The 248,777-nt window shown below is 28.5% G+C and overlaps 13 protein-coding genes and 1 non-coding gene across 29 annotated transcripts; 6 read left to right on the top strand and 8 right to left on the bottom strand.

The window, feature by feature from the left end:
• Positions 1 to 13,955: 13,955 nt before the first annotated feature.
• On the bottom strand, positions 13,956 to 17,092 carry LOC111035695. The gene is made up of 5 exons (XM_022317420.1): positions 16,764 to 17,092; positions 15,734 to 16,051; positions 15,186 to 15,569; positions 14,246 to 14,314; positions 13,956 to 14,128 (listed from the first exon to the last, which is right to left on the bottom strand). The coding sequence occupies exons 1-5, from the start codon at positions 16,932 to 16,934 to the stop codon at positions 13,964 to 13,966; spliced, it is 1,107 nt and encodes a 368-aa protein (XP_022173112.1). The 5' UTR covers positions 16,935 to 17,092; the 3' UTR covers positions 13,956 to 13,963.
• A 610-nt stretch (positions 17,093 to 17,702) lies between these two features.
• On the bottom strand, positions 17,703 to 17,774 carry Trnae-cuc. The gene has a single exon. It is a non-coding gene; the product is annotated as a tRNA-Glu (tRNA).
• A 3,600-nt stretch (positions 17,775 to 21,374) lies between these two features.
• LOC111035690 (transcriptional regulator ATRX homolog) lies at positions 21,375 to 37,814 on the top strand. Of its 3 annotated transcripts, none has more exons than XM_022317414.1 (25): positions 21,375 to 22,180; positions 23,062 to 23,183; positions 25,069 to 25,173; positions 25,650 to 25,783; positions 25,973 to 26,744; positions 27,187 to 27,263; positions 27,342 to 27,526; positions 28,058 to 28,200; positions 28,671 to 28,813; positions 29,255 to 29,425; positions 29,490 to 29,553; positions 30,198 to 30,323; positions 30,391 to 30,528; positions 30,596 to 30,712; positions 31,780 to 31,943; positions 32,012 to 32,301; positions 32,670 to 32,845; positions 33,121 to 33,336; positions 33,396 to 33,459; positions 33,708 to 33,882; positions 34,287 to 34,487; positions 34,551 to 34,728; positions 35,060 to 35,230; positions 35,311 to 35,540; positions 36,385 to 37,814. In XM_022317414.1, exons 1-24 carry the CDS (start codon positions 22,123 to 22,125, stop codon positions 35,530 to 35,532), a joined length of 4,212 nt encoding a protein of 1,403 aa, XP_022173106.1. In that variant the 5' UTR covers positions 21,375 to 22,122; the 3' UTR covers positions 35,533 to 35,540; positions 36,385 to 37,814. The 3 variants fall into 3 exon arrangements, with proteins under 3 accessions (XP_022173106.1, XP_022173105.1, XP_022173107.1); XM_022317413.1 differs by having other exon boundaries at positions 21,376 to 22,180; positions 29,487 to 29,553; XM_022317415.1 differs by lacking the exon at positions 23,062 to 23,183 and having other exon boundaries at positions 21,376 to 22,180; positions 29,487 to 29,553.
• A 106-nt stretch (positions 37,815 to 37,920) lies between these two features.
• Positions 37,921 to 41,596, bottom strand: LOC111035691 (N-alpha-acetyltransferase 30-like). The gene is made up of 4 exons (XM_022317416.1): positions 41,011 to 41,596; positions 40,782 to 40,902; positions 40,641 to 40,696; positions 37,921 to 38,141 (listed from the first exon to the last, which is right to left on the bottom strand). The coding sequence occupies exons 1-4, from the start codon at positions 41,461 to 41,463 to the stop codon at positions 38,004 to 38,006; spliced, it is 768 nt and encodes a 255-aa protein (XP_022173108.1). The 5' UTR covers positions 41,464 to 41,596; the 3' UTR covers positions 37,921 to 38,003.
• A 4,547-nt stretch (positions 41,597 to 46,143) lies between these two features.
• Positions 46,144 to 62,616, top strand: LOC111035683 (2-oxoglutarate dehydrogenase, mitochondrial). 6 transcript variants are annotated; one of them, XM_022317392.1, is made up of 18 exons: positions 46,144 to 46,720; positions 49,962 to 50,218; positions 50,293 to 50,505; positions 52,592 to 52,697; positions 54,814 to 54,876; positions 55,142 to 55,397; positions 55,547 to 55,781; positions 55,877 to 56,056; positions 56,349 to 56,529; positions 57,284 to 57,411; positions 57,473 to 57,625; positions 57,733 to 57,961; positions 58,159 to 58,437; positions 58,590 to 58,768; positions 58,842 to 58,964; positions 59,025 to 59,491; positions 60,355 to 60,468; positions 61,830 to 61,929. In XM_022317392.1, exons 2-18 carry the CDS (start codon positions 49,967 to 49,969, stop codon positions 61,927 to 61,929), a joined length of 3,258 nt encoding a protein of 1,085 aa, XP_022173084.1. In that variant the 5' UTR covers positions 46,144 to 46,720; positions 49,962 to 49,966. The 6 variants fall into 6 exon arrangements, with proteins under 6 accessions (XP_022173084.1, XP_022173086.1, XP_022173087.1 ...); XM_022317394.1 differs by lacking the exons at positions 52,592 to 52,697; positions 54,814 to 54,876 and adding an exon at positions 51,302 to 51,416 and having other exon boundaries at positions 46,145 to 46,720; positions 61,830 to 62,616; XM_022317395.1 differs by lacking the exon at positions 54,814 to 54,876 and having other exon boundaries at positions 46,146 to 46,720; positions 61,830 to 62,616.
• A 10,619-nt stretch (positions 62,617 to 73,235) lies between these two features.
• LOC111035684 lies at positions 73,236 to 141,586 on the bottom strand. 3 transcript variants are annotated; one of them, XM_022317400.1, is made up of 13 exons: positions 141,041 to 141,586; positions 139,820 to 139,930; positions 135,616 to 135,873; positions 113,529 to 113,743; positions 85,176 to 85,438; positions 83,990 to 84,207; positions 82,914 to 83,069; positions 80,950 to 81,184; positions 80,541 to 80,756; positions 79,730 to 80,003; positions 77,061 to 77,555; positions 74,594 to 75,322; positions 73,236 to 73,389 (listed from the first exon to the last, which is right to left on the bottom strand). In XM_022317400.1, the coding sequence occupies exons 3-13, from the start codon at positions 135,707 to 135,709 to the stop codon at positions 73,381 to 73,383; spliced, it is 2,904 nt and encodes a 967-aa protein (XP_022173092.1). In that variant the 5' UTR covers positions 135,710 to 135,873; positions 139,820 to 139,930; positions 141,041 to 141,586; the 3' UTR covers positions 73,236 to 73,380. The 3 variants fall into 3 exon arrangements, with proteins under 3 accessions (XP_022173092.1, XP_022173091.1, XP_022173090.1); XM_022317399.1 differs by lacking the exon at positions 139,820 to 139,930 and having other exon boundaries at positions 141,037 to 141,586; XM_022317398.1 differs by lacking the exon at positions 139,820 to 139,930.
• Positions 89,847 to 92,054, top strand: LOC111035686 (small nuclear ribonucleoprotein-associated protein B). Its single transcript, XM_022317401.1, has 6 exons — positions 89,847 to 90,050; positions 90,619 to 90,712; positions 90,782 to 91,069; positions 91,384 to 91,509; positions 91,582 to 91,671; positions 91,735 to 92,054. The coding sequence occupies exons 1-6, from the start codon at positions 90,048 to 90,050 to the stop codon at positions 91,761 to 91,763; spliced, it is 630 nt and encodes a 209-aa protein (XP_022173093.1). The 5' UTR covers positions 89,847 to 90,047; the 3' UTR covers positions 91,764 to 92,054.
• Positions 141,587 to 143,709: 2,123 nt separating the features above from the next.
• On the top strand, positions 143,710 to 181,834 carry LOC111035692 (H(+)/Cl(-) exchange transporter 7-like). Its single transcript, XM_022317417.1, has 16 exons — positions 143,710 to 144,192; positions 145,198 to 145,290; positions 145,392 to 145,691; positions 146,318 to 146,461; positions 147,581 to 147,764; positions 148,766 to 148,900; positions 148,977 to 149,151; positions 149,232 to 149,370; positions 149,926 to 150,019; positions 150,852 to 151,021; positions 152,964 to 153,143; positions 154,024 to 154,236; positions 154,317 to 154,496; positions 154,839 to 154,922; positions 178,320 to 178,400; positions 180,743 to 181,834. Exons 1-16 carry the CDS (start codon positions 144,157 to 144,159, stop codon positions 180,833 to 180,835), a joined length of 2,301 nt encoding a protein of 766 aa, XP_022173109.1. The 5' UTR covers positions 143,710 to 144,156; the 3' UTR covers positions 180,836 to 181,834.
• Positions 157,060 to 158,351, bottom strand: LOC111035693 (cold and drought-regulated protein CORA-like). Its single transcript, XM_022317418.1, has 2 exons — positions 158,224 to 158,351; positions 157,060 to 157,521 (listed from the first exon to the last, which is right to left on the bottom strand). The coding sequence occupies exons 1-2, from the start codon at positions 158,239 to 158,241 to the stop codon at positions 157,189 to 157,191; spliced, it is 351 nt and encodes a 116-aa protein (XP_022173110.1). The 5' UTR covers positions 158,242 to 158,351; the 3' UTR covers positions 157,060 to 157,188.
• A 24,017-nt stretch (positions 181,835 to 205,851) lies between the features above and the next one.
• LOC111035694 (eukaryotic translation initiation factor 3 subunit B) lies at positions 205,852 to 210,079 on the top strand. The gene is made up of 13 exons (XM_022317419.1): positions 205,852 to 206,126; positions 206,189 to 206,384; positions 206,462 to 206,581; positions 206,646 to 206,829; positions 206,893 to 207,050; positions 207,144 to 207,333; positions 207,401 to 207,543; positions 207,650 to 207,788; positions 207,876 to 208,071; positions 208,320 to 208,534; positions 208,954 to 209,157; positions 209,222 to 209,330; positions 209,886 to 210,079. Exons 1-13 carry the CDS (start codon positions 206,009 to 206,011, stop codon positions 209,978 to 209,980), a joined length of 2,067 nt encoding a protein of 688 aa, XP_022173111.1. The 5' UTR covers positions 205,852 to 206,008; the 3' UTR covers positions 209,981 to 210,079.
• Positions 210,080 to 210,805: 726 nt separating this feature from the next.
• Positions 210,806 to 213,365, bottom strand: LOC111035689. The gene is made up of 2 exons (XM_022317411.1): positions 213,066 to 213,365; positions 210,806 to 212,997 (listed from the first exon to the last, which is right to left on the bottom strand). Exons 1-2 carry the CDS (start codon positions 213,363 to 213,365, stop codon positions 212,767 to 212,769), a joined length of 531 nt encoding a protein of 176 aa, XP_022173103.1. The 3' UTR covers positions 210,806 to 212,766.
• Positions 213,366 to 213,795: 430 nt separating this feature from the next.
• On the top strand, positions 213,796 to 218,230 carry LOC111035688 (alkyldihydroxyacetonephosphate synthase). 2 transcript variants are annotated; one of them, XM_022317410.1, is made up of 13 exons: positions 213,796 to 214,407; positions 214,527 to 214,616; positions 214,734 to 214,870; positions 214,946 to 215,098; positions 215,167 to 215,318; positions 215,397 to 215,533; positions 215,828 to 216,006; positions 216,070 to 216,197; positions 216,262 to 216,439; positions 216,816 to 216,946; positions 217,008 to 217,122; positions 217,200 to 217,565; positions 217,642 to 218,230. In XM_022317410.1, exons 1-12 carry the CDS (start codon positions 214,319 to 214,321, stop codon positions 217,532 to 217,534), a joined length of 1,824 nt encoding a protein of 607 aa, XP_022173102.1. In that variant the 5' UTR covers positions 213,796 to 214,318; the 3' UTR covers positions 217,535 to 217,565; positions 217,642 to 218,230. The 2 variants fall into 2 exon arrangements, with proteins under 2 accessions (XP_022173102.1, XP_022173101.1); XM_022317409.1 differs by having other exon boundaries at positions 217,200 to 218,230.
• A 1,656-nt stretch (positions 218,231 to 219,886) lies between these two features.
• LOC111035687 (transcriptional regulator ATRX homolog) lies at positions 219,887 to 243,422 on the bottom strand. Of its 6 annotated transcripts, none has more exons than XM_022317404.1 (28): positions 242,923 to 243,422; positions 242,701 to 242,807; positions 240,773 to 240,894; positions 239,377 to 239,481; positions 238,439 to 238,572; positions 236,964 to 237,762; positions 236,442 to 236,509; positions 236,156 to 236,361; positions 235,345 to 235,470; positions 234,157 to 234,305; positions 232,475 to 232,620; positions 228,134 to 228,325; positions 228,003 to 228,075; positions 226,870 to 226,995; positions 226,669 to 226,803; positions 226,472 to 226,588; positions 224,705 to 224,868; positions 224,351 to 224,640; positions 223,753 to 223,928; positions 223,367 to 223,582; positions 223,215 to 223,305; positions 222,441 to 222,603; positions 222,083 to 222,283; positions 221,822 to 221,999; positions 221,245 to 221,415; positions 220,982 to 221,183; positions 220,382 to 220,443; positions 219,887 to 220,122 (listed from the first exon to the last, which is right to left on the bottom strand). In XM_022317404.1, exons 2-28 carry the CDS (start codon positions 242,759 to 242,761, stop codon positions 220,048 to 220,050), a joined length of 4,548 nt encoding a protein of 1,515 aa, XP_022173096.1. In that variant the 5' UTR covers positions 242,762 to 242,807; positions 242,923 to 243,422; the 3' UTR covers positions 219,887 to 220,047. The 6 variants fall into 6 exon arrangements, with proteins under 6 accessions (XP_022173096.1, XP_022173097.1, XP_022173095.1 ...); XM_022317405.1 differs by having other exon boundaries at positions 242,929 to 243,422; XM_022317403.1 differs by having other exon boundaries at positions 243,123 to 243,422.
• A 2,045-nt stretch (positions 243,423 to 245,467) lies between these two features.
• LOC111035697 lies at positions 245,468 to 248,095 on the bottom strand. Its single transcript, XM_022317421.1, has 3 exons — positions 247,751 to 248,095; positions 246,543 to 246,806; positions 245,468 to 245,965 (listed from the first exon to the last, which is right to left on the bottom strand). The coding sequence occupies exons 1-3, from the start codon at positions 247,839 to 247,841 to the stop codon at positions 245,808 to 245,810; spliced, it is 513 nt and encodes a 170-aa protein (XP_022173113.1). The 5' UTR covers positions 247,842 to 248,095; the 3' UTR covers positions 245,468 to 245,807.
• Between the last annotated feature and the right edge of the window lie 682 nt (positions 248,096 to 248,777).

The following is a 248,777-nucleotide window of genomic DNA, read 5'->3' as shown; positions in this document are numbered from 1 at the left end:
CATTTTAGTAAAATAAATGAAAATTCGCAAAAAAAAAACCCCATCATTGAAGACGAAAGTTTTCATTTTATGGTAAGTTTGGTACCTTACTTGCAAGAACTTCCAGACAATAGAAAATTGTTAATTTGACATAAGTTGCAACAAGTATTTTTAGAAGAGCAAGAAAGATGTGACAGCAATAGATTAAATCAAAATGATTTAAATCTGAGATATTTACAGCCAACACGTTCCGAAGAATCGAGCCAAGCATGTTCTAATATACATAATGATTCTAACCAATTCATTGCAAGTTATACTCAAGAACCAAATCAAACTTTTGCCACAGCTAGTTCTACATATTATTAAGTGTTCATAGTTATTGTTATCTTTTAATGTTTTATATTATTTTATAATTTATCTCTTATTGAAGTAAGTAAATCGTTTTTTTTCTACAACATATTTTTTGAATAGTGTTAGAATATAATTTTACGTTTTCAAGTTTAGGAACGCTCATTTTATTAATTTTTCTTATACAATAAGTAATTATTATGTTATTTTTTCAGTATTATACATTTATTCATACATATTTTATTTACACATAATTTTTCGTTTGAAAGAGGTGTACTTATGATTTTTTTTTGTTACAAAAGTACTAAGTATATTTTTTAAGAACTTTACTTTTAAAGTACTATGTTTTTATAATAAAATATTATAACACATTACATAATATAAAATGTTATATTGTTACTCACTATATACACATTTACAATACAAAATATCCCACTTACCTTAATGTAACTACTAGTCTTTCTTCAGGTGTAATACAAATTCGGAAGTTTGAATATTTTTGGAGCTGGAAACGAATTTTCTCAAGAATATAGAAAAAAGTATTCGGTGTCATTCTTAAATATTCATAAAATTTTACTGGTTGTTCCAGGAGTTTAGGGAAAAGAGTATGGAATTCACCAAATCTTTCTCTATCTTCATATATTGTATTCACCCAAACTTTTTTTTCTTCTTGTAACAGTAAGTACTTTAAAATAGGGCTTGTTTCTAACAAGTAAATGTGGTCACAGACGTCCATCCTGACAAAAATGTAAACCACAACTGAAACATGCACGTCTATGATGCATAGGTATTTAATAATTATCGGATTAATTTATTTTTCGGACGAATACGGATCAAATGTGACCGCCGAATTTTGATCCGAAAATTTCGAAGATTTCGGCCGAATATAGTTCGGCCGAAATCGGATAAAGTCTGACCGTACCCTAATCTCCCGTTTATCTGCAGCCGGCGCCGGTTGTGAAGCATCAACATTCAACATTATACACACTGCCCGGGCGCCTCGGAAGAATGCAATATGATTTTACTGCTGCAATCACCCCACTGGCCATCTGCTCCGATTTCATTTCACGACCCGCAGTTTCGATCATATCATCCAAAAGGGTGGTCAGGGCTTTGCCTGAGCTCAACTTCTCAGCTACCGTATTAATATGAAGTAATTACAATGTATATAAAAATCGTACTCACGTACCGTCTCGGCTCCGAATCGTTTTTCATATATGTATAATGATATATTGATATTTTATCATTGAATTCAAATTTAATACCATCCATTAGAGCGACTTCTTAGACACCCAATGTACACCAGAGCGACATCCACTTACCCTTTTTTCATGTTTTTAAAACATAATTCATTTTAATATTATAATATGTTCGTATCGATAAAATAAATACGAATTTCTTGGGTGAAAATTTGATTTCTTAACAGTAGCATTCGTGGTTCTTTATCCCTGCTTAACCATTCTACGGTTAACATTAAACTTGTTATAAAAAATATGAAATTATTTATGCTGCAGCCAACGCAAGTATCCGAACAATCGTCATAATGAAATGATACACCTTCTACCCAATCTACCCTCATGGCTCATGGTACACCAAAGACCAAAGTGGACAACTGATAAATGATAATGTATAAGTGTAATAATAATAATAACGCAGTCGGCGGTCATCTTCATTATAAACATTTATCGATATTGTTATAAGACTATGAACATTTTATCTCATAAATTTGATCTATATTAGATCAAATTTTACTGCTCGATTTGCTTGTGGCTTGTCATATTATGTAGTCATAGCCGTCCCAAAGAAGGGGGGGGGGCAAATGGGGCAAGTGCCCTAGGGCGTCCAAAGTATTGTGAATTTAGGAGGCGTCATAAAATTAATAATAAAAAGAAAAATTCGGTGTTTTCATTTTAGATATTAACTTTTTATACTGTAATATCGAAAATTAATATCAAATTGTTTATTATATGCCTTCAATAATATAAACATATCAATATCAATCTAATAATCTGTGACTGACTGTGAATTATGATGACTATTATTAGTTTATTGCCCAAAGATATAATATTTATAGGTATCATTGATTATAAATACTAGTATTCAACATGAACTATACTCTATTCGCCGTAAGTTGACCCACTTGCGCGCATGCATACTGAGCCGCCGGAACGTTCAGAGTTCAGACCCCCCACGTTGTAGAACGGTGGTCTATGATTGGTCAGTTGTGTTCGGCAACCGACGGTGCTCGTCGTAGTAGGCAGCTGCCGCCGTGCATACAGAATGTTTTACAAAATAATTGTTATTTGTTACTAATTAATCTATTGCGCTCGTTCGCGGAGATAGTGTCGATAGTCGATACGTCGTTAAGATAATCAAATCACTATTCACTACGTATACGCCAGGTGCGGTGGCAATGACCAACACTAGCGCTCCGAAGACGCGGTGGCCTGCGCAGCCACGACCGGTTTTCGTCCAGCGAGTGGGTCAACTTACGGCGAATAGAGTATAAGATATGCAGGACTGGACACAGAGCCTTATCAGCCGGTCAGACAATGTTACGCATTACTCCTTTAAGTGGAATCTACGCTATCTGGTGACGAATTAATTTGTTAATGTTATTACTTAGTAATACTAAGTAACGAGTAACGACGCACATCATTAACATCTAGTGCATAGTATAAAGAATAATATTATTCCTTAATAAACTATGTATTTTTGATATAGTGTTATAGGTGTTCTAACTTTTAAATTTTAATCATTTGTTAAATGGTTATAAAATATATAAACTGCAAATAAAAAAAGGTGCGAAAATTATTTAAAATATTTATCATACTATATATTTAAACTAAAAATAGGTAAAACTATATGTTTGTAATTTTTCACAAAATCATCATAGGAATTAAACAAGCCAGATATTGGAGACCAATAAAAAAAGTAAAAACAGATAGTTTAATATTTATTTAGTATTTTTGGGTTCTTTTTTTTTAGTGGAGGGAAACTATTTTATATTTATTTAATATTACTTCGTCATTTTATGGATATGGCAATAGTTCTGGCAAAATTTCATTTTTCGGAGACCACTTAAGTTGTTTTCTACAAGATGGTTGAAGTGGTAAAGACTAAAAAGAAATCTTAGATTAGAAATACTTAATACATTCATACCTTAGTTTATTTTTTCTCATTTTAAGAAACTCTTAATATAATTAGGTTTGTAAGGTTAAGTAGTTAAATATTTTAATTATTATTTAATTTAGGTACCTCATACATAGACGATTGTAGTATATCAGAACAATAATAGTTACTATTTGATGTTGAAGGTATGTTATAAAAGCCAACACTTAGGGAATTACTAGTAGCAATAATATGTTGATCTAAAAATAAGATGAATTGAATAGATATATTTTTTTATATTATATACATATATCCATGTAATTAAATCATTACACTAACCATTTATTTCAAAAATTGAAGGAATAGCATTTTTTTAGCCTAGGCTTAGTAGCAGACAGTGGAATCACTATCAGATGAAGAAAATGAAACATTATTATCTGTTGAACTTGAACTAAAAGAAAAAAATTAATTTAATATTATTTTATTACCAAACAAATTAGAATAAACAGTGGTAGGGATTAACAATTATTATAATTATTCAAATAATGTAATACCAGACAGTTACACAGTTACCTCTGTTTAATACTAGCATACCTATTACAACTACCAAAATAACTCCTTATAAAATCATCATTAGTAAAGTGGAGTTCACACAAATATTTGACAGTAGTTTGTTTGTGATAAACTTTTAGACCATATTTCAGAAGTATGTTTATTTTTCGGAGCTTGAAATATCGAGTATTTTTAATGTGCTTTCGACTTTTACACAATAGCACAGAACAGTCGTTAACCATTTTTAAATTTTTTACGAAGGTAATAACGATATACAAAATTTAAAACAGTATGCTTAAAGCATGTACAGTATAGAATGCTATTATAATGTGTTAAAATAAACATATTTATGTTTTATTTTTGAAATAATATGTATTTGTAGCATGCAAATTTTGTTTTAATTAGATTGCCAAGTTATTCTCTTAGATTGCGCCAGATCCACTTAAAGGAGCGGCGTAACATTTACTGACCGTACCCCTCATACCCGCCCACACAACAGTGTCCAGTCCTGTATATCTTAGTTCATGGTATTCAATAATAATTCATTATCAATTTTACCCATTCTAAAAATAAATGAGATAGTTCGATTGAGTTCTGTAAATAAACATCACTTATTAACGTCTTGTACAAAATACAAATGTACAATTTTCAATGTTGACTGTTATATCTTTTCTCATGATAGAAATAACTAGTTTATAGTTATTTCTATCATGCATTTAAGCTTATATATACTTATCTATGGTCGAAGGTCTATGGGGCACCGTAAATGTCAGGGAAATAATAAGGCGGACCGTAAAAATCCGGAAAAAAAAACCCACGAAACGTAAATATACGGACCGTGAATTTACGGAATTCAAAAATATTGAACCATAATATCACGGACTGTAATGTACTAATGTCCCGGACCTTAAATTACCGGACCGTAAAATCCCGGAATGCAAAAATACATGCTTCGTAAATATATCACGGACCGTAAATATCCGGAATTTGCTAATGCGACATTAGCGCTATCTAGTAGCATACATAATTGTTTGTTATAGAAATACTATTTACCATTTGATTTTACAATGATGTATGTATTTTTTAGTTTTCAGTTTTCACCACCCACCCCCACCCACCTAGCCCACTCATAAACAGTTCTGAGGAACGTTCCCCAGTTGATACTCGTGTTTGGCCCCACTGGGGCTTAGGGCCGTAAAACTGCTTCGATTTTCTTCAACAGTAACTTGATCGATGAGAAAGTAAATCTATAGTTGGTGAATTGGAGGGGTTGAAATTTAAAATTTTCAACAGTTTTAAAAAGCGCAGGAAAAAAACAAAATACAATGTAAGGAAAAATGGAAATTTCTACCCAAAATTGATTTTGTTTTTTGGTGTAACTCTAAAACTAATTACTGTAGAATGTAGATACATGACATTTTCACTGAATATTTATACTATCATTTTCCATGACCATACACTTTCAAAATATTTTGAATTGTTTTTTTTAGCTGCTTACGGACATCTACAGTTTTCAATTTTTTTTCAATTTTTTTTCTATATAATATGTCCATACAATTTTATTCGTTGTGTTAAAAAGCTTGAAAATTTAAAGCAAGATCCCTGATATATTGTTAAAATAACAGTAGAAAAATATTTAAAATGCTAATGCATAAGAACAATTTTTTTTTATAAGTATTTAAACTTCAAATTTTTACAATATCCATTATTGTACCCAGTTATAAAAATATAAAATATTCAATTTTTATAGCTAAGTATTGAACATTTAAAACAAGGATTCTAATAAATAATTCATACTATATAACCAAAGATATATAAATGATATAAAAACATAGTTATTTTTACAGAAATTTTAAAATCAAATTTCGATGAAGGTACATATTAAAAGTTAAAACTAAGAATAACGATTTTAGTTATTTTGTTTTAGTTTAAAAATATTACTCGTGTATATATGACACTTTTATAGTGTATTATTATATTTAATACACAAAATTACATTTTCAAATACTAATGCCTAATAATACAATTATTAATTACTTTAATCACAATAATATCATAAAATATACCTACTTAGTACATGGTAATATTATAGGCTCAAGGCTGACAGTCCGTCTTCCCTCTGAACAGTTATTCCTGCACAATGGTTTTATATCATTGCGTTCAAATTTAACATCACCCGCTTGTAACCTACTGTACAGCAGAACGACATCCACTTACCCACATTTTTATATTGTTAATTGTTATTCGTAGAATTAAAATATTTTCGTTGCTTCAATACCTATCCTAGTATTCTAATACATAAAAATCTGGTAAGTATATGTCGCTCTGTTATACAGTAGGTACTAGGTGAGTCATTGTATAATGGATTGTATTAAACTTGAATTCAATGACATAATATCATTGTATAAGAAAAACGATTCTGAGCGGAGACGGTTTGTCAGTCTGGATATTTTATATTGTAATTATTTATTATATCATGTAAGTTGAATTAATATTATAATATTATAATTGAATAATGCTTTATTCGTTTATATGGTCATAAACAAAGCGTTAGAAATTAAAATCCCATTTTTATAGCGTTTTTTCGTAATTTTTTGGTGGTTTTTCACGTGGCATTAAATAACTATTGTTAAATTCGAAAAATGATCTCTTTAAAGTGCCATCTTGATCCAATTTTCTAAAAGATAAGGTAGGTGCTATATGTTGAAATCGAAGCACTACTTCTGATAGAAATTGTTTATACAAGATATAAGGAAAAAAAATAATAAATAAACACCATTGTAAAACCACTAGAATTAAATATAGTACCTTAACCAATAATAAGTAATAACCTATACTAATATACATATATACCCAGTGCCGGCCCAAGGTATTTTGACGCTTCGGGCAATTTTTTTAAAGGCTCCCTTAATCAAATGCTCTATAGTACATTTAATACTTTTTATACTCACCTACATATTTTGTTTTAAATTCTTATATTAATGGAGAGGTAAAGAATTGCAAAACTTATTTGGATACAATTTATTTTAATTGTTTATAATTAATATGTATTCAGATTATTTCTTTAATCGTATACAATATAATATAATAGATATTATTAATAATAATTTTTTTTAAATAAACATTTTTTTCTAGATTTTAAATCAGCAAAATGTTGTATTGCTTCGTTTAGATCTAATTTAGAAACTATATCATTTTCTATACTGGTTAATGCTAAATTGTTGAGACGTTCTTCTGTCATTGTTGCTCTCAAGTACGTTTTTACTAACTTCAATTTGCTGAAACTTCTCTCGCAGCTTGCAGTAGTTACAGGAATTGTCATCATAATTCTTAAAGCAACCCATAAGTTTGGTAAGGTATCTTGTAATTTGTTATCATTAATAAATGTTAAGATTTCCAATGGACAGCTATCTTTTTTAGAGTATAATGATCTTACAATCTCAATTTAGCCAGTACATTTAATCTAGTCCAATAGCGACTATCTTATATCTCAGACGTATCGGCTGTAACACATAGGTACTTTTTTGGTTTTCCCGACTTAATGATTATATATTATTGTACCTATATTATTTTTTAATTATTTGTAATATAATAATAAAAACTGGAAAGTGAAGTAAAATCTATAAAAAAAAATTATGTAACAGAATATTCTGTCGTGGATAATTTAGTCATTTAGCTATAATATTGTCAATATACTCAATTTGAATAAATATTACACTAAAATTTATAAAATATTCGTATATTAAAAGCTCCCTTAAAAAAGTAGCGCCCCAGGCAACTGCCCGGTTCGCCCGTATCTTGGGCCGCCACTGTAATATACCATATACATTAACAAAATAGTATTAAATTTTCGTGATCTAAAACGAAATTCGTGTTCCAGCCACGCTATAATAATTAGCAACATCTTTAGGTTAAAATCTTAAAATCTTTAGGCTGTTGACATTTCTATACAAGAATATTATACTTGATAGTGTGGCGCGTGCTATTCCGAGTAATAACTTCGTGCTGCATATTGCTCGTCTTCCATTATTATTCTTATTAATTTTACATTTTGTTTCTTATAATTTTTTTTTTTTTTTGTGGCTTGTGAAGTGAATTGTTAAGTGTTGACAGTATGGATTCTACACGCCCAAAAGAAAAAAAACGCTTTATTTTCTTATTTTTCTACAAATACAAATAAAAAAATTCGTCTAGAAAATGTTGAGGTAATAAGTACCTATAAAAATTAATAAGGTAGTACATTTTAAATAATCTTTATTTTTGTAATTCGTTTACTTGTGCTCTATTTAGGTATCGTCTAAAGAAGTAGATGCTCGATTAGTGTCATCTATCGCATCCACATCAAAACCTACGACAAGTAGCCCTTAGCTGACACAATTGGTAAATTAAAACCGTTTAGTAGAATTTAAGTTAATGAGTTAATACTTAATAGATATCACTTCACATTTCAATTATTTAAGTCAAAATATTACCTACTGTACTACCTACTGTAGTAATATATACAAATTATTAATTTTTTTTGTTAATTTAATTAATTAATATTAATTAACTTTACGAATACAAAAGACATTTTTTTTACTTGACTGTACATGGGCTGTTGGTACTTTACTTTACATGGCTGTACCTGTTTTATTTAATTTATTCAACAAACAGATTTTAATTTACTCAATTTACAAATTATAATTCAAAAATCATTTTTAGTTTGTTTTTACTCAATTTGCCAATAATTAAATTTTTTTTTTAATTTTCAATTTTAAAACTGAGGATAAAACTTATTCACAACCTAAACATGGTGAATTTTAGGAATTCAGACCAATGTACTCTCCCAATAAAACCACCACAGATTCTGAATATACCTATGCAGACTTATTAAAGAAAAATATGTGGACAATTTATTCAACATTGAGTTAACAGTAAAAAGTTTTTTTTGTATATTTGAGAATAGTTTTAGGGTCAGCTTATTTAACATATTTTGTAAATAGTGAGAAAAAAATACAATTTATTTAAATTTTAAATTATTATAATTTAATTATTATTACATTTTTTAAATGTTTTGAACCATTTACTTTACTGCAATTTAAATATATCAAAGGAATATATTTTTTTTATGTTGATATATATTGATATATTGTATAATATTGTTATTTTATAGGTATGTGTATTGGCTTATCTGTATGTTATAAAATCTATGCTATAGTGCAATTCAACTATGCAACTGTGTAAAATGTATACAAGGAATACTTATAAGTTATTGACTATTGTGCCATAATTTGTATTGTTATTTAGTATTCCTTGTCATAAATAAGTGCATAATAATAACAACATAATAAAACTTTTCAAGTTTTATCTCACCTTTATTAAAATACCTATTAGTATTCTAAAAGAATACCATTTGTTATACACATATATAGCAAAATCTATACGTATACCCTCTAGTTTTTTTACCAAAACACCACTGGTGATCGTTATCATTTCTTATCAACGAATAGTTGATTCTGTAATAAATTCAGCTGATTAATCTACACCAAATAGGTTTGTTTTGAAAACGGATTTCTGATCACACCCCTCACACTACACTAAAACTAGTGTACACTTTACTTGTAAACTTTCTTCAATATTTTTTTCAATGAAAAAATGGTTTGTTAACTGGTGATCTGACTCGTAAGGATGTCGAAAATCGAATAAGCGAATAATCGAAAAGGCTGGTATAGCAATCAAACAAATATTATGTATTTCTAATATTTCTTATTATATTATACTCTTCTCAAAAATCGTTTAGGTATATTATGCATTTATGCGGGTATTATAAACGAGTACCTTATCGAGTGATTACTCGCGGCATGCCGTGTGTCGTGTGTGTCGTCCAAGTCCAATTACCAATTTTGTAAATACACCATTTTAAAATCAATCATTTTAAACTTTATCGTATTTGTAATAACTGAAATTAGTGTTCTAGGTATTCCGTGAAGGAATTTTGTACAGTTTTATTACAATAGGCATATTATATTTATAAATTATAATATTCAAAGGTTACTAATTTAAATTTATAAACTAGCTAAATTTGAATGCTCGGATAAGCATATTTACAGTGGTAAATTGTAAATTACGTACCTACATATTATAAAAAAAACAATATCACCAAGTATTATTGAAATCCATAAAGGTACAAATGTACAATAATATAACTAATATAATATCTAAATTAAATATTCTTTATTTAAGTTTAGTAGTAATTATTAAGTATAGGTGTAAGTTATTTATATAAATAAATAACTTACATTATTTTTTTTATTGTGTAGCCTACGGCCTATCTACTGAAAATTCATAAATAAATAAAATTCAAGAGCGATGTAATCAATTATTAAGTTCTAGATAATATATTATAGTATAATATTTTCTTACTATAGACCTATTATAAATGTTAGTTCCTAGAGTATATGGAAAAAATGATATACCCAACATGCAAGTTCTTACACTGTAAAATAAATTTCGTATGTTAGTTCCTACTCCTACACAGTGAAAAAATGATTCCTAACCTAACCTGAAAAAAAAATTACCTAGTTATAAAAAAAAAAAGTTATAATAATGACAATAATAATATTTGATGATTTAATATAATATGTATATTTAATATTATATTAACAAAATGGACGATGGTATCGGTATGTATAAAACAATCATTTTTAACTTTATTCTTTAACCTATTCTATTTCTAAACCATATAATAATACGATTTTGAATATGACCAATTTTCACAAGATTTTTTTATTTTTATTATGTTTGTTTTAAGTGACGAAATTAAAAATCGAAGTCCAATGGGCACTGTAAAAAATTATCAAAAAAAATTAATCAAATCAGACCACTCTACGATGCCTAGAGTTTTTCCCGTAAAGTATGTTTTGAACCAAAAATTATGCATTTTATTTTTGGTCGGCGGTACTGTTGCCAATACGTGTGCACTGTGCACATGCAGTGCGTGTGGAGATAGCCCGGTACAGCATCATAGGCGCAAATAGGGAATTACATTGGCGGGGGCTCAAGCCCTTTAATATATTCAACAAAAATCCCCCCCCCCTTTCACATGTCACACCAAATAAAACTATTACTATTTTTTTTTTTTATTAGCTATGAGTATAAAATTATTACTTATTAATGCACATAATATTATATTTATTATTAACTAGATAATTGGTTACAATATTAAATTTATTCTTCTGCAGTTGGATTTGGCAAAGTCATTTAAAACTGTGATGCTATCAATATTGATGTCTTTTTCAATATTAATTATCCCTTAACTGCTAAATCTTTCTTGGAGCATCATTGATCGCATCCATGTTTTCAACCTCCTCATTGCGGAAAATGACCTTTCACAAGTAGCGGAATTGATTGGCAAAGTTATTGCTACATTAAATAATTTATAATAATTTATATCAAATATTGATGCCCTAGGGCGTTATTGGTGGTTAGGACGGCACTGTATGTAGTGTATACTAAATACATTATACAACAATACCTACCTATACAACTGTCAATATTTAACTCACATTAACTATGTAAACTTGAATACGTTATCAAATATTATACAAGAACGTAAGTTTTTTTGTGTATACGGGTACACGTTTTGTAATAGAAAAAATGCTTCGATCTTAGATTTTATTAGTGATTTCTGACAGCATTTGAATTTAGTCGGTACTCGTACTTTTGAGTGGTCAATATATATTCTGTGTTTTTGAACTTAACGACCATCTACAGTTAGAACTTGGAATAGCTCAATAATTTAGTGTGGAATACTGGTAATAATTGTTCTTCATATTTAAATATAAATTTTATAAATCTACGAAATAGATCCTATAGATTTGTCGATAGTTCTTTTTAGTTTTTTCATATTATGTTCTTTTATGTAGCGACTGCCGACTAATAATATGATTTTACGAACTCCCAAAACCGACCAAGACAATAAACCAATATTACCATAATAATTACTCGTATAAAAATAAAGCCATATTATTTATTTAACATAGCATATATATAATTTTATTTTTACATCGAGTATATTTTTGAAAAATCTAGTTTTTTAATATCGAATTACAAATATTGTTATATACTTGCAGTCACTCAATGGCTAATACTGACTGCAGTGCAGACCAGTCGGGAGCTTTAAAAGTTAAACGTGTTCAACGCAGGGGGTGGAGAGTCCTTTAATTCGGTATATGATGAGGTTGTGCTGCTTGTTTAATGTACCATTATCGGTTATTAATTAAATAAACTGCAGCAGGTAAAAAATAAAATAAAATAGTTAAAATCGCAATGGTTCTATAATAATGTACCTAATTAATTAAAATGTAGATTCGCAGTGTTGAAAATGCAGTCACCGTAGTATCTGATCAAATTTTGAAAAAGTTAAGAATAAAAACAAGTTATGGTCGTTATTTTCGACGTGAAACCCTTTAATTTTAAAATTGAATATTTTAACTACAAAATTTGTTATTTTGACAGATGTTTTAAAGGAGCACACAACACAAAAAATAATTTTTTTTATTTGAAAGAATGTTCAATTCTAAGGATAATGGTATAGGTTTTACGTTTCTACTCACATTATTCAATAAGTTATGAGCAATTGAAAAAAAGACGTGTGACGTCACTGGGCCGGAGTCATCGTAATAGCCTATCTTATACCTGTAAAAGTTCCTCGCTTCACACAACGATTTATCAACCTAAACATTTTATTTTTGCAATTTAATTTACATGTAAATATGTGGTTTTATGTGTTTAAGACGATGCAAGTATCAGAATTGTAATACGATGTTTAGTTTTTTAAATATTAAAAATCTTAAAAAAGACATTTTGGTTAAACCGTACGTTATGGCGAGCGGCGCATTGCGTTCGAAAAACGAGTCCGCCGTTTAACCAAAATGTCTGTTTTAAGATTTTTAATACTTAAAAAACTAAACATCATATTGAAATTATGATTCTTGCATCGTCTTAAACACAAAAAACCACACATTTATACGTCAATTAAATTTTAAAAAGGAAATGTTTAAGTTGATAAATCGTTGTGTGAAGCAAGGAACTTTTACACGTATAAGATAGGCAATTACGATGACTCCTGCCCAGTGACGTCACGCGGCTACTCTACATATCCTAATATTTCTTAGTCATATTTTTTTTTACATCGTATCTTCACAAAATCATTTCATATAACCATAACTACAATAATTTAACATTTAAAAAAAATTTAAAGAATTTTTTTATTTGTGTTGTGTGCTCCTTTAAAAGCTACCTATTATGAAAAGATATTATAATAATTGCATTATTTTAGCCATAAACATAATTTTAAAACACTTAATGATTTTTAATTATATTTTATATAAAATGTATATTTTGATAAAGAGTGTCTACAATCCTAAACATAATTACTTTAGCCTATACATTTTTATTTATAAAATGGGTGGACAAATCACTAGATTATACATAGGTATAAATCATGATTCTGTTTAGAAATTTATCCCAACTCAAGCTTACAAATGTTGTATCTAGCTATATATCAGTCATAACAATATACCTATATATAAGTATATTTTTTTATGCTACAAATGAAGTCTTAAGATGATGAAGGCAGCTCACTGTTTATTTTCTCTCTGAGTTCTGACCTACGCTCAATATGCAGGACAAAACTCATTTACGCTGGATCATTTTTTATTTATTTTTTAAGGTCCATAGTCCATTACAAAATTGATAGAGAATAATATCTGTTTAATATTTGATTTTATCAACTATAATAAATTATACAAAAGTCATCACATTTTTACAATACTTAGTATTACCCAGATACATTTATACATATTTATCCGTTGACTTTGGGATTACACAATTATAATGACAAGAAAAATATTGAAAATAATATTTATTAACTATACATATTATATAAGTTTTCTAGAAAGTAGAAACAATGACTGATAACTGAATATACCATTTAATCGATTATTTTATTTTTATTCAATTTGAACAGAATTTGAATAACTAAATAAGCAATTGCTTTGTTTGCTAAGACAAGTAATTGTTGTAGATTAATCTCACATATACCATATAACACAAAATGATAATCCTCGTGATGTCTTCGTAGAATAAAAAATTTGATCTAAAAAGTAATAAAAATAATTATTCCATATAAATAAATTATTTAGTAGTGTAAGTTTAGACGTTTAGTTAGGAACTTAATACTTTTGTCTATAATAATAAATACAATAAATTATACCTGACGTTTTATTCTAGGATTTCTTTCAATTATGGACCGTTGATGTAAAACTAGACTCATTCGATTTATCTAAAAATCAATAAATAAGGAATACATAGGTAAGTAGTATATATTATAACATTATTTTACTTTTAAATTTGAAACATTCGCTGTTATTTATTTTTTATCTTTTAGTTTGAGTATGAAGTATTTTATTTCGCTAGGTGATGTGTGTTTCATGGGAAGTGACATTGGTAGTGGGCTGTCTAAAAAATTTAGAACTTCGTTAAGATTGCTTTGTTCAGGAGATATATTCGAATGTGGTGTAAAAATATTTGAAAGGTGGGTACCGAAAATATTTGCTTTTTCATCGTCAGATGTAGCTAATGAACTATCTTCTCCTTTCAGGGGATAAGGATGATTTTTAATTTTCATTAAATTTTTAGTGGCTTTCCACAAGGATCCATCGTGTATAATATTTAGGGTTTGATATTTTGACTTGAAGGAGTCAGATTTGTAGATTTTGATTTGTTTTTTAATTGTATTGGACGAATCTACGGAAATAACGGAATCTACGTTTCTCGGCAATTAGTGTTTTTGTATAGGGAGACAGTTCGTAAGGATTTCTTTTAACTGGGTGATTTTGATTGAGTGTATAGGAAAAGTTCAAGACAGCGGCTTGTATTGAGGTAACAAAGTTCTGTGTTGCATTTTCTATTTCATCTGTGGTTTTCAGTGAGATTTTTAAATTTGTATTGTTTTCAAGGTTTGACATGAATTTGATCCAGTTTACTGGGCCTTTTTATAATGAAGGTTTGGGAGGGATGAAGGTGGGTGCATATTATGATGTAAGCATTATTAGTGTTAATATAGTCTTCAAGTATTATGTTAATATTGTGGACTTAATAAACAAGAGTTGTATAATATAGAGTGTTAATATAGAGTATTTTATCATAAAAACCTCTTTTGCTGTGGCGTGACCAATTCCATATAAGAGTATGATATTGATCATTTTTATAATTATTGTATCAGCTTCCATAATTACACGGGCAACATCTACAGTGTCGTCTTCAGTAAATAGAAATCTGTAGAATAATGATAAAATTATAGAACCCACATTTCCTGCAATACAGCTCATTATGACAGGCAAGCCATATATTGATCGATTTATATCTTTTAAACATTCTATTGCTTCCAAATACAAGTCTCTGAAAGTACTTATGGTTGAAATAATTTTCGGAATTTGTTCATTTATAATGTATACAATCCACTTTATGTATGATATAAGTAGCATGTATTCATAAAACGCAACGCATTCACAAATACGTGAAATCACCACAGAGATCTAAAAAAAAATATTTATGATACTATCGAATTTCAATTCAATGTGTTTAGAAATTATATTTAAGACTGCAGGGTCTCAATAATATCGAGAAATGAAGAACGAATAATTAACTTTTTGGTATGCACATAATTATTATTTAAATATTTTTAGATGTTGATGATTACCAGAGATATATAAAAGTCTACAGTTTTCTGCCGTATGCGTTCGGATTTATATATCATGTAGTATAATGGACTCATATTATAACATATAAAATGGACAAGAATACCAAAGTTGAAAAGCCAATGCGAGCCAATCCTGAGAGCTTTCAGACGTATCAATTTATCATGAATTCCTTCAAGTTTAATCAATATCACAGACAGTTTATTATCATAAAATAGTCGCCACCCATTGCATAAGAATCGCCCAATGATCATCATCTCATAGCAACTAATCATTACTAACGATGTAACGTCAAATAAGTTTGGATCAATATGTATGATCTGTAAAAATATTATATTATTTTATTATTATAATATATAGTAGAAAATATTATTTAATAAGATACATATTCAAATATATTATACAAACTAGAAGCAATCGCTAAACATTTAAAGAATTAATATATAGTGAGTGAGTTAATGGTACCATAAACATGATTTCCTAGGCCATATTTGTTCAGATACAAATATACAATCACGAAACTTTTAATGAATTAATATAATGAGTTAATGATATTATAAACATGATTTCGTAGCCGACATTGTCCCATTAAATTTTTTTTTTTTATTGATATAATATGAATATATATATGGGCGTTTTAACGATTTGAGGAAATGAAAACTTAATTAAATTCAATGGTTGGTATATTGTAAATTATATAAACTTGTTATTATTTGGCCTTCGTTATCATCTTCGACAACTTTGACAGGTCATATAAAGTAAATTAAGTATGAAGCTATTGAAGCTTATTGTAATAATATTTTTTTGTATTTCACCATGTAGTCCAAAAATATGAGAATTTATGGAATTTAGTGTACCTGAAAAATAATGGATACAACCATAGGTAATAAGATTTATTTATTATATTATAAGGATAATAATTGTAACTCGGTGAGAAATTAAAAATGTTAAATGTTTGTGTGAATGCTCCAATTACTAATTAGTCATATGGTTTGAAACAATTAAAATCAAATTAAATTAAATATTGTTTACCCAATGGCGGTTTGAGTCGTAAATTGTTTTTAATCCACAAAAAATTGTCGTACATCGCAAGATACTGAACATGATTGCCGTATTTAGTTTGCTTTGATTGTAGCTTATACTACCTAAACCCCAGATCAAAAAAAACTGGTTAAAAGTATTTAATATTGATCGTACACTCATAATAGTTGACTATGTATTTTTTATTCACAAATTTATTAGGTTATTAGAAATATTATACTATTAGTGTTTCAGATTTTTTCAGATTTGCACGATTGAGGTATGATTCTAACCTATTGAAAATTAATTTTTTTAATGTGATGTGTATATACGAACGGCCAATAAATTATTTGCTTAGTCATATTTTTAATAATGTATATTAAGACAAATCGTTGAAGTGGAGACCGACAATTGTGGTATTAATAATTTATTTAACACTTACATTATATAATTAAAAGTTATGATTCATTATGGCTATCATAATTTTATATATTTTAAGTATAGTTTAAGGAGGTGGGATAGGTAGATGTTTACTTTAAGTCGATCATAATACGTTATTGAAAATACTAACTATAGATGACAAGTGACAAATGACGCGCTTACTTGAAAATTCGTTTTAAAATCACGAAAATGTGCAAATTATTTTCTATTTAAATATTTATGAAAACATAAATTTTTATGTTTCTTAAACACCAATAGAGAATATTATACTATATACTTTAGTAGTATGTCAACACTCCATAAAATGTTATTGAAACAACATAATTTTATATTTACTAATTTATTACCTAGTGCATGGGATTTAAATAAATGTTATTATTATTATATATATTTATATAAAAAAAAAAAACATTATTTTTAATTAACAGATAATGGTATACTGTGGTTTATATTTTTATCTTGTGCTGTTCGAAAGACGCTTTGATGGAATTTAAAAATACCAAAAGTATATTCCGGTACCGGGAATCGAACCCGAGCCTCCTGGGTGAGAGCCAGGTATCCTAGCCACTAGACCATACTGGAGTCGACAAATATCGGTGAAACCCGAAAGCGCAAATCAACCTTTTTTTTCGATGGCTCAAAAGCGCAAAATGAATTTGCGCTTTTGTACCTTGGCAGTGGGATAAAAGCGCAAAAGAAAATTGAATTGTTTGATACAATATTTTACTGACCTAAAGCGTGATGCTCTACGCTTTCCATGTATAGGTACGCCTGTACGCGGCCCACGACAGATTGCAGCAACGCATCGCGACGGTTATTGCATTTGTCTGTATCTTATCGTTTATCCCTTTGTTTTTAACATTTTTCTGAATTTTTTTTAAATGATTAGAAAAATATTCCGTCAATATTTGTATTTAAAAATTATATTTCATCTGTTTCAACAGGATTTACTGGTTTTTTGATTTTTTTGAACTAATTAATATCACTGTTAAAGTGTTAAAGTGTTAATGTTTAATTTAATATTAATAATAACTAAACTTTTAATTAAATACCCTTTTTTTTTTATAAATTTGATTTGCGCTTATGGGTTATTAAAAAGGTAATTTTTTTTGCGCTTTTGGGTTATTTGTTTTTGCGCTTTTGGGTTGCGTTTGGGTCATATTTTGCGCTTATGGGCTACAGCCACAAATATTAATAGTAAACTTTAAAAATATTCATTATTCATCGTTATATGTTGTGAAAAATGTTTCCTATCTAATTCAATGTATATAAATATATATTGTTATAGTGCAGGTCGATTTTTATTGTAAGACACTCATAATTATTATTTCCAGACTTTTGGAAAATATTTTGAAGATATTACGTTATGTCATACGTCCTACATGTTTAGAAAGCTTCTGCGAGCAGCACTTCCCGGTTTCCTAACGTATTAGAAATTAGGTATAATGCAATAAACTATAATTTCAAATTTAATGTAAATATAATTTGGTAACCTTAGTAGTATATTATGGATAATATAAATCTATATTAAAGAGGTACCTGCTGGTTACCTACTGGGTACTTATACAATAAGTACCATCTTAACCATCTTAATATTATCAATAATCGTATAATAAAACATCTTACAAACAGTTGTAATTAGGTATATAGCCATATAGGTAATAGCCAATAGGTATGCACAATAAGTACAGCAACCATGAGACATACGCAATAAATAAATCTAATAAATAAATAATCTTTAATATCAATAATCGAAATTATGTTCCTACCTATTGGTAACTAATTGATGGACGGACAAACTCAATGGGGATAAAAATATTATACCTAAGATGTTCTAAACTTATGTTGAGAAATCTAAGACTTAAGTCTTAAGGAGTATCGACGTATCGTACAATTACAAAAAATGATCCACTCCTCCTGTGTTATCAGGTCCGGAGACCGGAGTTACGTTATGTTCGTATATTTGAGTTGTTCTTTAAAAATTCAGTTGCAAAGTCTCACTAAAAGGGTTATTTGCTATTCCAAGACTAATGTCTTTTACTTCTACACGATTTAATACTCGTCCGATTCGAGAGGTATATTAGGCATATCGTATATATTAATCCTAGATATGATTTTCAAGGAAATACCCACGAAAAAACGTCATTTTATATAATCCGGATAGAGTCCGATCCCATAAAGTCCGGATCAAAGGAACTCTTTTCTGTATATGCATGGTCATAAGCATAACTCATAAGTACTGACTTTTGAGGATACCTATTTGCGCCAATGTGTTTCCAATGGGCAATGTTTATTTACTCCTGAATCCTGATCAATAAAAACATTAATAACAATAATAATATTTGATATAAATATGAGCACAGCTCGGTCATTCGTACGAATAAGAATGTGTTGCGTTTTTAATTCGTACAATATAATATTATCTTATAATATGACATAATAACACATATTGTGCAAAATATCTACTGGTTTTATCGTGTGTTTGTTCGATTATATCTATTGCAGTTCTAAGTTTAATAAACTTTAATTAGGTACATGTGTGCCTCGAGTAACACACTATTCGGTAATATTATTTATCTACGTCTACTAAACATACATAAACATATGTAAACGTGCTGTTTTTCTTCAAAATATTCAATAAAACTTTTAAAGATGCCCCTTAAAACCAAAACTGGTACCCTCCGTTGGAAATAAGCCAACTTCATCTTCATCTACTACAAAAGGTTAGGTTAAAAAATGAGTTTACTTTACCCGACACAATGAGTAAATTTAAGGCAATATAGTCATCCCATGATGCCAAGTTTATATCTATTAATGATAAACTTTTGAAGTATGAAACAACATTTTCTACTTTAAATAAAAAAACTTAGTAAAAAACCTGTGACCCGAAGAGACTATCTTATAGGAGCACAACCATAGAATTCTAAAAAGTAGAAATGATATTATTTTGAATATAGTTGAATTGCCTAATGAAGTAGATAACGATGAATTGGTAATCTCAAATGAGCTGTTACCTGACTTAAATTTAAGCATTAACATCATTCATGCGAAACGTATTTTGGAGCTACTAGTACAGCTACACAACCATCACTACTATAATTCGAAAATGAAACAAATGTATTAGATATACAAAAATTTAAATCTAAATTGTATTCCCTTGATAAGTGGAAAAATGTTTTGACAAATCTCCTGATCTTACAAAAATGCAACAAAATAATATGAAATCACTCCTAGAGGAAGTGCGCCAAAAACATCTGGCTGGGAACTCTAATCTAATCATCAAATATTTCAATGGGGTACCTAAAATAAGTTCGAAAAACTAATACAATAAGTGTACATTTTATTTAAATAAATAAATTTGTACGATATGCAGGCTGCGTGCCATGCAAAATTATTACGATTTTTACATAGTAATTGGTACATGATTCCAGACATTGCACGATTTGCACGTTTATTTTAATAATCTATACATTATAACATACAATATTATATTATGATGGCATGCAGATTATTGACATTTGAACAACAGTCTATACACTCAAATACAATTTAAATGTACATCTCCACTACGACTCGCATAAGAGTCGGCCTCCTCGCGAATGGTGGTGTATTTAGGTGATAAATTCTGAAATGCCAAACTGTTGTGATTTTTTGTGTCAATATCATACCATTCAAAGATACGAAAGCGGTGAAAGAATAACATAATTCTGTGGTGTCGCCTTATCTTGTCTACATCGCCGTCAGCACTCTGAACATTACTTTTTACCACGGACTAAGATATACTTATATTATACTTATATCTTAGTTCGTGCTTTTTACTATACTAGGAGCCTAGGGCCCTGGTCCAGAGTTACCAAGCTTACTCGTTTATTTAAGCTGCCCCTAAAACTAAGTAAGTCTTAATAATAATTGTTTTGTAGTACGAAACCGAAAGATGGATTATTAAAAATTAAAATTCAATCCGCCTTGACATACTATTATACTCATATGACTATACCAATTAGTATTATACATTTATTATTTTCTAATATTGTACATGGATAAATATCATAAATAGATATTTCATTTTAGTCCATTTAAACATGGAATAATGAAACAATAAAATATTGAAATTAATAATATAATAGATTTTAAAATATTCCAGATAATATATTGTAAAACAAAAGTCTTCGTTCAAAATTTTGATTTTTTCATTCTGATTTATAAAACATGTAGTAATGTTAACATACCCAAATGGCTATTATTATATATTTATATTCTATATCCGTGGTAAATACTAAAATGATACTATAATTAGTATCGTCCGATTCGGTCTATTTATACAGTGTTACATCCCTGGTTATATGTTAATAATAACAATATTATCCGTTATGTAATCACGACTGATCTAATCTTAGATCGTATATTATAAATCAAGATCCAAGGGTCCAATAAACTAGTGTTTATAAGACGTGGGTACACGAATTAAATATTTAATTTCAGCTAGAATAGTAAGAATAGTACAATAATATTACAATATTAAATATTCCCTTGAAAGGGGAAAGTGGAAACCAATCGTTATGACGTCTTGTTCAACACTTTGTCGAACAGACACACCTGATTAACCGTGTGGTGACTGGTGAGAGCATGCGACTGTTCCTCCGTCTTGATATCATTGTAATGTAATGTTTTACTAATACTCTAAAGTACTCTTTGTGTTTGTGTATTTGTGTGTTTCATATTTGCCCAGTCGTGAAGACTGAAGACAGCGAAGACGCGTCAGACGTCAGTTGTCATTATTCGATTGTTCACGAGTTCATCCGACACCTGCGGGCACGTGCTTAGTTCGTTTGGATGTTATTACAGCTTTCATTTTCTCAATGAATTAGTTGTTGGGAAGCTTTGTCATTTGCGGTGTTGATTAGCGTCCAAGTTCTTCCAATCCATCGACATGGAAACCGTTTATCCCAATAACGATGAAATACAATTCCGCCAACAACATTTTGGAGGTAAATCGTAAATGCAACATTGTCTAAAAGAATATTATAATAATACTATGTTAATGTTATAACTTTAGCCTTAAAGGTACTTACAGCGGGCTACCTATAGGAAATAATTAATATTTTTATAGTTTTTTAATAGACAGTGGTATATTAAAATAATGTACATAATATATTATGTACCTATATTGTTTTAAATGAATACATTTTTAAAATTTTTTTATAAGTAATAAACAATCTGTATCAAATTATAATATTTTAATATAAAAAGTCTGTGGCAATATAATATAGTACCTATCCATTCGCATTTTAATAGTAAGGCTTGGTTATAGTAGTCGTTCATTTTTATAAATAAATTAAAATCTTAATTATATTTACAATTTGAATATTAAAATAATAACTTAAAGTCTTGCTAATAAATAATGTGTTGCATAATATTATTTATTGGAAAACTGAACAAGCCCAGTACAAATGATGGATAATAATCTTACCACTAATTTACATATCGGTTTAATCTTAAAAACAGTAACATGTAACAAAGATAACGTTGCAGTAAACAAAATCCCATAATAAATAATTGATGGATTCTCGTTTGCTATTCTGTAAACTTTACAATATTACCTATCCATGTCAATTATTTGAATTATATTGTTGTTACCTATAGGTATTTTAAATATATTAAATTTATGTTAAGAAAAATTCTGAAAAAGAATCAGCTTGAGAATCAGCAAGATGGGGATGTTTTTAGTATCAACCTTTGATATAAATATTCCATTGGTTAAAGAAAACATAATTATATACCACCATATACTTACTGATTTAACTTAACAATTAGTTATTTTTTATTTATGAATCATTACTTTTTACTACAGTTTATTTTATTTTATTAGTTGTTGAAGACATTTTGAACAGTAAAGTTGAATGTGCAATTTGTAACCATGATCTCTTAAATTATATTATTTTGAAAAAAATAATAATGGTTCATCAAAGTTATCTATTCCTGTGTTGCCATGTAAGTTTTATTTTTAAAAAAATGGTACAGTAGAACGCCAATCATCTAAATTTAAAAATCAACCAGACATCCAATTATCTGGATGAGTAAAATAAAAAGTAAGGCAAGGAATCAAATACTATTCAGTTTGTTGCAGTTAAAGTGACATGTTGCATGAACAATTACTATACTTTTAACTAATCAATTAATGGTGTGCTAATAGTTCCTTAAACCCACGATTGGTTCATTAAATTGTATTGAACATTGAATACATTTTTCATGTCACCTGGCATAAGTGAGTTGTACATAGTTGGTACTTTAAGGAATCAAAAAGAAAAATTACACAAAACCAATTTGGGCAAAATCAACTTAATGTTTTTGGACTAACTCAAAAACTAACTTAAAATGTTCACCAAATATTTATATAACCATTTTCTTAAATGATATGTTGACTTTTTTTAACCCGTCATTGCTCGCGTGTTTAATTTGGACACTGTTACTCGATTCGCTCACCTAGTATATTTTACCATAAATGTAATATTTTATGAACAAATGATCGATAAATCATAAAATAAACCAATTTTGAATATTCTTTATTAATATATTGAAAAAAAAATGAAAATAATTATACTGACTTTTGTGCTATGAAATGTGAACCGTATGAACCATATGAACGCAAAATTCAAACGCTGTTACTCGCGCGTAGAGGGATTCGCTCACAAAACGCGACTAGTTCAATTCGGATTTCAATAGGTGTCGCTATCGGAACGCAATTGTGCCAGTCAACTGATAAATCTATTTTTAAATAGTTAAAGGTACTATGAATTTGGGAAAAATACAACAACACACAAGCCAGTGGTTAAAAACCTAAAAACTATGTGAGGGAAATTCTCACGTGTGAGCAATGACGGGTTAAATTAATTAAATTTAGCCGTGACATTCGTCAAAACTGCAAAAATTTAAAAATCATTTTTCAGTTTGAAATTTAATTTTGCTTTTCACTGCTAATTTTTGAAAATGTAATAGTTAATCCTCTTAGTTTTTCAACGATAAACATAAGACATTTCCTGGAAAGTAACATAAAAAAGGCACAATTTTAATTATTTTTTTGTAATTTAAAAAAAATTATTTGCGTGTTCTTGTAACTTTAAAAGTTTAATATTATGTTTCATACACTGTGACATTATCAAATGCAGTTTTTTCAGAAAAAAAAATTAATTCAACCTACCTGATTACTAATGTCTAATAGTAAATAAAAATTACTTTAATAGCAATAGTATCATTAAATATACTTGGTAGTTAGTAATACCTATAGGCTGACCGTTTTTCCGTGTACCATAATTTTATGTTATTGATTCAAATTTAATATATTTACTCATTCATCACAGTGACTCACCCAACACCTAATGTACAGCTGCAGAATAGTGTACCCACTTGCCCACCTTTTTCTTTTAATGTGTTATTTTAACTATCCAAATTTTTGTGTATTTGGACTATCCCTGACAAAAATTACGTAGTCAGGATAATCGGCATTCTACTGTATCTACTAACTGTATGTATTAAAATAATTATTGTTTAGTACATAATACTTATATCTAGTAGCTTTTAGGTATTTCAGATTATTATATAATTGCATAATTATTAAAATTGTTTTTCCTGATAGGTAATTCAAAAACTGTCAAATTATTTGTCAATCCTTGTTTCGTTTTATTTTACTTTCTATATAGCTCATTTCACAGAGTTATTAATTATTTAAATAGTTATTAAATGTTTTTTATGCAATTTTTATTTTTTAGTTTTTATGCTTTAGAATAATAATGAACATGTAATTTTTGCAACAATAAATAATTATTTCTTACCGATTATGTAAATAATCAATGCTTGTGTTTATATTTTCTTTTTACAGAACTGTTTCTACAAGTTGTGTGAAGTCAATAACTATAGTTGTATCTTGTGTGCATCAAACATAGATCAATCTGTTTGTGTAAAATGCAATCTTAATATTTGTAAAGTAATTAAAACTGTATTGTTATATTTAATTCAATTTTATTTTAATTGATGTAGAAAAAATATTTGTGTACAGTCGAGTTTCATTAACTTGAATTTCAAGGGGAATAAAAATAAATTTAACTTAAGCTGGGGTCTCAGAATGGTAGTATTACATAGTGATTTTTCGCAACACCTTACTGTCACCGTACAAATTCCACGATATTTGCTTTCACACTATATTCTACTTATTCACTCTAACACCATCATCATTATCATGCACGCATGATTGTTCATTCACTTCAGCAACTATTTTGTTTTTCTATCATCGTGTGACCGTGGCTTTATGTATTTTCAGAGGTATGTACCTCAAGTGCAACTTAAACACATTTCAAAGGGCAAGAAAAAACATTATCTATTAAGGTTTCAACTATTGTAACTCGACTGATTTTCCAAAGTTAATTTAGTTAAAAATAATCTTATTAAATTTTACTTTACTAGCGGTGTATTGAAAACTACAAAATAGAAACACTGTGTGATGGTACTTTATATAACTGCTTTGCTTGTGTACCACAAATGTTATGGAAACAAAGAGCTCAAGCTGCTAATGTATTAAAAGTTTTTTGTTCTCAGTTGTAAGTTAATCTTTTAGTGTAAATATTCTAATTAATTATTTGTAAAAACATTTAATTTTAATTTTTTTAATAACTATAATATATCTGATACCAATTAGTTTTGATTTTTAAATTTGTATAAAGTATCCCATTTTTTAAATTTTTTATATAGTTTGTTATTTAAAAATGTGTTTTTTTTTTATTTTTCAGATGTATGCCAAGTGGCTTATTAGTAAATGAACCAGAACATGAACAAGCGGTTCGAAAATACTTAATAAAAGAAGCTAAAGTTGGGCAAAATTCCTTAATAGATAGTATTAGGAATAACTTGTGTGTTGATTTCGTTTTAAAATCATATAAGTCATTCATAATAAATGAATTATCAGAGTTTTCATTTGATAATGCTAGTCCTCTTGATGAAAATTTAAATGGATTTTCTAATATTTTTGAGAGTATTTTAGAGAAAACCTGTTCTACTTTAACCAATTTTAAGAGCATATTTAATATGAGCTCACATTTAAGTCGCAGTGTATCTGATATGATGAAATCCTTATGCATTGATAAAGATGAACATATTATGCCAATAAGTTATTCAAGAATAAATGAAAACTTAGATGAAGTAATGAAAAACAATTCGAGCAATCTATCATTAAATAAGTCAAACATATGTACTACAAGAATTTTAAGATCACAAAATAAATACAAAACAGATATTGAATTTTTAAACTCAAATGTTTCTTTTTCTTCAAGCTTGCCACCAAAGCCCAAAGTCATAGATAAGAAATTAATCGTTACAAAAAAACAGTTAAACAAATCAAATACATCAAGTGTGAATAATGACAAGTCCTCTAATGAAGTTAATATTGATTTAGTAAAAGATAAACTAGTTGATCCTGAACATTTATTTAAAGATAATGATAGTAATGATCGAATAGAGAATACAAAAAAATTGAGCATTCAAAATGTATTAAAGATAAATAAGGTAAAATATCCATCTAACCTTTTAAATAGTTATATTTTAGAGATTTTAAAGTGTATTTGAATGATTTGACAGTGGCCATATTGATAAACAAAAAAGTTTTGTTTTAATACTATATACTATACAGAGTGTGTTCTAAAATATTCCAAGTATTAGTATTAATAAAAACTTAAAGACTAAACATTATTCTAAACATGTATAGTTTTCTTCAAAATGCTTGATGTTAAAAATAACCTTGATCCTTATCCTCATTTAAATAACTAAAAATGCTGTTTACAGGTTCAATAATTTTAAATAAAGCCTATTTTCTCCATTTGTTTTTAAATAACTAAACTTTGTTTTATTTTGCCCCCCCCACCCTTTCATATTATGCTTTTAAATTAAAAATTAAATATGTTGTAAGACAGTGTTTATTAATTATACATTTGTTATTAATATTATTTAGACAAAAAACCAAGCTAAAAACTCAATAAAAAATAAAAAAGTACCCAATGAAGGATCTGATGAAAAAGAAAACGATAGGTAAACATTTAGTCTAAAAAAATAGCATTAATTCGTAAAAGTTTGTTGAATAATGTAATGTTGATTGGTTTATTTTAGTCTGATGTATTTAAATGATGTTGAAAACTGTTCCAAAAAAAAAATCAGAGCTGATGAAGTTAATACTAATAATACTGATATCATCCAAACTAACAATACAAGTTTTAAAGTATCTCCAAAAAAGGAAGTTCATAAGTTGAAACAAATATGTCAAATTGTAAAAAAAAATAATGAACTGGACTGCGGTATTTATACATTTTATTTGTTTAAAAAAATACTGTCATATTCAAAATAAAATGAATAATACACAATGGTGTGGTGAAAAGGATTGTTCAGAAGTAATTGTCTTAAAAAATTGCTTTACCTTGTTTATCTTAGCAAAATCCAATCTAGTTAGTTGATGGAATAATAAAGTGACACTCCCAAGTCCCAAGCTCAGCCATGCACAGTAGCCCACTAACCCAGTACCTGAGGCTTCTTATTTGAGACAACTTTACTAGTATATAGATTCAAAATCTCTAAAATTCAAAACATTTTTTATTTAATAACCTAAGCCTTAAAAATGTAGTACAAAAGAATTCTAGAATTGTACCAATAATTTTGGTTCAGAAAAGTTTACAAATTGTCCCACTTACAAAATTAAAAAGATTTTTAAAAAAGTTCACCATGCTATTGAATATAGACACATTTTTTTGGTATTGAAATAACCTAACCTAATCTACAGCCAATTAACTATTAAGTATGCAGTGTTTGTTAAAGAATGTTTTTTTATGTAGATGATGTGAACAATTCACAAATAACTAATCCTATAAAGTGTGATATTGATAGTTATCGTGAAACTTGTGAAGAAACACAATCAGATTTAAATAATGTGGATACTATTCATGGGTTTGGTGAATTAGAAAATGAAGAAATTGTTGTAAGTTATAAGTTGTATTAATAATTATTATTGACATTATATTAAATAAGAAAAGACTTTAAAGGTGACTGAAATAATCCTCTAATGTTGAAGTATAATAAATGAGTAACCCATCGAATGTGTCATGATTTATGATCTTTTAATGATATAAAATACATAAATATTAAAATACTTAATTATAAACAGTGAAAAATAATTGTTCTTTAATTTCACCATAGTATTATTGTTCATTTGAATAGTAATTTAAATACATGAGTATTATCAATAAAAAAAGAAAGTTTTATTCCTATCCCAGGAAACTTCTTAAATTATATTTCAGTAATTAAAAAAAACCAAAATTCCTATTTGAGGTAAAAATATTGAAATGTGCATGCTTGGTGGTAAATCACTCTTTTTTGAGTACGTGAAATGTAATTAATTATAGTATCTTTAAGCTGATAGTAATTATTTGAATTTCATTGTATTTTTAGGAAATGTGCGTATCATCTGTTGAACATAATAATAAAAACCTTGTAACTTGTTCAAAACAATTATCTCCACTTACTATGCCATTAGTTATTAATGATGATAATGATTCTGATTTTGAAGTTTTTAAAAATAGAGGAACAAAAAGGTAATTTTTTATATTTATTTTGAAATAAACAATATTAGTACCTATGTTATTGATTAATAATTATACTTTTTTAAAACTAACCTCTACTTGTTTTAGAAAAAAAATTATATTAAGTACTACCTATATTATAATGTTTACCTTTTATGTATCATGTTTTTGTATTTTCTATGCTGAAGCATAATATTTTATTGAAAATGATATTAGTAAATAAATAAATAAATATTTATAGTAATGAACTGACTGACTCTAGTTGTTCTTAATTTTTAACACATACATTTCATACTATTTTAAATTATAAATAATATTAATTTTTTTAATACTATTAACTTCTTTTATTGATTAATTAGAGCTAATTATATGTATATAACTAGTGTTTTACTATTTTTGACTACTTCATACAATTCACTAATTAAAGATTTTTAAAATTTTTTTTGCATATAGAATGTTGATAATGTCTGACTCGCCTAATGATTCGGATTCATCAATCATAAAAACTAAAAACCCAAAAATCAAAAACCAAATGATTAAACAAAGCATATTTGATTTATCGACAAGCAGCAGCAGTTCTGATGAAAGTTCAACTTCTAAAATAGTTAATAAACGTAGAAGAATGTATGTTTTCATATAATTCAAATTATTTTAATTTAATATTTAACATTGTCATGTATTATAGTAGGCGACTGTCTAATGAGAGATCTGATGAAAATTCTGATAATAATAAAACATCCCATGATCATGTTGTAAGTATACCAACAAATAAATTAAGTAACTTGTATCATTTATTAACTTACATTGCTCACTCCTTTTCTACTGCTCTTTATTTTTAAATTTCGAAATAAAATGAATATTTAAAATAAATATGAAAAAAATTAATTTCATGTACCGTGATTAGTTTCTACTAAACTGTTTGAAAAAAAAATTAAAATCTTACTCTTAAACTTTATATAAATAAGAACCTTGGAACAAACAAAATTTGTAGTTTAGAAGGGACTGACTTTCAATGCATTAATATATCCCAAAAAAACTTGAGTTACACTGCTTTTCAATCTAATTTTTATTTTTTATTTTTTTTCTATAAGCCATTATATATATATATATATTTTTTTTTTAAAAACCATTAAAAATTACATAGGATACAAAAAAACATTGAGTTAGATTTCATGATTAACTATCTCTTTTAAGCTTTCAGCTTGTGTTAGAGATAGAGAGTAATAATTATTGTAATAAACATTTACTATTAAGTGAGTAGGACAATAATTGAAACATGAACAAAACAACTTAGGAGAAAAAAAAATAATAATACTTTTTGATATTGATTTATATGTATTATTTTTAATGTATTGAAATGGGTATGATCCTTAAGTTTTCTAATTTGTATATTTAGACACCAATAAAAGGACGAAAAAATATTCGTAGATTGTTAACACAAAAAGAACTCAGTGAATCAACCCAAAATGCCATAAAAGAAGAAGAATTAAGGAAGAAACGCATTCAAGAACGTCAACAACTAGTATGTATATTTATATACTTAATGTTTTATTTTGAATTTGGTGTATTTATTCACTTTAAAATTTTAGTATAATAACATTTATGACGTACCAACATCCTTGGAAACAGAAACATGTAAAAAGTTAGTACTAGATTTTGATGTTAAAACAAATGAGGAACTTGTTGCAGTTCATCCAGATCTTGTGAAGTTTCTCAAACCACATCAGGTTAGAGTAACATATTCTAAGAAACATGTATTGGTTTAACTTGACAATTTTTTTTTTTTTTAAATAGGTGAAAGGAATTACATTTTTGTGGAATTCTGTATTTGAATCATTATCAAGAATAAAAGAACATAAAGGAAATGGATCAATCTTAGCCCATTGTATGGGTTTAGGTAAAACGTTACAAGTATGTAGGGCTATATATTTTATTTTTATCTTGTTCAATATACATAATCTCAGAAATCATAAGTCATTGATTCCCAATATAAATTATTTCTAATACCTAAGTAAATCCGTAACACTGTTGTCTTTTAAGAAAAATTAATTTTGGATACCATTTATTTATTTAATTCATGCAGACTTATCATCAGACAATATCATTTAATGACTAAATTAGCATTTCTATAAATTTCTTTTAAATATTTTCAAATTAATCAATTAGAGTTAAAAAGAAGTATAAATATGACTATGATTTAGATTTGTTAGTATGTTTACAGAAATTTGTTCCTTATAAATTGGTAATGGTATTTTTTTTCTATACCTACATACAATATCAGCTAGTTCAATAAATGATTTATACTGATTTCACGTATTTTATAAAACTAAATAAAACTATTGATGAATAAATTTTCTATGTTCTAATGCAGTGGTGGCCAAACTTTTTTTAACTCGGGCCATAAAAAAAAAAATTTTTTGACCGCGGGCCATAAAATTTTTTTTTACTTTAAAGTCATCAGAATTTTAGGTATAGGTATATAATTTTATAATTAACGACATTTTTATTGTACTTAATAATTTTAATGACTTTATTTAATACTTAACTTAATAATTACTACAAATAAAAGAAAATTAAATTATGAGCACAGTAATATTACTATATGTTGTATTACTATATATTGCTATACTACTAATATAATATTGTAGTATTGTAGTTTCTACAGCCATGGTGATCGTATGAAAATAAGATAAGATACGGTAATGCTATTTATATTATTAAATTACATAGTAACAACAAAAACGCTACGATATGGCGATACGGGATTAAATATGAAGAATGTATACTGTATATTTTTAATTTTTTTTTTTACGTAAATGTAAAATATTCTACTTCTTTCGCGGGCCAGATATTAAATGATGGCGGGCCGGAGTTGGCCCGCGGGCCGTAGTTTGGCCACCACTGTTCTAATGTATTCTATATGTTAAAGAAAATACTTTTTATAATATCTAACTCAAAATATTCAATTTTTTTTTCAGATAATAGCTTTGGTTCATACATTATTTAGGTATCCAGAAACTGGTATTAAAACTGTATTAATTATTACTCCTAACGCAACGATTGAAAATTGGTGTAAGGAATTTCATAAATGGTTGCATGGTATTGATGAAAAAAAAAATTTTTTTGTACTTAACTTAGCCGAGTGAGAATATTTTTAATATTATGACATAACTTTTAAATTTTTAGTTATCTTAACAATTTTAATTTTAGATCAAAAACATATGAAAGTCGAAAAAATATTATAGTTGAATGGCGTAGAGAACATGGCGTTTTAATTACAAGCTATGAGTTGTATAGATCCGTTGTTAATTACAAGTACATTGACAAGTTTCCTTCAATCTTAGAAGGACTTGTTGATCCAGGACCAGATTTGATCATATGTGATGAAGGGCATGTATTAAAAAATCATCTTACAACAGTATCAAAATCAGTTAATCGTATTAAAACACTTCGAAGAATTGTGTTGACTGGAACACCATTGCAAAATAATTTGAAAGAATGTATGTATACACTCCAACTTTGCTTTTTAGCTCTTATAAACTTCATAAAATGATTATTTCAAAAGTGATTTAAAAATTGAAAATAAAGCTGTAATGATACAATATTTATAATAATTGTTAGTCAATTAAAACATTTTTTATTTTATAAGCATTGGCTAATAATTGAGACAACCATCATTATTATAAAAAGTCTTTTGAAGGATTCTAGCTTCACCCTTACAAATTTTCAAAACAACAAAAAAAATATAATTTGTTTGTCTAATTTCTTTATTTATCTTGAGTTCACTAGAGTGTGTGTTCATGGTGAATGACCGTATTGTGTGTATTTATCATTCTTAAGTTAATTTATTTCCCCCATTTTTATATAGATCATTGTATGGTTGATTTTATACGACCAAATTTATTAGGATCAATAAAAGATTTTACTAACCGTTTTATAAATCCAATTACTAATGGGCAATACTCTGATTCAACTCCACTAGATGTAGAACTGATGAAGGGAAGATCACATGTATTGCATAAAATGCTTGAAGGATTTGTACAGGTAATCTTAATTTATTTAATTAATATTAATTTATTTTAAATATAAACGGACTTAAGTCCTCAACAATATTTTGAGCGTGTACGTGGTAATAATAATACAATTATATATGCTACTCTTTACCATAAGAAATTTAAAAAATCTACTCTTTCAATGTGGACAATTGTCATATATTACAAAAATTAGTAAGTTACTAGTTGACAATTTCGTTTGAAATAATATAAATTTAAATTCATTACGCTATTATTATTAATATTTATATATATATTTTTTTTTAGAGATTTGATTATAGTGTTCTTACACCATATTTACCCCCTAAACACGAATATGTAATTTATTTGAAGTTATCTCCTAAACAAATAGAATTATATCAGACATATTTAGATTCTTACAGACAACCAGATTTATTTACTAATTACAACATGCTACAAATAGTTTGGACCCATCCTAAACTTTTAGCTATATATGCTGACCGGACAGAATCAAAGAGAGAAGTATAATATAAAAAAATGTTTTATTATTTATAAACTAATTAAATATATTTTGTTTTTAGAAACAAAAACTTAAAGACATTAGTTATATTGATTCTTTTTCAAATTCTGTTGAGGGAGTTGAAAGTAAGCTATATTATATTATTATAATTGTGAAATAGCATATTCTTAAAAACTGCTATTTCGTACTATTCTTTATTAATAATATCTTAATTAAATGCTTGTAAGTATTTGTTGTATGACATATGCATAAAGCAATATTGCAAGACAATAAGTAAATATGGAAACATCAATTGATGCTGGATTGATGAAAAATATTTATTTTAATTACTTTAATATATAATATTTAAGTAGTGGTATTTTTAATTATGTAGATAGGCACATACCAGTCTCAATTCTTAACTCATCAATCACCAAGAAACCAAATACATATCTTAAGTGGTGGAAACCATATGTATCAAAATCTGATTTGGAATCGGTGTACCCGTATTCAAAGTTTATAATGATGTTTTCAATACTTCTGGAATGTGAAAAAATTGGTGATAAAGTGTATGTATAATCTTTATATTTAGCTTTCAATTTGAATTATTCTATTAAATCAATTTCAGGTAAATACTGGAATTTGGTTTGGTGATCTCTTTATTTTCTTAGGATACTACACAGACATTTGTTATCTCCATTTGACAAGTGTGTAACAGCGAGTTATGAGTATTTTAAAATTGTAAATTGTTTGTATATCTTAAAATATTCATAACTCACTTTAAAATAAAAATATTAACTAACAAATCAAAATTTGGAATGTTGTGCACTTGTAAGACAACAAATGTCTGTGTAGCGTCTTTAGTAAAAAAAAATATGATTGTTCATAATAAGATTCAATGAGTTAAACTCAATTAAAGAAAACTGGTTATTTTTTTGCTTAGGAACTTAAAATAACTTTTACTTTGGTATAGGCTATTATTCAGTCAGTCATTATTTACTCTTGATCTCATCCAAGATTTTTTGGAAAATGCTGAAGATAAGGCTAACGATAAAGGGGGTCCTTATGGTAAATCTTGGGATCACGGTGCAGATTTTTATAGAATTGATGGTTCAGTAAATTTGAAAGAGAGAGAAGATTATTGTGAACAATTTAATGATGTCAATAATCCTAGGTATTTATTTTTCAATTTATTTTTTTTTATTATAAATTTTACTATGAAATAATTTATTTTCAGAATGCGTCTTTTATTGTTATCGACAAAAGCTTTTAATTTAGGTATTAATCTAGTTGGTGCTAATCGAGTTATTATTTTTGACATGACATGGAATCCATCTTTAAATGTTCAAAGTATATTCCGTGTGTTTAGATTTGGACAGACTAAACCATGTTATATTTATAGATTCATTTCTGAGGTAAGTAAAACAAAAAATGCAATAAGACCTATTTACAATAGGTTTATTTTTAATTGTTTTTGAGTTGGATAGTTTTATATAGTAATAATATTTTTATTATTATGAATCTTAGTTTAATTATTTCAGTATTTATTTCTATCTGTTGCAGTAATAATTAAATATTTTAATACCTGAAATTGTTACATCCTCTCTCCACTAAGTTTTAAAATTCAAATTATGTTTAATTCATTTAGATTTTTTTTCTTTAATTAACTTTCAATGAATAATTTTTGTTAAGACTTGATAATTATGTACAAAAGATTTTTTTTTATTCTAAATTTTGTATTATAAGGGTACAATGGAGCAAAAAATATATGAACGTCAAATATCTAAGTTATCGATGGCTTTTCGTGTAGTCGATGAACATCAAATTGATCGTCATTTTAATGCAAAATGTCAGGAAGAACTTTATGAATTTGAACCAAATATTACCAAACCAAAATCAACATTAAATTTACCCAAGGTAGCATAACTATATTAAATTCATTTTTTGTAATAGTTACTCTTATTTTATTTTTCTATTTTTAATGTAAATTCTGAAAGGATCGTTTGATGGCTGAATTGATATTGAGGCATGAAGACCTTGTAATGAATATACTAGAACATGACTCATTACTACAAAATAATGAGGCAGAAGAATTAGATGAGAATGGCCGAAATGCTGCATGGGAAAATTATAAAAAAGAAAATGATTCCGCTAATGTTTCGATTAAACAATCAATATTACCAATATTACCAATATTTTGTGAATCTGAAAGTGACTAGGAAATAAGGTATATATGTCAACATTCAAAATTTAAATTTAATCTAGTCCTAATAATAAATATTAAATTAATAGTTTTTAAATATATTTTATAATTCTATTATAGGTAATCACTACTCAGTCACCTAATATGTATATAATAATAATGTTAAAGGAGCACAAAACAAATAATATTTATTTTAAAAGAATGTTTAATTCTAAGAAAAATGGTATTGATTTAACATTGTTACTCTCATCATTCTATAAATTGTGAGAAATTTATTATGAATAAGTGATGTCATTGAGTCGGTCACGCTGTAATTGTCCATTTTTATTCCCATTCAGACCAAGTTGCTTGCTTCACACAATTATTTACTCAATTTTGAAGGATATTTTTGCAAATGTATGCATGTGATGTGTTTTTATTAGCTGAAGATGTTAGTAGAACCAGAATTGGTTCCGAAGGAATAAATTTTTTTGTAATATTTAAAATGTTGTTAAAGAATTTTTTGCTACATGCGCCTATAACTTCAGCAGTCACTTATTATTACACAACATGTGTTTCATATAAAAAAACAACTAAATGTTAAATTACAATAATTCTGATCTTCTATTATCTTAATAGCCCAAAAAATCACATATTTATACTCAAATCATCATTGTGTAAATTGAGCAACTTTAATACATGGAATTATATCTAGCTCCGCTCAATGACATCACTAGGCTATTTTGTACACCCTAATATCTCCTTAAATATTTATTTTTTACATTGAATGTTCAACAAATTGCTTTTAATTGTTTGATTACAATAATTATTTTTTTTTAAACATTTTTTTGTGTTGGGCGCTTTTACACTATGTTTTTTTTTTTACCAGATTTTCTCAAACCTTTATACGCCAAAACTTGCTGATAAATTTACTAAGGTGAAGATTGCACACAATTTTGAACAATTAAGTATGGTATAAATATATATTATAGTATATTTATTTTTTTATACCATTAAATTAACTCATTATACATATTAATACAACAATATTAGAATATACATATTATTTGTGATTTTTATTATAGATATGTATATTTAACTATTTTCTTTACAAATCAGACTGTTATTGTAAGTACCAATATTTAATCTTTAATTCTTAAAAAAATAAAGCTAACATAAGATTTTGTATGTATAAGATCATTCCTTTTACTAATTATTTTTTAATTAGAAATATTTGTTTTTATATTGTGTTTTTAATGATTTATGGATCTACAGTAATTTTTATAAGGAAAGTACCTTGAAATAAAGTAAACTATTTATACCTATAAATAATGTTTAATGATTTTTTTTTTTAACAAAAGATCTTCAGAATATTATTAAGCATCAAGTTTTTTAAATTGTATGTGTTTTATTGAATTATTAAAAATATAAAATAAATTGTCTTTTAAGGGTACATTATACATGCAGTATTGTATCCATTTTACAAACTTACCACAAATCAAGTTTGCATTCAGTAATATCAATTTTGTATTGTTAGGTTTAATTATAATGTCAATGGAGTTAGTATAAAACTTGAAGGTTTGAATGTTGGTTTTACTTTTTTTTTTTTTTAAACCATAATTATTAGGTAAAATATGAAAATATTGCTATTTAAATTTGTTTGGAATACAATTAAAACAGCACAAAAAACAAACACACTAACACAGTAATATTCTTGTCTAAGTGTGATAAAAGGTGTCAATTGACACCTTGGAAAACTTATATTAGGTTCTATTTTATTTTTATATAATTAATTAACAGCGATTGACTTATTTTAGAATAACTCAAATTTGTCAAGGTTACTTAAATCCCTACTTAAAATATAAACTTAAAAATATTTTATAATGGTATAGTAGTTATAAAAATGATAAGTCTACTGATAGTTTGATAGTTATCATGGTTCATGCTTAAAAAATAGTTTGCATTAGAAAAAAAACCTTAATAATCCATACCTGATTGCAAAATTAGGAACAAACTATAAGGGTCCAAATAGTTGACCGAATTTTGTCGGCCTGCAAAATCCATTTTGTTTCCCTTAAACACTTGCTCCAAAGATATTTTGTTCCATAACAAATTGTAAACATTGGAAATTACCATGTTTATGATCATTATTAGGGAATAAAGATTAAAATACTAGAGCAAGCTATTGTTTTTTGTAACAAATAATTGTCAAATGAATATGATATTTCAGTTTCTTTTTTGAATAATTATGAGGGAATTTCTAATAGCAAAACTAAGAGACAAATCAAATTTAAAACGATGTTTTATTGTGTTTAAATTAAATTTTATATTGAAGAATTTTTATATAACAACAGGTAATAATAAATAAACACCAAAATTATTATACATATGAATATATATGCATTAAATAAACTAAATCTACACATAGTATGCACAGTATAAAAGAAGATTTGCTGTTTTATTAGTTTGCCACATGACGTTTTTATGATTTAAATGTACAATTGAAACTTATCTGAGCCATAATTTTAAACGTAAGGCATCCACACCGTTCAAATAGTAGCAAAATAGGCGTTTATCTCGTACAAAGCCTAAGTTTTCATATAATTTTAATGCCGGTTTATTGGTGATTTCTGTTTCAAGCACAACCTGTAATTAATACAATAATATAACTCATTATTTAATACTTTTATTTTATTACTATATTTTAAAATTAAATCAAATATTCAATAATATAATCAATATTATCTGTCTAATATACTCTTAAAATATAATAAATACTTGACTATATCAATGTTGAATAAAATGCATTAAGTAAATATATATAGGCACCACAGTTTCAGAGAAACCCATAGTTTTGGGTTCTAATCCGTTAGATTAGAAAATGAGAAATACTTAAATTATTTATCAGTACTCAATTTTAATTACTTAAGAATTAAACTACTTAGCTTAATCAAATTGACATTGATTTTATTATATTTTAAGAGGACTTTGTATCCTCGTGTGTTGTCTCTGTTTTAACACATCACAATAGCAAATTTAACATTCATAAAAATCTGATTTACTTTTATTTTAAATTTTAAAGTAATTTGACCTATTATAAATTGTAAAAGTAAGAATGCAGCATAATGTTTTTACCTTTTAGTGTTAACTTAATAGGTAAATTCACTTTAACTTCTAATATTAAGAAATATAACAGTTATAAAATGGATTCTTCCAAACATAAAATTTGTGTCAGTAAGACAGAGATAGTATTATTAAAACTCAATAAATATACTTATTTCTAATCAATGGTTATGGTATTATGTCAAAAATACTGAAATAATGATTATGTACAGGCAGGACACTTGTAATTGTATGAAATAACTACTATATAATATTATATATTCATTAGTGTATATAAACTTCAAGTGTTACAAAATTGCACAGTTAAAATATATTATAGCAATAATAATAACAATATATTAAACATACAAGACTAACACAATACACATATTTATAACATGTACAAAATAATAAATTATCATGTGAAAAATAAATATAATGCAAAATTGGATTTCAGATTTTATAAATATACTGGAATACTTATTATACAAACAAGTAAATCAACAAGTATTTGAGAGTATGTGAATAAGATAAATCCCATATACAAACAGCAGAAATTAAAAATTGAACTACTAGGAAAATGTAGGTATTTATAACTAATTAATTTACAAACTAAGGTAAGGGTAAAATAATAGGTAAATTGTTCCACAATTGTGAACAATTGAAAGCACTTTGATGTAAAATAGGGGATATCAAAATAAAAGACTGGAGTACGTGTTGTTACACCATGATAAAAATAACTAAGCCTTTAATTTAAAATACATAAGACATTAATATTTTCATCTTATAGTCACAGATTAAAATTTGTTTTTATTTTAATGTTGAATATTGTATAGAGCAATACTTATTTATTGAATCTAACTCGTAAATTTAAATTATCAATTAATTAATTCGATATAAATAAGGTAATTTTAAATTTATTATACCTGACTGGCCATAATTACGTTTAACAAATTACATTGTATTTTATGAACAATTTTTATAGTTACATTAAATGGATTAGAAATGGTGACTTTTTTCATTATTTACTAAATAAGTGTTTGAAAAATAAATTTAGATGTTTTTTTATTACAAAAAACCGATAAAAAAATCAAAAAAAATTGTAAGAACAGATTAAAATTTACTTGAGATTGACTACCTACCATTTTTTTTTATTTAAACCTAAATCCTGAAAAAATATATGAAAATCAAAAATTAAGAAAAGTTAATCTCAAGTAAACTTAAGAGGAGGTCAGTACTTTTTTTTTCACCCTCTGACACACAGCCAGCATAACAAATTTTACGTTTACAATAGTGGTTATTATCATAATAATTTCTAAAATTAGATTGAAATGACCATTTATAACATTTAAAGGTAAGCTTATTATCTATGATATCTCATAGGCTTTCTATTATAATTAAATTTTTAAGTGAAGTGTGAGTATTTTTAAATAAAAAACTGTTAGAACATCTTAAAAATTAAATTATAATAGAAAGCCTATGTGGTGATAATAATCTTACCTATAGATTTTATGAGAGGTCATTTAAATGTAATTTTAGAATTTATTATGATTATAATCAGTATTGAGGATATACAATTTGCTGTTGGAAGTTGGTCTAAGGGGAAAAAATGTGCAGACTTCTTTTTGGCAATATAAATCCTGTTTATAGAATTCTTAATACCTTACTATATTAATTGGTTGGAATGAAAGCACAATTAATGAGTTTGACAAAAACAGAGAATTTCTGGTTCCTATCCCTTAAATCATATTACTACAACAATTGAACATTGACAGAAGTTAATTAAATTATAAGGAAAAGTGAGCTAAGAATAAAAATATTTCAACAGTTCCTTATAATATTATATAAATAATAAATATTGAACTTAATGAACTTTTTAAGTTAAAATAATCTACATTTCAATATATAGAATTACAAATTGATAACTTGTATAATTTTGTATCATACAATAGATTGGAAATGTAAATTATTGGGTAGTTTAAGCTCAGTTTAACTCAGCATGATTAAATTATTCAATATTAAATTATAAAACAAAAATATTACCTCATCAGCTCCATCATTCACCATAGCTTCAATTGCATTCAATACTAAGTTAGAACCTAAAATATAGACAATTTGTTTATTGAAAAATCTTAAACGCTATTTTAGTTAGTTTTAATAAATCATGGATCATAAGATAAATACCAATATGCTGTTTTCGGTAATTTTCATCAACTGCCAACATTGCAATATAACCTCTTCTAACTTTTCTGTGCGCGTCTAACTTACACACAATTGCTCCGACACTTTTATCTACATCTACAGCCTAGAACATAATACAATAACAGACAAAACATTTTACACAACTATTTTAAGAGCTGTGTAAACAGATGTTACACAGTAAACATTGAATAACCACATAAGTAAAACTCACAAGGAAACACAGCTTAGGCCAATTGTGTATGAAATAGCGGTACGTGTAGATGGAATACGGTTCAGATAAGTCTTTTTGTATTAACCGCATAATATCTTTCATCTGTTGCTCGTTTTTATAACAAACATATTTTACACCGTCAATTTGTTGTAAGCCTTCAGCGGGGTCGCTATTATTTACATCACTGGACGAACACGACGGCTTACATTGACTAGAGGACGATGAGGAAGTCGACGACGACGATATAGAATTCAAACAGGGCAAATTATTTTGCGCTACATCGCCGCCATAGACGTTATTTTCGGATATCGATAGAAGATTCACATCCGCAATTAGGTCGGTGTTTGTGTAAACGATGGGTTCGTTTACACGGTTGACGACGTCAGGCAGAACCACAGCCTTGGCATCATCTCTTGTGTCTAGCTCGTGGGATTGAAGTTGTACGTCTGCCATTTAGATTACCGTTTAATTCCGGCATTAATAGTTATTATGACATTATTTCTCGATCCGAAACGTAAAGCGTGTCGGAATATCAAATTTAGATTTTACTGATTTTAAACACATAGGACATAGCTCACATTCATAGTTATACACCATTATTATTATTATTATTATTATTACTATTAATATTATCATCATTGGACTACGATTGATTATGACTGTTAACACATTTTCATGGAAGAAACGAGAGAAGAGGAGCAAAAATAGACTAAATACAATATTTTATTATATCGCAAATTATCTCTCTTTTCTGAGTATATTATTAGCACGATTGCGTTACATAAGTAATCTCAAGCCAGGGCAAGTTAATGATCATTTTTGATTAAGTTAAGTTAAGTTGATAGAACATTTAAAGTTAAAAGTTAATAGTTCTCCTAATTTTTATTTTAACTCGGTGAAGTTAAAGGTTAAATGGAAACATTGGGAACGTACAATTAATTTATGAACTTAAGTTAGGTAAGTTATTTTCTTTTTCATTTTTATACATACGTAGCAAGTGATATGGTTTAAAATAATAAAAAGTAAACGTTTATGCAATATGTGTCATCAATAATAATTTTATTATATTTATTATTAAATTATTTATAAATTAACGAAATTGGATTTAAATACAAACAATAATAAATTATTATGTATTAGCTATGATGGAAAATTATTAAAATCGTACAAAATTTCCCTTCGCCCTTTATGTAAGGTTATGTCGCTAAGGACTTAATTCACAAAGCACTAACAAGTTAAATGTACAGATGAATAAAATAACAGAATTATAGTCACTTTAAAATCAAAATTGATTAACCTTTATGCAACAATGTTTGTTTAATTTTTAAAAATTTGCATTAAAGACTCGTCAAAAATTTGATGGTAGTGTGTGAAAAATATACTTACTTCATACATAATATATTTATTACATTGAACGACAGATCAGTTCCAACTACTTCCAAGTCACCATGTCCCCATCAATATCAGTATTCTTATACTCTTGTCGACCCTATTATTATTTTGTTTGGACGTGTATGCAGATGATTTCCGCCATTTGTTTTCAACAAGCTCGTAGTACAATTTCTCTTCATACATCTATTGATCTGAGTAATGAGTGTCTATATATATTATACTACCTACCAACATCGCGGTTATGCTCCGAACTATTAAAATGGTTGACGATTTGGTCACCATAACTAAATAGTACCCAAATATAGGTTGGTGCTGTACTGCTGTAAGTTTAACTTTTTTTTACCAAAAACATCGCAAACATGGTTTATGCGGCCAATGTTTCAGACACTGAAGAATGTGCATATAGATATTTAAGATATATATGCATCGATTGAAATTAAATGATTCAGTAAATATTTTTTATACGGTTTGTTTGATCACAGAATATTTGTGACAGTACAGGTGGTGTGGACTTTTTTGCCAGTGAGACATATAAGAACCTATATAAATTAATTTCAGTTGCATCTCCCACATATTTTATTTATTACTCGCTCTGCTGCAGCATCGCGAGTACCTACCAACCGTGGGAGCTCACGTCCCACTCAATATAAAATTATCTATACTTCAATAACAATTTAAATAATATTCATGATAATAATATTCAATGACCCAATTATTATTACCTAAATAAATAAAATATTTAAATAATAATATTGGAACCTAAAAAACTAAAAATTCTCTAGATATAGATGAGATATATTATATACCTACTGCAGTCGTCAGTGACGCGTGTGTGACACGCTATAATACAGTACTACAGTAGTACACTATATTGACAGTAAATTAAGGGAGTTTGTACAATAAATAGACACAGCTACATTTTTCGACAAAATCGGGTTTTAATCGAATTTGATATAGCAAATAATGACGGGGTTTTCTGTACAAGAACGAGACAAATCCGACCACCCGCATAGGAAATATATCATAATGTATAACTGGGAACTGCCTGGTTTTTTTTCTGTTGAAAAACCAGATGGCTCCGGATAGCTCCGAACTCCGAAGGTTTTTTGTGTTCCCTGAAAGTTTTGAAAAATGGAGCTATCTGGTCATTGCAAAGACCCCTTCAAATGTACTGACTACTGGCATATACATGTCACATTGACAGAGGCATATTATAAAATTGGGGGAGGGGGTCACAAAAAAAATGTGTTACTATAATACATACTTATTATAGAGACATACAATTTTATTTATTTTATTCAATAAAACAAATTTTATAAAAGTCTATTATAGCTAAATACCGTATTGCCTATATTGAAAGCTCTTTATAGAAATGTTATACTTGGGCTATATATTTATTATTTTTAATGATTTTTTCATTTCCACGTCTTTAAATCGTTATCGATAGCAAAAACGAAGGAAACAATAAAATTTACCATTGCATTTACCATTTTTGTTTTTACCATCGAGAGTCTCGGTAGTAAAAAAGTATATAATTATGGTGCAGAATGAGATGGTGGGCCCATTGTGCTCTCTTTAAATACTTCCCTGAACATGGACCTTTAAAATAAGTTTATAGGGTTAACTGACTAAGGTATATCGAATATAGATAATAAAATATAATATTAGAACGGATAAATATTAACACGTTCGGATTTTACTGTAATAATTTTTCTTTCTGCCTATCGACTCGTTGATTATAACTTTCATGATATAGATCGTATTATAGGTACATACCGTGCACATACAAAGTACCTACAGACGCCTGACACGTGTCCCTGACTTACATTAGGTATAGGTACTCCTTTCATTAATATTAACCTATTACAACTATTGAAATTCCCTCCCTGCTTCTACATTCCAATATAACTATAATATATAGCCATCGCTCGACACTCACACTTTCCCGCACGTGTAGGTAGATACAATACATCATAGTATTGTATAGTATCATTATTTCCGACAGTCTAACCTCCACAGGTCTAGTAGATATAATAATTATGACATGACAGTATAATGTATTGACATTGGAATTTGGAAACTAGCGATTTTCAGAGCCTATGCTTTATGTAATCTACATAAGAAAAAAGACTTGGGAAACAAATCGAACTTAAATGTATCTATTAAAACTAATTTTATCGGCCTCGCAAAAATCCATTGAAAAAAGTTGCACCCTTCTCCAAAACTTATCAGTGTTAGAATATAAAAAATATATCAACACAGTTTTATGGTACAGACATTTTAAGTACAAGTTTGAACAAAATTAGAATAACGTTAATACGCTATGTTAGTTACTTAATACTTCGTTTTGATTAAAAAACATTATTCGTAGCGAATTTACGTAACATAACATTTTTACAATATGCAATGAGTGCAACCATAGGAGGCACTTGGTCCTAATTGGTGGGGAGGGAGGGGGGCAAAAAAGAATCACAAATTACTGACCCATTTGAAATATTATAAGTTTTCCCTCTCAATATTTTTTCTGTGGAGGAACCGCTCCTCGTGGCCCCCTCATATGACACCTATGCAGTGCCAATGACATTTTCAAGATATTTTGATTAATTTTAACCTATCTGTACCATGGACTGTACTCCGGTCTCCGGCAAGGTAGTATCATTGATTATAGAATTTATTTATTTATTCTATAATCAATGGTAGTATCAATAAATTATATAGTTAATAGTCTTAATATAGTCTAGAATATGATGTGATAGAAGTATTCAAATAAACAATAATATAATATTTAAATATTGATTATCGGATTCAAATTTAACACAACCATTACAGTCACCCACTATATCTCACTTTTTAAAAAAATTTTCAAAATTTCATATACTTAATGGGGTTATATTTTCCGGGGTTCTTCTTTCAGGGTTATTTTTTTCGCAGTGCTGTTCGGAGGAAGGCTCAATAAAAAATTGAACTCGCCTCAATTAAAAAATTATTTGGTGTGCCCGCAGAAATATAAATTGGGTGGGGGGGGACAAAGTCAAAAGTCTTATAATACAGCATATATATACTATAAAAAAAACCAAAAAGATTCAAATTATTTTATACCTCATAATATTGAAACGACTTAATTGCTTTATGTTTATACTATATATACATACAATTGGATTTTATTTTTTTATTTTTTTCCTGGAGGTAGTTTTTTTCTTTTGGTCCGATTACTGAGTAATATTTAAACATCTTAACATCTTAATAAAACTCTTGACGTGTTTGTTAAGTTTTTTTTATAATATTGTGATGATGCGAATTTATAAATATTTATAAAATTATAAAATATGATGTAATCCGTAATCGGCCGATTATTTATAGTGTTGTTGATAAATAATTCGACCGCGTCCGACAGACCACAGAATATTATAATATTATAATATATATGGAATTTCACCTATTTTGTGGCGGTACGGTAAATGATAACGGGTTATCATTACGGCGCAGTTATTCTTTTAAGGTTTTTTACATTGATTTTCGTTGCGACGTCGACGTCTCGTCGTCTCTCCAACCGGCGACCCTCACCGCGCAACCAGCGCTGAAGTGCACAACGTTTACCGTCTTGTCGGTCGTCGCGCCCGTGTCCCCACGATACCAGTGACTGTCGTTCGCGCGCGTGATAATAGCGTTACACTACACCGTTTTCGCTCCTGTCACTCGCCGCAACTCCATCTCGCCCCCTCCCTCACGCTCACTCACTCTCTCTCTCTCTCTCTCTCTCTCTCTCTCTCTCTATCAATACACCAGCCTGCTGCTACACATTTTCCGTTTTTTTTCCACGTCGTTTTCGGCTGGTCCAAGGACTTCCGCGGCCGTCACCTCGCCATACGTAGTACGTACGTATGCACATTAATAAGCGCCACTTCTTTGCGCGTAATTATTCACCATAGTTCATTATCCGTCACGTTGCCGGTCAGTAGCGCAGTTCGTGGTATCCGACACCTATTCCCTCCCGGCACACAGCGCATTATTCACAATAATATTCGTTCGGTGCTCAGTAGTCCACGACACAGCTGTTCGTCCGGTCGTGTGCAGTGGTCGTCCGAGGAGATTTCAGGCAGTAGCACACCTGAACCCCATGTAGGTAGCTCGCGCCGAGACGGTCCGCCCGAAAAGGATTTCGATTTTTTTTTTTGCAATCAGTTCCCTTCTTTTCGCGCGTCAACGGGCCCGCGACGACGACTACACGCTTGCCACAGCGGACTATAATATACATCATCGATCCGGCGACACCGTCGTCAGACACGGTACCATCGATCTCGTCGTCCGAACGCAGAAAGTAAGTCACACCGAATTCGTAAATCATAACCTAGTTTTTTTTTTTTTTATGTAATCCTCAACTACTGTTATCAGACAGTTTCTCTCGCTCGTCGTCCGTCGCACGACGCATCACTCACTCGACTCCCTCTTCCACCACTCCAATCGTCTGGGCGTTTTTTCGACGATCCTGACCCAACATTACGCGAGTTACTGCAGTTATTAGTGTTATCCTAGGTCAAGGTGACATTAACATAAATCATGTCGGATGATCCGTGTCCCTGTCCCCCTACGAGCAAAACCCATTTGACCCACTGCTGCAATAATTAACTCGTCGTTTTTTTCCTTTCCCAGTCAACTACCTCAAGTAGGTACTGTAAAAATGGGTTTAGAATTGCATACTTATATTATACCACTATAATTTATTACCACAATAAAACTATGTACCTAAGTTACCTACACATTTAATACATTCAGACATTTACACTTTGTATCATATTATTATACTTTGGACCTTAGGTAGAGCCTACCTATATTAGTGTGCCCTCTTTGTTTTTATTATTGTACGTTATAATCCGCAAACCTATAAACAATAACTAATATGTTTATATAGGTGCATACATTGCGTAATACATGTTGCACTTGGTTAATATAGGCCTCTTACCAATCACCATACCTACGGGGACCACGGAAGACTAATAAATTTAATTAATCTGTGGTCTGTGATGAGGACCTATATAGTAAATGATAGTGCAAAAGTGTTATTATTCTGAATTATCAAGAAACTTAAGAATGTATTTTACTAATTTATTCTGATTTCAAACGAGTAATTACTAATTAATAATTATCTGATTATTTCTACAGTTAATTATTTAATACTTTTAGATAATTGGATGATAACATTCTAAACTTGATAACATTTGTCAAATATAAAATATTGCTCAATATTAATTCCTGTAATCTAACATTTTGCTTACATTGATAAAAAAGAAAAACTGCTAACTAGTAGGTAGTTATTTAAATTACTCAATTATAAAGTAGGTAGTTAACTAGAAATTATGGTGACATGGTATGTGGAAAAATAAATACCAACTTATAAAATAATCAAAACATATTAAAACATAAATGTGTTTTTTAATTTAAATGCAATTTAATATCAATATAACTTATTAAATTATTTTACCCCTAAATGACATTTTGTCTTTAAATGAGAAAAACTAAATGTCCTTGTACCGCTTTCAATTGCCGTTTGGCTTTGTACCAGAAAGTGTGTTGTTAAATATTCTATTTATAATTTTACTATTTGTCTTACATAAAATTATAGAACAAGCATATAAATCTCATGTGTACAGGTAATTTAAACTTGAAATTCATGAAATTGAAGACAATACATACAATTAGTTGTTATTTGTTATTGCTTAATGTCTCAGTTTTTACACTAATTTTGCTCTCTGGTGGGTTATGTACAAACCAAGTGTGAAATATTGGAATATCTGGATTATAATCATGAATGTCGTATTTTGCATATTTGCATTTACATAATATATAATATATATATGTTAGATATATACCTAGGTATCATATTATAAATTCATAGGTTAGGTTAGATTAGGTTTTGAGTTCATATTTTATTTTCATTTTTTAATTCATTTTGAATTATGTTTTAGAATTTATTATTTATTACAAATTATACAGAACAGCCATTTTTAGCTTATAAATAATAAATAATTACAAAAATCTGCAAATTACCTCTATTAACAATACTTAGGTAGGTACTCTATAGTCCAATAATTTAGCTGCTTTAACAAATCAAAGAAAGATTTCTCATTGTTATTGCATTTATTTTTCAGTCCCTAATAATAGAACAGGATATCTTATTTGTATACTTTTTTACAACTTATCATAGCCTATCACACTTTTTTTCTGATTTAAAATACAACATTTGTTTATTGTAATAACATATACTTACCCTTTATGTACCTTTTATTCTATAAGTAAATGTATTAATCCCACATTCCACATATAGTAGTACTTATAAAAATTGTCATGGATAAAAGCCCCATAAATTAACACACCACTAAAAAAGGCCATTGGCAAGCGCCATACAATTTTACTATTTTATTTTTTTAAATTATTTCGTTGATTATAACTCCAAAAACACTGATGAAGTTCTACGTATTTTCTTGTACTGAAATACCAATTTGTCAATAATACTATGCTGTTGATAAGTATTTTAACATTATGACTGGTTTAAGCAAAGTACAGTTTACTTAATTTATATTGGTAAGTAAGTACTAAGTACCAAACAATATAAATTAAATAAAATATCAAAATGCTTATTTATAGTTGGGTAATAAAAATTGCAATTTATTGATAACCGATAGATGGTCCATTGATTGGTGTAGATATTCATCCCCCTTGTGTCTAAATCATTACATAAGATTACACTTGGGCTATGAAAAAGAAACAAAATTAATAAGAACACAAATAAAATGTAAAACTCATATAACTTCAATTTTGAAGTCAATTAAATGGAGAATTATAATTATAACATTATGTTATACTTTATTTGATTAGATAGATGAACAGGTTAATTGGTCAATTATCATAATATGTTTTTTATTTGTGATTTTATTTTTCAAACATATCTATTACTCTTGATTACTTATAGTTATTACATTTGTATCAAAAAAACTTCAACAATCAAAAATAAATTTAACAAATTTATTAATAGATACATTTATTTATATTTATATTTACCTACATTTTTTTTGATGGATTTTGTATTATTGGGCTTTTTTTCACAGTTCCATAAAAATATTTCAAATTTTACAAAATTTTAGTTATGGGTTGGTATTTACATTTTATGGATTAAAAAATGTATCAATACTTAGAGTATAAACCTAGAAACCTAATTTTACCTACTATCTCTTTGTGGAAGCTTTGTGGTATAATTATTATCAATTTAAAATCCATATTTTGTATGTTTTGTACCTAATGAAATCATTTTTGTAAAAGTAAATGATCTTGCTTATTTAATAATTTTTAATAATAATCAACAATTACTAACCTACTCAATTTTGTGTGGCAATTTTAAAATACCTAACATTTATTTTAATTTTAATATTCACATAAAACTCATATTACACAAATCATATAATTGGTATATACCTATATGTCTTGAAGTATTTAAAATATTTATGCATAAATTATGTTTTGTTTAATTTTTCTATCTACTAACATCAATTATTGAATTTGTTTAGGAAAAATGCATCGAGCACAGTCAGTTGTAAATCAATTAGTTCCTTGTGTGCCACAAATCGTTGGCAGACAAAAATTTGCGACATGGTTAATTGGACCTAAATCTAGATCTCTGATAAGAGCTACCCAATCATTACCCGTTACAGAGAATAAGTATTCAACTAATGTTAACCAAGAGCAATTTCTTAATGGTACTTCAGCTTCTTATATCGAGGATATGTACAATGCATGGTTAGCAGATCCTAAAAGTGTCAATGTTGTAAGTATATATGTTTCGATTTATTTAAAATTTAATATTTTTCATTACTTATTAATTGTTATGTATTTTTATAGTCTTGGGATACTTTTTTTAAAAACTGTGATGCTGGAGCTCAGCCAGGTGCAGCATATCAGGCACCACCATCATTGGCTCCACCAGGAAAAAATGAAGTATTATTGTCTAGTTTATTACCTGGAGGACAAAGTGCAGCAGCTATTGGTGGAGGATTTAGTGAAAAACTTATTGACGATCATTTGGCAGTACAAGCGATTATAAGATCATATCAGGTATAATATTTTATGTTATAATAAGTTAAAGATTTTTAATTTATAATATAAAATATTAGATTAAAGTTTGATAAAAATTGTATTATAACAAGTAAATGATAAAATGTATTTATTATTATTATATGATAGATATGCAATAATACTAGTATATTTCACCTGGTCCTCAAAAATATTTTCAGATAATTGACAAAAAGTATACCTAATATCTTAATATCCTCTTTAAAACGTCCTACAAAATGTCTCATATAGCAATCATAGTCTAGTTTACACATAGTTTATACATGCTCAATGTCTGTATGTATGTAGATCTTCACACTGATGTATATTGACACACAAACCTAATCCATGTGTTTTAGGGCCTTGGGATATTAGAATTAATCCAACATAAAAGTAATATCAGAAATACCAATAGTGATTAATAAAATTGTGATATTTCAGTTGTATATTTTATAAAAATAAATATTTATAAATTTGAATAATTCAAATTTAATTAGTATATTCTATATTAATTACTAAACATATTTAATTTTAACTTTGGGTATCTTATTTTACATTTGAATATGAGGTATATTTAATATATTTCGAGATTTAATGAATGCCAATTGATACTGTATTTGATATTGGAGATAGTTGTTATAAAATTACATTATTGAATTTTTTAACTTTGAAAATGTTGACTGATATTTTTCAAATGTATATCTTCTATCTTAATTGATTGTAATAATATTTGTTTGGATAAGCTAGACATTATAAATATCTAATAAGGAATATATTACCTAAGTTTTATACACTATAGGTTCGAGGTCATTTTGTATCTCAAATTGATCCCCTTGGATTTACAAATGCAGATTTGGTAAAGGCTCGCAAAAAAGGTAGACCTCATGATGTTGTTCTAAGACAACATTCAATTGGTAAGATTGGGCTAAGAATGTAAATAGACATTTAAGGTATTTTTAAAAAGTTTTGTTTTTATGTTATCAGTACTAGTTTCTGGTGTGTGCATGTCTAAATTGAATTTTTCTCTTAACCTTAAGTGACTGAATTATTGATTATTAATACTAAAAATATTATTAATTTTGACCAATTTCATAATATAATACCAATAGTTCATATACACACACATTATACTAATTTCTATACATGTATTAAATCTTGTATTGGTTTTTAAATATTTCTAAAAATACAGATTGATTTATTTATTGAGATGAGATAGGACCAAAAATTAATGAAATGAATACAATATTAAACCAAGGCCCATGTATTTGCAAGTGGTATATAATATTATATCTACTTTTTTTTATATATTGACAATATTAAATATCCAAAAAAAAAAAAATATAAATAAATATATGATAAATCATTAACACAAAATTAAAAACATGTGAAATAAGTTGTATTTACAAATATTACATTTTTTAATTTTAAAAAATCAGTCAGTTGTATTAAACCTTATGACTATCTCTAAACTCACAGTTAATTAATATTTGTATTGTTTTTGTATATTTTTGTTTTTATAACTGTAATATATTGATCAATTTAAAAGAGGGAGAAATTATTTTTGTATAGTTTCCTTTCTATGTTGGACTTATTGATTGATATAATATTAATTAAATTAGCGTGTTTAACAATAATATAGTTTAAAGTTATATGAAAAGTTTTTGTAATTAATTGATTTTAAATATTAAACTATGCATATTAATGTACATCAATATCAATATCAATTTTAATATGTGCATTGTGCTACAATTTTTATATTGCAAATTTAATTCAAATCATATTATAATCAGATTTAAAATCTTTAATTTACCAGTAATTTCAGTACAAATTATTGTATCTTATAATAGGCATAAGGTGTGTACAATTTAGTTAGGTACATTAAATTGGGTACTTATACTATTTATTTGTTTTGGATTTTTCTACTGCTCATATACTTTGATAATTTACTAATTATTTATTACTCTAAAAGGTTTGATAATTAGTTTAAAATGTAATCATTTAATATAATTTTCTAATTTTTACTAATATTAATTGTATGGTTGTTTTAAATAAAAATGTTTGTGCTTTTTTTTGTTTGTCGTCCTATTAGATACGAGGACATCATATTGCACGCCTTGATCCTTTAAATTTAAGTAAAGTCGACCAAGATGATAGATTTCCTCAAGAGATTTTATATGGTTGCTATCCTCCATTTGGTAAGTAGTACAGTCTGCATTGTACACTAAAATTTTAACTGCAATATTGTGTTTGTTTATTAAAATTGTTTTGTGACTACAGATTATAGCTAATTTTATTTTTATAATATATTAATAAATAATAATATTTAGTATATTTAAATGCGTAATTTGCATGAGATTTTAACTAATTTTTTAGTTTATGTAGGTAATATTCATATAAATGCTAATGTATTATGTAAAGATAAAGTATATTACATTCAAACTTTCATTTAATTAGCCCTGAATACATTATAACATTTATATTAGGTACTGTAATTATTATAATAACTAATAAGTATTACAATTTATAAAATGTATTAATAACTTAATTTAAATTTCATGCATATGATTGATTTTTAAATTTTTTTAGATAATATATAATATTATATATAGATTAGAAATGTAATATGAATACCTATTCATTCTTAAATATTTAAAGAAAATAAACATCAATAAATTTATTAGACTACTTATACAGTTATAGCTTATTAAATGGACAGATATACATTACTAACTTTAAATATTAAATTTTTGTTCTATTTTTAGGTTCATTTTATTAATTCTATGAAGTGTAAACTAAGAAAGTATATATGATTTACATAACATAAATGCAAACAATTTTATTTGTTTTTTCAATTTCTGCATTTTGTTATTAACACAAATTATTATCCATGTTATTTTCTATTTTATTAAAAACATGATCCTAAAATTTGCTTTTTGTTGTTCATTGCTGCTTGTATTGTCAATTTTGCTTTTTCATACACATTTATAGTTTAACTCCAATTGTATGATTACAAGTTAGTATCTGTCCATTAAATTTCATTGTTTACTACTACTCATGACCCTATTCTTGTAAATTAATTATTAATTAATAATGATACATTTTATGTATCTAGGGAGAGTAATTTATTTAGAAAGAACTTAATCAACATTTATTTGTTAAGATAACACAAGATCACACTCTTAAATTATAAATTACTCATGATTTAAATAGTTTTGAAAGTAGAAAAATCTGTTTGATTAAAAGTCACTAAAACAATTTCTATTATTTTGTTTAACATTGTAGATTGATAATACATTTTAACTTAGTGTAGATATTTTATCAATTAGAATTTGTTTTAGTTCTTATAATTTAATACTTAGTACACTAATCCTTTACTTATCACTTAAAAGCACTTAATAGAAATAATTATCTTCTTTTAATTATTTTTATTTTTCTCTAATTAAGTATTCCTAATTTTAACTTTAATTAAATAATTATTGATGTTTCCTTCCATTTTTCTCTGCCCTATATATTTCCTTTTAGTTCCTTATACATTCTTATTCCTATGTCTTCTATCACTTGTTTCATGAAGTGTTCTAGGCCTTTCCTTTCTAGGTTTCTTTTACATTTTTCCCTTTATAATTATAATTATCCGAGGACTTTTTCTTTTTAGATGTTCAGTCAATATTTTTCTCCTTAAATTCAGTCATAGGCGCCGCCAGAAATGTTGCCAGGGGGTGCATTGTGTATAGTATACACTGATTTATAAATCATGCTTAAATTACGTAGGAATATTTTTTCAAATTATACGACAATATAAAGTTATTTTAGTTTTTTTCGATAGTTTTAAAATAATGCAAGCTATTAGAAAATCCTAAAAAGACTAGATGAGGATACCAAATTTATTGAAAATGCAATTTCGGAATTTGGGAAAATCCTTGGATCCTACAGTTATTATTTAAAAAAATAGATATTTATTTTAAAATAAAATATTTTTAATACTACTGATTTTTTTTAAATCTCAATCTTTTTTTAATGCCAGGGGGGTACAAGTGCACCATTTTGCACCACATTTGCTTTGCCCATGACCTCAGTGTATTTCATATTAATTATTGAATATTCATCCTTTTAAAAACCAACATTTTTACTTTTTTTATTCATTGAATTTTTAAACACAACTTTTCCAACACCATACTTCAAAATCCTCTATTTTAAATTTCTTGGCCTTCATTATAGTCCAAGTCTCTACTCCATATTTTAAACCTAATTAACATTTTTAATTTTTGTTGATTTTTGGACTTGTTTTTTTTTAAACTGAGAGTTTATTTGTAGGCAAACCACCCGATAATACTACATATTCTCAACACCTACAGAATAAAGTAGCCGAATTAATGGGTATGTAGTAAGTTTGTGCTATTTATACATATATTTTTATTATTATTTATGCATGCTCAACATTATTGATGACTTTGTGTGTGTTCTGATTGATTTTTTACTAACATGACTATTGATTAAATTTTGTGTGAATGTAAAATCTCATCATTTAGGTGCACCCACACTTAAAAAGATAATGTATTTTCCATTTTTTTATTATTACTATTATTATTTTAAATGTTATTTATTTGAGTTAATACAACTTCTTTGTTTCATTAAATAACAGAGGAAGCTGATATGGAACGTGTTTTTAAACTACCGTCTACAACGTTTATTGGTGGCAAAGAAAATGCATTACCATTAAAAGAAATTTTGAACCGTTTAGAAAATACATATTGTCGTTCAATTGGTGTTGAATTCATGTTTATAAATTCATTGGAACAATGTAATTGGATTAGGCAACGAATGGAAACACCAGGCATAATGGAAATGGATAAAGATCAAAAAAGGCTTATATTAGCCCGACTTACTCGAGCCACAGGGTATAAAACCAATTTATTTACTAGATAAAATAATAGCTAATAAAAATTTCCAATACTTCTAATTGATTTAACATGAATCTATTTCATCCATTGTAACATAATATATATTTTTTTTTTATTGTTTGAAATGTTTGGGTTTTTTTTATTAGATTTGAATCTTTCTTGGCTCGTAAATGGTCGAGCGAAAAACGATTTGGTTTAGAAGGGTGTGAAATTTTAATACCGGCCATGAAACAAGTTATTGATAAGTCTACTGAGTATGGTGTAGAATCAGTTATTATGGGTATGCCTCATCGTGGGAGATTAAATGTTTTAGCAAATATTTGTCGTAAACCTTTAAGTCAAATATTTACGCAATTTGCTGCGTTGGAAGCTGAAGATGATGTAATTTAATATTTAATTTATAGTTTAATTTTGTATAAGAAATGATTACAAATAACATAAAAAGTGAAATTGTTTTTAATAAACATTATTTTTAGGGATCAGGAGATGTTAAGTATCATTTGGGTACATACATAGAACGTTTGAATCGTGCAACAAATAAGAATGTACGTCTAGCTGTTGTGGCTAATCCATCACATTTAGAAGCTGTAGATCCAGTGGTACAAGGGAAAACTAGAGCTGAACAGTTCTACAGAGGAGACGGTGAAGGAAAAAAAGTTAGTATTATAATTTAATTATAATGTAAAAATTAAAAACAGGTAAATGGAACACATTATTTTTATTTAAAAAAAACATTATTTACTATACTATTATTAAAGAAATATTGACTTCTTGTGAGTGGAGTGGATGTTGTTTTACTTATAAAATTCAGTATCATATTCTTAATATGGTATAATAAAAAATTTAAATTTGAATATAAATTTGTTAATCCTTATTAATTTTTTTAATGACAAATTATAGTTCTATTGTATTTATTATAACTTTATACTATTATTGTTTTTAATTTAGGTTATGTCTCTTTTACTTCATGGAGATGCAGCGTTTTGTGGTCAAGGTGTTGTGTATGAAACATTCCATTTATCTGATCTTCCCGATTATACTACTCATGGAACAATTCATATTGTTGTTAATAATCAAATTGGTTTCACTACTGATCCGCGACATTCACGATCGTCACCGTATTGTACAGGTAATGATTCCAAACAGTAAAAAATATATTATTGCTTACATTTAAAAAAACGAAGATATTAAATAATTGATTCAAATTCATTTATACCATAAATTATTACACCATAAAAAAAAATTAAATGCTGTGGGCGCTTCAAGTACATATTTATTTTATGAATTATGTTTTGTAATTATATGGAACCCTCACCGCAAGCAATATGAATCAACTTGAAAGAGTCCAACAAAAGTTTTTGAGTTTTGCAGCATATCTATTAAATATAGAACACAGACCTCATGTTTATGATACAGTAAAGATAGGTTAGGTTTACAGTCTTTGGTCAATAGATGTATCACCATTAACAAGGTCTTCCTAGTCAAACTCATCAATGAGTAGATAGACTGTCCTGAACTTCTATCCAAAGTCAACTTTAAAATTCCCTGTGTCCAGGTCCATTCTTCCTATCCTTTCAGTATTCCACTGTGTACGACAAATTATTCCCATAACAAACCACTAAATAAGATGATACGTATTGCCAATGAGGATCCGTCTATTAGTTTTTAAGTTAAGTTTGTAATTCTTTTCTTTTGTCTTATTTTCTTCTCTATTTGAATTATTATGTCTACTACACATTTTGTATTGTACTTATATTATGTTAAATTTATATTCTGTGCTTTGGGCTTAAAATAAATAAATAATATGGTTTTAAAATTGCATTTAAAAATGATATCTAAGTATATTATAATTTATAAATCAAGTATAATATTGTTTATTATAGATGTTGCTAGAGTTGTAAATGCTCCAATTTTCCATGTAAACTCTGATGATCCCGAAGCAGTTATGCATGTCTGCAATATTGCTGCTGAATGGAGAAATGTTTTCCATAAAGATGTTGTCATTGACCTTGTAATAATTTAATAATTAATAAATATTTGTGTTCTTACTTAATTTCTATTTTCAATTAAAGGTAAGTTACAGAAGATATGGTCATAATGAAATAGATGAACCCATGTTCACACAACCTATCATGTACAAAGTAATAAAAAAGACTCCACCAGTTTTGGACAAATATGCAGCAAAATTAATTGAAGAAAAAGAAGTTACTCAAGAAGAAGTTAAGGTAAAATTAAATTAAATTAAATTGAATTAAGCATTTTAAAGTAATAAATATGTTAATATCATATCGTTTAATGTACAATTTAAACATAATTTCACAATATTCTTTAGGACGTTTGGGATAAATACGATAAAATTTGTGAAGAAGCTTATACTGCTTCACGTAAGGAAACTACCATTAAATATAAAGATTGGTTAGATTCCCCATGGTCCGGATTCTTCGAGGGCAAAGATCCATTAAAAGCCTCAAAGTCTGGAGTAAAAGAAGAAACATTAATCCATATTGGCAAACGATTTTCGTCACCTCCTCCAAATGCTGCTGAATTTGTTATACATAGAGGTACTTAAAAATTAGTTATTACTTATTTTTGTTGTATAATTTTTTTGAATGGTGTTTTTAGAATTCATTAATTTTATTAAAAAATATATTTTATGTAGGTACCACAAATGGTTTGAATTATTAAATTAAGGTTTCACTAAAATGAGACAACATATTAGTATAAATTATACTATTAAATATACATAATTTCATTTTAGGTATTGAAAGAATTTTAAAGGCTCGCATGCAAATGGTTGAAAATCGTACTGTTGACTGGGCATTAGGAGAGGCAATGGCTTTTGGATCTCTATTAAAAGATGGAGTTCATGTTCGATTAAGTGGACAAGATGTTGAAAGAGGCACATTTTCCCATCGACATCATGTACTTCATCACCAACTTGTTGACAAAGCCACATACAGACCTCTGTGCAATTTATATCCTGACCAAGCATCATATACTGTATGCAATAGTTCTTTGTCTGAATTTGCTGTGTTAGGTAACTATTTCATTATTTTATTATAATAAATATATACAATGCATACTTTAATATTATTCTTATCTCTTATCATTATATTTTTATTCTATGTTGGGTATGATAAAAAAAATATTGATAGAATTTAATTAAAATATGTAATTTTTCCATTTAAGGTTTTGAATTGGGATTTTCAATGACTAATCCAAATGCTTTGGTGTGCTGGGAAGCTCAGTTTGGTGACTTCAATAACACTGCTCAATGTATAATTGATCAGTTTATTGGCTCTGGACAAGCTAAATGGGTTAGACAATCTGGTCTTGTTATGTTACTGCCTCATGGTCTTGAAGGAATGGTAATATTTTATAATCGTTATTGATGTTTATGTATAAAATTTAAATGAAATATAATTATTTTTGTGCTTTTAGGGACCGGAACATTCATCAGCCAGACTTGAAAGATTCTTGCAAATGAGTTCTGATGATCCAGATTATTTCCCTCCAGAAAGCGATGAATTTGCTGTACGCCAATTGCATGATATTAACTGGATTGTAAGTATTAGTTTTTATAACTAAAAATTTTTTTTTAACATATTTTTTTTTGTTATTAAGGTTGCAAATTGTTCTACACCAGCTAATTATTTCCACATACTTCGTCGTCAAATTGCCCTACCGTTCCGTAAACCACTTATTATGATGACTCCTAAATCTTTGTTACGTCATCCTGAAGCTAAGTCTAGTTTTGATGAAATGAATGAAAACACTGAATTTTTGAGAATAATCCCTGAAAAGGGTACTGCAGCTGATAATGCTTGCAATGTTAAACGATTAATATTCTGTTCTGGACGAGTATACTATGATTTAACCAAAGCAAGAGAAGAACATAATCTTGTGGATACTGTAGCTATTGCTCGAGTTGAACAAATATCACCATTCCCATTTGATTTAATCAAACAAGAATGCGCCAAGTACCCTAACGCAGATATTGTATGGTCACAGGAAGAACATAAAAATCAAGGACCATGGCCTTATGTGCAACCAAGGTTTCACACAGTATTGAACAACACCAAAACTATTAGGTGAGTTAACTTAGAAATTTATTTGGGAATATAAGAGTTATTTTAATGAAAATATAAACAACTATGAATAAGTACAATAGTAACTAGTAAGACACTCAATTATGTGCAAATATAAACATATGTTTGGTAATAGTGTAATGATCAGGATTAATAGCAGTGTTGAAAAGGATTCCTGGAACAAAGTTTTAAAAATAAAGACAAACAAAGAAGAAAGTGAACAAGTTCTTTTTTTTTGAGGAGCGTGGACAAAAATCATAGTTCTTTAAAATTTTAAAAACATAAACTATACCTAATAAAGTTTTCTTTGTTTTTATGCGTTAATATGTAAAAAGGTATTTTTAGTTGATTTACATTTAATTCATTGATTGTTGTTTGAACCTAATATTATAAATGACATATTATTCTAAAATGTCAATTTTTAAAATAACTCGGTGAAAAAAGGAACCAACATTGGAATGAGTTCTTTTTTTAGTGGAATTGGAATTGGAGTGAGTTACTTCTTTGAATAAATAATTGGATCTGGAATTAGTTCATATGTTAAGAAATAAACTGGAAACGGAACAAAATCTTTTTAAAAAGGAACTTTCCCAACACTGATCAAGAGTTCTATGTTTTGAATTTTGATTGGATTTATTATATTATAAAAATATTACCTTCGTAAGAATACAATTAATTTAATAAAAAAAACAGTATTAAAATTAATATTTTTACAAGAAAAAGACTTTTCAATTAGTTTATGACTAATTACATAAACTTTTTGTTCACTAATTGCTTGTCTGTCTATTTATATTTAAATAAAATAAATTTAAAGAGAGTATGCAATATGCATAGGAAAAAACAATAGTATTTTGTTATTTGTGCAGGCCATCTGTTAAAAATTCTGACGGATTTTTTTCACGAATATTTTCTTTGCGTTCAAATGACGGTGTTACAAAAACAAGTTTATCCGACCAGAAAAATCCAACTCAAAGTATTAGGTGAGATAATAATAAATAAATATATTTTAGATTCTGAGTGGGCGAGAAAGAAATGTATTGGTCTTAGAATGATGGAATGATGTGTTTTTTTTTTATCTGTCATTACTTTTTGCTGCAGTAACCAGGTTTCCGGTAACAAATTTTATCTAAATAGTCATTTAAAAAGTATGAAATTCTCAGTACTATTTATGATTATTCTATAAAACAAAGGAAAATAGGAATATTATTACACCAGTTTTTGATAAAAAAGATTCATTTGTTTTTTTGTAATAATTTCTAAAGCTGAAAGCTAGAGACTTGAAACTTTTGACAAATATTTATACTATAATTTTCCATAGGTGGTAAAATATTATGGCTCTTTTATAGCTGTTTGAAGATATTTGAAATATGTGACTTCTTTAGTTTTATTAAAAAAATTTATTGATACATTTTTGTTTCGAGGTCAAAATGATTGAAAATTAAATAAAGTTTACTCATAAGTAGTTCTAACAGTAGTGAAACGATATTAAAATACATCTTCAAAATTTTTTTATAAGCACTTAAAGTTTCAATTTTGATGTAATTTATCAAAGCCATAACAATTTTCATATTATTTGAAACACTTATTTTTCGTTTAAAGATCTAATTTTAACCAACTTTTTAGTTTTTTGATTTTAGTATGAACTACTGATGAGGAACTTTGTATTCAATTTTCATGATTTTGACCAAATGTTAGCTTATTAATGAAAAAAAATAATTGTGCCCACATATTTTAAATATTTTATAAAAACAACAACTTATGTGGGGTCTTGTACTAGAGACTTTTGACCCAGCCTAAAATAAACTAAAAAAAAAATAAGGGAAGAAGGTAAAATCCCCTCTCCTGTATTGTAGGTTGTTGAATGTACCCCACTACCCCGTCATTGAGTAAGTCACTATAATGTGTTACAATGAAATTTCTCTCCTCAGAATCTAAAATTAGAATTGGATATTATGAATATGATGGTTGTTTTTATTAACTTCAGTGAATACTCAAAAAAATGTTGCCATAATTAAAAATTATAAATATGAACATAACATAGTTATGTAGTATAGGGTGTTTACATGTAAAAAAAACTGCATAAATATAAAAATATATAAACATTTAAAAAGATAATGTGTATAATGAGTGCTTAGATGATATAATAATCTTATATGATGTGTGTGCAAATGAGTGTTTTAACTTGATGTATACAAATCAGTCAATCACCATGATTTTATTGATTGTCCAATCTGACAAGGTGCTTATTTTTTTTTTATTAAAAATTGGTCACATATAATACATATGAAAAATGTGTTTATTTATTATATACAATTGAAAATTATTGTATTTGTTTTTATAGTTATGCTGGACGACCAACAGCAGCATCATCTGCAACTGGAAGTAAAATGCAACATTTAAAAGAACTAAAAGCACTTCTGGACCGGTCATTTGCAGTTTAAAATTAGTAAAAAAACATAAATAAATTAAATGTCAACATAATATCCAAGTATGTGGTAGATGTTAATATGTTAAATCAAATTCTCTGTATTTTTAAAACATAATATGCTAACATTTTATGTATGATTCAACCTTATACATACATTGTATTAAAAATTGTTAATTTATTATTTAATAAAAATGTTATTAGTTTTTAATTGTATCATAGTATTTGATTTACAGCTTAAAATATAAGGTTTTGTTTAACTCACTTAAATATTATTGATTTTATAAACCATGATTTGTTTTTAATTTCTTGGACAGCTTTATCACCATACCTAAAATTTTTAATATCTACTATAAACTTTGTTTATTTAATTCACATAATGTTTGCATAGCAAACCAAACTAAATTATGTACTTATACCATTCAATGTGAAAGTATTTGTAAGATAGTAAATATTTAAATTGACTACCAAAAATGTATTTAGTTAACTGAGTCTTCAGTATTGTATGTTATGTTATATTATTATGGTAGTCGTTAATAATTTAAATAATTTAATGAATTTGTACCTACTGCAAAAGTATTCTTTTAAACAATCACTAATGTTATTGACTTAATGCACCAATTACCTACGATCAACTTGTATGATTAAAGCTCTATTGTGTTATTCGTTAAAATATATTTTGGTCCATACTACAGACTTTTCATTTATGTGTTATATATTTATATGCTCCACTAGAGTACTTGAACATTCTGGAAAGTCAAGTTTTGGTTCTTCACCTTTGAATTTTTAAGACGTTTTTGTTTCAAATTATTACCCGGTAAGTTATCTCTATTATTTTGATGTAAGTATACTTTTAGTATAGTTGTATAAACATATGTTATTTAGTAATGAACCTTGTACTTGTGCTAATTGCATACCTACTGGCTACTTCTATTTTTTGTACCTATTGTGTTAATGCAAATAATATTTTTGTGTACAGTTTATATTCATATATAGCTTAAGAACATAATTAGAAAAAAATATAACCTGTTAATTCAGTATGAAGGTCTTCTGTATGCAGTGAATAGTCGGTAATCCTGTCACATTATTGATATGGCCAATATTGGTAAGTATATAACTTGATATAGCAATCTTGTAAACATTAATCACTTGTTCGGTAATTTAGAGTGACATATAGGTGTCATTGTTGAATTATACATTCAGTTTGTACCTATTTATTCATCAATACTTAAAAGGAAAAACATGTGTATAACTTTAAATTATTGACACTTGCGACTGACAAACATCGGGCAGGTAGGTATACAGTATAATGATTTATTTTGTTCGGCAATAAAAAATAATATTTAAGGTTTACAAAAATAAAGTAGGTAGGCAGGTAGTAGATAACATTAGCTGGTATATAGTCAATATGAATTATCGTGTTTTATGATTAAGTACACTAAAATCGTATTGGACTGGTTTATTTAGTATTAACATAACGTGGGGATGGAGGTTCAATATTTAATATTTGAGTAAGCTTTTAATACTAGGGGGATTAAGGTTTGTTAATTCTCGGTCGCGTAGAGTTGCGTCAAATTATTCTATCGTTCAGATGTATTAATATTATTTTAGTACGAATGTGGTGTTATAATAACTCGCTGATAAAGTGAACTTCGTTATGAAGTGATATTCAAATATTAATTGTCAAACATATAATTGAAATGCTGAACGAGTTGACGGTGTAGAAAATAAATGAACGTAACAATAAAACCTTCTGAAACAATTTACCCGACTGTGAACTGTCTACTCAGGCCCGTCGTCAGATATTTTCCGCCCTAAAGTGAAATTAAATTAAATTATACAATAAAATATTTTTTTAATTTTGCCACTTCAATTTCTTCAAAAAAAAATTAAGCCGCCCTAAAGCAGCGCATAATTTGCTTGTACTTTAGTGACGGGCCTGTGTCCACCTCCCTCATCAGTCATCTCATTGTTCAGGACAACAAATGGCGTATACAAGACCATACTCAGGATGAATTTTTGTTGGGAAGATTTAACCCTTCACAACCCTCCCTCCTCTTCAATAGGTACTGCTTTGAGCGTATACACAACTTTAGTATCGGGGGTTCAAATTTGTGTGAAAAAAAGTCGTTTTTAAGTACCTATCTTAGGTATTTAGAATACCCTGAAAAAGGCCACAAAGAGATTACCTCCATATTATCATCCCCTGATCCCTTAAATCAGTGCTTTTCAACCTGTGGGCCTTGAAATATGTATTTAATTCAAAATATTTCCGATTATTTAGTTATTATATAAATGTAACATTATAAATCATACATTATACTATTATACTACCTGTGTTTGAAACCAAATCAATATTATTAGTGAATATTTTTGTATTGCTTTATAGTTATTACCAATTATTTTTTGGTTATATATGTTTTAAGTTTTATACAACTATAAAATTGCATGTTTGAAAAATATATTTAAAACCATTTATTTTCTTTACATTTTAATAATTTATTTGTGTGAAATAGTGCAAGTAAATTTAGTTTATTATTAAGACAAAATAATTAATGATTCTGATTGAGAGGGGCCTTGACAGTTTTACATTAAATTTAGGGGGCCCTATAACAAAAAAGGTTGAAAAGCACTGCCTTAAGTTCGCCCCTGAGGGTGAATTATCGAATTGAATAATACAATTAGATAGTAGATACTATAGCCATTATCACAAATATGCGGGTACCGTGGGGTACACTGTACACTGGTACCCACGATTTAAGATACTATCTTAAATCGTGATGGTACCGCACCCCGGTTTTGATAAACAAAATCTTATTAAACATTCGACTAGGTACTGATTATAATTAATTATAATATTATTACCCGTTTAAATCGATACTTAGTCATGTTCTTAAAAAGGGATGTTGGTATATGTACAGACATCGAAACAGAAATAGGCATAATATATTCACTATTCAGAACATTAAGCAAGACGGACGCAAATACTAATTAATGGTATCTCTGAGATTTTGAAACCTAATACAAAATAAAAATAAATAAATACCAGAGAAGGTAGTTATTAAGATTTAATGTCGACTTCAGTATTTTGTATCATATCTTTTTATTGCACTCATAAAATATTATAATATATAAGGTCATAGGTGCAGCAGACTGTTGATATAACGATACCACTTAAATGGAACTTAGACCAAGCACCAAGATGTACTGTAACTTGTAAGTACCTATCTATTGTTTATTTAACTATTTACATAATATGTTAGGTACCTACTTACTTAATAATAGAGAAATATTTTTTATTTGTTGGTTTATCAAATGTATACACTAGCTGTTGTAATAGGTAGGTATTAGATATTATACATTGCTGACATCAATATTTGCTAATTATAAATTATGAAGTCAAATTACGTTGCGGTTTGATGAGTAGGTACAAAAAGTGTGTTGTTGTCCTATTACTTTACCTAATGTCTTTGTAAATTTTTGTAAATATCTCTGCTCGTTTGCATTGTCAGGTGGCTGAGATTGATTAATCATAGGTTGGGGTGTTTATGACTTTTTTCATACTTTCTTCTTTAACACTTTCTTCTTTAACACATTCTTCTTTCTACACATAGCACATTGCAGGATAAGTGATACATTCGTTTTGTATGACATAGAATGAGGTACGTTAAATCTTATTTTGCTTATTTTTGCATACTTGGGATGCAATAGTATTTTCTTAATATCTCAGAAAAATAAATTTTCAATAGAAAATACTAATCAATTAAATTAATTTTCAATATATGCACCCTTATACTTCACTACAGCAATTTGTATTATCTGACAATCGACAAAAGTTCTTGTTCGAAAACGTAAAAAAATATTCGAATCATTCAAATCAGTTTAGAGAGTAGGTAGGTTGTTACATACCTGGGTATGTAATAATAATTAGCCAAAAAATAGCATTCAAATTATTTTTATCTATACACTGAAATGTTTTTTTTTCTGCAGAATTTAATCAAAAGTGAAACGACAAAATCAGAGGCGGTAGAAGAAAACAATATTTTTCGATGCATTTTATAATGTCATACTGATTTAATGTTTTAAGGGTGTGCTTTAATATTTGTTGTGCATATTTGTCTACATTTTTTTTTCTATAGAGTTCTTAAGCTCATTATTAACATCCTAACCCTATTAATCATTATACATTTATACAACTATACAAGATAATAAAGAATCATTCTAGCAGTTCAAATATGACGAAGACACCAAAATTATTGTTAATTCGTCATCGTTATGATGCGCGAAACTGACCTATATAATGTGTTACACAAAATATACGATTCACGCAATGACGGACACTTTGTCGAGAATTCGCAAAAGATAACTAACCAGTGTGTAGCATCTCATGGTGGGTGGGTGTGCGAAGGGGGAGTAGACCGAGATCATCGCGTGCTGCAGGGTCTCGCAATTCGAGGCTCTGAGGTCGCTCGGAATCCATCTCGCCCGCGACGACGGAAATCCCGGTCGAACGGCTTTTGTGGATGATCGACGACGATAAGCCGGAAAAACTACAAAGGGACCGACCAGGTTTGCTGCAGACTTACTACTGTGCCGGTGGCGTTATCGTACGACACATACACGCATATAAAGGACAAGAGTGGCCTTTGATGTGGTATTTCTCGGTGAGGCCAAAGGGATTTGGATGCGGATGTATATAATATATTGGAGAAAAGGCACAAAGCGCCCACGACGTGGTCTTTGTATAGATTTTCGTCATCGCTTCCGCTACTTCCCGCGAAATGTGTTGTGTAGGGACAAGTTTTCCTCAGAAAATTCATTTACACCGTGCAGGGTAGTACACGCTATACTATCGTATGTATCATATAAATATGTATTGGGTAGGTACCTACGTTATAATAATTTTGATTTTTACTATTCATCAGATGTATATTATAAGATTACACAATTGGCTGGGGGGAAAGTAAGTGATGATATTAATTTTTAATTCAGTTAAGTATATTTTTTTCTTCAAATAACCAAATGGACTTTTTTAAAACGTCAATAAAGTGTAAAATTATAAGCCAAAAAATACAATAGTTACCTATAGGTACCTAATTTAACTTCAATTAATAAATTAAGTATTAAAACCAGTAAGAATAATTTATTACAAACTTCAATGCATAAGGACAGTATATTATTATAGTTTAAACTTACTTCGAAAATTGTGTTGTATATGTTTATCGATACCTTATATAAAAATGTGACAAGTTGTATATGTATATCTCAAAAAATAAGTATAATGGTCGTACTAATTAAAAAAAAAGTATTTTCATCGATATTTTGCCAGTTTATATTTATATTAATTAGGTACCGCCTTGAGCTAAATTTGGATGTAATGTTGGTCTTACTATACTTCTCAAACTTGTCGAATAGTTTGTATTCTAGTATTCACATGCATATATTGTCATGCAACAAACAGTTAAAATATAGAAAACCAAATGACGTAAGTTGAAAGAGTTCTATAAAATACCTAACACATGGCTGTATGGATTTATCATATTATAATTTATAATAATTATCGTCTATGGCATGTGGAAATTATCAAAAGATGATAAAAAAAATAAAAAAATAAATAATAATAATAATAATAATAATAATTCTAAAATGTCATCCAACAAAAACATATAACTCGTAAAACCATACGTGAGTATGTGTAATATTTTTTTATATGTTTCATCCCATTGGGTAAAATAATAAGTTCATAAAATATCCGAATATATCCAGTCAGGGGTGGACTGAGACCCATTCGGCCAACTATTATTGAAAAAATTCGATCTTATACTAGTTATACTATTACTTATTAGTATACAAGAATAAGAAAATGTGATAATATTTACAGCGCGAGTCACGTATTAAAGTATCGTTCAAATGTCGTCTGAGTTTTGTGAGCGACCGACTTTGTTGCAAAACATGATAATAATAATGTGTTCCGGACAACTGGTCAATAAATTTAAAACATAGGAATACAATATTTCCTTCATTTTTAAAATGATTTAAAACAAGTACAAAAAAAGAACAGAATTTTCAAATTTAATATTTGAGATAATTGTAACATAATGTTGACATGAGTTTCAGTGGCACTATCTACTGGAGCCAAAAATAAATAATAATTAGCAAATGCTGTAACCCGTTTAGGATTTATCGGGTCACTGACCAACTCCTGCTCGTCGCCGTCACTCCATTATGTTTCCTGTTCCGGGCGGACCACCAGTCCAAAAGTTATATGTATATTTGGCGCTGAGGACCATCGACTTTGCGCTGAACAGTCTTCAGATTCGCTTGTCTCCCGGACTTTGGGCGATGTTGCTGGTAGTTCGGGCGCCGACTGCACGGAAGTACACGATAACGTGTTAACTGCTTTCGGCGTATCCATCGAACTCACAGCACCATTATCCTGCAGCGACGCGCTGGATCCTGCGTCCTTTGGAACGGACATCTCGAGGTCCGATGGACTGAATGGGGGTCCGTTTTGTGTCAGCACGTCAGAAAGCTCAAAATGCTTGCAGGGCAGCTCGGCCGGAGCGGACAAACACTGGTGGTAGACTTCGGAGTCTCCTACTGCGGCTGGTTGATGACAAGTCATGGTCACGTTCGGCGCAGACTCGTGTCTTTTCAACGTCGACCAAGTTCCAACCCGTGTTGAAAATTTAGTTGGAATGTTGAACTTTGCCGATCTCAGCTCTTCAAATATCCTCTTCATTTTTTCGCCTTCCGTTAACTCCAGCATTACGGTGTAGTTAGAATCTATGGTAGACATATTTTATTATATGACTTAACAGCGTACAACGATACAATAATTAATATGTATTGGGAACGTATAGAACACGATGCGCACGTGGTTTCTTAATCATTTAAATACTGAAAACTACAGGACCGTATTAGCACATGGGTCTAGTGCCTACGGTAGTGTTAATCCGGGCCTGACTATTACAGCCTAAACGTTTTGATCTTGGTACTTTATTTTTGAATTTTGTTTATTCACCAATCACCATAATAAACAGGTGATATATGTTTTTAAAACTAAAATGTATTTGAGGCATTATTAATTGTTTGTTTATGTAATGTACCTACTTAAAATAATATACCATAAATAATATTTAGAGTATAATGCCCCTATAAAAATGTATTTTAACCACAATAATATCCAAAAAATAACCAAAACATTGTTTTAACAATTCTTGAGTATGAACACAAATACGAACTTAACGATGTAACACCAAATAACTAATTCGTTGTTACTGATTAGGGTTTATAAAATCATAAATAGGTAGTACAATCGTCAAATGATGAATGGCCGCAGCAAAAATTTTTGAAATTACCAATTAAATTAAATTTAAAATATAAAAACCGACTCATATCATGTATAAATGTGCACTAATAATAAATAAAAATTACTTGAAAATTGTAATAATTATTGCTTAAAAAACACCAAAACCGATAAAAATGCAAAATAAAAGTTTAATAGTTTTAAATTCTTTGATGTGTGAGTATTGAGTATGAAAGAAATTTTGTACTTGGAAAGTATTGCCGAGGACTTTCCAAAAAATAATGCATTTTGCGTTTAAGTACGGATCCTATATAGATATAACTTATAACTTATAAGCATTTGTGGATTATGTTGGTCTACTACAAAGGTGTTCTAAGTAGAAGAGGTCCTAAAAAAATCCTCAACAATAATAATACTATACCTGCAGGACGGGCAGGATTATTTTGTATCAGCCCGGAGTACATTATATTATGCACCACCACAAAATTATTATATACCTAATATACCTATATTAACTATGTTTGCATCATTTAAAGTATTTCAATACATAAAAAGTTTTCGAAAAAAATGTATTTATTATTTACGACTTTGTACACATTTTGTATAAAAATTTACATACACTCTATTTCTTCTTATGTCTAGTATTTATTTTATGAGCACATCACTCTTCGGCGTTACTTCCGTAACTTTAATTTTTCTTTCGTCAAGTGGATCGAAGAATACGAACAGGATGTGAAATATGGCAATACATTTTTACTTATGCAGAAGTCGTCTTTGCCGACGAAGTCGCCATTATCCGTAAATCTTTGACGGTGGCGGAGGTGGCAGCTGGTAAACTCAGTGCCGAAGTTGGTGGACGGACATGTGAGTGTCGTCCGTGGGGGTGTCTCGTAAGCTATGAAGACATAACTTCGATTTCAGCAGGTGCCCGTTAATGACGGGCCACGAGCGTATAGTGTGTTGTCAATAATTATCATAACGGTTTTCCGCATACGTTCCGGTTGGCCAGAATCTATGTTTATAGTCACTTGGTATGGTACCTAAGTCTGGTATGAATGATCCATACCTGCAACGCAGAATTCTTCGTAACTTTTCCTACAACGTAGTCTAGAAATTTCTAAGTATTTAACAAAACACTCATCTTAAGTTGAACATTGCAACTAAGGGTGGATCTAGGAGGTAGGAAACAAGCCCCCCTCCCGTTACAAAAAAAAATATAATATAATTTGTCATTTGTTATTAAGAATCAGCATCATAAAAATGTTTTTAATTTAAGCACCGCCTCCGTACACAGATTCTGGATAATATTCAAAGATATTCACTGCAATGTTCCTGATATATTATGAGTAACCAAAATAATATATGATTTTTTTATTTCAATTTCAGGTGCTTGAATATGATAATTTCGTTTTGAAAAATATTTCTTGTTCATATTGTTTATATGATCCGGGTGGCACTCGGGACTTACAGGCAAATATATTTATGGTTAGATTTTTCACAAAATATATAATAGGTACCTAACAAAGGGGCCTAATAACCCGAACATAGGCGTTGACATATCATAAAAAAAAAATTAAGAACCAATAAAATTGCTTTTATTAAATAACAGAAAATAGACTTATACAAGTATGTATACAACATAGAGAAGCGATGCCCTTATGTAATATGTCATGGAGTATATCATCAGACATCAGTAAAAACAGTTTATTATCTACAATTCAAAACTATTTTCGATACTATAATTTCACATTTGTCTAAGGGTGTCTAAGCGTCTAAGGGGTGACATGTCATGTGCGTGTATTGAGCCCCCCTAATGAGCAATGAGCGCCCTTGATAGATAGCAATCATGTGTATTTGTTTTTATAAAAAATAACTAGTCTCTAAGTAACGCATGCTATTGTTGTGTTTATAAGATACTTGTGTTGTGATGATTGTTGATCTTATGTCGATATTATTAAAGAGTAAAGCTACTACATCATAATATATATGTACGGCTGTTGATAAATGTAATTCGACCGATATCAAGTAGACTTCACTCTGAATTCAAATTAATTTTCAGAATTGTTATCGCATCAATACAGTGATCGGAATGATTGAAGTAAAATGGGTAGTTTTTAACGGAATAATAGGACGGTAACCAATCGCCTTAACTCGATATTTTATAACCTGATCTATAGCTGGAAAGGTACGTAAAATATATAATATTATGAGAATTTGACTGCACGTTGAATTCGAAAACTCCAGTTAAATAAACATATTATGGCCAATATATCATGTCAAAAAGTGAAATAAATGCTGGTGGTTCATCGAGAAATTTGTTCTTACCATTATGTGAGTTGCACGCCTCCGGTCACATTATAGAAGGTTATCTACACTACGTGACACAATAATATGTTTTATTGTCAAATCATGAAATAAAATAAAACAATTAATAATCAAACAATTTACATCGTATAAAAATGCATGTGTTTTTGGGTTCCAGAACAAGTTTTCTATGGTTCAGTTCCTGCAGTTGCTGAAGTGCATTATGATGTGAATATTTGACGTTTGTTTAGGAAATAAATACAGTACTGCAGTCTATACACTAGATACCAACTTATATTTTTAACATAATAATATGTCACTATAACGATAGAAGAAGGATTGGCGAAACGATAGTACCCACCAACATCTAGCAAATCAAAAAGCCGAGTATGGAATAGGACATAGGTATATACACGCAGGACATCTTTAGGTTCGGCCAAATAAGGTAAGTTCTGTAGAGTAGCAACAGGGTTTATAATCTGCTTGAAGTGATGAAGTGCACAAAGGATATAGACTTACGAATTTGAAAAACTTCCGTTAAACCCTCTCAGTTACTCGTTATTTGAAAAAGACCGTAGTATCCTATTTCCGATACAATACCATTGATTTATAATTAATTGATTTTGCTCAATTTAATACCCTTGGGGTTAAAATATACCTTTAACCTTTACCAACTACAGTACAAATACATATACCCCCACTTTACTTTTGATAACATATTTTTTTTTAATTTATAAAAAGCTGTATATTTTCACCATTATAATTTGATTAGTATGCCCATGTCCATTAATTATATACAAAGACTAACTGTTTTGGACTAAATCTAAGTTCGTTTATAACATTCATAAGCTTATTCTATTTTGATGTCTCGATCTATTTACATCATTGCCAATAATTATTCGTCCACTTCTAATCAGTTTAAGACTTAAGTTCAGTTTATTTTAGAAGAACAAATAATGAAATTACTTTCTAAATATAATTCTTCCGGTAGGTTTTTGTTCTTTTCTAACTTGAAAAGCACTTTTCTGGCATGGCTGTTAAGATGGGCAATATTCTACATATTTCAAGCCGCAGAAGTGTACATTTTGGAAAGTATTTTTATTATTACTTTCCATTGCTACTATTTGATTTGACTTAGAACCTCGGCAATTATTAAAATCGATTTGGTCCTCCAATCGAGATTCATATTCATTTATAGCCTAATAAGTATCTACGTTACCTGCAGCTGGACCAAGTTTAAAAATGACCTTCAGATCCCCCATCGGTGGTAACATTACAACATATATATTACTACCATATTAAGGAAAACTTTAAATTTTGTGGAACTAGTGATTATATAAAATAAAATAGACATCTGTAAATAATATTGTGCGGTTTTGACTATTATTGAAGGAACATTAATACTAACAGGTGACAGGTGACAGGTGTTGGAGGCGTCTGGATGATTTACTTTTTAGATAGGACTTTACAGATAGTCGATAGATACTCTATCGAATATAGGGTGATAATATAAAATCGGCTTGTCCATGTCTTATACTTTTGAATATATTTTAATATAATTATACAACAACAATACTTTTAGTTAAAATCTACTTGGTAGGTATTGAGACAATTAAATGAGCGTATATTTAATTGATACAATATAATATAATAATAGTATTATATTTGAGTAGCTTACACACTATTATTATATAAATACGTTTTAATTCTTCATAGTTAATACTTAATTACAAAAAAAAAAAATTATAATGATCATGTGCGATTAATTCATTTGTCGTATAGATAGTTGGTATGTGTGGGAATTGTCGACGATGATCCGCAGACATCCATAGGATTATCCGATTATATTCGTTTTTAATAGTCCTGTGGAATACACAAGTGTAGATAAATTTTAGTATAGGTAGTAGGTACAATTACAATTTATAACACAATATTAAATTATTTCGATAACGGAGTACCTAGTTATAGGTACCTAATATTATTATAATTATCGTCCCTGTCTAAATACAAAACCACCGACGATATTTACGTGGGTTTTCAAAACAACTGTTGTTGTAGAAAATCGGTTTTAAAACGCCCTTCAGAATGCATATATTATCTACTAATCACTGATATCTAGTACGTATATATATAATGTACGTGGAGCGGAGTAGTTAAACAGAACCAATTTGAATTATGATTTTGATAAATGCATTAGTCCTGCAATATAGAAATGACAAGTAAAACAGTATGTTAAATTGTATTTTATTTATACAATTCTATTCGGAACACTATTATATGAACGTCCACCAGATATGGCTCCATATTAAAATGCTAAGGAAAATTTAAAATTGTCGTTGGACGTAGACAATGTAAAAAGTATTTTCTAATTTATAAATAATTCCTCGTAATTCTTAAAATATTGATTGGTCCACAGCGAAAGAATCGCCTGTTTATTGTATCATTTTCGTTGCTTCATGTAAAATGTATAGACACAAATAACGACTATAGCCTATAGGACAGGTATTAAAACGGTCGTAATTTTCCATTTCACTACCTTCTACTGATTAATAATTAACAAGGACTTGAGAGGTACACAACGTAGGTAGAGGTACTTATATACAAATAATTATATACTTAATAATAATAATACTTTAGAATATACTCTTTTTATGTTTGGTAGTTAGGTAAACGTTAGATCAAGTTAAGGCGAAGGTGTAACTCGTGGGAGTCATTTTTTTTTGGGGGGGGGGGGAAGGAGTATACATTTGCTATTTAAAATATCATTGGATGTAAGTCATAATGACGCATTTAGCAACATTTCACAACTTTAAAATATTTTTGCTGATCTATTTAACATCTATACCATTGTTACATGTAACTTTCTTATTTACTGCAGTTGAAAACGCAAGTCTCACATCCAAGAAGATTTGAACCGGGGTATCTCCAACCGGCGAGCCTTTTACCCCAAGAAAAATCCCAAACAAGCCACCACAGCCCCTCCCCCCTTCCTGAGATATTGGGACGGTGAGTTACCACATGGTTATGATGGTAATATTCCATATACTATACTGCGTTGTACCATTACCGTGGAATAAATGCGGTCGGTTGACCTGCCACCAGCGACCATAGCTCGACGACCGGACGCTGCGGGTCGGCCACTTCGGAGTAGTTGGCGCCGGCGGCGACAGTAAGTGCTGGCCACGAACAGCGCCGCTCCGAAGACAGCAATGGCCGCCGTGACGGCGGCGAACAGCGCGACAGCCGCCGGGGCTCCGCGGCCACCGACGTCGGTGGACGGAGCCAACCCGTGGTTCCAGCGTTCGCATGTGTCCGGCGATTCGTCGTTGGGAGCACCCGGGCAGTTAATCACGCCGTTGCACACAGCCCGGGCGGGCAGGCACAGTCGCTCGTCGCCCGGACACAGGAACGCGCATTCGTCGTCGGCGTCGGAAGTGCGCCGGGCGGCCCGCGGCGTCCCGTCTGGGTTCCGAGGTAAGTGGCTCAGCTCGGACCAAGCGATCTTGAACTGCGCCTTGTGCGGGTAAGCGTTGCCCACGAACCGGACGTGCACGTAGCGCCGCCGCTGTCGCCGCCTTCGCCGCGACCGGTTGTCGTGCCGCTGAGACTCTGCACCGCCGGTCGTCGGCGACGACTTGTCGGCGGCCTCTTCAACGTCCTTGGAAGTCAACAGCGGCAGGTCTTTGAGCGCCGTGGAGTTGTGTCCGCACGCCGACATGAACGGGTAGTCCACCGACCTGGATGGCAAGTACACCTCCAGCCGGCCGTCCTGACAGTCGTCCGTCACGAAGTTTACCTGCGCGTTACATAGTATTATAATAGTAATAATAACAAATATTTTATTATATGTTGTCCCTACTTATTTACATAATTATGAGGGAGGTCAGTAATGTGGTTCATTTCAAGGAGTGTGGTGTGAGGGAGCAATACCACAGGACCAAAATAAAATATGCAAAAAAAATTTGTTATTATTTCCATTGCTACTGCAGACTATCCATTCATGATGTGTTGTATATACACTTTCTCTTTTCCATTTTATTATTATTATTTTTTTTTTTTTTTTAATTGATCCTGAGCCCGGCAACTGAGGCCATTAGCTATTAGTAGGTACTGTAGGTTTTTTTTTTTGTATTGATGGTTTGTAGGTTTTTGGAACGGTAGGGGGAACACGTGTGTGTTTGTTTTGGCAGAATTTCGAATGGGGCACCCGTAGGTTTCTGCCATGCCCCGGGGGTGGGGGATGGCAGCACTTGCTCTCCGGTCACCGCGAATTGTCCGGAGAAAAATGCCGCCCGGTGGCCGAGGATCGAACCGCGACCGGCTGCGTCGCAGCGGAAGAGTCAGACCACTCGGTCACCTCGTCCCCCCATTTTATTATTGTTTTATTTGAAAACCATGTTTTGAATATAATCGTAAAAACATATTTTTTCTTGGAATCGTCAAAATGCCTATCGTCGCCCGTCAAATAGTAGATATTATTGTTATGGTTTTCAATGTTTTAAATTTCGTTTTTAGTTTTCGTTACAAAATATATAAATTATTTGGTAGGCACAGCCGAGGTCAAATCTGAGCGTAAAACGAGTGTGGGAGGTATAAGACGACTATTCCGGTGACTTATATTTTCTCCTTTGTATGAACCCTATTGAACGAAGTACCGTATTTACATATAAACATATAAGAGGCAGTTGAAACTCTCAGGAAACTTTCCAAGCGACTACAATTTAGGGAGGCAATTTCTTAAGCGCTTCCATTTCAGCAAAAAGTATAACTTATACAGTATACACACACAATCTTAAACTCTTAAGATAAAATCATCTACACGACGACTTTAGTCTAATCAAAATAAAGAAGTTAAAATAACATAATAATCACTGAACATTGAACATGAACCCACGAACTACGGGATTATATTCAGAATTCACCGAGAAAAGTCCTTATTTTTAATTGATCTGCTACTCCTTTTCGACATTGTAAAAAAGCTTGACGATTATAGGTATCAATATAATAAATCATATTATAGTAGGTTGTGTCACAATCAGTTAAATAAATGGATCAAACGTCAAAACAATCTTAAACCATATTGGACGGAGTCCAGGTTTTTTCAAAAAAAAAAATTAAAAATTTAGCTTGTATATATATATAATTTATGTAATCTACTGTCACACATAGACATAAGTACTTGTCACAATTGTTTGTGTCCCCACCGATTGTTATTACTCGCGAGATAAAATCCCACCAGGGGAAAGACAATTTTTTTTTTATTATTATTAATAAGTAATAAGCTTAAAAAAATCGTATTTTAGAAAATATATCCTATTGATCCCATCCATTCACCGCCAATCAATAATGTTAATATTCTTTATTTCCGTACAAAGTCAGAAAGCTAGAGGCCTCTAAAACAGCCTCATCCTCGAGGCACCCAGGTACACTGCAGCAGTGACTGCACTCCTTGCGCCACCGCTAAATCCGACACTGTTAAAGTTACCACCCACCTGAATTGTGGGTATTTCGATAGAAGATACCTATATAATTACCTGATTAAAATGTAACCACAAATCCCGGTCCTCGTGAACGCGTATCTCCCAAATACATTCGAGCGTTTTCGGCGGCTCTACAAATCCCATGGCGTCGAACCGCGGAAACACTAGTTCGCCTTCGTCGACCGGCTGTATGACGGACGGCCCGCACAGGGGACCGTGCACGAATTCGTATCTGGCCTCGAACAACGGCACATCGTACTTGAAATAGCTCAGGGCCGCGTGCAGGGGGTTCAGATTCAGCTCGACGTTCAATGAGTTGCCGGACGAGACGAATTTTATTTCGCCCGCGTGAGGGTCCGACGGCGTTGATCTCGTTTTGTTTACGTTGTTGAACAAACACAGACCGTTGTTGGTGTTCGATTGATTGATGACCGTCCGGTTCAGCCCGAAACCTGCGTCGATCTCTTCCGGCTCCCATACCAGTAGCTTGTCCCGTTCGCTGTACCAACAGTCGTTGTCCTTTTCAATGGGCGTCCTATAATTGTGGTCCTGTAAACACGCATTACAATATAATACGTAAAATCGAATATTTGATGAAATCGTTTTAGGCGCTCACCCGAAGCTGTTAAAATAGTATAATAGCGATTATAGTTAACTGTTATAATGTGTATGAAATGTAGCACTCGAGCATACAAACATAATTTAAATCGTTGTATAAACTTGTATATTCCGTATTTTAGTATTTGTTTGTTTTTGAGTTTTTAACGCACTTTTATAATATAATTTTATTATACAGGCTGATTTTTGAAGCATGCTCACTCCAATTTTTTTCCTCTATAGTACATTTATCAAAACATGTCTGATATTTTTGTATTACTTAAGGTGTATCCTGTGGAAATACAAACTTCTATTTTTCAAATGTGAAGCCTCCTTTTGTAGTGAACATTTTTAGCAGATTATTTTTAAAAAATATTTATGTATATAATTCAAAATTGTAATAAGTAGTTTCTGAGTTATTAAAATGTTTATACTAAGGTTAATAATCCTTAAAAATGGTTTCATAAAAATAAAAACTATATGTAATGTTAGACGTAGTATTTATTATACTTGGATCATTTTTACAAATTATTTATATTGATAAATCATTAGTCATTGCTAACTTTTTCAAATCGTATCTACTTAACCCGTTACCATAGACATATTATCCTTAAGACACAAAGTTACACAACTCAAAAACTACTATCTTGAATTTTGATTTAGATACATAAAAATTCCCAAAAAATATTAGCTTAATACTTAAAAATAAAAAAGGAAGGCTCCTATTTGAAAAACTGAAATTGGTTTTGTCACAGGATCATCCTAAAGTGGTAAAAAAATTTCAATGATTCAAAAAATGGTCTTCAAGTGTACTTAAAATTTCAAAAAATTCAAATTTTAATATATGCATAATTTTAAAATACAAATAGGATGAATAGGTATGCTTAAAAAATCAATCTGTACACGGAAATTGAATATTTTTTTATTGTGGAGATCGACAACCTGCTATTCGTTCGCACATACGATATTTTAAATATCATTATGTATTATACCATGTATAATGAACTTCTAGATAGAAATCAATTACCATAATATCAGCTGATATACGCTATACGTCTCGTCCAAGACAAGTAGGTACAATGAACGATTTGACATAATAATCTGATGCAGTGTGGTGCGTAAAAGTGTTACGCCAGTTTTGAAAGTTAAGAGTTATGATGTTCAGTATTCCAAACAAAAAACAAAATTCCATAGATAATAAAGACGTACGAAAGTTTGACCGAAGATGTTTTTACCGAAAAAAAAGAGATCGATATCTTTTTATATCAGAATGTAAAACCAACCCTGTCAGAATCTGACTTAACACCTTTAGATTGCCCAAAACCGAGAGTTTCTATATTTTACTGTATTTTTTGGATCGTTCGTGACATGGCCCATTATAGCCCTAGATGTGTGATTCGAGTAAATTACGTAAAAAACAGAAAATTATAAATTGCAACTGCTTGACTTCATAGTATCCGTCTCATCTCTTACGTAGCACTTCAAACTTACCCTACTTACCTACCCAAACTTAACCTACCCATCCAGATCCACTAGTTAGGGTGTTACCTATGAAATGATGAACCCTCTTCCTCCTCTATACCTGAAGAGATGTTGATGAGAAAATCTCAAAAATATCACATGTTGAGAAATTAATATTAATTACTAAAAAAATTAAATCCACATAACCCCTATATTTTCAAACGCATTATTGTTGTGGACTTATTATTTTAGAACACAAATAGTTAAATAACTCAAAAACTACTCGTTCGTTCAAATTTTCATTTTGATATATGTCAACATTTTCAAAAAATAAAATTGACTAAATAATGTACAGTAGATTGTGCAGGGATTGTCATTTGAAAAACAGAAAGTTGTATATCCACAGGACGCTTCTTAAGTAGTACAAAAATCTCGAGAACTAGAAAATATAGTCTAAGTTATAGGTAGGGACCTATTTTTTGATTAATAATTCCAAAAAGAAGATTTTTAATAACTTCATATTTATTTTAATGAAGAAAAGCGGTAGATCATGTTTGGTGAATCACCTATTGTAGAAAATCACATTTTTAATTTTGGTACTTAAATTATTATACAATATTTAGGTAAAATTCAAATTCTAAAATTTATTTAACGAAAATAAATACCTTGAATTTAATCGACTCAATTTTCAAAACAATTCGGGCAAATAACCGAACGTCTGTCGTAAATTTATAATGACAAACTATTGGTTGAGATTTAGCATCAGGATCTGTAACCGTTCCTTGTCGTTTGTAGACCAGTGTGTTCACTGGTGATCTGAAATATCCCGACGATGGTTTCCAACTAACGAATTCTTCGTCACACACTGTATCTGGTATTGCTGTACCGAATTTTGTGTCGTTGAAAAAGTCATAGTGAGCCCAATAATACAACGACGACCTAAACATTAATTACGCCTGTCATACATTGTTTTATTTACTAAAAAATTATTATCTTTATTGTTGGCATCTAATAAGTTCCTTTTTTTATATTCGATTCGATTTGAGTGCATATGTTGGTAGCAAATCAATGTTTGGTACAAATTTGAGTAATATGTACTTTCTTAGTTCTTTTATATGTATTTCTGTTTCAAGTTAGGCCATAGCTATAATATATTGGAGAGGGGCCCCTGGAGTCTAGAGTTCTTCTTCGTTTTTTTTTTTTTTAAATACATTTCAATCGTAAATTCGTACAATTATAATTATATTCACGTGCGATGTTGCAGATATACCTACTACTCGTGACGATTTACGTTTATGCCGAATTTAATGTATTTTACTACAGTCATTCACACTGAGCAATAAGCCCCACGAGAAATATTAATAATTTATCATGAATATATTATATTATCTACACATATTAATCATTATATTATTGTAATTGTATAGTAGCTATAAAAGAACACCCATACCTGTACCTAATATTCATTATTCTTACCCAGAATAACTGCCGGTCTTGCTTTCAAATCGGATAAACATGGAATTTCCCGTTGATATGAAATCGTGTTTTTCAGCCGGCTTGGAAAACGTGTCACAAAATGTTTTTATAATTCTCGTATCATCTGGTCCTGCGGCATCGTAGAGAGTTAAGCTTTCTCCGCAGTCGCCGGTCCAGTCACTCGTCACAGGACTCTCGATGCTATTTACTCGAAAGCTATAATGTGATCAAGTATTTTAAATTTTTAAGGTCACATTTGCAGTATTAAACTATTCAAATTACGAATACAATGACATTATGTATTCGGTCAGGCGAACGTCGTTTTCAATAATAATAAAATAACATAGATAGGGTAATGAGCTATTATCGTTTTAAGTAAACTTATTGGATTTGGAACGAGTCGACATACCTGGGAAAATAAACTCGAACTACTTGATTCGGCAGCCCTAGTAAATGATAAGTGCAGGAGGTGTGCGGAGGATACCAGTGAGCGATCGACATGAATATCCCTTCGGTATGGTGATCTCTGCTCAAATGTTCACTCGATAATATCCAATCGCAAGTACCATTTTTTTCACCGGCGGTCTGCATGTGACCGGGCATATTACCAACGTTAAAGTGAAAGCCAGTATTTAAAAGTGGGCCTATATTTAAGTAAACAACAAATAATCGGGAATAATTTTACTAACACGTATAATAATAATACAATTATGGATAATAAAATTATGGATACAATTATGCAAGTATTAACTAAAATAGTAAAATCAAAAATAAAAATAAATTCATTATAATAGTAATAACTATTAAGTATGTATTTCGTAGATACCTATAATGTTAGGTACAATTTTAAGGACATTTTTATATTTTTATATAAAATTGTAAATAATAATAATATTATTATCTGTAAACCTATTATTGTAGGTTCCACATAAAAATTAATTTTTTAAAAATTTTTTAAAAATTAATTATTTTTCTTTAAGTAATTATTTCATATTATGATCTATCCGGGTGTCTATGTATGATTTAAGTTTTAAGCTTTTAAAACTAATAGTTTTTGAGTTTTTAAGAAATTATATTCCTAATATTAATATAGCTAGTGTATATGATTGCTTTTAATAGCTAATAAGACTAATTTTACTAAAATATTATATTATGTATAATAATAATATAATTAAATAGGTATAAATTATCGATATTTATTCACATGTTTATAACGATTTCAAATAGAATAATTACAATTTTGTTGTTATCACAAGTAACCTCAGTTAAAATGAAATATTAAATGCTTTTATAGCATATCAAATTTTATTACATTTGAACATTCTTATCCTTTATTCGTATTATTTATATGTTAATATTTTAAAACTTTCTTGACTTGATTATTATGTTTAAGTGAACAACAAATTCAAATTAGGTCTCAAACTATTTCCATTTAATCTTAAGTTTTAAAGGAAAAGGATTCTATATTAATTTAATTTACTACATATTGAACAAGTACAACATACCTAGCTATATAGTATAATATACTATACTGTAAAAATATATGTATTTGTTTCTCCACCCACTTTATTAAATTTAAATGGTCGTAATTTATATACTATAAAGGTAGTTAAAATAAACGATTAGATAGAGAGTAATATTTTGCTTTATCGTTTTACAACTTATAAACTTTAAGAATATTAATTTATGAAATATTACTCATTAAGCCATATAGGTATAAACTATGTAATTATATTAGTATGAAATTGGTCTGTGTAATGCGTTGAAAGATTTAAGACTCAAACAGTGGAAATGAGAGTTTTATGTATATTTAAAAATACCTACTCCGTTTATCATTGCAATGATAAATATATTATAATATGCACAGTTAAGATTGTTTTATAGTTCTCTATATAGTAGTAATTGAGTTACGTTTTTTTATGTTTTCCTTACACTCATTTTAGTTAATCATTCATTTCTTTCGTTACCAATTATTAGTTTGCATATCGTTCGTTTTGGGATATAGCTTTAAAAAAAATTAGTTTGTGTATCAATACAAGCACTAGGTACGTTTAATTATTGATTTAAAAATGTTATTGTTGGGATAAAAATTATAAATTACCATATTTTATGATATTAAATATTATAAATATCTATAATCGGTTGAAATAATTCTTTCAGTAAAAGCTTATAAAATCGACGAATATTATTTAGAATTCGCTTATACTCGACTATAATTTAGCCATATAGGTACCTAATTTGCTGATATAGTAAATACACACCACATATTTAAATATTAAATAAGAATAACTTATAGTGATTTCACTGTTTTAATTTTTACTATCAAGACTTGATATTATAGATTATTATAAAAAATAAAAATATAAATCGTACCTGCTGATGATGTTACAAACTCCACAAATAAGTCTTCACTCGTACCAACAATTGAATGGGGAAATTTGCCCATTCCACAAAAAGTTCCAATCTCTGGGCTAGATGCATTTTTACCGTCATATATTTTTATATAATCATACGGGCAATACTCGGCTCCTTTAACATATTTTAATCGTTTGATATTAGCATACTGCAGTTAATAAATGTATTTTCATTGGAAACAAGAAATATTAATTCATTGTCACTAACGTATAATATATTATAACACTGTCAGAATTCAATAATACATTGTGAATACCACAAACGGCACAAACAATACTCGCATTCTATTATGATATTATTTATTTTATCTTTACTGAGGGTTGAATATTTAATTATAATATAAATATATAATATTATATGTATAGGTTATCAAACCGCAAGTAAATTCAATTTTTGCTTTTGAAATGAAACCATTATTTCATATGATGTATTTAATTAATATTATAATGAAATACCTATGATCATTCCATTTATATTTTTAATATAAATATTTTAATAGGTGCGGTTTAATTTTAAATTAGGAATTTTGTAGATGGACATGAATTAAATTATGGCATTTTAATTCCGATTTTTGTTTTTTGTTCCTTCGTAGAGAAAATATGCATTCAAACAAACTGAATTAATTCTTATCAAGATGTACAGCAAATACAACAATTTAAATACAAAAATGATTATTTTTTATTTACCTACCATAACAAGTTTTATAATTATGCTTTTTTTTATGATTATTTTTTCTGGAAAACGATTGTTAGGTAATTTCCATACAAGTTTGCTAATTTAGCAAAACAAGTAGATGCTAATAAAAAACACAATTTCTAAATTGTCTTAATAATTTTCCCAAAAATAGTGAAAAAAAGTGAATTTTATTACTGCTAAGAAATTCTAAGCCACTTTTGTATAGGCCAAACCCGTTCAGAATCGTTTTTCCGGAACTTTTAAACTTAATTTCTAACTTCTAATTTAATTACAGAAAATATTGTATAATTGTGCACATGTAGATATAGGTAATAAAAACTATATTATTGTAAGGTTACCTGACGTGATCGGTCTCATGGGGCATGTGATAATATTTTCACATCGCTGACCGTCCACGTTGAATTCTTCGTTTTGTATGTACAGACGAATAAACGGATTTTTAGTATTCAGCCAATAATTGCACTTGAGATTTCTAGGATACACTCCTGGATACGCTGGGCTTTGGACATAACACGTTTGCAGTCGACATTCTTTAAATGTCCTATCACAATAGCTCCTTTAATCAATTTAAATAAGGTACGGAAAATTAGTGTGATGCAATCTAAGCGGATATGTAATATACCTACTGATATGGATTAGAAATTTGAATTGTTGGAAAGGTATTAATTCTCTTTTCTACTAGATATACGTCTATACGTATAATATTATACAGACATGAACTATTTATTTAATTATTGGTTTACCTAAAACTAATAAGTTGATATTTCTAACAGTCGATCATTCGAAACTATAGGTACACAATTCGAAAAAAATTGTTGGTCCCTTGCAAATTTTGTGGTAGTTCAAAAAAGCATATAACCAGGTACCTATATCCACAGCATTATTCGAAGAAAAATATAGGCTGAACCAGGCATTAGGCAATCAGCCACAATTGGCCATTTGGAGTTCTTACCATATTCAATTCTCGCCGATTCCAAGTTGTTTCATCGTTATTGATCGTGCACAAAGTGTATACCTTTATCATTAATAATTTAACTATTTTAAACTTAGCTAAGTTTTTTTGAGAGCCATCAAGTTGGTATCATACATATTTCTTAATTATCTTCCTACCTATGATATCGTATTTCTAATTAATTAGCAATTTAAAAACTAAAGGTTTTTCAAAGAACTTCGAATTATCGATAGTCAACTGTATTTTATTACCTACCTTATGGTGTTTATTTTATATAACGTTAAAATGATGAATTCAAAAATAATAACACAATAATATTTTTTTTAACTATTTAAACACGAATAGAGGTGATAATATGGATACTTACTTGTATTATTTATTAAATATTAATATAATATAGTTATTTTTCGGTTAACATATTATATAACACACTCAATAAATACTTATATTTTTTATACGAATAATACAAATTTGAATATCTACGTAATTTTTTAGTACCCAATTTTTTTTATCGTAACACAAACACTTATAATAAAATAAATATAAAAATATTTAATTGTTATTGTTCTAACCCAGGGTTCAGCAATCCTCTTCTATTAGGATAGAGTTCCGGATGTTGTCCATATCGCAAGTAAACTTGAGTTTCTTGTTCAGCTCTTGAATCGAAACTGTAATAAGTTTGATCTGTAAAGTTATTTGTCTGAAAAATAACTCGAACTGAACTCGTTTCCGATAAGAATGTTTGCGGTTGTTCTATTTCACCACAATATGATCCTGGAACTTCTTTTTTAGATGTAATAGTTGCGGCGTTACCTTTTCCCGCATGATCAAGTATCTTAAATTAAAAAAATATAAATTTCATTAATATTAATGTCCATAATAAATATTATTTAACAGTGTGATTATTGACAGTTATTATAAATTGACGACTATCTATTATGTGTTATGTTTATTGCGTATTAATGTTTTACTTTCTTTTTTATACTAATATTATAATTACATTATTAGGATTTTGACTAAATTTTCTATTTAAGATCGTTTGATCTCTGTATATTATCTATCTTCTTTTGTTTATTATCACGATAATCACGGATTATATACAAATAAATAAAAATCAGCAAATAATTTTAAAATGATTTACCATCAAAATGTATCCCAGTCCCAATTAGTTCGGGTAAACGATGCTCAACTATATACATGTGTTATGGGTATGCGTTATGCCGTTATACTTGACTGGGCTGCATACATATATTATAATATTTAGTATAATTAATAATTATTTAAAGTTATCTTATTGAATATATTTTATATAAAGGTTGAATCAAGAATAAGAAAATACATCAATTGAGTAGATTACGTCTACATTATTCATTTTAGAGTGTAAGAGTTCCTTTCAGGGTTCCGATTTACGCCACGTGTTAACACTTCACCACTTCAGCAACTCGGCGAAATAAAATACCATTTGAGTGAATTATTGTAACCCTCGGGGGAGCCATAAAGTTCACAACTGTTGAAACTTGAAAGAAACTATCTGAAAACCTACTAGAGTTCACGAATTATTTATTTCCTTATCATGGGACATTCAATAATTTATTCGAATTATTTGTGGACCGAGATTTTATACGTACGTGTAAAATATATAGTAGGTACATAATACATTCACAAAATGTTACCACAGAAATAAAATGAAATAATATTTATAAATCATATATTGAAACCTAAATCATATAATACGACTATGTATAAAACAATAAATTAGCTATAAGTAATGTTATATATTATTTCAACTTTTATTATTGTTTTTATGTACATATAAATAATTTGTATTTTTTTCTCTTTTTACTCTGTTTCCTTTCCTTTAGATTTTATGATTGTTAAATAATAAATAATACAATTAATAATTGAAAAACTCCAATTTCACTAATACTGGGTTATACCTCAGTGGTGAATTGGGCCAAATATTACAGTCATATATGGTTAATTACTATTTTAGAAATTATGTATTATTGTTTGACACTATTAGGTACTATTTAAACAGGTTCATACTATTTTCCTGGCCTATAAATTTTTTATTATTAAATAATTACTCAATTCATTGTAACTTATTATGTGTCTACAATAGTTTTGGTTTAAAATACTTTGGTTGTTTAAATTATTTTTATTTTGTTAATTTTAAATAGTAATTGGGTACCCATTCATACTTTAAATTTGGTCTGTACCTATAGAATCTATTGACTTCAATAACTAATCACTGATCTATTAGTTTTAAAAAAAGATAGTATATTATTAAATAGGTATAATAAAATAAATCAAAGTCTTAACAGTGTTTTTAAAACTATTTTAGTCATTTTTTGAACAATATTTTAATAACTTAAGCAAATAACAATGTATGGTCAAGGCCTCAAAAATTAGCATTTTGTATTGGCGTTGATTCTCTTGTAGCGGAAATAGCACTCAATATAATTTATGAGAATATGAGTTGTAGTTATGTTTATTATTTGTATTAAATCATGTGATCGTTTAAATATCTGATTCTAATTCATTACATTTCATGTTACTTACTTTTAAATGCTATTTTTATACTATGAAACATAGATTAATTACTATTTAAAAGATTTAAGCTTATATAGAGCGAGAGCATGCACTAAAAAATAACTGCAGCTTTATATTTAAACATTATAAACTATTTCGAAATAGCCGATAAGTCATATAATTAAAACATGTTTAATGGCATAAATCAGCCGATTCATCCCATGATTGACTATGATGTTTTGTATTTATTTTTTATAGTTCACCATTGATCCAAATAATATATTGTAAATTGTAATATAGACAATCTCAGATGTTTGAAATATTTTACCTCGGACTTTTATATATCCTGTGAAAATATATATTATATTTTATAGCTATAAAAAGTTGAAGAATTCGGAAATGCATCTTGTAATAAGTAATTTTGCTTTAGTTTTTTATTTAGATTTTGAACGGAAGTGAGAAAGTTTAGTAATTTAGAAATACTATTTTTTTTTTGTTTCAAAGAATACTCTGTGTTCAATAAAAGTGCTTTAATAGCAGTTTTATATAGCAAGGTTGCCTATTCATTGAAAATTATTTATAAATTATTTTTTACCAATACGCACTATGTTGGTTCCAGTACAGAAAAAACCAAATACATACTACCTACCAATATAATTGATGATGAAAATTCATAATAAACATAGAAGATAAAAAAAGATCAGAATATTGATTGATGTTGTCACTATTTTTAATTTAAAAGTATATACTTGTTTATTTATCACGACAAACAAAATTTTAAAACAAACAATATAATATACCCCCAATCATAATATCTATAACATTTTTAATTCGTATTTTCATTGATTATAAATTTTTAGTTTGGGTAACTAGGTACTAAGGTACTGACCAATTTATTAGTTCGCTTGTAAAGTTAATGTATACAAATATTATTTTAGTCGACAAAATAAAAATTATTATTTATTTGGTATTTACAAATGCATAAATAGTGATCAAACGTTGCTTCACCATAATATTATAAATATTTCAATTATTTTATATAATATTGTTTCAAATTATAATTATTATTATCTACTTTAAAAAAACCGTAGGTACAGTTTGACCACCTCTTTTCGTAAATACTCGTCTACTTTTACATTCAATTTAATAATCTTATATTTATTTTATTTTATTCCATAAGTACGCGTTGTATCATTTTCGGGAAATAGACCATACATTTGGTATACATTCAGACTAGAATTCAAATCGATAGACAGGACCGCAGAACTACTCGAAACTTTTAAAACTACACTTCTGCTCTAAAATATGCCCAATAAATAAACAGGTACGGATAAAACATCGTATACCCATGAGATTTCTCAGTCCCTCGCCTTTCATTCAGTCAAAAATATTAAACCAAACATAATTTATGCTGCACGGCGTAATGTATAGGCAATAGTACATTGCCGGATAGAACGACGTTTTAAAATGTTCATTATCGACATATACACAAATTATAGATCTCTAAATACTGATGTTGACATGCTTTTGGCGAAAATTAAATACAACACATATGCTACAATAGACTTTCTTTTATAGAGAAAGACAATAATGTTTAAAGGGCGCGAGAACATTAATTGATGAATATAAAAAAGAGAACGACAACAAAGCGCTTGATTTTCATTTTTTCTAAAGAAAAGGTGCGCACACAATAATTAATTTAATACTACAAAACTGCATACAACGACAGCTCTCGTCTTCATAAAGTTTAATGACTATACAATTCGGTGAGTTTAAAATATTAGTGTTTTTCAACGTATGCTTAACAAAAACAAATAATAAAATAATCATTAATAATTGTGTTTTATTAATAAGATATCGGGTACCTACTTACCCAATAATAAACAGTATTCCAAATAGACATTTTAGTATGTAAAATTTAGTGTAAATAAGTCTGACAACCGTAACTTCCTATAATTTAGTTACATTAAAATGAGTGTCCAAAGTTGAATCACTTACAAACCAAGTTGCAACCGAGTATACCAAGAATTGACCACAGTTCAACTTTTAAACCATATTGGTTACCAGTTATAACCATGAAGTTACAAGACACGACTTTAATTTATGAAAATAAAAAAGAGAATAACAAAAACCTTTAATTTATTCTTAAAAAAAGCGCATAGCCAATAATTAATTTAAGACTACGAAACTGCATACAACATCAGCGTTTGTCTTCATTAAGTTTACTGACTACAATTTCGTTAGTTTAAAATGTTTAAATATTTGTGTTTTTCAACGTATGCTTGAACGAAAAGTAAATAGCGAAAAACCTAATCATTATTGATTCATAATATATTTTTTTAATTAGGTACCAGGTACTATACCTACTGCCTACCCTATAATAAACAGTATTTCAAAAAGACATTTTAGTAGGTACGTAAAATATAAATATAAATATAGTCAAACAACCGTAACTTACTATTATTTAGTAACAAAAATTGTGTGTACAATGTTGAATTACGTACAACTATAATCATTCTAACTTGTAAGTACCCAACATAGGGCCACCACCACGGTTGAATATCTACAACCTCCCCTACCGCATTTTAATATTATTTCAATGATGGTGGGTATTTATGATACGGACTGTCGCCGTCGGTCGCGGGCTCGCGTTGGCAACCCTGCCCAATGTCGATCCGTTTCCGTAACTCGGAGCGCGGCGAACACCGACGCGCCTCACTTCAAGCCTGTAGTGCGCGACAGACGGCGTTTCAGGTTCAGCGTTTGTTTACTGGTTAGGTAAATACTTTAAAGTGCCGGACCGTGTTCGCGACCGTCATCCGAAAGCCGTACGTTTTTGAACGTTTAAACTCAAAAGTCGAAAATTTGCTTAGAATTCGGTCCCGCAGTCCTGTGACGCACAAGCCGCAAAAATGGTGAGTATTTTAACCGTACGACGATTATTATTTTATAATTTTCAGTTATCGACGACTTGCCGTTGTTTATTATCCGTAATACGACTCGTGTATGCGAAACCCAAAAAGGCGCAATGGATTTTCATAGAATACATTAGTGATGCTTTAATATTTTCTCATTCGCATCTGTTACCTACGACTGTTTTTGACGTCTATTTGATGTTGTTCTTGACCATCAGACTGTTTTCGGAAACTTCCCTTATGCTGCTGTCCCGCTCATTGGTTCGAAATCGAAAACAGTCGAGTCTCGACTTTCGATAGTTAGAATCTCGAGGGGAATACAAATAAATTCAACTTTAAATTGTTATAAACATTTATAGAAGCAAGAACAAAATTAGAATTATGAAGGTTATATGTATTATTAAGACTTGATCGTTCTAGGTGTACCAAACCGTGTACGTTAACTCATATTGGCTAGACACAGTTACTCTGGTTCAGTTACTTATTTGTTTCTTTACACTACCCACCCACAAATGTATTCAATTGTCGTTTTTTCTATTTGTTAATATTTTAATTTTATTGCTTACAGCCGGTTACAAAGAATAACAAGATGATGCAGCACATCAACTATAGAGTGCGTGTCATCTTACAAGATTCCAGAATGTTCATTGGCACATTTAAAGGTATTTTATTCGACTTCTATAAATAATCATTGACATCCAATCATTTGTTAACATTTTTGTGTTTCATAGCTTTTGATAAACATATGAACTTGATTTTGGCGGACTGTGAAGAATTTCGTAGACTGAAAAGTAAAGCCAAAGTACCTGCAATGCCCACAGAACCAAGAGAAGAAAAGCGTGTACTTGGTTTTGTTTTATTACGTGGACAAAATATAGTATCTATAACTATTGAAGGACCACCTCCACCCGAGGAAGGTCTTCCAAGAGTGCCACTTCCAGGTGGTGGTGGTGGTCCAGGATCTAGTCGTGCTGCAGGACGAGGGATGCCTTCTGTCATACCATCAGCAGCTACACCTGGTAATATTTTAGAATTATATATTTGTTCTTCAAATTTAGTTCAAATAGATTGTTTATTTAAATAATTAATAAAAATATTTATTTTTATTGACCATAAAATAGTATTTTTGGTTAGTACTTATAGTTTTAAACATAATTATTATAACTAATACTTGATATAATTTCTTCAAAAATTACAATTTATTGCTTAGTAGATTATAAATAATATATTATATATATTTTGAACAAATATTTTTTTAAGTTTGACGTGTTGTCATAAATTGTTATTATTTATTTTAGAGTTCTGAATTATTTTATTTTATTTATATCATTAGGCTTACAAGGACCAGTAAGAGGTGTTGGAGGTCCTTCGCCAGCTGCAATGGCACCAACTAGAGGTGCTCCCGCTCAACCACCAATAAGAGGTCCACCAATGATGGCTCCTCCACCAGGCATGATGGGTATGCATTATATTTAAATATACATTATTTGGTTCACATTATTAAATTAATAACATTTGTATTATGTCTTAGCTGGTATGCCACCAATGCCTGGTATGGGCCGAGGTGGACCACCTCCAATGCCAACCAATAACATGCGTGGTCCTCCACCTATGATGAGAGGTAAGTAGTGTTACATTTTAAAATTAATCAATATTTTGTCTATATACAATAATTATTATTTAGGTCCTCCAGCTGGCCCAAGAGGATATTAGTGTGTAATACTAATGTTATCTACCGAAGATTTGATGTGACTAAATAAATAATCATTGCATTATATTCAATAATTGTATTACCAATTTCATAAGCTAGTGAAGTTCAACAACACATTTTATTCAATATTGTAAATTCTTTTAAATTAATAACTTCTAATGATAACATAATATGATTCCATAACTAGTTTATATATTATATATATATAAAATATAAGTGTGAAATTGAACAGGTAAATCTACAAAACAATCAATGACTATTGGTTATTTATTTTGGTTCATATTTGTTGGTTTTTTTTTTAGTTTATGGGCTTAATTTGGTCGTTATTTTCCTGTGTATTGCATGTATAAATTTAAAACTAAAACTTAAACTACTTTCCATACATCATATTAGCAAGCATTCATTTACTTGCTCATAATTATGTACATAAATTAGTATAAATGCTCACAAATTGTGTTGTAATATTATTTTTAAGACATAATTTTATCATCTATGAACTACATTTAAAAAGTAAATCAAAGACTAATTTTGCAGTAAATTGTAAAAAAAAAGGAGTTATATTATTAGTATAGAACTAAAATGTCTGTCATTGTTTTAATATATTTCATTTATATTCCAAAACTTTTTATAAATAAATGTTTTTTATTCATTTAGTGTTGTGTAGCAGATATAACTTATACTATAAATTCATAAATAAACTACTGATATTTTATCTAAATATTTTAAATGATTATTATGGTTGGAATATACCTATTGACATTTAATTTTAAACTAAAATTGTAGAACCAAACCCGATAAATTAATTTTATAACTAATACAAATTCAATCTTATATACATTGTAGTGATTGGTGAAAACAAATGATAAACCACCGTCCTAGAATAAAAGAAGTAGATTTACATCTAGATGTTGTATTGTATACAACGGTATATTTACCCAAAATACATTTTGCATTTTTTTAAAATTATGGTGCTGAGAATCTATGAACTTGCTGGGCATTGGTAGATTTATCATGTTACATATTATTGTTTTTTTAAAACAAGTTTTATAGGTAAGTATATAGTTGCACACTAATAATTAATTGTATTACTAAGTATTCAGATAAAACTTGGATTTTTTTAGGTGTTAGCATTTAATTTGATTCAGTTTATTACTGATATTTATATGAATAATTCAATAGTTATTCAAATATTTATTAGATATTTGACTACTTTGATATCTGTTTGCTGTGGCTTATGATTTATAGACCTTGAATCAGATGGAAGCATATTAAATTTATTTTTGGGCTTGCATAACCATAGTAGCAACAATAGGAAGAAGGAAGTAGGTTAGTATTTAGTTCCCATTTTCAAGATAAGCCTATGGAATACCAACTTGGAAAAATATCTTACAATGTTGGCAGTTTTTTTGCAGTGAGAATCATGTAATTATTTGGTACTTAGGTAATAACAGTAACACTAGTAATAATTAATACTTATAAATTAAGGGTCCACACATAAATGAAAAATGTATTCATTTTTAAAAACTAGATTTTCTATTTTTATTATGGTATGGGACTATGCTACTTTGTCGTACCCACTTCTAAATTCTAATGTAACTTTATTTTAGATAATTACCTATTGTGTTATAAATATATATAAAAACATTAAATATTATGCTCCTATACGGCTGTTTTATGCTATAAACTAAGATGGTAGACCACATATTAAGTACCACATACCAATTTAATTTAAATGTATAACCGACATATAACATTTCATATATTTTAAATAATCAAAAAACATTTATAGTAGTTGAGGAACAAGATTTTCTAATTTTATTGCTTAGTCGATCTCAAGTAGACATATTAACAAATTCAAATCAGCTTTCAGAAGTCTTATCGTGTTACCCGGTCTATCGGTATGATTGAAGAAAGAATGACATGTATATATATTTTTATACCTATATTTTGGTTCAAAAAGATTAGCTACTGGCTATACCTACAACACAATATATTGTTTCGAAATTAACACTGCAGAGAGCAGATACCTAGTTTTGATAACATTTCTATTTAGTGGCCGATACATTTTATTTATAAGAATTATATTTATTATATTATTTTAATTTAAATGTTCAATTCATTAAGAGTAATATTGCTACTGCAATACGTAGGTACAAAGCATAATAACAAATTTGCCAAAATAATGAAATGTCGTGTGCACAATACTTGAATTAAAGAAGTCTGGAGACCAGAATATCAGATTAAATAATCTGGTTATGATCAGTACGGAACTTGAATTAAGTGTAAAAGAAACTCATTGTGTTGAGAAATAATCACTGAGAGGGAGTAAGTATAATAGATTTGAACGTTATGAATCAAGAGAGGGCCGGAACTGGGAAAGTCGAATAATATATGATATAACTAGGTATAGCTTAAAATGCAAATGTTTTCCGTCACGACTCACGAGCCATGATCGAATCCCAGGGGTAAAATAAAGGAGAGCAGTGTAAACCGATTAGAAATGAATGAATTATAATATCGTAATCGTAATTTGATAACACGCACAAATGCACAAAAAGAAACAATAAAAACTACAGAATTCAATCTTAATGAAAAATAATTAAATTCTCTATATTTATCATCCGGAGATTCTCAGTTTTCACCACCCAAGAATTCTCGAAGCATCAAAGACCCATTTCCAATATTTTTCAAACACTATACATTATACAACTAATTCGACTCTTCTGGCACATACATAATTATAACTATTTATAAGAACCTTTCAGTTTTACGCCTCGATTTGTATGGGTTGTTTTTGTAGGAAACAGTTATTTAATTTGTGGTATTTCACTATTTCTACTAGGTACCTATTTTCTATTAGTTATTACCTACCCCTGTATTACTCTACTGTAGCACTGTCCACTACATCTTAACTTTAAATACTATTATTACTTAAATATTAATTATAACTATATACCTTATAAATAATTAAAAGTGCATTTTATGGTTATGGGAGTAAAAATTTAAAGTACCTAATATTATAAAGATCAAAAAATAGAAAAAAGTATATTTTGTTTTTGAAAAAAAAATTTATAACAAGTTTATATTATCGACTTCAAAACTCACGATACACACCTATAAAATTAACAAAGAGCGTCGGCCGGACGTACGGCGCAGTCCAGTGCAGTCTGTCGAGTGTCGACTCGGCAAACTCCGCAAAAACGCCAAAAACTAACTAAAACTAGAAAAGAGACTAGTCAACACTGTGCCCCTAGATTGGCGTCAGGACCACAGTGTTGCCATAGCTAACACTATTCATAATATATTTATACATTTTACGAAACGAATTTGTTTCTTAGTCTTATTATAATTATTTGTTACCTATACATGGCCGCGGAGCAGCAAGACAACGGGTTGCCGGGAATTTCGTGCGCTAGGTATTCATTTTACGACTCGCAAGATGATGCTCGGGTTAAGTCGTCACGATTAATTTAATAAAACGTAATTAAAATCTTAAAAAACTCGGTCGTCGGTCAGACACGCGCTCGTGATTGTCAAGTGGTTTGTTAGTTTATTTTTTAATTGTCTTCGGAGTGCTCATCATAGCTATATAATATATATTATTATTATTATCCACGCAGCCGCCACCGACTTGGACACTTGGCACCGCAGCCGCGAACCTCTACTCATCGTCATGCCCGTTTAGTCACAAAGGTAAGAAATTAATAATTATTATTAAATTCTAATGCTGCGCAACTTATTATAAGTTATAACTGCTGCGGTTTAAACGAGCCGACTACTATATATTTACGTAACTTTAAACTTGCTATACATATAGCTACCTATTTATAATAATAATACTAATAATAATAGTAATAATAAGCTTATGTATGAATATTTATAGCTCCTACGTAAAGTGCAATACATTAGAATCGTTCTATAGAAATATAGGTAGTTGTACTTCTCGTACCTATTCAAATTGCGGTGAAAATTATTTTTCAATTTGACATTTTCAGTCAAGGTTGTCTACATGTGGCTATACCTATTTAAATAGTTGAATAGGCAATTGTTGTAACAGAAATTCACGACTGTATATTTTATACTTCAATATATATTATTATAACATAACGTATTATCATTGTCTTGGCCTGCAGTTTTAGGTCATTTGACATTTCAGGTAGGTATGAGTGGTATGATCTTCAAAGTAGGTAATTCACCTTTTTACCTATTATAATTTTAAATACTTGATATTTTTTCGTGTCGACCAAAGCATATAGTATGATACACAAATATTAAAAAATGATTACCCTTTTAAATCAACATTTAAAAAAGTATGTGTTGTGAGAACGTGCGGATGAAGTGAAACTTCTTTCAGAGTCATTCAACCGATAGAATATTTGGTTTGTGTTGGAATAAAATAAAAAAATTTAATTTTCAATTTAAATTAATTTATAACCTATTATTATTCAAAGATAAGAGAAATGGAAATTTCAAATTGTCTATACGATTATGACCCTATTGAGTATCGATCTATAAGTTATAACTTAAAATAAATAAAAATGAGATCATAATTTCGTTCCAATAATTCACAACTGGTAAACCGATAATACGATGATTGAAAAAATATTTTTCCTCTATCGACTGTACACAAAATTAATTAATTTTTGACGATGTAATCAAGCCAACGTATTTCACTTATTACCAGACAAGTCAATATATTCTTTTATAATATATTGTTCAGGGCGAAAATTTAAAAATTTGTTACATTAATGATAATATTATAAGACATAGGTATACTTCAAGATCAAGGCAGTCGTTATCCCGAAAATAGTTACGAAATGTATGATAACTTTGTTAACTGATAATAACATAGACCTTATACTTAGGTAGTATAAGTTTAAAGTACAGTTTCAATATTCTGACGCTCCCATTGTTTCACAATTTTTTGGCTTAAGTATATCTACCCTTTTGTAAACTAAACTTCATAAATAATAAAATTGATAAGTTAGCTGTTAAGTGTTATTATAATATTCATATTTAGATACTTACCTACTATATTGTATTAATTTGTGATATGTAGATCAATGTGATCGAGTTGGTTAAGTAAAGCATAAATATAATATAGCTATTTACCTAATTTGTTATTACCTAGTTAAATAGTTTAAACTGCTAGGTCTACAAGAGGAAAACTATAAAAAATCGTTAAGTTTGTTATTGGTACATGGATTTGAATATGCTGCTTTAACATAGCATAAGTATCACTAGTATTAGTTTAATAGACAGTAGTATATAATAGTAACTATATCAAGTATCACATGGTAACCACAAAATATGCTGTCCAAGATAATTTTTGTTACGACTTCTGTAGACATCAGTATATTAGAAAAAGGAAAATAGTTGAAATATTTTAAAAGCAAACACAATTTAAATGTATAGCTTGTAACATATACTATACACATACATATATTATTATTATGCCTATGTGCAATATGACGTAAAATATTTTTGAGTTCCAAAACAAAAATATAACAATGTAAAATGTAAAAATCTCCATAATATGTAGAATGAATAATGTACCTACAAAAAATGTATAATACGAATTTATGAAACATATTTCAAATGATCCGTCTTATACTGTGTGTATAATAATACCATGTACAATTTCCTGATAGATAATACTTTATCCAATTCACACGAGTAATATGACTGAAAAAAGTAAAAGAATACATTTTAATTTTAACGTATTTATAGCTTAATAATACTAACCTAAATGTAGAAAAGGTTAATGTCGTTTAATATTTCTACAATAGAATATCGTGTATAATATTTGTGTTGTAATCTAATTTTGTATGAAATATTCTAGTTTCAACAATAGCATAAATTACATCCATGTTTATTATAACATCTAGTAGTTATGAATAATCGTTCTATGCATGCATGGTATTATACATATCTCTTATAAAATATTAATTTACCTTCCGAATTCTGAATACAACTGTTAAAGCGTCATGTATGAAATTATGAATCACTAATCACTCTTATCTTTAATTATTTTGTTATTCGTTTTGACATTTTGTTGAGCTTGTTGTATATATTTGGTAAATAATTTCAACGTTATTTATCGAAAAAAATTACAAAAATTATACATTTAAATTCTATGAATATATTCGTCTATAGCAGCGGTTCCCAAACTTTTTCCCATCGCGGCACATTATTATTAGTTATTATAAGTCACGGCACACTTTGAATAAATATTATCTACTTATCGAATAATACGTATATAGGTAATGATGTCGGATATTATTATCGTTAATAGGTAATAATATTATTGTCTCTTGATAGCTGTACTTGTATATATATATCATAGAATTGTTCCGTGTACTATACATTTTTGGCCTTTCAATATTAAGTAATAATTCGTTCGGTCATACGAAACAGTTACGTTCAAAAAACACAACGGCCAGCCCAAATTGTATTGAAGCTTTGCGACGTTCGTTTTTGTATTAATTATTAGTTTTATTTGTATTATATATTTTAATATTTAAAAAAAAAATCATTTTATGTTTTTTTTATAAAAAAAAGTTCAAGTTGTCGCGGCACACCTTTCAAATTTCACGGCACACTGTTGTGCCGCGGCACACCCTTTGGGAAACACTGGTCTATAGTTATTAAAGGTGGTATGTAGTGTGTACACTGCTGTAAAACGGTACAGCTTGACTCTTTAACAGCAGTGAACACTTTATTTTTTTGAAATATTTGAGATCAATTCTATTCAAACATAATATTGTACGCACTTATTTTTCATTTTTTAGCCTCATGTCTGTAGGCAAAATTTTAAATTAAAATCAACTTTTGATTTTAAACTACCAACCCATAAATAGTGTATAATACGAAGATGTAGAAGTGCTGAATACTTTTCCATGTACACGTAGGACTATCATTTTATGGAACCTTAGAATACTTATAGATTAGTGATGATTTGATAATGAATTGTGAATTATTCAAATTGTAATATTAAGCTGGTGTTCTAACGTTAAAGGACAATAGTCAATAAATTAAAATGGCTATAGAATTCTGGTTTTATTTATTAAAATTTAAACGGTTCTTATTCAGTCAGTTTTGGTTTTAGAGCAATGGTTAACAGGTCAAAATGACTTAAAAAATTCAGTCTATCCGAATTTGGTATCGAAAATACCTCGCAACCAGTTGCGGTTTTAAAAAATGCAAATTGTGCATGCGCGTATCGAGAGGGTTAACAATTTGAAATTTATCTGAAAATGTGTATTTATATACTACTAGATTGTAAAAAAATCGAATTATTCCAATATAATCTGGTTGAGAAATTCAGTGTTCCTTAAATTGGTGAACACACTGTATATTTAAAGTACAAATTTTGGGCCCGGGCAATGTCGGGCGGGACGGTTAGTATATTTATATAATATTATAGTCTTCAACTATTGATTATTAATAATGACTGGCATTTTATTATTTCAATAAATAATCATATTAATTAATAATTAACTATCAATATTATCATAGAAACATCGAGTTTGTATTACATGGTTTGTTATAAACTTATAAAATTCTGTTATATGAATTAAGTTCTACAATTTGAGAAAATATTATATTATTGAGTTTTGATAGTTATAGAACTTTTGCTTTGATAAATTATGTCTGTATAGTTAGTTATCGTTGCACTTGATTATAATATAACCGATTCATTCGATTCCTATGAAGATAATTCTCGAACAAATTAAAATAAATGTAGTTAGATACGACTTCATGAAAATACGATATTTTATTAAATGTGATTCCACTTTTTTTTAATAATTTGTATTGATTAATAACTGTAGTAAGGATAGAAATACATTACCTATTGATTAATTTTTTCGATCTTGTACAAATGATCATCTTCTTATTCTTATGCTGGCACTCAAAACTCTCTTAATAAGTGTTACTCACTACTATCACAACCACCCTCCATTTGTCTCGATCTTGAACCACTCCTTCAATAAGTTATTTTTTATTACAAATATTTGTTGTAAGTATATACCCATTAATTAATATAATTGGACTGTCATATTATTGACGACGTGAATATTTTTTGTACTGTTTATTTTGTAGGTTTCTATATGTTATGTATTTTTTGAAAAATATAATCAGAAGATTAATACATGTATTAATTTACAAACTGAAATGCTATATGTAAATGTTATACGCTTGTAACCATATCGATAAAAATATTTTATGTATCATGTAATTTCGTTTAGTATACTTCCATAGTCTCTACCAATGAATTTGTGTAGTCGAGGTTACAACATAAAGGTATTTGTTCAATATTCACTAAAATACATTATTAAACACAATTTTAAATTTCGAGTTGAGTGAAATTAGTTTTGCAACAATATATTTTTGGGGTTGTGAGGATGTCATAGGATGAGTTTTCATTGCATGTAGTTAGCCACTACATTCCTGACTTCTCTTGGAATGTAACATTTTTAACATAATGTGTCACACGGCGCAATGAGTAGACAATATTGGTACATTTCTGTGTAGAAGAATATCTTGAATGCATATTATTGATTCAAGTGTTTTATTTTAAGTTAGGTAAACGAATAACAACTATAAGTTATAATAGTCACAAAACTATAAAACAGTAATAATGTCCTAATATCATATAAAAAAAAGTTTTTGATGAATCAGTTATAGTCTATATAGGTTCCTAATAATAAATTATGCTATGATGATAACATGTTATTATTATGAACTGGCTATTTTTATTATGTTATGTACCTACTACTTAGTACAAAAATATTAGATTGTTATTGACTTATTTTAGAACTATATTTTATCAAAAGGCACCTTTCGAATATTTTGGTAATTATATAGCAACATATTATAAAATAAATATAATTTTTGCTTAATGGTTGAGCTCGAAATGTTTCGTTTTTAATTATATTTTGGAGAATACATATTGATAATAGTTATAACTTGTATCATTATGTTATAGGTCCAATCGTACATTTCAATACAATCTTATATTATTCTATAACCTATTTAGGAACAACATATATTGATTAATTAGTAAAGTAATTAATATATCAAAATTAAATTTAAGTATAAAAATATTAGTCAATAATAAAAGTTGTTAAATCAATTTAAGGTCTTAGATATGATTAAAAATAGACATTTTGCTGCATCTACATTATTTGACACAATAATAAATATGCAATAATTTAAAAATAATTACTTTATTGTTTTAATATCTTTTGCAGTTTCACAAGTTGTGAAATTATAAATAGGTAGACATTTATAATTTCTGCCTTCAATATTGCACGTATGCACAAATAAATAAATATAATAAAATATATATGTACTATAAATTCTTGGATAAAAGTAATTTCCAACAACCGACAAAAAACTTGGGTTTTATCTTCTTTGAATGTAAAAAACTTAATTTAAAGTTTTTTTTTCTTTTGATCGAGATGGAAGTGAATTATTACAAATGTATCTAAAAAGTAAGTTTTAGTTTTTACAAATATAAAATAAACTTACAAATTAAAGTTGAGTTTATAAGCAGGAGATTTTCAGATAATCATTAATATAGAGTGAACCTTGTTTTTTCTAAATGTGTTGGATAATATGGTTTAGTTCAGCATTGTCGTATATATTAGTAGACAATTTACTGTAGTCATGCTTTTATGATTTCAAATTAGACAGCTGAAGTATGTAACAAGACGATAATATCAACTTAATATTTTTGAAATAGTTTGATCGTGGGTGCGTTTATTTAGACACGTATGCGCCTAAGAATGGGTGACTGACGGGCGTCGGTTAGCATGAATGGTGGCGAGGGTATGTATGCCACAAGCATTCAATTTTATTACAAGGCACAACTGCAATAAGTTACATTTTTCGTAATTGAATTTTTCTTATTTTTTTTAAAATGTCATAAGTATAATTTTAAATAATATTTCTTTTATCGACCAAGAGCCATTTGCCATGACATTAATATACTCATGTATTAATATCAGTGTTCGGAACGTTCACCAAAAAATATTTATTCGTTCACGTTCATGTTCAGTCTTTAAAAAATGAACTCGTTCAATTCAAGTTCATTGAAAAAATAAATGCGTTCATAATTACATAATATAATTAATCAATATATTTTAAACATATTATATTTATGAGTGGCAAATAAATTGAGTGTCTTAAAAATTGTTCAAACTCTTTGAAATATAAACGTCTCTTACGTTTAATGTGAAAAAAGCGAGTGACGTTCGCTTATCGTTCACTAAATATGAACGTGAACGTACAAACGTGCGTTCATGAACGATGTTTTTTCCAAACACTGATTTATGTACATATAGATAGTATAAGTTAACTATATTTATTTCAGACCCTAACTTAATATTATACAGTTCAACCATTGACTGCTTCTAGTTTGTAATTTGATTATGTCAATTTTGATAATAAGTGAAATTCGAGTAAGTACCCCTAACTCTGCATTGGGGCGATGAATAAACAATGATCTCCGCCACTCTGATGACACTGAACTTCACTCGGCAGTTGGCCTCCTTCTCGGCTTGACATCGGATCGACCCACCTCGAGTTCTATCGTTATAATACCACTACCGATCGGTCTGGGATCTTGTTACTCATTATTATTTTTAAATTATCTGAATTCAGTATTGTCGTATTTTATTTTGTCATTCTCTAATTTGAAGAGAAGTCAAGGTTGTATAAATGCCGACAAAACAAACGTGAAATCATAAAGTGCGTGTCACATAAATTATCTTATTTTATTTTATTTTTTTATTGATCCTTAAGCCCAGTGACTATTCGAATGGCCATCAGCTAAATTATTTTATAAACGCAGTGTATAAAGTACAGGACCTACTAGTGCTATATGTGTTTTTCTCAAACCCTATAATAGTAAGTGTTCATACAAGTTTATAGGTATAACGAATTAATTAATGCGGAATAATTGGATTATTTAAAATAATATAACCTAAATATGTAATATATAACCTAACTTCGTACAAACGGATTACAATTTAAAACTAAAGGATCTGACTACCTAGTTTAGAGATGATTCAGTCGTTTAGTGTATTGTGGGGGAGGGGGAGTAAACATTTAAAAATCAAATAATAGATAGCCGAGTTTCTATGTGATCAATTTATGCATACGTATTTTAAATTATTGTTTGCCTTACTGATTCATACTTTTCATATACATACAAGACATTTTATGCCACTTTAAATTCTTACTACCCTGTAATCTATTTATACGAGAAGATCCATTTAACGTAACAAAATCATTATTTTTAGAAACTCAGTGTTCCTCAAAATATTAAAAATTTGAAGTCGTTATAATACAATATTTAAGGAAAAAAATAAAATGTTTTTGGGCATTTTTTTTAGTATTTTACTTTTTTGAAAGAAAACATACATTTTTCATTTCATATTACAAAACAAAATACTATATGGAGTATTTCGATTAACAAAAATCAAATTTCGGACAGTTAGTTTATTAGTTATAACTTACGTATTTAGAGTTTAGACGAGCGGAGCAGTGGAATAATATTTTGTGAGGTACCCCTGTTGTACTACTCCACTCCACACAACTAAATTTTAAATAGTTATAGCTCGTAAACTAAAAAACTAAATAATTTTATTTTTAAATATCAAAGTATTTCAACAAACATTTTGTTTTGTGGTACGGTATTGAAAATTCATGTTGTCCTAAATCACCTAACCTAAACTAAAAGAATTAAAAATCAAAAAATTGTAAACAATTTAGCAAAATATTGTTTTTAATGACTTACAATTATTTAACAAAATATTTTCAAAAATACAAATAGTTTTTGAAATGACGAGTGTCTTACGTTAAATGGATCACACGGTATTTATAATAAAACTCGTGTGCATTACTATACATTTGTGTATGTGCACAATTGAATTTTTTCGATGCATTGAACGCTGAGACCGCATAAATATTTAAGCTAGCGGTGCGCTACGTAGGTATATCATGATACCACAGTACACCTATACCTACACGTACCGAAAACAACATATATGTATTAAATCATGAAGTAATCTATAAAGTATGAAGTACAATAACATAAACCAAATAGATAATAATATTATATCGAAACAAATGTGATGATACGTGAGGCTCTGACTTTCTAACCCCATATAACTCATATATGTCTAAATAGATAATTGATGAGTGCCCCCTTTTTATCGAAGGTATGGACACTCTTCTTAATATGGTACATTTTGGGTTTTACTCGTATGTGGATGATAATATAATATTATCAGTCTTCTGAAGTTTTTGCAGCTCGTATATTTTAAATCTAAAATTTGAAAACTAAAAATAATGTAGGTGTTTTCTAACTAACAACGACCTATCTTACGGTAACAATAAGCAACAACATTAAGTACAATTGAAAAGTGTTTTGTTTTGTCAATTTGTGTTGAATATAATATAAGATAAATTAGATGGGCTTAGCTTCCTAGTCCCCTCTTAATTGTGCCACTGATTATTAAGTACCCTTTTACATTTTTAATTTATTAATTTATGTTTTCGAAAACTTTTACTGTGTTTTTTAATTATATTTTATTATGTATATATTTTACACTAATTACACCATTAAAACAGTGCGATATATGGTCAGATCGTTTGAAAAAGTATGTATACTGTTGACATTTCGAATAGTTTTTGTATTTTATAGTCGGTCAGCCAATAATAACTAAACAACATCAGTTTTGTCGGTATTCTTTTTATTTTGTTTATCATGTACCTACGCAATTACTTTGTACAATAGACTGATATTATGGAAAAGCATAACCTAACCTAATCTATTAATATGCGTGCAAATATTGTATTACTTATGGTACCTAAATATTATGACACACTATATCCCAGTATGACTGCACTCAGTCGAATTTCCATTCGAAAGTCTCACGATTTATTACTTTTGTATTGAGCGGATGTGAGAGCTTTATACATTTATTCATGTGTTGGACAACTGCAAAAGTCAAAACGACATATGTAGTCATTCTCATCATTTTTTCTCATTTAGTATCAAAGTCTTGTAATTTCGTTTTAAAATATGAATTTTCAACTTCCTTATTGTATCGAGTCATAGATAGTTATTCATTTTCACCAAAAGTATACTTTTCTGTTTTCACCGATTCACTTTTTTGGCAAATCACAAATTGGTTCATTCCCTTTTCTACTATATAAAAAAAACCGTTTTAGCTGTAAGATATATGAATAATATTGAATGATTGTACAGTTGTATTAGAATGGTGAAAAAATTATTAATCATCCAAATAAATAGATTAATAAATATCAAATCATATTAAATAAACAAATTTTTGATTTTTTTCGATTTATGTACCTATGATTACATTTTTGATTATTAGTAAAAAAGATTAAACATTGAATACAAGGTTCTTCATAATAGTTTCGACATGTATATAGGTAATCACATTGTTTTTATAAGAGTACATACCTATATAATTGTTAACCTTAAACTTGAAACGAAATTCGTCAGAATTAAATTTTTTATCTCAAATATGTTGTCTTATTATTTTCCGTGAGCTGTATAATGATAAAACGATGTAGGAAGTAACTGCAGTTACATAATATTATGTGCAATACTTATACCTAGGTATATACAGTACCTAAATACGTTACATGCCCTGAACATATAATTTTAAAAATTGTATTATGATATCTCGAAAAAGTGAAACCACCATCATAGTTTTCCCGGAAAAAGGAATCCACCAATATATTTTATTATTTGAAGGGAAAGGTTTGCTTTTGGCGAAATGCCTCTAGAATTTAGTGCACACACGTCCACCACTTGTATTATTGGCGAGACCAGCTGATTTCGTCCGACGTGTCCAACAGTATATAGCAACACGCAACTACGAAGACCCGTTGTACCGATTTCCGATTGTCCGTTATTTGGTGTCATTCTCCACAGACAACGCTTTTTCTCGTAAACGGTATAATATTATATTTTCGTGTGTCGGCTGAATTACGTAATTCACGAAGACGTTCTTCAATGAAGCACTATTAGCCATTAGGCAAGTCCCCTGGAACGGTTTATTGGATTGTCCGTTTACAGCAGCCATACTCAACCTGCGGCCCTCCAACGATTCATACGTGGCCCGAACAGAATAAATTTTAAAATGCCATACAATATACACAATATATAAATTTATTTTTATTCCTTAATTTCCGTTCCATTCATTTCGACTTGTGACCCGCGTAATATTTTAAAATATTTTATGTCGCCCAAATATAAAAAAGGTTGAGTATGGCTGGTTTACAGTGTTATCGGAGCGAAATTGTGATAAAAGTGGCTAGTTTTGCTCACTGCCCTTGTCGATAACTGCTCAAAGTGGTTTGGTACTTATTTTCATCTTATCGTTTCACTCGTGCCACTAATACGTATTTTTCAATGAGTTTTAAAAATTTACTCAATTAAAAATGATTTGTCAACTATCTATTAAATATTATTTTATGTAACGTTAATTTATTTATGTACGGTTGATTTGCATATAAAACGCGTTTAAAACAAAATACAGATACAGGTAGTATAAGTAATATAAATACATACAACTAAATAAAAGTAGTTCTCAGCCCCCGATCTCAAAACTTTTTTTTTTTGATTAGAATACTTGTATTTATTTCCAAAAAAAACTATAAAACTAGCTCTACACCGAAAAAAAATGATTAAAACATTAGAATTAGTATGTCGTGGGAAAATAAAACTGTTCAACTTGGTTCAGAAATAAATTATGTATACTCTTATAAAAAATGAAGAACAGTATTTAAGGAAAAAGTTTTCTGACTGTTCTGACACGTCTTTAAAAACCTGGGAAGTCACTCTGCTGAATAGTAAATAGCATATTTCGAGTGTACCTCGTCATTGAGTACCTAGGTCATTGTTACGGAATATCCAACATTTGAATTCAATGACGAATCATTATATTCGAAAAACAATTCTGAGTGTAGTCAGTCTGTTTATATTTTTAAGAATATTTTATTTTATATTTATAGTTTATAGCGCTATTAGTAATATGGTAGAACGGTCTAACTGTTGCTTTAAATAAATCACAAACGTATATTATTTAATAATTATTATATTAGGTACTATTAATTTTTGATATAAATCAATACCAACGTATCACGATTATTGTGCGAATAAGTTTGTGCCTTCGTATGGTATAAACTGTTTAAAAGTATTTTGAATATTTCAATGAGCATAGAAAATAATATTAAACGTAATGCTTAACACTTTAAGTAATTAGTCCTTTAGATTAATATTTTTTGATTGACAACAATTAACTAAAATTGTTGTTATTTAAACAAATAACACTAAAAGTATCTAACTTATAAGAATTCTTGTAAATAATTTTCAAGTCTTTAACTACAAAAATGTTGTTGAAAAAATTCGTTGTAAAAAAAAATTGTAACTTTGCATATTCAATATTTTTATTACTAATGAAGAAACAGGCTTTTTGACTAAGAGACGATATGTGTATCAATATAAATCAAAAAAAATTATCAAAAGTCGAAAATGTCAAAGGTCTATAAATAAATTAAGTGTCAGAATATTTTACGTCAAATTGTCTAGTCTTCTTCCTTTTTGAATTACCACAAAAATCAAAACAACGAAAGCTATGTGTTGTATACTCATACATTTCCATTATCGGGTTTTTTTGTTAGTTTTCCTCAGTTATTTCATAGTACTGAGAACTTTATAATTTTACCTCTAACTACAAATTAGATATAAGTTTCCACTATTCATCGCCTTCAATATTATAGATTTTCCAGCACAAAAAACTTCTTTAGAGTTTAAGACGAAACAAAAAATACTCATCACCGTATAACCAATATTGAAACATTCATAGCTCCACTCAGAATCTAAAATATTTATATTGAATCATAATGATCTAATTTCATTATTATTTAAAATATTCTTTTTTTGCATGAACCTCGTTATTTATATTTTATATATATTAATATATATTATTCTTTTCTTTGAGCATATAATAATTTATTTATTCGTCAATTTATTACTCATTATAGACTTGTTATAGATTCAACGAAATGTAATATAAAAATATTTTATTTTATTATTTTTATTTATTGATAAGCGGGTGTGCAGAATAATTTTATAGCAGGGATTACTCTTTTCCTCGACTCATTATTTTTTTTTATTGCCGAAGAGATAGTTATTTAATAGAGATACATTTTTCTTTTAGTTTAAAATATTAATAAAACCATTTGTTTAATATATTTTGTTATACATATTGTAGTATTGAAGTAATAAAGTATGTATAATTTTTCGTATATCAAAATAATATTGTTAGAATTTCATACGTATTTAAGAATTTGAAATATATTATAAATAATATTTAAGTCTTGGAAGATAATATTTTATAGACGTTTTTATTAGGACCTAATTTTTGCTCTAATACCCTTAAAATATAAAAAGGACATTTTGATAATATAATTTTATTTTTTAAATCGCAATGCCGTCTGGGATAATAATTGAATGGGTATATACTATTTGTAATTATAATAATTCATATTTTATTATGTTATAGGATAAAAATAAAAACATTTTTATACTTATTCAAACATTGGTTTTAATGAACTATGTAATATGTATTATATTATTATTACGTTCAGTCAATAATAAAGGTGGCTTTTATCTTTTTAAACTTAAGAACTCGTTTCAACTAGTAATGGATTTAGGTAAAAAGACGGCTGGTGCAAGCACACGAATCGGCCTGTTCATCACACAAAAACCAAACATACCTATAATACGACTATACAGTATAATAAGATAACATAGCCCTTTTATAGCTAGTTAAAGTAACATCTTAACAGTCCGGTGAACGTTATTCACCCACTCACCCATCATCGTTCAAGACCGTCTACGGTTTCAACTAGACGAACCCTTTATGGAAATCTCAACGCGTGTTTAATTCGGTGTAAATGATTTTGTAATGTTGCGTTATCTATACATTTTATGTATATTTATATATACCTATATACATTGTACATAATATCTGTGTGTACAGTGTATACATGTATATAGCGTTCAGGTAGGTATATACAAACATTGTGTACTTACCTATATTATAAATCTCGATACTTACATTACTTTTGGGGATTTTACCTTCCCCTCAAGGGTATATCTTCAATGCACAAACACACAAACGCACATTATTGTGCATATATATACATATATATAATATGTAGGTTTATCATATAATATTAGTGCCACGGCTGTATATATGTAGGTCCTATACCAACCAAAGTCGATATAATCTAAAGTATCGTGCTCGTGACTCGTCCAGTCGGCTTATCGCAACGATCGTTTTAATGCGCGTTCCCTCTGCCAATTAACTCTGCGGACGACAAAACTTTTTCCGACCCGAATCCTACAGATATTTTCCTATCTCGAATGGGGTAAATAAAACGAAAACACAAAAAAAAGACGTAATTAGAATTAGTAATTAAAATTTCCTCCGCCCGTTAAGGAACTGTATTCTCAATGCACGTGTTCAATCATAACGGAATTAAAAATAATGTGAATACAATTAAATGAAACATGAGGAAAAAAAGTGTATGAAAAGATATATTTTACCATATGTTAGTAATTCGTCGTCTCGCTAAAGGTTCGTTTCGGAACAAGCTGTTAGGTTAGGTGTAAAAAAAAAATATTTAAACAATATGTGGTTATAATAATAACTGGTTGAAAATAAATGTTATTTGTGTTATTACTTATAGTGCATAGAATTTTAAAAGTATACATTACAAATGTAATGCATTTATTTATTTTCAAATTAGGTAGGTAACTATATTATTAACTATTAACATTTATCTATTGGTTAGTAGTGCACATTTATAAATTATAAACGTTATTTTATACTTTATATTTTTTAAAGTATAAAACAACACATAACTTATATACTTTTCAATTGTTATTTAATAAATTATTTTTAACATTTTGGCTTGAAATTAATAGTGTTATACTGTTGACCGTTGCCGTTGTTGTATTAACAATAATATAGACAATTGTTGGCTATTCGTTTTGGAGTTCAACTAAAAAAGCTAAATCGATTTTATCGAAAACTAGTTTTGAGTAAAAATTCCCGTTTTTCCCTAATTTTATTTTTGTTTTTCTCAGTTCATCGTTCCACTCAGATTCTAAAATTGAATATTATAATAAATATTTTTATGCTTTAAACAAACAATACATTTTATTTTATAATGTCATCCATTAAAATAAATTGAGATGGTTTAACACATTGATAAATTCTTAGAATGCGTATGAAATAAAGTTATTATGAAATGTACCTATAGATAAACTTTTATATAGTGACTATGTGCATTGTACATTGTGCACACAACATACTACATGTTACTAAATAGGGTTCTTTCCCCCATTTTTTGTGCTGTGTAAAAACAACTAAATCAAAACAAATAGGTCATTTCCGCTTTCTGTTTGGCCCAATATGACATGTTGAACCTATGATACGCAATATATGCAATTATTTGAACTACATTTATTTTATTTTACTATGATGAATACTATTTTACAAATGTGTTAGTTTATTAAATTATTTTCAATTCATAATTTAAAATTAATAAAATATTGCAAGGTTTCAACTTTCAAGGAACTCCACCTATTTTTAGTTACACTTGGTGTAATAATAATTTTATATTATTTAGTAAAGTATAAATTATAAAATTAGTAAATACGTTTTGTATGTATACAATATATAGGTACGTAATTGTAAAAGACACGTGTAAAATTGTAAATAGACGCAGATATATGCAGCATTGAAATTTACTCAATAACAATTTTACCCGAGTGTAAATTAAAATTTAAAAATACATTCCTCGTAGTAGGTATTTCTCTGCGGAACACTGAGCTACATCGATCTAAACGGAATATAAAATAATATAATCATTGTAGGCGCACCTACTATAGGTACGTCTATCTAGCTAAAATGTTTTAGTCTTAATTTTGTTGAACTTATGTTATATAATTATTGTAGACTTGTGGCGTGTCACATACTCCATAGGTAATATAATATGTACCTATCTAACAAATTTAAAAACCCATTGTTTTTTATTATGATAAAATGTATTATATATATATACCGGGAGCACGGGAATTAATTAAGTGTTTTGGGGTCAGCATACACACGCACACACACAAATGTTATATATGTTGTACACAGTTAGATTCACCAATGGTGGGATATTCACCGCGTTTTTGGCCGTGTTCCCCGTACACCAGACATTATATGTGTATATGTTCAGTATTATGAGATCATTGCCGCATAGCCCCCAAAAGGGATCAGCTTTAATCTCGTTCCTGGACCCTCGACCGTCGTTTATATACCTGCGATCACAATATTTGCGCAAAACAGCTTCAGGTTTTTTTCCATTAGCTTTGAACATTTGTCCAGTGCTTAAGTGCGCGGAGCATTTTGAAATTCTGCCAACCAATAAATTCCCAAATTTAATGATTGAGATTAAAATAAGCACAATTAGGCGCACACGAAATCGCATGTACCCATATGCAATACATTTTGATTTAGCATAATTTTAACTTTTAAGCCAACGGCAGCCATATTATTGCCAGCAGACGTTTATTTGTTTGCCATGTCGTATATGGTGGTGTAGGTATATTTGAATCTTGGAAAAGTTTCCTATGAATCGTAGGGTTTATTCTGAATACTAAAACATCAATACTTCCACCAAAATAGGCATTATTGTTTGACCTGGAGACGGTGGAAATGTGATTTTGCATTCAATTCACATGCAAAATGAATATATATAAATATATAAGAAACAATAATAGTGAATAATGTTACCGGAGAGGGGGGTGGTGTTGCCAAAGGGGTGCTCAGTTTTTTTTTTACTTCACTGTGCAATTTCTTTTCATCTCCACCAAAAATTGTATCCAGTTAGAGTCCAACTCATAATAAAAGCATTTCATAATGGTAAGCCCCGGGCGAAAAATTAAAGAAGATAATGAAAAAATCTAAAGGGGGTAAGGTTTTTGTCAATTGTTTTTTTTATTTTCTCATTCATTATTTATTTATTTTGTTTTCAAAACTTTTCGCTTTTTACAAGAATATTTTTTTTTCTATACAAATACGTACTATCATGAAACATAATGCTATATAAAATGTTTAACGAACATCCGTATTTACTACATATCAAAATGCATGTAATTATAATGTTCGTATTTCAAACTACTAGAACTGCATTATTTTTAAATTATTTCTATTTGATAACTCAAACAAAAAAAGTTGATGACATATCATGGTGTATGATATGTATGTTTTTAAATGCATTGATTTATTTTGCAGACCTTAAGTACTATATAAATATGGGCCATGTTCATCGGACATAAAATAACTCTAAAATCATATACATTATTTATAAAATCATGAACAATTTCTTTAACTAATCTCTTATTGAACATAATTATGACAAATGATGGGCTTCTGGATTACTTAATATTTATGACAATCATAAATATATTATATATTGCATCCATCGGGTGTCGAATAATAATTAGAATAAATTAAACATTTTCTGAGGTGACTGAAATTGAAAAATGTAAGGATTTCTGTCATTTCAGAACAGTTAGAGTAACGAATAAATTATTGTGCTACTTGTATCGAGTTTCAATATATTTATTACTTTCAGCCGTCAGCTATAAGTACAAAAGTACAATAGTATTTTTTTTTTTTTGTAACGATCTCTGATTCTTTTAACTGAATATCAGATTTCAATAAGGACACATTGACTTTTATTCTACGCAATTACATTTTCGTCTTTGGAATATTTAAACCTATTAACTTATTTCGAACCAGAAAAATTCAATTGAATATAGTATATTATTGTTCATTACATAAAGTGTTCAGATTATGTTGGCTATTTTAAAATGTAAGCAAAAAATGTTTTTGTAACCTAACCACGATTGTCCACTATATTTAAATAAATGTGATCCCAAGTATTATTATTGAGCAGAAAGTCTATTTTTATTAGTTGGATGTCCCCGATTAAAATATTTTAAGACATAATAATGTTGCTTTAATAAATTTAATAGTCTTACTGTATAGTAATCTGTATATTGTGTAAACATTTATTTTGTTCTAAAATTAATGGCGTTTAGTATAAATTATTTTAGTTTTGATATTTTTGTGTTTATTTTGTCTGCTAAAACATTGTATTATATTATATGCTCCAATATTTATAAAATTAAAATAAGACTCAACTGATAAAACCACACTTTAAAGTGTAAAGTGTTTGAAACGTCTAAAGCTTGTTACAATTTGTTATGAACTGAAATAATTAAGTGTGGAACTTTACTCCCCGGACAGTCGTTAGGATAAAGAGAATCTCGTTTTATATACATATTTTTTCGTATAATAATAAGGAAGTTTTTATTGTTGAAGAAAAGATGTTTGTGAATACCATTCTAGAAATTATACTCTAAAAATGATAACAGTACCTAATTTTAATGAACAAGATTTAAGTTACCCAACTTGGATATAAGATTCTGGCAATCCTAAAGTGCTATTATTATAATATTATTTAAGTCTCAACACCTTTATTATAAAGTGTACGTACCTACCTAAACATACATAAAACAAGTTATTATAATTTGCGTTGTTTAATATGATGTTGAGTCTAATAAGTACCCATATATTAGTATTAACTACCTGCATGAATCCTCCTTGACAATATGTTCCATTGACTAATACTCCAAATTTAAATTTTTTAAATCTAATTCGAAGAATATAGTCTTTAGGCGTTCCTTTAAATGAACGAAATCTGTATGAACAGTAAAGTGGTTTGCCAAAATTCGATGACGTTACTTCCGGACTAGTGATATCTTCATAGATATCAACAGTTTTATTGCAATGATCTATTCTGCCTGAAAAATAAACACTGAATTAGTATAATTTAGTTTCATGTAAATACTTTATTGATTTATAATTAGTTTTTAAATAAAGTTGCTTAAAAAAAATAGTTCATAAGTAGGTACTGTATTTGTATGGAACATTATTATGCGTATAATCGCATTCTTTAAATTACTATTTATTTATTTTCATTAAACTGGTAGGATCCCTAATAGTACAATTTCACACTAATACTATTTGATAAACAATAGAAATAATAATTATATCACAAATAATAATTGTGCATATATATTAACAAGTATATACTCGTGTAAAAAATAAATCTTGTATAATCTGAATAACGGAGGGTACTCATTAGCCAAATGCATCATCCAATAAACTGGATTTTTTACTGTATTATTTTTACCATAATCTGTGTAATAAAAATTAATGCTAAGGGATAGTAAGATCTTGTGAAACGAGCAGGAAGTCTAAAATTAATTTGAAATGAGAGAAGAAGGCAAAGAGTTCTCAATATGTCCAGATATAAACTTAAGCAAGAAAAACATGTTAGCTGTCAAATGTCTATCTGTAAATGAATTAAGCCCAAGCAGATTTGTAACAGGCTAGATAATTGAGCGGAGTATGTTCAATTTTTAAAATATAAGCGACTGATGATAAAATAACGCCTCTGAACTCACTCTAAAAGTAAGAAGTATGTTGCCTTAAACGGATCCCAGAGAATAGATGCATATTCCAATATGGACTGAACAAAAGAGCAGTGTACTGTTTTGAGCGAGGAGGACAGTTTAAAGCTCTTCGAGGTATGAACTGTTAAACCTAGGGTCTTAAATGCTTTACTGCACACTGTTTCTGTGTGCTACCAAATTAAGATTTGAACAGAATATAATACCTAGGTATTTTTTAGTAGTGACCCAAGTCAATACCTGGGTTACGTAGGTACGTAGGTATTAGTGGGTATATTATACATTATAATACTTTGATTGAATAATACGTAAATTATTGTAAGCATAATATGAACTTACAGTAAGGTTGATTACATATACAATTAATGGAATATGAAACAAATACCTACGAGGTGGTTTTAAAGTACCTACTTAAGAGGACGCTACGCCCGCATGCGTCGTCTCCGGGCGTCTTACAGACGCATGATAAACCAAATTGTACGTTCTGAACTTCTGAATAATCTATTTAACTCTGTTATGTAAGCTTATGTTTAATATTATATAAGAGTGAACTCACTCATATAAAAGCTGTAACAGATGGACCTGATAAAAAAAAAAAAAAATGATGCTACCTTATCGTTGGACAAATTAAAAAATATACTCATGTCGGCAGATTTCCTAAAATTATATTTGAAAAAAATTATTACGTTCCAAATGAATTTAATCAAAAATATATTGATATTTTAAAAAATTCTAAAAAATAAACTACTCGACTTAGATAAATGTTTTTACGATCAAAATTGTTCTTATAATCGGAATCACAGATTGGCTTTTTTCTAAACTTATCCAAAAACATTTAGTTACATTTTTATATTCAGTATTAAAAAGTAATAATAATTTTTTTATACTAAACATATAGCGCAAGTGACTATAAATTATATTTAAAAAAAAATTACAAAATATTGATCATAACAGAAGTTATTGCATTAGTCAGTTCTTTCTGTTGCACTCTGTATGGTACTCAAATTTAAAAGTAAGACTGTTATCTAGTGAATCTTATTGGTTTTTGTTAATATTTTATTTTTAAATCGAGTTATGCGTGTCTTAAAAACGTAATTGGTTTGTAGAAAATGTTTCGTTTATAGCTGGTAGGTAATTCAAATGTATTATATTAAATAAGTACTAATAATAAAACCGTTCTTCGAAATGTATTGTCGTTTGTCAATTTATTGTGTTAAAATGAAGAAAATATTAACCACCCAGAAAATGTCTTATACAATTATATTTATACCTGTACAATATTATTGTAAAATGTACAGAGGGTACTTACAACATTTTCATTAATCTGTCGCAAAGGTGAAAGCCTTTCGAGAATGATTAATAGATGGTAAATCGACCCCTAATAAATTAATCATTTGGTGACTCGTGTTCAATCAACTAGGTTTTGCTTATTTGTTGAAACTTTGAAGTTAAACTTAAAACCCCATGAAAAGTAAAAATAAGTTATTTATGTCATTATATATATATATTTGTATTGTTAGCCACATTGTTTTGAGTTTCTATTTAGATACATTGACATATTCATCAGCAGTGAATAAGACATAAAAAAAAAATTATTTCTGTTTTTTAAACACATTAAGATAATATCATTGTTTTTAATTTCCCCATTTCGTAAAATTTAAAATTTAAAAATAATGGAAATAATTTCAAAAAATGCCATTGACGAAAATCAATTAACGAATAGAATAGGTACCTGACCTACAATAATTATTTTTCTTAAACTAGAAATCAAAAATATTTTAAGTTCATAATGAAGAATATACTAACTTAGATTATAGTTTAAGTATAAGTAAAGAGCATACAATATTGCAATGTAATGTATTTTTAAATACCATCCATAAAATACCTATTTCTTTTGATTACATTTAAAATACATAATAACAGTTAACAAACCAGTTACTCATTGTTTGATTTTTGTACATCAAAATGTTTAAGGAACAATAATATTATTAACATTGGTGACTAAATTTTTTATTTTGAGATGGAATCTGATTTTGAGTGACTCGGTAGTTGGTCATACTACTGTACTTTAGAAATAAAAGTTGACAAATGGTTTAAGGATTTTTCTAATATAAAGTTTAAGTACATTTTTTTGTCCACCTGTGCGTATATAATATTATAAATATGTAATTAATAAAATAAATAAACTGAAAACCGTTGATGAGTTTGTTATTTTAAATACAAATTAAAAACAAAGATAATAAATGAACGTTTGTTTTTCAAGAATACTAATTATGAAATAGAGCTTTCATTATAAAATGTTTGTAAATAATTAACGGTATACATTATCTCAAAGCATTTATCTTAATTACAAATAGGTAGGTATCTTAATTTAGTACACATTTTATTTTAATGAAAAACTTCAATCATGTGCAGTAAAATGGCGGTTCATTGTAGATTATATTTTTGGTAAAAAATGTTATACAATATGTCAATAAATTATAAGGTTTGATAAATATAAATGTAAAAACATTATTATTTTCTAATCTATGTTACTCATTAACCTACCTATTATAACCTATGATTTTCATAAATGTAAACACTGTAACCAAAAAATCTAAAAATAAATAAACATAGTTATTTTTTACAGACATTTTAAGTTCAAATTTAGACGAAATTACATATTAAAACCAAGGATAATGATTTAATTATTTTGTTGTAATTTAATAATATTGTTCATAGGTACTTGAGACGTTTAGATTACATTAATATTTTGTATACAGTTTACACACAATGATATTTTCAACTGAAACTTTTTTACCAAAAATTAATTTAACCTAGGTGCTATAGTACAAATGTCTAATAGTAATATAAATTACTTTAATCACCATAATAGCACACAATTTAGTTTTCGCTCAGAATCGTTTCTCGTATACAATGATCATCAAATTCAAATTTAACACAACCATTACTATGACTTTCTAGACACCTAACGCATACTATCCACTTACTCGATTTTTTTTTTTTGTCGATTTATAGTTTGTGTAGATAATAAATATTATGTTTGAAAATATTCATCATCACAAACTCTCATTATGAACGTCTTAAAAATATTAATGTTAAAAATATATTCGTTCGCTTATTTCCGACAGACTAGGTCGTTAAATCATTTTCGGAAATTAAAAATATAGTCTTTCCATTGAAGGATATACTTTAAAATGTAAATATACGAAATATTTAAAGTGTTTTGTATTTAGTGTACATTTAAAATGATTAAAATTGTACAAAACGTGTTTCGAAATACAACATAAAGTACTTAATGCATTTTGAATACGTATTCCACATAGAAATGTAATTGAAATATACTGTACAACGCGTATAAATGTATAATGTTACTCGTATTATAATGTACCTATTACATCCTACGACGACGGACAGAAATTGTTTTGATAAATTCATAATTTATATATGCACTCATAATATATGGATCTTACATGACATCAAATCAATTTCACGTATACACTACATAGTAGTGGTGTATTAATTTAAAATTGCTCGTATTTCGGATACTGCATTGTGTCATATACAGAGTGAACCGAAAACCATGCTTACCAATTTTTTTTATTCAATAATGCAGTTATGCGAAATCTGAATTTTGAAATAATTAAATGTGCTTAAGTCCTGCAGGCTTTAAAATTCTTGAGATTTTTTTTCCTCTTGAGAAGTGTCCTGTGGAGATAAATAATATTTTGCGTTTCAAATGAGAACAACCCCTCTTCTATTAATAATAAAAATAACTTAATTTCGAATAAATTCGGTGAAAATTTTAAACCAAATCTAAATAAAAATTTGAACGAGTAGTTTTTGTTATTTGACTTTGTGTACAAAGGGATAATTGGCTCATTATGATAGGTAAATAGGTTTTGACTATTTGAGAAAGCTGGGTTTGGGGATTTGAAAATTGCAGTAATTAATATTAATCCATCAAAATGTATAATTTGTAAAAATGGCCAAGATGTTAAATACTAAATCCAATATTATATCTATTTTATATTTATATAAAACCATTTTTAAGAACTATTATCCTTAGTATAAACATTATAGTAGCTGAGAAACTATTCGTTAGTATTTTGATTTAGGGAAACCAAAATTAAAAAAAAAATGATCCACTAAATAATTTACTGTATAAAAGTAGTGTTCTCATTTGCAAAGCCGTGTAAAGTATGTATTACTATTCACCACACAAAACTCCTTGAATAGGTAGAAAGAGAAGAATCTCAATAATTTGAAAATATGCAAGTCTTTAAGTATTCTATTTTACGAATGAAAAAAATCACAATTTGAATAAATTCAGTATTAAAAGAAAATACGGGCTGTGCATGCTCGGCGAATCACCCTGTATAAAAATACAGTACACTCTCATACATGTGTAATATTGTTATTCGTATATTATGTACTCGTAAGTTACATACTGTTGTGTACTTGTTTAATACTATTATCGGAAAATGTATATTATGTAGGAAATAGTAAACACGCGGTCGGTGATACGGTTGACGTGCGCTGCGGGATAACTGCAGCAGCAGCAGCAATGTGTGTGCACGTTATTATAATATTTTATAAACATTATTATTTTATTTATTTTATTATAATATTATTATATTTTATGGTGCACGCGAGTGGTGAATTATGATGTACACGGTGATTAAAACGAGCGCGATTATATTATATGTTTTGCGAATAACATAATCATATAGGCGTATCATATTGTACTACCCTCCATATAGAACAATGCTCGCGATACGATAGGTTTTTGCGCACACAGACGTGCATACAACATAATAAAACATTATATTATTATTATACGTATACATCTGTCGTGTTATATAAAATATTGTTATTAATTAGATATTTTAATGAAAATAACTCTCTACCTTCAACACTGCAAGCTTTGCTTGGTGGATAAAACAAAATGTTTTTCCAGAATACTTGTATTTATACTTTTTAATAAATGGTTGATTTAAAAAAAAAAAAATAGAACCCGCGTATATGCGATGGGCTGGTGAACGGCGGGAGTGGTAAGTGTGGGGCTCATGGCGTAATATTATAATGGTAATATTTTTATATTAGGAATATTAGGTATATAAAATTATGTTATTATTGTATATCGCTAGCTGACGAGAACTCTGTTAGAGTGCATTTCCCACAGGATGTTCTATTAAATTATTATATTATGCACCTCTATTTGAGTATAGGATGCTCCCCTCCCCCGCATTTGACCATTTGTGCTGCAAACCTTCCTCTTTCCCGCACACCCGTTAAATGTAGGTTATTATAATACATATTTTAAAACGTCTGTTTTATTTCTACGGTTTTCTTTTTGAACTTTGTCAAAACTAAGATATTACTATTGTCTTGGTTTTTGAATCCACTATTATAGGAACATGTATACATTTTTTAAATTTATTTTTTATTTTTAAATTTACTACCCAAAAAAATTGCTGGGGCTCACTGAGTTTAGAACTCGTGTGTAGGCCTAGGAGTCATATAAATGTAAAGTGAGTTTTACCTAATCTCAGAAGCTACTGGACTTTCGATAAAAGTTATATCAATAAATTCTTCGAGATTCGGAGGTTGTTTCAAGTTTCTCTTTCCAACCATTTAGGTTTTTATAGGGTGACTTACGCATGAATTTCGTTTCGGTTCACGAAAATTGAATACATTTTTGTTCATACTTGGTTACAGAAGAAACATTTTTACAGACCATCCAAACCACTATGCGTTGGTATGGGATTTGTTTTTTGAATAAAAAAAATAATATCTAATTTCTTGTTTGTCACTCAAATAATGTACAATTGTACAGAAAAAGGCAGTGTTTGTAACTTTTAGACTCAAAAACTATCCTTCCAATTTTAATCAAAGTTTCAGGGATTGTTCTTAGAAATAAAGGAAAGTCGAAAGAGTAATTAAGTTCGGACCACCTTCGAAAATATTTCTAGTACTATAGCCTATAGGCAAATGGCCCATCTCGGTTGAATTAGTTCACAACGCGATGTACATCACCGCTGCCGATTTCCCCGCGAACAGAGGTACAATTAAACCGCGATACACCTATATAGCTCTGGGTTTTATATGTTTGATCAATTTTTTCCTGGCCAAATTCTCGTCTGTGTACACAGCTAGTACATACGGGCCTCGTTTACCTGTGCCAAAATATCGTGCATTGTTTGAGCATCAATATTCTGAACAATAGAAGGATATAAAAAAATATTATGTAATATGTAATGTTTATGGATAATGAATTAAAAATTAACTGTATGCAAATCAATTAATTAAGCACTAAAAATAATATTACAAGTCAATACTTGGTATATTGTATTGTAATGTTCCATTTTTTTAAAAAATTAAATCCGTTTATTTCACCAGTGGTATACTTAAGCCAATGTTTTTGAATGCAGTCAAGTTTTTGATGTACATAATAGTATAAAGGTACAAATATATTTTAAAACAGAAATACCTATACAATATTTAAAAATTTTAAATTAGAGATGAGTACATTTCAAGATTAAAGTTAGAAGACAACTTGATTTTTTGTGTATACACCTTTTTTCAGTTCCAATTTTAAATAATATTGATGCACAAATTAAGTACAACTCTTTAAATGGTTGATGCGCAAACGACGTACAACCAAAAAAATCGAACGATGCTCAACTGTCTTATAAAAAAGGTAAAAATTAACAAAATAAGTGATGCGCAAACGACAATCGGTGATACCTACGAAACAAAATTGAACATAAAATTAATGTCTGATATTGGGTACCCAAAATTACATCCCACGAAAAATAATACACGGTAAAATAAGTGTTGTCGAGTGGGGAAATAGTTTTTTTATGTGACACCATTATTACAAAATAGTCATCTTAGGGACCAGGCCGGACAGGGTCAGACGATATCGCTGTAGGCCGCTCGCTGGGATGCTGTTTAAATTGACACATCCGTCAGTTATTTATTTTATAAAAACTCAAGTTACTAGTTAGGTAACGGGGAAAATGATAATATGTTTTTTTATCTGCGACGTTTATCTGAAACACCCTTCACCACTCGTTATGGAGGTGTTAGCGGCTCGCGCGGTATATTTTTGAGCATTTCATCAGCTGTTATAATATGATATAACATTATAACGTATACGCTCATGCAGTGTGTATACATGGAATAGGTACGCCAAATTATTATTTCGAACCGCAGTTAATTCGATCTCATGGATACCAGATTGGTTAGGGTTTATTTGATTATATTATTTTTTTTTTTATTTGGGGAGTGAAAATATTCGGCTTGTCATAAAATCTGGGCGGAAAATGTTCGCTTATACACACTGATACCATACTTAGTTGTTATACTATAAACTTTTCGATAAACGCCTATATTATATACATATACTCTCGAGAGTACAATGTACAATCACGTTATGTATATATATATATATATATATATACAAGTATGTTTTTCACGTATATACATACATATGTGGCGGACAGTGCGTGTAGAGGGTTCTGATTACATTCAATTAAATCGTACGAATCACGGGTATATGCGAGTTTTAAAATGCGTTGGCGGCGGCGTTTGTTGATGTACCTACCGTCCCCGAGACACCGTCGCGGGCAACGCGGGGAGGTTGGGGAGGGGGCTCAAAACAGCAGTGCGGATAAAATAGGGTTGTGAGAGTGCAGCGCAGTGCGAGGGAGAGAGTGCGAGTTTAGGGACCTGTGTAGATAGTGCCGAGAGAGTGGGTGAGCGCGATAGTTGTTTTTGACGCAGAGCGGTCGTCCGTGTAGGGGTGGTAGAGGGCAAAAACGTTTATTACGAATTTTAACGGTAGTCGTATCGCTGCCGACGCCACCGCCGGACCGAATACAGTTTTTGCGAATCACATTTCACACCTGCGGCAATCGCATTATCGCCAACCCACCCACACCTATGGCGGCGGCGGTTTATTGCGTTTACGCTACACACACACACCCACACACACATACGACATATACGCACCCACACACTCGTTTCTATATGTGTACAGGAGTATACAGAGTGATTCATCAAGCATATGCTCACCCCCTTTTTAGTGCTTAATGCTGCAGTGATTCAAAGTCTAATTTTTGGAATTTTCAAATATAATTAAAGTCTGTTTTTCGAATTATTGAGATTTTTTCTACTACTCAAGGAGTGTGCTATAGGTGCCCTTCTGTTTTTTCAACTTTGAATATGTTGATGTATATCAAAATCAAAATTCGAACGATTATAGTTTTTAAATCATTTAACTTTGGGTACTAAGGATAATGGGTCCACGAAAATGGGTTTGTAAGATTGAAAGCTATGGTAACTCAAAAACTTTTTTTAAAGTAATTTATATTAGTTTATCAATATTTATAATTTATAAAAATCATCCAAGTTGGTCTACATAATACTGTGATATAATATACTACATCTGATATTACAACTATTATGTAATTTTTGAGACCATTTATAAAGACTACCTATTATATTTAATATTAACAATTTTTATAACTGATGAACTAAAAAATTGATTTTGAACAGGTACATAATAATTTTCAATAAAATTATCCACTAAATAATTTGCTGTAAAAAAGGCAGGTTCTCATTTGAAAATGAAACTTTTTTTATTAAGTACTTAATAATAAGTATTTTAAGTGTTGATGTGCAGGGCACCTCGTTCCTCAATTCTATACTCCACTCATTTGAATATTCTAAAAACTTAAAAGCTTAAGTACCTACTTATTATAGTTAAAAAGTAGGTAAGTAAGTAGGTATATTTATTCAACATTTGATAGTATCTGTACATCGACGTTAAAAAATCAAACCATACTATGATAAAAAAAATAGTAAGAAGTTAGTTTTCTTCGTAGTAAACCAGTATAAATATTAAATATGTACAATTTATTCAAAAAAACACAAACATTTATTTTGAAATTTAAGGTAGCCACGTGAAATGAATCACTCCGTACACAAAGATATAGTATAGCTTTTACCACGGTTACGGTATATAATAATAGTAACACTATGGGAACGCATGTATACTTATATTATATAATATAAATCGCACCAGTAGCTCCTTCGCCACCATAATAATAACGTTGTATATAAATTTATATCGATACCTCGTCGATGTCTACCTATATAATATAATTTAATATCGTATTATTATATATTATACTTGCTCGAAGTATATATATATATATATATAAGTACAAAATACATTATTATACGCGTCACGAAACCGTTCGGGGGAGGTGCTGACCCGCCGGGTTTTATGATTTTCGCATGGCCGGAAAAAAATCCAAACGGCTTAATATTCGTTAACTGTATATTTTCCAACATCTCATGCTGATTGTTTTCTCGACCGTAATTGATAATATTTTATGTAAACTGTATTTTTTATGGTATTGTTTTTTATTTTTTAATAATAATTTAGATATTATACTAATGAAATCACGACATAATAATATAACGAATAAATGTTTTGGCCATGCTTTGCCCTGTAGCTGTGCAGATTACATGCCCACCACCCGTGTAGATGTGTAGTACGTCGTAGATCATGATACGTATATACCATATAAATGTACAATTACTACTGTGCACTTGGTCATACGATGTTTAGTTCCGATTTAATCCTAAATGTAATGTTTGAGTAGACACCTAATAAAAATTATTATAATATTCTCTATTTTTCGTATGCGTTTTTCTCGACTTTAAACTATGTACTCGCATACACAAGAAGTTATATATCGTATTACTTTTATTATTTTAATATTACAACCAGCAATCCGAAGGGCTCTTATCTCTCGTCCACCACTCCCTGCGTGTGATAAATTGATCGCATCCGTCACGCGGACGAGACAGTGTCCGTCAGTATACACTACGACTACGGATATAATTTATAATATAACGCGCGGTGGCGTTTATAATATCGCTGCAGAGAGATTGTCTTTTGTTATTTTTTATCGCATTGGGCCGGTTTGCTAGTGGTTTTTCTACACACACACACACACAACACGTTATTCAGAAAATATTTGCATCCCTCGGTCCCAGAATTCGTTATATTATATACTTTACGCCGTCGCTCCCGAACCTTTAACCCGAATGTATATAGATATAGATTATAAGTATGTCTATTCCCAAAGTTATATACCTACCTACCTACTATCTATTCATACAAATATTATATGTATATATATCGTATAACCTTTTTGATTTCAATATTTCAATATTCGTTGTTTATACACTACGTATAACGCATAATGTGTATTTTTATACCTATGTATGTAAATATTATAATGTACTGTATTTTTCTGGAATTCCATATAATTCCATGCTGGTACATTGAAATATGTACGTATTTATACATGTTTTTTTTTCTGTAAACTATCCTTAAGAGGACGCTGAACCCACACGTGTTGTATCCATCTTATAAAGTTTAAGTGCAACATACGCCCAATGGCCAATATGCGAACTAATTTTGTGGCGGTTTTGAATAACAAATTCAATTTAATTGAACCATTATCAAATTTTAAACCAAAAACTGTATTATCCATGGTACACGATAGATTTTTACTTTTTTTTATTGATATTTAAATTTTAAAGCGAGTCGTGATCATCTTAAAATTGTTATATTTTACATAGGTACCTAATTATAACTTAATCAAAATTAAAATATCAGTAAAACCTTACTAGGTGACTTAGATAATACCCTTACTTTTAAGTTTTATCGTAGATCAATCAGTGGTCAATTCAATTTAATATATTTTAGGTAAATATGATATTATAACATAAAATCGATATTTGTTAACTCGAATTTGGTTTGTTGTTCGTCCTTAAGTCAGAAACAAGTAACAACAAGTGCGAGTTTGGCGTCCTTTTAATGTGCATTACGTAAAGAAAGAACGAAATCAAATGACAAAATTAATAATATTATATTAAGCAATCGTATAACGTTTATAAATGAGTCGTAAATCTATAAATATCTGCAAAAGGTTTTGGTTCTCACCATAATCGTTTTTAGGGTGCGGGCATAATATATATTAGTATAATTTAAAAATGAATTAGGGTAGATTCAGTAGAATTGTCCTGCAACGTGTGTTGATGAGGAAGGGGAGAGTCGTAATACGTTTTTAAAAATTTCGGTGATTTTAGATAATGTGGATGGTGAAAACATTTTTTAGGACACATTGGTGTGCATTCATCGTTTAACATAATATTTTAACTAAGACGGAACCGTGACACGAGAAAATGTACTACGTATGCATCAGTTAACTTTTAACGAAAATGAATATCTTTTGAACTTTGAACTTTTTTATTGTGAACGTATAGGTACAGTTAAATCGTCTACGTTATATACACGTATCGAGAACTTTTATTTATAGAACATATTTTAGATTCTGAGCGAAGTAAGCAATGCGTGTGTTTTACAAAAATAGGTTTTGTATATTTATCTTAACAAAGTCAGAAATATAGTCAAGGTGGTGGTTTTTAAAAAAAATATTTTTCAAACAGTTTCTTTTAGGTCTAAATTCAAGAAAAATGATCGTCGACCGACGAACAGTTTTGAAAAAATAGTGCATTGTTCGATCGAGTTTCCCTCAGAATCGTTTCTAGAATCCAACGATTTATTATTACGCTATATGCTTTAATACCACAGCCCACAAAGCTATCCTTTGTCCAGTCTCAGCTGTATCCTGTCAGATTTTTTTCTTTAATTTGTACATCGTATAGGTACACCCTAGTTCGATCCTGTCCTTACTCTGCACGCTATACATACGATTTTTAATAACATTGTGAATATAAAATATAGCTGGTTGATGTACAGTAGATACCAGAACTAAACACAAGATACAGGTAAAACACTGTTATAACAGTTATTATCTCTCATTTTAAGAGGACACTACACTGACATTTGTTATCTCCGTCTTACAAGTGCGTGACATAATAAATTATATGCTCAGCGGATCACGTTTAGCTCTGTTAGTTTAAAAATTATAGTGATTGACCTCTTATGAAACTTAAAGATGAGACTATTATTTATAGCATCTCATACCTAGGCTTTTTATTATATTTTAATTTCAGAGCGGGTAATGAGTGTTGTAAAATCGTAAACTGTTTGTACATCTTAAAATACCCATAACTCCCTTAAAAATTAAAATTTAATAAAAAAAATCTATGAGATGCCCTAGATAAATATTAATAATAGTAATAATCTTACTTTTCAATTTTATAAGAGGTAAATTCACTCTAATTTTAAAGGAAACGAAGCTAAACGTGATCTGCTGAGCGTAGCATTTGTTATGTTACGCACTTGTGAGGCGGAGATAACAAATGTCAGTGTAGCGTTCTCTTAAGGTCTTGAAATTATGAAGGCAAAATATACAACCAGGTTCTTTTGAAATCGTTAATAAGTTCAATGTACCTTCGTACTCGTTCTTGATGAAGCGTGCTTTTGTTTTCTGACAAACTTTTCGCCGCACTACCGTTGTTCATTTTAATGAAATAAAATTAGTGAAAGAGGATGACATTGAGGACAAAAAGCGTTGGTCGAAAAACATTGGTGCAAAGGAGCAGGGGAGACATTTAAAGCGCTCTAATCCTGACAAACGATTGCTCGAATCTCTACTACAACACAATGTATAAAGCAACTTTTCATTCGATCGCTTGAAATGTAATTAATTTACGGCTCTTAAACGTTTGTGACAAATTAGCTGAGGTAAACGTATAATGACTTTCACCGAGAGGACATAAAAAATTACCCATTTCGAGCGATATAATATATATATACTTTACCTAGAATTTCCTTAAATTAATATTTATTATACACCATTTGTGAAAATCCAAGAGTATTTTATACTGGTGTTTTTTTGAGTGACGAGTCACATTTAAAAAATATAATTTTAACACAGAATATTGTAACTTTAGAGTCAACTATTTTAAATATACTATAATTAACTGATTTGTTTAAAAATGGCAGGCAGGCAGGCATTCATTTAAATATTTAATAATATTAATTTTATTAGTCTCTGTATAATGTGTACCTATAGGCATACGTGTTGTCACATGATTTCAACTTTCTCAATACTTGGACGTAGAAAATTAGTTTCTTCAGTTTACAGGTGATACAAAAATAATTGACAAATGTAACAATTTAAACAGATAATAATTTTCGTTGTTACTTATTAGTAATTTTTGTAAGTTTTAGATATTATAATATGATAATGTTAATTATATATTTGAAAATATGTATATTGATTAAAAAAATATTCATTACATATGATCATAGTTGGCTCTTAACATATTTTGTTAGCTACATTATCTATTACAATACTCTGTACATATAATAAGTTAATTATATATTTAATATTTATATTATATTATCTATTTATTTAAATATTGAACTATAGAAATTTATAATTATTAACTATTTTAAGTCAAATATTTGATCGCATTATTGTACCTTTATTTGAGTTGCTTGTAATTTAACACATGGGTACCGGTGTTTCTGGTCCATAGGTCTAATGTGGTAAAAATTTCGTTGTTTTTTTCACTGTATTTTTTTTATGAGTATATTGTCTTACGCGTACAACTATCGTAGCTACTTTTGAAAAATAATTTCACACATTAAAGTTTTTTCTTCCTAGGTTTGTTTAATTTTTCATCGTAATGCTCTAAAATTTCAATATCAAATATATATTTGCCATAAAGTAAAATACAATTAAAAACTATTTTTTCAAACAAAGGACAGCATAAATCGTTCCCTTTATTTTTAACCCTAAGGATTATTTAATTTCTCTAAATTCCAAAACGTTTGTTATTCACAATCAGTTTTTTATTTTTATTTTTTGTTTTACTTTAATCTCTTCTTTTTTAATTCACTCACTCTTATTGATTATTTAAAACTCTTTATTGTGCTAAATTTTGTTTAAGTCGTTACTATAATATTTATAATATAGAGTATCTTTTATATTACGAATTTTAATTATTATTTGTTCTATAGGATCTAAAAACACTAAAATACAACGAGTAGTGTGTACAAACGTTAAGTTTAATCCAAGCAGTTTAAAGTATGACTGTGTAAAGTATAGTTTTCAAATTTTAGTTAAGACAAATTTAATCTCATTATTTTTATTAATAACCAACCAAAAAAGTTTTTTCAATAGATGATTTTAATTGTACGTATTTAATTAATTATAATTTTATAAGATACAACAAAAATATAATCGGTACCTACAGAAGGTAATTGAAATAATTAGAAATTATTTTTCATACAATTTGGCTGTTATAAGTTTTCTTATTTAATACTATAGAATGGTCCTTAAATTAAATTTTTTATTTGATATCTATAGTATAACTTGAATCGAAAACAATGTTTAATTGTATGGAAGATGGAACTACTACAGAAAAAAATGTAGAATTATTATAATTTGAAATATAATTGACGTAGAATCATTTAAATAAATAAATATACTCGTAATAGTATAATATTGTTATATGGTACTGTACTGGTACTGTTTTCTTTTAAATAAATAAAAATTATAATTAAGCTTTATATCGTTTAAACAATACACGTATTTTTTATTGATGCATTTGGCATGAAATCTAATTTGTGCGAATGCGTATATTTATTGAAGCATTTATATTTTTGGAATAACAATTAGTTTAATGAAGTTTAAGATTTTATGGAGAAAGATTACTTTGATAGCACACAAATGAAAATACAAAATAACTGAGTACACCACAAAATAACAACTTTTTTACCTACTTAGTTTGCCATAAAAATAATTATTACAAAAATAATAATGTATTTTAATTTGAAATAATAACTTTTTAATCATCATTAAAAATAAAGTTCATTAAGTTCAATACAACGGTAATATGGGTTCTTTATTGAATAATACCAAGCAAAATTATTATAATTTCAAATTATAATTCAAAATTGTTTCCATGAGTTATGGAATTGAAGTTTGAATCGTTAATTTTATAATTTAATTACACTGAAATAAATAAAGTTAATATTTTTTTAGAGATTAACATATATAATATGCGAGTTATGGTATAGTAGTTACATTTATATTTTATTCATAAAATAATAGGCAAATAAAATTAAAAACTTATCGTATCTGTAACTTAAATATTTATACAATTTAATACAAACTATAATTAACTAAAATATTTATAGTTGAATTTAAAATCGATACTTTCGGATAATTTTTCTAACTGAAAGAAAGACACACGAGTACACGACTATGTTATTATTATGGCCATTAAAACGGCGCGTAGCTCACAAAAATGATATCGAAAAATCGTTACAATCATATCAAAACGTTTTACGAGGCATTTGTTTCGATTGAAAATTGATATAAATAGTAGTACTTATCTATCAGAATTTCTTAGTAGTTTTTGAGAAAACTGCAGACATCAACTTTCATTATTGGGGATAACTAAATTCCTAAGAACTGATCAGAAATTTAAGTTTAAAGATTCGGGTTAGTGGCCTATTCTATTCCAGGGAGTATATCAATGTTTATTATTTCATAGGGCTTGAATTTTATAAGTCAGATACAGTTTTATATTTTAAACATTAAGCGCAAAAAATGAAGCGGTTTATTTTTTTTCACGTTGTTCATATAATTTATTTTATATTATGTTTAAAATTTAAACAGTCAAAATTATTTCTCTATATTGCTCCCTACCTATATATCTATAATTATTTTAATTGGATAAAAGATATACATTTTGTAATAAAAAATTTGAATTCGGGGAAGTTGCACTTACTGTTAAGTAGGTTTCGAGTGTACCCAGTGCGTCATCAAGTAAGTCACACTGAAATTGATGTGTTAAAATCTAATTTGAATTCAATGATAAATACTAATATTAAATAAAATAAAGATAAATTAAAACCATTGTATACGAAAAATGATTTTGGGCTGAGACTGTGTGTCAGCTACTATTTCTATGGAAATTTTATAATTCATTTTTTATTAAGTACGCTATTTGTAATTTATTTTGCTTTTGTATGCTAAACTTATTTTTTACTAAAAATATCGTGCATATTATATTATTATAGTAATTATTATAATATTATATTAGCAAAAATTATCTTTATTAACTTGAAAGTCAATAAAACGCACCACTTATAATGAAGTGAAAATTTTCGTTACACTAATAGCTTAAATTAGTCTAAACACAGCGTGTGACATAAAAAACAAATGCGTTTAAAACAGGAGAAAATTGATCGAATTACGTATTTATTGTATTTAAAAGATACTGTAACAAAAGCAGATTATGTATGGAAATGGGACAAAATATCATTAATATTGGTAGCGATCATTACATATTATATACTCGAAAAGGAATTTTCTAAAGGTTTAGTACACCAGCAAGCATTTCATGTAGAATTTTACAATGTCTTATGGCTGTTTTAAAAAAAATGCCTATACCGTAAACCCAAAGTATGTCTTGGACCAAGGCCCCCAGTAGAAATATTTCTTGGGGGGGGGGGGCATTGCTCCCCCATCACTACGGACCTAGGACGGAGACTGAAGCTGAATAATTGGTCTACCAACTCATCCATCCATCCACTCACCCATTCCGTTCATCGAAGAGTAGCGAGATCCAAATCCATCGGTTTATTATGGAACACCACAAACTATTCTTTTTTAAATTACAACAAAAATACAAAAACGACTTTTTTGAAACATGGTATTGCGTAAATATTCATGGTTTTTGTTTTTCTCAATATTAAAAATTTAAAACTTATAAAATAATTGAGAATTTCTGATTTCTAAAGTACTAACTTTATTCAATTTCTTTAAAGAGATCACCTCTTCTCTAATATTGAAGATTGGTTTTCAGTAATAAGAAAATTGTAACTTTAAGCCATTATTTCATTATCTAGTAAATATTTAAAACTACAGAATCTGCAATGTTATGACCTGCAGGCTAATAAATGGTAGAAGTTGATATTGCGCTTTCTTGTTGTAACATTAAAAGGTATCTAAATAAAGTGTTTTATTGTCTACTGCTAAAACTATAAGACGCATTTTACAAATTATAATTAAAATGTTTATTATATTTAGTTGTTTTTTTATTATTAAATTAATAAACAAAGATATATTATATATATACATTTTTTTAATTTAAAAGTACGCCTCAACTACCACAGTTATTGTCGTTTCTGAAGAAACACATAATATTTTATAATTTCTAAAATACATTACTACTAAAATTGTATACACAATATATTAAAATGATACATTAAGGTTTAAGTTATTGAAAATAAGACATAGTTTAAGTAATAAAAGTCAGTGTAGATTGTTACTTCAAATAATAATTTAAAATTCATTATACTAAATTATGTTCTCCATTTCATGTACATCACTTCAAAGTGAAAACATTAATATCATTCACCAAAATATTGTATTAAATATTTTTCAATGGATTTTGATTTACCGTTCTTTCTTATACCGTTAATTTTATCAAAGGAAACATCATATATACGTTTTAATATAAACATGTTTAGTATTTTACCTACTACTTGTTGTTCTTATTAAATCCAAAGTTGAACGAGTCAAATTATTGTACAACAACTACCTCAATGCATATTAACTGTTAAAAGTTAAAAGTAATCCAAACCTTATTGAACATTTTATCGGTTGTCATATTACCTATGTCCTGATCATTACTAAATAAGTTTTTTCTTAAATATATTTAATAATAAATAAAACGTTGGTTGTTGTAATATCACGAATACAGTCATACAATTATTTTATTGAATGACACATCAATGTTTTATTACTGAATGAGTTTTGTAACATCATGGATAACACTCGTTGTTCAAGACAAAATAACAATGACTTAAATATTTATTGAATAACGTATACTATATTATTACTATTCTTCGTGAAAATTGGGATGTGAACTGGAAAAAAAACATATTCTACTATGTTGTCCAATTTCACAGTCGATTTGATCACTTGCGTTCTGCCCAATCAGCTTAGCAATTTGGATTTTTACCTCTTGCAATAAAGAATAAAATATACGAATAAGAGGTAAAATAGCTATATCACAAATACATTTCGATTTTGTTTATTTATTTTAACAATTATTTATGTACCGCTGATCATATCATGTTTTCCATTCGAGTTTTACATAATATGTATTTTAATTTTCTGGAACAAAATCTTTACTCTAATTTTTATTTATGTTTTTATCAAGAGACATACAATCTACCCGAAATAGTACCACGTGTAAAGTAAACACCTTATTACATTTATAATTGGTTTAGAAGTTAATTAATTTAATTTACAACATACAAATGATCTGATAAATTATAACATGTCTATTATGATGAATTTCACATTTTATATGTGTGATATTTATTGGAAAATAATTTTAAAGTACCTATATGTAAGTCTCCTTTTCATGTGCTACATGTCTTCTTTAATCATTGTCATAATTGTTACTTATTGTTTTTTTGTGTAAACAGATTGTAATATTTTATTAAATAAAAAAAAATATATATATTTTTTTTATAAATACAAATTATTATATTTGTTTATGAACAAAATCCTTTAGATACAACGAATTCTGATAATTGATTAATGTTTAGCTACTCCTTGAATTAATAAAGAATAGGACATTGAAGTACTTAATATTAATATTAGTTTCATTTGATTAATATAATATATAGGTAAAATATAAACGGGTAAATAAGTTATTTATAAATATGATGATATATAAATGTATATTATATATAGTATTGTTTGAAAAGATTAATTTTTTTTAAAAATGGATTCATAGTAATTAATAGTTTTATATGTTTTATTTTAAATCATAAGCTTTTTTACGGTATGTTTGACTAAGTCACTAAAGCATCACTAATTGTAATAATTAGTTCAAAGCTTTAACAAAGGATATGATATATAGTTCTCAACAGATTTAGAATTATAATACTCGTAATTGATTTTTAATGAGTCAATGGCTGATTTTTTACGTTGGTTTTTTTAATCATAATTTGAATGGAATTTTAGGAAAACCGATGGACGCATAATATACATAGCTCGTTGAAAATCTGGCCACAGAATAATAATACAACAGACTGAATTAACAATAACGGCACTTTAATATAGTTTACTTCAATTTAAGATCAAACCCACGACAACACGTTGAAAAATCTGCCATATATGATTCATTCATCTAGATGTATAAGTATAACAATACAAGATGGCGTTAATACATAAACTCTTAGTTCAAATAAGTAAAGTACAAATAAGCGTAATAAAAAAATGTTTAAAATAATAGTCAGAATCGACTGCAATATAAATATTAGATACAGTATAGATATATAGTATTTACGTTATTGACTTTATACACGTATACATGAAGCTATAATTATTACATTTAATATATAGCTAGGTAACAGAATTTTCTGTTTCCAAAATAGTTTATTTGATACAATTTATCTATAATATTAAAATAATTATTTTCCTATTTGCTTTCAGCAAAAATTACCCAACGGCAAACGATAAAATACCTTTTCCTATAACTGATTTATTTATGTACACATTTACAATTGAAAAAATGTTGACATACCCTCTAGTTTACTATACTTGTCTCTCTTTTTTATGAACATATTTATGTAGGTAGTAAATTTGCCTATGCAACGTGCCGTGATTTCAAAATGAATATTCCCTATATTATATTATATTCGATGAATTTCGGTAAAAAATATTTATACAATTTTCTAAAAAACTTATGTCGAACAATCTGTAACTTGTAAGGTTGGTAAAATATAATAATATAGACGTATATTTTTTCAAATACAAACATAGCAAGCATGACCATCGACGATAATATAATAATAATAATATTATAAGTTTACTATAACTTGAAATATAGATAAAAAGTTTTTATTTACTGTCTTAAATTATTAAACCGATGCTGGCCTCAGGTTATTTAACGGTATTTACTTTTAGTGCCTTTAAAAATAATACCGGCTTAGTTTTTTTTTAAAAAGATTTAACAATATAATTTGCACTGTCTGATAAAAAACATCTTTTTTGTATATGCTGTGTAATTTTATAGTACACAAAACGTTTGAGGAAATGTATATTCAGTTTTCAATTTTGTTTTATGTGGGTGTCGGGTGTCGAGATGTGTATGGGAATATAATTCATGTATTGTAATATGTATATTATATCAGCATAAATGTAATAAATTATTTAAAACAGTCCAACAAATATAAATGAACGCTTTGTATTTTTATCATTATTAGTAGTATTTTTTTTTTTTTTTACAAATCTGTATTTAGTAATCCGGAATACGTTCAGTTGTTATAGCTGGTGGGAATATATTTATATATATTTGAGACCATAAATTAAATGAAAGGGCCAGGAAGTTAATAAACTTCCAGTTGCAAAAGGTCGTTTCGCATAAACACGGTCTGAAAAGGGAACAATATTTTTATGAAACTAATTTATAAGTTTTTTTTTGTAAAAATTTCTGGTACTGAGTTTGGATGGAACAATGTATGAAATGATTTTAATATTTACGCTTTGTTTAACATTCAAACTGAAAAGTAACTTTATTATTTAGAGACATTTATAATATTTGTATAGAGAAATATATTTACGATATTGAAAGATGATGAGGGTAATAATCAAATGAATTAAAGTAAAAAAATAAATAATATGTTATATGATATCGGTAAACATTTATGAGGTATTTTAAATGCATGAATATATTTTTCTTTGGTATATTCTTAATTATAATGTATATAGCGATAAGGTTTAAGCGTGTAACAAAAATGGTGGAAATATTTGAATATATCATTCGATTCTTATGCAACCTCCGGCATTTTTTGTTACCCGAATAAGTAATCGACAACAGACAATAAAAGCGTGTAAATAATTTACGTAATAAGTATTATATTATATTGATGTGTAAAGAGAAAAAATAATTATTTTTGAAGTTTTTTTGTTCAGCTTAATTTTTCAGTCAATGTATGAAAATTGAATGCCATCATCAGTTATATTATGGATGCTTACTTAAAAGTGAAAATCCCTACAAACATTTCAACTCCATTCTAAGCATAACAAATATTACTAACGAACATTATAGTTTGACTATTCTACTTTTAAATAAGTGCTAATTGTGTTTGCTTTATTAACCTTTAGTAGAAGTTCCGGAATCAGATTTCACCATTTTCGACGTCAATATGTACCAACAGCTTAGTACGCCAAGCAGGATGGAGCACGTTTTCATTGTCAATGTGTTTTTTAACCGTGCTTTAAGAAGATGTTGTTTTATCGACGGACACTACAGAAGTTGATAGATGTATTGTATCCATTGAACAAAGATGTTTTAAGAACCAGTACAGTAAATGTGTATTGATATTAGAACATATCCAGCACACAAATAGGTACAACCTGAAAAAAAATACATGAATATTAGAAATGAATAATTATTAAAATATTAGTACAAGGTTTGTTTTTTTTAAGTATATACTCATCCTATTTTTATAATTAAATTATGCATATATTGAAATTCAGATTTTTGGAATTTTTAAATACACTTGAAGATCATTTTTCGAATCATCGAATTTTTTATAACATTTAAGGATTATATATATCATAAGTATCTTATAGTATTTAATTAATACTTTTTTATTTTTTTTATTTTTAAACCATATTTTCAAGATACATTTATTTTTATACGAAGATTTATCAAATTCAAATTATTATAATTATAGACAATACTATCCTCGGAACGAGACGAGTGCTTAATCTATAAATACCCGGCAATATCATATCATTTTAGTGTATCCGCTATTCGATATCCAATGTGTTTTGAGTGTCTGGACACTCTTCAAACCAAAATGAAAATGATTTTGAAATTGTTAAAGAAACAAAACAAAAAAACAAATTAAACCTAATCGATTTTTGTTTTACATTAAAGTTACAACTAGTATTTTAATGCAACTTTTTAAAATAATTGTAACTTTTGAACTAATACTTTCAAATATGTTCAATTTATTGAATTTTTTATGTTAATTGATACAAATTGAATTTTAGTTTATATTCAATTTCTTACTCTTATAATATGATACTTGTTTTGTATGCGTATTCAGGCGAAATTGCGTAAGTAATTTTATATCGTTAAATTCCATTTAGAGTTCAAATTATGCAAATCCATTAGTCACATATTAAGCAAATACATACTTCCTAATCTTGAGAGTCCTCTAATAATTACATCCGACCTACAGATTTGGGTTAAGTAAGCCATTATTACAATATACAAATTAAAAATTAAGAATAAAAAACAAACTGCGTAATTACCAAAAACTGTAAAGAAACTAAAATGTATAGACTTATATTGAATTATATTTGAATAATGGACATAATTAATAATGACTATTAAAAAAAATGGTTTTATATACATACAGAATGTACTATGTACATTATATAAAATGAGCTAATTTATTTTCTTAGCCCATAATCCTTGTTAAAAATCATATACAACCAGCGCATTTCAAAGTTTTGGAACCCTTGCTCTAATGTGTAAGTGCCTTATCAAATATTAATGACGACGAAAAATAAACATTACTTACTGTCGTCTGAATAAATTAAATATGATAAATGATTTTATATGGCTGTTACAAAATTTTATGAATCTCAATTTTATAGGATAAACTTAATAACTCCCATTTTAAAAAGAAAAAAATAACCATTTATTATAACTAGTAATTATATTGAATAATAATTAAGAAAATAATACACCTATATCTATTTTAACAAAATAAATTTTACAATTTAAATGATTTACAAGCAAGGGGTTTTTATCCAAACATAATTTGGCAGTTATTTTCTTATTTAATTTTCCATGATAATATTATGATGATAATAATCTATTGTCAACATTTATTATCCACCAAATAAATGATATGATATCTATGGTAATGGTTAATGATATCCTTTTTAGCTATCTATCATTGATATCCGTTATATAGTTTTCGAAAGTTTAGACTATAAACTATAATTATACGAACTATGCCTATAACTATACCTACTTTTATTGAAAACTAAAGACATGTATTATGTAAGTTTCTTAACTAATTATAATAATATCAAAAGTAATAACATTTAAAAAATAAAAGATCCACTATCTTTTGAACTTATAGATACGACATTTATAGACTCTTTGCATAAATAGGTAATCATTTTACCGCTATACTTTCTATATACCTACCTATACGGATATGCAGTGTATTGGCTACTATATTATAAAGATTATTTGTTTGGAAACATTTTACTTTTTAAACTTTTTTTTTTTTGTACCCAAACTTACTTCTTGGTTATTTTTTTAACTACCATAATTATTATTTGTCTACATAGTCGTTATAAACAGTAATTTTCAGTAGAAAGTTCTACTTTAATCCTTATCATATCCAGAAATAAAGACTACCAAGGGAAACTAATATAAAATGATAGTTAAATTCCTTTTGCACACCTGTCAACAAATACATTATTCAAGTATTCAACAACAACGATGTAAAGCTTTATTCTACACGTGAGGAAAATAAACAATTAAGGCGATTAATGATGCATTTTAACTTTGGATAACCGTCAGGATTTCGTTTACGTTGAAAAACACCTAACCAAAATTCACATAATTCTGAAGTAGACATTATACACGGATTCAAACAGTATAGGTAGGTTTTATACAAGCAGAATACAAAAGATACATAAACTCTAATTATAATTTTTTAACTAGTTATTACTAAATGAAAATTTTCGAAATATTGATAAATACTGTAAAATGTAGGTACCTATACCACGAAAAAGGCATCACTTTTAAATATATCGAAATGTTTTTTTTATGATACTTGAATAATATGTTCACCAATAAATTATTTTTCTATATAATATTTATTTAAAATTTTTAATTGTGTTATCATCACATAATATAATTAAAAAAATGTTTTTATGTGAGGATTTAAATACTGTGCAATGAATAGGTTAGGACTATTAATACTTATTAAGTTAAAAAACAAATTTAATTAAAATCAAAATATTATTATTATTATTAGAGATTACTATCCAGTATTAAATGTATGATTAGTTTTATCTTTTTTTATATTTTATTTATTAATCTTAGTTATTATTAAACACTTATTACAAATTATTTTAACTGCGATGTTTTTACAATAGTGTAATGTACAACCTCTTTAAAATCTTAAAAATAACAAGTACACTTCAATGGTTCAGTTTCTTTATTCATTTTTCTATTTTAGTTTTAATTAATTAAGTTTTTAGAGTTGTTTTATATTTATAATTATTCTTCGTATAATATTTAAGATGATAAACATAAAAAGGGTATCCATTTTAATATTTTATTGAAACGACATATTTATATACCTATTTGATGTATTTCAATTTTCTGTTCTAAAATAATTACTCATTATTAACTTTTATTTTGAAAATAACTTCAAGTTATACATGTTTTCTTCTTGTTATCAATTTTTAACATTAAAACATTGGAATGATGGAATGTCTATACAATTTAATGCTACTTTAAAAACTTTAAATAAATTACATTATCTTAACGAATACTGCAAGTTTAAACTTACCACTTGAATTTATAATTTTCCATTATTACATTGAACTGTGGATAATGTACCTACCATAATTAAAAACTAGATGGTTTAGGTAGGTACCTACTAAATATAATTTTATAAAATAATAATAATAATAATCAGTCAAATGTACGAAAAACTCTATTGATACATTCTGAATTGTTATTATATTAATTATGTACTGCAAGTACAATAATATTGTCACACAATAGTTTTAGTTCTACCTGTGTACATATAATATTTATTATACGCATACAATATAATATACGTATGTATATCGTATATATGCATCTAGTATGTATAATATTTAACTTTAATTTAGTCTCTCGTGGGGGTATATACATTGTAACAGTTGATAGTTAGGCAGGTAAACATAATATATACATCAGTGTGTGTGTGTGTGTGTTCATTTAAGTGATTTTGGTGGTTTTGCATAATCATTATTTGTAACTTTACTTTTAACATTATTTAAACGAAAATTTTAAACTACAATTCAATTTGAATGGCGTGTATATTTTATACGGCTTTTAAATTATTATTGTAATGATCTAAGTGGTTGATTATGGTTTGTTTTTCATTTTAAATCTACATAAATAGTAAATACGTATATATAAACATATATTTTAGGGGAAATGATTAACCCAACTTTAAATTCAATTCATATACATTTTCAGATTACAATAAGTACAATATAAAGTTTAAAATATTTATAATTTCTTGATTTAAACATACATAATTACCTCTAGTTTCGAGAGTAAAAACAGCATGGACCATTTTGTTAGGAAAAGCTATGTTTAGGATGTATAATGAATGTACCAAAATTCGTGTATGAAATATTCATCAGTACCCAACTGAAAACAGTACTAATTTTATAATAATTGGGACGACCGTATTTGTATATACTAAATAGCAAATGTATATAGTATGGTAATTCGATTTATATACATAAATAGACAATAAAATATGTACGTATTATCTATCAGTTTATCATTATAAGTTGGATATAAGTTTATAATGGTACCTATACAGGTTATTTACTATACTATGCTTATTAGTTATTATATATTAACCTGTGTCAATCACTATAAGTAAATAAACTATTTTTTTTTAGAGATATTGATATCGCTTGGATGCTTACGACATATATGTAAAAAAAAACACACGGGATCAAGACATTTTGTATTCTTCTCGATTTCTTTGATTTGGCGCCAAACAGTCGTAGTGTTTTCTATTAAAATAATTTGTTAGATAACAATAATAAATTACTGAAATCGTAAAACGATTGTTTGGGCGAGGGTATTAGTGTTTAAACATTGTAAATGGTCATAACAAAATAGCAATCAAACATTTTGAGGTAATTCAACTATACAGGGTGTATCAGAAAGATATGACAAATGAAATACTCGTGTTTTAATAAATTTATTTTTTATCATTATTTAATTAAAAGATGCTTGTATTACACGTATTAATTATTTATTATTGTCAATTAATTATACGAAAAAAAAAATTGATTAGAACATAAGTTATTTCATTTGTCATATATCTCTGTAACATTCTGTATACTTATAGAATAGCTTTCTAGTACACTTGAATTCTGACCGTTTAGAAATAAAAACAAAAAGTAATGTATAATTTTTTTTTTTTTTGTGCTTTATTTTAATTAAACAATCTATACACATCTTGTGTAATATGCTTAAGTTTTACAAGCAGGTTAACGACCAGACTGATTTGGCGAAGAAACCCACCCACTGGAAACACTTCTGGATTCTCTACTTAACAGTGGATTATACTCCGGTATTGAAAATAATACTCTGAAAACTAATAATCTATACATAGCTATTTACAGATATGATATATCATCACACATTAAAGTTTGTATGATCATCACTTGTTCTAACAGAAAATATTATTACGTATAAATAATACGAAACGTGATATTTGAAATGTTACTTTGTACCTACAGTTAGTGGCTCCGTGTTAGGATGACTCGATTAGATTCTGATCTCGACGATAATCGTAGCGTATTGCAACCGGTAGTGTTGCACGGGATAATGGTGTGAGAAAATCGAACGGGGGAGGTAAGTTAAAAAAAATATTCAAAAATTTAAAATATTGTAAAATAATAATCTATTACGTTTTAAATTTTAATAAATATTATTATCATTGTTATGATTATTATTGTTGTAGTACGCTGCGTGCACGGGGTGGACGAAATGACGGAAACACAATAACATTTCGGTTTATTTTATTATATTATAATAATAATGTATACATATTATTTATATTATGTGGCCAAAGTATGTGAGCGGAAAAGGTCGGAAATCATATATTATTATCGTGGCGTAAACGCGGCGGCGGCGGAGTCGGTGGTACGACGGCGGTGGCGGATCGCGGCGAACGAAATTATATCCTGTTCGCAGTGCACGCGACACGACACTGAATTCGCCAATGTGTGCCCGCGGCGGTGTCGGCGGTGAAACGGACGAGCCGCGAAGGAGCAGGACGACCGCGGCGGCGGCGGCGACGACGACGATTCCGACCCTGCCTCCGCCGGCGGGGTTGGCCCGAACGGGCGGGTGTGTGGGTCTGTGTGCGCGTGTGGGTATGTGTGGCGCTGCTTTTCGGTGGACATTATTTGCGCGATGATATCGCGCAAACTAGAAAACGATCGCAGCGATTCTAGCGAACCGTGAGACTTTACAGATTTCCGGCGGTATCGGCAGCGGATGCGGATGCAAGGGAACCGATGTATACGGCAGTGGGACAGAAAGAGGAGGAGTGATAGAGAGAGAAAAAAAATGGAGAACAAGTATGAGGGGAAAAAAATACTGGTAATACCAGCATTTATTTCTCGTGCCCCCCCTCCACCAATCACCGCATACCGTTCGATTGCCTCCACAAACCGAAATGCGAGTGTATATATATATGTGTATAAATGCTATGTGGGGAGTACCTATGTATATATATGTATACAGAACGATTATCTCAACAACGCAAAACTGTCGTACATTTTATCGTCGGTCGGATTTCTGTTTGAAATTCTATACTTATATATTTTTCTTTTTAAATTATAATTTTTTTTTATTGCTGTGAGATATTTCATGTATGTTTTTCCAAACGGAAATCGCCGCGTTTCTAACTTCTCGTATTGAATACCAGAAAACGTCAATTTACCCTCTATGGCTCTATATATATATAACATTATTATTATTATTATTATTATAATAAATATCCAGTGGGGTGTTTCAATTCATATTCGGTCGTAACAGGCTGTTCAATTCTAATTTCTAACTACCTAATATATATATATATATATAATAATTTTCCTCTTTAAATTGTTTTCATACACGACTTGAAAGATTTGAATTATCATTTTATCACCCATCTCGAACTTTATTATAAAAGCGTATACAATTATTTGTTCTCGGAAATTAATCGCTAAGTCTTAAGATATAGTCACCCTGTAGGTATATTATAATATTATACAGTAAGTATATTAGTGTTGTACGTGTACACGTAGTACTTTTATCATAAATTTATCATATTATAACGTTCCCGAATTCGCGCGTACTTACATACTACCCGCACCGTTTGAAATAATCTCGAAAGGATTATAACTTCTGGATTACTACAACATACCTATACTGCAGCAGGGTGAGCAGTGAGCTGGTATGTGGGCAACGAGCGAGTGTGAGTGGGGAGGGGGGAGGGGTCGGACTCGCGATATTACGATCGGTTCTCAACTTTACCAATATATATAATATATATATATTATATATCTGCAGCCCATACCTGCTATCGTGCCGCCGGAGGATTTGCTACGCGATAAATAACCGACGGCGACTATTGTACGTCGCACCGCACAGTCAACACGGCGGTGGTCCATTTCGTACTATGGCCGAAGTCGAATATTATTTCTTTCGTATGGTAGGTATAATCTTTTTTCTATCCCCCCATAAAGTTCGATATGGTTTAACTCGGAAGCGATTCAAACGTTCAGCGTTCTATGCGTATTACACTAACCATCATAGGATACCTAACTCGTTTATAATAATGGCGTTAGATGATTTGACTTGGTATAATATGTCCATGTGACCATGTCATTAAAGTCGATTAAAGTTTTCGGTCCTATATAGTATAGTTGTATTATTATACGATTATTATTTTACCGTCGTCACCGATAAAGTTAAAAGTTAGTGTTAAAAGTGCTGACACTGAAGTTGAGTGAGTAACCAGGGTTGCTTTTATATAATATTATAATAATTGAGTACGATCTAATTATCCTTGACCGGAACTCAGTTTGCCCGAAAATAGTATTTTTAACAAGTTTAACGTATATCACGTTTTCTGGGAAACTCTAAAAAATATTCATCTAAATAAGCATTTGCGATCAATCTAGACGGGTATCGAAGAGTGACGTGATTTGAGATTATTTATCAAGTTCACTCAACCTGAATTTAAATTACATAATTTATTGTTGTATACTATGTGTATATTGTATGAATTTATATAAAAATTTATTATTTATTATTTTTATATATCCTATGTACCTATGTATAAAAGAATATCAAAATAATGTAATGTATTGAAAATAATTAATTTAAACAAATATTTTAGCCATAGGCTGAATATGTATAGTTAAACAGTTTATACGATTTAGAATTGTGTCAAACTTAGAACTATAATAAAACCATACAGAAAGTACAATACCATTATGACGAAATGTTTTATAAGCCACAAAAAACATTTCATTGGTAGTCGTTGTGTGATAAATTTAATTTTTGTGCCAATAGAGCAACTGCAGTCAGTGTGTTACATCGCCGCCGATAATTACACAAATCGTTAAGAAATTATTTGTTAGTGTTTTGACAATAACTTCTGTTAGAATTGATGTAAACCTATATTAATTATTTAAAAAATAAAATGGCAAGTTTATATTACATTAATAATTCTACTGGTGTTACTGATTATAATTCCATTATCTATGTATATGTATTTTTTTTATTAGAATAATGAAATCGATAACTATGGATTTACTACGCACGTTTTAAATTATAATTGGCATAAGTCGAAATTCATGAGCGGAGTTGGATGTATCAATCACAATCGTGAGGTATTTATCAAAATGTTTTGTTCAAACTACATTTCTAGGATCAACCTACAAATTATAATCATAAATACCATAAAATCATTAAAGTTTTGTTGTTTCCACTGGTATATTTAAAATTGTTCCTAAAATATTTTAAATCAAATATTGTTATGTACAATTTAATAGAATATTTATTATATTTCTAAATATTAGCTTCTATTCATAATTTTATTTTATTTGTTGTTTTTTGGAATACTTCATAAATATTCTATAACGTTAATTATTGAGTTTTTTTACACATCTTTAATTAATACACTGTTTTAAAAAAATAATATTAACCATAAACTAACAAATATAGTAGCTGTACTTATAATAAATTTATTTAAATTGTTCCCAAAATGTTCGGTCATATTGAGTTTTAATGACACCAAATGCCAAACAGTAATAAAAAAAAACCATTATATATATATATACATATATATATTTTTTGCCAACTGGATGAATGCCCGACCGAGGCAGAGGTCGACATTTGGCATTGATGCGAAGCTTTTAATTTGTTTTATTACGACATTTCTAGTCCATTTAAACAAACATAATAAGTATATAGCCATATAGGATGCACCTTGTATATTTAACATTTTATTAGGCTGAATTCGAAACACCAAAAGACATTATTGGGTTTTCCTTTATTAATTATACGGGTAATAAAAGTTATCCCAGGAGACAATAATTTATTGAACTGTATGGGATAGTTATTAAAAAAAACTTAAAATTTGTATTTTAAATACAACAAGTAATTAGGATAACTATACACTTACAAGCCAAAGCTATACACTTGAATGACAAATAACATGAAATTAACACAGTATCCATAAAAACCATCGTTTGATAAAAGCTTTCCAAACAGATAACTGTACTGTTCGGTTTAAAGAAAAATATACCTATAGGTACTGCCTACTTTTTTTGGTTATTTTTATTTCAATTGTATTATCATACAAATATGGATTTTAGATTTATTTATTTTTGCAGGGATCCAGCCTGTCAACAATTAGTAACACTTTATCTGCAGTGAACTCGAAACCTAGATCGCACTCAATAAATTACGTATCGTCGGATTATGAAGTGAGATTTTAACTATTGCTTATAAGTTATAATGTATTGGGATGTTCTTTTATGATCCTAATCGAATTATTTAATAATACGATAAATTATTATGTTTTTAGAGTTTGGATTACGATCATTACGAAAGTGAACTTACTGTTAGAGAAGAAAAGTTAAACGGTTATAAGACAGTAGTGGCGAGTAATGTGATTAGATGGCTTATTTATTTTTCGATTGCCATATGTACTGCAGCAGTTGGAATTTTTATTGATACTGTAATTGAATATTTCTGTAATTGGAAGTTTCAATCGATTCGAAATTGTATTGATGTTAAGCACTCAACGGTAGAGTGCCTGATTATTTGGATACTTTTCACCGTCATCCCTACGATTGTTGGATGTTGTGTAGTGCTATTTATGGAGGTTAATACTATAAAATTATGTATAATAGTTTGTATAATGTTATGACGTCTTTGGTGGTAGCTAATATAAATATTAAAAACCAAGTAGGTATTACAGTAATTTCAACTATATCAACCTTGCTAAAATACTAAAATACCCATTAAATAGTTACTCAACATTGTCTAGAAACTATGTTTCAAACTATTTTGCTTTAAAACAAATTGATTAGTAATAAACTATTTATAAAAAAAATGTTTTGAGTAATTCAAGTTGTATAAATTCAGTACATTCTACATAAATTTTTTTAACTGGTAGGTTTACAACAAACTAATTCAATTATAGTCATTGCTGTATATGATTAACACCATACATATACATATAACATATATATATATTTTATAAACATCAGATATATAGGAGTTATTTTTCTCTACAGGCCATAGATACTCATATTTTGAATAACACAAAATCGGTGAAAAAAAAATGCTGTACATTATTATTTTCCATAATCATACCATTTAAAATTAATAACGTTCTTTAAATTGTTCAATTCATATAAAAAACCATATTTTCCTTTTACCGATAATATTTTGTATATTTTACTCCGCATTATAACAGTTAATACTCTATTGTTATATTTAATTTAGCCCTCTGCTGCTGGAAGTGGTATTCCATTTGTAATATCTTATTTAAACGGAATTCGTATACCAAGAATGACGGCTGTTCGATGTTTATTGGTAAAAGTAATAAGCGTGGTGTGCGTCTGCATAGCAGGTCTTGGTGGAGGAAAGGTATTTGGTATATTTTGTTACGATTCTATCGCTAACAATAATAATAAATTGTGCTATTTTGTTTATCTTAATTTTTAATCAATAATAAAAAGATCTTGAACCACATCATTTAACTGGTAGTGAAATATTTGATCATTATCTACATCACTTATTGATATACAGGGTGATTCACCAAGCATGCTCACCCTCTTTTTTCTTCGATAGTACAGTTAGTTATTCAAAATCTGGTTTTTTAAATTTTTAAATTTACTTTATGACCATATTTTCAAATTCTTGAGATTTTTTTTTTATACTACTTAAAAAGTGTCCTGTGGAGATACAAACTTCAGTTTTTCAAATGAAAACAAGACTATTCAACTATAAATTATACAGCAGATCATTTTTCTGAAATTTTTGAAGTATCAAAGTAGTTTTTGAGTTATTTAACTTTGAGTTCTAACGGTAAAAGGTCCTTAGTAATGAATTTTTAAGAAATGGGGACTATGGTGAATTGTAGTCATTCATATTAATCTATCGATATAAATAATTTGTAAAAATGGCCCAAGTATAATACTGGATCCAATTTCACTTCTACTTTGTATTTATGTACAACCAGTTTTAAGGACTATTATCCTTAATACAAACATTTTAATAACTGAGAAACCACTCATTTGAATTTTGAATGTGGTACATCAAGATTTTCGAAAAAATTACCCATTAACTAATTTACCGTATGAGAGGGGTTCTCATTTGAAAAACAGAAGTTTGTATCACCACGAGACAATCTTTGAGTAGTAAAACAATTCAAGAATGTGATTTGTTCAACAAAGTTTACTGAAAATAAAATATTTTGCATTATAAAATTTTATATGAGGAACCTTGATTTGGTACTATTGTAAAATCAAATTTTAATTACGGTTTTCAGTAACCTGGAGTAATAATTTAAAAAATAAAAATATAATAATAATAATGATAATAAAGCGTATGTTCATACACGTATCGAAAAACAAAGAATGTTATTAAGTAAATAAAATTGTGTTTGTACAACTTTTATGTATTTTAAATTAATATTTATATATTGAAACAGTTATTGAGCACATTTATTGGATACTCATTAATAAAAAAGTATCAATATTTTAGGAAGGACCATTGATCCACATTGGAGCAATGGTTGGTGGTTCAGTCGTTGAAGCTTGGTGGAAAAGTTTTAGAAACGGTCCTGGCCGGAAAGTCATCGGACCTTTACAAAATGATCGAGAAAGGAGAGACATGATGGCGGCAGGTGCTGCAGCGGGATTATCTGCTGCTTTTGGATCACCTGTAGGTAAATATATCATTTTAGTTTTCATAAAATATTACCTATAGTGTTGACAATCGAAAATATGTATTATAATATAAGTACACTTTTGCACTAAATTGTACTATATTTACAACGGGATCGTATTATTTCTATATCGACTAATATTGATGACACACTTTTATAACTAATGGAAACCTTTATTAATTATATTAATACCTATTCGATGTCATTCAGTTGTATGAGACAATTACTATTTTATTAATTGGATGCCACAAATGAAAGTTGCAGCTAAGTTGAAAATGTTTAACGGAAGTCGGAAATGCTCTTAAAATGTTTGGTATAGCTCATATTCGAGGGATACCTATCCTTTAAAGGTCTGACGCTTTACCACTTGTCTGAACTCAAAATGCGTATAAATAAAAAATTGTCTTTTGAAATAATAGAAGAAAAATCTGCTTCAGGATATGAAATTAAAAATATTCGTTCTCATCGTAAGCAGAAAAAAAACTTTAAAAAAATCGTTCTACTTCAATATAATATATTTTATTATTTTGAACTGGATCTTAAATGCAATGTTGAGAATAACAAACTTTATTTTAATACCTGGTGTCTTATCTAATTATCTTTGAACTTTACACTCATCGTGCAGACGATTTTTAGGTGACAGGTAGTGATGGTCAACTAGCTTGTTAGATATTACGAAGATCTAAAATAGATGAAACACAGCAGTATTAATATTTGAAAATGTTTAATAAATTATTGGAAATTATTTACTACGTATGAATATCTATTAATTCCTCGTGATATATTTTTTAATTAGTAAATCTGTTATCCATTGTTAATAGCATTTAAATAAATAAGTCAATAAATTATGAATACAAAAAATATAAAAATATAATGAAAAAATAGCGGCAAAAAAATGTAATGGTTAAAAGAAAAACTATAACATTTACGTGACTTATTATATATTTCTAAATTTTCTAAAATAGAAACTTTTATATTTATTTGTTTTTGTTTTTTTTTAGGAGGGACATTAATGAGTCTTGAAGAAGGAACAAGTTTTTGGAGCTCAAGTCTTATGTGGAAAGTGTTTTTTTGTGCAGCAATAGCTTTTCCAACATATAACGCTGGTAAAAACGTACTGTTTACTAATAATACAAGTGAGTTTTCTTGTACTACACAAATGTACGATGTGCCTCATAATAAAAGATTTAATATACTTATACTTTTCTATAGATCCATCAGAATCTGTTCACAGCAAAAGTATTTACTTTTTTGGGAAGTTTAATGAAAACACAATTTATTTTTCCTATTCAGAATTCCCCATTTTTATTATATTTGGGATATTCGGCGGTTTACTTGGAGCTTTATTTGTCAATATTAATTATCGTTTATCAATTTTCAGAATGAAGTTCGTTTTTATAAATTTATTTATTTTCAACAAGTTATGAAATAATATATTTTAATAAACATTACGTTTTATTTGTTTAGACACATCATATCCAATAGAAAAAAACTTCTAGAATCTGTATTCGTCGCAGTGTTTGTTGCAATAATTAATTTAACATCCATGATTTTGTTCAACAACTGCCAAACAAAACTAGAGATAAGCTCGTCTAATGCAGTACAAGTAAGAAATACGCTAAAAATAATCTAATAGAATAATAAGTTAAACGTGTCTTTATCTTTTTAATTAATTTCCCCTCACTGCCTAACATTATTTTCATTGTTAGTTGATTCTATACTTTTCTCTATGAATATAAAATTAGTTTAAACAGTCATATAGGCACAAACTTACAATTAATACTTAACAATTTTACATTACAAACAACTAGATATATCGCATAAGAACTTAAAATTATAATCTCCAAAGTGTTTATTCCGAAAAGTTTGAGTTTAAATGGCTTTATATACATTTGCATATTATAATAAATGTACACTAAACTGCAATATTTATTTTTGATTTGAAATCTATAGATCAATTTTTTGTATTAAAAGTTTTTACGCATTATTATTTATCAATTGTCTGTTATAATGTTAATTATAAAAAACGTACCTGATGATGAATTTAAATGGTGTTTAGTGATAAGTATTAATTTAAATTAAAACTAAACGAAAATTTTTATAGCTTAAGATTATAGTTATTATGAAAACGGCTTTTACCTTTATGATAGGTTTGTTGCAGATGTATTGTCCAGCAGGGAGTTATAATGAAATAAGCTCATTTTGGCTTCGTAGTCAAGAAGAAAATATCAGATCATTATTCCATTATCCAATTGGTAATTATAGATTTTTTGTGTTATTGTGTTTAGTTAATTTAACACTTGTATTTGAATCTTATAAATACAATATTCGTATTCGATTTATAAAAGTCAATAATACAAGCATTTTTTTTTCATAATAATATACCAAACTAAAAAATATAATGCAGTCACTCAAATTTAATTTTTACATTGTATAAATATTAAGGACTTTATATTTACATAAATATTTTCAAATGTAAAATCGTCCATTGTGTAAATTATATAAAAGAAATTGATTTTATTTGGGAATGAACATCTTTAAAATTAGATAAAAAATAAAAAGAATCTTAAATGATAAATCTAAAATATAAAAACATAAGCAATACACATAATATATTTTACCCAAAATATAATTTTATTTTTGAAAGATACTGAACTGTACAATCTAATTTAAGTTATCATTATATGTAAAAACAAGCCAATGGTCACGTTATCGAGGCTTTTCTTCTTAATTAAAAAAAAAACATATATATTTTTTACATTATTACAAGGTATGTGCTATATTCATTTATAATATTAAAATAATAAATATATAAAATTATTATTCAATTTATGCATGGTAAGGACATTAAGGAAATATTGTTTACAACAATTTCAATTTTTAAGAAAGTTTCTCATCATTTTATTTATTCAAGTTATTGTATTAATTTTCTTACTTTTCAATACAAATAATAATTTTAATTGTTTTAATTATTTTCAATAATAATTAATGTATTATACTAATAAAATAAAACATACCTATTAATTGATAATATTTTTTTAGAATTTGGTAATAGTTATTTATTTAATCTTTTCCTATTATTTACAGAAGCATATTCAGTCGTTCCATTATTAGTTTATTGTGTAATTTTTTTCATATTAACCGAGTTAATTGTCGGCCTTAACATGTCAGCTGGATTGTTTTTACCTTCGTTATTGATTGGAGCTGCTTGGGGACGCATTGCAAGCATAGCTATTCATTATTATTCTCCTGGTACTGTAAGTGGCTATGTGATAGCATTAATATTAAATAATATAATACAACTAAGCAATTAATAACAAATGTATGAGTTAAATTTTGAAAGCATTAAATATGTTTACTTTTTATATATTTTTCCAGCTTAGTTAAAATAAACTATTGTTACATAACAATATAATATATACGTTATATTTGAATACTATAATATATGAACTAATTAAACTTCTATAATTAAACTATAAACTCGAGTAGAAAACAATTGTTTTTTTCATATTTTAAAAACTTTTAAGAGTAGAACATTTTAAGATAACAACTATATTATTATATTTTTATCCCCTCTTTTTTTACAAAAAGTTTTTATTTGAAAATTAATTGTATGTTAATTATAGACTATAGTTGTTATTTGAATAAGTCATAACTAAGGCATGGATTTAAATGAAAATTTTATTTGTTTCTGAATGTTTCAAAACATTGCGTTCTAATTACATAATTTGTTTCATATGTCAGATGCATTCAGAACTTTAAAATAAAACTTTTTTTCCTATTTTTCATGTTGAGAGTATTTTTTGGAAATTTATTTAATTTTGAATATTTTTTTCAAAGATTTTATAAAAATGCATAAAATTTGATCAACATTTATAATAAACCACCCCCCCCCCCTCAAAAAAAAAAAAAAAAATAATAAATAGGAGTTATTTATTTGTCTTATTATATTATTTTGATTACGTATGTTTTTATCAATGTGTCAGAGAAAAACGGCGGTGGCTGCACAACGATCTGACTTACGACATTAGCGTCACTTGCAGATAGATTCGCATACGACTATATTCTATAGATAGGTATTTTTTTTCATGACTTACAATACCGATACTCCCAATTACGGAAATTTAAATAATACTGATTGGTGAGTAGGATACGGGTAGTTTTTATTTGATAATTTTTTATGTCTTGTAATATTATTAGAGCAGTAAGTCGTATTTTTTTATGTCATTTTTCGTGTTGTTTTAGGATATTATTTGAATCCACTCCCTAGTTCATATCTTATAAATAATTGAAATTAAATTCTGAACATTTTAAGTCTCAGGTACTTTCTATACTCATCATACTGGTTTGAAGTTTAATTTCTACAAATATTTGCTCATACAGTCTAAATCCACGTTGTTGAATATTAGGTATTTACTTTCGTTATAATATGTCAAAAAGTGGTTTAATTGTATTCATAAAAGTTTTGTTTATCCAGAAACAAATTAAAGTTATAAGTAATGGTTCAAAACATACGTGTCAAACAAAGTTGAATATAACAATAACATACAACTTGTATTGTCAGTATAACGTGTTGCCAACATTCTGTTACCAACGAATTGTATCATATAAATTATATATTATATAATAAGTAACACAACACGACACAGCGAATTCTGAACCCATCTATTGGGGGAGGGAATTATCTCCAGAAAAAGATTATTTCTGAAAATGTGCAATGCTATAATAATGCTATATCTGTGGAGATGAGCACATTTTATGTAAGAGATATCTTGAAAGTGTTTCATTAAATATATAATAACATTAATAACTAACAATCGCTATTTGTACCTATGTTTTTTTTAAAAATAATATTGCTATTTTAAATAAACGAGTTTGGAAAGCTCTCTGTGAGCTAGATAAATTCCAGGTTTCTAAACGTATTTTAATACAAAGCCATAAACTATATTTCCAAATGCCTTAATACTTTGGATAGTTTGAATGCTTGTACTATAATAATAGTTACTTAAAATCAACAATCTTAATTAAATATCTTAATACGAACTATCGTAACAATGTACTGGTAACTAACGGGTGAACACAGCGAGGATGTAAGGTGTTCTAAACTTATGTTTAGAAACTTAACACGTACCACTTCAATTTCGATCTTGTGAAGTATTTATTTTATTTTATTGATAAACAGTTTCATATTAATTGCAGATTGGAAACGACCCAGGAAAATACGCATTACTTGGAGCTGCTGCGCAATTGGGAGGAATCGTCAGAGCCACTATAAGTCTGACAGTTGTATTTATTGAAGCCACAGGCAATGTTCAGTTCTTGTTGCCACTGATGATAACTTTATTCACAGCTAAATGGACTGGTGATTTTTTTACAGACGTAAGTTGCAAAAACTATTATAACATGCATCACTATGATATATTATAGTATTATAATATGACACATAGATATATTTGAAATTATTTTATATTTAATCATCGCATAGGCGTATCAATATATTATTTGGTCGGAAAATATTTATTTGTATCAACTTATTTACTTAATGGACTTTAAGGTTCTAAACACTCTGAATTGTTCAAAACACTAACTTATTAACTGATTAAAATACGCATTTATCAAACAAAATAAAAATCATAGGTTGTAGATTTGTGTGTATGGTAGGTAGTATTTGGTCAAATCTTCAACATTAAGAGAGTGTTTTTGGAAAATGTATTCTGTCTTCTCAATAATTTTTTAAGTTATTAAAGCCAATAAATAATATTTTGGAAAACCGAAAATATATAAGCAATGTATGTACTTGATATGTTTAATAGTTATTTACATTATCATTTGCTAATCATGCTATAATTTTCAAAATATTTTAGATCTTTTAAAGTTGAATATAAGTAAAGACATTTTAGATATCTGATTTTTTTTAGTTTTTTTTCGATGTATCTATGTGGCAATATTTATACCATTTTTTTCTAAGTTAAAAAACTAAAAATGTAGTACCAGAGGCTTCGTGAGTTTTTCTTACTGGAATTACAAAACAAAGTATAAACTAAATGTATTAACTGCATAATATAAGCTATGTACGATTCGATGCAAGGTAATAATGTAAATATATTGTAATATATACATTTATTAATTTTCAATTGGATGACAATTATATAGACTACATAACTTTTAACTCAAAATGATTTATGTAAATGTGATAAGTACTGCATAGTATGAAGAAAAGTGATTTTAGTTGTGATTATCTTAGATTTATGTGTTTAAGGGTATTTATGAAATGCAGATTAAGCTGTCTGGTGTTCCTTTATTAGTAAGCGAACCACCGCCTTTAACTAGTGATATAACGACAGAAGACTTTATGAGTGATATAGTCTGTGCAATACCTCACATACTAATGGTTGGAAAATTAGTGGATATATTGAACTCAACTAAACATAACGGGTTTCCCGTGGTAGCATCAAAAGTTTGTTTCTGCCGGGTAAATATATGAATAAGGGATTTACCAAGTTTCACAACTTGTTAATAATGTCTTAATGTCTTCTAAAACATTGTTCACAGAGAAGGAATATAGAGCATAAATGCTATGGCTTACTTAAAGGATTTATTCTTCGGTCTCAGTTAAACGTCATCCTTGAGCACAATTTATACCTCACTCCTTTGCACGATGAAAATTATTGTACAAAATTGGAGCTCCTTAGAAAGTCCACGTATACTTGTCACGACACTCAACAGTTTCAGGTTTGTTACAGACAATTTTAATTATACTTTCCAACAAGAATGTTTATGATTTTGTTGATAGTAAGTTGTATACTTGTATGGTAACATTTTTGATAGTTATTGCTTCATAGTGCATACTATCTATCTATATATAAATACATATATGTATATATTATATATAGATGGTGTATCTGGAGGAATTGATGATTGGAATTGGTAAAATTGTTCAATAATTTATAGATACACTCGTCTATACATACGTCATATGTATAATATGACATGAATTTTTATTTTTGAAGTGTTGCCCCTTAATTATAGTTTCAACATTTATAAAATTAAATAATTTACATAAACACTTTTCAGAGATTAAAAGTTGATGAAGATGAAAGAAGTATTGTTATTGACCTGCGACCATACATGAATTCAGCACCATATATTGTGAGATTAGTAAGTACTGAGTAGTTAGTACGATATTTACTATAATTAAAATAAAATATATTGTCAAAGAGGTTAGGTTAAGCAATCGTATTAATATTTGATTAATATAATTCTATACATTGAAAATAATATTAAATTTAATACAGTCATTAAATAATAAATTAGAAGCAATTTCGACTAGTAGTTATGATTAGCCGTGTATAGGTTATTAAGAACTATAGGTAAACGTTTTTTTCTATTCACGACATGTTAACCCATTACCACGTAATCAATTTTGAAGTATCTCAGTATGATATTGCGTTATACATTTTTCCGTATATGATATTATAATAAAATTAGGTAAGTGCGCTGTGTATACCAATAATAGTAGTCTTTATTATAATTACAACAAGTTGAGAAAACTTTTAATGTAGTTACATACATGCTATATATATATATATATATTGATATAACGAGTGAAAAATTATCGGAAAGTGGAACAAGTCCACTTGTAATTACTTTAAGTCCGAACACCGGAACGAATTTGACTCGAATGTCTATAATACTGCAAGTATCAATAATGACCCCGTAATCCACCTAACGAAACCACTTAGTTCATCGACTATCGCGGGGCCAATAAGCCAATTGAAAGTATTACATGTGTTATTGATACTTGATTGATCCCCCCCCCCTCGGTCAAACAGTTATTTACATTTTATTTTTGAAATTTTCAAAACAGCTAGGTAGGTACTTTTAGTCTTGTTTTAATTTTTAAAATATCAAAATTGATTGAAAATGTATCAAGTGGATAAGTGATAACTGTTGAAAAACTCGCATTGTATATTGTTTTATATGCAGGAGACTATACCACGATGATTTTAAAAGCGTGCTTTAGCCTGGAAAATCTGCAGACACCGAGTAGGTTTTGTGTAGAGTTATTTTAGAAATTACGTAATTTAAAACCTCTCTACAGACAGTTGCAGTGTCAGCAGAGATCCTTTTTACTTTGATAAAAACTATTTTAAAAATTCCATTAAAAACATATTCGGTACTTAACTTTCCTTGGCTACAAGGTGCTTTACCTTTACGAATGTAAACTGGTGTGCGTGTACGGACCTATATTGTTATTATTTACTTACAAGTTACAACGAAGCGGATTCTTTATTATAACATTGTTGGTCGTAATGGAGATGTAGATTGCTATAGGTATATATTATATTATAAGGAAAACTTAACTAAGTTTTCGGAACAAGTTATTTTTTGTGATACTCTAAGACATTTGTATATTATATTTGACAAAGAAGTCAATAAATTATAAACATTGGAAACGTAATTAGCTCAACTAATTTTTATTTACTTGTGTGTATCATATTTCAATATTTATATATTGGCGGTGCTGACTGCTGTAATGTTTATGGCAAATAAAAAATAAACATGATTTGTAATTTCAGCCGAAGTATTTAACCGTTAAATATAACTTAAATCTCAATAATTATGAATTGTAAATAATACCCAAAAATGTACATCAGATAGTAATATGACTTTTACTAAAACATTTTATATTTTACTTTCTCAGCACTATAGATACCATATTATTATTATTCAATACAACTTAAAACTATGTAGGTTACTATATATTTATACTATATGTTACCTAGGTGGTACCAATTTTGTATGTAAACGTGTTTTTCGTTTTGGGTTAAAACTACGACGCGTCGTAAAAATTGATATTATGATTTAAATAGTATATATTGACAAGAAATATTTAATTATATAAGATCATAAAAATACTTGAAATTTGAGTTTATATTTTGTAAAGTTATTTTCAATTTGGTAAACCGCAACTGATTATACTGATAATTTATAATCAAACTATACAATGTGTAGTGTTCCTATCCTGATTTTGAATGTTTTGAGTAAGCTTGTTTGTATGATGTTGTGCGGGTATGTAAAAATGGTTTTGTAGGTATAAGAAGTATTCAAAAAGTTAAATATGATATTATAAAATTATTATGATTTTTACCCCTGCAACTATATTTTATGTTTTGTTGACAATGATAAAATGTTAACCAAATACTTATTGTAGTTAAGTCAATGGTATATTATTTGTGTTTTTTTTTCATATCACAATGTTGATTAGATGTGAAAAAAAATAATAAACACTCAATTGTTTGAAATGGGTGAAAATCCCATGATAAATTATCGTTTATTCAGGTTTTGGATTAAACATGGTATGAAAAAAAATTTTAACTTTTTTAATATTATTGTACTGTATGGGCTAGAATTATAAATTGTTCTAATGATGTCCGTAACCATGTCCTCCGTGTCCACCACCTCCATGTCCGTATCCACCACCGCCATGTCCGTGTCCACCACCACCATGTCCGTGTCCACCATGTCCACCGTATCCACCGTTGTGTCCACCACCATTGTGTCCACCATGTCCACCATATCCACCATTGTGTCCACCACCACCGTGTCCACCATTATATCCGCCACCGTGTCCGCCACCGTGTCCACCACCATATCCACCACCATATCCACCATTGTGGCCCTTGGCTGGTGCAGGTTCTGGTTCGGAAGTTGCTTGTTGAGTCATCACGAGGACGACAAGGCACAAAGCCAATATCTGTACAACAATAATATTTCAATCAATATAAAGTTTATTTTTTAGTAATCTATACCTACATCGTATGATATAATTCTTAGAAATATTGATATTTTTAACTTTTTATATATTTAAGAAATGGATATAATTTTATCACAAATATTTTAACAATTAAAAATAAAATTAATGATAAACCAATAAATCGCTAAAATAGGTAAAAAATTATTTCAATAATCTGTAATGTATTATGTACATTTAAAAATATTATCCATACTATTGTTACATAAATGTAACTATAGTAGGTTCATGACTCATGAAATAAATTTAAAGTACAACAGTTTAGTAGTAATTAATATAAAATATTAGGTTCGAAAAAAAATTTAACCCCATTTTAGGAAAAATTATTTTAATTATTTTAGTTATTGAACAGAGTAAATATTTTGTTTTTTCTGGCATGGAATTTTTGTTTTTTATTTTCTTCTTGAAAATCAGTTTTTAAGACAGATATGAATTTTTCAACGATTATGTACTGTACAGATTGAATCAGGCTATTTACATTTGACTAAAAAACATTAGTTGTTTTTGAATACCTCAAAATGGCTAACAAGTCTAAGTTATTCGTATATTACGTTAATAAGACTATGTATTTGATAAAAAATTTTTTTACAACTCAAATTTAAAAATGTAATGGACTAACAATAATATTGAACAAGCAATACATACCGCTGTGTAAGATTTCATGATTCTTGAGATTGCTGAATATTCGTCTTTGAAAATGTTATGTTCACTGAACACTGATCTTCTGCATCTGCCGGTTACTGCTTATATAGGGTCCGCGCACGTTTCTTATTTCGCCAATATTTGTTGTAAACTAAATTTTAATCACTTCCAGTGTATTGACCTTCAACTTATATATGAATGTTATCCAAGGAAATACCCAAACCAGTCTTCAATTTTTTCCTTCTCACGAATAAACCGGTTAACTTACCTAACTTCATATAATCGTATCGTTTGTTATAATAATAATAAGCCGTATATTACAATTAATGCTAATTATTATATTGTTATTATTATTATTATTATTATTATTATTATTATTATTATTATTATTATTATTATTATTATTGTTGTTGTTGTTGTTGTTGACATATGGACAACAATTTTTTGAGGAAAACTATTTTGTGAAATGACCGTTATTTTAAAACTAATTTTGTTAAGGTCGTCTTACACAAACACACAAACAATTTTGAATTTTGAATAAATAACGTACCATATTACTATATTTCATATAATTAAAAGTAAAATCCATCATCCGTATACTAATTATATTTTGGTTTTTAGTTCTAGACACGATACAAGATAATATAGATGTACTAGATTAGGTACCTATTATACATATCAATTATAATACAATGAAACTTATTCATTCGCATTCACAAACTTGAAATTCATTGAAACCAAAATATATTTTTATCACAAGGAGAGTGCTATTTTATTGGAAGGGTCACCCTCAAGGAAAAAATTATTTTTTTTTAATTATTGTAGTGGCATACCTACTTACCTAATATAAAAGGAAAACAATTAATTTAACCTAATAGTTCAATTATTTTGTACTCAAAAGTTAAAATTATCGTTTTTTCAATGCAATTTTTAGTAATTATAATTTGATGTTGTCTTAATATTAACTTTTAAATTAATATTATGAAATGTGTCATATTCACAGACTTGATGATATTATAATATGCAATAATTGGTAATCGATAACGATCAGCAAGCATATTAATTTAACTTAATAATTTACTATGGTTATTTAACAACAAATATTTCTGTGTAAAGTTATTACTGCGTCCATTATACTTTTATACAAGACTCTATAGACTCTTTGACGATTTTCCGTTGTCGTCCGATGTGGAATGACACATTACACGTATAAGATGAAGGCCTGAAAGATGAAATATATTTTATTCTAATTTATTGACTATTACGCTACTCGTATAATGTAACAATTTTTATTTTTATTTTATTATACTGAAAATAAAAAATTTTAAATCTGATTTATATTTATTTTGAAAAATTCAAAATAGCCAATTTATAAATTTGGATTATAGACAACTTTGATTGTAAAAACATTTATTTGAGTCATATAGTTTATTTTTACAATTTGTTGAAATCTTATTATTTTTGTTATGTAATTAGTTGATCTAGTGATAAAAAGATTTTGAATTTAAAAAATACCAATTTTTTAAAAATATTTTATAAGAAATTTTAAATAGTTACTTGTTAAAATCTAAATATTTTTTTAAAAAGTCATAACTTTTCAAATTATTGAGTCTTACTTCAAAAAATAAGCCACTTTACTCAGGTAAATATTTTTACAATTAAATATTTTTTTTAAATTCTTATTGACAAATTAGATATTTTGAATTTAAAAAAAAATGTTCATTAAATTAATTTTTTTTTATTTTCAGTGTTAAAAAATAAAAATGTTAAATGGTAGGTAGAGAGAAGCGCACCGATCAATCATATTTATATACAAATAAACATAAAAATATTGATTGGAACAAGTTATTTAATTTGTCTGGTCTCCCTGTTACATAACCATTAACCTACTAATTAATATAGCTAACAGATATACAATATTTATTTAGTAGTTAGTAATCTCTTATTTTAGTTAGGTGATTATCTACTATTCGTATATTAATTAAGAATTAGGTGCTTAAAATTATAAAACATTATAAGAGATAATATATTATGAGACTTAACGTCGACGGTTTCTCGTATCTATTCGTCGTACTTCTTATAGTAGGTATATGAAAAAAGGTGAATTAAAGTAGAAATATTAATAGTCCAATAGAAAATTGTAATATATTAAAAATATTAAACATTTTAAACTATATTTGATATTTGTACAAAATAAAACAACTTATACATTCATATTCAGTATACATTCAGCTGTTTTAATTTTCATTTCAAACTTCCATGCAGTAGCTTCATTATTATATGTGTTCAAGGTCTATAACATAATATAATCTATTTATATTGCTAAATCGGTGTAGTATACTATCTATATAATGTTTGATTATTGTTTAAAAGTATATCCTCATGATGTAGGTATATACATTTTTAACTAATTACATATAATTGACCTAATTCTATTCGGAATTTGGGTAAACGTACAATGTACAGGGTAAAGCCCAGATTAAAGTGGCAGGAGGATATCAATCATTAATGTATTGTTCAAAGTTAGTCAATATTGATAGGGGCTTATTAAATTTAAAGCGCACTTATAAAATTACTAAACCGGTTTTAAAATTGATAGGTATATAATTAAATTTTAAATTTTAAACTTTGACTTATGGTTACATTAAAGTGCTGAAAAAAAAATCAAAATCTTACAAATACTCTGACTTACTCTAACTCTTAAATTCGATATATTTATGTTATTTCTAAGCTTACCAAATGTCATCAACAATAATTGTTATACTTCTAAATATATATTTTCGTAAATATCAAAACTAATTTATATTCCGAAGAAATGAATTCAAATCTAGAATGGATTTTCATCAAGTACATGGTAAAATTATACTATTTACTTATCTTATTGTATACTTTATTTTGTGTACATATTACAGAAGGAAATTAATACACCAAGTAGTTAGTTAAAATTGAAATTATTCTTTTTCTGTAAGTGTACCTACACACATTTTGTTATCTAAAAATAAACAAGTTACATGAAACGTTAATTTTTTATAAATTTGTGTCAAAAGCGCTTATTACGCCTAGGTGAGCACATTAATTATATACCTACCTACATCACTTTCATTCTATATAAGATTATATTTTGTATTTAACCCATTAAAAGCATCAATATCAAATCAATACTTTCCAATAATGATAAATATACTTATAATGTAATAATATTATACCAAATTTGAATTATTATAATACTTAAGAAGCAAATACAAGGTACATTACATGATATATAGTTAACGTTGATCATTTATTATTAATAATTTAGAATAGGTTAGTCGTGTAATTAGTACCTATCTATAATTTAATTTTACAAGTATTTAGTATTTTTTATAAGTTCGACTTATTGAATTCAAATTACGCAATCATTATAAATTGTTATTGTATTTTCATATTCATCCAGTTGGCAACTAATAGTTACAAATTTCAGAATAACGCAAATTACGATTTAAATTTTTTCAGTCTCAGAGTTTTGTTTAAAGCTGCATACAATTGTACATTTTTTATTCATATTATTGTATAGGTAATTTAATAATTTTCTTATGCGTATCTTCGGGTGACGATATAAATAAAAATATTGTACATAATATATTATACTGGATATACGGAGTGATTCACCTGCAATGATATCATCCCCATTTTTTTTTTTAATAATGAATTTATTAAAATTATAATTTTTGGAATTTTTAATTATACTCAAATATGATATTTTCAAAATATTGAATATTATGTACTTATTAAGAAGTGCCCAGTATGTATTACTACAGTCACTAAGCTTCAGTTTTTCAAATGAGAACGCGGTTTTTATTTAAAATCCTTATTAAATTTTTGATGCACGCAATTCAAAATCTCAACGAGTAGTTTCACACCAAATGTTTATTTTAAGAATAATAATAGTTCTTAAAACGGTTTTACAAGTATATAAATTTGATGTAATATTGGATCTAGTATTTATCATACTTAAACCATTTTTAAAAATAATTATTGTTAATAGTTTAATATTTATCACTATAATTGTCAAATCACCAAAGCCCTGATGTTATCTTCAAATCTTATCTTTATCATTGACCTATTATCTTTAATACACAGAGTTAAAGGACTCAAAAAGTACTCGTTTGAATTTTGATTCTGATACAATATATTTAAAAATAATATCCCCCAAATAATTTACTGTGAAAATGGGGAGATGAGGGGCGTTTTCATTTGATAAACAGAAGTTTGTATCTCCAAAACATTTTTTATAACTGCATTATTAAAGAAAAATGGGGTTAGCATGCTTAGTAAATTACTCTGTATAATTAACAGAATGTGATTATAATTCATAGCATAATATTACACCTCGAAATTCAAGTAAAAAAATTTAATTTTTAAGCTTCAATATAAAACAAAAAAAAAATGATTTTGTTCTACAGTTTTATTGTATGATATTTTAATTAGGTACTTTTCAAAAGTATACATCTTTAGATTATGTTTTTTATTGGATAACATTCAAAGTTCTATTGGGAAATTTATTGATTTTGCAAATCGAGAAAATACTATTTTATTTATTACTATTCATTTTAATACTTTTTGTGTAATGTTCACAGTTCAGTATATATAAAATAATAATATTTTATTCAAGGTTAATCATATCATATTCTCACAATATCACATGTCTCAAAAATCTTATTGCTTATTTTTTATGGATAGTTAAAAATGAAAAAATCTCATCAAAGCAATTTTATCACTCAAAGTCAACTTTGCACAAAATTGTGTTTTCAATGAAATATTTATTCATCAAATACTGTAGAGTTGTATGGGTGGCAAACATTTGTAGGTATTTACAGAAGGAATACGACTATAACCGATTCTGATGTTCGTGAAGTAGATTTGAAGATTTTCTACCTAACATGTAAATCACTATTAATGCGCACACCACAACAACTCATTTTCAGGTTTTAAGCGAAGCGAATAATGCGTTTTACTCTTTTTTTCTGAATCCGTCCAACGTTGAGAATGAGTAATTTCTGGTATCGAGTTTGATCTGATTGGTTGTATACTTCATCAGGTATAAAATCGGGAATCCTCCATAATTTTTATATTGTTTGGAAAAAACTAGTAGGATAACGGAAAGGTACAGTATTGTATTTGAGCAACACCAGTTTTCGATCAATTTTGTGTTTTTGCTGTAAATTGCTGTAGAGATTTTAAATGTTCAATGTAATATATATTAGCAATTTCTAGACGTGGTATACCCAATATTACCTTAGTAAAAAGAATTATTTTTTCAGCTCTTTATAAATACTTAATACGTTCTAATTTCAATCATTTTTTTTTTGATTCAATAATTATAATCAATTTAGTTTATAAACTTTTCTACCTGTTATTTGCGTCTTTATATTATATCCAGGATGGTATTCTATATTTAAAATAATAGACATATATATTAGCTATAATAAATACATGTAATCGGACCTGAAAAAACTGTCCATGATCATTTATAGTTTTTTGAATATTTAGAATTTGTAACTATTTTTATATTACGACAATGCAACTGCAGTATACATTTGAACAATTTTATTCAAATGAAAAGTAACGTTTTTAGTTACTGTCGTGTAATTTAATTAATATCAATCGTTAAATCCTGAAACTTTCTGACATTAGATATATATTCCTGTATTCCGGGAATTTTTTTTTTTGGATGAAACGAATCGATTTATTTTTTTCACAGACAGTTTGAAAGTGTTTTTACCACGATGGTACGCCATTTATAACAATATTATTTAAGTTATGATTATTGATTGCTACGATCACTCACAAAAACAACTTGAAGGATATAGATAATATTTTACCGTGTAGTCAAATATATTATATTGTCTTTTCAAGGGTGAACTATGAAATTAATTCCTTATGGACAAAAAAAAATGTATAATATAACAATAATATATTTTTTAACTCGTTTCCTCATCTTCGACATATTATTAGTCATGATTTTGAAACGCGTAAGACAAAAAAAAAAACTCATTTAATTTATGTATTTTTCGTGATAATTTTGTGTAGCTGGTATAGGTAGGTACTACCTACAACGTTGAGGTTTCTGTTAGATATACATTGGACGTGTAACACCTCAATACGCCAAAATTATGTCCGGCCGTCGTGACTATCGTAACCATGGTAATATAATAATAATAATAATAATAATAATAATAATATGTATGTATATTGTAGTGTTAGCAGTCCGTTTATCTCCGACCAGGAAAATAAACGACAGAGTAAACACAGGTTTTTAATGCGTTTGAGTGGGGAAAAAAATAAAAGTTTCTCCAAAACCAGATAGATCTGGTATACAGGGCGATTCAGGGACGGAGAGGCTCCAAAATTCTAAACAGGCAAACTGATATTTTCAGGCCACTTTTCAATTTCACCTTCACTATTTACTTACATCAATGTAATATAAATTTTTGTTTGGAAAGTGTTTCAAAAATTTTTTCGTCCAATCAACTTGTGGGAGCACTGATCATGACGTCATATTTCTGTTTTATTCTCATATTATTTTTGGTTTTATTGCATACCTAGTAGTTTAATACAATACCGATATACAACTTTAGGCTGTAATAATTTTCTATTTTTTTTAGTAGAATATTTTTTGCCACTCATTTTTTGGAATTTCTCGTTTAAAGTTATTGATTTAATTTGATTTAATTTTGAACAATCTACCAAAAAAGTTGTCTGTGTTATATATTTCAAATAAATAACAAATACAATGTTTAGCATGTCGTTTTATTCAATATAAATTTAAGCGCATACGCTTAATAAACAGTTTACTACATCAACGTTTAACAAATAATAATAATAATTACAATAACAATATTTACTTGATACATTACTTATAGTAACCAGTTCATTAATTATTATATCATTATCTATTTCCATCAAAATTGATGTTTCTACAAATTATTTTAGATTATATCGTTATAGTCATTGAACTTATATCAATCTATTTTTTTTTTTTTAGATATTTAAGGGTAGAAAACTAATTGCAATTATCCGTTTATCATATTAATTTAGCACATTACATAATTAAGTTGTTGTTGTTAATTACATGTGGATAATTTCTCTTAGAAAATATTTTTTTTGAAAATGTTGAAGTATCTAATTCGAAATTTAATTGAGTAGTTTTTTGGTTATTAAAATGTTAGTGATTTATAAATAATATAAAATATACGTAATGTCGGAACTAGTATTTATTATAGTATAGGAACATTTTTACAAATCATTATTGTTGATAGTCGATATATTAATATAAATGACTACATTTTAAATCACCATAATCCCCCATATCTTATAAACTGATCACCATCATAAACCTTTTATCCTTAAAACCCAAAACTAAATTACTCAAAAACTACCCTTATGAATTTTGATCCCCATACGTCAGATTTTTCAGAAAAAATATCCACTGAAATAGTGACTTCTAGTTGAAAAGAGGTCGGGGGGGGGGGGGCGTTCTCATTTGAAAAAACAGAAATTTTTATCTCCTTAAACAAAGGACACTCCTTAAAGAAATCTCAAGAATTTGATAATATGATCTCAAAAATATTTAAAAAAATTCCGAAAATCAGATTTTAAATAGCTACATTATTGAAGAAAAATGTATAGGGGATGAGCATGCTTGGTGAATTATCCTGTAAATAAAATCACACTTAAAATCTGATCCGTAGTGTCGGTCTACAAATTAAAAATAAACCGCTCGGAGACTGGATCAGTGGTTGCTGATTGAACATTTCAAATTTTTAACCCTTAACGAAAATGCCAAATTTGACACGACACCCCTTCTCAACCCCCAGGCTGTTGGAATTACAAGAACGCCTTCCGAGTGCACGCTCACATTATAACAATGTAGGAGAAACCTCTGGAAAACGTCAAGTTTTTCTAAACTCGACGGTTCGACCTTGTGCGTACGTGTGTCAATCAATCAGTCGGTTTCTTCTTATTTTACACGACCCATATTATTATGTATACGGGTAATCGTATAATACGCACCACTCGTATTATCGCTGATTTAAAATAAATATATTATTCAGCCGTAACAACGACGTGCGGTCGCGCCCTACTCTCGTGCCATGGAATAATGCTGGCATATAATATACCGTGGTATAGTTGTCTGTACACGCGTATGGTTTTGTTTTATCGGCACTAAATTACTTTAATCTTTTTTCTACTACATTGTACGTCAACCATTGTAATGCTGCATAATGCAACGGCGCGTATTTATCACGCCGCCGTGTTGTTCGGTCGTGTTTGCAGCCGATTTAGTGTGATGCCGTTTTGGGGTGGCCCATTGAATTATGTTCGATTATAGACGGAATGACATTAGTTATTGTACACGCGTATTATATGATAATAATATAATATATGTGTGGACGAATGTAAGTTCACACACGATATATGTGGCAGGTAAAAATCACCTCAGGGTATGTTTACACGCAAGTAAAAAAAAAAAATTATACCGAATACAAACTTCCTTCCCACTTTATTCACACTTAGGACTGACAACTTAAACGTAGTTAGTGCGGTTCAAATTAGTTTGTTTTTGCATAGTATAATAAAAAAAAGACCCAAACCAATTTTTAATTGAATTTAGTCGATATAATATAATATAGTAAAAATTAACAATATAAGGGTTAGGTAAGGTCCATCACATATTATTTGTATAGGTATAAAATAATAATTATAGTAATAGAAAAATTCAATTTTTATTTGGCTTATCGCGAAAGCTCAAACACTTCACGCACTGTGTAGTTATTTTTTCAGTTATAATCTGATATTTTGTATTGAGATAGTTTTATTTTTCTTCTTTTTTTTTCACTTCTTTTTTGAGGTCCGTTGAAATCTGATGTTCTTATATTTATACATGAACCATTTTTAAAACTTTTATTGTTTTGAATATATTTGGATGATGATGATGCAAATTTGAGGTTAATTCGGAATGGAAACTTTCGCGAGCGTTTTAAAACTTGTATCAGAACTAGCACTAGCCCAAACACTTGGGGGTGCACTTACTGGTATTTTCGATGTAATTAGTCACTAAATAACCTCAAAAGTATAACTAAAGTATGATGAACTTCTTTTGTTGACTTTGGTATATTAGGATAACAACTCGCTCTAGCATTTTGTACGAGTGTACTTTTTTTTCGTGTGGGAACTTACATATGTACCTGCTTACCTGCTATGTTTCGTGTGGGAACATACTAAACCTCATATACATTATCATGTAGATATAGGTTAAGTATATGTTTCTCGTTTTGTATAGATACGTCGACATCGACATTATCTGTAAACTTTCAGAAACCTCAAACGAGGAAGTCTGTGAGTGTATGTATAGAGCATGATTTTCTATACTTTTGAAAGTGTAACTACTCTTTTTTTTATTATTTGAATAGTATGTTGACTAAAAGCAAGTATTTTGAGTTCGACTTTTTACCCAACAATAACAGCTGTTTAGAATGAATAATTTAACGATACATTAAATTACTATTGATATTCCCAGTTTGAAAAATCCATCGCCGATAAACAATCACATTTTATGTGACAGAATATCTTTATTCAGAAAAACCTAAAATACACCGGGTGGCTTGGTGTGGCAAGGTGTCTGGTTTCAGTGACAAATGTGCTTTGACTGCCAGCACCAGCCGGTGCCACTAGTTGGCGGATGGGTGACCACCCGATTTCTTAGTCGCAAATCCTTGCCACACATACAGTGTTCCAAACTAGCCACGCCCTCTCACACAGTTAAGAGCCTACTAAAAAACACTCGATGGCCTATGTTTTCTAGGATTTTAATTAATAAAAATACGTTGGATAAAATAATTACGTTATCCTTTAGATATCGTACGAGTTAAACGCATTTGTGTTAGAATGTGTAAGAAATCTATAAACGTAATGCCCACCAACATTTTGTTCTTTATTTTTTAAAATTTTTTTTTTCTATGTATGTAGCTTCCATTTTTTAAATTATTACCATTACAACAATGTTTACATTTAAAATTGTGTTATTTAATAATACATATAGGTATTCTACATTTCTAATTCTGATTTTTGGAATTTTTTGATATGGTAAAAGAGTTTGTGGGTTAAAATAATTTTTCATATGAGACCCTCCTTTTTACTAGAAATTATTTAATGGATATTGTTTTTATAAATGCTGATGTTCCTAATTTAAAATAAAAAAATATAAAATATAAAATGCAATATTGGATCTTGTATTTATCGTTAATATATTATCCTACCACTTTCACAAATCATAAATGTTGAAAAATGAATATTAGTTACTAAAATTTTCAAATCACCAAAGTCTTCTTAACTTCCAATCTCATTACATGGACCTATCATCCTATTATCTTATTATTGGTATACAAAATTGAATAACTCCAAAGATCTCAAAATATAAATAGTTAGGTACATATATTTAAAAACTTGATTAACATACGAAAATAATAATCTATTTAAAATGAGTTCTATTATAAACATATACGAATAATCAGGTGCGCATGACAGTAAATAAAGGGATTATTGTGTATAATATAATACTATTGACCTTTTTAATATTTCACATTTTTACTGGGCACATTTTTTAACATGAACCTATATTTCACATTATCTCTGTCAATTTTTTGTTGGTGAAAAAAAGGTTTTTACATAGCTTGAAATAACACTACAGTTTATGGAAATAATCTGATTTTCATAATTTCTCGTTATTGAGATTTTTTTTGGTTTTCCAATATAAGAACAATTTATAGTTTCAATTCCATATAATATAGTCTCAAGCAGAATACTTTTATTCACATTTTGATGTAGGTGCCTATAAATATCGAATATTGAAGAAATAATATTTTTTATTTATTTACAATATCATTTTTAAAGTTTATAATAAACATAATCTAAGAACAGTTAAGTGGCAAGTGGTTCAACATTCCTCGAAATATGTGAGCTTACACTTTTGTTTTCCATTGTCAATTACAATATATATTTTTTATTTCACATTTTGGAGCAGAGTACATTTCTGAGAGTTGTGTGAAAAATTCGAATTTTGATTGAGTAGTTATATATTTTACCAAAGTTATATGATGTATATTTTAAATTTATTCTGCCAGTAGTATTTCTAAATGCAATTTCTTTTTATAAATCAAAGCTCTCGGAAAAATATTCTGCTCATTCGGAATATCAGTTTAAAAAATATATTTTGTCCATCAAAAAAACATAAACATACAAAATGATAATGGTATTAAGAGGTAAAAATATTATTTTTTCAAAAATGTTGTTTTATGATAACAACTTTAAATGTGCTGTAAAAAAAATCTTTTCAAAATGGTTAATGTTTTTATAAATATTGAGTGTTTATACTATTGGAAGAATTACCGTGCACCTATACCCATTATTTAATATAAATGTTTATTTATTCCATATGTTAGTAAATCGCCCCACACTCCTACATCATCTAAAAACATATTTGGGCTCAGCGCAGTGAACGAGGAAATCGTATAATTATCATTAAAATTTATAATTATTAATAAGTGTAGAGATCTTCCAATTAAAAAAAAAAAAAGAATTAACCATGGTTCGCTGGGTAGCCCGGCGGCGGTGGCTGCACAGTCCAACGTCGTTCGTTTATTATTCATATTTTGTAACATTATAACTGCGGGCTAGCACTTGAAACCCATCGTGTGTTTTTTTTTCTTTTCTGTCTCGGACATCTTTGTCTCTTAAATCTGAGTGTTTCATTCGCTGCAAATGTAATATTATCACTGGGATTTGGATTTGTGTTGACTCTGTATTTCATTCGCCAATCGCCCGTCGAGAGCAAACAACAACAAAAAAAAAAAAAGCGGCGGACCGGACATATAATATTATTATTTCATGAGGTTGTTTTCGTGCGCCCTTATCGGTTATATTGTGTGGTTTATCATTATTTTTAATCCGACAAGTAGAATAACTACTATTACGTAGATAAACCATCGCCGCCACATTATATAATAGCGGAAAACTTTTCGTAAAATAATATTATATTATAATTTTTCAATACGTGCACTTCATGATGTGGGTACATAGCCGCATAAATTATTATACCTCGAGTATCTACCTATGTATGATGTTATGGGTGTATTATTGGATGAGTGCGCGTAGAAAACTATAATTTGGCGTTGAACTCATAATGTACCATTATTATTATTATTATTATTACAGCGAGTCAAACAATGGTATTTTTGAATTTTATCGAAATATTATTATTATTTTATTCTAGCGTTTGTAATCTATGGAGGATGATGACAGGTAGTTAATAATGTATTATAATTTATGGGTACGTCTTTTTTTTCGTTTTGCTCATTTCCAGTTACTATTATGCGATTAAAAAATTCGATGTAAAAATTCAATATGTGTTTTTATAACACTCATATTCCATCAAGTGGGAAACGATGGTGTTGTATAGTAGGTACCTAGTTTTGTTTTCTCAGGATATTCGTTGAGAAAAATAACACATTATTTTTGTATTATTAGTAGATTAAAGTATCAAACTTTTAATCGGTTTTCACAAAAGTTACAAAGTACCTTCTGCCCACAATAACAAAATAATAACGTCGGCATCCAATACTACAGTAAATAACCAACTTAATATGCCGTCGTCAATCGTGAAATTAATTATTAATTATATTCATAAACTTAAGTTATAACTGCGATGATTATAAGAACAAATTATAATAACGGTCATAAACTAACCCATAAGACATTTTTCGAATTGAATTTTACGTCTTTTAAACTATTTGTACACATACCTAATATTATAAAGATGTAGATAATATAACAGCGGTAATAACATAATATGATTTTCTTTAAGCTAAAAATCGATGCGTTGTTTACGCCATAAAATTGACTCCTGTCCAAAAATTAAACTCTAGTTATGACAGTTATGTTGTGACAGTGTATTAGATCAACGATAATTCCATTGGTTTTGTAGCTTTTATAAATCCTATCTCTGAAATAGTGCACATCGAAAATATATTATACATGGTTGATTTTTTTTCTCTTTATTTATGACCATTTACAATTCATAGGAAATTTGAAAGAAAACGTTTGAGACGTAAAATACATAAATATATAATACATAATTATTAAGAAAACATTCAAACTGGATCAATTAAATACAATTTTTAAATTTGATAGTTTAAGTAGGTGCAGTAACCTATAACCTAAACATTAAAAACAAATGCTACCTATTAATTAATCCTAATCAACTTGTTTTCGCAATATTACGTGCGTCTTAAAATAATTTTATCGAACGCAATCCAACACTGTGTTATAAAATTGACGGGCTTACTTTTTATTTTATTTTATCTTAATAGTGATCTTGCGAAACTAAGAAGTAACAGAAGTGTATATATGTGTGTAAGAACCATAATACCCACTTAAATAGTTAAATCCCAACAAGTTTTAAAATAATTATTTAATATATTACCCGATGATCTCTATAATTTATATTCCTTTACTGATCACAACTTATAAGACACCCATGAGTTGCAACCTCGATGAACCTATGGAGTTCATCAACAAACAAACACAACATAACATATAACATCTAACGAGACTAGCCGTGATGATGAAGGTTTTCAATATTATATGATCTCATTTTAAAAAACCCAGAGAAACTGATTGAAAAATTTTGCATATAATACTTACATTAATTATCTTCAGCAAAACAACTTTCATGCAAATAATTAATAAATTAACCGGTTTATAAAAGACGAACTATTTTTTATATTTTTTACTCTCGTGTTAAACAAGTTTTCATAGTATCATATTTTGATCTCAGGATTTTTCAAAATAACGGTTAGTCATACATATTATTCGCACACATTAGCATTTTGACGTCACGCATAATATTATGGTAATAATCGATAGTTTCAAAATATACATTTCAAGACACGATCTATATGTATATCAATGTTTTCAGAAATTATATTGTAAACAAATTATGTTTACTCTAAATTCTGAATTATAGGATCAACAATTGAATCGACAATGACATGGTTATGACCAGAAGCCCCATTTCAATTTTAAAATTAAGTCGCCTAAATTTTAATTTCAAAAAGTTTCTTCCACCGGGCTTCGGTAGATATGATCACTATGCGAGGGCGTCATTCCAGATCCTACATAAGATACGAAATTAATTTACCAAAATCCTGCCATAATAGTTAGAGCCCTTTTGTTTGCTCATCAACTTCTTCCTATTTTCAATAATTATGATAGTATCTACCTATTTAGTAGTCAGGACGTGTTACAATTTTGTATTTATACAATGCACCATGCCCATTGGCCATTTCCCACTAAGAAATACTTAATTTTAAAAACTACCAATGCCCAATTGTCAATACTTTACAAAATGTATAATAATTATTTTATTATATGAATTACTCTTTTGTTTTGGCAGTAGGGAAGGGACGTAGTCTCAGCAAACAATTATTAATGAAGGTCAATAATTCATACGGTAGGTACTGATAAAAAAGAAATACCGAGGCACCCTGTGATACCCGATGCCACGAATTGCGTACCAAGTCAGGTAAATCAACCTTTTTGAACGAATTGCGTCCCCGGCGCAATCCATGTTACTTTTTGCTTTAATATTGTTTTTAGTGGTTTCCAAATTTATTTTTTATTTTATTTTGACGATATTTTTAAATTTTTTAACAAAAACAATAATAATTAAATCAGGATTAAAGATTATGTTAACATATTGGCCAATAAATATAAATACAGACAAAATTAAATTAATATGATGATGACTTATGATTTATACCTATGATATTATGACTTTTCAGTTTAAAATTTTTTTTTTTATATTTGGGTATGAAGTTGTATACCTATAATATTATGATTTCTCAGCTTCAATTTTTTATATAACTTGACATATCTTTATTATTTCAATATCACTTTAGGAACCACTCAACTATAGATAAAAACGTAACATGGATTTCGTCGGGGATGCAATTCGTTCAAAAATATTAGTTTACCTGTGTTGGTATGTAATTCGTGTGCGCCCAGCTTTACAACAATTGTCATGTCATGAGTGATAAATATTTTTTGACTACTAAAAAAATATCACTAAAATAAACATAAATCTATTAATTTACTGTTATAGAAACAAAGACTCACTCTTTGATAAAAACTTGAGCATTTGACAATTTATTGGAAGTCATTAAGGCTTAAAATGTATACCTAGAAATATTAACCAGTTGATAGTTCAAAAAATCGGTATTCAAAATTGTTTTTATTAGGATTTAATGAAATGATTGCATTGGATATGATAATAATATGAAATGCGAATTTCGACTAAAATAAATAAATAAATAAATAATTTCCTTTGTTTTATGAATAATGTGTAATTTAAATTTTAAGAGAAATAAGAATGTCAAGAGACTTAAAATCTTAATAAAAGGTTTATTTTAACTCAAATGTATTTCATATATTTCAAATATCTCAAAAACCTTGAATAATAATAATTTCATTATAAATGTTTTGAATTGGAACTTTGGAAATTAAATTTTAAAATTGTCCAACAATCTCATCTTAGATCATTTTATAGAAATGTTTAGTTTTGCGCATTACAAGACGTCTTATAACTTATTCATTTTTCAAGTGAGAATGTACTCCAAATTAATAAAAATAATACTATCTTGTGCCAACTACCATGAACTAATTCATTGACATTGTACATCTGTTTATTTAAATAACATTTGAAATTCAATTAAAACGAACGAATTGTTGCAATTAAACAGTGAAAAAATATACTTGGTGCGTTTTAATTATTTTATGATTAAACTTCTTGATTATGATTATGTACACAATATTATCTTATAATAGGTACCTTTAAAATATTTAACTGTCGTCTGTCAGGGAATACGAATATTTTACCGATATTAAATTTTTTGAGACTTTGTACTATTCTACAAACTAACAATATGGACTAAAAGTGTCAAAAATGTCAAAACCCTGAACCAATATATACATAGCCACGTGGGTATTATGTATTGGGGATGATTATTATTAAAGTTTAGCCAAGAACATTCTGGGTTATATATTATATTCTTTAATATAACTTAAAAATAAAACCATGTATTTTATCGTATATTTTCTTTATTAAGTTTTTGATGTTTGTGTCTACAGTCTCGTTAGTTGTTCATAACTTACAATATTAATCGAAACTAAACAAGATATATATTATAATTGAATCAAATAAAAAAGAGGCAATTTGAAAATATGAAAAAATAATTAAATACCTACTACGAATAAATTGATAAATCCAATTTAGGGTTTTCTGATGTTTTATATTTATTATTATAATATTATTACTACCCAACAACGTTATACGCGTATTACATCGAAGAGCAATTTATTTAATTTTACTTTTTTTTAAATTAGTCACACAAAAATTGTATTTAGGAAAATGTGCAAATTATTTTGTAGCTAAAACTAAAAAAAAAAAATAGGGGGAAGAAGGTAGCATCACTGCTGTACAGTAGCTGTCGAGTGTATCTCGTTGTTGAAGAGTAAGTCACTGTAATAAATGTGTTAAATTTAAATTAAATAATAAAATATTGCTTACAAAAAACGATTCTAAGCGAAGATGGTTTTTCACCCTATATTACTACCTAATTATATTGTAAGATTTATTTTTTTTCAACTATAGGTATAGAATAAGTTGAATTAAATTTTACGAAATCGTTGAGTTTGGAAACGTCATTGCGAGTAAAAAATTTAATAATATACGTTAAAAGTTTCCACGAATAATATCATTAAATTATAACAAAAAAAAACTAAAATCTTTATTTTCTGTTGAAATAGATTTAATTTAATTTAATTCAAATAAATTGCGCCCAGATTGAACTTAAAATGTCTATAAAAAAAAAAAACAAGTTAAAAAATCTCACTCAACGAGCATGCTTAATTCTCGGTTTCTATACGTATTTTGATGCAACGCAATAAAGTATAATAAATTCCAAACACAATTTAAACAGAATTTGGTAACTAATATTTTGGCTAGACGAATCTATATTAAATACTAATACAATAAGAAATTATCATAATATCAATCAACAGTAACTAAAGACAATACATTTATATCTCAATGTCAACAACCATAACCATTTACTGGTTGTGTCCGTATTAACTTACGGACACAACGGTGTTCTAACATAAGGTCTTTATAAGGTGCTCTAAACTTATGTATAGAAACATAAATATACTTTTAAAATTTTTTGGTGACACGATAAACTTTTGAGAAACCTAATATAAGATATATTTTGAAGCAATACATCTAAAAAATTTAACGTTTCATTCATTTTTAACTAAAAAATAATTTATAAACGCTCGTAAGTTTGTCAAAATTTGTTAACAGTTGTAGAGGTATTATTAAATTTACAAACTTTCTAACCGAGAGAATTTTTTTCCTGGTTATTTTTAAAAGCACTAGACATTTTTTACTTTTGACATAACCTCCCACATACAATGATTTATCATTGAGTTCAAATTTAACACATCTCTATTTAGGTCAATGACCTTCTCAATGTCTCAATGACGATGTATACTCGTCAACTACTACAGCACCTTTACAACCTATACAGCAGAGCGACTCATCTGGTTCTTTTTATTTTTCTTTGTGTCTGTCGAGTGACAACACTTTAATCTGCAGAAAAATTGCTTCAAACTTCTACATTGAAAGAGGTTTCTGGTAGAAAATTTCATCTAATTGGTACTTAAATGCCAAAAGTTGGAAATTCCCAATTGGAAATACTAACAAAAAACTAAGGGTATACATAAATAATAAATATGTATGCTACATCACTGAATCAGCTTTGAAAAAATCAATTCCGTTGTTTGCTGTAATTCAAAAAGGAATAAAACCTTATAGACTTGACATTTTCACCAAATATTTTTTTATTTTTTTATTTATGTTTTAAACATTTCGTTTCTCGGTCAAAAACTCGAAAGTTAAATGCAAGTTTCCACAAAAGTTATTTTTGTAGCAGTTATGAAATAATAAAAATACAATGTCACAAATTTTGTTTATAAGCGTTTTAACTTTTAAATTTAAATTTGACGAAATTCTTTAAAATCACTAAAATTTGAAAATTGTTTTGTAGTTAAATATTCATCAAATTTTAATTTCTAATACCAAATATTAGAAAATGTAATTCAATGTTACTCAAAAGTTGTTGTTACACTAATTTAAAATATCAAAAATATCCAAACATAATCTTCTATATAGACCGTTAGAGTTAAAAATAAAGACTTTTATCTAATAATTTTCGTAATTTTATTGCAATTCAAAAAATGCTATGTGTGGAGATTTGAACCTTTTCTGTTGCGTATATTATTGTTTTAACAAATATTTTATTTTCATTTTTTAAATTTTAATCGATTTATACCACTACTTTTTAACTTATCCACGGGCTTTTTGGATCAATAACTGTTAATATATAGGTTTTAAAAGTGCGAGAAAAATATTTGTGATACATACAGGCCTGCGAAGGGAGCAATTTTAAACCGCTGATGAGTTCTGCTTCCACTCCCGCTATTGAAACTTTAAATATTATTGATTAAAATATTTGTCTAATATTTTATATCTACTTAAACTTTAACAGTTTAAAATAAATGTTTTCCTCCGTTGTCCGTGTCCCTGGCGTGAGAGCAAAACCAAGATATTGCCATTAAAAAGTTTAAGACCTCAAGGCATCATCAAATATGTACTAAAAATAGGAAAAACATAAATTGAGTAAATTATGAAAATAATTCATTTTTACGTATATTATTATTTGAATGCTTTAATATAGATTCATATTTTTCATTTCCATACAGTTAACACACCGGATATGCGGGATATGGGACATTATATTGCGGGCGTTTTCGGGATATAAATTAGTACAATCATATTTTATTTTTCATATTGTAACCCTATAGAAGACGAACAACTGTAGGTGACCATACAAATAATTACAATAATGTGAATAATGTACCTACCATTGTAAAAAGTAAAATATTTCCAGCCATAAAACGATCGTTATTTATGTCGTTTTCAACAACGGTTTGTCTTCAACCATTCGTAAATCGTAATACCTAATAATTCATGTCGTATATATGTATCTAAATTTACGATTTCGTGACATGACATGTGCCGGATAATTGATTTGACACGAACGACTAGACCAACAGCGTGCGTATAATAACTATCAATAAACATTTTAATGTTTTCTTCTTAGAGCTTCGAATGCAGCATATTCCCAACCTTTTATGAACGTGATCCAAACATTTTAACTTTAACTTTGAACCAAAAAAATCATACTCGGAAACACAATTTTTATTTATTAACATCAAAATTATAAATACATAATATGTTTATCTATTCTCAAATACCCAAATAAAACAAATGTATACAAATGTACGATGATACGACATAAGGACGCACTGAGATGTGCCTCTTAATTTATATTTTAACTTATTTAAAATTATTTTCTTCCTCGATCATTTTACTATTAGAATATTTAGGGAATTATTGTTCTTGAAAATATTGTAATATGTAAGTAAAGTAAATGCTTTTTTAAACCCACTACAAAAACCTCTGAGATCCTAATTTGGGTCACGACCTGAGGTTGGGAACCGCTGGCTTAGAGTATTTAGTAAAACCGATAATAGTTACAGAATGTTTACTGAACGAAAAATCAAAACAATTTTATTTGGTGACGAAAACAATTTTCGAGGTCCTTATATTCGATTTCCTAAGCATTTGGCTGTCGGTTAATTATAATATGTAATCTTTGCTCTAAATATTGAAGTGCGAGAGAGCACATGCGATATTTTGTACTAAACGGCTAAAGCCAAATTATATAGCAGATCGAAACTATACATTAACACGTTTACTTACAAATAATAACTAAAGAGGTTGTAAAAATTTTACATTTTACGTATAGGTATACTACTTACATTTTTACATACATTATACATATCTTATAATTACAGTTTTTTAATTTTTTTATTTCTTTTAGGAAACAAGTTTGTCAAGGACTTTTAGATTGTTTCGCACTCTGGGACTGCGGCACATTGTTGTTATCAACAACACTAACGAGGTATGACGAAAATAATAATATGTTAAATATATCGCAGTATACAATTTTTTTTTTATTATTATGTCGTGATGTTCACGTCTATTATTATCTGAAGTAGTGATCAAATTTTTATTTTTTTGCGTCTTGGCCTTATTCCGCCCAAATTGGATTATAACTATTATTCACAAAGAGTTATGTTCTACATATATATACATGAAAGCTAAATGCTTCTATATTATTATTATCAGTTTGTTCGTTAATTATTCATTCAAAGAGCTTGTTTCACTTTTCTAAACTTTTGTCTTTGTTCATCTAGCATAAAAGCTCGAATGATTAAATGAATTAGTTTTGTTTTCAACATTTAATTTAGTTAAGTAGATGTGTTAATGTCCCTTTAGACAAAATACTTGATGTTATTTCTCTCTCGATTTTATGGTGGTTTTGTTTTAGTGATATTTTTATTAAAACCCCTAATGAGTATGTACCTTGGCACTCCTTACAATAATCTTGCGTCCCTAGACTTCTGCACAGTCTAGTTAACTTTTTCTCTTTACCATTAATCAACTCTCGAATAATTTACTAGTTGAGTAATATTTACCTTCATCCTAAGTCCTTAAGTGATTAAGGAACTAAAATATTAATTCCAAAAATACTTTTCGAAGTAAAAACAAATTATATAATTCAATTTTGGTTGTTTTTTTTACGTAAGATATTAATATATATCAAAGAGATTGGATAATAAACATTTAAAAATCAAATTAATTTAATTTGTTCTCGTTAAACGTTACATATTATAGTATCAATCATCGAACAACATAGATAATGTATATAATATATTTATATATTATTAGCCCTTATTGTTTAACCTACCCTTGTAGTCCCAATAGTGTTGACTTGTATTATATGCATATAATAATACATGTGCGTTAAAATTTCAAACTCGCCGATATTATAGGTGCACTCGAGAGTCGAGACCCAAGAACAGCGTAAATAAATATACATTGACTAAAACAAAACATTACCTAAATCATAATTCTGTAGCTGTATACGTAATAGCTATAATGAATAGTGTGTATAATGCTCAGTGTGTGATTCAGCAGGATGGCATAAGGCACTTATCCGGGAAATAAAACTCCTGCACACTGCGTATATTAGTCAAAACTTTCCAGAACGGTTTACATCCAGGCAATTGACGCGAACGGCAATTAAAAAAAATACTGCCAACAGAAATTAACATATTATTATTAATATAACTTTCTCGGCTAACAATTACTGAAAACGGCTTGGCACGGTACAGGTATAGATCCCGTCTGCTCTTTGGACAAAAACTTGTGCACATTCGACGACTGCCACTACTATACAACGAGTCGTACGCCCTTTATTCTAAACGGAAAACCCAACTCGAAACACACCTCGCCGTTAAGTGCGTTACGTAATAATTTGTTAAGTTCACTTTTGCAAATTATTTACCGTGAAAATAATTATGAATTATTGTTCGTGGCGTTGCGACGGTTCGTATAAAAACATGACGTGGTTGCAGGTAGATTAAAACCACGTATAATACGCATTATACATATTATTATTTATACAACCTACCTACCTACGAGGAGGGTGTGTTTGCCGCCGCCGCTGTCGCCGCGACGAACTACATTCGGTCGTCCGCGCAGTTTGCGATAAGCGCTTAAGACGTCAACGTCGTCCTGGAGCTAGTTAAGTATTTAGCAAGCTGGCCCCTATATGCATTAATAATGCGTTGCCGTATCAAAGTGAACTTTTACTGTCGATTAGGCATAATTTTGTTTCAATTAAACGCCCGTGGCTGGTTAATACGTTTTTTGTTCCCAGCACACTTCCCGGATATCCCGCAGACCTATCCTAAAATAGTGCAAAAAAAAAATCATCTATAATCACCAGAAAAAAATTATTTTTTTGTCAGTTTGTAGACACCATACTTACGATAGTTTTGAGCACACTACAAGTTATTTGGATTAACGCCGAAACCAAAAATAAATGTAAGAAAACCATTGCATCAGTATCCTCGTTGTACCTAAATATTTCAGGTATTTGGATTCCAATACCAAATGAAGTTTGGCTGATTTGAAGTTTCTGTGGACTTGACCTACAATCTGTTTTAATATGTAGGGATACTAATAAAGTGCATTTTAACGAGTATTTAGGAAATATTTAAAATTTCAGCTGCCCAAACCATTAGACTATGTTGTCTATATTTTCGACACCGTAGACTAGATACAATTCATAAAATAAACAATTTGGGAATCGATAAATATTTTTAAAAGTCCATAAATAATGAACTGAATTACCAAAAATCAATAAAATATAAATTGTATTTTTTTTTTTTTTAGGTGGTCGGTATCGTAACTCGAAAGGATTTGGCGAAATTTCGACTTTGGAGAAAAGCTGCCACAATGGGACTGAAAGAGGTCAATGTGTATTAAAATAATACAATATATTGTTACGTACATAATATTATTTATGGACAAATCATAATGGTAATAAAAATAAAATGTATACTCGTAACTTACGTTTGCACTTAAGACGTACGTTTTCGAATTTATGAAAGGATGTCACTGGACTCCTCCTTTTACACATCTTCGTGTGTGTTTAAATTTCGATGATCCATTTTCTCGTTGTGCAGTATGTACAAATATATTGTAAATAAAAAAATAGCCATATCATGTCTAAAATATTATTTTAGAACACTGACTTGTACAGCTGTGCACATATTAGGTGTGTTTGTTTGTTAACATTTGAATAGCCCACTTATTACATACCTATTCAATGATTAAATTAAAATTATATTTGTACAATCATTTGTTTTGCGTCTTTGATGGATTTTAAAACGTTACATTGAAATACGATTACTCTACATTTGACAGGCTTTGTTGTAAAATGCAAGTAGGTATAGTTCACTAATTGTGCAGTAGGAATTATAAAATATACACTTATAAAGTATTAAAAATAGCTTATTTTAGTTTATAACAGAGAAAAGAGATGTTATGTACTTTTAATAGCTACCTATACGACTTACAACTTGTAACTTATACGTAAACTTAGCAGCTAGTTACCTATCGTATTATCAACCATATTATAAACAATAAACATCGGCGATGGCCTTCGGTCTCCGACTCTCTATTTAATTTCTAAAAAATATAGTCATGGTGTATTAGCATTTTTTCTATTTCAATTTATTTGTGATTTCGCATCAAGAAAGATAAGTGATAACATCATCGTGAGGCTCGTCATCAGTCGATAGATAATATATTATTTTTATTCAACATTATATCGACTATCAACTATAGACTATAGTCTATTGTCTGTTATAGTAGGTATAACTCAGCCAATTTATCTGAAATCTAAGCTCATATATTATATGGCATACTTAGCTTGTAAATTAAAATAGGATAAAATAAATTGTATTTGTGCAGTCGGAAAAATCATGTTTTTGTTTATTACTCTTGATATAATTATGATGAAAAGGCGTTTTTGTCTTGTATATTATTATTTAAAACAAGGCATTAGCGCAAAAATTACCATCGTAGGAAGGTGCACGTGAAGAAAAAACAATTTCAAAAGGAAGCTGCAGGTTGTAATATTCATCTGTGAATATCCGAAGAGGGTTAGTCAAAGAATAATAAATGATAACGCAATAATATCGTAGCAGCTGCACCAGTAGGTATAGGTATAGGTATAAATATAAACGTGAAATATTTTATGTATTACGTGCTCCGTCTTTATGAAAAATGTTTATATTTAATATTGTGTCTTTTTTGTATAAACGACGTCCTTTCAAATATAATAATATAAAAATCTCGCGGTATCCGAAAAAACATACCTATATACTAAAAGATTTGTATTATTCTTGTTCTTGTTCTGTTTACACTGGATAGGTACGTTATAAAACGAATTCTCTTGAATAATAAGGGATTAATTTATTGCGTGATTTTTAAATAAAACATTTTTTTCTTAGCATAAGTGTAGATTATATACTGTAATATAATGCGGTGAAGTATAAATACAGAGTGATTCAACAAGCATTTTCACCCCCTCCCCTTGGATATTCCTTTGATGATAAAGTTATTCAAAGTAAGTAGTAATTAAGTATCAAAGTATAATATATAAAGACCACATTGTTTTCAAATTATTGTTATTTTTTCTGTGGTAATACAAATATAAGTTTTTCAAATAAGCACCCGTTTTTACAGTAAATTGTTTTGTGAATATTTTTTTCTTAAATATTGATTTATTAGATTCAGATTCAAACTAGTGGTTTCTCAGTTATTAAAATGTTTATTCTAATGAAAATTGTCCTAAAAATATAAAATATATGTACCTGATATTGGATTAAGTATTTATAATATTATAGAAACATTTTTAAAAATTATTACAAAGGTTGATAGATTAATACAAGTTACTTAAATGTTCAAATCATTTATTTAGACCCCATATTATCTTCCAAACCCATTTGGGCCCTACATATATTATACTATATTGTTAGTACTAATTTTGAATCTGCGCAGTTCACCACTTCTTAAATAGTACGCGTGAGTAATAATCTCAATAGTTTAAAAATACCGTCCTCAGGTATATTTAAAAATTCCAGAAATCAGATTTCGAATTACTGCGTTGCCGAAAAAAAGATATAAAAGGGGGCGAGCTTCGGTGAAGGGGCGAGGGGGCGAATCGCTCTGTATATAGTTCGCTGCAGGTTGGGCGTGTGCTCAAATGACGTAGCCATGTAGCGCGATATTGCATCGACAGGTCCGCCTCGTCGTCGCCAGCGACCTGTCTAGTATTTTGTATTCACAGCCTCGCCGGGTGCATCAGTCGTCCCACGGAGATTAACTAATTAAAATGCGCCGTCATATAATGGGTTATAAGGTGCAAATAACGTCTAAATTTACGCACGTCCTCTTAAACTGTTCGCGTCGAATTAAAACATCATAATATTGTTATTCATCGTCATCTTGGCCATCAGCCTTCGACTGGACAGCAGCTCTATATATAACATTATATCAAGGCGACCATTATATTTTGAACGACACGCTACATAATATTATAATAATATTATCATACTCATGTTATTTCGAATGGTGTAAAATTTTTTTGACGTTTTTTTTTAAATTTATCAATGTTTGGTAAAAAAATATAATTTTGCTTCTTAAGTTTTTTACCCGTCGTTAAATGTTTATGAATTGTGGCGTATCTGAAGCTCGGTAAGGGGAGAGAGGAGTAGAGAGTAAATTTAAAACTCTTGATACAGAGCCCCCCCACCACGCCACACATTAATCAACTTCTTGAATTTTTTTCAACAGTAATATTATTCATTTTTATTTTATTCTTATGCTAATTTGACAATAAATTGTATTATTAAAGATACAGTTATACTACGTACATAGGATAAAACCTGCGAGGCCCAACTCTCGAGGGATCAACCCATTGCCCCTCCCCCACAGATACCGCCACTGGTTCGTTGTTGAAGCTGCTCGCATATAACTATATGTACCTATATTCTATCTCTGAATTCGCAAACTGTAGCAGAATAATATATTTTTATAAATAATTATATAATATAGCGTTATGAGTTTAGATAAGACCATCATTTAGTGATAGCGAAGACCGAAGAGACAAAATTGGTTACTTATTGAAATTCGGATAGATACAGTATGAAATTCTTCGCCATTAAAAATAAAGTATTTGTTCAATATTAAATACTATTATAAAACGCATCGACATTTTTCAAAAAGTGTTTAAGTATCTATTCTGTTTCAGTATAAACGAGATTAAAAAATATATATTATATAGGTTGCCACTTGCCAGAAATCAGAATTGTGCAGCATGTGAATTTAATGATTTTGATTTTGCACAATGAAGAAGTTCAACTCAAAATTTAAGTGACACACAAATTTGATTCGATGCACATAGGTATACCATTGACATATTCTAAACACAGAAATTGTACTTTTTTGGTGTAAACGTCTTTATTTTCGAGTACATAATATAAAATACTAAACACTTAAACACACAATACTCTGCAAAAGGTGATGGATATAAGACTTCATCGACAAACGACGCCAATACGAAGAGTTTGGGGGGGGGGGGAGCAATGTAAAACATTTGAATTGGTCGGGTGATTCTATACTATTATCCTGTGCCACATTAATATTTCGAAGAAAGTTAATAATTTTCTTAATAAAGCTTGAATGTTAAAATATTAAAATCGTCGTCCCTCGCCAACGCCCAGTAGAGTAAATAAGGTTCAAAACGAGAGGTAAAAAAAAAAATCGTATTGTACAAAAGCTCCAAAATACCTGTGCAGTGCTTATTCACTTCAGCTTTTAAATTTGGAACTAATAATAACTATATAGTTATCTTTCGAAAACGCCAAACGTATAGGTAATCGACGATTTAAGATATCGAAACTAATAAACTTAAATCATGGTAAAATCACAGATTATTTTAAACTGTTTAATATAATACTGTTAAATGATAAAATAATACTGTTTAATATAATCTGTGGTAAAATCTCGATCGATAAAATATATATTATTTGATTAAACGTTGGAGCATCAGAGTTTGGAATCAGAATTTCAAAATTATCAAGCAGATATTTGTTTTGCAAATTTTTATATATCTACATCAAAATTTAAGAAAGTAATTTTTGAGTTATGTAACTTTGTGTTTTAAGGATAATATTATGTATATGGTAATGGGCTAAGTAGATAGTTGCTTAAACGATTTGAAAAATTTAGCAATTACTGTTGATTTTAAATTCATAATTATAAATAATTTATAAAAATGATCCAAATATAATTAATACTTTGACTAACATTACTTATAGTTTTTATTTTTATAAAACCATTTTTAAGGATTATTATTTATTATCATTAGTAAAAACATTTTAATAACTCAGAAACTACTCATTAGAATTTTGATTTACCTATATACATCACAACATTATCAAAAAAATTATCCTCTAAATAATTTTCGGTTAAAAAGGGGCTTGAAAATAGACATTTTTATCGCCACCGGATATCCTCAAGTAGTAGTACAAAAATCATCAGCGATTCGAAAATATGGTTCTTAGGTCAACTTAAATATTTTAAAACTCAGAATTCGAATAAAATATGTACGATTAAAAGGAAAAAGTGGAGCGAGCGTGCTCGAAAAATCACACTGTATATTCAGGTGTGTAATATAATTGTACATCGGCACTATTACGTCCAACTAGAATTTCGGTAGCAAACGATGTGTATTTTTTTTGTATCTCGGGCGCTTATTATTAGACGTCATACTATAGCCCCCCGCTCCATATTATCGTACCCCGCCCGCCCGTATTTATATGAAAAAAACCAAATTAACGTGACGGGGTGGTTTTGGCGCTCGCGTAAAAGTGTGGAGCCGCGGTGGGGAGTATATATACTCTCGCTATTTCTCCCCGGGGATGGTTTGGAAGTCTTGACACACGCCGCAATCTGCAGCTATGTGTGTTATTACATTATGATGTTTTGCGCTGCGGTGTGGGTGGGTGGGTGGGTGCCATAACGACCCGCAGCCCTCCCGTCGAGTGCTTTTCCGTCGCGGTCTCGTGTATATATATATATATAATACGCGTCTTAACCCGTTATAGTGCTGTAGCTGCAATATAATTGCTCGCGATATCGCAGTTTGGTTTTGTAATTTCGTCGAGTACCCCCGCGTGACCCTAGCGAGCGCAATTTTTTTTCCCGTTTTTACGTGCTCATGCTATGTATTATTATCTAATAATTAAGTCTGACAGCTGCTGTGGTTCTCGGCCGCCTTGTCGTGTACATATATATATATATATACACGTCCCGGCAGGCGCGGTTACTCGTACTCGGCGGAAACGAAAATCGAATCTTTTTACGTTAGTTTTGACGGGGCCGGTGCAAGTGTATCGTACGCGAGCTAATATGTATGGGCAAAAAATCAACAAAGGATAATAAACTATTATTAACCGTGATTATAGTGCACGATAACTTGGGGCCCACATTTAAAATCCAAATGTAGAATCCTCGACAACCGCTTTCGTCTGCTTATACCTAACCTCTGCACGGCGTGCAAATCTGGGGATGTGCCAAACCTTCGCAAGTCCGCACCGTTCAAGCTCCCCAGTCCATCGCTCTTCGGCTATTAGCCTAGCCCCCCCCCTCTTGTTCGTGACGAATGAAACCCTCACGGAGATTTAAAAATTGCAACAGTTGACCAACCAGCCAAATTGTACCTACTATAATAGACTTCACTCTAAACTGCAACACCATCCCTCGCCCTTTAGTGTCCCACCCATCAACATGTACTCTTCCCGACAACCCACCACGCCGCATCAAAAGGCGTTGGTGCCGCGACCTTTTAAGAAAATATTGATTTAAGATTTAAAGTAGGGTTCCATCGTTGGACACTATTTAAATATGCGTTTATGTGAAAAAAAATGGCCAAATTCTCAGTTAAATATGCTCGTGTTTTAAAAAAGAATTATGATTTTGATTTTAAATTAGGTAATATTATACACAGCAATGTTTATTTATTAATTTGTTATTGTATATGTTATTTTAATTTCCAAAAACATTATATAAAAATCATAGTACGTACCAAAAATTCAGAAAAAAATAATGTGATATAAAATATTAATTGGATAGGTAGACTTTGAATTTATCTTTTTGCTACTCTGAAATTGGCCGTCCTTATAAAATGCATTACTTTCATTTTCTCGAAATCGTTAGTCATCTTTTTAGTGGCCAAATGAAAAATGATATATAATCTGGCACTGTTTTTGTATTTTATAGAGCTATTATTTCAGTATTTAAAAAAAGTCTTAACTCAAAATAGACGAATTTTGAATTGTGGCAGTCTATTGTTCTAGAGGTGCGAAATGTTGAAAAATGCCCACGAATATTTTCTAAAAGATTTGTATTTTTAATCACAGTTGAAAATGTAATGTGTTGTGCTTACTTAGCATACAGCACCAGTAAATATATTATGCAAATGCACAAGAATTCGAGTCCACGACTAATAGTTTTGGCTAAATATATTTAGTATTTTATTTATATTAATAAATTATATATTTTCAATACTAAAATATAGAATTTAGTAATTACATACCTAGTCGGTAAATTGTTATTTAAAATTAAATATTCACTCATACGAGTGTGTTTACGAATGCGCTATAGATTATTAAAAAAAACATGTTGGATAATATAATGAATAGTGGAGTAAATTACTTCTCTTTTTAAGTGTATACGCTTAAATTACTCGTGTATGTTATTATAACAGTTTTTATAATTCTTTGATGTTTGGTACTTCGTTTTGAACTTAATAACTTTGTAAAATACATAGGCATGTCCTATTATAGTAATCAAAATATTATACAATTATTATTTCTATTATTATGTTACATATCTTATAAGGCTTATTTAAACAGCAGTTTTAGTATTTATTAACGAATAACTTTGTTAAGTCTTCTTAAGATTCCATGAAAGCTGTATAATAATTGTTTAGTTGGTAATAGTTTGTTTAGTTTAACCTATACGGCTATACGTATAATTTATCGCGATCATTCCGTGCATTATTCTTCGATATTGCGTCGCCCCAGTAATAAATAATATAAGTCGTAGATGTATAAAATAGTGCGAATAATATTTTGCACCAAAATTTAAAAAATGTATGTTATCATTTCAGGTTCAACAAAATTTAAAAATGTTGTTTTGTTAGTTGTAACGGCTTATTCTCAATATCAAAAAAAATATTTTCAAAGACGTCAATGTTTTCTGTGAAGTAATAAGGAGTGGCTTATACATTAAACGTATCACCTCGTACATTATGATGGTATATAATAATAAGTCTTACACAATTTTTTTAATCTGCAATATGGTGGAATCCACTTAAATTATTAATAAAGCCTTTAATCATTATAATCGCGTTATGTAAGTAGTTTTAAAAATAAGTTTATTAAATTTCGGTGAATTTAATAATAAATTGCGTGCTATCTGAATATCTGACATCCCCGTCGTCCTCCGGTTTGTATGGTATATATCCATTATATCCTTGCATCACATCGTTGAAAACTATGATTTTCTTTCGCTTTAGATTATTGTCAGACTCCTTACATAAATACACTCTGAAACGCAATGTCTCAATATTAATAATTCTCGTCTAATCTTTTCTCTCAAAGCTCGCGCGTACCGCTATTAATTATTATAGAGTGAAAACTCACGAAAAATAATACCGTCGCTCTGCTAGTATACTTATCGAGACGGCACCCAAGCTCGGAACCTTTAATTAAATGCCTCGACTTGCTGTCGCTACAGATTTTAAAAGGTGTAGATTAATGATATTATAATACGCAAACGATACGACGATGCTGGGTCGGCGCAAAGACGTCGAGCTATGCGAGGCATCGCAGCTACCATGCGGAATTTCGTAAATTATCTCGACTCTCACACACACACAATAATGTGAAATGTGTGTACAAAATGTTAAGCGGTCTGACGTCGTGTGTAAGGTTTCATGATATTATTATTATGTGTACAAGGTGCTAAAACCGATAAAAATGCGTGCAATGTGAACCTAAAGTTGTTGTATCAAGACAATATTATAAATACGTAATACGAACTTTATTATGATTTCGACCACCCGTTTGCTGTGATGAGCTTTTCGTTCTGCCAGGTATTACCACGTATGGTCACAGTTATTGGTACTGCAGAATCTTTTGCCTAGTCTCGTTCTGTCTAGGCTCAAATTTCCGATCAGATTTGTTCATCGAACAATCGGCTATTTTATAGTTATTCGCCAGATATAGCCGTGACAGTTGTATGTGCGGTGTCTTAAACAAAATTAACTGTTTGCAAACATATACTGCTCATAATGATATTAATGTAGGTATTTACTCTTATTATTATATTATATGACAAATACAAATAAATTATATGCAAGACTCATAAATAAATTTAAATTAAAAAGTTAAGTTAAGTTAAGTTTATATTTTAACCGTTGAGCCATCATAGTTTTTACTAGAGGCTAATAAATAAAATAAAAATAAAAGTTAAGTTAAAAATTAAAACTAAATATACGTACATTTCATTTTGTAAATATTTTTATGTCCTGGACTTTGCATTAGAAAACTTGAAGGTATATGTAATATATGTAAGCATTTATGCCCTAAAATATTTTACCGTTTGTAACTTTATGGCCACCCTTCCCCCAACATGAAATTTATTATTTATCTGTATATTTTCTTAAGTTTGTATTTTATGTACAATTTATATTTATATCGATCCTTTAAAATTGTATCATCGGTGAACAAAAAACAGATCAAAATTATTTACTATTTATTTTTTGTTTCACGTCTGGCAAAATAATTCCTTAAAATTATACTAACCCCCCCCCCCCTAAGTTTAAATTTAATAAAAAGGAAATCAATACAAATGATTTGCGAATAATTATACATTCAAAATAAATTGATAAAAATAAGAATTAATAAAAACTTGCGTGTGGTCACGATTCAGGAACACATTATTATTGCTATTTTATGTATATTATATTTTTCGCTTATTTGTTTTTTCCGATTTTGGCCTTGGCCGAATGCCACTCCCTCTTCTCCCTATCTGGCACTCCCCCCTACACAAGTACTGCGAATTCTGTAAGTTGCGTAGTATATTGTATAGGTTCAGATGTTATATAGTGTATACCTACCTATCAACACGTGTGTGCCTTTCTCTCAGTGTTTATAATACCTAATAATATATTCGCGTGTTTCCGAAGATAAAAGCACGAACTGTCGAACAATCATCGATTGACGATGGTCCAACTATATTATATTCTGTACCTACTTACATACCTATCATCGTTCTCAAGGATCCAAAATCCAACTATAAAGCGCTTATACTAATTTCAACCATAAAATATAAATATACGATACGTATACGTCGTACATGTTATTATACTGCGAGTATAATGAGTAGCTACGAAACGAAGTTCTCATACAGAGAGAAAAATAAAACCATAAAAATCTTCCGATCAATGCAGATATAGCATCGTCGTGAGCAGTCGATAAAATGAGTATATTTGATTTTTGATCTTCTAAATATATATCATACATAAATATTGTTGTTCGTTGTACCTTATAATATTTTTAAATATATATAATTCCGTCAAACGTCAGTCAGCGTGTACACTATATTATAATATAGCTGTTACACCAACTCCTCATGACGTGTACTACATAATATTATACTAATCTAATAATATGCAGTGAATATTGTATACAAAAAAGCACAAAGTAATAGAAGTAGCTACCTCGTGTAAATAATATACTATGATATAGGCGAGTGGGGACACGTGTGTCCATAAGTGTTTATATTATTTTTATAATATTTTTTCTTTCGGATTCATCCGTACTTGGAATTAATTTATTTCTCAATATATTATATAACATATACCTAAATGAGGTAGGTACATATAATATTATTATTATACTCATCATTATGATGTCTATAGTGTGAACACTGTATACCGAGTGGTTCTTTTAACTGCATATAAGTAGTTAATACTGTCATTTATTTTAATTTTTGCTGTAGACTTGGTAAAAAACAATTAGTCTCAACAACAATAACTGTTATTAATTGATATACCCTGCAATCGTCGTTTCAAAAAGTAATTCATTTTTTTTTTTTTACATTTCATTTATTTTATTTATTCTTTGGAAGATTTAAGATGGAAGTTTGATTCGGTAAAGTTTTAAAAACTCGTGTGGGTATCATAGTATTTATTTGTATTCATCTAGCGGTTAGTGCATTGATAGAAATTGATTTTTAGGGGCTTGGGGAGTATAGAGCCCCCTAAAAACAAATAAAAAAATAACCGTTATATTGTTTTCCTTTATAAAATATACGTTCAAAATATCCATAGAAAAGTTATATGTATTTAGACTTTAGAGTATAGGTATTCTTAGAAATAGTGGTCTATATTTTAACTGAAAAAAATCCTTATTTTTTTTGAAGGGTATTCCGTAAACTGCAACCGACTGTGATTATTTTTAAAATAAATTATAAAAAAACATGAAAAACTTGATTATGCTGCGTAAAGTATCGGTTTGAAATCAATAAATTAAATAAATCATTGTGGGTGGGTAATACGAAAAACAGTTCTGAGTGAAGGAGACGGACAATTTTAACTTAAGACTTATCATATAAAATTGTGCCCTGCAAGTCTTTACGAACTTTTTTAAATAATTGCTGTAAGTCAGAGTTCGAAAGGACATTGTATCAAATTTTTGAACTTTATAAGTGATTAAATTGAAAATGCTATCAAGTTTTAAATAGAAAATAATTTTCAAATTTTCAAAATATACAAGATTTTGAATACAAATTTTTAAAAAGAAAGTTCTTGTACATTTTCTACAATGAAATTTAAATAACAACGATGAAGAAAAAAATTAATTTTATTGCATTTTTAGTATTTAGCCCTCCCCCCCCCCTTCCTTAAATAATAGTTTCAACTTTCCGCTTATATAAGGAGTGTTATAACTACTAATGTCTATAATACTTATATCTATCTACTTTTAATCTTTAAGTGCCAATCCACAGAATACTTTTCTACAAATATTGAACTAATTTTTTTGTCATTTTGGATATTATGAACTATTAGCGTTTAAATAAGTAAAGAATAGTAAGCTGCATACCACAAACACCAAATTCAGCACTTAATTTATATTTTCTAAACTTTAAACAATATTGGTATAGGTACATCGTACATTATATATTATTCATACCTACCTACCTGTTGACACAATGCAGGGTAATTCTTGTAACGTAGATAAATCATAAGTATTATTTAATTAGTTTTAATTATAAGTCAATTAGTTATAACTTATAAGTGTTTAAAGTAAACATTTTCCGTGGTACCCCTTGCTGTGCTATTTCAGTAGTTACCAACTACCTACCTACGCATATAAAAACATTATAAATGACATTAGAAAATTATTGATTTTTAACATTTTTTTTTAGCAACTAAAATTTGACAATTAAACACTAATTATAATTGATATATATATATATTTGGTTTATTAAGTACCTACTATATTATTGTAATTTGAAGTAGGTATAGGTCACTGATCGTTTATCATTGCGCTTTTAATGGTATAGGTATGCCGTATACGTTATGGTATAGTATCTACAAGAAACCACAGTCTTTATTTCAGGCGAAATTTGCGGTGGCTGCACAACAGTCCCACAGATGAAATTTTTGTTAAGTTCTGGCATTATAGATCGGTTGTAAATTAGTGATTTTTACTATGACCTGCCAAGTGCCGGTCGTACCTGTGTAATTTTCAAAGTTCAACAATAATTATTATCGGACATATTATTAATTATTATATAATGTCAAGTACGGTATGGTAATATAATGTTATGTACAGCATATTATACCTATAATACAAAACTGATAGGTTGCCAGTTTATGTGATCATACTCGGACATGAGTGAAAACACGGGACAGGCCTTGGCCTGATCTATAATGACTTGGACAATATACAGACGAGGGACAAGTAATAAAATACAATTTTTAATGACGTAAAAGGGCTTGGAATTTGAATTTGAATTGAATTGAATTAATTAAATTTAAATTCAATCGTCAGAGAGTGAACAGACGGAAAGATTTTTTAAAACTAATATAGGTAAGTAATTACAAAATTTATTATAGGTATGGCAGTGCAAGTATAAAAATGAATAATAAGGTTTTATTATAATTATAAATATTTGATAATTTTTAGTTTCTACTACACTGCTACAAAAAAAAAAATTGTAAATGTTCTAGCAAGTGCCACTAAACATAACATGTAACAATAAGTAGTAACTAAAAATTAACAAAAATTTGTAATTACAATATAACTTTTATTCATTTTTTATAATCGTACTATTGTACCTACCTAATTAGTAATTATATATTATATCTTGATATTTATTTATAATTTAAGTTTTAAAACAATAGCACCGAAGGACATGAAATTAAAAATATTCCAAAGACGTATTTTACACATTATTAAATCATACATATTTTAAACAGAAAATAAATAAATAGGTAATTAATCAGAAAATATAGTTTAATTTTTAAAATAATGCTATTTCATTTTCATTATTTACCTGACTTGAAATAGACATATAATTAATAACGTCTGGTATTTAACTAAATGTCTAGGTGGATAGTAAAATCGCATACAACTTAAATTCTTTGAATATTTTTCTAAGTATTAAGTAAAATGCCTAGTTTGATTATATGCCTATGACGTTTACAAGTATAGCACATTTTGAATTAACGCTGTATTTTGTCATATTATTTGCAAAAATTATACCGTCCGACGGTAAGTATACTCAAAATTGTTTTTTTTTTTATGAATTTAAATATATTTTAACAATTTAAGACATTTTTCTTGTTATTCTACATAAAGCTTGTGCCCCATTGATGAAGTTTTGTTATTCAGCTCACTACATAATATACATGTATATTATTATATTTATATAATAGAACGTATCATAATATAGTGGGTTTATATGCACAGTATTGACGTATTGTGCGTCTAAACACAACTATACATGGCATCATAATATTATGGGTCTTATCGTCGAAACAAAACTGCAGGCCGAAAAACGTTCGTACAACAAATAAATATGATAAAAAAAAATCCAAACAAACAAACAAACAAACAAATCACGATGTGGGAGATAGCAAAACAATGTCCTATATATATATTATATATTATGTTATATACGCGTATACCTATTTCATGTATTGTTATATGCATAATATATATATACACAATATAGTACACGTACAAGTGTGCACCGTATATGTACGTATACCGCGGAACCACTGACGTGGTTATCGACTGTGTACCTAGGTACATATATATATTATACGTATAATACGCGCACGCTGACCCGCCACTGTCTGATCGTAGATAGGACGTATTTTATGGCCGAATAAACGTTTTATTTATCGGAAATACGTGCATATTATATGCAGTACGCGCGTTCGGATCCGGACTTGAGGTTTAACTGCCGTCTGAGGATCATTAATCACTACTTCAAAGGCCGTCCATGGCGCGTATGTAGCCGTGTTTATGGGTACAAAAACATGATGCGTCATGCGGACAACGCGGTATAAGTATATATGCAAGTTACGTAAAACTCAGTAAAAGCAAAGAGAGACCTGAGTATACCTGTGTAATATTATTTCGATCACGGTATACATGTGTAGTAATAATGTTGATATAATATTATTATATAATAATTGCTATGCGAAATAAATGTTTTCAAAAACATGAATAAAAGGTTTTGAAATAACGATTGTGTTACATTAAATGCGGATGACCCGGTATAAATGTGAGTATACAGTAAAATGCCGTTGTACAAAAGATTATTGATTATAGAACTGTTTACTTTCTTTTATTAAAACTGCTTTTCTTGTATTCATAAGTACATAGTAATAGTCGTCTGTCAGCAGTGGCGGCGACGAAGGGGTTATTGTGAGACAACTGTATCGTAGCTAAAATGAAACATTTTAAAAACCCTTAAAAGTAGGAATTTTATTTTAAAGTACTTATGGTGTCCTAAATTTTTTTTTTAAAAAGGTCAATAGTTTACGAACTACGAAGTTAATAAAACCAACAGTTATTTTGTTTTTTAAAAATTCGTTGTTTGTCTTTTACTTCATCAACAGTAATAAGAATATATCTCGTTTTATACTATTATCATATTGTTAATATTGTTATCTACATCTTTTGTACATAGTATTATAATAATACTGTATAATAATTCTTATTATATTAATATGGTAATAATTATATAGAATATAGATTATAGATCATTGCAGTGGTAGTTATGGCACGGCACAAGACTACAAGAGTACGTATAATTACGGTAATTGTGTGACAGCTTGTGACACAGTATGTGACAATTGTCTTACAGCTAAAATGTAGGGGTGGGAAGCTACATGTTATAATAGCGAGTACTGAAAAAGTGTTTTGTGATTTATATTTATATACAATACTAATTACTAGCTGTACTTTAAATTTTACTCTGAAATTTAGTTTTTTATACCGAAATGACTTGAATAAAAATTTGTTTTGGAATATGAAATTAAAAGTATATTTTTCACTAAAAAAAGTCAGAAACTTAAATAACGATACAAAAAAATTGTTTTTAAATTGTGTCTTGAAACAAAATCTTGTAAAGGTATGTAAAAAGAAATATTTTCAAAAACGTTAGTAATTTTTCAAATAATTAATGTTGCACGTTAAATGATTTATCTGGTGAGATACGTATTACAATATTTTACTTTTAATTTTGTATAAAATATAAATTGTATTCCATTCAGCTGAACTGAATAATTCATGCCAATTGACAATAACATAACCTTCAAACAATTTTTTTCTCGTTTTTTTCATCATAAATAAAAATAAATAAATAAATACAATTCTGGGTTATAAAATAATTATTTGAGAGAACTGCAATCTTCTGCTGCTTTATACCCTATGGCCAATAATGAATGCTTTTTATTTACATTTTTAAAAAGCTCTTTTCTGTATTTAATTTTTAGTCAAATTTGTGTACAAATAAACAAAAATAAATGTTACCATAATCAAGGCCTAATTTCACGTATTAATTATGACATCGGGATTCAGGAGCTCTTTAAACAAACCCATGTCACATAGTAGCCACGTGGATTTAGTTGGTACTTGGTATATTTAGGTGATTGCAGTTCTCGAATTTCGATCAATACCCCATCGAAAAATGTCAGCCCTACGGCAAAGCCTCCCTTACTACATCACAACAAAAAATTTTTAATTTACAAAATATGCATATACTATGTTTGTAGAGATATTCGTATAGTCGTATGTACATGACGTATAAGTACTTAATTAGTTAATTTATTGCACAAATTAATTATAGTGTTTATCTTGATTTAGTGCAATGATACATTTTTTGCAAGACAAAGTTAATTATATTTTCGATTCTGAGCGGACCGATGAATGTATTGATTTTACAATGGTGTGTGTTTTTTGTGTCAGTGTACACGTTAAGTAATCGAATAATACTTTGATAATGCTTTTTGATTTTCAACTTCGGTATCTTATCAAGTGACAATGTGAATCTAATTGGTACAATTAGGAGATCAGAATATAAAATCCCCACGAATTTCCAAATGCACCAGGGGGAAAAAGATTATATAAATATTATATTAAATGTGTCCACAAAAACAGGGTATACATAAAAAAGTTGTTGGGCATCACGCTCAAAATACAAGAGCTCAAAAATTGTAAGTTATAGGGATTTATGATCCAACAGTTAGTCCATGTACCTACTGCAAACAGAATTCAAATATACATCTATAATTATTCTGTATAGGGTGCTGAGTAGTATAAGTAACTAAGTTATTTAGTGATAGAATGTATACCTACCCTATTTTTGCACTTTTTGCAGACACACGGTACCTACCTATATTATACTATATTTTGTATTTATTTATTAGTATATGTATCAATACCTCAAGGACATATAAGTACAGTATACAGATTTTGATGCTAGATAATGCATTAAGAATACAATTTGTAGGTAAAAGAGAAGAAAGTAACAGAGCTAACAGGAATAAGTTAAGATAGATAATAGATTTTTACTAATGTGCAAATAGCAAATAATCGTTTGAAGATTTCTTGAATACAAAGATGGAACTGCTTAATGATAATTACATGAATGTTTGAATAAAAATACATGTATTTATTTAATTTTCTTTAGATAATATTTAATTCCAGCTATTACATAATATGTTTTTTTTAATTATAAATTAAAAGCAACTCAGCAATATTATGGATAGACATATCACAGTTAGTTGTTTTTTTTCAATTCGTTGCCACAAGAACAAACAAATCGTGCTTTTAAATACTCGAGATGATACCTAACACACTTGTACGTCCTATGACGTCGTCGATCGATAGATTTGTTGAAACTAAATAAGTTCTCCGAAAGCCAAACCTTCTGATGCTAACTGCAGTAGACCTGTAGAAGAGGTGTGAGTGCCGCTGGAGAGTTAGATTAGCGGCCCCATCTCTTTTTCATATTTTTTGTTCAGTACATTTTCGAAAAAACCGGCTATTTAATCCGTTCTACTTGAAACTAGTCGCTTTTAATTAACAGTTAACAAACGCCCGTGGTCCGATCCCCGGCCAATGACAACATTTTTGCACTACTTTTTTAATTTATTATTATAATTCTTGTTTATCAATTGACGTTTTATTATATTTGAATACTATGGTATACGCGCCATTCGGGAACTATTAATACATTGTTTATATCTACAGGTACGATGTATCAATTACAGATTAATACTACAAACACTATGTTGAGTTTATCTAGATAAATTCACTAGATAATTATTCTTTTATTTTTTATCTTTTATCTTATCTAGATAAATAGAGAATATTAATTTACAAACATATCTAGGATAAAAATCAGCATTATCTAGATAAATTTACCCAGATAATTTAATTTATTCAGCGGGTTTTATTTATTACAAGCTCTCCGAGAGTCGATGGGGTGTCCCCAGACCCCCCCTCCCCCCAGTGGGCTGAAAGTGGATTTCGGTCCACGGAGACTGAGTCGTTTCAATTATATAAGTCGCGTCCGTAGGTGGGTTGAACCCATGAATTAAGATATATCTTAATTCATGGTTGAACCTCAAAGCCACGAGAGGATTTTTCTTGGCAAGAAAAAACTCCGGATCCATGACGTCATAATTTTTAATTTTTGTTATCAAAATTGTTCTTATCAAATGTTAGAATGTTGAAATGCGAGGCAATATATTTTTAAATAGTTTATTTTTATTTATAAGGAGCTTTGGTTAAGTTTAGTTATTTGGATTGAAATAGGACCAGATAAGTTTGAGGAGTAACTTGTGGATGAGAATAATTTTGTTATGTAGTGTGACATGTTTGGACGAAAGGAAGCGTAAAGTGTATGTAAAGTGATCCACAGGGACATCTCCCCCTCACCCCTTTCGATATTTTTTTTGGGGAGGGGGTCTATTAAAATACTTGGAGGGCTAAGCCCCTTAAGTCTCCTCTTATGTCCACCTATGGTTCTATCATTGTATTGTACCCAATTAATTTGATATTTAACACAATACAATGTAGGTGCAATAACATCTATTGTGTATCACCTTGGTATTGATGATATTAAGATAATACTAGAGAATTAATGACATGACATAATATTCCCAACATTAGCTAATAGCTGTTACATAATTTATTGAACAATGAACAATAATATGCATAGACGATAGACCTAAGTTTTGTTAATTATTAAGTAATGTACTTCTGGACTACATACTCCACAAGTAAATAGAATTGCAATTTAGAAGAACATTGGTAATTAAAAAATAATATTAAATCAATTAGAATATGGTTTTAAAATTAATCTTTAGAAACAAAATTGTTAATATACTTTATATAACTATGTACATAGTATAAAATTACTAAGTACAGTAAATTAAAATTATTAAAAATATTAAATCACAAATAAGTTAGTATAATTAGTGACATTGTAGTGAAATAAATTTAATATATGTTAAATAATCAATTATTTTAATTTTATTTATTTAAATGTAAAAGTGGCCTAACTTAGATATGCTTATGTTAATTACTTCATCAGTACTATCTTTTAAAGATTTTTTAATAATTAAATCTTCAGCAGGAGACACTGTAGTTTACAGTATTTTTTTTTTTTGCATGAAACGTGAACGTGCTTGAGGTTCTATACCAGGGGTAGCCAGCGAGAAGAGACTCGTGAGCCACCAAATATATTAATAAATATGAAAGAGCCAAAAAGTAAAAAAAAAAAAGTTCAAATACAGTTGTCATTCTTTGTTGGAATTTTGGAAACATGTGCCTGTTATTAAATATCCAAAAATTACTCTTTGCGCTCAAAAGTTAATATCGATTTTTGGAACAACATATTCTTGTGAGTCTCTATACTCAACCATGAAAATGATTAAATCTAAACATCGATCAACATTAACGGATGATCATTTAACTGAATTGTTAAGGACTGCGTTAACAACATATAGTCCTGATTTTAAAAAGCTTACATGCAAAATAAACACACAACAAATAAGAAAATAGTCTATGAAGAAAAATTATATCAAGAACACTTTATTTTTACAAATTTTTTTCTATACACTGTAATTTAATAAAATATTATACTTTTTCAAATACATAAATTCATGTTTTCAAATTTTTTGTAAAAAGGTTACGATAAGATGCGAGCCGCAAAAGTCTATGACGCGAGCCGCGGTTTGGCCACCCCTGTTCTATACTATAATGAGATAATATATTTGACAGCTTAAGAACACCACATAGTACATATTATGTCATGTCATTAATTCTCTAGTATTATCTTAATATCATCAATTTCAAGGTGTTACACAATAGATGTTATTGCACCTACATTGTATTGTGTTAAATATCAAATTAATTGGGTACAATACAATGATAGAACCATAGGTGGACATAAGAGGAGACTTAAGGGGCTTAGCCCTCCAAGTATTTTAATAGACCCCCTCCCCAAATAAAATATCGAAAGGGGTGTGGGGGAGATGTCCCTGTGGATCACTTTACATACACTTTACGCTTCCTTTCGTCCAAACATGTCACACTACATAACAAAATTATTCTCATCCACAAGTTACTCCTCAAACTTATCTGGTCCTATTTCAATCCAAATAACTTAACTTAACCAAAGCTCCTTATAAATAAAAATAAACTATTTAAAAATAAATCGCCGATTTTTGAAATTTTTTTTTTTGAAATTTTTTTTTAGCAAGTTATTAATTAATTAAATTTAAATTTTTTATGTATTTAAAAATCTTAAAAATATTTTGAATAATATTAAACTGAAATATGTGGTATACTTATGCTCTATTGATCTTATACAATCTCAATACTATGATTACAATAAAATATACATAAATTATTATATTGTATATTTTAAAAGAAATGAGTGCTATAAACTAATAACAAAAAAAGTTATCCGATCATTTATCTAGATAAAATAAATTTTTGTTTCATCATCATCTAGATAAATAAATAATTTGGTTATCTTTATCTTTATCTAGATAAAATTATATTTATCTGGGCTCAACGCACTATCCAAACAGCAGAAAATGTCGAGTGGATTTTGATATCAATAATATTGGACTATATTATACCTATAGGCACCGAGAAGTTATACCGAGTAGGTTTAACGTGTATTGAAATAAAATGTTGATATAATAATGTACATTATTTTACTTTACCGATGACCTGCATTAGTATATTAGTATAGCAATACATGGAGCTAGCGATGAAACGATACTAGTTAGGGACCATTGCCGGGTAGGGTATAAGTGTACACCGTGTTTTAGAAAAATAATACTTGCCAAAAACCAGTTAAATTTAATTCAAACTAGTTAAAGTTGAAGACAAAATCAACCAAAATATAGTCAGGCTCACAGAGTTGAACTCTATAACTCACTTGTATTCTGTCCGGGCCTGAGTGGCACACATATATCTTAGCAGGCTGAACGATTATTATAACCTATAGGTACATATTTTAATAGTTTGCGTGTATACTCGTGGTGTATAAAAAATGCTAATATAAACATTCACTGAAAATGTCGTGTATTTACTGTTCATTTTTTTATAGTTATTCCAAAAACCAAAATCAATTTCCTGTTTTACCTTGATTTTTTTTGTTTTTCCCGGCGTTTTTGGAAACTATTGGGAATTTCAACCTCCCTAATGCACCACCTAAATTCAGTATCCCATTGGAAAATATGCTGAAGTTGAAAATTGAAATATTATATGGACTACTTATTGTCTAAACAGACACATGAAAAAATTAAAAACAAAGAAAACAGACTTAAAATTGTAAAGTTGTAAAATCAATACATTTATTACTCCACTCAGAATCTAAAAGAATATTAAATAATAATATGCAATGCAAATCAATAAATTGAATTAAATTATTAAATTATTATATAAATATTTTAATTCAATAATAAGTCATAATAACACTATTGTATAATACAAAATTCACAAATATTAATATTAAAATTATTAAACGATAGGTAAACAAATTACAAATTAAATTAAATGAAAATGTACCTGTTTACGAGATTTTCAATATTATATAAATACAATTCAATAATATATTAATACCACAGGTATAATCTGTGATAATACTTTCACTTAATTTTGGTTTATCAATCACTATACTGGATAATACCTAAATCTATAACGTGAATGATGATATTCGATAGGATAATCATATATTTCGGGTAAAATCAAAGAACCAATATATATACCAATCTACTATTAAGTGTAAAAATATATAATATTACATTAAAATAATATATTTGGCATTTTTTAAATGTTTAGAGACCATATTTTTAAAATTATTGAGATTTTTTGTATTACTGTAGTAAGTAGAGTAATGTGATGGAGACAAACTTCTATTTTTCAAATGAGAACACTCCTTTGTAAATTATTTAGTGGATAATTTTTCTGAAAATTTTGACTTGTCAAAATTAGAAATAATACAAGTTTTTGAGTTAAATATTTTATTTTGCCTGTGTTAACGTTTAGTACCTACGTAATTTGTAGGAATTTTTACAATCACTCCAAAAAATTGATATCATGCGGTGGATAATCCGTTTTTGATAATATGATGTCAAATATTATAAATTACAATAAAGAATAACCGGTAATGTATACATTTCCGGAGCGATCGTATAAAATGAACTTCCTTAAATTCATCATCATTCTAACCGTTCGACAAAATATGGCCATCACGCATTTATAAGATACAATTTTCGATTGTGGTTTTCTACATTATTTACTGGTTTAGAAAACAGATATTATACTGTGAGTATAATCTACCTATTATATTGATAAAATAATACCCGCAAGAGCTTGCGTTAAAGTAAAATGGTGTCGCGTAAAAAAAAAATCAAAACGAAAATCATACCAGAAAACAAATTAATGTGACCGTAAATCAAACTTTAAATGCGTAGGTTATATGTATAGGTATACTAACCTGCCTATACTAAAAACATTAAAAAAAACCGTTTTGACAAAGGAATTCCGATATTTTTAAATTCTGAGGGTTCCGAGGATTCTTCTGTTTGTACAGTGATGTATTTATATATATATATATATATATATATATATATATATATAGTATATATGTCTATGAATGTCCGTTAGCATTTTTTTTGCGCAAACAGAGCATACGGAATGTTTCGCATGGCCATTTTATATTATGTTTCGGTAGATTTCTGGTGAATTGGGAAAAACTACATTTACTATCTACGGAAAAACCGCTCACCCGACTGTGTACCTACATAACTCGGCGGGGCCGCTGCAGTTCATCGCGGGTTCCTGGAAAACTTTATGCATTATTTCACAACTATTTCCAATTACCCTAAGAACTTGAGAATGTACTGATATAGAGAAACTATGTGGTTATTGTAAAAACTTTGTAAAAAATATATCATCACAATAATATTATATAAGGCATATTATATCATTATTTGGTACTGGCATACAGCATAATATTTTTGAGTAAAAAAGATCTACATGGGTATTATTTATTTTTTTGTTAATTTTTCTTAAATCATTTTACCGCTCTTATCTATTGTTTTAAATACTAGGTTTACAAACCGTATGAGAAAACAATTACATAGTATAATAAATTGTTTGCAGCTTTACATTTTATACAAAATGAAACTGCAAGTATAGTCTTATAGATACCTAGGACCTACCTATACATCAATAATATTTCATTGAAATTAAAAATACACTATCATTAAATGGTGTTCAATGCTGCAGGTCAGTCATCTACAGTCAAGGTTCATTTTTCGAAAGCAGAAATAATAAACCTCACCTAGGTACCTACCTATAAATTATAATTGAAAATAATAAGTGTATTAAACGTTCTCATACCGTCTCAATATTATAACTTATACAACTTTAATATAAATTACAATAATATAATGGTACAGTGATTATTGTTTTTAATAGTCTACACTGACTACACTAATATTTAAAAGGCGATGCTAAGCGTTTTTAATAGAAAACCCTCATTTGTCCTTACACATTACATATTATTAAAATACATTGATCAGTAGTATGAATGTTTTTGGAGATGAAAAAAATATTATTACTATTTTATTGCATTGTAACCTATACCTATCATTGTTTAGGATGTACTTTTTTAAACGACAGCATACGTTTTGATTTTATACATCGTAGCAGGGCATTAATCTAAGAATTTCAATACATAAAAATCGAATTTCGAACGAGTAGTTACTAGTTAATAATATTTTATTAGTAGGTATTTAAAGTTCAGATGAGAGGATGGAAGTGGACCAATATTTTACGGTGTAGGTACCCACCTCCGATCCATCTTCACTCAGTTCACTCCGTTCATTTATACTTACTTTTGCTTTGGAATCTGATACGATATAAAAAATGTATGCCGTATGGTGTCGTTGACAAAAGTATAAACCTAAGAAACGATACCCATTAAAAATAAGATTTATTTGATAAGGGGCTACCTATTTTTTAGTCTTATACCTTATGGACTTCCAGGTTCAAATTATATAAAAAAAAATAGTAACAATTCTAGTTTAGCAACCTATTGATTTTTGGGTTTTTTTCCAAAATGTGTGTTTTATGGTGTCTTATAAGAATGTAAAAAAAAGGTCAACGGACTTCGTTTTGAAATTATCGGTGAAAAACTTCAAAAAGTATATTTTTTTCGTTAAAAAAAAAAAAATACTTAGAATTGAATATGTTTTAATTTTTTTTTTTAAATGTGTGGTTTTTAAAGCTCAATATAGATTGGTGAAATCAAAACTTACCTGACGTACTTACTTTTGAATTTTATACGTTTTTACGCCGTTTTTTGATTTTTTTTTACATATTCTAACGACTTAAAGTAACATAACAATATTAAAATGGCTTCCTTCGCCTGCCGTCTCCAGTCGCCAAAGTTTCGAATGAATCGATTCTTATGAGTTTTTAAGCATTTTATTTGTGTGCACTTTAATTCGTACACCTAGGTGTCTATGATCTATCAAAGTTAAATAGCTTAAAGCCGGATTCACAGCTACGTTGTGTGTCATGTCATGACATGGTAACTATATGGTTGTAACTGGTACCAATATGGTTCAAAAGTTGAGCTTTAGGCTATGATCAATTCTTGGTATACTCGGTTGCAACTTGTTTATTACACCATGATAACAAAAAAATAATGTCCAATCACAAAGCGATTTGATCAACACAATGTGACACACGACGTAGCCTGCTGATGTAAATGCGCGATAGAATTCTTTCTACTATAAACCGTGGTACACTGGTACCTATATTATGTACTATTACTGCGGTCTAGCGAACGAATTTTAGTGATCCATACTTCTATAGTGTTAACGCTGCTGCTATCTACCTAGGTATATTCAGAACTATATACATACCTACGTCCTATTACCAGGTAAGTAATATAGATTATAGAGTGACTGCCGACTGGTATAATAAAAGCATTAAGCAGTTAAGATATATTCTAATTATAGTCTAGGCGGTGGCTGGCTGCGGCTAGAGGGTGTTTAGCACCTTAAATTATTTTATTAGACCTCTCTCTCCAAATAACTTGATGAATTGTGTACTTGTATGCACCTACTTGTGTGCTCGTGTATTCATGTCTATAATGTGGTGAATAAAAATTTGGCAACTTGTTACCTACAGAACAGCAAACCAAAAAATGATGATATTACAATAATAAATTTGCAACTAAAGGTAACAAGGTAGGTTCCCTGGACACTATCAATGGCGGATTTTCGATATTTTTCTGGGGTGGAGGTCCTGAAAATAATAAATATTTCAAAAGTACAGTTTTTTTTTGATTTTTTATAAATCTATATTAAAAGTTGAAAAATTAAAAATAATTATTTAATATATTTTGTTAGTATATCGTTTGAAATACGTACATAATATATTATACAAAATAAATATATTAAATTATTAAGTATTAACCCTGTTAATCCGCCACTGGGACAACTTACTTACAATTCGCATTCCGTAATAAAATTATTGTTGACTGTTGTTATTCTATTAACCTATTTAACCTTTCCCTCCAATTTCTTTGCAAATTATTGTTTCCGACGCTTTAGCTTATGGTTCGATGTATCGACCGTATCTCAAATACAAAAAAAATCGACATACCTCCTCTTCTGATTGGTCCGTGATGATAAAATTAATGATTACACAAAGTTTAATATCAACGGATTGGCCACACTGACCCAACAACATCGGCCCACCGCGGCGGCTTCCACACGTAATCAGAAACATAACCTGTAAAAATTATATATTTTCTAATGTTGTCTAATGTCGATTGAAACTTTCTGAGTCGAAAGTCTCGTATCGCTCCGTTTACGCTTTCCAGTTATTATTTTTGTTCCGTCTTCTTGGCTTTTTTTAGTGACTCCCGACAGCTACCGTCTCGTCTACCATGGCTAAGAAAAAAGATTCCGAAAAGCACGAAGACGGCCAAAGAGGAGGAAAGTACAATAAGGACGACGCCGATGCCAATGAATTGGAAAATTTCGTTGACGACATTACCGACGAAGGTGAGACAGAAAATAATTGATCATAGAGATTTTACTCATCCGTTTGACTTCGTCATTTTTAGAGCTGCTCGGTGACGTATTGCAGAAGAGACCCAAAGTGTCCGATGGCGTTGACACCGTCATTATTGTTGACGGTGTTCCCCAAGTCAACCCCGAACGCTTCGACAAACTCAAGGTAGTTATCACCAAGATATTCGCTCAGTTCGGTAAAATTCTCAACGATTACTATCCAAAATCCGAGAATGGTCACACTAAAGGGTAAGTGATTTTTTAACATTCAATTTTCTACCTATGTTAACATTAATTTTGATAGAACCATTGTTTTCTTTTATTAGTTACATATTCATTGAATACGAAAAACACGAAAGTGCATTAGAAGCTGTCACTCAAGCTAATAATTACAAGCTTGACAAACAACATACTTTTTTAATTAACTTATTTTCTGACTACAAAAAGTGAGTTAAATTAACTTAAAGCTTTGTTTGGGTGTAATGATTAATATTATTTTTTATTTTAAAGATATAATGACATTCCTGAAAAATGGGAAGCTCCAACTCTGCAGCCATTCCCAGAAAGGCCTAATCTACAATATTTCTTAAGTGAGCCTGATGCATTTGATCAATATTATGTTTATAATGTAAACAGTCATATTGAAGTTTGGCTGAATAGTAATCCTCAGCCAACCAAATTAGTTGAACGTGAAGTAAGTACAATTATTTTTATTATTTTTACTTAATGAATAACATTGATTTTTTTCATTTTCAAGAAATGGACTGAATCTCTAATTATGTGGTCACCCCTTGGAACATATTTGGCAACACTACACAAACAAGGAGTTGTCCTTTGGGGAGGACCAAATTTCACAAATGTCTTGAAGCTCTCTCATCGCAACGTTCAATTTGTTGATTTTTCTCCTTGTGAACAGTAAGTCTATAAGACATTTTTGGGTCATTAGAGCATAAGAGCATTTTTAATACTTTATTTACTACTAGTTCCATCCTTGTTTTTCCAATTTAGATATCTGGTGGCTTATGCTCCATTAGATAATGGTGAACAAAAGTTGACCATTTTTGATATTCGTACTGGTGCCGAAAAGCGGTCATTTATTTCAGATGCTCCAATGGCTGGTAATGTATTAAGGTGGTCTAAGGATGACAAATATTTTGCCCGGATTGGACATAATACTCTGAGTGTTTATGAAACTCCCGTAAGTATTTAAAAGGTAACAAAAATATTTATTTTACACATCTTAATTAAATAATATTTGTTTTTAGTCTTTTGGTCTGTTGGATAAGAAAAGTATAACAGTCAATGGTATTCGAGATTTTAGTTGGTCTCCTAGGGACAATGTACTCGCCTACTGGGTTGCTGAAGATAAAGATGTACCAGCTCGAGTAGTTCTATTAGAAATACCAAGGTTAGAAAAAAATTACTATATATTTAAACAATATTTATGTATTATTTTACTCTTATGTAAAAAATATTCTAACATTATATACTAATTTTAAAATATTGCTTTTTAGCCGTAAAGAAATCCGAGCAAACAATTTGTTTAATGTAGCAGACTGTAAAATCCATTGGCAAAAAGCTGGTGACTACTTATGTGTTAAAGTTGACCGTTATGCTAAAATCAAACGTGAGAAGGGAGATGTTAAATACAGTGTAAGAATTTATCTAGTCTTTTTGTTTTTCATATCTTATGAGTTATAATAATGTTTTACGCTTAATAAGGTATTTTTATTTTTATAGGGTATGTATTTCAATTTTGAAATATTCCACATGAGAGAGAAAAATATACCTGTGGACAGTGTGGAAATTAAAGAACCAATTCATGCATTTGCTTGGGAACCAATTGGTTCTAAGTTTGCAATTATTCACGGTGAACCTAGTAATAATAGTGTAAGCTTCTATAATGTAAAATCTGGTCAAGCTCCAGTCTTATTAAGTAAGTTAAACTAATTGCAACATTATAATGTTTAGTTTCAAAAACATATTACATCTAATTTTATAATAAAAAAAGTTCTAAATGTGTGTACATGTAAATGCTATTATGCCATGTATCTAATACATGCATAGCATAATTGTACCATTATTAAGTTTTTAAATTTAAAAATGTAATTAAATGTGAACTAAAATCATTTATATTAGTCGGCTGCTGACACATTTTAAATGGTTTACATTATTTTCTTATAGAAAAGTTAGACAAACATTTCTGCAGTCATTTGTTTTGGTCTCCTGCTGGACAATACATTGTTATTGCTGAAATCCGGGATTCTGGCGCTTTAGAATTCGTTGACACCGCAGACTTCACCACTATGTGTTCAACAGAACATTATAAAGCAACCGATATTGAATGGGATCCAACTGGAAGATTTGTTGCTACTGGTGTTAGTTCATGGAAAACTAAGGTATGAATATATTTAAAAATATTTTTGGCGTGACATTGTGTATTGAATGTTAATTTAACCAGACAAGTTATAAATAGTTGAACTGTTATTATAAATTCCTCTTAATATCAAATACAATTTCACAAAATTGATCTGTAATGTCTGTAATTATTGATATCATTAATAATACTGGTTCAAATAAATTTAATGTCGTTGAATGTAATTTTCAATTCATTATTTTCCAAAGTGTACTGTCTCTACTAACCTCCCTCACAAATAATAATAAAATGATTAACTGTAGTATTGCTTCAGTTTAATATTTTATTTGCATTTAAAGAAGTTTTTCCATAATGATTTTTGTAAAATGTAACATTTTAAATTTCATTATGACAATTTTACACTTTTTATTTGTGATGTAATGTTGTATCGATATTTTTTAGGGAGATACAGGCTATTGGATATGGTCTTTCCAAGGAAGAATATTGAATAGATTCAATACAAATACCTATTGTCATATGCAATGGAGACCTAGACCCCCTACTTTGTTGAGCGCTAAACAACAAAAGGATACCAAGAAAAGTTTGAAGAAATACACTTCTCAGTTTGAGACTAAAGACAAAATGCGAATGACCAAAGCCTCTAAAGTATAATCAAAGTTATTTTACAACTAATGCATTTGATTCTAATTTGATATTTATTTTTAAATAGGAAGTCATCGATAAACGTCGAAAATTGATTAAAGAATTCGAAGAATACCGCAGCAAACGTTTAGAGGATTGGAATAAACAAAAGGCTGAAAGAATGGCTATTAGAAGTCGTAAGTGAAATTGTTTATTTATTTAATTCCACATAAAACGTAACACGATAGAACATATTCAATGATACGTTTGACATTTTTATCATTCTATTTTAACTAACTAGATAGGTATGATCACATCAATACGTGTTCTCGTCCAAACTAGCAAACCACGCCTACCATAGTTCTTGTTATTTCATTAGTCTTATTAATTTTGATGCCAATAATTTATAGTATGTGAATATTACATCAGTAATACAAGTAAGTCTTAACAGTATACTTAACCCTAGTCAAATCAGAAACAAAAATTAATTCTAAGAATCAAAAATAAATAATTTAAGTTAAATTAGTTTTGATAATAGTATTGATATTAATATTCTTGTATTGATAATATGAGAATAGGAGAACTGCGTAAATAATAGTCTGTGGGCCTGAAATGTGCTTGTCAGTAAAAATGTGATTATACCTGTCTTAGTCATGTTCTAAATTATGCATGCTCTCATGTTCGAAACACTTCTCAATAAGATACTAATTATTATCGTCTGTGTTGTATTCATTCTAACTATTTTGTTTCAGATATTGATACCGATGAACTAGATTCAGATGATAAAAACGTGCAGGTAGAAAAGGTCGAATTTTTGGTCAAAGAAGAAGTAACTGTAATTGATTAAGCTCTTTGAACGATTTTTGATGTAAACAAAATATTCAAATTGTCTTTTTTCCTTGTATTTGCAAAAGAACAATAAATACAATTTTGTCTCGAAACAATACATACGCCATTTAATATGGCCATCATAGTCCTTATTCTTATAAATATTTTCAATACTATATTATGTAAATTAGGCTTCAATTTAAATTTCAAATACAGAAGAAAAATAAATATCTGTCCAATAGGGTTTGTTCTAATAATTAAATTATATTATCTGTAATCACAAATACAATTTTACATGTTAATTGTTTTATTTATTTCATAAGTACATGTTCAAACATTTTTTTATAATACTACTTGCGTGTATTATATAATTATTATTAATATAATATATATTATTATTTATTTATAAATAAATATCACAATTGCCAACTAGGTATAATTATTACACAGTGATCACATATTTGTTAATGTTAATTATTGATATATGACAACGACAACAAAAATAATCATTACCGCGTGAGATTAATGGAAAACAAAAGATCAATTAAATCGGAGTACATGATGTTATTGCTACAATATAAAATTAGCGACTAAGTGATTAATTACAGTATCTTGCCTGCAACATAAATTATTGTAACAATTGACTTAATATTTTGTTATGACTTATACGTGATTGGTTAGCTAATAGAAAAAAAAATTACATATAATATACTTTAAACATAACAACATTAGTTAATTATTATTGGTTTGACACGGAAAATCATAAATTGTCTGCTAGAAAAAAAAAAGCGTTATTCGTAAAGAAATGTTAATAGTTGAGTAAAAACTAATACTAAACTTATTATTCAAACAGTTATAAATTCAAAGCACAATAATAATATTAAAGTATATACCCTCATAAGCAATCTAACGACTATCATTGATTTATTCAGTTTGCGTTAGTTACATATTAATACCGCTGATAATAAATAACTGGAAAAGATTTCATAGAAATAGGTACAATGCTGAGTATCGATCAACAACATTAACTACTGTTGGCTAATCTCGGTTCACGAATTCTACATTAATGATTTACACGTCCCAAATGGCATGGTTAAAGACACAACAATAAAAGGAAGACTAGTCATTAATAGTTTTAACTACTAATTAGTTAGTAGATGATATCATTATATTTTTTTAGTAAAATGAGAATGTGGGTATATTAATAAATTCAAAATGTCTTTAAATAAATATTAGAACCTCTCAGTGGAGAAATTTCGCATGAGATCATTTTCCACAGAAATTTCAATCAGTATAAATTTATAAGTTCTGTAGGCATGGAAACATAATATGGCTATGCTAACTGTATCTCAAGATAAATGGAGTACACACGGAAGCATATTATTGAAAAATTAAATGTTAATATTTAGACACATTTATAAGGGAAGAATCAATTTCCGTACAATACAGTATTAAGGTTTCCTAACGATAACTGTCTAATATTTTAACTGACTAATAACTATTAACAACTATTACATATTTAAATATTTAATTAATAACACATTACATTATGGGTTTTAACGAGTAATTGACTAAACTTGTATTAACTTTTAAGATTCTTTATTATTCTTAAAATAATTCACTTCAAAAAGCCCTGCATCTACTATTAATGATTAGTTTGATTCATGTTTGTAATAACTTTTAAGGAAATAATTTAAATTAAACTTGGCTGTATAAAACAACACTGATACGCTAAATGATTTTTTTAAATTTAGTATAATTATTAGTTCTTGGACATCATAAATTTTAAAGTGAATTATTATTTATTCCATTTTATATTGGCAAATAAATAAACATTAAGTAAGCTTAAAAATTAAGTACTTTCTAGAATATAATTATAAATACTTAGTCTTATATTAGAATTTTTCAGATTATTAATCACAGAACAAAATCATGAAACTTGGTCTACAAAAATAAATCCTATAACTGAAAAATCAGCAGTAAAATGTGAATATTTTATTTTTGAGACTGACAACTCCATTAATCGTATATAATACTGTTTTCAAAAATAAATTGTATACAATAATCAAATAGGGTAGTATACATTTAATTTAATGATCTTCTATAACTTATAATCATTAAAACTGATTTTTACCAAAAACATAAGAAAAAGGTTATGCTCATTAATGTTTAATAATACTTACAAAGCTGAGATACTTAAGTAATGTCAAGAAAATAGGAAATAGTATTAATTTATCTACAACAACAAAATTACAATTCAACTATTAAACTGTTTAAGTTTCTAAATCCTAATAATATATTATAACCAGTCGTATTGCCATTAAATACACATTTGAAATCGGACCTTTTAAGACCTAATATTGAAATTTTTCTCTTGAATGAGATAACAAATTATAAAATAACTTCATCAAACAAAAAAAGTCTGAATAAAATGTTGATAATTTTCCTATGTATGCATGTCTCCAATGTCTTATTTGTATAACAAATATATCGTTTAGTTGACATTCATACAGTCATTATTACGAACAAAAAACCGTTGAACGTACAGAGTAATTATTTACACATAACACTGGGGATTATATTTATATTGTTGGTAGGTAAAATCAATTAAGATCTAATTTTAAAAAACGATTGTAATTTTTACCAATGTTTTGATTGGCTATTAAGTAAATAATTTTGCATTATTATTATTTTCGAGAAAGACGTTATGTCCAGAGTGGAAAATAAGTTTTCTGGAATAAAGTTCTCGTCGATAATGTAATTATTTCCATCAAACGCCCCCGCAATCAAGACATGTTCACAAAATTATTTAACAGAATAATTAAGAACAATAATGTTGTCATTTTTGGTTGATTCCTTGGACATGCTCACTATAGCTTCTTCATATGACGGTGGTGGTAGGTCACTTCCTTCTTCGCTGTGACTGCCAATCAACTGTTCGTAAGACGGGGGCAAAGTTAGTTCGCTTACCGTGCGTATCGGCAACGAATACTGTTGTTGAGCGTCGGCCAACTGCCCCTGTTGAGATCGTATGTCCTGGGGCACACGAAATGGAAAATAAGATCTCCGGCGAACAAGAATAACGAAACAACTGCGGTTCTTACCTCTATCTGTTGGCGGATAACCATGTCGATGACGCGGCGCCTCCGTAAGTACAGTACGTTCCTGATGCCGATCATGACGGCCGAACAGATGCACAGCGGTCCGACCATCCACATGTGGCCCAGGTTGGCGAACACGGTGTCGTCGAACGCCCCGAACGAGAACACCGATATGATGGAGCCCAACGTGAACAGGAACACGGATATCAAGAAATACGAATACGTAACACAGTCGCAGGAGCTGCACGACCGACTCATGTCCTCTGTTAGATGCACTCGCTCCCACATATAGTAGGCTTCCATTTCAAACGCATTTCCGCACTTCCAGTGCGCGCGAAAGGAACGGACGCGAACTACAAACTGCGAAGACCACGAACGTCACGAATTATTCAGCAAACGTCGTCACTCCACCGTGACAGATCGTCATGATTTATGTTTACGTTCGCTTCCCGTTTGTGTACACTGTGCGACGACGAAGATGTTGTCTTTTTCGCCCTCAGCCTGTGATTACTTTCGTCCGTTATCAATTTCAATTGTTATTGTCTTTTATCATCGTCGTACACGACGACGACGAGACGGCCGATCCATATCGACGAGACGAATATTATCCACCTCCACCTCCACTCAGTTGCGTGCCGCCGCCGCCGTCGTCGTCGTCTGAAGAGTGGGAGATGTTGTGTACGCAAGCCGCTAGAAGCGCTGAACGTCGCTGTACTCTTGACCGATGAGATATTGTAATTTGTATTTAGTCGTGGTTTACATATTACTGTATTGGTCCAATTGCTCCCTGTTTTCACCACCAAATTCTTCGGTGGTAAGTGGTACTTCAGAATTCAACTCTGCTCACCCCGTCATCGCCGATTGTATTATACTTGTGACTTTTCGTGATGGTCGGTAGGGACCGCTCACTATTTTAGTCGCTACTCGCGAGCACGCGGCCACCGGCATTCGATGACTTTTTGACAGTAACACAAAACATGTAAAATATCTACTGACTTAATACCCACGCAAATACGGCAAAATACACGATTCTCATATACGCTTTACAGTTTGGTGTTCACAGAACACATTGTACGTCTTTATAGTGAGTACCGTAGTAGTTTGTGGTAACAGTATACGGTCAGTACACACTTTTCATCAAGTCACAATACGTCTTGATCGTTAACACTTGTAAAATTCGTCAGTTTTGTGCTGGATCCGAGCCTTTCTGGTTCAAGTATTTTTACAGTCTAGATTGCAAACATTGACACTTCCCTATGGATGAAAAGGAATCCAATGAAAATCCTAAAGTCTCCCAGTCGTCTCTGGTCAGCACTGAGGTTAAGAGTGTCATACCAAAAAACAGGTTGGTAATAAGTGGACACCATAATCGGTAGGCCTAACAACTTTGAAATAAACCGCACGTATCGTGGTCTGTACCTGCTGCAAGTTGGTTTTGAAAATGAAATTTGTCGATTTTCTCAGGTCAGAAGTCTTGAAGTGGAATGGCTGGGGATATAGAGATTCAAAGTTTAAAGTTACCGACCAGGGAATGATTCGTTTCACTGGCAATAGGTAAACGCTATTTTGGTTTGATAACAATTGGTTTTGAGTTTTTGAATGTATTTCAATCTTGAACGGATTACAATACGAAAAAGTTGTAAAATTAATGATGAATTGTTCCCAATCCAGGTATTCTATTGGAGAAACAGATTTGCCTTTTTTCACTCAATGGGTTCAACAAGTATTAAATATTGACTTAACTCTAAGGAATGTGCCTAGAGAGAAGTTCAGTTCCTTAGAGATTCCACCCTCCCGTGTATCTACCAGTTTGTATCAGTTTTATTTAATGCAATGACTTTTGCTTATAAGTTATTACAAAATAATTTTTAATTATTTTCCAGACCTTTTAAACACATTGAAAGAAATGAAAATTGACCATACGACAGACGGACCAGCTAGGCTTTTGCGATCTCATGGACAAACGCTTTATGATATTTATTCCCTCAGATATGGTAAATGTTTTCCACGCATTTGTGATTTAGTAGTCTGGCCTGGTATGTATTTAGTTTTGAGTTTTTTTGTGATAATTGTTACGTTGCAACAAGAATATTTTTTAATTAAGCAAATCATGACGACGTGATACGTATAGTTGAATTAGTCAATGTGCACGACATTGTACTGGTTCCGTTTGGTGGTGGAACTAACGTATCTGGAGCAGTATCATGTCCTACCAATGAAAATAGATGTATAGTCAGTGTGGACACTTCACAAATGGTAATTGTACTAGTACCTACGATATTGCGATATCTGGAAAATTGAAATGAGCTTTGATATATATTTTTTCTTTTGTAGAATCGTTTTTTGTGGTTGGATGAATCAAACTTACTGGTGTGCTTTGAAGCCGGAGTCATTGGTCAAGATTTAGAAAGAGAACTAAACAAACGAGGCTATACATGTGGACATGAACCCGACTCTTATGAGTTTTCTAGGTATTCATTGAAATAAAAAAAAAAAACTCGAGTGTAGCCTTTGTAGCAATCATTAAAGTAGTAAGTTTCCTTTTATTGTATTTACTATTATTAAGTATTACAATCGTTTTGTTTAGTTTAGTATTTTAGTCATATTTTGTGTGCGTTGTTAAAATGTATTAATACATTTTTCTTTTATTTTTAGTATTGAAACTTGCATGTGTTTAGTGAATACAGCTGTATTTTTAGTATTATTAATTATTATTTAACTGGAAGAAGGGTATAATCAGTAATATTGTATGTTAAACAAATCAGTTTAGGCGGTTGGGTCGCTACTAGAGCGTCAGGCATGAAGAAAAATGTGTATGGCAACATTGAAGATTTAGTAATTGATGCTAAAATGGTCACTTGCAGAGGGGTGGTAGAAAAAAACAGTAAGGTCCCAAGAATGTCAAGTGGGCCTGATTTTCAACAAATTGTCTTAGGGTCAGAAGGTTTGTTTATTGATAAATTATAATCCACAGTATTTTAGATTCATTATTGTTTCTATATTTTAGGTACATTAGGCATAATTACAGAAGTCACCTTAAAAATTCGACCTCTCCCAGATTGTTGGGTTTATGATTCTGTGGTTTTTCCTGATTTTGAATCGGGAGTAAAATGTATGAGAGAAGTAGCCAAACAAGTATGTTTTTAAATATAAACTTCACAATTACTGTTTAATTAATTAATCACGTTTAAATCTGTAGAGATGTCAACCTGTTTCAATACGATTAATGGACAACACACAGTTCAGATTTGGTCAGGCGTTACGTCCTGTTGAAAACACATATGGAAACTTGTTAGACACTTTCAAGAAATCTTATTTGACTCATGTTTGTGGTTTTCATTTAGAGTCTATATGTGTTATGACACTCCTTTTTGAAGGTGAATTTTTATACCTACTGTTCGGTAGCATTGTCTATGTACAAACAATGCTACAAGATGCGAATATTTGACTTTTTTGATAACTTGTAGCAAATGATTATCGGCAGAGTTTTTGCTAATAATTTAATTTAAAAATAACCAACCACCTGCAATATATTTGTCAACAAATTTATCATTGTGCATGTGAATATGTTAAACTAGTAAATTATTATGACTATTTTGTGTTCAGTAACAAATTGATATGACAATGTTGCTTGACAGCTAACAGTTAAAAACATTTCCAAATTGTGTTATTCAAAAATATACTGCCAATAAGAACTGTTTGCTATTGTGTTTTACTCACATGCAATTTACTACTAATAGTATTTTGTTCTAGGTAAACGGTCTAAAGTAGTTTCGCATAGAAGGTGCATCGCTAAAATAGCTGTCTCTTTTGGTGGTATAACGGCAGGAGAGAGAAATGGAGAGCGTGGTTATATGCTGACCTTTGTTATAGCTTACATACGTGTAAGAAAATTAATTTTATATTTTTATTAAGTTGATAAATTCTAATAAAGATATTATTTAGGATCTCGCCTTAGAATACAGAGTTGTAGCTGAATCGTTTGAAACATCAGTATCCTGGGATAAAACTCTTAGTTTATGTGACAATGTCAAAAAAACCGTAGCAAATGAATGCAATAGTAAGTGAATAATATAATAATTATATTATTAATTCTGACTGACCTATTTTGGGAAAAATTTTGTTTTTATTTCTTAGAGCTTAATATCAAGTATTATTTAATTAGCTGTCGCGTAACACAGACATATGACTCCGGTTGTTGTGTTTATTTTTATTTTGGATTTAATTGGACCGGACTAGACGATCCAGTATCAACTTACCATCATATTGAAACCATAGCCAGAGACACTATTATGGCTTCTGGAGGGTCTATATCTCATCATCACGGTGTGGGTAAACTACGGGCACATTGGTATGAGAAACACATGTCTAAAACAGTACTGTCACTTTACAGTGCGTCTAAAAAGATGCTAGACCCGAATAATGTGTTTGCTAATGGTAATCTTATTAGTTTTCCACTGTCCAAAATATGAACAGCAATGTGGAATATAGTCACATTTTAGTGTAAGTCTTCAACAAATACAATTTTTTATATTGATATGGTCGTTATTTATTATAATATGATGTTTAACCTTTTTAGTTTTTGAAATTGTTTCCTGTAAAATACATGGGCAACATTAGTTTAGAAAAAAATTATCAATAACTTCAGTGTAGGTATATTTTGCTTTTTTAATAAATATTAACACCAATGGTGAAAAATTCTTATAAAAATATATTAAATTTGAATTGTTGATTATCGTCTATATTTATAAAACATTTGATACAATCATCTTTTCAAACAACAAAGTAATATTATTTTGTACCTAACCACATGCACATAATAATATGTAGTTGAGGCGGTAAATATAAATTAAAGAATACAACATATTTTAGCACCTAGTGGTATTTTTCTGTGGATGTTTAATTTGACTAATTAGTATGAAGTTTAGGAAAAGATAATTATTATTTATTTATATTTATACCTAGTTACTTTGGAGTTTTGGTCACCAATTGATTTTGATGGTTGGATTAATATATGTATCCGGCACATTTTAGGTCTAATAACTTCAGCTTCGAAAGTTTTGGCATCCAATATATCCTTACTTTTCATAGTGTATTGTATTTCTAATAAAATAATGCAAACATGATGAAATTCATGAAGCATACATATTGCAATTTAAATTACTCAAGAGGCAAAAGATGAACACACTTTAGAATGACCAATCGTGACGAATTTGCAAAAAACAGTGAGAAGTCTTTGATTGTTCACTATACAATATAAACGTTTCTCAATATTTAAATAGATGTTGGTATTTTTTTTAAATGTAATTTTCAAATATATTTATGATTAATGGTATACAACATTTTACTTACCTCGTACGTCAGAATTAACATTATTTTGTTGATTGCTTTGCCGAGAAAATGTTTTTGGTTTTATTGTTGTATGGACCAATAATTTAAATAAATCTGTTTTGATTGTAATTATCTTAGTAAACAAATCAGTGATGTTTTAATATAAATAATAAAAAAACTTGTGTATCCATTGAACAATGTCTTGATTGGAATTTCCCTCCAAAAAGTAAAAATTGTTACTAATTGTAATTAAAAAAATATACGTATTTTTTACTCCAAAATGTATGTCTTGAATCTTAATTTATTTTTTTTATTCTAATATACTAATTTACCTATTTTCTGCGTACTCATGATATTTTTTATTTTCAAATCAAATCAACAAAAAAAAAAAAATATTAATGGAGGATGTGGTTATTTGAGTCACAAAATAATTGATCTGTAGAATATTACAGTCAACTGTTAATGTACTTATGAGAATTAAGAATAATAATTATATACATACAGTAGAAACTAGGTTAACTGTCACTGTTGGGACCGGAACTATGACAGTTAATAGAATACATACAGTTAACAGAAATTTCACAATAAACTACAAAAACACTGATCCACGCACACAGGCTACTCTGAGTCAGTCACTGATTAAATTAAATTAAAATGTATTCAATTTGTTCGTTTATGTTACAATCATTTCATATTTTGGATATTACTAACTATTTTTTATATATTTGATGGTCACTGCATTAGGCCCTGCGACAAGTTTATCGCAATCGCCTCATAATCTATTTTTTGATTTTGACAATGACCTTTTTATTTCTGTATAATATATTTTTATGTAGACATACTCTGTATTGTGGCTCAAATTTTTCGAATTATTTGTTAGTTAAAATGTACAACATTTTTAATTCCAATAGCTAGTTGAGACTTGCCAATTCCTCATAAGTTATACTACTCTCAGTAACCTAAAAATCTCAAAAATATAAATGCTCTTTTCTTATAAATATTTTGAGTTTAAATTTGGACATTTCAGAAAAGAATAATGATTTAAACCATTTGTTTGTAATTTAAAAATATTTTGCATGGTGTAATGTATATCATAATTTTCAAGATATTTAGACTAATTAACTTTACACAGTTATATGCTAATGGGTTATTACCCTGGGGTGGGGGCAGGCAGTCTATGATAAAACTAAAAATCTGTAAGATGAAAAGACACTATTGTCCCCTCAGATTATGTATAGGGTTACATCACTTATGTAATACGAGAGTAAAGACTTATAATATTACTAGCTGTAATCAACTTATAAGTCAATAACTATTATTTAATGCATGACATTTATTTTTGCTAAGACTAATTTAACCTATTGTATGACTAACAATTGGATAAAAAAGATCGTAAAATTAGAAAATGAATAAACAAACACATAGCTCGGGCATTAAATCCTAAATTTTTTTTTAAATAAAGCATTTTTGTTTTACAAATGAAATAACGAATGGTTATACGTAAATATCATATTTATTAAAGAAATCACAAGTAATGTGTACACACAATTTAATGAATACATAGTTTTATGAATAAGTTCATACTTATTCTTCGTAGAAAAAAAGACAATTAGACATTATGTGACATAATAAAAAAAATAATTATAATTATATTTCATTGTTCTACATTTTGGGCGTCCTTTACTTTTATTAACATTTCATTGAGTTGTAGCATTGAAGCTTGTGGAAACTATACATAGAAAAAAAACAATATCATTAATTTAGGAGTGCACAGGATCCTGGAATTCAAGAAAAAAGGTTGGAATATAATGTTTTCTTAATTTATATAGGTACTTGTATTAAAATCTAACAAATAGGGTAGAAAAATCAATCCTATACGAACTCTCAAAAAATAATCCTAAATACTTCTAAGTATAACTTCAGTATTACATTATATTACAACCTAACAAAATATTAAAATTTAAATTTAAATTATTAAAATTACTTACGATATCTCTTAATGCATTGAACAATGCTAAATCATCATTTGCATTGTAAGCTGGCAAGGAACCTGCATTTCAATTATAAAAATGTTTAGACAAATAATTATGTTTCATACATTTAAAAATGAAATCGATGAAATATTTATCATTAGGACTAGAGCAATTAATAATATGGTGACAATACTCAATTCTCTAGTAATTATTGGGTCGCATATAAATGTATACCTTCTTTAAGAATACATATTTTAAAGGTTTTTATAATACCCATTTTTATGCATACAAATTGTACAACTAATAGCATGAACACATGCCTCCCAACCAAATCATCTGGATATAACATCATCAAAATCCTTCACAGAAAAAATTCATACACCTTCTCCTTGTTTTTGAAAATTAAATTTAAAAGATTATCTAACATTCCTCAAAACCTAAAGTTTTTGATAAAATTTACTATTAATAGATACATAACCTATTTTATTTTTTTGAAAATTAAGTCTTACATAATTGAACACTTTAAGTACCTAACGCAGATATAATAAATACCAAATAAAAAAAATTGAATTTAATAAATAATTAATTTAAAATCTCAATGTATTCAATGCTTACCTAAATTAAAGTTCTGAAATGAGGAAGGATTTGGATTGTTTGTTCTAATTCCGTCTCTTTCCTTTTCATAATCTTCCCATGCTGCATTTCTGTCATTTTCATCTAATTCTTCTGCCTCATTATTTTGTAATAATGAGTCATGTTCTAGTATGTCCATTACAATGTCTTTGTGTTTCAATATTAACTCAGCCATCAAACGATCCTATCAGAGTTCACATTAATATTTAAATATAAATAGCATGCAAATATTTTTTTTGGGTTACCTTAGGTAAATTTAAAGTTGGTTTGGATTCAGTAGTTTTTGGCTCAAATTCATAAAGTTCTTCCTGACATTTCAAATTAAAATGACGATCAATTTGTTGTTCATCGATTACGCGGAAAGCTGTAGATAATTTTGATATTTGACGTTCATATATTTTTTGCTCCATGGTACCCTTATTATTACATAAAGCAAGGTAATTAGATAATAACTATATTACTAAATTCAATTTTTTTGTTTACAAGTTAGTCTTATTTTAATTACATCAATACAAATCATTCAAAATAGACAGTACATAAATAATTGACTAGAAAAAATCTGTCAAGAATAAATTTAAAAACGATAGAGGAGATTATGGCTATTTCTAGAATTAATATATGGCATTTTTTTAAAAAGATGTAGCCGTAAAGGTGAATTCTAAAATTATTTTATAATATATAAAAGTTTCATTGCAGTGAAAATATGGACAAAGGAGAAAAATATTAAATTCAAAAACATAAAAATAGACTACTACAATATTGAAATTGCATTACTCCTAACAGTGTATTAAGGCTTTATTACATTTTTGTTATTATATTTACCTCAGAAATTAATCTATAAATGTAACATGGTTTTTTCTGTCCAAATCGAAACACACGAAATATACTTTGAACATTAAGAGAGGGATTCCAAGTTACGTCAAAAATAATAACTCGATTAGCACCAATTAGATTAACACCTAAATTAAAAGCTTTTGTCGACAATAATAAAAGACGCATTCTGAAAATAAAATCATTTCATAGTTAAATAGTTAATATTATAATAATTAACTGATTTTATAATTGAGTGAAAAAAATATTTGCCTGGTGTTTTCGACATTATTAAATCGTTCACAGAAATCTTCTCTTGTTTTTGAATTAACTGAACCATCAATTCTATAAAAATCTACACCGTGATCCCAAGATTTACCATAAGGACCTCCTTTATCTTCACTGAAATCTTCAGCATTTTCCAAAAAATCTTGAATGAGATCAAGAGTAAATAAAGACTGACTGAACAATAACCTACATCAAATTAAAAGATTTGATCAAACTATAAGCAAAAATGGGAATAACTTAATTTTCAGTATTTACTGTACTTAAATGTACCAAAATAGGAAATCTAGAGATTAAGTTTTAGCTTAATATAAAAGTTATATTATTAATATAAAGTCATATTTACACTTTATCACCAATGTTTTCACATTCTTGTAGTATTGAAAACATCATTATGAACTTTGAATATGGGTACACAGAATCCATTTCAGCTCTTGATATTAATGGTTTCCACCAGTCAAAGTAATGCGTATCTGGGTTTTTAGTGTTTGGAAAGTCAAAACCTGGAACTGGCACCGCTCATATAAATTAATATCAATCCGTAATTAATAAATTAAAACAATTATAAATATGATTTAAATTTAAATAGATTAATATACTAGGAATGGATGTTTTTAATTTTTGGAAAAAAGTTTTTACATGTATTTTAAATCCATTTACAATTCAACTTTAATTTTTTTTTTTATTATTATTAATACTTGAACAATATAATTTAGCGACTAAAAAAAATATATATATCATATGTGACCAGGATATTTTCAATAATTCTTTGCAAGTAATTTAAAATTAGAGAAAGAGTTTATATTAATCATACATTTAAATGCTTTAATTATTTATTTACAGTTACGGGCTTTATAAATTGAGGCCAGTTTAAAAATAAACATTGACATTATAACATTTAGCAGATTATTAAGAAGAAATTTGTTTTGAGGAGAACTCATTTGCTAGTTTCGTAGTTCGAATGAGGTTCAATGAGAAAAATTAAAAAATATTTTCAAATTTGATAAATATTAAACTATTTAACTATTAATCTATATCATTAAGTGTAATTTTTCATTTCTTTAAACAGTATTTTCACTTAGAACAGGAGTATTATTTCACAAATTAAAATGAAACTTACTTTCAACTTCCTCAACAGAATTTGAATTATCATCAACATCAGTAGAGTCACCAGCTACAAAACGTGATTCTGCGGCCTTTAATTTTTGTTTCTAAAAACACAATATTTTGTTTTATTTTATGATATTTAACAAAATAAAATAATATTTATACTTCTTGTTTTAATTCTATTCGTTTTAAGTACAATGCTAGTAGTTTAGGATGGGTCCAAACCATTTGAAGCACATGATAATTACTGAATAATTCTGGTTGTCTATATTCATCCAAATATTTCTGATATAATTCTATTTGTTTATCAGACATCCTCAAATAAATTACATATTCATACTTAGTAGGTAAGAAAGGGGTAAGAACATTATAGTCAAATCTCTAAAAAAAAAATTAATAAATTATTACCATTACTATATTTTAATACATTTTAGAGTTTTTAGATTTTTTAAAATCCAAAAAATATGTATTGAGTATATTATTGTTTGTATATTTTATATGTCTTCTATATCATCTATTATCTAATTTGAGATAAAATGAATAAAGAATACCTGTACAAATCCTTCAAGCATTCTATGTAAAACATGAGATCTTCTCTTCATTATTTTTACATCCATTGCAGTTGAATCGGCATACTGCCCATTAGTGATTGGATTTATAAAACGATTAGTAAAATCTTTTAATGATCCTAATAAATTTGGTCGGATAAAATCAACCATACAATGATCTATATAACAAAAAATATTTTATTGATGGCTTATTTATTTTTAAGGTATTGATTTTAAATGTCAACATTGATATGTGGACAAATTATAATTTAATTTTAATATTTTAAGGTTTAGCTAGATTTATTGACACTTTTTTTTTATTTTGAATAGTATCATATTCCTATTTTTTGGCCACCATCATTAGGAGTGACGACAAGGAGCTCACAACTTTATCACAGAGTGTGTAAATAAAATAGTTCTATAAGATAGAACAGCAATAAAAGAAAGTGCAATATACGCGTTTGAAGTAAAACTTCAAGTAGGATATGAAAAGAAAAAACTCATCACAACACAGATATTTTTGTGGTTTGTTTGGAAGAAGATGCAAAAAGGCCGGTTTTCCCAACCAGAATCTACCCCCCTGTGTAAATGAAATACATACATTCTTTTAAATTATTTTGTAATGGTGTTCCAGTCAATACAATTCTTCGAAGTGTTTTAATACGATTCACTGATTTTGATGTAGCACTGCTATGATTTTTCAATGTATGTCCTTCATCGCATATGACTAAATCTGGTCCTGGATCAACAAGACCTTCAGTGATAGTAGGGAACTTGTCAATATTCTTATAATTGACAACTGATCTAAACAACTGATAGCTTGTAACCAAAACACCGTGTTCTCTTTTCCATTCTTCGACAATGTTTTTTCGACCTTCATATGTTTTTGAACTAAAATCAAAACAATTTAAGTTTAAAAAAAATTAATTAATTCATAATATTTTAACATTCTTACTCAGTAAAGTTAAGTACTAAAAAATTTCGTTCATCGTCAATATCTTGTAACCATTTATGAAACTCCTTACACCAATTTTCAATTGTTGCATTAGGAGTAATAACTAATACTGTTTTAATACCAGTCTCTGGGTATCTGAATAATGTATGAACCAAAGCTATAATCTAAAATAAAAATCTCAGATTAAATATTCCATAGCAGATGATAATAAAAAGTATTGTATTTATCAATTAGTTCACATATGAATATAAAAAATTTAATTCATATAAATTATTAATATTTCCTTTTTATATATGTAAGAATAATAAACTAATAATTTATTTTACTCGTAAAGAGGATGTTATGTAGCAAACACTTCTCTGCATTACAAAATATGCACGTCTTAACCTAACCTAACCTAACTCGTATCTTGTTTTAATATTTAAATTAATTAAATTTAATGGTAAGAATAATATCATCTGTATTAATATTATTTATTCGTTATTTTAGTTGAAAGGCAAATTATGAGCACTTTTAAATTGAAATATTTTACATATTATTTATAACTCACTATAAAATTAAGATATAAAAAAATAATAATAGGTAAATTTAACCATTAATAATATTAAAATATTAACCAACACAATTACACAAAATGGATTTAGCTGAGAACTAATTTGTCATGCTGTATGTTTGTAAGACAGAAACAATGAAAGCACCACACCTTTTTAATACTTATGTATTGTGAAAAAATATAACTCATTTATAGAAACAACATTTTGAAGTTCAGTTAATGGGCATATTCATTCAAGTATTTGTTGTAAAGTCCATCATTACGACCACATTAACTTGTTTTTTTTTAAGAAAATTTGTTGGGGATCAACTAATTAAAATAAAATAAATATTATATTTAGATACCAATTAATTAATAGTGATGTATTATTTAACAAAATTTGATTTTTTGAGAAATCAATTATAAAATTAATATTTATATATTTATTATATGGTACTGTGTAATTTTATTCTATTATACGTCATAACATGTTGGGGAGGCACTAACAGAACAAACATTTGTACACAAAATCATTGTAAATGTAGCATACTCCCTACCATTAAAATATCCATCAGAGGAACTATTCAACCATACTAAAATATTATCTGTTTATAAATTATACATAAGGCAAATTTTAGTTAAATCCATACAAAACACTACACACTCAATGCTACAGAAATAATAGACAGAAGAACAGGAAAATACATTAAACCATCATATACTTTATTAACTAATTTTAGAAACTTTCCCATAGCATGAGAAAAACTATTTTCAACAATTTAAATAACGAAGTGAAGTCTAATAAAAAGTTTATGTGAATGTCAATTCAATAATACCAATGATATAGTTAATAAAAAACAAAAAAGGCAATAAGTTAAATAGTTGGTGATCTTGATGATAATGTGTGTATCAATACAATTATAAAAAGTGTATGCCTAAGATTAATATTGTATAATATGTACCTTTATGTAATGCTGATGTTAAATTTTGTTTCTATAGTATTTGTTAATTATGTTATGTTTATTTAATTAAATTTTTATTTGTTTAAGTTTTTACTATAAAACTAATTGCAATTATGTTGAACTCAGTACACCAGATATGAGCTTATAGCTCAATATTAGTATGCGTATCAGCTATTATAAATGTATTTAATTGTAATTGTTTTAGCTGAATAAATAAAATAAATAAATAGCTTATGTATAAACTTGAAATATTTTATGTATAACATTGCATACTTGTAGAGTTTTTCCTAGACCCATACAATGAGCTAAGATTGATCCATTTCCTTTATGTTCTTTTAATCTTGCCAATGATTCAAATACAGAATTCCACAAAAATGTTATTCCTTCCACCTATAAATTTGTTATATTTCAATAAAATAAATTGTCAAATTAAATGAAAACATATTTATTTTTTAGAATGTGTGATTAACCTGATGAGGTTTAAGAAACTTAATAATATCTGGATGAACTGTAACAAGTTCTTCCAACGTATTTTCATCAAAATCTAACACCAATTTTTTACATGATTCCATTGGTGTTGGTGTGGGATCGCTAAATTTGTTGTACTAAAATATTTAAAAGAACAATTAAATTAAATTTTTATTAGAACATTAAATTAATAATATACATACTTCTTTTTGACGTTTTTCAATACGCTTCTTACGTAATTCTTCTTCTTTTAAAGCACTTTGGGTTACTTCACTCAATTCTTCTTTTTTTTTCATTTTACGAATATTTTTTCGCCCTTTTTTTTTTAACTTAATAAACAAAATTTTATAAATGTATTTATATACTATTTGTATCAAATACACATAAAAAAGTTTAAGTTCCAGAAAAATATTGCAACTTGAATATTTTTTGGGGTAGATACGTGGTTATTGAGTTTAAAAACCTTACCTTACTTTCAGATTTTGTTGTTCCAAATTAGTTTTAAGACTTACTTACTAATACAGTAGACGCCGCTTATAAGACTCACTTAGGGACCAGCACAAAGTGAGTCTTATAACCGAATGAATCTTATAGGCGAAGTGGAAAAAAAAATTAATTACGTATTTATAAATTTTATTTTACTACATATTTTGCTTTGATTTTAATACTTTAACACATATTACATATTACATACTTTATTATTGAATAAATTTAATAATCCTGATAAAAAAAACTAAAATTATAATAGGTAAATATTACATATAAAAATATTATAAAAATTATACATTAATAAAAAATTATAAAGGTTAGGTATATACGAATGTGTATTTATGTACCCGTAATTACGATAACTGTGCAGCCGCCAGATAATCAGATACCTCACTATAATAACTATAATCGTTGCGATAAATGTGAACTTTTATCTGCAATAAAAATTATTATACATTATAAGGTACCAACAGAAACTAGGAATAATCAACACGAATATTATTTAATTTTTCAAAATACCAATTTATTTCTAAATTATAACCAAAAAAGTTTATTTTCTACTATTTATTTTACGAAATTTGAGTCTTATAACCGATTTTTTTTAATGTATTTTGATACGTCCGGTCCGTTCCAGACGATTTTGAGTCTAATAAGCGACTGAACCTTATATCTGTGAGTCCTATAGGCGGCGTCTACTGTATATATATTTTTTAAAACACCATACAATTATACATTAAATAAAATTTTTAAACAAATATTAAGATATATAACAAATACATTTGATTACTTCTTATTTCAAATATTTAAACATTTATGATTCTAAGCTGTTTAAAATTATTATACTTACATGATGACTACGCAATGAATCACTGTTATCAGAATCACTTTCTTTTTCAGATTCCTCATCAGACATTCTTCTACTTAAAATAGAATATAGATAAGTATTAAACTAAAAACTTAAATGGTTTAAAAACTAACATTCTTCTACGTTTTTTGACATGTACAGGAGATGACTCTTCATCTGAACTACTGCTGATACTGCTCTTGTTACTAGTTAAGTCAAGAGAACTAGATTTATTCACATCATTTTTTGGTTTCTTTTTTGGTGTTTTTTTAAAAAACTTTGATGAAGAATCAGAATCTTTAGATGAGTTAGATGCTAACAGCTTCCTATATAAAAAAAAAAATTATCTCCGTCATACAAGTGCTTAACATAGCAAATTATACTCTCAGCAGATATAATTAAGCTCTGTTATTTTACAAATTAGAGTGAATCGACCTTTTATAAAATCATAGGTAAGATTAACTATTATATAAAAGGCATATAAAAGGTATATATATATCTTAATTTTAAAGCGAGTTATAAGTATTTTAAGATGCACTGACATCTTAAAATTTTAAAATACTCATAAAAAAACAACATACATTGTGGTAAAATCAATGAGTTCATTACTCACAATTGAACCACTAAGAGGACACTACATCTGCTTGTGTTGTCTCTGTCTTACAAATGTAGAACATAGCTAAATCTGTTTTGTAAGAAGGAAACAACACATGCGAGTGTAGTGTCCTCTTAAAAGAAAATTTTAAGCATTTAAAAATAGCTTATGAAAATTATACCAAGGTTATATAAATATTTTGTGAAAATGACAAGGCTTTATGTGTATTTCCTCATAACAAATTTGGTTTTATAAAAAGATGATTGTATTAATATTACAAGTTTATTTGGTTTAAGAATAGTAAAATCTTTGTTAAAAAAGATGAAACTTCTAAGGCTTTACTTATTGGTGACGAAAAAGCTTTATCATTAATTGTTTAACTTACATATCTCTATTCTATATTCTAATTTTTCGTAACACCGATATTGTATTTTTGTTCTCTCATTTCTATGGATATTCTTAATACCATCAATTCATACACACATTATAAAACTAAATATTTTGAAACTATTAGTGAGTTCGCTAATACCTTTGATTTATCTAGCAATAAGTTTTTAAGTGTAATTTGTATAAATATTAGAAGTGCTAATGCAAACTTTGATAATTTGTTGTTATCTTTTGAGAATGATGTTAGTTTTAAGCAATTAGATGTGATTATTTTAACTGAAACATGGCATGACATTAATAACTGTTCATATAGTATACCTGGGTTTCAAATTTGTTACACAAAAATTAAACGAAATCAAAATGACGGCATAATAGTTTTTATTAGAAATACTTTAACAATTGTAGACTCATTTGAGTATGGTTTTGTAGAAGCCAATTTTTTTAAAATATCCTTAACCAGTAACTACTGTAAAACTCCTTTTAACTTGTTATGTACTTATAGATCGCCCTCATTAAATAGCAATGAATTTTTGGTTCGACTAAATAATATTATTGTATCAGATACTTCGTTTAACGATCGTACACTATTAGCAGGTGATATGAACATAAATATAATTGGTAATCACAATGTAGATAACGAATACTTAGATATATTAGCTACTAATGGCTTTCATTCACTGATTAATGTGTACACTAGACTTCCTAATAATAAAACACACTCTTGTATAGACCATTTGTTTCTCAAATGCAATAACAATTACCTTTTAGCTAATACTGAAGCAGGGGTTCTCCAAATCGATATATCTGATCACTTTCCTACAATCACGGCAATTCCACTCAATGATATCTTATATTCTACGAATGATACATTTAAATTTATAGATTACAAACTCCTAAACGATAGGATGAAAGTCGAGAAATGGGAATCTGTCCTCAATGAAAACAATATAAATATGGCTCTTAATCTGTTCTATGATAAATTACTTTGTATAATAAATGCATGCACAATTAATAATAAAATTGTATCTAAAAATAAAAGACTTAAAGAGTGGATGTCTGCCGGGCTATTATGTTCTTCACGTCAAAAAAATGAACTTTCCCTTAAGTCTAAAAATAATCCTCTTAATAAAAATCTATTTAATTACTACAAAAAATACAGAAACAAATTTAATACAATTGTTAAGTTAGCTAAAAACAACTTTTATAAAAATAAGTTCAATTCTTGTACAAATAATCCCAAATTGACTTGGAAATTAATAAAAAATATTACAGGGGGGAGTAACTTGAAAAATAAATTAGCTATAAAACATCTTAAAGTCAATGATTTAATCATAAATACACAAACAGAACCAAAAAAAGCAGCTGATACATTTAATGAATTTTTCACTTCCATTGGACAGAAATTGCAAGATAACTTTAGTAGTACTGAACCGATAGAATCGAATAAGCCATATGAAACATCTTTTGTTGACTCGTTTTTAAGTCCTGTAGATAGCAATGAAATAATCGATTTAATAAACAGTTTAAAAGATGATACTGCCTCAGGCTTTGATAAAATAACTGTCAAACTACTAAAAAACATTTCAGTTTTTATATCTAGCCCTCTAGTACATATATATAACATGAGCTTATCAGAAGGTATTTTTCCAACAAAATTTAAACTAGCGATAGTCAAACCACTCTTCAAAAATGGAAACAAAGAAATTATGAGTAATTATAGGCCAATTTCAATGATATGCAATTTTTCTTAACTTTTAGAAAAAATTGTGAAATCTAGATTAATGAGTTTCCTGGAAAAACATCATCTTCTCTCTAAGAACCAATTTGGGTTTAGGCCAGGTGTAGGTACTGTGGATGCAATCTATAGTGTTTCTAGGCATATATATGAAGGGCTGGATCGTGGTGATAAAACTATAGGGATTTTCCTAGATTTCGCCAAAGCATTCGATACTGTCGACCATAAAATCTTGTTAAAAACATTACCAAATTTTGGAATAAAAAATAATAGTCTAAGCTGGTTTGCAAGTTACTTAAAGGACAGAATGCAAATGGTTATGGTAAATGATGTTTTGGGGAAAGAACTTGTATTTAACTGTGGTGTTCCTCAAGGAAGTGTTTTAGGCCCAATTTTATTTATAATATATATTAACAGCATTTGTGACTCGCAGACGGATGGTTCAATATTTACATATGCAGACGATACATGTTTACTGTACTCTGATACATCATGGGACTCAGTCTATGCTAAAGCATCTACTGGACTAAACCAAATTATTCGAAAACTAAATACAAAAAAATTTACTTTAAATTTTGATAAAACAGAATTTATAGCTTTTTCTATTTACTCCTGTCAAAGCCCATTTGATGAAATCGAAATCACAAATAATATACACAACCATAATGGTTGCAAAATAAAAAGGGTAACTAGGGTAAGATACCTAGGCCTAATCTTCGACCAAAATATGAAATGGCAACTCCACATAAACAGTATGACTATGCGCCTAAGGACAATTATGTACAAAATATATTGTTTGAGGAAAATAATCTCATCAGATACTATGCGTATAGTATACCTTTCTCTCTACCAAGCTATTTTTCAATATGGTATAATTGCCTGGGGTGGTACATATGAAAATGCTATTAAGCCTTTAACTATACAGCAAAACAAAATAGTTCGTAAATGCCTTGACAAAAACACGTTAGAAGGATCAACTAAATTAAATTATAAATGCTTGGGCGTTCTACCTATTAATTTACTTTACAAAAAATTCGCGATCATGTTTCTTATTAAAAATACTCCTATAAATGATATTGTATATTCAAAACGTAATAGAACATATGACATCTCAAATAATTACACTAAAAAGACTATTGGACAAATATTCGTTGACTATTTAGGACCAACTTTCTTCAATGCAATGCCTTTCGCTATCAAGAAAACTATAAGATCAAATCCCAAATCTAATCATAAAATAATAATCTACAATTGGCTTCTACAAGAAATATAATACCTAGTTTTTAAGGAATGTCTAAATATTATGTATGTATAGAGTATGTTATTAATTTCATTCTTTTTGTACTTCCTCTATTATGTTTAATTAAATGTCGAATGTCGATTTAATCAATTTGCTGCTGTAATTAGTAATTAATATATGTATATAATCTAAGTTGTAACATGTAACTCTCTACTACCAACTCAAGCTCTGCTTAAAGGTAGTAGATATAACAATGTTTTTTTGTTTTATTTAATAAAAAAAAAAAAAAAAAATTAATATAATATTCCAGTATAGGTACATGTTTTTTTTTGTAATTATCAAGAAAAGTACTGTGGTGAAAATGTTTTTGACAAATTTTCAGACCCAAATAACGTTAAATTAAAAAAAAAACCAACATTTTGTGAAACTTAACTGGTACTTTCCTAGCTGTGCTTAGAATCTAAAATTATAAACAAACCGTTAATAATATTTTATATTAATTAAATTAAAAGCAATACCGTTTTTTTCCTTTGGTTTTTGTATTTAAATTCAAATAAACATCACTATCACTATCACTCGTTGATGATACTTTAAATGGAGATAGTTGTCTTGAACGAGTAACAATAGTTGTATTATTATGTACATCTGATAAATCTGACAAGTCCTTAAAATACAATGTAATTTTTATGATTAATATCAATACACTTTAAGGAAGTTAACAAACAAAATACTTGATTTACTATTTCATTTAATTCAAAATAAGTGTTATAAATACATTTTAAGAATGGATGTGTACCAAATTAATTTAAGATTTCAAATTGATTCTATTTTTATAAAATTTAGCATTTATTTTTATTAATGTATACTCAGAATAAATGGACACATCACAAAGAAATATATTACTTGCATACAAAATTGTATTTGTGGTTATAATACTTTGATACTAGTTAAGCTTAAACTTATCATTATAATGTATACACCTATGTACTTGCCGTAAAATTGGGTCACTTCGGATATTTTTTTTTAGGTTTTTTTTGTAAAAAACAGGTTGATATTTTTTATTTGAAATTCACCAACAAATAATATATGTTCTAGACATGTCTACAATTCTAATAGAATCGTTTCTGAGGACACACTCTGGTTAAGTTTTTAAAAAAATAAATCATAATTTCATCTTTAGAAACAAGTAAAATAAAATAAAATAAATCTATTATCAACCTAATAAACAAATACAATTTAAAATTAATATTTTTAAATATGTTTCAGCTAAAATTCTCAAAGGCTGTTTTGATTTTTTATATTCAATAATAGTCTTTTCTAAAATCGTAGAGCCATAACATAACTTTGATAGGCATGTCCAACTAATTTTATTTTTCTATATTTGCCATTGTCTAAAGTCAGACAGGTTTTTATTTTTACACTTAAAAATTGATAAAAAATCCAAAAATAATAGTAAAAAATTGAAAACATAATGATTTAATACCTAGTAAGCAGTTTTTTAAAAAAAAATTTGCTGTTATATTCTAAAATGAAAGCATCTATAAATTAAGATATGATAAACAGACAAAAATAACTGTGATAATGTAAACGAAAGTGTATCAAATGTGATCACTGATGGAAGGTTCCGATACATATTGTTTTGTTCCATACACTATCAAAGAGATGATTTTGATCCAATTTTACGGTATCACAAATAAATTGATGATGCGTTATATAATCTAGTTAATATGCATTAAATAAGTATTGAATTATAACAATCTAGCAGAGATTATTAATAGAATATCTGTAAATGACCAAGAGGAAAATATGAATGTATTATTAAAATTTAACTTGGGTTGAATACAGCTTTCTGTGATTCCTCTGTGGAACTCCCACATAACTCCTTGAATTTTTAAATTTTTTAGAAGTATAGTTAAGTATCTTATATTTTATCCAAAACTAATTAATTAGATACAATTATTATTAAAACAACATAAAAAAATTAAGAACGAACAATTGCCTGTCTACTGTCTACTCATCCCCCAAATAGGTACATATGTTGTTGCATTTAATATTAAATAAAATGAAAACAGTGCTACATGTCTTCTCTAATCATTATCATCACTGTTACTTATTGTTTTTGTGTGTTAACAGATTGTAATATTTTATTAAATAAAAAAAAAAAAAATGAAAACGAATGATAATTATCAATATAACTTACAGAACTTACTTCATTTTCAAATCCATCAGATTCAATTATAGTGTCCACATCATTAATGTTTGATCGAATCTTTTTATTATAATGATCAATACTACGTTTTTTACAAGCAGTTAAGCATGAATTTATGACATCATCAATAGAGCTGTCATCTGAGCAAAAAACAAACATATTATTTCCAAAACATTCAAAACTGTACTAATTTAGTGTAGGCAATTATATTGCAATGTTGATATGTTATACTACAAAAATTCAAAATTAATGAATAGACATTTTGATTATAAGTAGAAACTGGAAAGTGAAAAAAACCTATAGACAATTCATATCTTTGTATTCAAAAAATTAAATTTGGGAAACAAAAAAACATCATGGAAATATGACATATTTGGATTATTATAAGAGTTTTTGAACGTTAAACAAAGTACCTAATATTATTATTATTATTATTGTCACAAACTGGACAAAACGACTGACTGATTAAGTCTAATAATAAGCATACACTTGGTGTGAAAAAATGCGTAATAATTTTTCAAATGTATAGAAACAAATATAATTTCCATCAATAAATTTACTTACATACAGTAAAATGTAAAATGTCACTATATTATTTTCATTACAAAGTGGTAAGTACAATGGAGCATTCTTAATAAGTTTAAAAAGACAGCATAATATTTGACTTGCCTCCCAACTCTTTAGAAGCTATGGACAAGTTTTAATACTACCAAGGTTATTGAAAAGAAAAATATTTTTTTGTTAATGTCTTGTATATTTTAGTGTATATAAAATAAATTATTTTATATTTAATTTAACAAAAAAATGTTTTAGTATCAAGTTAATATTTGAAGAGTTGGGGGTATGCACCATGATAGTTTGTGAGCTGTACTCCGCTTCAAGAGAGAAGGAAATCTTTTTTTGTGTCAGTTGCCACCACTTGGGACTGTTTGATTACGAAATGGGTAGTAAGAAGTGGGGAAATTTGACCTCCGCACTTCCACCAACGTTATTCAGATGCATGAAACCAGTTCCTTCACCCATGAAACAGAGTGTAGTATTGTTATACGTTTATTACTTACAACACAAGATTTATTGAAAGGAATTTAAGAATATATCCATGAAAGTATTAGGGGTTTATAATTGTTTGTAAAAGTGGTAGGTTCTTTTATGTTACATTAAGTATCATTCAATAATTACCGCTTTCATCACCACTGTTGTTTTCAATGTTAGTCTGAGGTATTCCTATAGAATTTTTGATTTCGGTAAAAATACCTTTAACTGATTCCAGAGAATTTTCTTCATTTAGAGTATCATTATCGGTACCTAAAAAAAAAATGAGTTTATAAGCACCTAAATAACTAAATACACAACATTAACAAATAATCAATTATGTAACCGATTTCTAAAATCTGATCATTTTCTATTTAAAATTCTAAGAGAAAAGGGAAATCTAGTGATGCAGCAATATCTTTTTACAAATCTAAGTAAATTAAAAATGTAATTAATTATTTGAATTCATCAGTAGTTTTTGAGAAAATAACAAACTTAGCTATGAATCCGGTTTAATACAGTAGGTTGAAATATTTTTGCCGAAAAAATTTGCATTTGAAAATATCTTGTATAATGATGTACATTAAAAGTGTCATGTACCAACAATTAATACTTATAAATTATAACAAAATACCTACCATCATTATTCTTTATTTAAACAAGTTTAAACTAATTTTAACTTAAACTATCAATAGTACTATACTATATTTTATTAAAGAGTGTTTTTAATGAGTATATACTAAATACTTTAATTATTGATATGAAAGTTAATCATATATCATGATTAATAATTATTTGGTATTTAATACTATAGTTCACAAATTATAAAATAGAACAAGAACAGCTGATTATAGGTATAATTTGTCGATTTATGTATACTTAAATATTATTAGTATGTTAGAAAAACATAAACCTAACCGAAAGTATTTTTTTTAAATACTGATTAATTTATAAATACCAGAGTCGCTCCCGTCAATTGTTGAAAGAAATTGATGAATGTTTTCCAATTTATTTACTTCATTTTTGGATCTTTTAGGAGATACTTTGAGACTTGCATGGTTAGGTAGTGTCGCTAATGTGGTGTCAATATCATCAGAATTATCTTCATCATCAGTTACAACTTTATTTTTTGAGCATCTTTCAATGCCATTTAAATTAGTCAGCCTAAAATAAGCAAATAAGCAATACAATATTCAGCAAACTTTTATATATATTAGTGCGAATTATGTAAAATTAATTTATACCTATCATTTTCTTTTTCATCCTCAGATTTTTCTTCAAGTACTTTTTGAGTTTTAGTTGAGTTTTTTGTCTAGATAATATTAACGACAAGTTTATAATTAATTCACACTCAAGCATATTTTATTTGTAATAAAAGCATAATATGGGAAGAGGGGGGAGGAATATAAAATAATGTTTAGTCACTAAAAATGATAAAAATATGCTTAGTTTAATTAAGATTTTTTTAAAAAATGTCAATTTAAAAGAGAAAACAGATAGATTATTTTTAACAGTAAATATAAATAATCAGGAATACTTTTAAAAGACAAAAATACTTAGCAAATATATAATGTGTTAAAGGAAACAATATGAGGTTAAAATTATGTTGTAATAATAAATTATAATTTTAATAACTCAAAATTGTTTGACCAGACCAGTATATATTGTAAAACAAATACTTTTAAATAATATTGTAGCATGATAAATTAAATAAACCTAACAGAATATAGTATAATAAAAAAAACAAGGCTTAATTGATGTTTTACCTTATTAGCTTTTTTAAGTGTACGATTTCTCAATTTTCTTGTATTCTCGCTTCTATCATCACTATCACTATTATCAAATAAATTCAAAGGATGAGCCATTTCATCTTTTTCCAAATCAAGATGAACTTTATTAGACGATTTATTATTAATTATTCTTGATATGAGAGATTCATCCAACCGTTCTAAAACAACAGATACATTTTTATTCACGGTGTTAGGTGTTGGAGGAACACTCGGAGATAACGATGTTGGTTGTAAGCTTGAAGAAGATAAAGATATTGTTGAGTTCAAATTATCAGCATCTTGTTTTTTGTCTGATCTTAATCTTCTTGTAATACATTTGTTCGATTCTTTTGATGATAGATTGACTGTATCGGTTTTTGTTTTTTTACTTAAATTTCCTTTCAATATTGAACAATCCACAAACATATTTTCATCTCCATCAACAGGCTTCAATAAAGATTTCATAATAGCAGAAACACCAGGACTCAAATGTGAATTAATATTAAATATTCTCTTGAGATCAGTTAAAGTAGAACACGTTTTCTCTATAACATGCTCACAAATGTTGATGACTCCACTTAAATGTTCATCAATTGGATTATTATCATCAGAAGAAAATTTTGATATTTCATTTACTATAGATGACTTATATAGTTTTAAAATAAAATTAAGACACAAGTTGTTTTTAATATTATCCATTTTAGAATTGTTCCCAATTTTAGCTTCTTTTAGCAAGTATTTTCGAACAGTTTGTTCATGATCTGTTTCATTTACTAATAAGCCATTAGGCAGACATCTGAAAATAATTAATACACATACCTAAGTAGTTTAATTAATAATATATCATAGAATAGGTAATCATTTAATACATACAATTAAAAAAAATTAATATTATATACTATCAATTTCTATTTAATATGTCACCATTGTTTACTAAATAATAAAATATTTTAATATGGCAAATTTGCTTTCAGTAAAACCTATCTGAGTTATTAAAATTATTATTAAACTTAATTTAAACCTATAATCTATTATCAGACTTAGTACTTGAAGAGTATTTGTTTCAATCTTTCTATGATATATAAGCATTTCTAAATGATAATATTTTAGACACTTGCATGAAAATTTTAATATTGTAAAAAACCAAATGTACAAACACAATTAATATTCAAATTTTTAAGTTTGACAATAGGTCAAAAGATCAAGTCACTATAACAACAAACAACACAACATTGGTTCAACAAGATTATTTTGCACATAAAATAAAATTAATCATCGATAAATATAGTATTAATGAACCATTTATTCAAATAAATGTTAATAAAACATTACATAAACATCTCAAGAGTAAAATAATACAATTGCAAGATTGTGCGTGCACAAGTGACGTCATGTATATACCTTCCATTGCAATTCAAAGCAAAAAAAAGTGATAAATAACTAGAATAACAAAATACCAAACATTTACTTACAGTTGAGAAGAAAATACTTTTAATACATTAGCAGCTTCAGCTCTTTTTTTCCATAACATTTTTGGTGCACAATTGAAGCATTGATTTAAAACACCAATAGATGCTTTGTCAATTTTTTGATTTTGAACACAACGCTAAAAAAATCAATTAATTTGATAAAAAAATTAATATTATTTTAATATCAACCATAGTATTTAAAGAGTGATTCACTGAACCCAATTTTTTCTTCAACAATTCAGTTATTCAAAATATGATTTTTGGAATTTTGAAATGCATAAAAGCCTATATTTTCAAATTCTTGAGATTTTGGGCACTACTTTACTTCTAAGATAAAAACTTCTGTTTTTTAAAATGAGAGGCCCCTTTTTCACTACTGTAACTTATTTAACACATAATTTATCTGAAAATGTTGACATATCAATATCAAAATTTGAATGAGTAGTTTTTGAGTTATTTGACTTGTATAATAAAGCTTAAGATAATAAGTCTTTTTTTTCTTATGGAACTGTTGCACCAATTCTTATTCCCATGCAACATCATCGTTTATTGAACAAAAACATTCAAATTACATAACAAAATTAAAAATCGGTCTAATGGGTATGAGAGCTAGTGATTTGATAATTTTATTAATTAATATTAATCCATCAACATTTCTAATTTGTAAAAATGGTCCTTTTATAAATGTACATACTATAGGTATACAATATTGTAAAATCATTTTTAAAGACTATTATTCTTTGAAACTACTTGTTCAAATTTTGGTAAATTAATATTGTCTTTAAGTAGACATATTTAAAAATTGCAATATATTTAAAGACCATATTTTAAAAATTCCAAAAATCAGAATTTTAATTAATCTGTTACTAAAGAAAACAATGGTGGTGACCATACTCGGTGAATCATCCTACATAACAGATTTAAATAAAGTGTTTTATTACATTACAAACATTAAGATTGCATTTTATACAATTAGAGAGATCTGTATTGGATTTGCACAAGATACAGCTATACTGATTTCCTTCACACAGTTTGTAGAAACAGTTCTAAAAAAAAAAAAAACAATGCCAACATAAGTAATACAATTATTTATTGTAAAAAAAAATAATGTATACCTACTATTTGTATTTTAATATAAATGCTAAAAGTGCAGTAATAAATATGGAACGTAAGCAAACAAGAATTACTACAAATAAACGAAACCAAAATGGAGTACATGGTCGTTGGCAGATGAGATACTAAGGGTGCATACACATCCTTGATTGTAAGAACCTTCTTTTTCAGCAGAGCATAGCACTTTAAGGGCCTAGGGTCAGTATTAACTAAAAATAATAAGATAGATAAGGAAATTTAATCAAGGACACTTGCCGGCTATTGCCCTATTTAGCTTTTTATAGACTGCCAATAAACTGGTAGTATCTAAATCTGTATCAAGGAAACTTAAAATAAAGCTATATATCATATTACTGCGTGTGGAGTGGAAACATGGCCACTAAGAAAGGAAGATAGGGGAACGCTGATAGTCTCGAAGAGGAAAGATCTAAAAAAGATTTATGGACCAATGAAAGAAAGCAATAGCACTGAGTGGAGGATAAGAACAAATAATAAGCTAGGATTAATTTTCCACAAACCAAATATATAGAAGACAAATGTGGGCTGGCTGGATGCCATTGATATAGCCTTAAGTAAAAAGGATTCAGTAGGGAAAACTTTGTATGAGATGGAAAGATTTAACAAAAAATATGGAAGTACCTTAGGTTAAGGATCAGATTGGAAGGATCGAGCATCTGACAAATAGATGTAAGGATGGATGTTTGGCAGGGTAGACCTGGTGGCCAAAGAAGAAGAATAACTAATATATAACAATCTACAATTAAAAAAGCAACTATGTTACATATCTAACAATAACTAATTTTACACGTTCAATTAGTGAACAGTTTACAGTAGAATGGCCATATGATGTCTATAACATCAATGAGATTTTAAATGGCAATGATCAATACACATTATCCCCAACTTATGTAAACAATCTTACATTCCTTACTTATATCATTTTTAACAAAACTATTATTATGATAGAAGCTCCTATAAAAATAATTTTTGTGGGTTACATCACTTGGCTTTCTATACTCCGCGCCACGAGAGAAGGAACCCGTTTCCCGACCAAATTGCAACCGACTCCGCGCATCCCCACTTATTTGACATATCTTCGTCTAGTTACCTAGCCTAGTAACGCTAACTGCCGTCAGTCTGCATGCGCGAAACGGGTTCCTTCTCTTGTGGCTCGGAGTATAGTATCCATGTATATTTTTTATGAATAAGATAAATAAAACTTACGTAGCAACATAGAAATAGATGACTTTGATGAACCATTATCATTTTCTTTGAAATAATTTCATGTAAAAGATCATCATTACAAATTGTACATTTAACTTCATTGTTCAAAATATCTTCAACATCTAGTGAGACATACAATTTAACTTAGATACACATTTTTACAGGTAGTTACTATCAACCCATATTTAAAAAATTAAGTAATCTACATGGCTTGTAATTCATAAAACTAGTTAAGGTACTAAAAAAATAGCAGAGCTAGGAATGTATTGATTGATGTGGTTTTTTTCTGTTTGTCTGCCTTTTTGGACAGTAAAAATGCTTAGGAAGGTTAAAAGTAATTAATTAACAGTAGTTTTCACAAGCGTAGGGGAAACAAATTAATTTAATTTTTCTTTTTTTGCCGTAACTTAAAACTTATAACAGTAGATACTTTACATTTTTGCCAAATGTTTGTATGAGCATTTTACATACATGATACAATTTTAAAAATTGGTATTTTGACTTATTTGAGCTATTTGTAGCCACGAGGAATTCTAGATTTTGTTAAGTTTATTTTTAGATTGAATGTTCACAAAATTCATCAAAATGTATGAAAATTTAAAATAAGTTTCCTCAGAAGTAGTTCTTGTAACTAACAAATATATCCATGCAGTTTTATTTTATAGACATCTATAAATTCATATTTGGCCAAAATTAGAAATTTAAACAAAGAATAATAGTATAGTATAAAAGTTATTTTGTTGTAATTCAAATACATTATTTGTGGAGACTTATATTAATAATTTTTAATTAATATAATAAAATATGCAATTTTTTGGCAAATCGTTTGTAATACGATCAAAAAACACATCATGAAATATACTCGACAGACTTACAGGCCATCTCAGGATCATCTTTTGTATACAATGATAATACATCATTGAATTCTAAAGTCAAAACCCTTCCAATTATGCCATTACAGTGACCTACTTGCCCACCTAGCACCTACTGAACAGCAAAACTGGCAAACGGTACCCACTTTCCCACTTTTATATTATTCTTTTATTGTGTAGCGTGTAACTGTGTAAGTTTATATTTATATTATATTATATACACATAAATACTTTTTATTTGGAGTAATATGTAAAAAAAATTGTATTGTCTCGTCTGGATCACTAATAAATATAATATAATTATCTTAGCACCGTTTTTACAATGCCCAGTTAAGTGTCAGGTAGAAGCTAACTGGCTGATAACAGATTTAATTACCAGCAAAATTCTGAATGAAGTGTCTGTTAACTTTAACCAGAGATGGTAAAAACCACCCTTATTCATTAAGAGGACATTACGAAGACATTTGTAGTCTCCGTCTTACAAGTTACAAAACAAATTTCACGGTCAACAAATAACATTTGGCTTCATTAGTATAGAAAATTAAAGTGAATTTTAACCTCTTATAAAAATTTAAAGGTTGGATTATTATCTAGGGCGCCTCATAGGCTTTTTAATGTATTTTAATTTTAAAACAAGTTATGAGTATTTTAAGATGTACAAGCAATTTAAATTTTAAAATACTCATAAACAATACATTCATTACTCACAATCTAATAATTTATAAAACATTAAAAGCATCTAAAAATAGGTTATCATAAATGTAATGCTATGTTGTATGATATTCATTTATTGCAGATAATAAAATGTTTTAAATTGTATGAAATTAGTATTTATCAAAAGGATTTTGATTGGCTGGGGGAGGGAAGAAAGTTGTGAAATTACAACCTTGCCCCATAAATTGTTTAGGATCATTTACATTCTTGGGAAGTTGGCCCTATTTTAAATTTGACTTTGGGGCCTCCAAGTTGAGGCACTGGAACCAATTCTCAATAATTAAAAAAATCCCAATGATTACACAGTCATTCTTTTAGAATTTTGCTCTTAATAGTATTTACCTCCATAGTTCTTTTTGCGAAATTTGATTTCATTGTCCTTTGGATAAACAGTCTCCATCATGATGGCTCGGAACCCAATCAACTTTGACTTCCAATAAACTAATGAACTGAAATTCAATAACATTACATTAAAAGTATGCGTTCACAATTACTGATATTATGCATACAACTATAAAAAATGTAAATAATTCAATTAGTTAGATAAGAAATACATAGATTTACACAAACTTAGGAGTATTCTATGTCTCCGCAACATAACTGAGAATCAACACAGTGAAATACATTATTTAGTTATTAATAATGCCATATTATTATTGTTGGCAATAAACACAACAGACATTTGAAAACTTAGGGCACCAACGAAAACATTATTTTAAGTGAAATTAAAGGATCAAAAGATCACAAGCCATAATACTAATTACCATTCGGTTTTTCACAAATTCACCCGTATTTCGGAAAATGTGAACAATATACCGATAGGCGGGAACTCCGGGCTACGATGATAAGACGATTGTATGTTATTGAGAAAGTTAAAACTTCGAAAAAAACAGCTCTACAGGAATCACATAGTCAATAACAAGAGCAAACATGGAGTCTGGACGTCTGCACATCGTACTCGACAAAGTATTTATCGAACGAAGCTCGAAAGACATCAACAAACGTTTCATTCATTACAATTTTGCAACAACCAACAGTTAACAGAAGTTTTTAATTTTTTTAAGCTCCCTAATCACACTAAACGCAGGAAGTATTGCCAACACGATATGTAAAATACGATAATCATAACCAGTTATAGATATTATTTAAAAAATATCTGAATCATGAAGAAATTACGATATTTCGTCCTGATCTGAGTATTATTATTATTTTTTTTTTTTATTCTAAGCTATCCGAATAGAGCCCGAGCGATTTATGTTCCCAGACAACCAGATTTTTATATTATATTATAGATGAGTAAAAAGTTAAGTGATAGCGATAAACAGATACAGATGTTTTCGTGACTCGCCTGCTTCCGTGGGCCCACTGCTACTCCAGCTAGACGCTAGTTTTCAACCAGTAATAACAACCCGGTAACCGCCATCGCCATGCTGGATTTTGGCGGTAAATTCTACATATATATTCGACTATTATTCATATTTCACAGTTGTAGAAAAATGCTTCGATTTTTAACTTCGAAGGTGTTTGTTTGTTTCTAAATTATTATGTCCAGTTAGTAGTCTTGGGAGATTGTTGAAATTAAAAGTTCTCTGTAAATTTCAAAACAATCGGGATAAATGAGAAATGTAACGTAAAACCACTTATCGACAAAAACAATGTAGTTTATTTGTTGTAATTCAGAAATTAAGAAAACTGTAGACTTGAAATTTTCACGAAATATTCGTTCTAACATTTTCTAGACTTGATATTATTTTTTTAATATTTTATGCCATTAATATATATTCTGAATAGTTTGACTTATTTTTGGTTTGTGCCTAGACAATTTTAAAAATATTGCATAAAGTTCAACAGTTTTTTTTATTATTATTATTACAAAGGAATGTTTGTTTACAATCTGTATTTTTAGTAATACAATAAGTAAATGAGATAAAAATGATAAGTAAATAAATAGTAGGTCAGGAGAGGAGAAACAGTCATTGGCAGCACCCCGGATGCTATTTTAATTGTTAATAAAACTCAGTACATTCTTACATTAGTTCGTTTTCGGGAGTCTGGGTGGGTTGTTAGGAATTTGAGTGGAAGTGAGACTTCTGAAATTGACTGAAATTTTTGTATTGTCTTAGTGTTAGACAGTTTAGCTAATCCCCATGGTTGATTACTGTAGTCAGGAAAGTAGTGTAGATTGTGGGGGATGAGGTGACCGAGTGGTCTGACGCGTCCGCTGCGACGCAGCCGGTCGCGGTTCGATCCTCGGCTACCGGGCGGCATTTTTCTCCGGACAAGTCGCGGTGACCGGAGAACAAGTGCTGCCATCCCCCACCCCCGGGGCATGGCAGAAACCTACGGGTGCCCCATTCGAAATTCTGCCAAAAACAAACACACACGTGTTCCCCCCTACCGTCCCAAAATATACAATACACAACAAACCTACAATACAAATCCTACTACAGCTAATGGCCTCAGTTGCCGAAGCTTAAGATCAATAAAAAAAAAAAAAGTGTAGATTGTGAGTTTTGTTTTTAATGGTAGTTTAGAACGGAATAAAGATCTGAGTAAGTGATGCCAGAGTTTGAGTGCTTTACATTTTACACGTTAGCGAGGTCCTCAGGTGAGATATTTGTCAAGTACCTATTAAGCTCAGATATTTTGTTTGAGTTGCAACTGGGATTTGAGTGCTGATTGTGGAGGTTGGGGGCCATCAATGGGCCACAGAGTGAAGGTAACCTGGATTGACTTATTTATAAACATTTTAACTTTTAAGTTTATACTACATTAGTCAAAATCACTGAAATGTGTATGGTTTATGAAGTTAACATTCAGTTTAAACAAAATGTCATTTAAAGACTAATCTAAAAAACAAAGATTTTTTTACTTTTAAGTTTGAGTTAATTCATTAACTAATGTAAAAACTATAAAATTTTAACTAGGTACAGATAAATGAAAATTGTCACATTGTATATTTTTCAGGCAGAAACCATACATGTGCAAATGGCTTCCTGAAGTTACCTAAATATCAGTTCTAAATAAATAAAGGTATACAGTATACACTCAATTATTTTTTTAAAGTTGTCTATGTTATACAGTGCAGATATGAGAACAGTTATTTTTTTAAGTATAAATCAACTTCTATTTTTTCTTTAATTTTCATGACAATTTTTGATTACCAAAAGAATCATAAGTAAAAATATAAAATACTTATAACACTAGAAAATAATTATGAACTATAAATAATAAGACTTATCAGTTTTACAAAATATTTAAGAATTCAGTTTATTATTTTATATTTATAATTACAATGTATTAACATTTTAATAGAAGTGCATCATTGATCATATTCACATAATCACTGGTGTCAGATTTTGAGCTACATTTAAAGAAATTTTAAGTAGATATATATTTTTAAAATGTTGAATATCAAGAAATGTCATAACGTTAAGTGAAACATTTTTTTATTTATGTATCATAGTCTGTCTAATTTTCCATCGTAGTTCATTATGATTTTTTTCACCTGGCACTTTATGATTTTGCCATTCTGTTTGGTAATATTGATGTAATGCTACTGGATCCATTCGTTTCCTTTTTAAAATTTGTGAATATTTGTTCTCTCCTAAAATCATACACTATAGATTAAACGATAGGTATAACTGTAATACTGTATAACATTATTTGATTATTAGATTTTAGAGAACTAGAAGGTAACTATTTTCATGGGTATATCAATATTAATTTAGAATACTTATAAATGAATAATAACTAGAGCTCGAATTTTGATACATTTGTATCATTTTTTCTGGAAATGCTTGGCATGATGCTTTTCAAGATACAAATATGATTCAAGTACACAATATGCAAACAACACATTTTTAAAAATTGTTGACGTTTAAGTGTATTTTTAAGTCTCTTTAGGTCGCCTTTTAACCCCAGAAATATTACAAGAAATATATATTATACATAAATATGCATATTCTAATAAAACAAGGTAAGACAATCAGGTTTTTTAATAAAACGATACAAAAATGTATCTTGATTTCTGAAGAAATCTTGCATCAATTCCGGGAATTTTGTTTATACTTTTTATATCATAAATGCATTTTTCAATATTTTAAGGGCATTTAACTCCATGTCTTAATAATAACATATATAATTCTGTAGGCATTATATAAAAATCACATTTTCTATCTTACTAGTTTTTGTATCTTGTAAGTCTGTTTGAACAGCTATTGTTGAAACAGCTTTAGAACATATTTTTGTTTTTGAACTTGGGCGTGACAACCTTTCAAAAACATCATTTTTATTTTTATTACAGCATGCATTTTTGCAATAATTTTTTGATGAAATATCTCGTTTTTCTACTAATGAACCTCTTCTTTTATATAAATCAACGTTAACGTTTTCCTTTTCTTCAACTAGCGGTTTTTGTTTTTCATATTTGATAAGTTTTTTTAAATCTAAAATTAAAAATACAATGCATACTTTAATTAATTAAAAAAAAAAAATCATTTTTAAATGAATATACATTAATAAACTATACCAAAATTTACTTATCATTAATAAAACTAATTTATATCTTAGAAATGTGAAAAAATGTTGATGATATACATTTGGTATTCACTTCATAAATTGACATACTTCAATATTTGTAAACAATTATAGTCTGTATAGTGTTAGACGTTTGAGTTAAATAATGGTCTTCAAACGTATAAGTTTGACAAACAATCATAGGCATGCACAAGATTTAGTATCTAGCATTGGCTACTTATTTCCCGCATATAGAAAAAAAATATAAAAAAAAAATTGTCAGGTGCAGTGAACAGTACTTTTGCTGCATCCATAGGGCTATGTTACTTCTACCTTTAAAAACTTACACTAAGGAGGATGCTACCCAAGCGTTTGTTGTCTCCGTCTTACCAACTTACTACATAGCAAATTTTTATTCACTAGTTTAAATAGTGTGCAGTTAGTTTTGATTAGAGTGAATTTAAGTGTTATCAAATTTTTGAAATTTTCATTTTTAAGCATGATACGAGTACTTATGTGAAATAACACAAATCAAAAATGCTCATATCTCGCTTGAAAATTAAAATATCCAAAATTCGCCAACGCTTAAGCATAGATAATGTTTTGACCTAAAACTTTGATAATAGATCAATTCACTCTAATATCAAAACTAACGGCACACTATTTAAACTAGTGAACGAAAATGTTCTATGTCGTACATACGTAAGACGGAGACTACAAATTCATGGGTAGCATCCTCTGAAGACCCAAGCCTGAAAGTTTTAAATGTACTTGTGTATAATAGTTAATATGAATCAATGTTCATTTAAATAGTAATTAACTATGATGTGAACACAACTAATGATTAATAATTATATTTATATTATTTACATACCTTTCATGAATTTTTGAAGCAAATGAGATTCGACATTTTCATACCCTAGTTCTTTGAGATGACGTAAAACCACAACTTGGTCCAATTCCATCAAAAAAAAATTGTGTATTTAATGTATTTACAAAAGAAATTGAAAATCTTAAGCTTATAATTTCAAATGTAAAAGCGTATAAATGTATACTATTATAATATATTTATATATGTATTACAGAATATATTATATACTTAATAACTATTAATTATTAAATATATTGAGATTAAGACAGAACTCAAAAGTTTCAGGATGCTCGAGCAATTCCGAACTCCGATCGACGACGACGACCGTTCAAAAATCATTAGTTGTATTTGAAACTTTGATAGTGTTATCTATGGCCGTGGTATATACCAAAGTGAATCCAATCTTGGAATATCCAGCGCCACCAGTGTGGTAGTGGCGCGAGCTAAATAACAAAAAAATATAGCGACGGCAGGACAATATCACAATTAAAGAAATAAAATATCTTTAATCGTGTGAATAGACCATTTATTTTGTGCTTATTAATTATGGTAATGAATTTTTTTTTTTTTGAAAACTGCTTGATGGCTTTTTTATTATTACGATCAATGATCTTTAACAATACATTACAGAGGTATACATAAATATAAGATACTAATGAATAATATTTTTTAGATATATATAAACAAAAACATGTTTGGGTTATCACTCCCAATGGAGAGGCCCGGTCTTAGTCTAACATTTTATACTAAGACTTAGTAACTAAGTCATATGGTCTTCGGCGTTTGAGACGCCTTATGTCTTGAGAGTTGTCAAGTAGTTGAATTGCTGCTGGATTGGTGTGTTGATGTAGTCTTGTCTCGTGTTTTCGGGCAAACTTTGTTATCTCGTCCTGGACTGAGGGCATCATCAAGTCTCGGTGGATAGTGTCATTTCTGTCGTACCTTTACTCTGCGACAATAGTACGGAGAGCAATGTTTTGACAGCGTTGAATAATCTCAATATTGGACTTACTGGCACAACCCCAAAGTT

Source organism: Myzus persicae, unplaced genomic scaffold, assembly GCF_001856785.1.
Source record: "Myzus persicae strain clone G006 unplaced genomic scaffold, MPER_G0061.0, whole genome shotgun sequence".
NCBI classification, from domain to species: Eukaryota; Metazoa; Arthropoda; class Insecta; order Hemiptera; family Aphididae; genus Myzus; species Myzus persicae.
The sequence above is the reverse complement of the archived record's forward strand: the minus strand, read 5'-3'. Positions and strand labels throughout refer to the sequence as shown.

Excerpts from the sequence above, each read along its gene's own strand:
- LOC111035690 (XM_022317413.1), top strand. The coding sequence starts at position 22,123 with ATGGAAACCGTTTATCCCAATAACGATGAAATACAATTCCGCCAACAA. Across the intron at positions 22,181-23,061 it reads CCGCCAACAACATTTTGGAG|TTGTTGAAGACATTTTGAAC; the intron begins GTAAATCGTAAA and ends TTATTTTATTAG. Across the intron at positions 27,527-28,057 it reads AAATAATGAACTGGACTGCG|ATGATGTGAACAATTCACAA; the intron begins GTATTTATACAT and ends TTTTTTATGTAG.
- LOC111035692 (XM_022317417.1), top strand. The coding sequence starts at position 144,157 with ATGAGCGGAGTTGGATGTATCAATCACAATCGTGAG. Across the intron at positions 149,371-149,925 it reads GCTCGTCTAATGCAGTACAA|ATGTATTGTCCAGCAGGGAG; the intron begins GTAAGAAATACG and ends GGTTTGTTGCAG. Across the intron at positions 154,497-154,838 it reads ACGACACTCAACAGTTTCAG|AGATTAAAAGTTGATGAAGA; the intron begins GTTTGTTACAGA and ends AACACTTTTCAG.
- LOC111035695 (XM_022317420.1), bottom strand. The coding sequence starts at position 16,934 with ATGAGTGTACGATCAATATTAAATACTTTTAACCAGTTTTTTTTGATC. Across the intron at positions 16,052-16,763 it reads ACGACTCAAACCGCCATTGG|ATCATACATATTGATCCAAA; the intron begins GTAAACAATATT and ends ATATTTTTACAG. Across the intron at positions 14,129-14,245 it reads ATCCTAGAATAAAACGTCAG|ATCAAATTTTTTATTCTACG; the intron begins GTATAATTTATT and ends ATTACTTTTTAG.
- LOC111035689 (XM_022317411.1), bottom strand. The coding sequence starts at position 213,365 with ATGGAAGCCTACTATATGTGGGAGCGAGTGCATCTAACAGAGGACATG. Across the intron at positions 212,998-213,065 it reads TTATCCGCCAACAGATAGAG|GACATACGATCTCAACAGGG; the intron begins GTAAGAACCGCA and ends CGTGTGCCCCAG.
- LOC111035683 (XM_022317393.1), top strand. The coding sequence starts at position 49,967 with ATGCATCGAGCACAGTCAGTTGTAAATCAATTAGTTCCTTGTGTGCCA. Across the intron at positions 52,698-54,813 it reads TGGTTGCTATCCTCCATTTG|GCAAACCACCCGATAATACT; the intron begins GTAAGTAGTACA and ends GTTTATTTGTAG. Across the intron at positions 58,965-59,024 it reads TGCATGATATTAACTGGATT|GTTGCAAATTGTTCTACACC; the intron begins GTAAGTATTAGT and ends TTTGTTATTAAG.
- LOC111035691 (XM_022317416.1), bottom strand. The coding sequence starts at position 41,463 with ATGGCAGACGTACAACTTCAATCCCACGAGCTAGACACAAGAGATGAT. Across the intron at positions 40,697-40,781 it reads TTACCGAAAACAGCATATTG|GTTCTAACTTAGTATTGAAT; the intron begins GTATTTATCTTA and ends TCTATATTTTAG. Across the intron at positions 38,142-40,640 it reads TGAATGATGGAGCTGATGAG|GTTGTGCTTGAAACAGAAAT; the intron begins GTAATATTTTTG and ends TATTAATTACAG.
- LOC111035684 (XM_022317399.1), bottom strand. The coding sequence starts at position 135,709 with ATGAAAACGTGCTCCATCCTGCTTGGCGTACTAAGCTGTTGGTACATA. Across the intron at positions 81,185-82,913 it reads GTTTGTAACATCATCAGCAG|GCCCACTTTTAAATACTGGC; the intron begins GTACGATTTATA and ends ACTTAAATATAG. Across the intron at positions 80,004-80,540 it reads AAGACCGGCAGTTATTCTGG|GTCGTCGTTGTATTATTGGG; the intron begins GTAAGAATAATG and ends ATTAATGTTTAG.
- LOC111035686 (XM_022317401.1), top strand. Across the intron at positions 91,070-91,383 it reads ACCATCAGCAGCTACACCTG|GCTTACAAGGACCAGTAAGA; the intron begins GTAATATTTTAG and ends TTATATCATTAG. Across the intron at positions 91,672-91,734 it reads TCCTCCACCTATGATGAGAG|GTCCTCCAGCTGGCCCAAGA; the intron begins GTAAGTAGTGTT and ends ATTATTATTTAG.
- LOC111035697 (XM_022317421.1), bottom strand. The coding sequence starts at position 247,841 with ATGGAATTGGACCAAGTTGTGGTTTTACGTCATCTCAAAGAACTAGGG. Across the intron at positions 246,807-247,750 it reads GCTTCAAAAATTCATGAAAG|ATTTAAAAAAACTTATCAAA; the intron begins GTATGTAAATAA and ends TTTTAATTTTAG. Across the intron at positions 245,966-246,542 it reads CTTACAAGATACAAAAACTA|GAGAGAACAAATATTCACAA; the intron begins GTAAGATAGAAA and ends GTATGATTTTAG.
- LOC111035694 (XM_022317419.1), top strand. The coding sequence starts at position 206,009 with ATGGCTAAGAAAAAAGATTCCGAAAAGCACGAAGACGGCCAAAGAGGA. Across the intron at positions 206,127-206,188 it reads TGACGACATTACCGACGAAG|AGCTGCTCGGTGACGTATTG; the intron begins GTGAGACAGAAA and ends CGTCATTTTTAG. Across the intron at positions 209,158-209,221 it reads GAATGACCAAAGCCTCTAAA|GAAGTCATCGATAAACGTCG; the intron begins GTATAATCAAAG and ends ATTTTTAAATAG.
- LOC111035688 (XM_022317410.1), top strand. The coding sequence starts at position 214,319 with ATGGATGAAAAGGAATCCAATGAAAATCCTAAAGTCTCCCAGTCGTCT. Across the intron at positions 214,408-214,526 it reads AGTGTCATACCAAAAAACAG|GTCAGAAGTCTTGAAGTGGA; the intron begins GTTGGTAATAAG and ends CGATTTTCTCAG. Across the intron at positions 215,099-215,166 it reads TGATTTAGTAGTCTGGCCTG|CAAATCATGACGACGTGATA; the intron begins GTATGTATTTAG and ends TTTTTAATTAAG.
- LOC111035687 (XM_022317404.1), bottom strand. The coding sequence starts at position 242,761 with ATGATGGAGACTGTTTATCCAAAGGACAATGAAATCAAATTTCGCAAA. Across the intron at positions 223,306-223,366 it reads GAATAGAATTAAAACAAGAA|AAACAAAAATTAAAGGCCGC; the intron begins GTATAAATATTA and ends TTGTGTTTTTAG. Across the intron at positions 220,123-220,381 it reads TCAATGCATTAAGAGATATC|TTTCCACAAGCTTCAATGCT; the intron begins GTAAGTAATTTT and ends TTCTATGTATAG.